The 266,242-nt window shown below is 44.9% G+C and overlaps 7 protein-coding genes, 1 long non-coding RNA gene and 3 pseudogenes across 17 annotated transcripts; 5 read left to right on the top strand and 6 right to left on the bottom strand.

The window, feature by feature from the left end:
* The first annotated feature begins 19,886 nt into the window (after positions 1–19,886).
* Positions 19,887–75,124, top strand: Synpo (synaptopodin). 3 transcript variants are annotated; one of them, XM_021633694.2, is made up of 4 exons: positions 19,887–20,002; positions 38,247–38,849; positions 64,766–67,149; positions 72,610–75,124. In XM_021633694.2, the coding sequence occupies exons 2-4, from the start codon at positions 38,462–38,464 to the stop codon at positions 73,267–73,269; spliced, it is 3,432 nt and encodes a 1,143-aa protein (XP_021489369.1). In that variant the 5' UTR covers positions 19,887–20,002; positions 38,247–38,461; the 3' UTR covers positions 73,270–75,124. The 3 variants fall into 3 exon arrangements, 2 of the variants coding, with proteins under 2 accessions (XP_021489369.1, XP_060233203.1); XM_060377220.1 differs by lacking the exon at positions 19,887–20,002 and adding an exon at positions 20,564–20,679 and having other exon boundaries at positions 38,243–38,849; XR_009589788.1 differs by lacking the exons at positions 19,887–20,002; positions 38,247–38,849; positions 72,610–75,124 and adding an exon at positions 44,231–44,559 and having other exon boundaries at positions 64,766–64,903.
* A 3,384-nt stretch (positions 75,125–78,508) lies between these two features.
* Myoz3 (myozenin 3) lies at positions 78,509–98,651 on the top strand. Its single transcript, XM_021633664.2, has 6 exons — positions 78,509–78,569; positions 91,342–91,496; positions 92,221–92,283; positions 92,387–92,531; positions 92,745–92,907; positions 95,592–98,651. The coding sequence occupies exons 1-6, from the start codon at positions 78,509–78,511 to the stop codon at positions 95,758–95,760; spliced, it is 756 nt and encodes a 251-aa protein (XP_021489339.1). The 3' UTR covers positions 95,761–98,651.
* Positions 98,652–99,490: 839 nt separating this feature from the next.
* Rbm22 (RNA binding motif protein 22) lies at positions 99,491–111,832 on the bottom strand. Its single transcript, XM_021633667.2, has 11 exons — positions 111,677–111,832; positions 111,254–111,307; positions 108,863–108,892; positions 107,988–108,120; positions 106,701–106,801; positions 105,844–106,016; positions 104,853–105,053; positions 102,958–103,122; positions 101,648–101,736; positions 101,361–101,492; positions 99,491–100,601 (listed from the first exon to the last, which is right to left on the bottom strand). The coding sequence occupies exons 1-11, from the start codon at positions 111,728–111,730 to the stop codon at positions 100,471–100,473; spliced, it is 1,263 nt and encodes a 420-aa protein (XP_021489342.1). The 5' UTR covers positions 111,731–111,832; the 3' UTR covers positions 99,491–100,470.
* A 15-nt stretch (positions 111,833–111,847) lies between these two features.
* LOC132652298 (uncharacterized) lies at positions 111,848–124,402 on the top strand. The gene is made up of 3 exons (XR_009589790.1): positions 111,848–112,048; positions 119,653–119,911; positions 122,538–124,402. It is a non-coding gene; the product is annotated as an uncharacterized LOC132652298 (long non-coding RNA).
* Dctn4 (dynactin subunit 4) lies at positions 116,330–144,907 on the bottom strand. 2 transcript variants are annotated; one of them, XM_021633665.2, is made up of 14 exons: positions 144,726–144,907; positions 141,941–142,011; positions 138,170–138,348; positions 134,597–134,640; positions 131,958–132,065; positions 130,682–130,702; positions 130,230–130,303; positions 129,688–129,800; positions 129,326–129,435; positions 126,228–126,301; positions 122,957–123,011; positions 121,909–122,016; positions 119,751–119,848; positions 116,330–118,884 (listed from the first exon to the last, which is right to left on the bottom strand). In XM_021633665.2, the coding sequence occupies exons 1-14, from the start codon at positions 144,858–144,860 to the stop codon at positions 118,671–118,673; spliced, it is 1,404 nt and encodes a 467-aa protein (XP_021489340.1). In that variant the 5' UTR covers positions 144,861–144,907; the 3' UTR covers positions 116,330–118,670. The 2 variants fall into 2 exon arrangements, with proteins under 2 accessions (XP_021489340.1, XP_021489341.1); XM_021633666.2 differs by lacking the exon at positions 130,682–130,702.
* Positions 144,908–171,742: 26,835 nt separating this feature from the next.
* On the top strand, positions 171,743–201,081 carry Smim3 (small integral membrane protein 3). 7 transcript variants are annotated; one of them, XM_021633660.2, is made up of 3 exons: positions 171,743–172,081; positions 177,426–177,488; positions 199,681–201,081. In XM_021633660.2, the coding sequence occupies exon 3, from the start codon at positions 199,688–199,690 to the stop codon at positions 199,868–199,870; it is 183 nt and encodes a 60-aa protein (XP_021489335.1). In that variant the 5' UTR covers positions 171,743–172,081; positions 177,426–177,488; positions 199,681–199,687; the 3' UTR covers positions 199,871–201,081. The 7 variants fall into 7 exon arrangements, with proteins under 7 accessions (XP_021489335.1, XP_021489332.1, XP_021489334.1 ...); XM_021633657.2 differs by having other exon boundaries at positions 171,747–172,081; positions 177,426–177,498; XM_021633658.2 differs by lacking the exon at positions 171,743–172,081 and adding an exon at positions 172,805–173,109 and having other exon boundaries at positions 177,426–177,498.
* Positions 201,082–208,680: 7,599 nt separating this feature from the next.
* Positions 208,681–210,471, top strand: LOC110546677 (homeobox protein TGIF1-like; annotated as a pseudogene).
* A 12,385-nt stretch (positions 210,472–222,856) lies between these two features.
* On the bottom strand, positions 222,857–246,201 carry LOC132652299 (interferon-inducible GTPase 1-like). The gene is made up of 2 exons (XM_060377222.1): positions 246,150–246,201; positions 222,857–224,848 (listed from the first exon to the last, which is right to left on the bottom strand). The coding sequence occupies exon 2, from the start codon at positions 224,826–224,828 to the stop codon at positions 223,584–223,586; it is 1,245 nt and encodes a 414-aa protein (XP_060233205.1). The 5' UTR covers positions 224,829–224,848; positions 246,150–246,201; the 3' UTR covers positions 222,857–223,583.
* LOC110543253 (interferon-inducible GTPase 1-like) lies at positions 228,361–232,058 on the bottom strand (annotated as a pseudogene).
* Positions 235,113–246,285, bottom strand: LOC110543252 (interferon-inducible GTPase 1-like). The gene is made up of 2 exons (XM_021629631.2): positions 246,150–246,285; positions 235,113–238,569 (listed from the first exon to the last, which is right to left on the bottom strand). Exon 2 carries the CDS (start codon positions 238,546–238,548, stop codon positions 236,377–236,379), a length of 2,172 nt encoding a protein of 723 aa, XP_021485306.1. The 5' UTR covers positions 238,549–238,569; positions 246,150–246,285; the 3' UTR covers positions 235,113–236,376.
* A 5,545-nt stretch (positions 246,286–251,830) lies between these two features.
* LOC110542572 (interferon-inducible GTPase 1-like) lies at positions 251,831–253,788 on the bottom strand (annotated as a pseudogene).
* Between the last annotated feature and the right edge of the window lie 12,454 nt (positions 253,789–266,242).

Genomic DNA, 266,242 nt, shown 5'->3' on the forward strand with positions numbered 1-266,242 from the left:
CGAACGAAGGTGGAGCTACACTAGCTGAGAGGGAGGCTGGCTGGATGCTTGTGGCCATGCTCTGCTGACATGCCAGCCCCAGTCCCCAGACTCGGGACCCCTGGCCCTGACCCCTATAATGTGTCAGAGAGCCCAGGGGAGCTGAGTATGTTGAATCTGGGTTGTTTTGGGGAGCAGAAGATGTGATCTGCAGGGCTGAGCATGGCAGAGGTGTAAGGTGTAGCCGAGTTAGCCAAGAACAGAGTGAGACATTGTTCACAGGGTCGCTTCTCCTGGCGCTGAGGTCCCCACCGGAAGGGGTGGGTGGTTAAGCCAGACCACAGCCTGCCCTGACCACAGGCCTGGCCGCGCCGAGACCCTTCCAGCTGAGCGCTTTAGCCTCAGAAGTTCCCTTGGTTTCTCGGGCATGCAGACGCTACTGAGTGACCTCTGCAGCCTGAGGCCAGGCACACGCAGGGTCAGTGCCTTCCATGGATGGGACTAGCCCACAATAGGAATTCCTGGAACAAGGGATTCAGCATGCTACCTTGTGCTCCCAAGCCAGGTCAGGCCCTTCAGGGTCACACCCAGCAGAGAGGTGCCCTTCTTTACACAGGGCAAGGCTGAGGCTGGAAGGGAGCCAGTGGTGTGTCTTTGGGGGAGGGGGAGAGGGAGGGCCTGGTGTGCGTTTCCTGTGATGAGCTGCTGAGGAGAGAGAGGTAAAAGGCAGATGGCTCTGGTCAGGCAGGAACAGGAGTGAACAGGACTCCTTCTCCCTGCTGAGTAACCGGGGTGGCTACCTACCCTCTCTAAGACTCTGTATCCTCTAGAGTCAGCAAGAGCATCCTGACACAGAGGGTGGTATGATTAGGAAATGAGTCAGTGGCAGAGTCAGCTATGGTTTGAGAGCATGCCCTGGAGATGACCTGGATTCTTCTCCAGCTCCTCTTCTCTGCTATAGCTGTGTGACCCTGGCCAACTCAGATTCTTCTAGAACAAAGAGCTGGATAAACCTTCCTGGTCAGATTGTTGGAAAACAGATGGGGTTGCTATGGGCTTGGCACCATTGCTCATCCTTGGTATGTCTCTGGCCAGGCTCTAGACCCAGGGGTTGGGTCTGACACCAATGCAGATGTTGCTGTGAGGGTGCTTTGTGGGTGTGACTAAAATCCAGAACGAGTTTGCATTTGGTAAGAGAGACGGACCCACGTGATAAGCATGGCCCTGTCTTCACCTATGTGTGAAGCTGAGGTTTGCCTTTCCTGAGGGCCTGTGCCTCTGTGTGAGGTAGGCTTCTCCAGGGACGGAACTAACACAATGTGTGTAGTGTATGAGCATTTATGTACATGCGTGAGTGTGTCTGTGCGTGCGTTTGCATATTTGTATACGTATACAAATATTTATTCATTATTTATTCTACAAGGAACTGGCTCATGTGCTTATGGAGGCTGACCATCCCCTCCAGATCAGCGGGCTGGAAACCTAGACAGACAATGTTTTGGCTCAAATCTGAAGGTATGAAAAAGCAGATTAACACAGTTCCGAGGCAGCTGGGCAGGAAGAACTCTCCTTTACTCCTGGGAGACTTAGTCTCTCTCGTTTTTTTTTTTTTTTTTGTATCTGACTGGTTGGAGGAAGCACTCTTCCCTACCCCGCCGCACCCCCACCCCCACCCGGAATGGTGAGGCCTTGTGCTTTAGTCATCTCATTGGTTCAAATGTAAATCCCATCCAGCAACAGCCTCGTGTAGAATAATGTTTAACAAAACATCCAGGCATGCCTTAGCCCAGTCAAGTTGTCCCACTAAATTAACTGTCCCGCTTGTGGGTTTCGGACTCATCTTGTGTAATGGTTGGTTTTTATCAGCTTGCCGTAAAGCTAGACACACCTGGGAAGAATTAAGAAAACGCCTCCAGAAGATTGGCCTCGGGTAAGTTTGTAAGGCATCCTCTTGACTAATGACTGATGCGGGCTGTGCCACCCATGAGCCGGTGGTCCTGGATGGTATCAGAGAGTAGACTGAGCAAGCCGGTGAGCAGCGTCCCTTCATGGCCTCCAAGGTTCCTACTCCGATTTCCTTCAAAAACAGATGGTGATTTGGAAGTGTAAGTGAAATAATCCCTCTCCTCCCTGGGATGCTTTTGAGATACTCAGCCAGTCCCTCTAACTGTGGACTAGGTCAAGTCCTGACGCTAAGTCTCCTAGAAGATGTTTCTTCCTCGTTGGCTGAGCTCTGACTGACACATAGGAAACTGTACTAAGAATAATCATCACCAAGATTATTATCTTCTCTGTAAATTTCCAGCCACGGGTCTGCACATAGCTACACCACTGGCAAACACCAAAGGAACGTAAGGAGCATAAGTCATGGCAAGTTTTTCCACGTGTCCAACAGCGTCCAAGCAGCAGCTTAGCGGCCTGTGAGATGCTGCAACCAGACTCACTACAAGCAGGTAGACCTTCTCTGGGTACCACGTGTGCAGAAAAGAAATCACTGGCGTAGCCCCACTGCATGCAAGCCTTTTACTAAACATTTCGCCAATGAATGAACTTGGTCCTCACAACAACCCTCAGAGGCTGTTACTGTTTTTCCTCTTTTCACAGAAGGACAAAGTTACACAGAAACTTATAAGCCCCTAGCCAGGAAGTGGAGTACTGTAAAGTCCATCTGAACCAGGCTGCACAACTGTGGGCCTGCTGCTTATCCACCGGGGAGGAGGATTCTGGGCAGCAATGATGGGTTCAATCTAGACTTTCCCTCTTTACAAAATAAAGTGTGGGCCACTGAGGGATGTGACTCAGGGGTGGAGTGCTTGACCAGCATGTACAGGGTCCTGGGTTCAATCCCTGGTAGTGATAATGAAAAACAAAACAAAACAAAACAATAAACAACAACAACAACAAAAACAAAACAAAAGGAAAAAATTCAGTGTGGACCCACCTGAGCTTTGATATCAGTTTGAATTCCAGCTGTGACTTTTTTTTAAAGATTTGTTTTCTGTTTTGTTTATGATTATATGCGAGTCTGTCTGTGTTTGGGTATATGCACATTAGCGCAGGCAGCCCCGCAGGCCCGCTGAGGTGGGCTCACAGATGGTGTGAGCCACCGGATGCGGGTGCTGGGAACTGAACTGAACTGAACCCGGCTCCTCTGCAAGAGCAACGTGTACTTTTAACTGCTGAGCCATCTTCCCAGCTGACAGCTTTGACCCTTCAATATCTGCTTCATATTTGTGCTCCGAGTACATGGGAATGTTTGACAAATATCAACCGTCATGTTTTTCTTTCTAGCCTTCACTTTCTGTTTTATGAGTATCTTACAACTAATTTTTAATTAAAAATTATTTCTTCTTATGTCTGAGTGTTTGCCTGCATGTATAGATATGCACTTTATGCGTGGCTGGTGCTCCCAGGGGCCAGAAAAGGCCATCTGGAGTTATGGGGTTATGAGCCACCATAAGGGTGCTGGGAACAGAAGCAGGCCCTTTCTGAGAGCAGCCAGTGCAAGGATCTGACCATTGAGATTTGAGGATCTGTCTGTCTTTGAGGACCCATCTCCTATCTTCCATGGCTGGGATTACAAGTAGGTACCACCACACCTGGTTTTTCCACAGGTTATGGGGAATCAAACTCAGGTCTTCATGATTATAAGGCCAGCACTTCCGGTTGGTAGCGGCATATACCTTTCACCTCAGTAGAGTAGTATCTCTGTGAGTTCGAGGCCAGACTGGCCTATGGCGTGAGTTCCAGGACAGGCAGGGCTACACAGAGAACCATGTCTTGAAGAACAAAAACAAAAGGAAAGAAAAGACAAACACTTCACTGACTGGACTACTCTAGTCCTGCTTGGTTCTTTTTGATTCTATGTAGCCCTGGTTTGGCATTTTCTATGGAGACCAGGCTGTCTCCAAACTTGCAAACATATGGCAATCATCATGCCTCTCTCTCCTAAGTGTCTGAATTACAGTTATGCACTTTCCATGGGTGGGACTAGCCCACAATAGGAGTTCTCTGGAACAGGGTGGGCAGGGTCAGAGAGAAAAATTTGAAGCATAAGAAAATGAGTTGGAAAGATGTAGGGCAGAAAGAAAAGAACAAAGATACAGTCGTCCACTCAACCCTGTCACTCATCACATTACAGAGGTTCTACTCGGTGGCCAAGCAATGAGGAATGAAAGCGTTCAGATCAGAAAGGATCTATCTCTATCCAAAAAAAAAGTTATGATTAATGCTTTTTTTTTGAAGTGTTGAGGACTGATTGTGTACCCAGGATTGTGTACATGCTAAGCAAGTGTTAGATCACTGAGCTACATCCCTAGTTCTAATATGATCTTATATATAGAGAGAGTCCTAAGACATCCACTAAACAGCTAGAATTAAGTTCAACAAGAGTGGTGGTCACTCAGAGTAGCCAAGCAAACCTGGTGACCTGAGTTGGATCCCTGGAACCTATGCTGGATGATGAGGCCTGAGTCCATAATCACAGCACTCTTATGGTAAGATGGGAGACAGGAAAACTGACCAAAAGTGCAGCTACATAATTCAGTGAAGGAAGCAAGAGACAAAAACTTCAAAAACAAGGTTGGAAAGAGAGAACCTACTCCCCAACGGTTGTCCTCTGGTCTTTGCACACATGCCATGGCACCCATGTGCCTACAGGGTGTCTGTCTGTCTCTAATAAACAAATACATCTATAGATGAATTAGTTTAAAGTCAGGCAGAGATGGCCCATACCTTTAATCCCAGGGGAGACAGAGACAGGCAGATCTCTTGAGTTCAAAGCCAGCCTGGTCTACAGATCAAGTTCCAGGACAGCCAGGACTACATAGAGCAACTGTGTCTCAAGAAACAAAAACAAACAAACAAACAAACAAACAACCCCCCAAAACCAACCAAGCAAACAACAGAGAATAAATTTAACAAGTTCATATGGTACAAGATAAAAAAAAAAAAAACATAGAAGGTACGAGTTGCATTTTCTGCATGGTCACAAAAAATAATCCGAGATTTAGAAAATAATTATAGTCACTGTGAAAGCAAAGAACAAAACACATAGACGTAATTTAACAGAAGAAGCACAAAACTTACAATGCTATAAAGCTTTGGAAAGAAATACCTAAATAGGTGGAAAATACCATCTGTTCATGGGCTGCAAGACACATTACCACAGTTAAAATGACAGTACTTCCCAAACCTAGTGTCTCTGAGCTGAGTTTCTCATTTGTGAACACATAGGCAGTTAGAGGATGTTCAATTCATGAGCATGGACATGCAGGATGCCTATGTAAAGTGTTTAACCGAGCTGGCCCCTGGGGTGAGTCTCTGGGTAGTGTAGGGAAGCATGGTCAGGACATGTAAGTGAGCATTAGGGTCCAATGCTCTCCCAGGTTCCCCAGGGGAAGGCAGGCCCGATGGAGCTTGAGTCTGCAGATTGGGCTTGGCAGAGCTCCGTGGGCTGATAATAAATGAACAGGAAAGGAGAGTCCATTACATAGGAATGTCTAGGGAGGGGGTGGGAAACGAGTCAGCTTCTCTTCCAGCACCAGCCGGCCCTGCAGCCTTGATTGATGTGCCTTACACCACAGCAGCCTCCGGGCCTGGTGGAAGGAAGCCCCTTGCTCACCCCTCCTGGAGCAAGGCCAGCAGCCAGATGTTCCCAGCCTTTGGGGAGCTAAGGTGGGGGGTAGGGCAGGCCAGCAGTGAACCAGAGGGCAGCTGCCCTTGGGCTTCTCTGTCTTTTCTGCAACTGGGCTCAGGGAGTTTTGGGTCTGTGGCTGGTTTTGGTAAGTTTCTCTGTCACCCCAGGCGTGGTAGTCCTTACTCACCCTGTCTTGGCCAAGGCACACAGCTGCCTAGGAAAGAGCTCTCAGAACCAGTGAGGAGAATCTTATTGCTCAAAATTCCTGAGTAGTTATGGTCAGAGCCACAGGGGAAACTATGATCGGGGCCTGAGACCTCTTGGAATGGGCTGACCCATCTGAGGTCCCGGGATTTGTTAGTTGGAATCTAAAGGTAGATTCCAGAATGTGCAGAGAAGGTACCACTACTAGGAGGTACCAAGGGAGACCCAGAGTGTGTGGTTCTGTGAGCCCATCTCAAGCGTGGTGATCCACCTCTGGGCTTTCCTGTGATTTTGGTATTAAACAAGTAATAACTAGAAAAAAGGTGTATACAGAGAGGGAGACTAAGTATCACCCTGAGTTACCATATATGGCTGAGGATGTAACTCAAGAATAAGACTTATCTAGCCTTTTTGAGGACTCAGTTTCCAGTAAACCTCACTAAAGGCAAAACTCAGGGTTAGGAAGGTGGCTTAGTAAGTGGAGTGATTGTCTAGAATTTTCACAGTCCCTAGCACCACACAAACCGGATACAGAAGCTCATACCTGTAACCCCAGCATTTGGGAGACAGGAATTTCAAGGTGGAAAAGTCTCCCACACTCAGCTCTAGGGCTCGGTAGTCCAATGCCCACCATGTCCCAGGCACATCTCTGGAGGAGTGTGGGTGGTGGCTCCAGTGGCAAAAACCTACCTGGGGGTTGGGGTGGGGGTGGGGACAGAAACACATGCTTCCCACTGTTTTACAGGAGCTCACAGGGTGGGGACTGGAGACACCATGACTCATTTTGGTTTGCATTTTCCCTACTGGGACCTGGGGAGCTGGGGTCACTGTTCTCTTTAGTTCACACAGCCTGAATGATGGGGTTGCTTGACAATCTAGCCTGGTCTTCAGGGACTCTACAAGCGTTTAGGGATTGTGGTGGGCACACGGCAAAAATGTTCATATCGCAAACACTCGCCGCAGGCTTGGGCAGGGACGGCCAGCTTTTTGCCATAGACCGGGGAAGACCTGGCCAAGGCGAGAGCCACCCGGCTTAGCCCAGCAGTGGGTGACTAAGGGAGACCTGGATGCTCCCCTTTGGGGAGATGGATGTGTGATGAAGCAGCAGGAGCTGTGCCACTTAGAGGAGGGCTTGGATTAGGGGCTGATGGCTCAAGGCTCCTTGGAACTCAAGAATCATAAGAACCGTGCAGAACCAGAACCTTCGTGACGACGTTTGCCTGCAACACACTCTCTTTTATCAGCACACAAATCAGCCATTGTCAGCAACTTTTCGGCCCTACATAGACGCACGCACAGGCACTTCCGTTGCCTCACTGCACACGTCACTACACTCAGGCACACAATAAGGACGACATTTTGAGTAGCACATTCCTTGATTTATTGTGCCTTCGCTGAGTGCCTAGGCTTTGTCTGCCCCTTCCATTGTTAGCTGTCTTGAACAAAGCAGGTGACCTCACTTGACTAAGGTCGCAGAGGTGTGGAATATGGGAGCCCCACCCTGTATGCACACTGCCTTTCATCCACTAAAACATACCCTGCCCCCTACTGTCTCCTTACTTTCCTCCTTCCTGTCCAGGTCAGGCTGAGCGCTTGCCACCTACCCTCCCTTGCCTCACCCAGCCCTTGGTACACAGCTGAACAGACCTGACTTGTCCACATCCAGGCAGCTGGAGACACAGTAAATCCAGGCTATAAACCACCTTCTTAGTTTCTTATGTAGACACAGAGCTTACGTTTTTTGTTTTTTGTTTTTTCCAAGTTAAGTGCAAGGAGGCAGAGGCCACTGCCTCAGGCTTCTGAGTCCTTTTTCTTCCCAGTTCTCTCTCCCCTGTCCTCTTTTGCCCTCTCAATCCAACTATCTGCTGTGTGCCTGGCTCTAGGCTTGGCGCTGGGCTACGGAGAGGATGGGAATGCAGTCTCCTGGCCCACAGGAACCCAATAGCTCATCCAATCATAAGAGGTCCAGAAGGAAGGGGTTTTGCTCAAGGTCACACAGGGACCATGTGACAGAGCCAGACAAAACAGGGAAAGCTCCCTCTGCCCAGATCAGTGCTCTTTCTGGGAACTCAGCAGGAGAACCAATGACCCCCGTTGGCTTATGTCGCCCTTTAGATTCAAGGTTGAGCCGCTGGAGGCTGAGTTCAGAGCATCCCTGACAATGACCACAGCTCCAAAGCCCTGAGGCATTTCGTATAACCCAATAAGCTGGTGCTCTGAGATTATTCTCTTCCACTATTTTGTAGCTACAGAAGGTTCACAGCCAGCCACTGAGACTTGAGTTCATTCTCCCAAACCAAAACTCTCCCTCTAGGCTGGGCAAGTATCTGGGAATGAGTAGGCCTTGAAGAGGATGGGAGGAAAGGGAAACCTATTGGATGGTAGACATTGTTTGAGCAGATGTAGAGATGTAGAAAAATGCCTGGGGAATTCTGGTACCAATCAGGGGACAGGGCAGCCCAGATGAGCTCTTGGCATCCCCAAATCCCATCCTTCTCAAAAGGGGTTCCAGCAAGTCAGTCTGGTTCCATGTCCTCAGGTGTGGGAGCTCATTAGACTCTGCCAGTGGTAGCCTCCAAGGCTCTGAGCTGGGCAAAGGTCTTTTTGGCATCATAAACCAGCCCACATGGAAGGAGGGGCCACGAGAGCTCCGGTGGCTGTGTTACCATCAGAGAGGGACGATGCCAGGGATGGGCTAATGTACCAGACTCAAGGTCCTCGGCCCACGTCAACATCAAGGGCTCTTTGGCGTGTGATGGTTGCTGGCCAGGCCTTCAGGCTGCAGAGGTGAGTTTAGGCGAGATTACCCTTAGCCTTGGTGGGCTTGAGGCACTGGTGGGCTGGGAACTGGGATGGAAGGAGGGAAAGCCCGAGGTCACCAGTTGTCTTTGTAGGGTGGAGCCTGGGAGTCCGTGTGTTCACTTAAATCCCCAAAGCCCAGAGGCCAACTCAAGGAACCAGTAGATGATTCAGGCAAAAGCCTCCTGGGTGACCAATCCATGACTACCTGCTGCACAGACACAGGCCTCTGCCTCAATAGCCCTTCCATACTTGGGTTTCTGTTTTTTTTTTGTTTTTTTTTTTTTTTTTACCTTTTTGTTGTTGTTGTTGTTTGTTTGTTTGTTTTAGAGACAGGGTTTCTCTGTGTGTAGCCCTGGCTGTCCTGGAATACACTCTGTAAACTCAGAGATTCACCTGCTTCTGCCTCCCAAGTGCTGGGGTTAAAGGTATGTGTCACCACCACCCAGCTTCGAAGCTGGACTTCTCATGCCCCAGTTCCTGACTCTACCCCGAGCTGTGGTATGCTTGGATTGATTTTTGTGTCCCTTATATTTAAATGTTCTAAAAAGGCAGAAGTGTCTGTGGTGTTCCCCAGGTTTTGGAGTATGATAAGAGCCCAAGAAATATTTGATGAACAAATGGGCGGGTTGATGCGTACAGGGATGTGGGTAGATGGGTAGGTAAGTGAGTGAGTGAGCGAGTGAAGAGAGTGGGAAGCTGAATGTGTGGGAGGACAGTGGCTGGTTAAGTAAAAAAGATAGGCATGCAATGGACGCCGGGAAGGTGGGTGGTAACAGAAAAGGATATGAGAAGAACGCAAGGGTATTATACTAGCAGCTTGCTCACTGAGCAGGAAACTCTAAACTGCAAGGAACAGCTATTTCTCTACTGTATTGCTGAAAGAAAGCACCGACCAGAAGGGTCAGTATCAGAAGGGTCGTTTATATACCTCAGTTCCCATATGCTCTGAGAAGTAAAGTGGATTTGCCCAGTATCACACAGGAAATCAGGTGATCCTAATGCTTCCCTCCTCACCACCTGCAAAAGGGCCTCTGAGAACATGGTCCAAGTGCTAGTTTCAGCCAGTCTCTTCTGCATTGTCCAATGTGGGTGACATGGGACAAGCTATTGGAATTCTACTTTTCCTTTGAAAGAAAAGATTGGAACTCTACCAGAATCCAAGTCTAGCATTTCTTTTGCTTCCTTGAGAGGGCCTACCTTGTTGAGTTTGGCAGACCTGTTTCTGCTGCCTTTTCCTACCCCTTTCACAAAGACCTATGAAGCTAACGAGGTGGATCCAAGCCCTGGGTTGGAGTGAGGTTTAGGGTGAGAGGACCAGCCTTAATCTCTCTCTGGAGCCAGCCTGGGCACCTCCCATATCTCCATCTTAGGAGCATCTTAGATGCTGTGCTGTTAAAGGTCCCTTAGTGGGTTTCTGGCTCCATAGGCCATGCTTAGAACATGTTAACTGCCCTGGACTCCAGCAGCCCTCAAGTCCCTGAAGCTTGGAGGATGCCTCTCCCAGCTCTGTGGGGGAAAGGCTCACGTGCAAGTAAGAAAGGTGTCTCTGTGGTGGCTGTAAAAACAAGTATATCTTAAGATGTTTGTAACTGTAAACACAGAGGTCTGTGGAGTCTGGATGGGAGGAGGGGATTTTATGCTGACCATGTTGGGGCTGGGGTGCCACATGACAGTTGTGCTAGACTGGGGTGCTGGCAGAGAAGGAGAAGTAGGGTGGTGCTCGCAAGGCTATAAAGCCAGGCTGACCTCTGGACTTTATCCTCTACAAGGGAGAGAACGGTGTTTCTATAAAAAGCTTTCATGTGCTTCTGACATTAACAAATTCCTATTGCATAACCACTGTAAAGGGAAAATAAACCTGAGCAGTATGACTGAGCATATGAAGGAAAAGCCAGGGACACCGATCTGCAGGTGCCTGTGAGAAATAATCGCTCAAGCACACATTAGACAGACTGCTGTGTATAATATGCTGCTGCTTGTAAAATGGAGGGTGGAGCTCAGCGGTAGGGTGCTTGCCTAGCATAGTAACGAGCAAGGATATTGATATCATTTCTAGTCTTTTGCTTCCTTCCACAAATGGTCCTGTGATGGACATCTGCTGGTGCAACCATCTTTGAGTATATGGGCCAGTACATATGCCAGATAGCTTCCTAGAACTGCTAGTGCAGATCAGGAGGCACGTGCATGGACCGCAGTAGATACTAACAGATTGTCGTCTGCAAGGTCTAGTTCATAGTCACCAATCCCTCTGGCAAGGAGTGTAGGTGATGAGCCATAGAGTCTCAAAGGGTCAAAGGTCCTTCAAGTGAGTTTTTTCTGAGTCCCCTTGATTCCTTTCTGAGTCCTGAGTTCTGGTGCTGTCTGCAAGAGAGGAGTCCAGTGGGTAGAGTTCCTCTGCCGCTTGAGAAGTCCCCGCCCCTGGGCTATGCAAGGACCCACATCATCCAGGGGGGAGAGGACAGACTGCCAGCAGCTGCGAGGGGCTGAGTTCAGCCAAAGCCCATGCGGAGGGTTGCCAGAAGTTCCTTCTTTTTATTTTTCCAAGTCTTGTGCTTTGGGCTGGGTCACAGTGTCATCCTCATGTTTCCTATTACCCTTCAAGGCTCCCTTCAAAGCACCAGCCGCACAGGCCCTTTGATGTCTGGGCCGAGCCTGCCTCCGCCTGGGGGAGGCACATCTTGCAGAGAGGCTCGAGAGGGCTACACACAGTGATGGTCCCCAGGCCTTTCTCCCGCATTTTCCGTCTTCTTCAGGATCCCCTCCAGCTGAAACTGTGGGTTTCTGACCAAGTTGAAAGACTCTATGATGGAGCCTAGAATGGGATACAGAGCTCAGTAAGGCAAGGGGCTCTCCCAGACCTGGCTTTGAATTGGAAGAGCTTGAAGCTGCCAATAGCATATGAGCTTAGCAGCTTTTGTTACCTTCAGTCTCTCAATTTCTTTCCTTCATCGCTTCCTGAAACTCTGAGCACTAATGCCCTGTGGCTGAGGGTGGTGGTTGTCTTTGAGTGACTGCAGTCCCTCTACCTAAGTCCAGACCCTGAGCTCTCTCCCTGTGTATAGCTGGGTGGTCATCCCCACTTTGCCACTTAGAGCTTTTCTGTCATGGTGAAATAGGGAGATCATGGGATGTACTGCACAAGTTCCTGGTGAGAAGCTTGTGGCCATTGATGGTGACACAAGTATGATGAAGGAGGTATCTGAGAAAAGGCTAAACTAACTGCCTCCCCACATCATGGTTTGAGGACTCACGGGGACCTTTGGTGCCAAAAGAGAATTAGCTCCTCTAACCATATTCCCAACCTCCTGCCTCTAATTCCACAGCTCTGCTCTCTGCTCAGAGCCCCAGGCTTGAAGGGGATGGGGGAGGATAAGGAGAAGGTGCCAGGCAGGGGTGGGGGGCAGGCTCTGTCTGGGCCGGAAGAGGTCTGGTAGGTGGGGGCAGCATCTGGAAGCCTGGAGCCCTGACTCTTTCAGGCAGCCGGAGTAGAAAGGGGGTGGGGAGGGGTGGTTTCCTGGCAAAGCTGAAAAGGTTTGGATTTGACTTGGAAACACAGTGAGAAGTGCCTGGCGGCTGCCTCCTCAAAAACAGTCTCTGAAGTCAAGCTGGCCAGGGAGGCTGTTTTGTATAAAGGGGCTCCAGGGACTTGGTGATGGAGAGTGGGCTGGAACCTCGCCTCTGCAATCATAGAGTGCAGGCTCTGGCACTTCCTGTAGGCCTCCCAAACCTATAGCCTGAATATTCACTGGAGCTGGAGGACCAGGGCCCCTGCCACCCTGAGGAGAAAAGAGAGAAGCACCTTTACAGGCAAGCCCAAGCCTGGGTCTTTTGGGCTCCATCATTCTGCTTTGTCTGATCTTTGTGTAGCCTGTGACATTACTTATGTAACATTTTCCTTTAGATTGAGTCACTTGAAACACCTTGAGCACACAATATAAAGTAACTTTATATTGCTGCTGTAAATGGAAGAACTAGGCTTCTAGTATGTAGCCACTATCTAGGTAAAGTAAAATAAGAACAGAAAAATGTTGTTAAATGTTCCTTAGTGCCCGAGATTCCTTTCCACTCTGATTTAAAACCCAGAAATCAACACATGTGAGGGCTGTTGAAGACCAAGAATCCTCTTCATTATACCTGCCAGGTGAAATGCAAGCTATGTAGTTAAATTTGAATAACTAGAACATGATTAAATATTATTAATCATGCAAAGAGAAGTGTCCAGGGGTGGTGAGTTCCATGCTGGAAACAAGACCCCATAACTAATGAATAATGATTAATTTTCATTGTTGGGGCTAGAGTGCTAGAGTTCAAACTCGAGCCTCTGACCTTCTAGGCAAGCATTCCACTACCGAACTGTACTCCAAATGCAACAACAAATACACCCCAGATAATGTATAACCATACTTAGACTGAAAAAAAAAAAAAAAGGAGTTGTCTCAGTTCAGACTTAATGGGGCAGCTGCATTTTTATTTGCTGAATCTGGCAGACCTACTCTCCGTGAATGAAATAAAGTTTTCAAAATTATATTTTAGATTTATTTACTTTATGTGTATGTGTGTTCTGCCTGGATGCATGTGTGCCATATGTGTGCCTGGTGCCTTTGGAAGTCAGAAGTGGTGTTTGGAACTCCTGGAACTGGAGTTACAATAGGTGGTTGTGAGCCACGCATGTGCAAATCAAACCAGGGTCCTCTGGAGTAGCAGCAAGTACTCTAAACCAAGGAGCTATCTCTCCAGCCCCCTCAATAATAACGTTTTTAAAGGAACAGCTTTCTCAAGGCTAAGAAGTTAGGTGTTTCTATGTGGCGTTTCTATGTCATCAAAAATAACTTTTAGAAAGCCTCTTCTGAGTCAAGGTTGCCTTAGACCACTGCACACAGCTGTGAGGATCTGAAGGTAGGGGAGAACATTCCAGCTGGGGGAATGTGGGTTTAAGGCGGCACTGGGGTTGGCCCCGGAGGTCAGTCAGCTGTCCTATGGACAGAGGACAGCCTCTGGGAAGATGGCTTGACCCAGCCTTCAGAGGACAGAGGGCTTGTGTCTGAGTCTCTGGTTTGAAAGCATGTGTGTTATCCATTTGTCCTCACACACAGCCTCTCAAGACATAAAAGACCTTTTCGGGGCTGTGTCCTTGAACATATGCACCCGCCCCTGTGCACCCCTTTGGGGTTGGGGTCTTGTCTCCAGCGAAGGTATGTGCGTCTTCACTGTATGAAAATTTTTCTTGGACTGCACAGAAATCGCTGTAGACTTACTGAGTACTGTGTGCACTCAGTCCTAGGACCGCTGTTAGCTGTCAGACTCTATGCTGGAGGCCTGCTAGGGATGGAAGAGACTGTTCTTTGAGCAATCCTTACAGTTTGGTCTTGGGATGGGGTCTGGGGCATTGCCTGGAGCAGCACTGCAGTGTGTGATTTGGGAAGCAAGGGGGATGGGTGTGCTTTGAGGAGAAGAGGCCATGCCAGGGAGTGAGGCAAAGACGCTCAGTCTGTGGCACCTGTAGGCAGAGCCTTAGTTCAGTGATCGCCCAGTTCCTGGCTTCTCACTTTTCTGCACGTTCTCTGAGCATCCTGGCTTATCCCTCTCCTTGTGCTGGTTGACTGGCTAGAGCTGCTTGGAGTTCAGGGGTAGGAAGAATTCCTAGGTAGTGTCTGAGTTCAGAGAGAAAACAGGCAAGGTGGCCAGTGAATGGTGAATGGGGACTAAATAGGTTCCAGGAGGGGAAGGGAGAGGGATTCCGACTTTGGCAGGAGAGGGGAGTTTGTTAGTCAAGTCAGATGTGGGGTACTGTGTGCCCCTGTTGCCTTGGCCTTGCCTTCTGCCAGCCTGCAGACCATCATATGTATGCCACGGAGACAGCTGGAAGACAGAGGCGCTCTGTGGAGTCCTGTGCACAAGCTGAGACTTGTGGCCTGAAGCAGACGGTTGGCTGGCAGGGCTGGGGGCATGAGGACAGAAAGGTGTTTATCAAGGCTCAGAGCTGGGCCTAGCTGCCACATAAAGGGGCTTTCTCCTCACCCCCGTGTCTCAGGGCTAGGAGCCTGGGCAAGGGGAGCCAAGATTCTAAATGCCTCAAGAGGATCGTATTGAACCTCTAAATTGTGTGGAATACCTAAAAGACTAGCTACCCCTTCCCCCACCTATGGATAGGCTTTTCTGACAGATGGCTCTTACCCCCAAGCTCTCCCCCTGACCCTGCTTCTGTAGCTGACCTTTGCTACACCCTTACCTCCAGCCTGAGTTTTCCTAACTATATGAGGAAGAATTAGACAGATGGTCAGTAAAGACCCTCCTTGGTCTCATATTTACAGACTCCAAGCTCTCCCTAAATACCACCATTGTGCTCTTAGAATCGCAGGGTGCTCTTTTATTTTTCCCTTTTAATTGGCGCCATAATTATATGTATTTATAAGGACAATGTTTCAGTGGGTGGATATGATCAGACAGGGTAATTAGCCTATCCATGTCTCAAACATTTATCATTGCATTCAGAAGCCTCTCTTCCAGCTATGAGGAGTTTGAAGTTCATTGCTATCAGCACCCCTATCCTCTAAGCATGTCCGTAGAGATTTTTCCTAGTGACGCCTCAGGAACTTGGGGAGGCGAGCCTGGTGAGTTCAGCCATCAGGTGATAGCATCAGAGCTCTAAGAGAAAGGTACTATCCAGTTTGTAGATGCCTTCTAGGCTCATCTCTGGCCACTGTGTCTGAAGTCTTCAAGGGACCATCAGTGGGTGTGGAGGAGTGTTGGGGGCTAGAAGACAGAATGTGCTGAGTAGGGGGTAGGTAGAGCAGGCAGCAAGTTTTGATTGCCTATTTTCTGTATAGAATTTAATGGAAGATGTATCATCTCGAGGAAAAAAATGCTTGTTTCTAAAAGCGTTGCTGGCCCTTTGCTGCTTCAGGACTTCTCATGGGAGCCAAGAGGGACCCTCTGGTGAGTCGCTAGCTCAGGGTCCAGTGCCTTTAGCTGAGATTGAGCAAGTACTTTGAAGGTCTCATGGGAGAGAGAGAGAGACTTGGACATTTTAGATTGTAGACATTTAATATGTTAGGATTGGGGTGAAAGCTGGAAAAATGCAAAAAAAAAAATACGACAGAAATGTCAGAATCACATAATGTTAATGCTGGAAAGTTCTCTAGACATCATCGGCTCCATTCCTCCCTTTTTGACTTTTAATGAAGAAAAACTGAGACCCAGAGAGGGGAAAGAGTTTGGCCTGGGTCATTCAGCATCAAGGACAGTGGTGGGACTAGGAGGTGAGTCTCAGCTTCACTGACAGTTTCTACACAGGCTGCTTGCTGGGGAGGGATGGTGTAGGGGGGTGGGGTGGAACAGAGTTGGGGCGGGAGCCTTCGGACAGGCAGACAGAGGTATGTGGGCCCCAGCTGCCTGCTGATAAGAGACCCCCAGTGCCATTCCAAAGGGATGTTTAATCAAGATGTATTTTTTCCCCTGCTGCAGACACTATTTTCTTTCTAATGCAGACTGCACCGGCCTTCGAGATAAGGCGCCTAGACATGTTCACACTGAGGCAGCCAAAACATGAGGCAGGAGGCAAAATATTCCCTTCTCATTCCCCCTTTACCCACTCCCCCTTGTTTCCTTTCATTCTCTCCAAGTTCTCATACCCCGCCACCTCCAGCCACTCCCCCCCCCCCAAGCTGACTGGCCTCTTCCGGCCTTCCAGTAAGTCAGCCCAAAGGAGCCAGGAAGGTATGTGGCCCAGAGGAAGTCAAAGGAGAGACACATAGAGAGCCCTCCTGAAGAAGAGGTCTAGGCCACAGCCCCCAACCCCTGTAACTATAGGAAGCTGGGAATAAGGAGAGGGCATGTCATTTACAGCCTTGCTTCTGCAGCCTTCTCCTTCATGCTTTTCCCATAACCTCTGCACACGGAATGCAGAATATTCTCTGGTTTGGAGGTTTAATCTGGAGGTGATTAGAGATCCCCTAACCACAGTCTCCTCTTCCTGACCCCCACTCCTGTCCTCCTAGTTCAAGGCTCTTTGGGGACGTTTTGGGGGAGGAGGCTTCCCAGCTGGCTTCCATGTAAAACTCCCCAGACAGAAGAGAGAGCTTCTGCCAGAGAGATCTAGGGAGGGTCCTGCCCCAACAAACTTACCCATCACCTGAATCAATCCCTTGCCTTTCTAGGCCTCAGTTGCCTCTGCCCCACCAAGGTGGTTAGACACGGAGAACCCAGTCTTGAAATCCCGCCTTTGGATTTTGCAGAAGGCAATGCTCTCTATCTTGGGCTTCTTGGGCACTGGCAAGCTGGCTGTGTGCCCACTCCCCTACCCCCAAATATCAGTACACCACCCTGCTCTGCTCAGGAAGTCACCCTACCCTCCACACATCTGGATGGAATTTACCCCCAAAGCAACTCCATTGCTGTGATGTGATCAGGACAGCTCATGTGTCAGAGGGGGCCCTGGCATGGGCTGTTGTGCTGGGGTGAGGGATCCAGGCTCCCCTCACAGCTCTAGTGCTTTCTTGGGGTCTCTGGGAAGATAAGGTCTGGAGAGCAGTGTCCTATTGTGGAAGAAACAGAGACACTGTGAAACCCGTTACTTCCTGTGCTGGCTTGAGTACCCCACCCCCAAACCAGGTAAGGGTGTAGAAGTTGGAGGGAAGAGGAAGTTGGTTCCTGAATGATGCCCATCAAGCCTGTGTAAATGGGACTCTCCTTGTCTGTATTCACGTACCGAACCCTTCTAGGGGGCCTTGATGCTCAGGCTGGTGTTTGCAAAGCTGTGACATTGAGGATTTAAGGACCTTGGGCTATGCTATGTCTTAGGAGCCCTTCTTTGGGAAATCAAGCTAATTCCTACTGTCTTAATGTGGCTTTTGCCACAGTGGGCTAGTTGGAGTCAGTGGGCTCTGGAGAGCACTTCCGGTTGCTCAGTCTCTACTGGAAACCCTAGTTCTGAGCCTGTGGCTCCTGGCCATCCTGCCTTTTTGGCCTCTTTCTCCTACCAACACAACCCAGTAGGATTTGTGCTCAAATTTCTGGTCCCAGTGCGCCATGCAAATCAGGTGCTCCACTAGGTCTGACATCACTGTTGTGACCTCCTAGTGAGGGGCCACCAGGTTGCCTAAGGAAAGATGAATGGGCTTAGATAAGAAACAACAGGCAGGATCGCCTATGCTCATCAGTAGCGGCTCTTGGCTGCTGGAGATTGCAGCCCTCTAGGCGTTAGGCCACAGGCCTGGGTTCCACACAAGCTGCACTGCCTGCACTCTGTCCATCGTCCCTGAGGACCTTTCCAAGACCAGTCTGAGTGGAGAGCTAAGTCCTGTGCTCATTTCTGCTGTCTAGAGAAAGAAAAATCCGAGGCCACGCCTTCCTCCCCAAGGGGCTTGCTTGTCAGAGGAGCCAGAGGGAGCCGATGCTCAAGTCAGTTGATGTTAATAGTGAGAAGCAAATGCTGAAGCTGGTGGTTGTACTTGTATACCTGCCCTGAAAGACACATGATGGGGCTGTTAGGCTTGAAGCTTAGCCTCCTCCCGGCTTAAAAAAAAAAAAAAAAAAAAAAAAAAGGCAATAAAGGGACAGTGCTCACCAAACACATCCCATAGTGCCAGCAGTCGGGGCTCTGCTCATGGCAGGATTATTATTATTGTGTGAAATGACTATAATCACGACAATTGCTCCTCACCTAGAAAATGGCCTCATACAGAACACAGCCCAGAACTCACAAGAAGCCTCTTTCAAAAAGGCTCCAAACTTCACCAATGGAGTTCTGTGCCCATGTCCAGAGCTCATGGACCCCTCTCACCAGAAAGTTGTCAACAGAAGTAAGAAGGGACAGGGGGTGGTTGGCTTCCTGGAGACCCAAGGGGCAGCCATCTTGGGGTGGAGGGTCTGAGTGGGGAAGAAGAAGAAGGAAACTGAGGTAGGGTCTCAAATGCACCTCCCCCAGTGCATCCATTCATCTGGGGTGATGTGGGCTGCTGTCTATTCACTGTTGGGGTGGAGGGGTAGAAGGGCTTCTTCAGCAGATGACTCTGAGAGGGGTGAAGGTTACACTGAGGACCACCCAGGGGCAAAGAGAGCAGTTCAGGCCTGTTGGAACCCAGACAGAATTTAATACCAGGATCTAGGCACAACATGAAATTCCAGAAAGGGAAATCACCACGTTGGTGAAAGTCCCTTCCACATCCTCTAGCACATGATCTTTGTCACTCAGTGAGAGGTTCTGTCTTCTTGGTTCATGAGGGGAAAAAAATGTCCTCAGAAGGACTCTTATGGGTTACTGATGGCAGGATGAGGCTGAAAAGTCAGACCTCCTGCTCTCAGGCCAGTGCTGTTTTCCCACAGACACCTTAAGGATGCTGCCTAAAGGCAGGTAGGGTAGTCCCACAACAGACTTCATTAAATGATGTGGTGATGGTTCTGCAATCTCAAGACCAGAGCTGGGGACAGTGGTGTGTGACTGACATTAGGGTCACAGTAGCTGGGTCTGGAGTCAGGAGACCCTGACTTGGAGGCCCAGGCTTGTACTGACTACCCCTGTGACCCAGGGAAGGAGCAAAAACCTCTGAGCCTGAGTGACTGCCAGCAGAGATGAGTGGTACAGACTACTGAAAAAGAGTATCTTTGAGAGGCCCCTGAGCAGATGGAAGCCGAGACCTTTGTACCAAGTACGCAGAGGCTTAGTCATGGCTGGAGCCCGTGGCAGGGATTCAGGCAACCTATCATAATTACGTACGCTCATTTGTGCACTTGGTGTCGCTCCGTATGCTCATTACTTAGATAAATGGATAAGCAGACAGCTGGCAAGAAGAGACTAGGCTCTAACAGCAATGGAGGTAACTCAGCACTGGGATCCCTGTGTGATGCCGCCACGCAAGGGTTTGTCTGAGGGGAGCTGAGGTTCTATTCAGTCGCAAAGCCACACAGCACGTGCAGGCCTGAGGTCAAGCTTCTAATTTCTGGCCTGCTGTTACCTTGCTTTACCTTCTCCAAGGCCTGCCCCTCTCTGGGCCCGTTTCTCTTCCTGGAGGATAGAAAAAAGGCACCTGAGGAGTGGGGGAGCTGAGCTGCCATAGAGGGAGACTTTCTCACACCTGAAGCCTCCAGGCCTGTTGGGATATGCCGGCCTGAAGGGGATTTCCTGGGGCGGGCCCTGTTCCTAGGGCTGCTGACGGTATCTTTGGATAGGTGCCCAGAATGGGGGTGCTGTGCTCAGATCAGTGTTCCAGTGGGAAAAAGAGGCGGGCACACTCCCAGCCCACATGCTGGCCCTGCCTCCTGGCCCTGGGGTCTCCCCACCTTTACCCCTGAGGTGAGGAAATAGGGCATCTCGCCTGTTGAAGGAAGCAACACTGCCCCTTGGCCCAGGATCCTGATATGTTTGCGTGTGACTTCAGGCAAGTCCCTGCCTATTTCTGGGCCTTGGCTCTGGTTTGTACAGCGAGGAAGGCAGAGATTTGCAAGTTCTTTTGGAACTCTGACACTGAGATCTGTCTGGGGGCTGGGGGTTCTGAGAATTGGGACAGGATAGGACTGGGTTCTAGGGACTCACCTCCCCTATAGAGTGGAAGATGTGGAGGCCCAAGAATACGTGGGTGCAGGAGAAAAGGAGCCCCCAGGCCTCAGGTGGCTTCAAGAGGGGGCCAGGCAAGCCCAAAGGCTCAGAAAGATGTTTATTCTGAAGTGTCTGGTGTCAGAGGGGCCTTTTCTCTGGGGTTTGAAATGCTCCAGAAGTCAGCACTCTGCATGTGTGTGTTTGTTGAGCAGAACATGGGCTGCATTTATTCATCCTTTCGCCTGAGCCCTTAAAAATATAGATGGCTAATGTCTTCAGTATGTATGAAATATCCCATATGCTCGGAAACAAAAGGGGCTCTGTTATTAAAGTTTCATTTCCACACGCCCCCTCCCCTCCCTCCCTCCCGCCCCCTGACACCCTGCCCTCCTCCCATCCCGTTCAGCCTGCTAGAGACAGCAGAGAGAGGAGGCAGGCGGGCAGGCGGTGGGCAGCGAGCTGCGGTGGACAGAGGCCGGGCACAACCAGCTTCCTCTCCAGTCTGTGCCGAGTCCAGCTCCAGGTGAGGGGGGTGACAGTGAGAAATGACTGCAGAGTTTTCCAGAGCAGAAAGGTTCCCGGGATGTCCAGTGGGGAGTGGGAGCTGAGGTGGCCCTTCTTGTGGGCTCCTATGGAGCTGGGGCCCTGGCAGGGTCCCACTGTCTGGGACGGAAATGCCCGCTCTCCTGCTAACTGAAACCACATGTGCCTCCCAGGCAGCGGGACAAGGACACCGCCTGGCCTGAGGCTTGGGACTGGGGGGAGAGAAAAGATGTAGCTTGGGTTGCAGTGTGCTCCAGAGTAGGTGAAGGGCTATGCGGGAAAGCTTGCATGTGTGTCGGGGCTCATCAGAGTGCAAGAAGACGTCAAGGTTCTGTGTGTGTGTGTCCCTGTTCATGCATGCACGAATAGGCGTGTGCCAATCTCCATGCTGGATGTGTGTCGCTCACAGGACTCACATAGCCTCTCTCCCGGCCCAGTGGAGGTCTCACTGTACTAGGCTCCTTTCTGCCTCCTGCCCTCTATTAAGCGTTTCCTGCACCCACATTCAGTCTTCTCTTATTTGTGGGACCTCTTCCCATTTTCCAGGTGGGAGGGTAATGGCAGCCCACTTTCCTCATCTGTTTTCTGTTCTTCGTAGCAGCCCTTCACCTTTAAGAGCTTGACATTGTCACCATAGCCCTGGAAGGTAAGGAAACCAAGCTTGAGCCTTGAGACAGCTTGTTCATGGCCATCGGGAGGACTAGGGTTGGGCCTGTCGAGACTCAGGCAGAGGGCATGCATGGGCTGACTGGGCTGAGGACTTAGGCTTGGGGAGAGACAGAGCCTCCCTTCTCCATTCTTCAGCCAGTGGGATCGTTTCTGAGGGCCAGGTAACCTGAGTCCAGGGTCATTTCTCCTTAAAGAATGAGCCTTTCGGGGTGGGGGTGGGGAGAACGGACGGGGATGGGAGGGGGGTGATGACGAATAACTTCTTATTCAGGTGGTGGCCCTGTCAGGCTTTGCTGCACAGGCCCCCACCCATCACCTGGTCTCAGTCTTCTTGCCTACAATGAAATGGTTGGGCCAGGGCGGTGCTTCCAAAGCCCAGCATACATACCACTGGCAGCTCATGTCACAGTGCCCTGTGCACTGCTGCTTTCCATCTTAACAAGGAGTGAGTTTTAGTCTTACTTACACGGGGGAGAATGTACAACCAGCACGTCAGAGCTGGGAGGAGATTTACTCTTCTAAAATGAATGAAAACTGGCATTCAGTAGAAAGTCCTTTAGGTCCTGTGCTTTTGGGCAGTGGATCTTTTAACGCTTCTGGCATTGAAACTGCTCTCATGAGTGTTGGTTCTCGGGCTGAGTGTGCAGCTCAGTTAGGAGAGTATTAGTCTAGATGTATAAAGCCCTGGGTTTGATCCTTATTACTGCAGAAGCCAGAAGTGGTGGTGCACACTTGTAATCCCAGTAGCCACAAGGTAGAGGTCATCCTGCAATCGATATCATTTGAGGCCAGTATGGGGTACATGAGACCCTGTCTTACACATACAAGGGAGTGTAGTTCCAGCTGTTGAGAGTCAGATGTGAGTTGCTGTGGAGACTATCTTTTGCTCCCACTGCAATTCCATGAATTCAGAGCAGAAAGACCAGTTGCTGTGATGTGTGGTGTGTGTGTGTGTGCTGTTTGGGAGAACAAGGGCCAGCAGGGGAAGAGGGAGTTTGGTGTCCAAGGTCAGGGGCAGGGGCCTTGGGAAAAAGAATGTCCCTTGAGTGGTATTTCAAGTGCTTCCTCTGGTCCCAGCCTTCCTTAGAATTGCTGATAGGGTCGGGTGGAGCTGTCCTGAGGCTGCCACCTTGGCTCACGCCTTTCCTGCCATTCAGCCCCTGCTCTCAGCCACTTGGCTGTGATTTGTATGCTGAGCCAGGACAAATAGGCAGTGCTGGAGGGAACGTACAAGGTGTGTGTGTGTGTGTGTGTGTGTGTGTGTGTGTGTGTGAGCCTTAGCAGCACCCTAGTCAATTGCCCAGGCTGAGCTGGTCTAAGATGGTGTCCTTGAGGACACACCCCTCCTCCATGAGTTCACTGTGGCTGCTATTGTAGCTTGGTCATCGCTCATACATGGAGCGGTGGTCACTTTCCCATCACCAGCTCTTGGGAAAGAGCTATTCTGCTCCTTTGTAGAACAGCAACTTGTGGGACCATTCTTTCTTGTCTCATCCGTACTGAGTAGAGGGCACTGACCTCTGGCACACAGTGGTAGAGATCATACTTGGGTAGGGAGGAGTTCATGACCCCTTCTTGAGGAGGAAGAATCTGAAGGCTGGGTTCATTATAAACTTAGCTCTAATACGTTGTGTGTGACCAAGAACACACCCCTTACATTCTCTTTCTGTTCTCTAACTCAAGGAATCATCATCTCTGATTGAACAGAACAGCCTGTGGTAGAGCAGCAACCTCACTTCTTGGCTGTTCTTGATTCTCTAGAAGGGTGCCTCCCCTGCACAGTGGGACCAACCTCAAGCAGGTTGGTCATGTGGAGTCATCCACATTCTGCAGGCCCAGGCTTCTTTGGGCTGGTGAAGGCTGTTTCAAATTCTGAGGCAGCATCCGGCTAGGGTCAGGGGCACAGTTCCTGCCTGTGGAACTCAGCGCATCTAACGGGCCTTTAGTGGCCTTGTGAGGCCTGCTGAATAGTCACAGCTACTCCACTGCTGAGGCCTGATAAGCCTTCCCTGGGCTGTTCCTGAGAGTTCTGGGGATCAGCCTGACTGAGGCTCTGCTCAGTGGGTAGGCTGTGAGCCGCAAGACCAGCTTTTCCCCCAAAGAAATGTCCTCATTTGGAGAACAGACCTGCTTCTGTTTGGGTGGTCAGTGACGGAGGCACAGGATTAGCGCTCCACTGAGCTCCCCACAGCAGCCTTGCCCGGGCTCACCATCTCCTTCCGTTTCTCTGAGTCCTTTTTTCTGGGTTTTTTAGAAGCTGAGTGAAAGTGGAAAAAGCAGTTTATCTGTAGTGCTGGCACCCAGAGCTACTAGTGATAATTTAAACCTCAGGGAAGGGGAAACCAAGGGCTGCAATTGTAAGAGAAAATAAACAAACAAACAAAGGATAAGGTCCCACAGCCAGCCTGCATAGGTTGTTCCAGAAGCAGCTAGGTCTCTGTGATATTCCGGGCTCTACTTTTTTGATGGGTGAGATGGATCATCAGAAAGTGACACAGCAACTAGGACCAATGGCCATGTACACACCACATTGGGCACCAAGGGCATTACAATTCCATAACTCTACTGTTACAGCAAAGACAACAAGACCCTGAGGTGTCAGACTAGCACCAATTCTTCCCCTGGCTGGGATCCAGTCCTAGCCTGTGGCTTTGTGAGTTCAAACAAGCCACCAAATTCTACTGGGTCTCACCTCCTCATATGAGGCAGATGCAGAAACAGCATCCATCTCGTGGTGGCTATAGGACTCCATCAGCTCTTTGAGCTCCCGGCACACAGAAAGTACTCGAATGATGGAGGCCTGGAGGCCTTGCCCCTCAGATGAATCTCCTCCTACAGTCCACTCCTACTCTGTTGCAGCCCTCATAATCATTTGGCTCATTGGCCAGAAGGTTCAGGTACCTTGCCCTGGGATCGTCTTAGACTTTGCCACGAACAATGTCCAAAATAGCTCTTGGAACAGCTCACTCTAGACTCACAGGATGGGTGTAGTCAGTGAGGGGGAGGGGCAGGGACAGTGGGGGGTTTACACCTGGAGAATTCTAAGTGGGACACACTTGGGAAACTAAGGCTTTGGGAGGGAAAGGGCTGGTGTGGACAGGGATAGAAGATGTGCAGGAAAGAAGGAAAAAGCAGGCAAGCCTATTCCAGGCTACCGTTGAGCTCCACTGGAAGCAGGAGGGGGTTAAAGGAACCAGAAAGCAGAGGAACACACAGTCAGGAGATGGCCTGGAGCACTGAGCTGGGCTTGTTTGGTCTGGCTGAGCAGCCTCCTGGGCCACCCTCACCATGTGCACGTGAGCAAATGAGCACATACAGAAATCCACCAATGACCATGTACTTCACACAAGGAAACAAGCGTACAGCTACATACCAGCATACAGGCACACAGAGGCATATGGACATGCAAATAGATATACACATACATAATTCACATGTCTGTGCACACACACACACAGAGTCATTGACCCAGAGGAGGTCTTACATAGAGAGACACATATACAACAAAGACACTCAGAAACACTAAACAAGGCAGGGAAGCTCCAAGGTGGAAGGCATGGGCTGGGATCTGCCTGTCTGTGAGCAGCTTGCTGGAGGCTGCAGTTTTGCTCATTTGTTGTTTTCTGAGACAGGGTTTCTCTGTTCAGTCTTGGCTGTCCTGGACTTCCTTTGTAGACCAGGCTGGCCTCGAATTCACAGGATCCGCTTGCCCCTGAGATTATAAGCATGCACCACTACAGCTATTCTGAAGCAGACCACCAGAGTGCAGAGCTTTAGCTGTCAGCTCCCCAACCATGTCTGAGCTGCTAAAGGTCCTACCACGGCCCAGGCATGGGGCTCAGCTCTGCACCTCCAACATGGCCAGGCCCAGGGCAGCAGCAATAGGAGTTGGCTTCTTTACCCCTAGATGAGGAGTGCCATGCTCGTGCCAGAGTGGAAGAAGCAGGCTGAGCCTCTGTGTGTGTGTAGTTCAGGCTTTGATGAAGAACTGGAGCATCGACAGGCTGGATCAGCATGGCCTTGATCCTTGAGCATCTTCCATCACCTTCTTTTCCTTGGTCTACCCCATCCTGAGGCTATACCTCTTTCTCCCACCCACCCAGCCACTGCTTCAGCAAGCATGTCCCAAGTTTCCTTAGTAACAGCTTTGGGCAGCTGTTTGTATCCTTTCTATTATGTTATGGCAGCCCGCATGTATGATGAGGGGAGGGCATTATCTTTTTTAATTGGCTTAGGTCTTGGCTCTACCCTGACTGTAAAAGTACACTCGTGTGTGTGTGTGCTAAAATGCAATAAAATATTTATAATTTTGTCTATTGGGCTCACAACTGTGCAGGTATGGAGTGTAGGACATATGGTATAAACAGATGTACAGTGAGATCTTTGTGGACCTTGAGCATAAGATCTAGCAGCTGTTGAAAGGAAAACACCACTGCACTGGTAGAATGTTCCTCTTTATTGATGCAGGTAGGATGCCTAGAAAGGCGAGGCATGGGCTTTCATGTTCCCTGTGGGTCTGGTTTTCTACTACTGAGAAATGATAAAGTGGGCTCACAGGAAGGAGGGTGGGCAGCATGGGTCTGTGTGTTTTTGTAGGTCTGGATGAGGGTTAGCTACATAAGAATGATGGACATCCCCAGAGAGGCGAGATCAGTGGTGGTGGCGGAGGCTTGAGGTACCAGACACGAGGTCTCAGTTCTATAGAAAAGGGGTTCTAAAGATTAAGAATGTGCTGGCTTTGCAGGAAACAAGACCCGACACCTCAGACGTATCAGCTTAAACTTAGTACCCAGTGAAAGGAGGTTCATAAGTCAGAGAGATAAACCAGAGAGGTGGTTCAGTAGTTAAGAGCACTGGCTGCCCTTCCAGAGGATCAGGGTTCAATTCCCATCACTCATATGGCTCATAACCATCTGTAACTTCAGTCCCAATGATCTGATGATGTCCTCTTCTGGCCTCTATGGGTACCAGGCATGGACTGTGGTTCACAGACATACACACACAGGCAAAACACCCATACACATAAAAAGAAGCAAGTACAATTTAAAAATATATAAGGACTCCAGAAATCACAGAGAGCTTACCCCCCTCAGGGTCAAAATTTGACTCACAAATTGGTGTCCCCACAGTACTATTGTTTCTGTATTAGGTGCTAAAGATGAAGGTCCTTCAGGGGAGACTTGGACATATTGAGAGCCACAGACCTACCAGAGTTGGGGAAGCCATTGAAGAGCATCCGGAACAACCGTCTCACTTAGTGGAGGGGTAAACTGAGGCAAATGAGGACAGTAGGTAGGCAGTCTAAACTATCCCACCTGAATGCACCTCATCTTGTCTGAAATCAGTGGACTCATAGGAGGTGGGAGATGATAGTTCTAGCCCAAATAGGTTTCCAGTCCTGGGCTCCTATAAGTCCCCAACCTGCCAGGCCAGTGATGGACTAAAAATGTCGCTATCAGAGAAGGCTACCTGGAGGAGGAGCCTGCATTCCCTTCACCACAACTTCTGGCATGTCTTACTTGGGATATGTTCACATGCACTCACTTAGGCCCCGTAGATGTCACCCATTACAGTAGGTCAAGAGATCTGATAACGGCTATGCAGAAGGAGGAAATGACAATTTCCTGCTTTGTACTCTACAGTATACTTTCCACTTTATGAAGTTGCCTGGTATGGTCCTTCATTCTCTAGCTCATTGCCTCTCCCCCCCCCCCCGCCCTTCTAACCTCACTCTCAAACCCAGGAGAATCCCTACCTGCCTCTCAGTCCTTATAGCAAGCTCGATATACAGTATGTAGCAGGAGAACTACATGTCAGAGCTGGGCGTGGTGGCACATGCCTGCGATCCCAGTACGCTGGCCACAGAGGCAGGAGGATAATGTACAGGATAGCCTTGTCTACACAGCCAGTTTCAGAATGGTCAGGGCTACCTAGAAAGACTGTCAAAACAAAATGAGAGACACAGAGAGAGAGAAGAGAGAGAGAGAGAGAGAGAGAGAGAGAGAGAGAAACTAGGTGGTGGCTCAGGCTAGCCTGGGCTACAGAGTGATTTAAAGGCTAGCCTTGGCTATGTAATGAACCCTTGTCTCAAGAAAGGAAAAGAAAAAAGAGAAGAAATAGAACAAATTACCTCCCTCAATCCCAAAGAAACAAACTATGCAGACTGAAAAAGCAAACAGTGAGAAAAGCTGAGCTGGCTGCAGAGCGAGGACTAGTAACCAGAACCCTTCCTGAGCCAGGCCCTGTACCTGGCATGGTACAGAGTGCTCCTCCTATGTCACCTCATTTCAACCCCACAACAGTGCCCAGGAGGCGGCTGTCCTTGGCCCTATTTTACAGGTGGTCAAATTGAGGCTAAGAGGCTCAGCTACACCTCAGATCCCTGAAGTTCAAGGGTCTGGCATAGATGACATGCCTTCCCAGACTGAGGCTATTGTGATAACGGAAGCACATGTGTAATTTTCAGATGTCTGTGGCCACATTGAAAAACAAGCAAGCAAGCAAGCAAACAACAAAAAACACTGGTGGAAGAAAAAAAGACACTGGTGAAATTAATTGTAATAATGTACTTGCTTACAAACCAGGTGGAGTTATTCTGAGACTTTCTCTAGATTGTTTTTTGTTTGTTTGTTTGTTTGTTTTTTCCAGTTGGCATCATCTTGGGAGTGGTCTGTATTCTTTGCTTAGAGCATGTATCACTCTGACTGCCATATTACAACCCCTCGGTAGCACATGCGGCTAGTGGTAGCCAACTTGGTTAGCACAACTCTATACTCCATTGCATTGCAAGGGCTTACGGTGTATCTCTGGCTCACAGGAAGAACCCAATAATATTAGACTCTAGCTTGATCATCTTTATCATTACCTGCTGTTTGTTGAGGAAGAGGCTGGGATGCGGCCACAATCCTTTGGCATAAGCCGCACCCTGATGTCTCTATTTCCAATCTTCTGGGCCTAAAGCTTGATGTCTCCCAGAAGAGGAGCCACCTCTGTGAACCTTTGGCCTTAATGTTAGGAAGAGGCAGCTTGGAGAGGAGGAGAGGCTTCTGAGAACCCTCCATCTCCCCAGCTGGCCAGCTGGGTACCACATGAATCGAGGCCTCCTGAGGGTTGATAAGCCTGTGGCCCATCTGCTCAGGATGTTGCAAACAAGAAGGCAAAGGAAACTCTGCCTCCCAGGTTCCTGTGTGCTTTTAGCTGTGAGGATTGTAAGCCAACAAATAGAACTCATTATCCTTCACGCACACTTTTCATGGAACCCCATGAATTATTAAATGAGACAGGGACAGGGGTCCGCACTTCTTCCTTTCCACTACTGTCTGGGAACAGCTACTGCGTGCTTGCAAAGAGCGCACAGGAATCACTAGGAAAGATAACTTGCAGATGCCTGAGTCCCACTCCTAAACACATATGTCATCCGCCAGGGCTTCAGCCAGGGAGTGGGGATATTCGAAACCTTCTCAGGTGATTCTAATGTACGGGCAAGCTGGGAAACAAAGCGACACCTCTTGGAGGCATGTACTCAGAGCATGTGCCCAGGCAGCTCTCACAGCCGTCATGGCCCAGGTGTGGTTTCAGGGAAAGCAGAGGCTCACCGCAGTTGAGGGAGCGGAGTGTAGTGTAATTTGCTGGCTGTGGCTTTAACCACTTCTGGAGTGGTCAGTGCTCAACAGTGGGCTCTGTAGGGAGAAAGACCTTGGTTTGTAATATCTTCCCATTTCCATGTTATGGCCACTCCCACCACGGTCCATTTGGAGCTACCAATTATCCTCTGTAGGGGTATAGAGGTGGTGGGAGATACGTACATTTCTGGTTGAAGAGATGGGTTGGTGGGTAAGAGTGCTTGCTGCATAAGCATGGAGACCTCAGTTCATACCTCAGCACCCATATAAAAAGCTGGGTGTGGCTGCGCCAATAACCTCAGTGCTGTGGGGGAAGAGACAGGAGGATCACACAGGTGTGTTGGCCATGAGCCTAGTGCCAGGTTCAAAGAGAGACCCTGTCTCAAAAGAATAGAATGGAGAGTACAGTCGAGGACACCTGATGTCCTCCTTTAGCCTCTACTAGTGAACTCTTCACACACACACACACACACACACACACACACACACACACAGATAAAACAATAGAGATATGTACATTTGCTGTGAAGGATATATGCCTGGGTTTTCCTCACGCTGACAAAAACTCTGGGTGAAGAGGGGGCCTATGAGTGGGAAGGAGATGGAGAGGAACGCCCTGAAGTTTTAGCTTCTTTTGCAAACTGCAATCATACTACACTGCTTTTGTTCAATTTGGACTTGTCCTGTTGAGTCTCCAAGGGTAGGATGAGATGGCCAGGAAAAACAGTCATGGCCTTGGGGAAGTTCCTCCCCTTCTTGGTTCTCATCTCCTCTTGAGCCAGGAGGAAACTTGTGGCTTCCCAGGCTGGTCTAATCTAGCCAGTAATAGCCCCATATTTATAGCCATGACTTCAGTCTCTCCAGTTTTGTCAGAGCTGGTTCTTTGGCCCGTGTACTTGTCAACCCAGCATGGCAGAAATAGGTGTGACGTGCAGAGGACTTAGCTGATTTGGTGCCGCTTGGATTTGTAAGTCCATTTAGAACAGGCTTGGCACCTAGGGCCCTGAGTGCTAGGTGCTGCAGGCGATCCAGAGCTGGAAATGGGTTTTGAGGCTCAAGCTTAGGGATCATTGAGCACCAGAGTAGAGGGCTGTGTTTAAGCCAGGACCAGAACGGTGACCTTTGTGTTGTATGGCACATCCCTCCCCTCTTGGAGTCCTCAGAGAAACCCAATGACTACTTCATACCCAGGTACCTGTCAGGGTACCCGGGTACCCAGTTTGACCATTGCCCTGCTCATGGACCATGGGCAGAGACTCCTTTTTGATGGGCCTCTGCTTTCCTCTACTAACCGGGAAAAAGAGTAGCAGGTTATGGGAGGAGTAGCAGGTGCTGGCCTCAAAATGTCAGGTGTGAGCAAGATCAGTGGTGGACACAGTGTCCAGGACAGGCCCTGCCCAGAATCAGTGTTCAGCAGATGGCAGCCTGGTTCTTACTCTACACCCACAGGCATCCTCTCACAAAACAATAATTACAGTGGCAGTAGCTGCACCTTAGTGAGCTCTGTCACAGGTCGCCTTATTTAATCCTTCCAGGGACTATCCAAAATCACCACCGTGATTCCCAGACTCATTGCAAAGCATCTGTTTTGTTTTGTTTTTTTGTTTTTTTCTTTTCAGGAGGAGGAGGAGGAGGAGGCATCCAATCAATTTTATAATCGTGAAACGCAATGTTCTCAAGTGAAATAATACTAATATGTGAAATCAAAGATTTTATACTGATTGCAAAAAATATTCTGTCCTCAACAGTAGATAGATGTAGTCATAGGAGGATGGGCAGGCTCTAAAATGGGGAGTAACTGAGTCATCAGCACATTAGCATGAGAACCGTACCTCCCAGGGCATCTGCCATTTAATGTTGATTTTTATGCTTTTAAAATAATCGCATATGAGAATCTAATGCCATCGTGAACTTGAAATACGTATGCTACCCAAAACCCAGAATAGCATCTGTGGAGGTTTCTCTCTGCTTGCTCTATCTCGACTCTACACAACACTCCCCGGCTTTCTTTCCTGCTTAATTATGCTTTCATCCCATTTAGCACCATCTGACTTGCTTGCTTATTTATTTATTTATTATCTGTCCATCCCAACCAGCATGTGAGCCCCACGTGGGCAGGCTTTCTTTTTCCTTTGTTCACTGTGTGCCACAGCACTTAAAATAGCAGGCGTTCGTGAATGCGTGTTGAGTGAAAGAACAGAGAATTGAATGACTGAGCCTCTGCTCTGCCAACATGGCACCAGGGACTCAGAGAGGCAACGTGACTCATCCAGGGTTATTTGCATTCTCGAGGTGTGGCTAACATTCACCTCTCTGAAGACTCCTGGTCCCTCACTGCCCTCTCGGGCCAAGGATTTCCTGATGCTTCTGGGTTCTCCTAGCCTCACGTCGTGCTTACACAATCCAGGCTCCTTCTCCCCCAGGGACAGATGGGAATGGAAGTGAAGAGAATCAAGGAAGAAGGAGAGACTATAGCAGCTTGGGCCTCTTGACACTGCTGATAGGATAGAGATGGAGGAGGCCAGAATCCTTGTCTTTTCTTCAGGACCTAGGAAGAAGACTGGGAAATGAGTAGCTGTACTTGGCTCCCCCAAAAGACACTGGGTCAGGGGAAGTGCAATGAGGGGGCCCACTGCTTCTGCTCCACCAACCACACTACCCAAGACTTTCTCATCTGGAGAAATTGAGGCCCGGGGAAAGGAAGTAACATCTCCAAGAATGCAAAACAAAACAATGACAAGTACCACAGCCAATCTGGAGGTTGCAAGAGCATCATAGGATTCCTGATTTGATGTCCCTGCCTTGGTATCCATCCGGATTTGCCCCAGGAGAGAGGCAAATGGGGCATCCTCTCAGCTCAGATGCTTGAGGACAGCGCAGACCCTCTGCTTAATGGCAAAGAGACCTCAGTTCTGAACAGGATAGACACTGTCCTTTATCCAATATGAAGCTGAGGGGCCTGTCAGATAGGAGTGAGCTGGGCTAATTTTGAGAAACCCCTTTCCCAGGCAATCCCATTTTTACCATCAGCTACATATATGTTTAATCCCTTGGTTACCCCACATACATGTGTTAAGGGACAACAGTGTGCCAGGTGATGTAGCAGGCATTGGAGGGAACCTCCCATCCTGCCATCTTCTCCTTCATTCATCCATCGGCTCATATACTACTTATTTACATTGCTGAGGGAGTGCAGCCTTGTGGATAAGCTGTGATGTCTCGAGTGAGGGACTTTGGGGGATTGGAACCTGATTTATCCACTTGCTTGGCTGTGTGTACTTGGCAGTTTACAGAAGCTAGACTTCCTTATCTATGGAATGATGTTAATAATAGCACCCTTCCCCCCATCTCCTGAGGAAGGTCAAATGAATGAAGTGTTTGGAATAGCACCCGACTGACACTACACAGCCATCATCTCTTATCACCTATATTGCTTTTAATGTGCTGGGCACTGTGCCATGAGCCAAGGAAACTGCTCCAAAATATTCCTGTTCCAGGGACCCCTGAATGCCAGCCATGGTCTAGTCTCTGGCCTTCCGCTCCAGCCCCATTCCACAGAACTGCTCAGCAGAAGTCCAGGGTTGCAGCTACAGTGTTAGCAGAAAGGGTCCTGGCAATTGAAATCTGTCACAGTCTGGCCCCCTTTCTTCATCCTGCCCTGCTTATTCTCTTCCAAACATGCTCAACCTTGGCTTATCTAAACCCACATGGGTTTCCAGATCTATCCCCAGATGTCCTGCATTCTTGTCTTCATGGAGCCTTGATGGATCATCTGTCTTAGGAAGCCAAGAACCATGGATCAGACCTAATACAGTATAGACAGAAATAGACTATAGGTGGAGAAGGAGTTCAGGTAAGGGAGAAGGACCGCTTTGGGAATAAGGGTCTTATCTTCCTGGGTTACTAATTCCCCCTCAGACTCCTTTTGTCCTCTACCTATAGAATCAGACCCTGTGATCCAGCATGCCTAGAATCTCAGCACTTGGGATGGGTGTTGAGGAAATGCAAGATGATATGAGTTGGAGGTTAATCAGGGCTACATAGTGAGAGTATGCCAAAAAGAGAATAAGGAAGCAGGGGTGCTGGAGAGATGGCCAAATGGTTCAAAGCACTTGCTGCTTTTGCAAAGGACCCAGATTCAGTTCTCAGCACCCACATGGTGGGTGACAGCTACCCATAACTCCAGTTATAGGGGATCCAATACCTTCTTCTGCCTTCTGTGGGCATTCATGTGGTGCACAACATACATGCAGGTAAAACACCGTATCAATAAAATTAAAAAAAGTTTTTTTTTTAAGACAGGGTTTCTCTGTGTAGCCCTGGCAGTCCTTGAACTCACTCTGTAGATCAGTGTGATCTCAAACTTAGAGACCTTCTTGCCTCTGCCTCCAGAATGCTGGGATTAAAGGCGTATCTCACCACCCAGCAAAAGTAAAACATTTAAAAGTATTTTTAAAAAGAAAAAAGGGTAGGGGCAACTATGTGGCTTAATTGGGAGACTGCTTGCCTACTTTGTAAAGGCCTTTGTTGTAACCCCCAGCACCATATAAACTGGGCGTGGTGCTCTTATGAGTAGGAGGTAGAGGCAGGAGAATCAGAAGATCAATGGCATCCTTGGCTACCTAACCAGCTTCAGGCTTGTGTGAGCTAGAGACTCTGTCTAAGAAAGAGAGGAGAACCGGGTCATGGTGGTGCATGCCCGTAATCCCAGCACTTAAGGAAGCAGAGCCAGGAGGATCTCTGTGAGTTTGAGGACAGCCTGGTCCACAAAGAGAGCCAGGACAGCCAAGACTACACAGAGAAACCCTGTGTAGCCAAAACAAGAAAAAAGAAGAAAGAAAGAAAGAGAGGGAAGGAAGAAAGAAAGAGAGAAAGAAAGAGAGAAAGAAAGAAAGAAAGAGAGAGAGAGAGAAAGAAAGAAAGAAAGAAAGAAAGAAAGAAAGAAAGAAAGAAAGAAAGAAAGAAAGGAAGGAAAGAAAGAAGTATGGGGGTTATGATTAGGAAAAAGAAAAGAAAGGAAAATGACAAAAGGAGAAGCCCAGATGTCTGTGACTGAGTGACGCGGACCCCATGTCTGGACACTGTTGTGTACCTCGGCATGTGCTCTGTTTGGTAGCTCTGGCAGCCCTCACCTCTTCACTTCCTTCATAACCACATAGTACGTTCTGCTGGTCTTCCAGTATGCAGGCTGTGGATTGTAGTCACTGGCCCTGAGTGTCAGGCCTGTAAGCACCCATAGAACCTGGAGAACAAGTGAGTGGCTGAAATCACCTGCCACCTAGCCTGAGCTCCAGACTCCCTCTGGGGAAAAGTGTGCAAGCAGTGAGCTTGCACTCTGTCTACAAATCCCTTAAAACCACCCTGGGAAGCACAGGAGGCAGACTCAGGCCAGGAAGCTCAGCTATAGCCGAAGTGGGGTGTGTGTGTGTGTGTGTGTGTGAGAGAGAGAGAGAGAGAGAGAGAGAGAGAGAGAGAGAGAGAGAGGGAGAGAGAGAGAGAGAGACAGAAACAGAAACAGAGACAGAAAGGATCAGAAAGAATTTGAACCAGATCTATATGACCTGAAGCCAGGACCCTTCCAGCACTACACAAAGAACAGCAGGAAGGACATGAGTGTCCCCAGGTCACAGATGCTGGACAATATTTCAGAAGCTGGCAGCAGAAAGAGCCTAGGATGCTTGTCAGGTGCTGGGACTTCAGGGCTTCTGATACCCAACTGGGCTCTGAGGCTGAAGCATTCAGGTGCCTGAGTTCAATTAGGACCTGCCATCTAACCTGAGCTCCAAGCTCCCTCTGGGGAAAAGTGTGGTCTGTGGGTCCTGAGAGCTCTGCCTGCTGGAGCTCAGAACTTATAGCCAGAGAGGGACAGTGAGTGCATGAAAATGGATCTCAAGCTTGGGAGGACCCTTTCCATCCATGTTGAGCAGGACTGGCCTTCTCCTGCCCACAAAGATGGGCTGCCACCTGGGCTCAGCATCTCCAGGGACTGCGAAATCCCTGGAGCCATAGTTTGTAGCTGCTGAGAATGGTAGTAAAGAGCACTGACTCTGGAGTGTTTGTTCCCACCCCGTTACCCTTCTTGCCCCAAACTCTAGATATGGTATTAAACTTCTATGTCTTCACTCCCTGCCACTTTCCTGGAGAGTTAGAGGTAAAGGGCTCAGACCAGGATTTAGTAGACACTTAGGAGGCAGTGCCTGATATTTTGATTACGAGTCCCTGTGGCTGTGGGACACCCAAGGGTCTTTTCAGGCCTGCTAGGCCCCCTGCTGAGTCCCTGCCTTGGTTGGAAATCCTCCCTCCTTGGGAGGGAGCTTTGAACTGGAGTGCTCCTGCCAACCCCTCCCTCCTGGCTTGGCAGCCTGAAGACAAAGCTAGCCAAAAATATTTGTGTGGGTGGCGGAAAGTTAACTTTTCCGCCTCTCTCTTCTTTCCTGGAAACCGTGGCCACTGTCAAATACAGCAAAACAGAAGCAGGGATGGAGCAGGCGAGGCCCCCACAGGGAGTCAGAGAGCTCTGCCCCCGCCCTTCACCCACTCCTGCTGCCTCCTGCCATCTGGTTCTGTGACAGGGTAGGGGTGGGTGGCGCTGAGGACTGAAAATCGTGGATCTGTGGTGTCAGAATCTTACAGTCCTTCTAGCACTGGCTGCCTGAGTTGCATTCTGGCCTTGGAGAAAACTGACTCCAGAGGGCAGAGAAACCTGGCCAGGCTCAAGCCAAAGCTACTGGCCCCTCCATGAGAGTCTAAAGCCTTTGAGACTCCAGTGGCAGGAGTCTGGCATTTGCTGATAAGCAAGCAAAGTCCTAGAGAGAAGTGAAGCCCTGAGTCCACCATTAAGCAGGTTTGAGGTCCAGCCTCATTGATCAAGATGTCAGAGCTAGGTGTGATCCCCAAATGGGAAAATGGATTCTCATTTTCCTTCCCTCTAGGATGTGTTATGAAAGCATCTGTCAGGTACTTGCGGTGTTTGACTAAGTAAGCACCCAGGATGGAGTGGGTGCCCAGTCCTGGGAGCCCCTTCTTCTCAGACCCTGCTTCATAGGCTAATAGGTGCTTGGTTCTCTTGGACGTGTGCTTGCCTTTCCCCTGCTTGGCTCTGATCTGCCAGAGGGCTTGGTAATGCGCTTATCTTCTGGTACTCCTAACAGTCTCTCCTGGCACAGCCCCAGCCAGAGGCCAGCACCTCAATCAGACTACTCTAGTTGGGCTACCTGGCCCTCTGCCTGGGATAGAGGTGTAAGGGCCAAGGGGGATCAGGCTTGGCCCGCTATCCTCAAGCCAGTAGGCTTCAATAAATTCTCCCAGGCCTGGGGCAGCCAGTACATGAGTATGTGCACGTATGAGTTCTCTTTCTTTCTCCTAATAGAGAGTTCACGTGGCTAAGCAGAGGTAGAATGGAGTCTTTCAACAAAATCCGTTCACTCCAACGGTGCCTCCAGGCATATCTGGCAGCGTGCCCTGCCTTAAGGGCTACCTGCCCAACTGAAAAGGTCTTGTTCATGCCATTTGTACCTCCTCATATGACTTCCAAACTTTTGTCCCCAGTGTGTAGCTTTTCTGCTCTCTGGGACCCCACAGGGACCTGCCTAGTGCACATCTCCTCCTGGAAATCTAAACATTACACACCTCCTTTGCTCCACCAAACACCTGCACCTTCCTGTTTGTTCCCAACCTCCATGAACACAGTCCTGTGTCCTCAGAGCCAGGAACCTGCGTGGTACCCTCTATCCCTCCCCCTTCTCCACACCCACTCTCCAGCTGCCAAGCTAGTCAGCTCTTCCGCCTGAGTACCCTCCATTCATCCCCTCCTCCTCGGCCCTTAGAGGAGCCTTCCAGCCTCCGCCTATTATCATCATTCGTAACATTTACAAATAATCCTACTATTATTACTATTTTTTCTCATCATTCACAGCTCTCCCTGACAAAAGCAGTTCCCAACCCGTCGAGTGACCCTTTCACAGGGTTCACCTAAGACCATCAGAAAACACGGATATTTACATTATGATTCATAACAGTAGCAAAATAATTTTATGGTTAGGGTAACCACAACATGAGGACCTGCATTAAAGGGTGGCAGCATTAGGAAGGTTGAGAAGCACTGCCCTAACAGATATCAAAACTTCATGTGCTGGAGTAACATACCTTCATCTACATGCTAGGTCTGAGGAGTACTTAGGCTCTGACCTAGAATAGGGGTCTGATACACTGTTGCCGGAGGGAAGGGTAGCAGGCATGGGTTAAGCTAAGGCTCAGAAAGCGTGCTCAGTGCTCTGTGTGCATTTTCTCATAGAAGCCTTTCCACGATGAAATTGGAGTTGATTCCTCATTTGAAGTGCTTGGGACCAGAAGTGTTTCAGATTTTAGACTTTTTTAGATTTTTCGGGAAACTTGCATATGCATGATGAGATATCTTTGGGGATAAGAAGCCAAGTTTAAGATTGAATTTAATTTCTGTTTCGTACGTATCTTATATGCATAGCCTAAAGACCATTTTACACAATTAAAAAAAAACCACAAAACACCAACAAGTGTGCTTTCATGTTTCCTGTGACTTTGTCCCCAAGTCCAGGGATGGGACTTGGACTGGCGGCAACAGGATGGTGCTCAGAATGTTTCAGATCTGGAATTTTCAGGTCTGGGCTGCTCAAGCTAGCTTACATTGCCCATCTTAACAAATGGGGGAGGGGTGACTCGGAGACCAACAGACAAGAAGCAGAGCTGGATTCTGGCTCAAGGCCTTGCACGTGTAAGCACACCATCGCGCTGGCTCTCATAGCCAGCTGTGTACCCTACCCTTGTAGCCCCCGCCCCCCTGTCCCTGTGACTCCTGTGGTGTGTGTACCTTTGGTGGGACGGGAAAGAATTCTTTTTAGGTGGCTCGCAGATGAGTGTTTTAAAATAACTAGATATTTATTTAATGCGCACGGGGAAGGGGGTGACTTGGCACGATCCGCTTGTGGTTTTCCTGCAATTATTGCTCAAGATAAGTCTAAAGTAATAGAAGTTGTGTTGCTTGAAGTGGATTGAAGGGAAACCTTAAAGTAAATAAGTGTCAGGTAGCCTAAGGGTATGAATAGCACACTACAAGGCTGAACCTCCGGAAACACTTCCCTGTGGAGGAGTGGGAACTGTACCCCAAGTCCCAGCCAGCTCTCGAGGCCAGCTACTCAAGGGTGGACAGGCCTCAGCGACTCCATGCAGAACACTCAGTGAGGTCTCTGGTGTGTTGTATCTTTTCTTCCTATGCAGACAGACTGCTCTGAAGGGGCCTACACAGCAGAGCTCAGGAGGGTTAGGAGAAGCTGAAGTCCACATCTTCACCCGGGCCAGAAAGGACTTGTCTCACTCCTCAGCTGGATATCATGCTAGCCCCGTGCAGCTGCAGCAGAAGAAGGTGAATCTGCAGAGAACCCGAGCAGTACTCTCCCTGAGCTAGGAGCCTGCTGCTTTGCACTACCAAGGACCATAATGCTGGGCCCTCACTTCCCACCCCCACCCCTTGGACCCAGTGAGGGGAGGGCTGCCCCTTGCACCTTCCAGATCCCGGATGGGAGCTACAGGTGCCTGGCTCTGGAAGCTGAGGAGAGCAGCAGTGAAGATGGCCTGCAGGGAGAGGCAAGGCTTGTGGACCTGGAAGAAGAGGTGGCCAGCCAGAGCAGAACCGACCACGGGACACCGCAGTTATCCAGAGCGCCAGGCACAATCCAGTCATCCAGCTGTTCCAGGGAGGTACGAGGTGGGTTCCAGCACAATGACAGGACCAGCCATGACTGGGATGTGGTACAGGCCCGGAAAGTGATGACAGCCAGTGCCAGCACCAGCACCAGCCCTGTGCCCAGGGTGGCCCAGAAATCAGGTAAGCTTGTAGGTCATATAAAACCTCACTGGTTCTGGGTTTTTGTTTGTTTGCTTGCTTGCTTATTTTTATTTTTTGTTTGGTTTGTTTTTTTTGAGACAGGGTTTTTCTGTATAGACTTGGCTGTCCTGGACTTGCTTTGTAGACCAGGTTGGCCTCAAACTTGCAGAGATCTGCTGGCCTCTTCCTTCCGGAGTGCTGGAACTACAGGTGTGCACCTCCACACCTGGCTAGCCCACTGGTTTTTAATCGGGGACTTTTGGAGCATTTTTTTTTTCCAGGATGTTTAACAATTATCACACATCTTCCAGCATGTCCAGATCTCCAGCTGTGGAGAGAAGGGCAGCTGAGCTGTTTGTCTAGGAGAGGGCAACGGCAGAAATCACATACCTCACTTGGTTGACAAAAAACCCACTTCCCCTCTCACCTGCCCTTTGATCATTACTGGAAACAAGTTGTCTGTGAAGTCCCAACCAACTGTGGGGAAAGGGTCCCCTCATTAAGCCAACCGAGCTCAGTGGCAGCTCTAGACAAACAGACACCCTGACAAAAGTCATTGCCTCACAGGTGTTGACAGGGCAGACACTGAAGTCTTTCATGTAAGCTGACCTCAGTGGGGAAACTGAGACTCAAGAGAAGGAGTGTGTGCTTGGGTCTCTCAGCATATTGATGGCTGAGCTAGGCTTAGGGTCCTCACTCAGGGCCTTGGTTTCCCATCTGTCAGAGATGAATGACAAAGGCACAAGCTGTGTCACCTGGATTGTGGCAGGATCCAGTGACAGCTTGTGGAGGGAGGAGGATCGTTTTCTCCTGGGGCCGGTGAGTTCTGGAGTCAGCAGAGCAGACAGGATGAGGCAAGAGAATCCACTCTGAATCGCCTCCGCTGCTGGCCAGTGGCAATGGAAATGCTGCAGTGGGTTCACACTGGGGGTGGGGTGGTCGTGAGCTGAGCCATGATCTTCACAGGCAGGAGAGCTGCTGCCAGCAGGTCCTCAGGGTGCAGCGTGTGTGTGTGTGTGTGTGTGTGTGTGTGTGTGTCGGGGGGGGGGGGTCCTGGGAGGGCTTGTGCGTCAAGAGACTACAGGAACACTTTATTTCTCTGCAGGCGTTGCTGACGCCAGAGCTGGCACCTCGCCAGCCTTCTCACCCACTCTGCTCTGTGCAATCATTTTCTCCGGGATCTGAACATTCTCTTTGGACACACTCCCTGTCCAGGCATGGGTTATACAGAGAGCTGGGCAGGAGCAGTGAGGGGCTCTCAGGGCCTCTAAACAGAGAGGAGGATCCCAGCATCAGCCCGAATGTGGGGCCTCAGGAACCTGAGGCCCACTGTGACTTGCTCCCCTCCTTTCCCGGGGCACAGCTGGGTCAGACGGCAGGGTGATGGGCCTCAGCCCAGTATTCAGTAGTCAAGCGCTAGCAAGTCCCTTCCCTTTGATGAGCTCTTTTTTTTTTTTTTTTTCAGTCTGTGAAAATAGAATAAAAACAGGAGCCCTTGAGAGAATGCCATGATCTTAGCTTTGGCTATGTTTTGGAAAATTTACAGTGCTCTAGGTAGCTGTGTAAAACGAAATGGAAATGCTCATTATTGGCTGAACAGCACAACCGCTGTTGGCTGAGCTGTGTGCAGTCTGCTGTGCTAACAGCATCTGTGTGCGGCTTCATGCAGTCTCACAGCAGAGCCCATTACCCAGACGAAAGACGGAGGATCACGAACGTAAGGGACTTGTCCAGGATGTGACTAGCGTGTTCAGCCATGGGCCTTGTGCTGTGAGCGATGATTCCATTTGAAATTGCTTTCTGCAGATGCCCTGCAATGGTGGCGACTGTGGATAGGGTGGAAAGGAGGAAAGCCAACCTTTGATTACCTTGTTGGCATCTCATACCCAGTGACCCAGTAGGTCAGTGATGGGATATCATTCTCTATCTTACTGTGGCTTTCCAAGGAAGGTCCGGTGAGACAACGGAGACTCAAAACACTTGTCTAAGGTACACAGTCATTGTCAGCGCTGAGACTCAGATCATCCTTTTCATAAACAGCCCAAATCTTTTGTCTTTCTACTGTCTGTCCAGTTGGTCTGAGCATTCAGGGGGCGGGCAGTGGCCAGGAGTGACCTCAGGAGGAGAGAATGGACAGGTAATAAAGAGAGTTCTCAGAGGTAAGACAGTTCTCAGAGGAAGCTGGGTCTTGCTAAGGAGTAGAAATCTGGGTGGTCTTGGATCTAAGTCTCAATGGCTTTCTGCTCCCTGGGGATGGGGAGTGGCAGGTCCCTTCCCTCTGCCTGGAGAGCAGGAGGGAATGAGGCCTGGGGAGCTGCCAGGTTATTAGCGGCTTAGGGCTTCCTCTTCAAGCTTCCTCTCATTACAGAGAGGATCATAACCATCTTCAGACAATCACACCCATCCTTCCGCTATTAAACCTGGATTTCTGGAGTGCTGCCTGGTAGATTGAAGCCCAAGCCATTCATCTTCTGCCTTGAGCACCGTACAGGCCTTTATATGGGATCAGTGGGTGCTGGTACTAGCTGAGCTGGGCAGGACGGGGTCTTTGTCAGTCAAGAAAGGGCCGTAGCGTCACGTTCATGTTCCATGTCACCAGTGGCTGAGTAAAGTCACAGCTCACCGAAAAAGAGCTTCACACTGTAGCACTTCTCTCTAGAGTCCCAGCTGATTGCACCTGGCAGAGTGTTGATTTTTGTGCCGATAGAAACAGGAGCAAAGAAACAGAAAGGGGCTTGTCCAAAGTCACACAACAAATTGGGCACAAAATTGAAGGCTGGAGCCCCAGGCTTCTGCTTCTCATTTCAGGTGCTAGGCTCTGTGTTGATGCTTTGTACAGATTACTTCACTGCATCCTCAGAATATAAAGTTCAGACTTGCCACTACAGCCTCCTCTTCCTCCTCCTCTCCCTCTTCTTTTTTATTTTGAGACAGTTGTGCTATATCACCTCGCTGGCCTGAAGTTTGCTGAGGAACCTGTTCTGAATTTGAACTGCTGCCTCTCCAGTGCTGAGATTAGGGGTGTGCCTTCCATATCCAGTTCATGACAAATTAGAGTCTCACAGCCTGTATACAGGTGAAGAAGCTGAGATTCGAACCTGAGAGGTCTTGGGCCTATGCTTTTAAATAATCTTTTTTCCTGCTCTGTCTCCATGGAGACAAGAAGTAGGCTGTGTTCTTCCACCCACCTGGGGTGGAAAATGGTTGTTCAGGCCCTGAGAGTGGGATCCAGCCAAGCTACATTTCTCTTCTTCAGAACTGGGGTGGGGTGGGGGGACCTGTTATCCACTGCTGACCCAGCTTATCCTTTGCCAGGGGGCATTTGATGTGGAGGGCTATCTAGAGGATTCTGAGGCCTTTATCACTCTAATAGACACTGTCTTGAGCCCCAGATGTGTAGGAGAATGGGGGTATGACAGTAAGATAAGTCTTCCCTGGGCATATCCATCTTGATTAAGCAGAGGAAATGGAATCACATCTATTTTATTTATTTATTTATTTATTTATTTATTTATAGTTTTTTGAGACAGGGTTTCTCTGTTTTTAACCCTGCTTGTCCTTGAACTTGCTCTGTTTTAGACCAGGCTGGTCTTGAACTCACAGAAATCCACCCATCTCTGCCTCCTGTGTGTTGGTATTAAAGGCATTTGCCACCATGGCCCGGCCACATCCATTATGCAGAAAGCTGATAGAGTCTAGTCAAGGTCAAGAAGCCAAGGCCAAGGCCCAGTCCCCTGTCCCTTAGGCTTCTGGGAAAGGGCAGGTGACCCAGGAGGGTGGGCAGGAAGCCCTACACCCTGGTGACTTTGACAGAAAGATGACAGTGAAGAGTACCACTCACAGGTTCACCCTGCACCGTTCTAGCGAACATGCCTACCACATCCATCCACCCATAAACCGTTGTGCACACCATGATGCAGACATGCCACATTCCCAGACAAACATTCTCCTCTATATGAGCTTTTAAGTTTAGACACATGCGAATGCCCTCAAACCCTGGCACATACATTTGCAATGAGCAGACCCTGGCCCACACCCTCACAAACAACCCCTCATCCATCATACCACGGCACCTATGGACAAGTGTCTCAGTTTGTATAGCTCTCATCCCACCTCAGGGCACGAAGCCAGCACGGGTAAGTGTTCTCACACAAGGACACGGGTTCCCTCCTGTAGACCAGGGTTAAACATGTCTCTCTCTCTCCCTTTCCTTTGCTCAACACTCGAGGTCTGTCCTCCAGGCACAGCCATTCTTGCACCTCCACTGCCACACACCCACATGCAGACTGAACCACTTTTCCTCCCGTTTCTTTCTCCCATCTCTTTCTCTTTCACAGCCACCCACACAGAAACCCTAGCCGCTCTCTCTCTCTCTCTTCCTCTCACCCACGCACTCTGTTTCCTGGATTTCCACAGGCTGGGCTGCAGCCACCTCCCCAGTACATGCAATCTCTTGCCTGGTGCCATCTCCAGGATATCTTCATGTCCCCCACCCAACACAACAGGACAAGAGTGACCACAGGTCAGGGGAATGCCCTGATGACCACGAAGCCAGACAGAGGGATGGAAGGGACCAGGGCGGATTTGTCTCCTCAGTCACCTGACCTCTTGCGCTCAGAGCCAGGGACAGTCTTAAACCTGAACACCTTTGGGTCTGTGCTTTAGAAACCTTGGGTGGCATGGGTATACTGTCAGCATATTTCTAAGCTCCTTTATTGGAAACCTAAACACAGCTCTTGAAGACAGGTGACACTGGAACCAGCTTGGCTGAAGGCCGGATCAACGAGTGTGGTCTTCCTTCAGAACTTCTGGGGATGTGGAGGTGCTCGTTAACCAGTCTTGTTTTCCAAGCCCACCGACCACTCCCCACAGGATCTGCCCTGGAATGTGAGAATATGGACTTTTAACAGCAGTGTGTGTGTGTGTGTGTGGTGTTCCCCCTAAAGCGCAGTGACAATTGCCATGCTGAGCTCAGCCTGAACGGTGTTTTGCAAAAGTTGAGGAATCAAAACCGCGTACAGACCACACAGCATCTCTGCCCGTGTTGCTGAGAGCTAATTAAGTCAGAGGAACATAGCAGGCTGGCGAAGGCTCTCCTCAGCCTCTTGGCTTAAGCCCTACCAAGGAAGACAGTTACTCTAGTTATTGGGTCAAGTAGGGTGGGGGTGTCGTCGCGGTTATCACTTGAGGGGACGGGATCTCAAAAACATATTTTAAAGGAGAGTAGTAGCTGGGTGGGGGCAGAGAAAGGGGCAAAGAGATGGCGGCGTATGGAGCAACCGAGTGAGGAAGAATTTAAGAGCAGAACTACAGACCCAGAGATAAACTTGCAAGATGAGGAAACAGAGGGACAGGGGCAGCCGAAAGTGAGGACGCGAGGAGAGAGCGGGACCCTCCTGGAGATGAGGCCTCGGCTTCGGGCGGCGGGTGGGGGTGGGGGGTCACACCCTGGGGGCTGGGCGGGGCGCGGGAGGGGCGGCGCTAGGGCCCGGGGGAGCGCGCGGCAGGAGAGCGGTGTCCGCCCAGCGCCCGCGGCTCCCGCTAGGGTCCCCTTCAGCCTCTAGCGGCCAGGACCCTGCTTCGGGCGCTGAGCGGGCGCCGCCGCTGGGCGGGGTGCAGGGATCTCGGGGCGGGGCTCCCGCATGGACGTAGCCAGGTGAGCCAAGGCGGCGGCGCCCGGGAGCTCGGGGACCGCGCACGGCTGCTGGAGGTGAGTGGGGGGGCTCGGGGCTGGCGGGGTGCCCAGTGAGCCTCGCCCTTGCCACCTGCGCAGCTGCTCGCACAGCCCCGAAGGAGGTGGCACATCTGGGCTCCAGTCCCTGCGTTCAGGGTGGCCTTTGGCAAGTTCTTCCTACACGGAGCCTCAGTTTCCCCATCTGCAGTGTAGGCTGGGGAGATCTCGGGGCTCTTCAGCAACTCGGACACCGGAGGAAGCCCTGTCCTGGGGCGATACCTTCCCGGGCTGTGTAGGCTCCAGCCGTCGCGTCCCTTTCCACAGACCTGTCGATGCTGGGGAGGGGGGATAGAGGTAGCCCCCAGGCTCACACATGGCCACCAGCCCTAGCTCCCTCCGGGAAATCCAGCGGAGACCCAGGAGCCTGCGGGGGAACCGACGTGGGCTCCTGCGGAGGCGGCAGGACTGGCCGTGCTTGCCGGCACCTCCTTTTTCGCGGGTGGAGCGGCCGGGCAGGGGGAGCTGCTGTCGTGCTGGTGTCCGGGTAGGCACACCGCCACACAGCTGGGACCCCCAGGGCCCAATCCCACTTAGGGAGAACAAGACCTTTGTGAAGTGCCCCCAAGGGATTCCTGAGCTTTCCTCCTCTGATTCTCTCAGCACTGGTTTGCTACTCCCCCTTTCGCTTAATTATCAGAAAGGTCTGGCTCCTTTATTGACACGACATTGTGGAATGAGGGGAGGGATAAGTGCCGCCTAGGGCCTTCGAAAGACCTCTGAGGAATCTAGGGAAAAGGTCTCCATGTCCTCCCTCAACCCCAACTTCTGGGCTTAGTACTGGACAAAGATAGAGAGCCCTGTACCCCACAGCTGGGTTTTCTAGGCGACAGCAGCTGAGTGAGAAGCCGCAGGTGGCGTGAAGCCCATCCCCACTCCCACCCTGTCCTGAGTAGTAGCAGGTGGCCCTTGGGGTAGGATCTTGGCATGCTCCTCCCTTCTCTAGATCCCAGAGAGGTAGGTAGATGGCCTGAGGGGGGAACTGCACTACAGACCCAAGTGCCATGATGGTCCTAGGGACAGTCGGGATGTCCTATCCTTGCTGCTTTGGAAAGTGGGGGTGAAATCCGATGCTTGTCATGAGGAGGATACAGTGGAGTGCCTTGCCTACAGCCAGCCTGCCCTGTTGCTGACCCAGACCTGGCCCCTAGCCATGTTGGGGGGCTGTGGCATAAACTGAAACGAGTGTCTGTCCCTAAACAAGTGGCTGAAATCCCTGTCAGGAGTTGACCTGCCTTTGGCTAGTTCCAGCATCCTTCAAGTTTGATGCTGGAAGAACTAACAGCAAATATTGGCTTCTGAGCCACCAATGCTTTCAGGCCCCTGTTTTCAGCCTGCCCTCACATTGCAAGCCACACCCCACCTTCTACACCCCTTTAACCTAAGGTAGGACTTACTCAGTATTTAGACAATGAAAAATAAGGCCTTTAACTCTTAACCTCCCTTGCCAGCTCTTGTCTTTCTAGTCTCTCTGGAAGGTAAGGCAGACTTTATTTTGGTTGTGCCTGGTTTCTGCCTAGCCAGCTTTATACCCCTGCTTCCTCATCACAGTGAAACAATCTAGCAGACTCTTTTAAACGGGCATTTTAGCCCACCTCTGTCTTTTGGGTTGGGGAGACTGAGGCCAGGCAGGAAGAGTTTGTCAGGGCACTTCTGCAGGCAGAAGGCAGAAGAGCTTTCTCTCTCTGAAGGGAACAGGGATGGGGATGACATTTTAATAAATGGGAGGGACACAGTACCCTAGAGCATCTGGGGAGAGGGAAGAAACACAGGGGGCTTTTCTCTGTCCTCTAAAGTCTTCAGGGCTGATTTCCCGAGGCCTGCTAAGTTGGAAGTTCCCACTCTGAATGCCCGCTACCAAGGCTACCTTCCCACAGGGCTGAACACACCTCCAGCCCAGGGACCTGGCCTGGGAGGCACCTTTTCCTTCAGGGCAGCTCCTAGGCTTCTAGACATGAGCTCATCTGAGCAGTTGATGCCAGGAAGGGAGGGACTGAGGGGAAAAAGTCAGGGCTGCCCAGATTGGGATACCGTGGGTTCTAAGAAGCAGAGTGGGTACTGTTGTCAAAGACTTGCAAGCTCTGCCCCATTGTGATGAGGAAGCAGGATCAAAGCAGGTCAGGGGAGGTCAGCGGGGAGAGGATGGGGCCACACTGAATAGCCTCAGCTGTGTGGTGCCAGGCTGATCTCTGCTACCTGCTGGCTTGCCAAGTGACCTTGGGTAAATCCCTTGCCTTCCTGAGACCTCAGTAGCCCTGGCTAACAATGAGGGGGAAGGGTGCTTAGAAACTAGTGTATACTACATACAGGCCAGACAGAGTCTGCCCACAGGGAGCGTGCTATTTATACAAATATATGTATATTTGTATGTGCACATACTTAAACACGCATAAACACACATATAGGGTTGGGCTTTTGTTTTTTTTTTTTTTTTTTTCTTTTTGAGATAGAGTCTCACTATGTAGCTCATGTTGGTCTCTGCATCTCAGACTGGCCCTGAGCTCCTGATCCCTCTGTTTTAGTCTTCTGAGTGCTAAGGTTACATTAGGCATGTGCTGCCGCCTTACCAAAGCTAGACGCTGTCTAAATGTTTAAATTACATTTATTTACTTGTGTGTGTATGGGGGGGGGCGCACATGTTTGTGTGTGCACATGCTTATGGAGGTCAGTAGAAGTTGGTTCTCTCTTAGCTCTGTGTGGGGTCCAGGGACTGTGCTCAGGTCATCAGGTTTGATGGCAAGCACCTTTATCTTCTGTACCATCTCACTCGCCATAGAAACTTTCATTCTAATTGAAAGAATAGACAAGAAAAAAAAAGTAAGTGGACAAGGTAATTTCAGAGGGAGTTATAGCATGGAGAGAAAGCCCTGCTGTTGAGATAGAGAGCAAGCAGAGGAGCTCCTTTGGCTAGGGAAGGCTTTTCAAGGGCCACTGTGGCATGGAGGTCTGAATGATATTTGGAAGGCTGTCAGGGCTTCTTGGAGGAAGCATAGCTGGAGTGGGACCCAGAGGCTTTGAGGGTGCTGGTCTGGGAGGGTACTGCAGAGGATGGTGAGTGGCTTACACTCAGAGCTGGGTGTGGGTAGTGTGTAATGGCTGCAGGTTGTACCCTTCCCTGACCCCCCCCCACCCCACTTTAAAATGCAAAGCCTGAGATGTGGCCAGAGGGAGGGCTGCCTCTGGGAGGCTGTGTGAGTTAGGCCAGTGTGTATGTGAGGCCCTTTGTGAGCTGTTCCTGCACACTAGGGCTCAGTAGCCATCCAGTGTGACTGGAGGAGGAGTCTACAGGGCGACAGCCCCCAGGCCCTGTAATTCCAGAGGCTTACCCAAAGCTCTTTTTCTGGAATGAGCTCTTCACCAACTGGCTGTTGCTGACATTCCATCACCCTGGTTCATCTTTTCCATTCAATAAGGCAGCCTGGTGTAGGTCTGTGCTGACCCTGCCCTGCCCTGCTCTGTCCACCTCCCTGGATGCCACACTCTATCTCAGTGTCACCTGCTTCCCGCATGGCTGGCACATGAATGCTGTGGTTAAACTTGGGGTTTCATTCCTGGCTGCCTGAGAGTTCATAAGCACATTATGTAACCCCTCTGGACTCTTGTTTCCTCATCTGTAAAACAGAGACAATGCTAGGCCTTGTACTGTTATGAAAATGGAGTGAGTGGATGATGAATGCTTAAAAAATGAGCTACTACTTATTAATAGTACTCCCATGTTTTTCTCTCCATTAAAATAGCAAGCCCTTGAGCATATGGCCTCTCGCCCAAGGCTCCTCATATCTCCGTGTAAATTTCTTCTTGGTGTTTGGCCAGAGTTAGGGTAGCTCATAGGCAAGTGGTCTTGAGCAACCCTTTGCAGCTCTCAGGCTTCAGCTGGAATGAATGAGCAGGAAGAATGGGAAGGGATTACTTTCTAAACCCCAAAAGCATTGGCCTGTAGTAAGGAAGGAACAGTTGGATGAAGCCATGTAGGACAGTGGGCTGACTTGAGACCCTTGTGTCCAGTCTAGAACGAAATTTCTTGGAACTAACATGCTCCATAAATAAAAGCTTTTATAAAAGTTTTTTTTTCTGTGTTCTGAGAGTTCTATGAGACCAGCCTCACTGTTTTATGAATTGGAAACTGAGGCACCGAGTAGCTAGTTCAGTGAGCTCCAATATCATGCAGCTACAAACCCAGCCAGTCTGACCCCCACAGACCTAAAGCTTTACTACTGTATAAAATAGTCCAGAGAGGCCAAGACACCTTCTCCAGATGACACAGTATGTCTCCTGATTTTCATTATCTCTGACCCTCAGGCTCTGGCAAGAGGAACCTCATAAGATTTACAGCCCAAGTCTCTGGGGTTGGCACATGAGCCAATTCCTCTTCCTTTCTCTCCTGCCTCTCTTCCTTGAGGGTAGGTAAGGGATGCCCTGTGGGTACCATGGCCAGGGAAACCCTGCCAAAATGTGTACAGTTAATGCTAGAGAGCTTGCAAGGATGTCAGTGCCCCAGCACTGTACAGATAGGGAAACTGAGGTCAAAGAATCCAGAGACCGGCCCCATATCACCCAGACAGTTGAACTTTCTTCTTTAGTTGCTTTCTGAGCTCCATGGAGATCTAGGATACAGGGCCCATTTGAGAGGATTCATGGAATTGGGGGATGGGGAGAACACTGATTAAAAAAATAGACTGTCATACGTATGAGGGCCAGACACGCCAACACCCAGCCTCTGGCCCTTTGGCTGCCAGGCTCTTCTTGGACCTCCTGCTGAGAACCCCGTCTACCTCTCCTGGCTCTGGGCCTGAATCCACATGTGCCCAGCCCCAGCCACTCTCTTCTCTCCCTCCTGCACTCCTCCCAGCAACCAGGCAGATGGTGCTCTCACTGAGCGTGGGTGGGCCTCAAGCTCAGCTGTTGGCTTCTAGCTGTGCCGAGGAAGTCCAGTGTCACTTTGCACTGGTTGTGTGGCCTTGGATAAGACCCTGTCCCTCTCTGGGTAATGGTAGAGGAATGGGATGAGTAGAAGTTCTTTCTTTGAAGGTTTAGAAGTCTTTCCCAGGTTCCTTCTCCCACAAAAACCTGGTATACAGTGCTGGAAACCTCACACCAAGAGGTGACGTGGCCTACAAAGGCCACTGAGCCCCAGAGAGCAGCAGGGTCAAAGGGCTGAGGTCTCATCCCAGTCATCTTGAAAATGTCGTTCCTTAACAGCTTCTCTAGTTGAGTGAGATTGCATGGTGCCAGGGAGGCGAAAGTTTTGCAGTGAGGGTGTGAATGGTTTACTCCTCCATTCTTTTCTCCTAGTTGACAAATGTTTGTTCAATCCCAACTGTAGTCTAGGCATAGGAGGTCATAGCCAAGGCCTCTGCCCTGTCAGGGCAGAACAGACCAATATTAAAACAGATTCCAGTGATGGAATCTGATGACTGTGGAGGATTTCCTGAGGAAGCTATGGTGAGAATGTCACTCCCAGGGGTAGAGAAGCTTGCCAGCCCCAAGCATCCCAAGTGTGGTCAAAAAGCCAGAGCTGATGGGCAAGGGCAGAAAGGTCTCAAGGCAGTGAGAGCAGTGGGGCAAAGGCCCTGAGGTGAGAAAAGGCGTGGCACCTCCAGTAAGACTTTAAAGGAAGGCCAGTGAGGGTGGAGTGTTAGGAGGATGAGGTATCCCAAGGAGAAGTGCATTATGAGGCAGTGGAGATAGTTACCCGGGACCTGGGCCTCCAAAAGGATTTGAGGGGGATGCCGGGAGGAAGAGGTCTCAGTGGCACTGTGCCAAAGGCTTCCTATATCTTCTTTCTTATGATGGGTGCTAACAGTGGGTTTCTCACTCAGCTACTTCATGCATGCTAGCTCATAGAGCATCTGGAGCTACCCCTCTCTCCCTGGATTACTGTGCTATATCTCAATGGACTCTGAGCAGGGTGGTCCAGCAGCCACAGGTAAGAGCATGTCCTTGGGCAGGTGGCTCAGAGTCCCCAGAAGCCAAACCCATGGGATGTTGGTTCAGATGCTCGTGCTCTGAACCCAGCTCTTCTGAAGCCCTTTTCTTTGGACTCAGTTTCCCAATCTGTACCATAGAGACTAGGTTTTCTGTTCCTAGAGTGGGGCATGTGGCTGCAGCATCAGCATCACCCAGAAGCTGGTTGGAAGTGCCAGTTCTTGTGTCCCAGCCCCCACAGTGCTCCTAAGTTACAGTGTGTATTCTAGCAAGTGCCCTGCGTAGTTCCCCTGTGCTCCAGGGCATGAGGACTCCTTTATGTCAGCCATTTTTTTTTAAGTTGTAAATTTTATTGTGTTTTTATCACCACTTAGGTCAGCCATTTTTAAACTCAGAAAGAGTTAAAGCCTACAGAAGCTTTCTCCCTCTCCAAGGTTTTCTTTTACTTCTTAAGAACTTGGTCACTGGCCTGTAAGCACCCTTAATTCTCTGGGGTTCCCTATCTTGAGAGTCTGGAAATGCGGGCTAGCAGGGAGGGCAGTTGGCAGGCCACAGCCCCATGACATTTTTCCTGCTTGTTCCCATTTGGTGTCCTGCCCTCTTCCCGTTGTGATCCCTGAAAGGGTAGCTGGTACTATTCTTAGCAGGTCAGGATGGGGAGGAGAGAACACACTGGTACATTATTTATGTCTCTTCATCAACAGGATTACAGTCAGGGCTCACAGGGCATGGCCCTTCCAGTATGGCCTTAGTCAATGTTGTGACAAGCATCTACTATGATGTACATATGATAAACATCTACTATGTAGCCCTGCAGAGAGAAAGGGCTTGGCACCAGATAGAAAGGAAAGTAGTTTTCCAGGACCCCAAACTTGGCAAATAGTGTTGGGGAATCCACACCGTGAAGTAACATGATCTGCAAAGGCCACTGAGCCCAAGAAAGCAGCCGAGCAGAGAGCTGACCTTGACTGTCTTGAAAATCCCATTCCCAAAATTATTCTAGCTGAGTGAGATCGCATGGTGCTGCAGAGGTGAAGGCTTTGCCGTCTGGTCTGTCACCCCCACTCAGGCCTGTAAACCTCACACTGGTAAATGGAATGTGAAATACAGTGGATGTGGCTCAGTGGATCAAGTGCTGGCCTAGAATGCCTGAAGCCCTGGGTTCTATCTTCCACGTCACATGAGCCTGGGTGTGGTGGTATACCTGGGAAGTAGATGTGGGAGGATCATGAATTCAAAGTCATCCTCTGCAACACAGCAAGTCTGAGGCCAGCCTGAGTTACATACAAAAGACATGCATGCAGTTATAGGTATGCGTTTTGTATGTGCACTGACAAATAAAACAAGGCTCTCTGCTTCTAAAATTTATTGTGTCAGCCAAAGCCCATGTGCACCACCATTACTGGTGCATGAGCCACAGGCCTGAGGATGGGTGCTTTGAAAGCATGTGACCAACCCTTGCAACCACCCAACAGGGTAGGAATTTGGAGACTGTTACAGAAGATGCGAGGTTCACTGAAGGTTATCATAGCTCATGACCAGGTCTGTTAGAACAAAATGATTGCTTTCGATTAAATGCTAACGAGTTATGCCAGGGCTTTGGGGACCCTGTGCATGGCCCAGTGAGAGAAACACTACTGTGCCAGAAGATTAACTGGTTGAAGTTTTCCCATTGCTAGGGAACCGTGAGGTTGAGGAAGATATATGCGCCAAGAGTTTTTGTGAACTTGGAATAAAGGCCATTTACCTCTGGCTACCACCCAATTATGAGGGATGGGTAGATCAGGCTAGAAGTGGCATAGCTCAGGAGGTTCTGCAGAGCTTCTGGCTGGAAGCCAAAGACTACATGCTATGCAATCATGGGAGGTAGAATGACTTCTGTGTCCCCTCCCCTCTTCTTGCTTTTTATTTTATTATTTTATTTTATTTTGAGACAGGGTCTTGCTATGTATCCCTGGCTGGGTTCAAATTCAAATCACAATCCTCCTACCTCTACTTTCTAAATACTGTGGGTACAAGCATGCACAGCTGCACCCAGCCTCTCCCTCAGTTTCCTAGCCTGTAGAATGATGTAAAACTCCCTTCTCTGCCCGTATTTCTGATGAATGAAAAGTGCTAGGGAAACTATCTCAATGTGAGTACTTGAAGGATGGTATATATTCGCTATATATCATTGTGTGTAACTATATCCTTTTTTATTAAGTTTTCTCCTTAGCATACAAAATAACTATGTGTCATTATGGCACTATCATCCACAGCACTGTGTATGCCAGTGAACATTGCTCATCCCCATCCCCATCCCACGTGATATTTTTTTTTCACATAGCACTTGTTTTTAATTATGGTTTGGGTTAGTATTAAGGAGTCATGTTATATGCTGGACCACAGTCTAGGCATTTATCCTATGTGTTTGCTAGCTGTAAACTTAACTTATGGGTTGATAGGCCCTAAAGGCCCATCGAGTCTCTAACCTGGCTGAGTACTGGCGTCTCTCAGATAAACCCATAGGTCTAGACTGGAGCCCAGAATTTGGCTTGTAGGGCAACTGCAAGTTCTGATCTGGGTAAGACAGAGAAAGGAACTTGCTGATGGAGTTGGCTGCCAGGCTGGGGCTGGCCTTTTTCTCCTGCTCCTCAGCTGCCCTGATGCCGGCACGGGAAAGAAGCCAGGGCAGCTGTGACAACAGCCAGTGCTGCTGGGGGTGGATGCACTCAGTGCCACGAAGGCACTTTACAGCCCTTCGTTGTAGTAGGGGTGGAAAAGGGGACCTTCTCTGGAACAGTGCCATCTCCTGGGACATTCAAGCATCAGGGGGTCGATTTTATTGCATCCCTGAAGAGGGAGGCAGTGTCATGGACTTCAGAGCATATCATTGGGTGTCTGGCCCTTCTCCAGCAGGGTGTGCCATCTGTGCAAGAACTGTTTAGTAACTCCATTACCTAGAGACTACGTGGGCTAGAGGGACACATCCCTCCCCAACAAGGTGTGTACTTATTTCAGATGTACCCATGCTGGGCTACTGAGTGAACACAGCGTACTTCCATGCACACGCCTGCAGGTGCTCACGTGTCTGTCCTGCCCACTCTATGTACTTTGTGCACGACTGGGTGGGCTCTGTGTGTGTCATGCAGATTTGAAGCAGGCAGAGCCTCTGTGTGGGGGCCTGTGTGCAAGGGAGGATGTGTTGCCTTCCACTGGAGTCAGGCCAGCGTCAAGGAAAGAGAAAGAGATCCCACAGAGAAGGAAGCAGAAGGCCGTTAGAAAAGACACTTCCCTTGTTTGTGTGTGGTGTAGCATGCCTGAGGACCTTAGCACAAGCTGTCCCTCTGCCACCACACACACACACACACACACACACACACACACACACACGCATGCACGCACACACATGCGCACACGTGCATGCACACGACCATGCCTCACCCCCCTCACCCTTCCTCTTGGCCTTAGTCAGCAGCGTTTTCTCCATGAAGATGACCTTGACTGTCATAGGTACCTTTGCAAGTAAGTCTCTACACACTCAGTTAGTATGTCTTTACTATCTTCCTCCCTTACTAAAATTCACACATTTTTGTGCTGCTCTTCTTTATGGCTGTGGCCTTAGTTTGTGCAATAAATATTGGTTGAATTCAGAAGCCTGTACTACTTATGCTTCTTTGGTTTAAAATTGTCTGATTACCTTCTCCCTAAGATGTGACACACCTGAGGCCAAAGGCTCGGTATGCCTTTTCCAGGACACATTTGAAACTTACATAGTTATTAAGGTGTTAAGAGCCAGAGTCCCACCCAACGCCCGCTACAGTCAATGTTCTCTGGCAAGCATTGGTCCCAGTGCAATCCCCACTTTGAGGAGACGGGTAAACTAGGGCTAAAGAGGTTTAGGAGTTAGCTCAAGGTCACCCAAATGCAACAGGACAGACCCTGGGATCAAACATCCTGACCGCCTGTAGTTTGTAGTTTGAGGAAATGGGAAGGTGGGACTGGCTGATTTGGCCTTTGGAAGGATGCCTGTTGGGTCCAGGGTGAAGTTAGGTCTGGAAACTGATGAGTGGCATTGAAGTGGGTGGGGTAAGGCCAGCATCTTCTAGCTCCCTGGAGTCCTGATATCCTCTTGGGTGCATGTCCAGCTGGAACCTATGTAGGCTGCCCCTTTCCCTACGTGGATCTTAGACCAGGGGCATACCCTTGGTGGGCCTGGCAGGCAAAGTGTTCCTTTCTGCTGTAGCGCTTTGACTAGAGCTTGCCTCTGGGGGACCCTGGGCAGTAGAAATGGGATGGGGCTACATACTTGGTTATGGACAGAGTGGAGGCTGGCTGGGGAAGAGAGGCAGAGAGCTTGAGGGACCAAGAGCCCCGGCCTTAGAAGGCTCTCCAAAGCTGGCAAAGACTGGGGTTAACCCTTGCAGGAGTGGCCAGTGCTCTGAACCTTAAAGCAACCTCTACATCTCACTTGCTGAGTGGTGACTATGAAGCAGATGGTCTATCCATTTTTTATGGTGTGTTTGTGTGTGTGTATCCGTTTTGAGACAGAGTCTCAAACTCAGAGATCCACCTACCTCTGCCTCCTGAATGGTGGGATTTGAGGGGTTTTGTCACCACTCTCAGCCACTTACCCTTGTTTTATTAAAAGGGAAATAGAGACTCAGAGACGCTGTAATTTACCAAGCGTGGGTGATGGGTGACCTGCTGCACAGTAGCTGGAAGAGCGGGCTACCTGGGGGAGGTGCCAGCTAACAGGATGGGAGGTGAGGCAGGTGCTAGAGAGCCATAGCTGACTCTCTAGCCTAATGCCATACGGAATCTTCAAACCCTTCCGAGCCTCCGTTTCTTTATCTTCAAAATGGAGGAAAGGATACTTAAGAGTTCTTGAGGATAATGTATTGGAATATTGGAAGAATGATCATGGGTAAAGGAGGAAGACTTGGCACACAGGTGTGGTGAATGCGCGGCTACTTGAGGAACAAGGGCACCTAGCCCCTGACAGGTTTGCTGTACTGACTGCTTGTGGCTGCCACATCACGGGGACTCCCAGCACCTATGGCAGATGTGAGCAAGTCTGAGCTCCAGTTTGGTCTTATATGCTCTGTTCTGAGAGGCAGCTATAGCCCAGATCCCAGGTTAGGGCCCCGGGCCAGAGCTGGGTTCCCATGCTGTCTACCCCAGTCAGTATCCCAAGTGCCAGCGTACTTGTGCCGTCATTATCATTCCTCCTGTGTTTTTTTCTCCTGGGTTATTTATTTTTCTGAGAGGAAGGAATGTGGAGAATTTACCACAGGGCTGGCCTTCATTTTTTTTTTTTTCGGCTGCACAGCAGCCTCTTCTATATGAAGGAAGCAGCAGAGACAGATGGCAGAGTGGAGGAGGCAGAGGGTCCTGGCTGACTGTGGGACTGAGTGATGTGTGTTATATAACCACCCAGAGGCCCAAGGCAGATCCCGCAGTGCGCGTAGCCCAGGGCAGAGCCTCGACGTTTCCGGGCTCCCGTGAGATGCTACCCAGCTTCACTGCATGCAAACTGGACTCCAGGCAAGCCTGCTGTCAAAGGTTTCTTCTCTCCTTCTTGATTTAGCCTATGGGGGTGGGGAGGTTGGTGGATGAGGCCAGACTACCTTGAAAACTATCCCTGTTGCTTGGAGCATCCCTCACTTCCGCATACAAAATCCTAAGGCAAATGCTGTCCTCTCCAGGAAGCCCTTGGACTGCTTTATCTCTTCCCCAGGCTCAGTGCTCTCCTGGCACCTTGTGGAATGTTCTTCTCAGGTTTGACGCGGCAACTTGAGGTCTCATCTCTCATTCCGCCTGCAGGATTGCTGCTCTTTCCTCAGTCTCCCCTCACCCCCTAGGAACCACTCTCCAGTCTAGGATCCAGAAGGATCTGGAATTTGGCTCTAGAGCTGAGTGATGGAGCAAACGTGAAGACTGCAGAAGCTTTGGATGCAGTCCTTCTGTCCACACTTAACTGAGCCCTGCTACTGGTAGTCCTGCCTGGCTGAGGCGTTTCATGATGCTCGAGGCAGGCCTTGGCACAGAACTCAGGAGAGAGGCCACCTCTTTGTGTAGGGCCCAGAGTCTAGCCGGGCCTGGATATAAGCATATATGAGGGAAAGTTCTCCTTCCTATCCTGGCTTGCCACCTCTCTATCTCCAGGGTTATATGTATGGTTCGTCTTGTGTTCCTGAGTCTCCCAAGGGCCCCATAGCCTTCAGGCCAGCCAGTCTTGCCTCTCTTATAGGTTCTTGTCCCCTAGACTTGAACTCATCTGTCTCTGGTTATCATTATGGGATCTCTCATGCTCTCTCTCTCTCTCTCTCTCTCTTTTTAAGATAGGGTCTCACTGTGTCACCCCGTATGGCTTGCTACTGTACATAGACCTGGCTGGCCCAGAACTCACAGAGCTCTCACTTTCTGTTCCTCCATAGGATTAAAGGTGTGTGCCATCAGCTAGGTGGTGGTTGTGCACACCTGTAACCCTAGCACTCAGGGGAAACAGAGGCAGGTAGATCTCTGTGAGTTTGAGGCCAGCCTTGTCTACAAATCAAGTCTAGGACAGCCAGGGGTACACAAAAAAACCTGTCTCAGGAAAAAAAAAAAAAAAAAAAAAAACAACTGTGGGCTACCACACACATTTACTCCATTTTGTTATTTTGTTTGGATTTTAAATTTTTATTTTATCAGTGTGTGGGTATTTTGCCTGCATGTATGTTTGTGTACCATGCGTGCATAATGTCCATGGAGGCCAGAAGAGGGTGTTGGATCCCCTGGAATTGGAGTTACAGGTGGCTGTGAGCCACCATGTAGGTGCTGGGAACAGAGTCTGGGTCCTCTGCAAGAGTAGCCAGCCCCGTTAACCTCTAGACACCTCTACAGCCATTTCTACCCCTTTAATAACTGATCAATTTTTTGACACCAGGTCTCACTTTGTAGCCTTGGCTGGCCTGAAACCCATAGAGATACATCTGTCTCTGCCTCTGCCTCCTGAGTGCTGAGATTAAAGGCCTGCACCACCATGCTGTCTGTTTCTGTGTTGTTTTGTTTCATCTTATTTTGTTTTAGACAGTGTCTCTTGTAGCCCAGCAGGCCTCAAACTTGCTGGATAGCCAAACATGACCTTGAATTTCTAATTCTCCATCCTTCACCTCTCTAATGCTGAGACTTCAGGCATGTGCCACCACACCCTATTTTACACACGGCTAGGGGATGAATACAAGGCCTTTTTTCAGGCTGGGCAAGGGCTCCACATGGATCTGTATCCTGTGCCCTCTGACTACCGTTTCTAAGATTCTAAAATCTACCCATTATACATTAGTGATTTAGCCAATAGAACAGGCAAGAGGGATGCTGTGGCAGCCTGGTTCTGGCAGGACCTCACAGCAAGGCCTTGGTCAGCCAGCAGTCTGCAGGGTGCCTTTTACCTGCAGGCATAGCTGCCAGCTGAGCTGTCTGCCTTCCCTCTTCTGTCTGTGCCTGTGTGATTCCACCTTCAACAGCAGGGGGAAACCGGGAGTTCTGGAAGAGCCCTCATTCTCTTGGTGTCTGCTGCTTCGTGAGAGTCCAGCTCTTGCTGTGAGGCCTCTGGGCCTGCCTGAGCAGAGGGAGCTACTGAGGCTGGAAGTCAGAGGGGGATTGAGCAGGGCTTTCTGTATGAAGTGGCAGCTGCAGTTGATTGAGAGGTGTGTGAGATTACTGTCTGCAGGTGCCTCTCCACAGAGGGAGGCAATCTAGGGTGCTGCATATACTTTTGTTCTGTCTCTTGCCAGCAGTGAGAGCTGGTCTTCAGTGCCTCTTTCTCCTCATTTCTAAACTGGCCTTCAGAAGCCACCCTTTGTGGATTGCTGTGAGGACGTGAGGAGAGAGCCTTGAGCCTTTGTTTGCAGCAGTCCAAGAGTAGAAGTTGTCATTGTCACTGAAAATATGGGCAGGGAGGAGTGCAGGAGTGAAGCATGTGTGGCTTTGTCCTCAGGCCCCTTCAGCCTGTGGGGTGGAGGACCCAAGACCCTGGATGTCACGAAACGAACGCTGGGCGGGGCACCCTGAGTGTGATCCACAGCTCGTTCCAACTGGCCATGCGACTTGTTCCCAGTCACAGCGCCTCTGCACGGCAGGTCTTCTCTCAGGTGGAGGTGAGGTCACTGCTAGCCTCAGGACTGCTGTGATGAGACTGAAGCAAGCTCCTGTCAGAGTCCATGGCAAACAGCAAGCACTCCCTGAAGTGACTGATCTGCAAGTGATGGTGCCTTGGGCGGTGCAGTTTAGACATCACTGACAGGCAGGGAAAGGCTTTGGGGAGGGGCTGGTCACCTTCAAATTGGGTGAGAGGCTGGGGGCATGCGACACGTAGGCAGGAGGGGAAGTAGAGGGCTCCAAGTGTAGAGCTCTGTGCATCCCTGTTTCCAGGCAGGAACTCACAGGCAGAGTGGGAACCGGTAGCTGTAGCCTCGGTGTTCTCAGACATTGCCAAGGACACAGAGAGAAGGCAAGTCCTTGCTCTGGCAGGATTAGCTGTCAGGACCCTTGAATGCCTAGATGGGGAGGACCCTTCTGGCTCTCCCATGGTTTGGGGTTCTGAGCAGGAGAGAAGCGTAGGGCTGGAAGGGAAGGACAAGTGAATCTGGTGAATCTGGCTGCGTAGGGTGGGTTGATTGGCGGGGGAGAGACTGGGGGTGGAGAGGCCATTTAAAAGGCGGTTGCAGAATCTTTTTTTTTTTTTTTTGATAAAGAGCTGGGCTGAGTCATCTGTGGAGGAGAGAAGTCATATCTAGCTCCTCCGGTACTGTCAAGGTAGGATTTTCCTCTCTTCGTCAGCCAGAAGCTTGGCCGCCTGTCCCAGAGGCTTTGAGAACAGAGGCCAGCGGCAGAACATCCTGGGGAAGCCGGGCTGCAGGGAAGACCCGGTCAGAGTGAGTAAGCTGAGCACTCAAGAGGGGGGCCTTTGGGGCTTGGGGTGTGACTCAGGGCATATGCCGTACCCTGTCTGGCCTGTCTCGCTTCCAGCACCAGCAAAGAGGCAAATGGGGGCTTCTGCCAGCCTGTTAGTAGCAAGGCCAGAGCTGGCCCTGGGGATCCCCACTGCTACCCCTGCATGCCCCTTAGCCGGCAGCCCTTCCCACCCAAGTGTGGGCCATTCTGCAGGGAGATGTGCTAGTCTTTGTCCACCGAGGGCGCTCGCTGGGCTTCTGGCATGGGTGCATCCCTCAGGGTCTGTGTCACTTCCCTCCCTGGAGGGAGGATGTGAAGCCGGGCTGGCAAAGTGGCTGGGCTATTACTCAGACCTCCTCATCTTCCTGCCCCAGCCAAGCCAGGGGTTATGTAGTGGCTGGGACATTGGGTCCTTCCTGACCCCACCAGGGGGTCAGTTTACCAAGCCTGTTTACCCACCCTGTTGCCAAGGCTCCCAGGCTGCTACAATGGGCTGCCTCACGCCAACCTCTGTTCCCACCTCTGGCTCCCATCCTACCCCCTCGCCTTGCCTGGACACTCCCATTGACGGCAGTGGTGTGGAGAAACATTTCCTTGAATTCTCACTGTCCTGACCTGCTATGGCCTCTCTTCCCCTGCCTCAAATCCCCTCCCTTGTTTCAGATAGGCCTAGTGATGGGCAGAATAGGGGGCTGCCTATGGAGAGTGATAAGGACTAGGGGTTGGAGAGAGGGCTTGTTCCTGCTGTAGCAAAACTAGAACTGGGAGCTTACTAACTCTATCTTTATGATCTTCCTACTTCACTGGCAATTTGTATCCTAGCATTCATTTCTGCTTTAGTGAGAATAGGTGATCAACTCTCTTCCTGGAAGGAAGGGGTGATAGAAAGCAGCCAAGGGGCATTGATGGGATAAGGAGACAGGGCTCGAAGCTTCCTTGATGACCCTCCCACTGAAGCTCTAAACTAGAAAGCCAAGTGATTAAGACATCTCACTTTCCAGTCAGACTTTCCGAGTTCTGAATCCCAGATCTGCCACTTAAAGTTGTTTGACACTGAGTGGGCATCTCTGAGCCTGGCTGTCATCTGTAAATTGGAGTAGCAGCAGTATTCTGCTGGGATTGACTTTGGATGAACAAAATGAAGAGCATGGAATGCCATACATGAGCCATAAAAGGCCCACATCATGACATCCCCAAATTCCTGAGGCAGTGCTCTGTCTTTGAGCCTCTCCTCTTTTCTGCCCTATCTCATCTGACCCCAGGCAGCTTTTCTCTTTGTCTACCCTCTAGCCTTCTTCTACTGAAGGTCTATATTCAGAACTGTTATCCAGAACTCTCTATAGGTCTTCAGAGATCTAGGATAGGAAAAAGGGCATCATGGTCTGTACCACAGCCAGGCATTGGAGGTTGCTGGTCCTTGTGGCCCTGGCTTACCTCTGATCTCTCTAAAACTAAGAAGCACAATCTTAGACAAGTTTGCTATTGGTAGGGGTGACATTGCCCTAGGAGACTTCATTTGGGCAATCCTCTATTGCCTGTAACAGGGATGCTGGGATATCCCTGGTTGGTCCATTCCTGCCCTACCCACCCCCATGTTTGTGCAGGGTGACAAGATTGCCCGGCTAGTTGGCTGGGTTGGCTCCAAACCTCCTGTTGAATTCCTTTTTTGTGGTGTCACTGCAGCTGGCCTGGGGTGCAGGGTTCCACCAGGAAGGAGGCTCACTCCCCTCTGTCCCTTTCTGCCATTCTTCTTAGAGTTTAGGAGCAGTTCTGAGCTCACAGGATGGGTAGGTCATCTAGGGCAAGTGAGACTATGGCTAGCCTGGCTGGAAGTCAGCAGCCTGGGTTCTGGGCCACCTCCTCTTTGTGACCCTTTCTTTTCCTGAGCCTCCCAAGCTGGCTTCTCTCCAAGGGCCTTTCACACTGGCGTTGGAAGACAGTGGGTTGGGAAGTGTGAACGTGAGGGATGGGGGTGGGACACAGGACTGGTCCTGGAGCAGAAAGTAAGAAGGAAGCAGCAGTGTGCATGGGTACGGAGTGCCCTGGATGTTCAAAAACCAGTTGTTCCTTTTCTGTCTGTGTCACACTGTGGGATCCTGCCAGCCAGGATCCTGGTGTTCTGCAGTGACAAGAGCCAGGTATAAAGGTAGCTCTGTAATGTTAGATAGCTCACCTTGCTGTTCTGGTCTTTGGTTCCTCTCATCAGCACAAAGTGCACAATAGCAGTTTGGGTCTTATAAGGTTGCTATGGTGTGTGCCTAATCAGTGTTAGCTGAGACTACTACCAGTGTGTCAAAAGCAACATTGCTGGGTTCTGTATCCCGCCTCACAAGGGATGGGTTTTCACCTGTGAATCTCTACAGGACTGTCAGGCTGCCCGGTAAAGCTGTCCACTCGTGTGGCCAGGGGTAAGGAAGAAACACACTAAGATGTGGAAGCCATGAAGAAGCTTATGGTTGAGAGGCCTGTAGGAGCGGGAGGCACCACCACAGTCATGAGCCCATGCCCGCTGAGTGTTAAACAGGTTTTGCACATGCAGGTGTGTGGCTTTAGGGATGCAGGGACTGTGTGTAGAATTGGGCTCTGACAGCCACCTCAGAGGCTGAGAATCTATGATGCTCCTCCTGACATGTGTCCCTCAGGATCTTGATCTATGCTATGATTGCGCTTTGCAGGAGAAAGATCGGATACTGTCTGCCCCCATGAGCAGAGTGGGGTCACTGTGGCCAGCTGTTCCTGGGGTAGCATGAGCCTTCTTCTTTGCCCTTTGCCCTGAACTTGATGATGACAGACCTCTTGTATCTGTGATATCAGGGTAACCTCTAGACCTTTCTCAGCTAAGGAGCCCTTGACTCTGGGGGTAAGAGCTTGCTGAAATCATAGGGATAGTTCCCCCCACACCCCCAAGAACTTGGCTTTGGGCCAGGAGACCTGGACAGAGCAGGCAGATGCTTCATGGTCTAAACATTTCCTTTAAAGACTTTCCTGTGTGTCTGGAAACCTCATCTTCAGCTATCCCAGGGGAGTAGTCCGGCTCAACCCTTCATGTTTTGCAGAGGGGGTAGCAGGAGCAGAGGAAGAATACCACCAGGTGTTGGGGTTCAGGTGGGTTAGGCTATGTGCTGTCATTGTGGAATGAGGGGGAAGCTACAGGACTAGTTGACAGAAAGATGGAGCCAGAAAGTGTGAAGCAAGGATTGTGAGTGGCCTCCATGGACCTCTCTACTGACTCCAGCACAGGGGCCAGTGGGCTTTGCCTTGGGATACTTTCTGGATCTCAGTTTCCCTATCTATAAAATGGGATAGTGGTGAACTACCAATCTCCTCTTATCAGGGCACTTCCATCTCTCAGAGTCCACAAACTCTGAGCCAGGCTGGCAAAATGCCTAGAAAGACTGTCCCTGGAGACCCATCAGCCTGTCAGGGCCAGGGCTAATTAGGGTGAGTTAGGAGGGAGGGCAGGGTCAGATTCCTCAAGAGCTAATTAGCTTCCCACAGTGGGGGAGGGGTTTTTCTTGGGCCTCTGGGTAAGCTATGACCCTGGTGGTAGGCTGAGCCCTCCAGCTGCCTGTGACTCATCTGTTCAGGCGTCTATTTGTTTATTCATTGTTCAACAGCCTTGAGCACCGAGTGCATGCCAGCTGGGCACTGTGGACAGAAAGAGAAATGGTTACGTCACCTAATAGGGGGCCCTCCAGTGACCTCTGTCCTTGCCATTTCCCACTGCTTTTTTCCCCCAGAAGGACCTTGAGCACAGCAATGGACAGGCTCGGTCTTTGCCACCTGTAGCTGTGCGGCCTTAGGTCTGACAGGAATGTCTGAACTTCCTCACACAGTTTTCTCTTCCGCGCTCCAGACACACAGTGGTTGCCTCTTTGTGCATTTGTGAGAACAAGGTGCATGAAAACAGTGGGCCAGGGTGGCCGCTGTTGACGTTAGTCCAGGGCGTCCTTTGGCTTATGTTAGAGTGTTCAAATTTTTAAATAATTATCTTAATAAAAATGAGAAAAAAAAGGGGAACTGTGTGGAAGAAACTGGCAGAGTGGTTTCTTGATCTGATGTGGTATAATCAGGGGAGGGGACACTGCCATGGTTACTTGTTTTCTTTTTTCTTTCTTTGAGACAGGGTTTCTCTGTGTAGCCTTGGCTGTCCTGGACTCGCTTTGTAGACCAGGCTGGCCTGGAACTCACAGAGATCCGTCTGCCTCTGCCTCCTCAAGTGCTAGGATTATAGGTGAGAGCCACTGTGCTCGGCTCTTTCACATGTTTTTATTTTTATAAATAAAATGTGTTGACTTTTTTCTTTCTTTCTTTTTTTTTGCAGGGGATGGGTGGATAGGGTCTGTCTATTGTAGTCCTGGTTGTCCTGGAGCTTGCTATGTAGACTAGGCTGCCTGGCCTGGAACTCACAGAGATCCTCTTGGCTCTGCTTCCCAAGTACTGGGATTAAAGGCATGTACCACTGTGCCCTACATCTTAACCTTTTTTTTAAAAAAAAAAAAAAAAAAAAAAAGTCTTAGGGGCAGGTGAGATGGCTCAACAGGTAAACTTGCTACGAAAGCCTGGTGCCTGAGTTTGATTCCCAGAGCCTGAGGAGAGACTGGACTCCATAAAACTGTTCTCTGACCTCCACACAATGTAGAACATGCCTCCCCACACCCGTAATGACAAACGTTAAATACCTTAAAAAAAAAAACAAACCCAACAACAACCTGTAGCACCTTTCTATAAAATATTTAGCAAATGACCAAACTCTGAGTCAGAAATGCATACAGAAGGCATTCACTATTCTCAGGGTTGGGGTCAGAGGTAAACATGTCAATCTAGTCTCCAGAGCTGCGCTCAAGGTGAGGGGATGGATGATAAAGCAGGAGATATGCAAACACATTGGTTTCAAACAGAGCTGAATTTTACGGAGGAAAAGCAGAGCTAGGACAGGAGACAGGAAGGCTGCTCCAGGGAGGGTGTGCTGTGGGGAAAAGGATATTCCCCGAATTCCTTACTTGGCCTTGCCTTGCCTTCCTTCCCCTTTAGTGTAGAAGACAGACAGAGTTGATGTGAATCACGCTCAAGGGTGAGAGTGGCCTGAGGGACCATGGGAAATATAGCTAGTGGGGTGACTCAGTTTGGAGAAGTTACTGTATTAGTCACCTTCCAAGGCAGTACAAAGGAATGGGCAGGTAGGCCATTCCGAACAGCCAATCAGCTTCACCTTTGACTCTTCATGACAGCTGATTATAGGACACTGACTCAAGATCAGATTTTAAGGAAATGGTCAGATGTAGGAGGACATGGTGACTATCTGTACATCGGTTTGCTAACGAGTCCCGTATCCTCTCTGCAGCATTGGGCCGGAGCTCCAGCTTTACTGAAAAGGATCTGAAAGAGGCCAAGGCGTGGAGCCAGCAGATTGCAGCCCAGCTGACCACCCCTCCCAGTTCCAACTCCAGAGGGGTCCAGCTCTTCAACAGGCGCCGGCAGAGGGTGAACGAGTTCACCTTGGAGAGCCGAGGTCAGAGGCCACCAAAGCTCAGCCAAGAGGCCCGGCAAGCAGGGCACCCTTCGAGCCCCACAGGCCATGCCCCAGGCCTCAGTCTGAGTCCTCCATCTCCATCCAAGCCAGGCCCTCCAAAGCACCCCAGCTCCCAAAGCCCCAGCCGAGGGCTCCCTGGCCATATCATGGAGGAGTACTCAGAGGAAGCCAGTCTGCTGCGGCACCTGGAGAAGGTTGCCAGTGAAGAGGAGGAGGTACCTCTGGTGGTTTACTTAAAGGAGAATGCAGCCCTGCTGACAGCCAATGGGCTACACCTGTCCCAGAGCCAGGAGACCCAGCCGTCCTCACCAAACCCTCCTGAAACTCAAGTACCCAGTCCAGCTGCAGATATCAACCAGAACCCTCCCTTGCCCAATGCCACGCTCACCACACCAGCCTCTAACAGCCACCACAACCAGCCCACCGCCGATGTCAACCAGAACCCCCCGGCCACTGTCACCCCTGCCCAACAGAACTCATCTGAGGCACAGTGTTCCCCAAATGGCACCCTTGATTCCAAACCCAGCACTCCAGTGTGTGCTGATGAGGGGCTGCCCCAGGTGCCGGCAGAGGAGGTGAGATTCAGCGTTCTCCTGATTGATAAGGTGTCGGCTCCACCATCTGTCACCAGCGCCTTCACTAGAGAAGCCGCTCCCCTCTCCAGCTCTGCGACACCAGCAGCGGATCTCATGTCCAGCTCCCTGCTCATTGACATGCAGCCTAGCACTCTAGTGGCATCAGCAGAACAAGAGACGTCTGGACGTGCCCCTGTCACCACGCCCACTAAGGTGTACAGTGAAGTACATCTCACACTAGCCAAGCCCGCGCCAGTGGTCAACAGGACAGCCAGGCCTTTTGGGATCCAGTCACCGGGGACTACCAGCCAGATAGAGCAGAGCCCCATGATGGGAAGAAGAAATTTCGGAGAGAAGGCTTGGGCTCCCCCAGCCAGCACTATGGTGGATAGGAGTCCCCAGCCACAGAGGCATATGATGTCCCGCAGCCCCATGGTGGAAAGGAGGCTGGTCGGGCAGCGAAGCCCAGTCCCGGAGAGACGCCCTTTAGGAAGCTTCACCCCACCCCCCACCTATGCGGAGACTTTGTCAACCGCCCCCGTGGCTTCTCGGGTCAGGTCTCCCCCCTCTTACTCTACTCTGTACCCCAGCTCCGACCCCAAGCCTCCTCATCTGAAGGGCCAGGTAGCCCCTGCCAACAAGACAGGAATTTTGGAAGAGTCTATGGCCCGCCGAGGCAGCCGGAAATCAATGTTCACCTTCGTGGAGAAGCCCAAGGTGACCCCAAATCCAGACTTGCTGGACCTAGTGCAGACAGCTGATGAGAAGCGGAGGCAGAGAGACCACGGGGAGGTGGGCATGGAAGAAGAGCCCTTTGCCCTGGGAGCTGAGGCCTCCAACTTCCAGCAGGAGCCAGCAGCTCGGGACAGGGTCAGCCCTGCAGCAGCTGAGGAGGCTGTCCCCGAGTGGGCCTCCTGCCTCAAATCACCCCGTATCCAGGCCAAGCCGAAGCCCAAACCCAACCAGAACCTCTCAGAGGCATCAGGGAAGGGGGCTGAGCTCTATGCCCGCCGCCAGTCACGGATGGAGAAATACGTCATAGAGTCTTCAAGCCCTGCCGAGTTGGCCCGCTGCCCTTCACCTACCATGTCCCTGCCTTCATCCTGGAAATATTCCACTAACGCTCCTGGAGGCTTCCGAGTGGCATCCCTAAGCCCAGCGCGGACTCCGCCTGCCTCTCTCTACCACGGCTATCTGCCAGAGAACGGAGTCCTGCGCCCAGAGCCTACCAAGCAGCAGCCATACCAGATGAGGCCTTCACTCTATGCTCTGTCGCCCGTCAAGGAACCTGCCAAGGCCTCATCACGCACCACGTCATCACGCACTCCGTCACGCACTGTCTCACCCCGTGCTGCCTCCCCGGCCAAGCCTAGCTCCCTGGACCTGGTGCCCAACCTGCCCAGGGCAGGCCTCCCACCATCTCCTGCTCTGCCTCGGCCTTCCCGTTCCTCTCCAGGCCTCTACAGTGCCCCAATGCAGGACAGCCTCCAGCCCACTGCCGTGAGCCCCACCTACAGCAGTGACATCTCCCCCGTGTCCCCCTCCAGGGCGTGGTCTCCTCGAGCCAAGCAGGCCCCCAGGCCTTCCTTCTCCACCCGGAATGCTGGGATCGAGGCCCAGGTGTGGAAGCCTTCCTTCTGCTTCAAGTAACGCATCCCAGAGCCCGTCTTGTCTCCTTCTCCAGGAGCCAGAGAGATGTGGCAGGATGTGGCTCAGGGCTTAGTGAGGAAGATGGGCATCCAAGGTCTGGCGTTGTCACCAGATAGCTATAAGACCGTGGGTGGGCCATCTCCCTTCTCTGAGCTGTAGACAAAGGGGCTTAGACTCCACGTCAGAGTGATGAGGAGGGTCGTGGAGAAAGAATCCCCTCAGAGGGTTCTGATAAGCAGAGTCTTCCCCTGGCCCTGCAAGCTTCAGAGATGAGAGTCTGATGTCAGTATCTTGCTAGGAGAAGGCCCCGAGGTGGCCTCATAGAGACTTCTGGAACAGACAGAGCCTTCTGGCTCCTGTGAATCTGCAAGTACTGGGTGTGCCTTACTCCTAGGGCTCAGGCTCCTGACCTCTGGCTTCCTGCTTCTGGATTCTCACCTTCACGGGGTGTTTCTTCCCCTCTGCCTTCTGGACATTTCCTCTCTACTGCCTCAGAGAGCTTTGCCTGGCTCCACCTCCTCTCCTGAGTCCTCTGCTGCCTGTGGACTTCGCACACCACTCTTTCTGATGCTTGTCTTCCTGCTCTCTGAGACTCTTGCTGCCTCCATGACCTGACTACACAGGGAGGGAGAGTCCTGGGCCCAGACCTCAGCCCTGTTTCTAACAGCCTTGCCCTCACTGCTCTGGGATGAGGGACAGCCCAGGGGTCCCTGAGAATGCCCTTTAGAAGGCTATGCAGACGTGGGTTTGCTGATAGGAGGGTGACCCTTTAGTGATATATTGACCTCAACCAAGATCTCCTTGACTGAAATGAGCCACCTCAGTGTAACGGCACAGGTCCAGGGAGAAGCAACAGGAGTGTTCTAGACTCATACCTCCCATTGGCTGGGTTACTTTGGCCACTTCACTTTTCCTTTCTGGGCCTTAGTTTTCCCATGTACACAGGGTCTTCTAGTTTTGCTAATCATTGAAGGTTGAGAGGATAGTCTGGTGTGGTGGGGATAAAGGCCTCAGAAGCAAGGAGACTGTCGTAGAAAGAAAGAGGAAGGGATGGGTCCTTGCTTAGGGACAGAGGCATTAGCCTTTCATGAGAGTAGCCATTAGCTTTCCATGAGAGTGGCCTGATGAGGTAGGGTTGGAATGAGCTGCAGCAGCAGGCCCCAGTCACAAGCCTGCGCTGGGCCCAGCTTAAGCTTGGGATCAGCTGGTGACAGTGGGAACATGGCACAGTAGCTCAGGAGAGAGGGACAGAATCCTAGAGCTTTGAGGAGAAGCCTTGGGCTCAGAGCTGCATTCTGACAGACTGAGGTGCACCTCAGGTCTCTGTTTCCCTATTCATGCAGAGAATGCGGAGTCAGGTAGCCTGAGATCTCCACTCCCTACCCGCCTTTGACGTGGTACAGCCCCCACGCCCTAGAACTAGCCTTTGTTGGGGGGATGGTGGTGAGAGAATAGAAACACAAGAAGACACATTTTGGTGGAATCTTCCCAAGACTTAGGGCTAGGACCACCCACTTCCTCTTTTCCAGCCCTATTTCTGGGATCCCAGAGGGGCAGGGGTGGTGGAGGCGGTGCCCATGCTTGCCTGAGTACGCAGTTTCCATGAGCTTTGGGCTTGTCTCCATGGGAACAGGGGTGCCTTGTCAGTGAGCTCATCCACACAGAAGAGGGGGGTGCATGGGGGAACTGTGTGTCAGCTGGACTCCTCCAGGCCAGGTCTTCCTAGAACAGAGTGAGCTGCCAGGAGACCCTGCTCTTTTGCACCTAGGGCGGGGGGGTTGGCGGTGGAGGGACCCATCCTCCATCCCGTAGCTCCTGCCACTAGGCTGAGCTCTTTGGTTCTGCCTCCTGTTCTCAATACACTCTGTCTCAAATCTGCCTTGCTTCTTTTTTCTGTGCTGTTGCTGCCATGGGTTGGGGCTCCCTCTCTGCTCCCTGAATCAGGCCTGGAAGTGAAGTGGAATCTCACAGCTGCTGTGTGTGTGTGTGGAAATGAGGTTGTGTCCTGGTGTGCCAGTGTGCCTGCTGTGTGTCTGGATCTGGTAGGTGTCAGCCACGTGCTACCTAAGAAAAGAGGGCACTTTCTTCCCCCTACTCCTTTCCTGAGCCTAAGTCTGGCCTAGATTCCATTGAGTATAACAGAAACACACTGCCCTATGGGTCAATTGGTTTGGGGTTCCTTTTATTTTATTTTTTAAGATAGGGTCTGCAGCTGAAGCTGGCCTTGAACTCATGATAATCCTCCTGCCTAAGTCTTTTGAGTGCTAGGACTCTAATCATAAGCTTCCGAGCCTAGTTATGTTGTTGTTTGCTGTTTTGGTTTATTATTATTGTTTTTTTATTTGTTTTGCTTTGTGTTTTGAGGCAGGCTCTGGCTGGCCCAGAACTTGCTAGGTAGATCAGGCTAGCCTTGAACTTACAAAGATCCACCTGCCTCTGTCTCCCAAGGACTGGCATCAAGGATGTGCAACAATATGGCTGGCTCTGCTATGCCTGCCTTTTGTTTTTCTTTTCTTTTTTTTTCTTTTCTTTTCTTTCCTTTTTTCTTTTCTTTCTTTCTTTTTTAAATAACTGGGATTGAAATGTCTCCCACCAGAACATTCCCTCTCCAGCTCCCTCCCCCTCTCCTTTTTATCTAAATTGGCCTGCTTGCCGCATTTATCACCAACCCTGCCTGGCTCCCTTGGTGGAGAAGAGAAAGTTGTGGGACCCGTACATGGTTCCTATGTGACTGTGCACAGCCTCTGCCTGTCCCTGGCCCTGGTTTCCCCTCCTGTCAATGACAGGGTTGCAGGAGGTGTCCTGGGAGTTCTGCGAACTCTGTGCTGCCTGCTCAGCCTTTGTTTTCAGCCCATTTGTGCACAGGCCTGCTAGGCCCTGCTGGGCTGGGGTGACTGGCTGCTGCTTTCTGAATTTTCACCCATTGCACTTTCAAGGCGTTTGGTGGACACAGTGCACTGAGCTCTCTGGCAGGAAGTGAACGGTTCTGCTTTGTTCTTCCTTCCTGTGTTGTGTATCCTCTGCCCCCCTTCCCCATAGTCATCCTGGGACATGGCAGTTGGCATGAGGTCAGGCTGGCTCACCTCCACATTTCAGCCTGTGCTTGAACCATGTAACTGCATAGTCCTGGCTGAATTTGTTGGATCTAGCTATGCCCTATGACAAGGAAAGACAGAAACAAATCTCTAGAGATTTTTAGACAGTTCCCACAGCTTCTCCAGCCTCCTCAGCCTTGTTGAGAGGGGCCTGGTATGAATGGTGCACGCCTTTTGTCCCAGAGGCAGGTGGAGCTCTGTGAATTGAGGCCAGCCTGGTCTACATAGCCAGCTCTCAGGGCAGCCAGGGCTACACAGAGAGACCCTGTGTAAGACAGCAACAAAAAACAGTTGTTGGCTGGCTTGGGTCATTAGACATGCCTGAGCCCTTGTGATTGGCTTTTGGATCTGAAGCTCTCTTAGGCTCTAGTCCTTACTGTCTAACCCTGAGGCAGGGACCTTCCTTGAAGCTCTCCTCCATAAGCCTGTGGTGTGCTTCCTACAGGTGGCCTGGCTGCCAGCTGGGGTGTATCACACAGAGAGCAGCTCTCTCTCAGGAACTCTGGATTGCATACACACACAGCCCTGACCCTGGGAATAAAGGGGGACGAGGCCTTATGCTGAGCCTTAGCTTGCTCCCCTGATGAGCTTGGATAGCCTGAAAAAGCCTCCACAGGTCACTGTGGCATTACATCCAACCAGAAATGTCCTCCTCTGGCTGTACCTAAATGGTCCTTTTTAGTGAAAGGACACTGAGGTTGAACTCATCTGGCAGCTGCTGTGGTGTGACTGGAGAACACATACCATCTGCCTCCATTGTTCGATTGGGAGGGACTAGATTCTCCATTAGTTGAAAGGATAACTGGCAGATTACTGACGTGTGAAAGAATGAATCTTGTGGGTGGTTATACTTTGATTGGGCTGGAGTCACTGACTAGACCCAATAGCTTAGGACTGAGGTGGATGGATGATTGCTAGTGAACATGGACTCAACTAAGAGCTCACGTGGACTATTTAATTCTGGAATGTTGTTGAACAGCTGGATGGTTTAAGGTATATATGTGTTTAGCCTGTGTTCCCAAGCCCTCCATTTTCAATAGACTTAACACTGTTTAAGCACGGTGTAGCCCTTGAAACACACACACTGGGCTGTTATTTATACCTCTCGGCTTCATTTTCATCACTAGTAGAGTGAATGTGATAATGCCAACTTCCTAAACACACTAACCTAACTGGAAGAAGTGAGAGATGACGTGTGAAGATGGAGCTTGTAGATGGATAAGCACTTCACTAGGTAGGAAAAGGGTGTGTCACCATAAGAGTGCAACGATTTTTCCCCCCTCAGAAACGTTCAAAACCCGGTTTGCATAGAACCATTCTCACTGTCCCTAGTGGCTAGAAGTTCAGGGAGGAAAGAGTGCTGGTCAGAGCGGCTGACTTCCTTTGTGTTTCCATCTGCCAGTAGGAACTTCCTCCCGTTGGGCATCCAAGGAAAAGAAGTGAAGAGGTGACCTCAAAGCACAGGGGGTGCTGAAAGGATCCTTCATGAGGTCCAATCTGAATAGTGGTAGTTAGTATTTTAAAATTATAAACTGGACATTGTGGCACACACCTATAATTATTCTAGCATTTAAGAGGTGTAGGCAGGGGGATCAGAAGTTCAGAATCATTAGCTACATATCGAGTTTCAGGCCGGCTTGGGCTACATGAAACCCTTTCTTTTCTTTTTCTATTTATATTTCTTCCTTTGTGTCTTTTGTTTTGTTTTGTTTTGTTTTGTTTTGTTTTTTGAGACAGGGTTTCTGGCCTAGACCTCACTCTGTAGACTAGGCTGGCCCTGAACTCACAGAGATCTACATGCCTCTGCCTCTGAGTGCACAGCATGAAACCCTTTCTCAAAAAAAAAAAAAAGTTTACATAAAAATAATATAAATTTTAAGTTAGATAGATATCTACATTTTTAAGTAGTTAATGCAACCGTATGGTTCAAAACTCTAAACAGACATAGAAAGTGATAACTTAAAAAGACTTGTTCCCCTGCCCCTGTGGGCCTGCCAGACCCATTCCTTATCTTTTTTTCATATGACTTTCCCATCTCTCCTTATCGTTAGGTTGTATAGCAGTTCCCTCCAAAAAAACGTGCTAATGAACCCTAGGTTCCTTCACATGAGTTTTTGTCTCCAAAGCAAGCAATGGCTGACCCCAGAGAGCAAAGGTCTTTAAAGTTTCTCTGTTGAGTTGAGCCACCTGCGTTTTTACGTCAGGCACTATCTGACTTTGTGGGGAACCTTTCCTATCTCGGAGTAATGGGCAACCTTACTGGATCCTTTCCAAAACCCTGACTCTGGAGGACCCGGCACTAAACCTTCCCCCGCCCTGTGTGCTCTCTCCCCAGGACCGGCCGGAGAGCCTGCCCACGTCCCCGCCCTGGACGCCGGGCGCTTCCCGGCCGCCTAGCAGCCTGGACGGCTGGGTGAGCCCGGGGCCGTGGGAGCCGGGCCGCGGGAGCAGCATGAGCAGCCCCCCGCCGCTGCCGCCGCCGCCACCAATGTCCCCCTCTTGGAGCGAGCGCTCGGTCTCCCCACTGAGACTGGAGATCGAAGCGCGGCCCCCGAGCCGCCAGCTGCAGGCGCTTCTGGCGCGCAACATCATCAACGCGGCTCGGCGCAAGAGCGCCTCCCCGCGGCCGGCGGCAGCCGAGCCCCTGCGACCCTTTTCCCCGCCGCAGGGACCGCCGCCGCCGTCGCGCATGCGCTCTCCGCAGCCAGCCCGCCCCGCAGGCACCTTCCGCGGAGCCGCTTTCGCCCCCATCCCGCGGAGCCCGTTACCCGTCGGGCCTCCGTCCTTAACTAGTCCCCGGAGTCCTCAGCCCGTGCCATCCAGGCCTTTTCCCTACCGCCGCTCGCCCACAGACTCCGACGTGTCCCTTGACTCTGAGGACTCTGGGCTTAAGTCGCCTGGCATCCTCGGCTACAACATCTGTCCTCGAGGCTGGAATGGCAGCCTGAGGCTCAAGCGTGGTAGTCTCCCCACCGAGGCCTCCTGCACCACCTAAAAGTCCATCCCCACCCCAGGAGGACTGAGCTGGAAGAGTCACCAAGCTTGGGGAACCTCAGCACTGAGACCCCAAAGGGTCTGACCTCACTGGACAGCTCCAGAGAAAAGGGGGTCAGGGAAGGAGAGCTCTGGACCTAGAGTCACTCAAACTTGGGTTCTAGCCTTTGGCTTTGTCATTCATTTGCATGACCTTGAGCAAGAGCCTCCTGTCTCTGACCCTTAACTTTGGCCAATGCAATCTCCAGACATGTTCCCTTTCCATCCACACACGTGTGCCTTGGGGGAGGCAGCTAAGCAACCCCGCCATTGGGCCTTCAGCAAGCCAGGCTTCCATGCTCCTTCGTCCCTCACTCTGTTCTCTGCAGCCTGGCAAATGAAGTGTGTGTTGAAAAGAACCTCGTCCATGACCCATGCCCAGGCCCTGGCTTGACCATCGGCTCCTGGCACCAGGCGGGAGCAGCTGTTTTCCATCTCTCCTCAGACCAGCTCTATTTTTATCTGGTGACCTTTAGAGAGATCTCCCAGGCAAGCTCAAGGTGCCCCACTGGGCCCTTCTGGGGAGAAGGGGCTGGAAGATTCTCCCCAGACTCTGCCATGCTGCTTTTTCTACCCCAGCTCAGGGTGTCTGCAGAGTACCTCTATGGTCAGGGGCACGGCAAAGTGTGAAGTGCTGGGTTCCCTGGGGCTCTGTGTCACAGGAGTCCCAGACCTCTGCCTTTCTGGGCTTGATGACAAGTTTTGGGGTTTTTCAAAGCTAGGGAGTGAAAAGATGGCAGTTTTATGTGGCTGCCCCAAGTCTGGCCTTACCCATTTGGAAAGAGGTCCTTATTACAAGATATGCAAGCCATGGCCAGGATGCATAGAGGAGACTCCAGAACTGGGTGGGGTTGGCTACTGACTTCTGAGGAGTCTCACCCTGAAGTACATTCCATAGTATTAGGAAGTGAGGGAGGGTGTGAGTGGAGGACCGAGGGGCTTGAATTGAGAGACAAACCTGGGTGGGAAGTGAAGGGCCCCTTCCCTTCAGTTTCAGGCCTCAGCCTAGTGTCTGTACCGTGCTCAGAAGAGTGAACAATGCTATGTTCATTTTCTTCACATCTCACTCTGGCCTGGCTCATGCCAGTGACCTTGAGAGGAGCCTGTCCCCTAAGCCTCAGAGACTTTGATTCCACTCTCCAAGAATGACACTGGGAAGAAGGTCCCTGAGTTTTGTGGTTTTCATAGTTGGGGTTCAGAATGTTAGCTTCAGAATTCAGAGCCTGGGGGTGGAGGTGCTGGAGTTTGATGAGGCATGAATATACGTAGGTGGAAAAAAAAATACCAGGATGTTGTTAATAGTGAGGGATTGTGTGATTTGGGGAAATTAGTAGATTCACCCACAAATCAGAGTGATCTAGAGCCCCAGAGTAAGGCTGGGGGAAGCTAGGGTCAGGATGGAATGAAGTCAGGGTTGGAATGGGTAGGAATGACAAGTTCCTAATGCCCATAGGTTGGGAACCAAGCCCTACTGGGAAGATGAGTGGGTTCCCAGTTCAGCCAATAATGAATGGATACAGTTACCAAAGCTGCTACCTGCTGCAGCATCCCTTCCAGTAAGGAGTCCCAGGCTATGGATGCCTTCCAGAGAAGAGACCCTATTAGACATTTAGCTGACGCTGTGGCATAGATCAGCTTCTACCTGCATTTCCTCAGAGAACCAGCAGGAGGCGGCTTTGAGAAACTACACTTCTGCTTCTGCTGTTGTCATAGTGACTGCCTTCTTCCTTATGGTCTCCTCCAGATCCACTAGAGCTTGCCTGTATCCTGCCTCACGCCACTTGTAGAATTCAGAGCAATAAATACTTTCTGCATTCCTCTGCCTCCTGTATCTTTTTTTTTTTTTCTTTCAGGAAGCCTTTTTCTTCTTCCCAGGCATACATCAATCCAAGAATATCTAAGACACATGGTCCTGGAGCTCGGAAATAAACAGTCCTAAGAACAGATGGAAAAGCTTGGGACCGTAGAAATCCTTGGATTTGAGCCCAGGTTCTGTCATTGATTAGCTAGGTGGATCTGAGTAAGCTGTTCCTTCCCCATTCTCAGCTTCCCCATCTGAGTGATGGGAGAGTTGATCTAAGTGGTGTCTTGGAGTAGTACAGGGTGCTATTGCTGGAGTGGGAATAGCCATGCTGGGTCAGAGTCCAGTGTTCCGGAACTACATACTCACTGAAATCAGGACTCTAGGATAGGAAGAAGCATCCCCAGATGGGTGTCAGAGAAGCTCAGTGGGATCATATACACTAATGGGCTCAGGTGCTTGCCCCACTGGATCCAGGGAGCTCTTGCTGTTCCCACCCTTCCCGAGGATTGACTGTGTGCCTCTAATAAATCATGATTCCTGTTGGAACCTATCCCGAGTACAGTCAGTGTCTGACTGCCTGCTGGTGGCTTTACTCCCTTACCTCTTGCCCTGTGTGCAGTACCTCAAACTAATTCATTGGTGATGGAATGAGATCACCATCTGACCCACCCCTGCCTGCTCTTCCCTCCCCTCCTCTCCCATTTCCAGACCCCCTCCAAGATTCGGGCATTATCCAAGTGCCCCTCAATATCCCCACCTCCTCTCTACCCTTTTGTATCTGCCCTAAACCACCTTCCACCATCTCTCTCTTGGCTACAACACAATCTCCCTGCCTGTACTCTGGCCCCTTCAACCCTGTCTGTATACGCCAGATCTGTATGTGGAAAATGTCAATCTGATCACCGTTCTACCGGCTCAATCTCTTCATCACCTCTTTGTAACACAATTTCCTTTTGGAAATCTGGCCCCTGTCCACCTATCTGGCCTCAGCTCCCAGCATGACCCTCAGACCCAAACTCTGGCCCTACTTGCCAACTCTCCACAGTCTTTGCATGAGATCTGTCTTCTGCCTGCAGGGTCCCTGGCTCCTCTGCTTGGTGAGCTCCCATAAGTCCTGCATCTGCCCATACCTCCTCCTCTGGGAGGCCTTTCCAGGCTCCAGGCTGAGCTGACACTATGTTCCCAGCTCCCTGAGCTCTCTCAGAGCCATGCCTGAGATACAGCACAAAGACTGTTTTACTGCTCAGAGTCTGAGCTAGCTGAGCTCCTTAAAGATAGTCTTGGCATATTTGGTTTTAGTCCATGGATAGAGGCTCAGAGAATATGAGAAGATATTGGGGGCAGGGGAGGAGAAGGAGAAAGGAAGGGAAGGAGGGCAAAAGGGAGAAAAAGAGACATGGGATGAAGGAGAAAGAGAAGGGAGAAAAAGTCAAGAAAAGATATTGGGGAACAATTCATTCATTTATTCCTCCATCCATCCATGTTTCATTCATCCAGCAAACATCTGTTGAATTTCTATTAGGCATTACTCTAGACACTAGGGATACAGCAGTTACCAAGCTTCAGCGAACGCAGCCAGTCCCCAGCATTCCCAGGTGAATAAAGAGTTCTAATGTCAATGCGTGTGTAGCCAGGGCGTGCAAGCCCTTCTGTTTGCAAGGGCCTGCTGCCGGGACACCTGTCTTCCCCAGAGCCCAGTGCTTTTAGCATCTGGCCCCGGCTCCTGTTGCAGCCCGAAATAAGGCTGTGACCCACGGGCAAGACAAGAATGATTCTTGTCAGCTGAAACCAGCACTGCCTGTAGGCACACCCTGCTCGCTGACCGCTGACCACTACTGCAACAGACACTGACCACGCAACTCCAGCTCCCCGACTGAGGTGTTAATCTTGAGGGTCTGATATTCCTTCCCACCTACTGTGGCTCCATCAGGTACAGACATCATCCTCTCATCTTTGGGAGCTCTTGGGACTTAGCAGGAGTGGGCCCAGGAGATAAGGCAAATTTTCAGGGCCTTGCAGGGGATCTGTGGAGCCTGGGCCTCACAGCAGCCTAGGGCCTGCATTAGGAGGAAGGGAGTGACAAGCTCTAGGCTTCTGGACATCAAGTGGGAAGGAAGGCTGGGGTTAAAGGTGAGGGAGAGGTTGATGCTGGCTTTGCTCAGCCTTTAGGATCATTCAGCCCTGCAGAGAAACAACTCCCTGACTGTAAGTTTGGGACCCTTCCCAGATCCTGTGAATGTTTATCTGGGGACATATCTGAGGGCTATGGCATTCTAACTCACATAAGTCTCAGTTGGCACTTGTCAATTATCTTGGGACCCTAACCTTCAACTGTGTACGGACATGCTCAGATTTGCATTCAGTTGTAGAGGTCCGTGGATGTCCTGTAGCTCATTCCTATAGTTTAGTCCAACCAACATTGTTAAATTATAAAGGGGGAAACTGAGGCACAGAGATGGTGATTTGCTTGTCCATACTTGCAGGGAAAGTCAAGGGACCCCATTGGACTCAGCTCAGTCAGTGTTCTCAAGGGCCCTGTTGGGTATGGGGACACAAATGGAGTATGGAAAGACCCAAAAGCCAAGGAGAGAGGCACTGATGGGTGGGCAGGGATGAGGAGCTCAAGTTTGGTTTCCCTTTTCTGACCCCTGCAAGGGAAACTGGGTGGGGACTCACACAGGTTCTTAGGGGACTGCATTTGTCAATCTGCTTCAAGATTCCTGGAAAGCACTAAGAAATGAAAGAGAGGGATGAAGGAAGAGTAAGAGAAGACATGGCAGGTAGGGACAGCTGAGGGCTGGGAGTGTGAGGTGCTGCTGGGAACTGAGGTAAGACAGGTGGGCAGGGAGAATGTTTCAAAGGGCCCTGTTAAGATGGAGCTGGTAGAGTTGGGTGGTTTTAGTGGTGTTTATCTGAGGTAGCTCTGCTGCAATGGAAGCAGCCCAAAGGTGGAGAGATGGGGAGGATGTGATGGGTTTGCCCATCTTATTGAACCAGCCTCAGGACCAAGTACCACCGTGCAGACCCCAGGATACCCCTGGCCTGACTCATGATCCCCAACCTCTTCCAGCCTCCAGTTAGAGCTCTTAGGTGAGCAGGTAACAATTGTGCCTGAGGTCCCACCTACCCCACCCCGAAGGCCCAAGCATGGGGACAGACCCCAGGGAGAAGCCCTTAAAGAGAGTGACTTCCCGGAAGACTAGCCTCTGGTTTGTATGGCCTCCTTGGCCCACAGTCTTCTCCTTCATAAAGAGATCTCAGAGGCCCCTCAACTTCTCTGGCCTTTGCTTGTGACTATGGTCGTCAGCTCAGGGCTGGGACTGGGTGGCGAGAACTTAGAGGTCTGGGAGAAAGAGGAGGCTTCTTGGTCCATTTGTGGGAGTTTCTCCTCCACAGGATGATCCCCAAGGAGCAGAAGGAGCCAGTGGTGGCTGTCATGGGGGACCTTGCTGAACCAGGTAAGTTGGATTTAGCCCTCCGAATTCCTCAGAGTCCTCTTGACCTCAGATTATGGCCATTAAGGCCTGCTGGCCTCAGGCCTGGCAAGTAAGTAGGGTCTTCACAGCAGCCCCATGCTAGACATGTCTATGAAGTATGCCACTGAGCTGGGATACTTTCTGAGGCTTTTGTGGGAACTTATTCTATCTTCACTACAGCTAAGTACCCCAGTCTGGGTCTAGGTTCCAAGACCACCCTGTTCCCAGCCTTCTCTGAGGCCCAACTGCCCTCCAAGGATTGTTCCTAGATTCAGCTCAATTGTGGGTCTCAGGCCTTGGGGGCAGGACATGTAGCCCAGCCCCATTTCTGGGGCATGGGGGGACTGGAGGGAAGGTGGCTCAGATGGACTCAAACCATTTTACTAAAATCTAGCTCGATTTTGTGAACAAATCGCCTAAATTAAGCCCATGTTTGGCAACTTTACAAGGTCCCTTTGAGAACTCCCATTATAATCATGGAGTTTATTAGAGCACTTCAAATATTCTAAAAACGAATCCAACTAAGTAGTGAGTTTCAAGCTTTCGTGTGACCTCAATGGCTCTGTGTTGCTGGTTAAAATCCATATCCATGGCATCCACTCCTGGGACTATGGTTCGTTGCAGCAGACTGGATGAGGCTCATACCTTCTGAACAAGTGCCCAGGTGACTGGCCCGGATGGCAACAGAGACACGCTGATAAATACTTGCTCCAGAGGTCCTCTGTTGCTAAGTGTTGGTTAGAAACTGAAGGACTCAACAATTATGTTGTGATGCACAAAATTTATTTTTAGAAAAAAAAAAACTGTTTGAGACAAGGTAGCATATATCTCAGGTTGGCCTTAAACTTGCCATTAGCTGGCAACGACCTTAGAGAGTGCTATATGTGTGTGTGTGTGTTAATTTGTGGGTTATTTTTTTTACCTGCCTTGTGCGTTCTTTCCTTTTTGCTGTTGCCATCTTTGAGTGCTGAAGATCACATTCAGGGTCCCATGTTTGCCGCATGAGCACTCTAGCACTGAGTCATACTCCCAGCCTGTGCCCTCCATGACTCCCTGTGTTCATGTATACAAACTCTGTGAAGTATTGCCGCTGAACCTGGAGGATTTACACAGTGCATTTCATGTCTCTTGTCTATGTAGTTAATCACAAATTATCGACACACGCAATTTATACCAGATGTAGTTGTTTTTCGAGACGCTGTACTAGTTATCTTTTGTTGTTTCGACAAGGAACTACAGCCAAAGGCAAAATCCAGAAGGAAGTCTGTTGTGGTTGACCGTTCCAGAGGGAGAATCTATAATGGAGGGGGGAGCATGGTGGCAGGCAGCCTGAGCAGGGCACTTACAGAAAACATCTTTAAGCACAGCAGAGAGCAGAGAGAAACACGGCACTGGAGGTGGGGCCATGCCACAAGCTCTTAGATTCAGCCTCATCTACAGCGCGAGTTTCAGGAGAGCCAAGGAAACCCTGTCTTGAAAAATCAAACAGAGAAACAAACAAAAAAGCAGCAACAATCAAAAGCACTTACCGTTACTGCTGGGCATTATGGGTGAGACACTACGTTAAAAACGTTTATGCATTTAGCCAGCTGAGCTGCAACAGCTCTAAGTTACATGTTATCATTCCCTTTCTACAGAACAGAAAGAGGGCTCTGAGGAGCCAGGGGGTCATGACTGGGAGGTGGTCTCTGTCTCCAGATCTATTGCTTCTATTGTGGTTTTGTAAATAACATATCTAGTTAAAATATAAAAGTGGCCAGAGATTGGCACAATGGTTAAGAGCACCGGCTATTCTTCCAGTCAACGGGATTCAGTTCCCATCATCCACGTAGGGGCTCACAACTGCTTGTAACTTCAGTTCTACGGGCTCTCACCCTCTCTTTTAGCCTCTGTGGATATTGTATGCATTCTGTGCACACATACATTCAGGCCAAACCTCTATACACAAAATAATAATTTTTTCAAAAAATTCAAACGAAATACACCTGAATGGCTTTGAAAGTTCTTCATAACAAAACAATTTGAATATATTAACCACCATTCGCATACTGTTGTGAATTCTTCTGCTCAACATTTTTATCTGAATGCATGTGCATGGATCATGTTCTCCAGCTGGCTTTCTTTTTCACTTAGCAGCATACCACAGGATTCTCTTCGTCCTGGGACGAGTTAACTTGCACCTGCTTCCTTAGCTCGTCGTGGTTTGGAACATGTCATATTTATCCAGCCAGTTCATGCTGGAAATCCCAAAGTTTTCCTTAAGTGGGCACTCCAGAGAATAGCCGGAGTGTGCAAAGGACTGACTGAGGATATAACTTAGCTGTAGTTCAAGTCCAGCCCGGACTCCTTGTGGGCAGTGACAATAGGGGCAGGGAGGGATGATTCAGCAGGTAGAAAGTCCTTGCTGTATGGGCATAGAGACCTGAGTCCCAATCCCTAGCACCCATGTAAAAATCATTGGGCATGGGGGCAAGTGCCTGTCACCCAGAACCAGGGACAGAAGGGTCCTTGCGCTGGACAGAAGGGTCCAGCCAGCCTGGCCTAAGCCGTGAGCTTCCAGTTCTGCGAGAGAACCTGTCTCAAGGCTGAAAGGCAGAGGTCGGTATAGGTAAATACTTGAAGTCTTCCTCTGGTTTCTTCATGGGCATACACCCCCATACCCTTCCACATATGTATGGCACACATACACAAAACAAAGAAATAAACTTTCTAAAAGAGAAAAAGTGACCAGAAACACTTTAAACAGCTTATATCCTGTGTCCCACAGTCACTGCTAATATTTGGATGACTCCATGAAGTCTTCAATTCATGTCCAAGCTTAACTGTATTTGTAATATGTAAATGGAATGGTAGGAGACACACTTTTCAGAAAGTGCCCACCCTTTAACACAAAGTATATTTTTATGTGTTCATTCCCATCATGTAGAAAATGTTCCTGGGGTGTCTGGAGCTTTTGTTGGGGCTGATGTTCCTGTGTGTTATTTTACAGCAAGGTTGCCTGTAGCTCGCACTGTCCTAGGATTTGTTTTGTTCCTTGCTTGCTAAGGATAACTTTGAGCTCTTGATCCTCCTGCTTCTTAGGTGCTGGGACTACAAGGTGTGTACCAAACACTCCTTGTTTTCAAATACTTGTTGACAGAATGACAAACAAACTCGCCTCCCTTTCTTAGTGTGTCTGTTAAGAACAGAGTGGTTGGTGGCACCTGTGCCTGTCCCGTGCCGCTGGCAGCTGCATCCACCTGTCTGCAGTCTGTGCGCTCTCCCATGCCGTGAGTTTGGATGATTCTGGCAACCCCAGTCCCTGAAAGTTTCTACTATCTCCTCCCATATCTTTGTCTTGGCTGCTGGCCTTCCTCACTGTCACAAGGAGAAGAGTGAAGTGGCTAACGCAGAACACGTGCAGGGGCCCTCTGCCACATCCATCTATTTTCTTTCATCTGTGCCAGCCTGTTCTCCACTTTCCTGATAGGGATCTTGATGGACTGTGCTGGTACCTGGGGATCCAATTCAGCAGCTGGGCTGTGGACGCCCACTTTCTCTCAAGAACATTCTTTTGCTGTTTTCCCTCCCTCTTTTGCGTTGCCAGCTTCCTGATTCCACAAATGCCTGCGGCCACAGCCTTTCAGAGCAGCCGTCCATACTTTTCTTTCTAACATTTTTACTTTCCAAACACAAAGGGAAGTAGAATACAAGTCCCACAGTCCACCTTTATTAATGGTTCCCAAATTAATGCAGAAGAGCGCCGTGACACTTTCCCTAAAGAAAATGTCACCCCCTCACTCCCATGTCTACAATCAGAGGAAGGAAAATAGCATTCTCTATTTGTCACAAAAAGTTAGCATACTGGACAGAATCAGCAGTACTTATTTAGTGCCATCTAAGAGCTAGTCTATATTCCTATTTCTTACATTTAACAGTTTTTAGAGTTTTTAAGCTGGACAGTGGTGGCACAAGACTTTAATCTCAGCACTTAGGAGGCAGAAGCAGGCAGATCTCTGAGTTTGAGGCCAGCCTGGTCTACACAGCGAGTTCCAGAACAGTCAACACACACACTAAAAATCAGACACAGAGCCTCTTGTGTCAGGTGAATATTTTAAGCTGGGAGGCTTAAAGTATTCAGGGAGAAAGCAAAACAGACAGAGCCAACGACTCAGCCCAGTTTAAGTAGTGGAGAAAAATACCCCGGAAAACTAGGGAACCTAGTAATGCAGAGAAGAAATGCAGAGAAAGGGCACTCAAAAGACTTCAGAGACAAGAGATGGTCCAAGAAATCAAATTCTGCTGATGTGTCAAACCAGATGAGACCTGAAAACTGACCATCGGAGATGCCAGGTTGGGGTCGGTGGTAATCTCCACTAAAGCAGTGTCTGTAGAGCATTCGGCTGTGAAAATATGGCTGAAGAGGGCTCAAGAGAAAACCCACAGTGGAGCAAGGGAGCAATGAGCCAGAAGCAGGATGCAGGATGTTCTGATTGCAGCTGTGCGGCTGCTTAGTTTCTTCAAACAAGAAAAGGAGAGGGGAAGAGAGGAAGAAAAAAAGAAAGAACAGGAGAGGGGAAGAAAGGAAGAAAAAAAAAAAGAAAGAACAGGAGAGGCGTTGTTTTGGGTTAAATGATATTTAAGAAACATAGCAACCAAATAAGAACCATGTGCCTCTCGAGCCCTGATTTAAACCACAAATAGGGTCCAGAGACATGGCCTGGCATTTAAGAACACCAGCTGCTCTTGCTCTTGGTCCCAGGTTCAATTCCTAGCACTCTCAAGGCAGCGCGATGCTGTCTAAGTCCAGTTCCAGGGTGAAGGATGGCATGTGCACAACACCCTCTTCTGCCCACTGCAAGAACTGTGTGGATGTGGTTCACATCCATGCGGGCAGAAACACCTGTACACAGAAAATACAAGTAAATAAGTCATTAATTTTTTTTCTCTAGAGAGAGTTTCTCTATGTAGCCCTGGCTCTCCTGGAACTTGCTTTGTAGACCAGGCTGATCTCGAACTCAGAGTTGTCTCCCCGATGCTAGGATTAAAGAATGTGCCACCACTGCCCTGTAGAAAAAGGTGCCTTTGTTGTTGTTGCTTGTGGTTTTTACAGGCACTTACAATATAGCCCAGCCTGGCCTTGGACACAGTCCTTTCTCATTAACCTCCCCAAAATATTCCCAAGTTTTGAGATAATTGGGAGAGCTTGAATAAAACTAGGTAACTGGACTGGCTGGTTTTGTGTGTCAACTTGACCCAGAATAATCAGAGAAGAAGGAGCCTCAGTTGAGAAAATTCCCCTGTGAGATCCAGCTGTAAGGCATTTCCCCAATCAGTGACCAGTGAGGGAGGCCCAGGCCGTGGTGGGTCGTGCCATCTTTGGCAAAAGCCAGCTTCGACAGGTCAGGTGATTGATCACTCAGCTGACTTTTCTCTGAGGGGACAGAGCTTGATTCATTGGGGCCATCGAAGTAGTCCTTGTGGCCAGGGAGAAACTCTTTGGGAGCTGGCAAAAAAAAGGGGTGGGAGGGGGGAAAGAATCTTACACACACCCAAGCATGGTGGCACACTCCTTTAATCCCAGTACTCAGGAGGCAGAGGCAGGAGGATATCTGTGAGTTTGAGGCCAGCCTGGTGTATAAAGCAGTCCAAGACAGCCAAGGCTACACAGAGAAACACTGTTTCGAAAAAAAATAAACAAACAAACAAACCCACAAACAACCCCTACCCCCCACACATGGTGGATGAAGCAATTTTCAACAAGCTCCAACAACTTCACTCATACACATACATATACACACATACATAAATGCATGCATGCATACATACATACATACATACATACACACACACTCATTTGGTGGATAGAGCAGAGCTCCAACCAACTTCACTTATATACATATATACACATATAGACATTGAGTGGATGGAGCAAAGCTCCAATGAGCAAGCTCCAACAACTTTACGTATATACATATAAACATATATACATATATGCATTTGGTGGATGGATCAAACTCTAACAAGCAAGCTCCAACAATTTTATTTTTTCTCCCACGGCTTATATATCCCAGCAAAATTGTTCAAGCAGTATAAAAATCACAATGTGGTTACAATCTATTTTCCTTTATGTGAATGATTACAATGGGTATAAGTAGAAAAACATGTTTCCAAATACCCTCACATGTTCAAATGTTTTATGCATTATGGGTGAAAACATAGGATAAACATACTAAAATCTGTACACCTAAAGAAGCTAAGCAAGAAGGAGGACCCTAGGGAAGTTGCTCAATCCTCATTTAGAAAGGCAAAGGGGATAGACATTGGAAGAGGGAGAAAACAGGGAACAGGACAGGAGCCTACCACAGAAGGCCTCTGAAAGACTGCACCCAGCAGGGTATTGAAGCAGATGCTGAGACTCATAGCCAAACTTTGGGCAGAGTGCAAGAAATGTTATGGAAGAAGAGGGAGATAGAAAGACCTGGAGGGAACAGGAACTCCACAAGGAGAGCAACAAAGCCAGAAAATCTTTGTTGCTGTCCACAAGGAGAGCAACAAAGGCCCAGGGGTCTTTGCAGAGGCTGATGAATCAACCAAGGACCATCCATAGCAATAACCTAGAACCCCTGCTCAGATGTAGCCCATGGCAGCTCAGTCTCCAAGTGAGTTCCCTAGTAATGGGAACAGGGACTGTCTCTGACATGAACTGAGTGGCCTGCTCTTTGATCACCTCCACCTGAGGGGGGTTCAGCTTTACCAGACCACAGAGGAAGACAATGCAGCCAGTCCTGATGAGACCTAATAGGCTGTGGTCAGAGGGAAGTGGAGGAGGACCTCTCCTATCTGTGGACTTAGGGAGGTGCATAGGAGGAGAACAGGGAGGGAGGGTGGTGCTGGAGGAGACCAGGGAGGGGGCTACAGCTGGGATACAAAGTGAATGAATTGTAATAAATATATAAATAATAAAAAAGAAAAACAAATTATTCCAATGAACCCAGATATATTCATAACTAAGCAACTTGTTATAGATTAGTAAAATGTAAGCAAGCAAAGTAACTTTCTCAGCCAGTTTCTCTTACTGGAAGGTTGCAATTTGTGGTTACAAAGAAAGGATCAATTATTTTATTATTTATCTTAAAAATTAATCTTATAAAAATCTTAAAAGAATCATATATCTAGACTCACATATAAGAAACAAACAATCATTTCTACTTTAAATCCTCAGTGTGCACATCTACTCATTAACAATTTTTTTATTAAATCATATCAGGAAGCTGAGGGCAAAAATGAGTTCAAAAAATCATCACCTTGCTCACCAGCCGGCTTTAGCAAGAGAGAGGCGTGTCAGCTTGTACTAGTTGAGCTGCCATTTTTCTTGCTCCTGGGCCTCAAAAATTCCTAGCTCAACTATTAAGAGTGTGCCTTTATGAACTTCAAATTGTTCCCTACTTGTTTCTCCATCAAAGCCACTAGCAAAACATCTTACCCTAACTTTACTAACAATCTACATCTCTAAATTCTTAAGGGTGGTGAACATTGCTAACAATCTACATCTCTAAGTTTGTTTGTCTGTTTGTTTGTTTGTTTTTCTGACGGCGGTACATGGATCATTAATCTGCTCCAGCAGCAATGCTTGAAAAAGATCAATCCCTGTTATTGTAAGTACCAGTGACACTGCCCTAGTGAGAGGCTGGCAGCTCCCTTAGAGTTTTCACACAACTTATAGATTAGGAAGGATATGGAGACCACAAGAGCAACAAGCAGAATGATGCTCTATTAACAGCATCAAGTCCTCAGGACACATAGTCCTTGGGGCTCCATGTCTCTGAGACACACCATCGTGGTTGAGCTAACACAGTGGGCCAATTTCCATGAGTTCTAAAGCTGTTGTTTCTCTTGCACGGCCCCCAATTATCCCTGGGCTGGTGGTCCTAGGTTCTCTAAGGAAGCAGGCTAAGTACGTCATGGGAAGCAAGCCAGTAAGCAGCACCCCTTCAGGGCCTTTGCATCAGCTTCTGCATTGCTTGAGTTTCTGTCCTGTCCTCCTCCAATGATGGACTCTGATATGGAGGTGTAAGCCAAACAACCCTTTCCTTCCCAACTTGCTTTTTGGTGATGCTGTTTTGTCGAAGCAACAGAAGCCCTAAGACAGATTGGTACCAATGTGGTGGGACCTCACCGTGTTTTGGGGAAAATTGTGGAAGGACTTTGGACTTTTGGGATAGAAGGACCCAGTGGTTTGAGACCTCAGTGGAATGTTCTGTAGATAAGCTTGGAAGATAATGTTGAGGGCAGTGTAGAAGATGGAGCCCTGGCTTGTAAAATTTCAGAGGGAAGATTAAAGACTCTATCAGGGCCATTTGTGACTTTGATTTAAGATTCTGTGGTTCTGGTTAGCTGGGGTTGAAGAATCAGCTGTTATAAACAAGATACCAGAACTACTAAACTGAAACCTTTTTGTTACTGGGACAATTGATGCTGGTTAGTTAGAGCTAAGAAATTAACTGTGATTAGGAAGAGACCAGCATCACTGAGATAAAATCTTCTGAGAAGTGTTTCCTGAGTGCACACAGAAGCTGTGTTCCAGAGGTGGCCAAGGTTGCAGCCAGACTTGGTAATGTGTAACAGTCACCCAGGTGGTACGGGTTTTGAAAGCATGAAGGGGCCATGGAGAGCAGCTGACACTTGGCACTGTGAGAAATCAGGAGGGGCCACCAGTAAAGGTGCAGCCTCAGTGGCCCAGGACTGAAGAGGCCATGCAAAGAAATTGAGGCTTGGCACCAAGAAGAGAGCCTCCGACAGGCTATCGGTGAAAGTGCATCCAGTTGCAGCAAGGGACCCCAGAAATTTTGAAGATGCCGGTACTGTAGAACAACTGCCAAGAACTGCAGCAGCAGTGGTGTGGAGCCAGTCAGAGCCTAGACAACAAGCTGTGTGCAGCAGAGGGCAGAGCTGGAGAAATGACCCAAGCCCTCCGGAGGAGCCAGGAGATCATGTGTACACCCCAGGGCATTGGACATTGAGTTATTTATACTGTTGGAGTTTAGTTTTGCTTGTGATTGTGCCCTGCTTCTTCCCTCTTGAGGAAGGTATTTAATTGATTTTGATTTTTACAGGTGTCTACACCTGAAAGACCTTGAACTTTTAAAAGAGATTTTCAATTTTTAGACAGATTGTTTTGTTTTGACACAGGGTTTCTTTGCATAGCACTGGCTATCCTGAACTCACTTTGTAGACCAGGCTGGCCTCGAACTCTCAGAGATCCTCCTGCATCTGCCTCCCCAAGTTCTGGGATTACAAGCATATGCCACTGCACCTGGCAAGATTAGATATTTTTAAGGGAATTAGAATTTTAATGTGTTGTAGTTAAGGTGTTTTTCTACATCTGCTCTAGTTCCCAACTAATGAGACAGAGAGCTGTTAACATTTATTAATAAGCTTCAAGCACCATCACTGGGTGCTTAGAATGTAGATCTATTCTAAACTGTCTATGCTAGCCTGGCTACTTCCTAGCCACGTGCTCCATGCTATTGCCATCCAGTCTTGCCTCAGCCACTTCGGCTTCATTTTTGTCCTCATGGTGACTCCTCATGGCCCAGTGACCCTCTCCCTCTTTCTCTCTCTACCTGGAACCCACAGGCTGGGAACTGGGAATGGAAATCCTGCCTACTGTCTGCCCAGTCATAGGCTTTTCAGCCTCTTTATTAACCAAAGATAATTAGGAAGTAAATTTTACACAACATTGAGACAGGAGTTTTTCAATGGAAATGACAATACCAGAATCAGTTAACATTTAGCTCACTGCTGGTTCAGCAATTAACAGTCTGGAAATATACAGACACTCCTAAATACAACGTGAACGAAGGCCACCTCTATGTTAATTTGCTTGAATTTGTAAAGACTGTGGGACTTTTAAAGCTAGTTATGCTTTTAATGTGAGATCTTGGAGATAAATAAGAAAAGAAGGGTTGTAGCTTAACAGTGATGGGTTTGTGTGTCAAGTTGACACAAGTTAGAGTCATCAGAAAGGAGCCTCCATTGAGAAAACGCCTCCATGAGATCCAGCTGTAAGGCATCTTCTCAATTAATGATCAGTGTGGGAGGGCCCAGCCTATGGTGGGCAGGGCCATCCCCAGGCTGGTGTTTCTGGGTTCTGTAAGAAAGCAGGCTGACCAAGCCATGGGAAGCAAACCAGTAAGCAGCACCCCTCCATGGCCTCTGCATCAGCTCCTGCTTCTAGGTTCCAGCCCTGCTTGAGTTCATGTCCTGATTTCCTCTAATGATGGAGTATGATCTAGAAGTGTAAGCCAAACAAATCCTTTCCTTCCCAACTTGTTTTTTTTGTTTTTGTTTTGGTCATGGTGTTTTCTCACAGCAATAAAACCCTGACTAACACAGTAATTTAGGCAAAGCAAAAACGTCTTAGTTTACTTTATGGACTGCTGTAATAAAGACACCTACCCAAAAGTAACTTGAGGCAAGAAAGATTTATTTGGCTTATATGTCTTGATTACAGTCCATCATGGAGGAAAATCAGGGCAGGAATGTGGAGGCAGGAACTGAGGTAGAAGTCTTGGAGGAGTGTGGGTTACTGGCTTGCTCAGACTGCTTTCTTATACCACCCTGGGACCATCTGCCCAGAGTTAGGATCATCCGCAATGGACTGGGCCCTCCCACATTGTGAGGCCAAGGAGCTGTGAGAACGGGGCAACCAGCCTGGAGCAAGAGCGAGGTCGAGGTGTGTCCAAACCCTGAAAATCTTGTCCTGAGACCAGTAGGCATAAGACTCCTTCCTCTCTGCCCTGAGCCTGCATGGCCAGCTTACAGGTTAACTTCCTCTCTCCTTACAAGGCCATGTCCAGCAAGCACCTGGAATTCCTCTTCATGCATATAAGGCATTCCCAGCACCCTGGCCCTGGCCAATGGTGTACACTTACCCCCAAAGCCTCTACACACTCCCAAGGGTGTCAGTAGCCTTTGTTTCCCCCGGTGAAATTAGCTGCTCAGTGAAGCCTGCCTCCTGAGAAATCTGTTTCTCAACATACTTACCCATTGCCCGAGGTCTCCATCACCCCTTGATATCCATCTCAGGCCACAGATCCCACATGATCATACCATTAAGGGAGGGGTAGCACAGTGGGGATGACACCACACCAAGCAAGAATATGTCCCACAGTCTCGCTTACTGGCTAATCTGATGTAGAAATTTTCTCAGTTGAGATTCACTCTTCCCAGATGACCCTGTTTTGTGTCAGATTGACTGGACCAATGCAAAAAAAAAAAAAAAAAAAAAAAAATCCTAAAACAAACTAACAAACAAACAACAACAACAAAAAAAAAACAACAAAAAAACAACAACCAACCAGCCCAAGTGTATTCAGTTGGAAAGGGGAACTATTTGATAAATCACAGCACAAAACATTTTTGCTATGACTTCATTAAATTCTATGTAAGTATACAGTTATTGAAAAGCAGGAAGTGATGTACACTGTATGGGATGTACAGGAAATGGTGTACACCTCTGTATGGTAGGTGATGGCATTTTCTTTTTTCTTATAGCTGTACCTTATAACGTTCATGCACACTTATGTTGTTTTAATAATGTTAAATTTTTTAAAATTAAAAAGACAAAGCTGTGCCTGCTGGGATATATCTGTAATGTCAGCATTCAAGAGATGGAGGTGGGCTGGAGAGATGGCTCAGAGGTTAAGAGCAATGACTGCTCTTCCAGAGGTCCTGAGTTCAATTCCCAGCAACCACATGGTGGCTCACAACCATCTATAAAGATATCTGGTGCCCTCTTGCAGATAGACATTGTATGCATAATAAATAAATCTTTAAATAAAAGAGAGATGGAGGTAGGAAGCAAGTTTGAGGCCAGCCTGGGCTACACGAGACCCTGTCTCGGAAACCAAAAATAAATATAAATAAATAAGTAAAACTTAGAGAACATGTCTAAAACCAAACTCCTCAACTTGCCCTCAACCATCTCCTCCCTCAGGCTCCCCTTCTTGGTGAATGGCTTCGCCACCTTCACGGTGGCTCTGGTCAGAAGCATTCCCTTTCTTTTACTATCTATTATTGTGGCTTTTTTTTAAAAAACTACCACCAACAACAACACAAACAAAACAACAAAAATCTTAAGAGTGTGATCCTTTCTCACTACCAAAATAGGCAAAGAGGTGCAAAGGAAATGACCAAGAATATCCCAAACAGCATACAGTATTACTGAGCATGTGTGCACCAATCTCTGTGGTGTTTTTTAAAAAAAGATTTGTTTGTTTATTCATTATATATAGTGTGTTCTGCCTGCATGTACACCTGCAGGCCAGAAGAGGTGTACATCATTATAGATGGTTGTGAGCCACCATGTGGTTGCTGGGAATTGAACTCAGGACCTTTGGAAGAACAGCCCGTGCTCTTAACCTCTGAGCCATCTCTCCAGACCTTTTTGGTGTGTGAGGGGGTGTCGAGACAGGGTTTCTCTGTGTAGCCTTGGCTGTCCTGGACTCACTTTGTAGGCCAGGCTCGCCTTGAACTTACAGAGATCCCCCTGCTTCTGCCTCCCTGAGTACTGAGATTGTAGGTGTGCAGAGCCACCACGCCCCGGCTTTGAGGTGTCTTTTTAGCCCTCAGATGGCAAACATTCCAAGGAATGATAATGCCTAGTGCTGGCAAGCATGAGGTGTGGTGGTGCCCGGGGGTTGTGGCAGGGGGTTGTGGCGAAGCCGCCTTGAGGTGGGATAGTAAGAGCCCTCCCTGACCTCTCCCACAGTCCCTTCACTGGACCTGGGAAAGAAGCTGAGTGTACCCCAGGACCTGATGATAGAGGAGCTGTCTCTGCGAAACAACCGGGGATCCCTGCTCTTTCAGAAGAGGCAGCGCCGGGTGCAGAAGTTCACCTTTGAGCTGTCAGAAAGCTTGCAGGGTGTGAGTAAGCCGACAAGGGCTCCTGGGGAAACCGAGGCCAAGAGGGAGCCAGTGTTTATTCTAAAACCAGTGAGGATCTTTGTGGGTGGAGTGCGGTGTCACTTTTTTGCCCTCACTAGATTATGCCACGGGCTATTTACCTCATGTCAGAAGCAGTTCAGACTTCAGGTTGGTTTCGGGTGGGAAATATAGAAGGAGATGGCCTAGAACACTGGTTCTCCACCCTCCCGCTGCTGTGGCCCTTTAATACAGCTCCTCATGTTGTGGTGACCTCCAACCACAAAATTATTTTTGCTGCTACTCCATAACTGCAATTTTGTTATTGGTATGAATCATAATGTAAATATTTTTGGAGACAGAGGGTTGCAGACAGGGTCGCGACCCACAGGTTGAGAATCACTGCCACCGAACCATTGGCTGATGGACAAAGAATACGGGGCATGCTGTAGCCCCAGTTGATTGAGTGCTTGCCCAGCATGCACGACGCGTTAGGTTCCATCCTCAGCAACACACAAACCCCGGATGGCTTTACAGTAGCAGTGATTGCTTCTGCTACTTCTCCATCGCAGGCACTGCCTCATCCGTCGTAAAGAACCATACCTCATCCTTCCTACATCCCCGGGCTTCCCAGTCCTTCATTCCCTCTCCCCATCCCTTAGGCGGAGGTGATGAAATTCTGGCCTTTTGCTCTGCTGAGCGTCCCTGCCCTTTTATTTGCCCACAGATCCTGGCGGGAAGTGCCCGAGGGAAAGTGGCTGGCAGAGAGCCGCAGGGGACGCAGGGGACGGTGAGAAGGAGGGCCCCTTTCCCCAGGGACAGCTGCGGGAAGAGATCTGGCCGCTAGAGAGCGGCTTGGCCATCGCCCTCTGAGCGCCCACCCCTGTGCTCAGGTTCCCAATGGCCCGGCGGAGCAGAACCAGCAGAACCACGGCTCCGAAATCCACGGGTTTCATGAGTCACCTGGGGACACCTGGACAGCCCACCCGGGGGCCGCTGGGGCTGAATCGGTCCGAAGTCCAAGCGCCCTGGCGCCAGGTGAGCAGCTGCCTACGTCCTGGGACTCCTATCAAAGAGTCCAGGTTGGTCACACAGCCCTGGTCCAGCCCTCCCTGGGGTCAGGAGTTCTGGGATCAGGAGGCTGCCCTCTCCTCCTCTCTGCATTCCTCTTCCCCGCCTTTGCCAGTCCTGCCCACTAGGTGGCAGTGTGAGTGACTGGTAGAGATGTCACCAGCGCCGTTCCACCCCCAGGCTACGCGGAGCCGCTGAAAGGCGTCCCGCCTGAGAAGTTCAACCACACCGCCATCCCCAAAGGCTACCGTTGCCCGTGGCAGGAGTTCGTCAGCTACCAAGACTACACGAATGGCAGCAGAAGCCACACTCCCATCCCCCGCGACTATCGCAACTTTAACAAGTAAAGCCAGGCTGCGCGGGGTCGGGAGGCCTGGGTGCTTTTCTGCTTGCTGGCTCTAGCCCCCAGCACTTTGTAGAGGTTTACTGAGATCTTACTAGAATAGGGCCTCGCATCTTTCCGGTGTTCAGTAAGCGTGCGCCTGTGCGTGTGTGTCAGTGCGTGTGGAAAAGATGAAAGGGCCGCAACCCCATCATGCTACCACAGGGACAGGCGCCACTCATTCTACAAAGGAAGAGAGACCACGCTCAGGGATGTGAAACCCATGCTCAGTCCAAGAACCCGGAGGGCTTCAAGTCCTGGAAGTCTGGGTTGTCTTGTTCTCTATCCAGATCTGGGATGGACACACAAACTCTGTCCCCCGGGGATACCTCCAGATCTCACCAGGTCTAGACCCGCCCTGCTTTTGGAAGGTGGCCCTGAGGCTGTGGAAAGCAGGAAAACAGCACCAGAGATGAAGGCTGCTGAAGGAGTGGCCTATATTGTCTTAGTGTATGGTCTCGATGCAGGCTTAAATGCAGGTTCCAGACCTGGCTGTGTGGTCTCAAACAAGCAACTTAACGTCTGGGCAGCTGTGTTCTGAAATGAAGCACTCCCAAGTACACAAGGCGGCTACGGAGATGCCATAAGGCGACCTGGGCTGCTAATGTGCGGTGGGCTGCCTCTGCGATTGCTGTCTCTGCAGCGATGATGGGGAAAGCAGACGGGGCAACGAAGAGGCAGGGGTCCCAGATGGAGGCGGGTCTGGAGTGGGGCACCATCTGGGGGTGTTCCCACTGTCCTCTGGCTGTTTCTGAACACGTTCCTCTGGTTTGGGCTGCAGTGAGTGAGAACAAGAAGGGCCCGGAGAGGAGGCCGCCAGCCTTGGTACCTGCAGAGAGGCAGACACTGTGGGAGGACCTAGCCAGGCCCTAGGAGAGAGGATGGAAGGATGGGGTCCTTGAGCATACACAGCTGGAGAGGGGCCCCACTGCCCTCAGCAGCTGACTGCGCGCATTGACTGGAAGGACCGGGCAGAAGTGTCTCTGTGAGAGCCTTCAAGTTCTCCACCAGACCAAATTGCTAGCCCTACTAGGTCCTTCAGCAGCTGTCGGACCATTCATTCAACGTCATAGCGTGCTCAGTCTTGGCAGCTGGCTTTCTGCCTGGCAGACTTGCCACTTGAGTGCCTCAGAATGGCAGCTGAGGTACTCCCCTAGAAGCAAGAGGGTCCTAGGGAGGCCTCTTCTAGGACGGAAGGAGCAATTGAGGTGGCTGGGGAGGAACAGCCCTCTGGTAGACAAGCAGGGCTCAGCCAAGACACTGGACTCCTAGTCCCGACTGGGAGGCCTGCTGGGCTCAGACAGTGGTAGGTCTGTTCCTGTAGGGTTTAGCTGCGGTAGTCCGGCAGTAGTACTGTCCTGGCAGGAGCCCAGGCCCTGGCTAAGGTTTGTAGTTCCACCCAGAAGCAAACCGCTTTTCCACTGGTCTCTGCTTTAGGGAACTACAGGAATACTGCTTCCTGTATTTCTTAAAATAAATAAAAGGACTGTGCATAAAGTGAGGTATCCAGCACTTGCCTAGCATGCCTGAGGCCCCATGTTCAATGCCCGGCACTGCTCTCTCCCAGCCAAAGGCTTCAAAATTTCCATACAGTATTAGCCAACTGTGAAGGAAAAAAAGAAATAAAAAGGAAAAGGAAACGTGACTGGTCCTGGGTTTTGGCACCAGATGAATTTTAAAAAATAACTAAATAAAAAAAGGAAAAGAAAGGAACATGACCGTTTGTAGGTGGGGTGTAGGAGAAAGTTTATTGTGGATGTGTGGGAGAGCACAGCCAGAGGCAGGGGCATCGGGGAGAGTCCAGAGCGGTCGAGGTTGTCAGGCTGCCCGGCTGCCCTATGATCTAGAACATTTGTTCTGGCAGCTGCTTACAAGACAGTGTGTGTGCGAATACTCTTGATTCATTTTGTAGCTTGCCTTTTCTTCACTCAATTCTGTGTCTTTGAAGCCCACCGCCCGCATACATATGATTCCGCTTCCCTTGAGCTGCTCTATGGCCCTGGCTTATCCACCGCTACATCAGAGGGCGCGGGCTGCTCCCCGCTTATTAACGCCCTGCTGTCTGCTTCTTCGCACACGCACTTGGGAGCCTCCACCAGCCATATGCTTAGAGATAGAATTGCTGGGTAACAGTTCACACATTTTCAGGTTAAAAAAAGATCCTGCTAATCTGTCGTCTGAGGTAAAAGCACCAATTTACCCACAAACCAAAGCAGCAGGCGAGGCTTTGTCCCTGCCATCTCATCAGCTTTAGCATTCTTTCCTTTGGAGGTCTTATGGGGTGAGGGGAGGGGATGTACTGGGTTCTGCTTCTTACTTGCGTTTTGATGATTCCTAGTGCTCCTGGAAGTCCTCCAGGTTGTGGGGAAGTAAGAAAAGGAATGAAAAATCCACCTTCCAGTGCTCTCTTCTGGCACTGACTGGAGAGGAGCCTGGAATTGTGCCTAGGCCACTCCTAACTAGAAGCTTCCTCTTTACTTCAACAGGGAACAGATCTGGACAGAACTAAGGACACCAGTTAATGATAGTATAGAACTTCTTGTCCTAGAAGGGAGAACTGAGGCTTCAAGAGGCTGAGGGGTGTCATAGACGTGTGTGTTACCCCTCTTTCATACAGCCTACCTTTCCTGTTTTTTTTTTTCCAGGACCCCCGTTCCATTTGGAGGACCCCACGTAGGGGAGACCATTTTCCAAGCAGGCACCCCTTTTGTCCCAGAGCCCTTCAGTGGCTTAGAACTTCTCCGTCTCAGACCCAGTTTCAACAGGGTTGCTCAGGGCTGGGTCCGGAAGCTCCCTGAGTCTGAGGAGCTGTAACTCTGGCCTGAAGCTACAATTCCCTGGGCTTGAGGCTCAAGGAACATCGTTTTGTCTTGAGTTTGCTTGCTTTTTTTCTTTCCCCCGCTCCCCTCTCTGAGACAGGATCTCACTCTCTAGCCTAGACTGGCCTGGAACTTAGTATGTAGCGCATTCTGGCCTGGTTTTCCAGCTTTCCAGGTGCTAGGATTACAAAGTGAGCATGTGAAGGTAACTTGACACACTGAACATTAGTAGATATAGCAGTTCAAAGGTCACTGCGTTCGTTAGTCCTCAAAGCAACATGGATTTGGGACCTGCCTCAGACTCACAGCCTTAGATTTGCCTGTGATAGATAGAGGTGCTGTGGCCTGTGTAAGCTCCTATGGTATGTGTCTGTAGGAAGCCATACCCATGCCTGGCTCTGCCTGGCTCCAGCAGCTGTCACTCACCTGATGACAGAATGCTCAGTAGTAGTCCATCTGCTTGTGGACTGTTCTGATCATTAGGAAGGAATAACTTGGGAATGCAGCTGTTTGTAGGATGCTTGCCTAACATGCACATAAATCAGGTATAGTGGGTTAGGCCTAAAATCCCAGCATTTGGGAGATAAGAGGCAGGAGGACTGCAAGTTTGAGGTCATCCTTGACTAGATAGTAAATTTAAGGCCAACCTGGGCTAGAAAAGACTGTCTTAATTTTTTTTTGAAGTTGTAACTCAGGCTGGCCATGTACTGTGGCTGAGGACAACTTGAACTCCTGATACTTCTGCCTCCCTCTCCCAAATGCTGATTAACAGATGTGCACCTATGACTTACGTACTGACACACAGTTGGTTTTCATCTGTGTTTCTGAAACATGCTCCATGCTGGACAGTGCTGGGCCCAGGTCTTGAGAAGGGAAATGATAGGCAAGAGACTTGTAAGGTAGTTGTATACTGACAGCTGAGAGCCAACCCGCACAGAACAGAACATTGGGGGGTAGGTGGAATTTCAGAAACTTCCCAGAGAACTTGAGCCAAACATTAGAGGGAACAGGAGTCCATCATGGAAAGAGGGGGTGATAAGAGGGCATTTTTGGTTCATGTTGAGGCAGGAACTGAAGAGGTAAGGTGTTTTGGAGAAAAGAAAGGCTAGAGTGGGACTCTACTGGGTAAAGTGGAAAGGGTTAGCAATGGCCTCACTGGTTGCTGTGTGGGGCCTAGGAGTAATGCTGAAGATCAGGGGCAAGGCCTGGAACAGGAGGGTGGGGAGAAGAGGGGAGGAGTGTCAGACTGAGACACTCTTTACAGAACAAAGTGGAACACTTAACCACACCATCTCATCCTCCATTCTGAACAGATCCTAGTTCAAGATGGGTGAAATGTGACAATGTCAGTTGGTTCTCTCCATAGCCTGCTCTATAGATGTGGATATCCACATCTAAAGGAAATGAATCACCCAGCAGCAGACTCAGAATGGAGGAGTCGGAGCCTATCAGGGACTCCCATGAAAAAGAGAACCACCTCACCGTTTGAGCTAATGCTCACGGATTCTGGAATTGTGGAGCAGAATGTTTTGTGATTTAAGAGTTTAAAAGTGGGGGCTGGACCATCCCACTAGATGGGATTTAGTTTAATCTGTCTCTTTGGGTGTTGTAAACTTGGGGAAATCATTGCACATTGAGTCTCTGCTTCTCTACCTGTAATACAAGTATAGGTCTTCTGCACAGTACAGGACAATCATGGGGGCTCAATGTTAGGCTTCTTGGCTCATACCTCCTGCTGCAATCTGCAGTGGATTCCATTTATAAAGAGGCTGTGATGATGTAGGATTCAGGTCAGTGTGAAACTGATGATGTAAGCATTCCCTTTGACAGGAATTTTTGGCCAGGCTGGATGACACAGTGGCTTTATTTTTCTTTTGCTCTGTGTTTTACTGCCCTTTCTGGTTCCAGGGAACCAGTAGCCTGAATCTTGGGATTCCTTGAAATATTTTCTTGGATTTGGGGCTGTCATTCAAAGCCAAGTTTCTGTAATCTAAAGACCAACACCATCTTCAAAGGAGGAGGACTTGGATTGCTTGTGTAGCTCTCTGGAAGGAAAACCTACCTAATAGACACAGAAGAAATCCTGGGAGGATGTGGTCCTGCACCCCAAAATAGGTCCTCATTCCTTGTTCTCACGTGACTTTTGCCACTTAATAAAATGTGACTAGTGTCTGTCCAGCATGGCCCTTCCCATGCACACACATGTACCTTCCTACTTCTGTATTCTGTTGCATTTCTGCAGAGTGCAGAAACCACTGGTCTTACATATAACATATTACATGTTGCAGCATATTATGTGTGCTGCTGGTTTACTGAACAAGGAAAATTTAGGATCCTGAAAGAACAAATAAACATTTCACATAGTTTTAGGACCTAACAAGTCCTTCATCAAACCTCTAGTTTTGTTTCCTTTTATTTATATAAAGTACCAAGACTAGCCAACAAAACATGGAAAGGCCTCTCAGTAGCACAATGGTAAGCAAGGCAAGCCAAACAAACATTCATTTGATTATTAAGCAAAGAGAGAACATAAAATAAGAGGCAACTCAGGGGGGAAGGGTTTGTAGCTGAGAATCACTGGAACGTGAACACCTCAAGGGTGACTGGAAGCTCTGTTCTAGATATGACTTCTAGACAGATGTCCACTTTAAAATAGTTCAAGTCTGTTGTACATGTGTGTTCTATGTACTTTGCTGTACACATTCTATTAAAATGATTCCTTTTTTGAAAAGGTTAACTTTCAGTCCCCAAAACCACCAAAACATTTTTTAAAAAGCCAATAGACAGATAAATTAATTTCATTATACATGAACTAATACATTTTAAGTCCTCACATTGTATCCCAGAGGTAAAAAAAAAAAAAAAAAAAAAAAAAAAAAAGTAAAGTCTGAGAAAAGTATAAAGAATGAAGAACTGCTCAAAAATAGTAGTAATACTTTCTAGCAGCAATGGTACAGAGGGTGTGCACCGGCTCATGAGCCTGCTTGCGCACAGAGAGAAGCCACAGAACTGAGGCAGATGCTTGTGGGTGTGCCTGCGGGGCTTACAGAGGGGCTTCAGGGTGCAGGTCAGTGAGCTAAGCCAAGACTTGTCTGTAATGAGGTGGTGCTACCCAGTTGGCTGGGGACCTGGATGACTGAGAAAGAGGGAACCGTCTAATTCTTGTTTTCCAAGCTACACATGTGAACGCTGCAGTACAGATTTTAGATTAAAAAGAAAATGGCATCAAACATTTTAGATTTTGCTGTTTTCTTTACAATGGTTTGTGTAAGAATGACACGTGAAGTTACCATTCATCAAAAGCCACAGATGACTCTCGATAAATGCTATTTCTTTTCTTTTTTCTAAAGACAGGTCTCACTATGTAGCCCTGACTGAACTCAAACTCATAGAGATCTACCTGCCTCTGCCTGCTGAGTGCTGGGATTAAGGCATGTGTCACCATGTTGAGCTTCCTATCTGCATACCGACTTCTTAGTACTATAAAGTTTTAGTATTTTTACCATCATGGAATGAAAAAAAAAAATTATAATCCCAGTGCTCACAGGGCTTCTAAGACTAACCTGAGCTACATATGAAGATTTTACCTCAAACCACATACCCATTCCCAGACAGCAAAAAAATCCAATCCAAAGATTGGAAAAACTTCACATGTACATCACTTGTTTCTGTCACCTATCTCCTGTTCAATAGCAAAGGGTAAAAGAAATAGAAATCCAGGAACATTTGGAAAATTGACCCGTTTTAATTATTTAAAAACAAAAAATACAATACAACATCAAATTTCCCTTACCATCTACAATTCAGTTAAATCCAAACATCCTAAGACTGAACAGAGAGTCTGCTGCCCAGAGGCAGCGAATGATGAGCCGCTGAAGACACACAGGTGAATGCTGAATGAAGATCCAGTTCCAGCTGAAGGTGGCCAGTCTTCCAGTCAAGCGTACTCCAAGGCTCTTCCTTTCAGTTTGTTAAAGTGTTTCACAGGAAGTTCGTAAAAACCATTTCATCTCAGGCACTAGGTTTCATCAATGATATGCAGTGCCATAAAATTTGGGTTCCCATCCAACAGGAATAAAAAGCAAGTTTTCACTTTTGTCTTTTCCCCGACAGTGTGAAGTAAAATTATCAGTTGACTCCTTTAGTAACATATGAAGTTTTAAATGCAAAGAAAGTATCGGCTGTGCTGGGTTCTGGTCTCTGCTTGTCTCTCTGAAGAGTGTGACTTCAAATTAGTTAAATCACATTTACGCCACTACAATGATTAGTACTAATTTTTTTAGATGATATAAAAGAAAATACCAAATAGACATAAAAATGGTCAAAAGGTTTTTTTTCAAACCGCAGGTCAATTTTTACCTCCCGCCCAAAAAGATCCAAAATAAACACATGGGGTTGGTAACTCTGTTAGTTATTTCGGTTCACCCATGTGCGTGTGTGCTCCCCAGAAAGTGGGAAGGGAACAGACATAAGGCTGTCCAGCACTGCTAGAGCGGTAAGCAGCTGTGTTCACGGCAGCTTGTTTTAGGCCCACCAAACCTCTGAATACTTGTGGGGAAGCATAGCTGTGTTCTCTCCCACATCTGAACACATTCAGCTACCATGGAAACTACAAAGCAAGGGAAATTATACTTATCCCAGGATTCACTTACTGGGATTTTAGAGCGCCCTTTCCTCCTCAGAGCCCCTGAGTGCTGACGCAGTGCTAGGGGCTGCTGTGTTTTCCAGCATGAGCTCCCATTCTCTGAGGGTCCTGAGAAGGGTAGTGGATTGGTCCTGGAGCCCTCATGAAAGGAGGGGGCGGTCCCATTGGGTGGAACATATGTGGTCCAAAACCTGATGTGGAAGAGAACAAATTAGGCTTGCAGTTACCTTGACAACCTTCCAAAACTCTGAATCCTTCTAAGATCAAAACCACCTACACGTAAATTAAGGCTGATATAAGTGTTAAGTAAATGTCAGAGCATAGGACCTGATTTATTCCTTGTTTTTTTTTCCCCTCAGTCCAAAAAACTCCACACTCATGCACCCATTAGTATGCTACCTGACTGTCTGCTGCTACTTATTAAACACAGCAAATCCTACAAAACAGGAATCAATCAGGATGTTGGAGACCAGAAAGAAACCAGGCTGATGTTGAGATCCTTTCTCAATGCTTGCTTTCAGAATGCAAAGATTTTCTTCAAAGATACAGGCCCATTAACAAAGGAAAACTAGCCACCCACTATTTCCTACATCGTTCACACTGTCTTGACCGTTCGCAACGGTGCTAGTGCTTGAACTGTTTATTAGTGGTTACTGACATGATAAAAGAATGTAAGCCAAAATGTAACTCAAGTCTATAACCAACTCTTTGTAGTAAGGTTTTTCTAATGGAAATACTGGTTTACTGATTCCCATCCTTGCTGTGGACAGGTAACAGTGCATCAGTTAGGATGAAATTTATAAGGAACAGACTGGTGGCAGATGGCTGTCACCCAGTATCTCCTACCCTATGTTACCTATCCTCAGATAGACCTAGGTGCCTCAGACTCATCTGGAGGTGCAGGACTTTCACAAGGACTTCTCTGGGCCAGGTAGAAAGAAGGCAGTTACCTGGGGGTGGGGGTGGGGCGATTCCAGGGGGTGGGGGCAGGGCAATGTTCACCACTGCTGGAGGACCACTTGGGGGCAAGTTGAAATAGTTGGCAGATGCCTCCTCTTCTGCTGCAGGAGGGGGAGGCAGAGCTGGAGAGGAAACATAGACACTCAGAAGGGAAGACAACCAACACCACATTTCCACTGCGTCTATCTGGGGCTTGCTGCACAGATGACAAAGTCAAGCCTGGTATCTTCTAACAGAGAACCCCAGCTTCTGACATCAGCAGGAAGTCTGCACTTACCTCCAGGCAGTCCTGGTACAGGCTCCAGCTTGATCCCAGAGTCTGTGGTTCCATCCTTCTCTTTTTCTTTTCCTCTGGCTGCTTGGGATCTAGGGACAGACATGCACAGGCCATCAGCACTGTGTCCAACCTTCTCCTACACCATCATTAACTCATTCCCAGTAAAATGGAGTTCCGTCCCTCTTTCCCTTTTTCGCAAACATTCTTTTCCCACAGTCATCAAAGTGTAAAGTGGCTAAAAGGGAAGGTTTTTGAAGGCGGAAGGGTCTGGGTTCAAAACTAGTGTCATTGGCAAGACTTGGCAGTGCATGTCTTTAAACCCAGCACTTGGGAGACAAAGGCAGGCAGATCTGTGTGAGTAGGCCAGCCTAGTCTACACAGCGAGTTCCAGGACAACACAGAGATAACCTATCTCAAAACCAAACCAAACCAAACCAAACCACCCAAACCCAAACCACCGTCATTGCCAGAGAAGATCACATTCATGTGTGCAGCAAGTGCTTGGCACACAGGAAGCATTCCACCAAGGGAGCTGATGTCAGCCTGCTCCCTCCTCTCTGCTTCCAAGATGGAGACAGAGTCCCCTTTGAAATTTAGAGCATTTTTAGCTGGGAGGTGGAAAATGCCTTTAATCCCAGCACTCAGGAGGCAGAGGCAGGTGGATCTCTGTGAATTCAAGACCAGCCTGGTCTATAAAGTGAGTTCCAAGATGGCTAGGTCTACACAGAGAAACCATTTCAAACACCAAAGTGGGGGTGAAGGAAAGACAGAAAAAAATTTTAGGGCATTTCCCTCTCTCTTAAGCAGTCAATTCAAACTTAAAACAGACATTCTTCTGTTTTAGTCTCTCCCTCACTCTCCAGCACTCAGCTTCTGAGCTGAGAATCTAGGTCTAATTCAAGTGTAAGCTCTCAATATCTACCTCTGGCAACCTGGCATTATGCTTGGCTTATAATGGTTGGCAAAACACTCCCCCCCGCCCAAAAAAAAAATCAAAACAAACAAAAAAAAAGAACTTCAAAGGAACAGGTTATTAGAGCAAGACCTTGAATATAGTTCTAAAGCAAGATGACATAGAAATCAAATATTAAAAAATACAAAAGAAGGGACTGGAGGGATGGGTCAGTGGTTAAGAGCACTGGGTGACCTTTCAGAGGGATTGGCTCAATTCCCAGCACCACATGGTGGCTCATAACCATCTGTAACGCCAGTCCCAGGGGATCTAAAGATTTTTAAAGGTGCTGCCAAACCTGTGTACCCAAAGCTTTCAATCCCCAGATGAAGCCAGTTTAGAAGAGTTTTGTTTGTACCTTCCCCATTTCACATTCAGTCTGCGGCCATTCACGATCAGCTTGTTAAAGGACTTCTCTGCCGCCACCTCAGCAGCCTGTCTGGTGGCAAACTGGATGAAGGCACACTGCTGCCTCTGCACAACAGTGATCGTGCGGATCTCTCCGAACTGGTAGAAGTGATTTCTGAAGGAACACAGGACAAAGAAAACAGGTTAGCAACTCAGATGGTGCCTTGGAAAATGGAAATGGGCTCAACTTTGTTCTGAGTCATCACTAGACAGGTGGGCCCCATGGATATACAAATGCCTGTCTTTAAGTTTTCCTCACACCTTACCCGACTGCAGGTGTTGCTTATTGGAGAAAATAAAGGAAAATTAGGCCAAAGTTCTCATGTATCTCGGGATTTTTCCTGTGAAGCAGGGAAGGGACTTTAATGATTACTTACGAGCCATAATTTCTTAACCCTAGTATAAGGCACTGGCAAACTACAGCTTTTATGGTCCACGAGCCAAGACCATTTTCATTTGCGACTAAGCCTTGGTGTGGTATACAGGTTAGTTTTGAACTTAGGGGCTCAAGTGGTCTTCCAGCCTCAGCTGGGGCTTCGAGCAAATAGTACCATGCCCAGGTAAGAATGAACAAGGAATGCTTCAAAAAATGTTTAAGGGTTGAGGACTGAGTGGCTCAATGTCAGAACACACCTGCCTAGTAAGCGTGAGGCCCTGGGTTCAATTCCTAGCACTGGAAAAATAAATATAAAATACAAATGAACTTAAAAATGCTTAAAACTGAAAGAAGGAAGAAAGTGGAAGGTAAAGAAGAAAGCCAGGTGTGATGGCCAACGCACAGATCCTAGTACAAGAGAGGGAAAGATCTTAAGTTTCAGGACAGTATAAGCTACACAACAAGACCCTGTCTCAAAACAACCAAAAATGAATGAATGAATAAAGAAAGGAAGAAACAAAGAAGTAAATAAATATCAACCAAAACAAGTCAGCTGGGTGGGTGTGGTTGCGCATGCTTGTAATCCCAGCACTCAGGGAGGCAGAGGCAGGCGGATCTCTGTGAGTTGAAGGCCAGTCTGGTCTACAAAGTGATACAGCCAAGGCCACACAGAGAAACCCTGTCTTGAAAAAAATGATCACTGAAGCAAAAACAAAAAAAACCCAACTCAGGCTCGGTGACTCATACCTATAATCCCATACTAGGCAGAGGCAAGAGGATCAGGTGTTTTAAGTTTCTCAAAGTTCTGCAGTCTAGCCTGAGCTGTAGGAAACAACATATCAAAAAACAAAAAAGGGAGTAAAAAGAAAAGACACCCCCCAGAGGTTAAGAGCACATGCTGTTTGCAAATAGGTTTGATTTCCAGCACCATGTCCAGGGACTCACAACCACCTGTAACTCCAACTCTAGGAGAATCTAATGCCTATGGTCTCTTTGGGAACTTGCAGCTACTTGCTCAAGGCTATAATATTAATCATACAACATACACAGCTACTATTTTCTTACACAAAGTTGAAAAAAACTCTTGAGAAATACAACTACTCTGGCATCATAAAACAAAACAAAACAAAAACATTCTATAGCTGCGTGGCAGTGGGAGTGCAAGGCGTTAGTCCCAGCACTTAGAAGGCAGAGGAGGCAGATCTGAGTTGAAGCCAGCCTGGTCTACAGAGTCAGATCCAGGACAGCCAGGACTACAGAGAAACCCTGTCTCAAAAAAACAAAAAACAAACAAACAAACAAAAAACACACACAGAAAAGAATTTTATGAAACCTTGAATCACTATTTGTATCAATGATAGGCTAAAGAAAAACAAGCTTTCTCATGCTTGGTAGTTTTTTCTTTTTTTGCAAATTATTTATTGTAAGACATTACGAGCAAAAAGAGTTCTGAAATGATGGCCACAAACCTGAGATCTGTTTCAGTAATGGTGTCTCCCAGACCACCCACATACAGTGTGGTGATCGTCTTATCCTCTGGTGGGTCTAGACGAGGCATGGTCGAAGCCCGCTTTAGAAGCTTATCGGCCACAGGGTCATTAATTCCATAGTACCGGTCTTTTATATTCTGATCAGCAAGGGGGTCATCTGGATCGGTAGGCTTCTCATGTCTGAGATTCACAAACAGAAAATGCACAAAGGTGAAACAAAGGGAAAAGTTACGATTCTACAGTAGCTACACGATAAAGTCCCTGGAATGTCTTTCAAATTAGAAACCACGCCCACACAAAAACAGTTATTAAACAGAACAAATACCAAGGGAGTCCTAAACCACATAAAGCCTTCCTAATGTTCTAGGTAACCCACTGAGACTGCTGTAATAGAATCTGACTAAAGCGATGGACTTCACCTCAGAAAAAAAGGCATACATTTCGGGGGTGGTACTACAGTTAACAAGTTAGCTGGACCCTAAAGCTGATGCTTGGCAGTTCTGGTTGAAAGAAAAGTAGCCCTCAGGAGACTGGTCTTGTTTTGACTTCAGCTATATTTTACTATTCAAGCCATTTAAATGGTAACACTGAATCACCTTAGAAATTTCATGGTTAGCCTGCACATTATATAACATAGCAAGTCTCAACGCTTAGTTGGGGTAGAAAGTATAATTTAGCCAGGCTAAATTATAATAGTTTTATGACAAGAGATACTCTACATGCAAATAGACCGTAAGAGCTTTAGATGTTCAAGAATGAGTTTAAGCTAGAGTCTCCCACTACTGAGTAGTCTGAAAGCAAATGCAGAAAGTGACGCTCAGCCTGGCATGGTAGCATGCAAGCCCATCATTTGGGGAGGCAGAGGTAGGGGGATCTCTGTGAGTTTGAGACCAGCCAAGCCTACACAAAAACCCTGTCTCAATTAAAAAAAAAAAAAGAAGAAGAAAAGAAAGCGAGGATCAGTTCTTACCTGTATGGACACTCCTCTCCTCTCTTACACTCTCCTTTCACCCAGAAGGAACAAATGTGGGGCCGATTCCTTTTGTAGTATGGTGTGGTCCGGGCCAATTTGAGTAGCATGTCACTGGTGGATGTAGCTTTTCCCAGCATGCCAACTGGTCGTGTTCCATCAGAGTTAGAAATCTGCATGAAGAAGATAACTTGATAGGCTATCAATTCATTAGGATTTTTATCAAATACAAAACTACATCAATTACAAGGCCCTGGATTCAATTCCCAGCGCCACATATACACATATCCTCCCAGACAATGGCATCAAGAATGTGGGCCAAGGGGGGACTGGAGAGATGGCTCAGAGGTTAAGAACACTGCTTGTTCTTCCCAAGGTCCTGAGTTCAATTCCCAGCAACCACATGGTGGCTCATAACCATCTATACTGAGTCTAGTGCCTTCTTCTGGTTTGCAGGCAGAATAATGTATAAATAAATAAATAAGAAAAAAAGAGTGTGGGCCGAGGACCAGGAAGTCTGTGTGAATTGTTTCCAAGAAATGACAGGAAGTTACAACCATGATATCTCAACAATATAGCTGCCTAAACAAAACCATGATCAATAGATATACTAATTCAAAAAGGGGAAATCTCATGGGTCCCATCCTTAGACAAAAATCTACAGGCAACTAATAAGAACTGAGAGAAAATTAGTCTCTCCTAGGGATGAGTCCCCTAACTGGTTATCCAATATAAAATGGTCAGCCTTGAAATCATATATATACAAGCCACCACATTAAATGGACTCAGGAGGTTGCAAGAAGGAGCTGGTGAGAGGATGTGATATAATTAGATTTTAATAAAAATAAAAAACATACTTCTCTTTCCATATTTTGTGTGTAATATTCTTTGTTGACATCCGATTTGGGCATGTCATCTTTAAATGACAATCCTGCATCACGAACCTGGATAGGCAGGCCTGGAACAAAGGAACGGAGGAATAAAAACCTCAGACAGATTTGACAACATATTCATGCTGACTATGTACATAAACTACAACACCGTCCTTCCCTGCTCTTTCCTACTTGTGGGGGCTTGAGAGATGGCCCAGTGGCTGAGAGCGATACTCTGTTGCAGAGGACCAGAGTGCAGTTCTCTACAGCCATGCACGGTGGCTCCTCTAACTCCAGCTCCAGAGGATCCCACACACTCTTCTAGACTTTGCCCTGCACTCACATGTGCGCCTCAGCCCCACATACACATGTAATTAAAGACAAAAATAAATCTTTAAAATAAACAGATGATCAACCTACTTGGTGACCGTTTACAGTATTTTATATCAAACTGCTCAGCATCATCAGGCTAACAACTGCTTCAGAGCACCCTAAGAAATTGTCCAAATTCCTTTGTTCTCATGGAATTTGGTGAAGTGAATAGGTGAAGTTATAGAAAATCGTTTCAAAGAACAGACTTTAGCCATGGCCAAATTAAGCTAATAATGTATCCAGCTTTAACACCATTTATTTAAAACTCATTTAACACAACGGTTTATTGTTAGATTGGTCTTAAGTTCTTATGGATAGCCAATTTTATCTAGGGTCACTGTATTTCAGGCCTGATGCTCCTAACAAATATATGAATAATATTAAACAACATGTAGCATGAACTCTCTCACTTTCCCTTGCTGGTAAATTACTTTTTCCAAAAGGAAAACATTATTACATTAAAAAGAAATCAAAAACAAAACAAAACAAAAAACCCAGAAGCAGGTGTTCTGAAATACTATCAGCCTGGTCCAATAGTATGGTTAAAACAAAAGTCCACAGCATAATTAGCCCAGAAACTTCTGCTTGGGAACTTCTACCGGGGAAGGTTTTAGATCAAGAAAAAAATCCAGGCAAAAAGGCCTATCACAGGAGCAATGCCTTTTATTCCAACTGGCTATAGAGATGGAGGTGTAGGCCAGTTCTGATATCTTCCCAATAGCTTCTAAAGTTCCTATTACTCAGGAGGACTAACTCAGAGCAGCTGTGACTTTACTCCTGGGAAACGCAGGAACAGACATTCTAATGTGATCAGAGACAGGGAGAAATGGAAGACAATGGGCTGATCAGTTGTTTAGGGTACCTGTACACTTTCACATCTAGTGAATGTGGCAAACATACCATATTCTAGGTCTAACAAGCAGGTCTGGCAAACATTCTTCAATTTACTACAGGTTTGGCACACTTCAGTCTTCTTGAAGCGCATGCGGACCCCAGGGCACCAGCGAAACACTGTGAATGGCCTGGCACAGATCTGAACAGACAGAGTTATGTTAATGCTCCTAACCTGGCCTCACTCCAGACTTAATAAGTATGGAGAGTTGACCTTAGCAAACATCTAGTCTATATGCCAACCAACCCTCAAGTCTACTTACTTTCTCTTTTCTAGCAGTTAAAAAGCTTACACAGCACAGAAATAAATATTCAGAAGGCCAAAATCCTCCCACCCGAGGTGAACAACATTAAAACCTGACTCTTGATCTTCTTGGTAGGGACCAAGGAAAGAGAAGCAGGAACTATCTCTTTGAGAATATTGTGAAAGACATAATCCTCCTCAGCTGCAATGCTCCTTTACGTAGCCATACAACACATGGCACAAACTCACAGCGCTCAGTTCAGATCTAGACAATGGTTTATGAATCTACATTAGGAGGGCCCTTGTGTCCCATACTAGTTGTCAGTCACTGGGTATATCAATGATATATGAAAGCTGTGAGCACGGACTTTGAATAAGGGACCTCAAGACTTAGTAAGCTCAAAGCCAGTTTGGTAGAATAAAGGGAAGAAAAAGGATAAAGAAAATTAAATAGTTACTTTTTTTGTTATTGAGACAGGGTTTTTCTGGGTAGCCCTGGCTGTCCTGGACTCACTTTGTAGACCTGGCTGGCCTCAAACTCACAGAAATCTTCCTGCCTCTGCCTCCCAAGTGCTGGGATTCCAGGTGTGCGCCACCACTGCCCAGCTGAAATAGTTTCTTTTTAAATAGATATACTTACTTTACATTCTTTTCCGTATTTTTCTTTGGTCTGAAATAAAAAAAACTGGAATTACAGCAGCGAGAACAGACAGAAAAACAAACGAAACCAACCCACATATCTGTTCCCTCACACCGCCAAGTACAAAACATGGTATGTGTTTGGAGATCCCTGGCATTGTAAATAAAGATAATGAAACCAAACCTTAATCATCTTTTGTTTGGTGTACGATAAGGGCTACTGTGAATGTTAGATCCAATTGTCACCATGGAAGAGAGTATCAATGATGGGCTGTGCAAACCACATCAGCTTGTGGGGATGTCTGTGGGCTTATGTTGGTTTCTTCAGTTAATGTGGGAAGATCCAGCCTGAGAGTTGGGACCCTGGAATCTGTAAGCGAAGAAGGGGCGCCCTAGCAAGCACACAAACATTCCTTCTCTGCTCTTGATTCAGATGTGATTTAAGCAGCTACTTCAAGTTCCTGTTGCCGTGACTGCCCCACATTGATGGAGTGTACCCCTGAACTCTAAGTCAAATAAACTCCTGTTCTCCTAAGTTATTTTTGTCAGGGCATTCTACCACAGCAAGAGAAATGAAATTAAGACAGATATATTCCAACAAGGACAGATTCTCTTAATCTGGACCTAACACCAAGTCTTCCCAGAGCTACAACTCTTAGATTTACTTCTGGCTCTCAAGAACTAAAATTCTTAATGGAAGTGCTATATTTTTTCTCTTACATGTGGAACCTACATTTCAAACTGTGCTTGTGTGTGTATGCAAATCATGAACTTAGAAAAGGGATCCCCTGAGTAGGATGGAGGAGTGTGTGTATGTGTGTGTGTGGGGGGGATAGTAAAAGAGGTGTTATTAGAGGAAGGATAAGCGGGGCATGGTAGCAAATACCTTTAGTTCTAACACACAGGAGGCAGAGGTAGGCATATCTTCATGAGCCTGGTCTACAAGAGTCCAGGACAGCCAGAGCTGTTACACAGAGAAACTCTGTCTCGAAAGGAAAAAACAAAACAAAACAAAAAAACTAGCCAGAAAGGAGCAGGGAGAAAGGAAGAGGGCAGTGGAAGAGGGAATAACTGAAAACATAGCACAAATACCAAAAATGAAATTCATAACTTTGTACACTAACCCAAAACATTTAATTAAAAAAAAAATCTGTTCTGGGATATAGCCATTTCAAGGGTTACTTTGTTTTCCAGGTGAAAGCTTCCACAATTTCCAGCACATTTCCTTTTGATTAATTTTTGAGGGAACTATTTTAAACATCAATTCAACTACTTGGCTGATTGACTTTTTGTGCTTGGTGAGGCTGGCCACCAAGCTGATGACTGGTTTAGGAAAACCAAGACTGGAGATGGCAGCACTTGAACCTGGAATGCTTTCCAAAGCATCGACTCCTGAAGTATGGTTGGCAGCTTTTCTGCACTGTAGTTTTCCAGGTCACCAGTGTGGAGAAGGTAGACAGTGGGGAAGAACTGTGTGCTTTAGGGAAAAGACAAATGGTACTACATTGCCCTGACTGCCTAGAAACTTCATCTGCAGACTAGAATGGCTTTGAACTCAGAGATATACTTGCCTAAATGCTGGTTTTAAAGCGGAGCATCACCACTCATGGGTGGTTTAGGAATATTTGTTTTTATAACCAATTATGTCTATAAATAAAAAATTGTGTCAGTATAAGAACTATTATTTTTACGTTAGAAGGTAGATATGCAACTTAACCCTTTATTTATCTTTGATTTTTCAAGTCAGGATTTCTCTGGGTAGCCTTGGCTGCCCTGGAACTCAATCTGTAGGCCTTGAACTCAGAGATCTGCTTGCCTCTGCCTCTGGACTGCTGGGATTAAAGGCATGTGCCACCACCACAGGTCGTGAGATATGTGTTAACTAATAGGATGGATATTAAATTATTTTGGTATGAAACCCCAAATTCCTAACGGTTTCCTCAGTCCCCAAATCAAGCAGAATGATAACCACAGCCAAGTCTTTCTACAGTTTGTGCCGAAGCTAACTGCTCAGGGCTCCCATGCGCTGATGCTTTACCCTTTTTGGAAAGGACACAGTGTACCTTAAACTAGAGAGACTACAAGGTGCAGTGGCTGAAAGGTACATGACTAGGAGCCAGGAAGTGGTGCTACATGAAGAAATACTCTACCGTCGGCAAACCTACTTTCTAAGTTAGACGGTCAACAAGTATTAGCTGTTATGTTACAGCTCCTATATTGCTCAGTGTCTAGGAGAGGTAATAGGTACGGCAGTACTTTGCAAGTCGTTCTGCGCTTTGGGTTAGAAATATGAGCATAAATTCTTCAAAGGGCTAAGAGAAACTCTTTACAATCAGCGTGCAAGGACCACAATATAGGGTAGTTAACTCCCGCTGCACAGAAAAGCACTCACCATTCGTATATAAGGGTTTTCTCCAAGACACGTCTGACACAGAATAGGGAAGTCCTGGAGAGAAAACGGGAATCTGGTTGATGATCAAGTCCCTAAGACCCTGTTCCTTCAGTCACTCTCCTGGGGCGGGGAAGGGTGCAAAACGGACAGGAGCCCCAGATCCGGCACTGGCCACGGCGCGGGAAGGGGCGCTGTCTGCACTTCCGGCAGGCGGAAAAAAAAAGAAAGCATCTGGGAAGTGTGGAGTCGCCGGGTGGACAGCCCTGGTCCTGGGATCCGCCGCACGAGGGCTCGCTCTCCCCCGGCTACCCAACCGAGCTAGGCCGCAGCTCGGTTCTGGCCGATCCCGCCGCAACCCGGGGTATGGCCTCCCCATCCCGTCCGGCCTCGCCGTCCTCGCCTCCTCCTCCGGCGCTCACTCACCGCGTCCTCCCAGTTCTGCCTGTTGTAGGTGTTGGAACCCAGAGAGGTCGCCATATCAGGAGTCCCGCGGCAGCGTTGGCTTCCGATTCGGGAGACCGACCGCCACAATCCCGACAGGCCCCGGGCCGGCGCCGCGCTACGTCTTATCTGTGCGCCGGGGCAGCTGCGGGGCGTGGCCTCGCGTCAGAGCGCGGCGGTTCCGCCCCGCTTCTTTGCGTGCAGCCTGGCTGCCGAAGACTCAAGAAACCCGGAGTGGCCCCAGGCTGGAGTCGGAACGCGGTTGGTCGAGGCTGGGCGCTGATACTTGTGGCTCTCCTGTTCCCGGTGGCTCTTCCGTTGTCATATTTAGCACACAAAAGTACAAAATGTCTAGTAAGTTTACCGCAGAAGACAGCGAATCACTTTGGTATAAATGTTGGGCATTCTTGTGCTAGAGGCGGATTCATTACCAGGAAATCACACTTAACCAGACATGCTTTATTTTATATTGCCACCCTACCATTATGGCAAGGATGTTGGTTGCTCTTTTATAGAAAAGGAAATTGAGGTGAAAATGGATTAAGGTTTTGGGTTTTTGTTTGTTTGTTTTTGTTTTCAATTATTCCCTCTTCCACTGCCCTCTGCCTTTCTCCCTGCTCCTTTCTGGCTAGTTTTTTGTTTTGTTTTGTTTTCCTTTCGAGACAGAGTTTCTCTGTGTAACAGGTCTGGCTGGCCTGGACTCTTGTAGACCAGGCTGGCCTCAAACTCATAAAGATATGCCTACCTCTGCCTCCTGAGGGTTTAGGACCTCGAGATTCCAGGTGAAAGCTTCCACAATTTCCAGCACATTTCCTTTTGATTAATTTTTGAGGAAACTATTTTAAACATCAATTCAACTACTTGGCTGATTGACTTTTTGTGCTTGGTGAGGCTGGCCACCAAGCTGATGACCGGTCGAGGAAAACCGAGACTGGAGATGGTAATCCTTTACTATTTTGGCTCATTTCCTCCCTCCTGTTCATTTCTGCCACATGTGGTGGTTTGTATAAGAACCATGTTTCCTACTTGGTCCCCAGTTGGTTGAACTGTTAGGGAATGATTAGGTGGTATGGCCTTTTTAGAGAAGGTATATCATGGGGTAGAAGAAGGCTTTGAGGCTTCAAAATCTCTGGTGAACTCTCTTGCCTCCTGTTTGCATTTTGGGATTTGAGCTCTCAGCTATTTCTGTGCCTTTGTTCTAGACTGTAACCCTCTGGAACTGTAAGTCCAGTTAAACACTTTCTTTTATAAGTTGTCTTGTTCATGGTATTTTATCAGTGATAAAACATGGTGTTTTAACAGTGCTAGAAAAGGAACAAATACACTGCATGTCCTCTTGTCTTCTCAGAGAATTATGTCCCTTCTCAGAGTCCAGAATGTTGGACTACCCTGTCACTTCAGCTCTGACCCAAGAACATCTGATTTATTTCTCAAGACAGGGTTTCTCTGTGCAGCTCTGGCTGTCCTGGAATTCACTCTGTAGACCAGGCTGGCCTCGAACTCAGAGATTGGCCTGCCTCTGTCTCCTGAGTACTAGGAGTAAAAAATGTGCACCACCACCACAATTTTGATTTTTTAAAAGTCATTTTAAAATTTAAAAATTTTAAGTTATTGTATCTTTGTGTGGATATGTGTGCATGAGTGTAGGTGCTCACAAAGGCCAGTGACATGATCCCCCTGTGGCCAGGTCGTTGTAAGCAATGCAGTGTGGATTCTGGGAATCTAACTTAGGTCTTTTGCAACAGCAGTACACATTTGTAACTGCTGAGCAATTTCCCTAGACCCTCCACTGTTTTTTATTTTTTTTTTTGTTTTTCTTTTTTTTTTCATTGTTTTGCTTTTTTAAGACAGGGTTTCTTTGTGTAGTCCTGGCTGTCCTGGAACTCACTCTGTAGACTAGGCTGGCCTTGAACTCCCAGCCTCCACTGTGTTTTCGAGTAGGGGTTAACACTCTTACACATCATAGGGAAAAGCTTCAGAATCAATTCATTTTAATTAAAATAAGATAAACCTTTCTATAACTTCTACAAATGAAGAATTGGTATCATATGCCTATATGTAGACTTAAAAACAAATACAGGCCAGGCATAGTGGCAGATATCTATAATCCCAGAGCCAAGGAGGAAGAGGCAGGCATGTCTCTTTGACTTCAAGGCCAGCTTGGTCTCCATAGTGAGTTCCAGGATCACCAAAGCTACATAGTAAGAGCTTGTCTTAAACAAAACAAAACAACAACACACAGACACACACAATGATAGAATTCAAAACATTGTATTGGAATTCAAAAGAAGGAGGGGGAAGTGTAGAATGCTAACTTTTAGGCATGACCTGGATGTTGAGCTCTAACATTTATTCATTTTTTTATGTATATGAATGTTTTGCCTGCATGCATGTCTGCACCATGTGTGCAGTGCCCATGGAGGTCAGAAGAGGGTGACAGTTCCCGTAAAACTGGAATTTCACATGGTTGTTGTATAAACATGACTGCTCCAAGGTAGGGTTAAACAGGTTTTAATTGTAGATATGGAGAGAACAGCCAGAGACATCTGGAAAGAGTCCAAAGCACAGAGAAAGTAGTAGACTGAAAGTACTAGCCTTTACACTGTATTTGGCCATGGGAGGGGGCAAACAAGAGAGGAAGACAAAGAGAGGACCAAGAACGTACATAGCTGAAATAGCACGTTTATAAGGAGAAATGCGTACCAAGGGGGAGAGGAGCCCATGAGCTAGAGAAGTGTAGGGTAACAGGCAGGTGAGAAGAGCCAGCATGGACTCTAACATGTGTAACAGATATACTGAGGGAGTCTGAAGCATACCAGCATGCACTTTGGTATGAAAATATGCACCACAGATAGCCACTTGTCCCTTCTGCCAGTGATTAGGACATGACTCCTTTGGTAGAGGGCAACAGGCTTCACAAACTCCTGAGGAATGCTGGCTTTGTATAACCACCAGTATTTAGACCTGACAGCTGTGGACTGTCATGTGGGTGCTGGGACTTGAACACATATCTTATGGAAGAGCAGCCAGGACTCTTACTTTGGACCCATCTTTTCAGTTTGTTTATAGAAAAAGATCATATATGACACACGGCTGAAATGCAATTGCCTGAGTGTTGGAGTCTGAGCTAGACTTCTCTTTAAATGGAGTGAAGAAGATACAGATGACCAATGTGTAGGTGAGGGTAAAGAAACAATCAAAATGGCCACTCCATTATTTGGGGGAAGGTTTTTATTGTAGATAGAACATCCAGAGGAAAAGTTCAGAGCTGAGAGAATAGATTGGACATGGCCAGTGCTAGGGAAGTAGAGAAATAGCAGAAATGGTGGGAGAGAAGTAAACCTGACATGCAGAGGAAAGGATGTTTAAATTGAGAAGACACTAAAAGAAAGCACAAAACATTCGGCAAAAACACCTGATAGTATACAAAGTGACAAAAAGGGGGCTAGAGTGACAGCTCTTTCCTTAAGAGCTAAGGCTGCTCCCTCAGAGCTGATTCCCAGCACCCACATGGCAAGTCAGTGTAACTCCATTTCTAGGGGGTCTGACACATTCTTTTGGTCTTCATAGGCACTGCACACATGTGTAAAGACATACATGCAGCAAAACACCCATACACATTTTAGCAAAGCTAGGGAGGTCTACTATTTGTCAAACTTCAAGTATAAAAATACCTCCTGCCTTAATGCTTCTGGGGTGGTAAGGCAGAAAAGGAACATTATAGTCTGTTGGTTACTTGATGGGAGTGGGGATGCAGCAAGGGAACATATGAAATGTGTTTAGAAGGCAGTGGGTACTAAGTAGGCAGTCAGGGAACTACATGATGGCAACAAGTGAGCAAAGACCCACTGTGAGAGTATGGGCCATGGTTAGCTCTGAGAACTTTCCAAGCAAGGAGCAGCAAACGCAAAGGTTCTGAGAGGAAGCCCGATAGAGGTGGTGACTGTTACACCAGGCAGGTTCTTATCACCATCGAGGACTGACTGTAGGTGTTGAGACTTTGAGCAGAGCTCATATGCATATGCTGACAGAAAGGGCAGGTGAGAGGACTGATGATCTGATATCCAAGAATGGGTAACAAGCAGTTCATCCACAGTAACAGAACAACTGTGGGCACAGGTGAAGGGGCACTGCATGGGTAGCAACTATAGGAACTGGAACATTTCAAATAACTTATTTCAGGCTATCAGACCCTTTAATGATGCTGGCCCAGGAACTTGGGACAGAACCAACAGCCACCTGCAGAACAAAGGAATTCCTTATATTTAGCTTTAAGAAGGCAGGGCTCTCTTAGCTCAGCAGGTTTACGAAGGTACTAGATAGTAAACACATTTAGGAAGTTAATCCTTTTGTCCACTGGGCTGTTTCATACTTGAAGGTTAGCAGCTTAAGGTAGTAGATAGGATATAAAATACACATACACTTTAGCTGCCCTCTTCTGGCCTGTTCCCCCAGATGAAAACAATTGAGAGAGAGAGAGAGAGAGAGAGAGAGAGAGAGAGAGAGAGAGAGAGAGAGAGAGAGAGAGAGAGAAATGGAAGGGCACAAACCACTGAGTCTCATCTGCAACTGACCTTTAGATTCTGAGCTGTGCAGCTTCTAACCAGTACTTGTGAAATCAAACAGAAGACACACTCAAGCATTGTTTCTTTATTTCACTACATTAAGCAATAAGGCAAATCAGAAACCTGTTATTCATAAGTCAAGGAGTGCCTCTCATTCCCCAAAGGGACCAAGAAGGATGCTTATTACAAAGATACACGGGCAGTTAGTGCAGTATACCTACAACACATACTTGGGACAAAAGAAAATATTGGGAGTGTGAATCAACTCACGAACCCAAAGTAACTTAGCTTTAAATTCCAAATAGCAGTTTCAAGTGCTAAGGACACCTGACTCTTGTTTCTTGGTGCACACTGACTAGTAATAAAAACCCTGCACCTGATCTAATAAGGGCAACCGACACAATTCCTAACTCACCAGCTGCAGGTGCTGACCCTTTCCTAAGAACACAAGACCAGCTTGCACTAAACTTACCTTGAAATAGCTAACAGCTATTATTTGTAAGTTGACTTCTTAAAATTTTATGTTGAAAAGTTTTGTGTGTGTGTGTTTCTGTATCACCCAGGAGTAAAGAGACCTGTTACTTCAACATTTTTCTAAGGAATGAAGGTATACAGACAACTGTGCCTATTTCCCCAATGTGTGGACACACAAAGCCGTCTGCACTGCACTTTGATAACTCCACCCTCTGGGTAGGTCTCACAGTAGGCTCTAACTTGAGGTTTTGTGGAGTGACAGAAAATCACTTTCTGTAGGCTGAAACTTGTAATTACCCAACTCTCTGCTCCAGCTTCTAAGAGGCTAAACATTACTTACTATTCCCATATCAGAGATCAGAATTTTCTTCTTATACTGTAATTTATATATCTGTGGGAATATTGTTTTGTAAAATTGGCTTGGTCTTAACATAGTGTCTTTCAGTAGCTTCCCAAATTATTTCTCTTAAGGGGAAGAATGACTATTTTCTATTTGTAGTCCAGATTATATATCCCTTAAAAAACAAAACAAAACCCCCTACAGACTTAGGATGAAAAACAAAGCAAGATTGGTAAACAGGAACTTTTCCTTCCAATGTCTGTTGGCAGAGTGCTAGGAATACTTTAAGGAAAAGCGGTGCAGCTGGTCTACTCTGTCAACTCTTGTTTTAGAAAACAGAGAAATTAAGGTTTGCAAGTCAATGTTAGTATTTGAGAAAAATGCATGCCTGGGGTTAGGCTAGCATCCTGGCTAATTGCTGAACTGCTGTGGCTTACAATCAAAAAGGTCTTGCTTGACACAGCATGCTTATAGCCATGAAGGGAAAAGTTCTTTTAATTTGTCCAATTTTGAATTTAAGAGACTGGTAGTTAATTTTTCCTTCAACTTAGTAGAAAGAACATTGGTTTGGATCATGCTAAATGTTTTCTATATCCCAGAAGTCATGCTGTAAAGTGTCCACTCAAACTGTCTCTGCTCTAAAACTTCCAATGACAGAACAATTCCTTGAATTACAGAACAGAACAGAGCTGGGCATGGTGGCAAGTGTCTTTCATTCTAGCAGGTGAGTTCAAGGTTAGCTTGGTCTATACATGGAGTTCCAGGCCAGTCAGTTACATGGAGGGAACCTAACTGAAAAGAGAAATGGAAAACAAACAAACAGAGTAGAGAAGGGGAGATAGTGAGATACATTAAGGCTGTCTCCTTGTGAGAGAGTTAGCCCCTGGGTATTGTGGTAATATTAAAACAAATGAAATTTCATGACATGTGATTACTTGCAACTCAAATTCTTATAAGTCCTATATACTACTGAGGAAAATGACAAGCAACTGACAGGTATACTGTATTCTTTTAGAAGAGATAAATGCAGTGCCTTAAGAAAGTGACATTTATGGTCACCATAAAGTCATCGTAAAGTTAAAGTCACTGTGACACTCCTACTGCTCTGTCAAATGGAAATCAATGGCATAGTTAGAGCCATTTCAAGTGAAGGGTGACGATTACTGGGTTATCCTCAATGGAATGCAGAAAGCGGCTGTAACACTGAGACCAACGCTGGGGCACACAGAACAGGTCTGCTCTGGATTACCATCCTGTTTTTTTTCTGTCAAATTGTGACAGGTACACAGCACGTTTCTCAAGGCATAAATCTAATGCCCTTCCAAGGAAGAGCCACCCCTTTTACTGAGATGGAGTTATGTTGTTAATGTGCAGGGCTCAGTGAGGGAGACACAGGCTTACTGGTGTCAAGAGAGAGACCAAGCGGAACAGCAGTTACCCTGTGCTCCCAAGTCTGGCCTGTCCTCCACTCCTAGGAACAGGATTCGTAGTGATGGGTACATCTTTATAAACATGTCTAAAGAAGCAGAAGCTTCCACACTGTTAGAGTTGTGGTGACACAGCTATGGGTGGGATCTGCCCACCAGGTGACTGTGCTTTAAGGAAGAAGAGGGCCAAAGCTCAGTTCCACATGCTGAGTGAGCCAGATGACCTCTGTGCCCTGGTCACTTTCTTCCATAGGGCGGATGGGGGCAGCCAGGTTTTTAAAATCATGTTTCATCTTGAAGCACACGGTCACTTCGCCTTCCTCACGCTGTGGGGTGACTTTGATGAAGATGCCTACTTTGTTGGCTTTTCTGAAAGCTACAATGCTAAGAAAAGAGAAGCACAATATTAGGCAGATTAGAAGTCAATGGAATCAACAGTCTCCCAGTCATTTCAGGGTACAATGGGAAACTCAGCTGTGACCATCATCCTGCTGACCAGGAGAGAGGAGTTTCTTCAGAAAAAAGCCTTATAGACCAGGCTGGCCTCAGATTTACAAAGATCCACCTGCCTTTTGTTTTCTTTAACATGTATGGAGGTTTTGCTTGCATGTAAGTCTGTGCATCACCATGCCTGGTGCATGCAGAGGCCAGAAGAGGGCATCTGAGCCACTGGAACTGGAGTTAAAGATGGTTGTGAGCTACCATGTGGGTGCTGGCAATTAAACATGGGTCCTCTGAAGAGCAGAGGAAATTCTTAACTGCTGAGCCATCACTGCATCTCTTCTCATTAACCATTTCATAAATAGAAAGGAAAATAATTTTTTTAAACCCAGGCAAGAAAACACATAAGTGAGCATTTTTAAGGTCTGACTCTGACCTTTCATGTCTTTAATGTTCAGTCCCTAGCATGTGGTACTCTTCCAAGGCAACAGAGATGGGAGGCAGTGGGGCCCAGCTGGAGGAAGCAGCTCAGACAAAGGCACACATCTAAAGGTTATCTGCCATTTCTACTCTAGCTGTTTCCAGCTTTCTCTGCACCACATGATGCTTGTGGCCTCATGGCCCCCTGTCAAAGGCATAGGTGAAGCTTCTCCTACCTCTTGAACTAAAGTCCCTCTGAAAATGAAGCCAAATAACCTTTCCTTCCTTAAGCTGTTCCTGTTGGATAGCTGATCACAGCAACACAAATGAATGAATCCAGACTCCTGGATCAGCTGACTGTGGTCTGAGATCACGGAAAAGTCACTTACTCAGGGTCATCCTGAAAGTCCTGGGGCTCTGCCAGTTCATCATACTCTGCTGCTGCATCCTTGCCAGCTAGGATGAGCTCCTTGGGAGGCACCACCACCTGAGAGCAAAAGAGGAGCCTGCTTCAGAAGAGATGGGCTGCAGCAGCACCTTCTAGACAGAGGTGAGCATCAGAACACATGTATACTCCTTACGGAGTCTTAAAACACTGCTGAGGAACTTAGTTGGCCTAAAATAGAATGGAAATGACAAGTCAAGTGAGTACTCACTTTCATGGGGGCCACGGGATGGCTAATGCTTACCTGATAGACAGCCTACTGGCATGGCTGTGGGTGATTTTCTAGATTGGTCTGAGTAGGGTGGGAAGACCTACCCTAACTGTAGTGTACCATTCTATGGCCTGAGCTCCTGGACTGATAAAAAAGAAGGTAAGCTGAGCACCATCATTCATCTCTCTGCTATTACTGACTCAAAGATACACCGTGAACAACTGACCTGAGACTGGACATCATGATTCCTGCAGTGGTGGACTGCACCATCCAACTGCCAGGCAAAATGAGCCGCCTTATCAGGACTTTTTTGTTGCTAGCTGTATGTTGTTTTGCTGCAGCATTAAGAGAAGTAACTAACTAGTATAGCTTACTGAAGGGAATTGAACCAGGTCAATGGCACAAGGCTGCAATGCATTTTCCCCCCTTATTTTGATGTGTTACTTCTAAAGGGGAGAAGAGTGCATATGCCCTTTGCTATATTATTTTAAATAATTCCTAGTATATTTGAAATACTTTATTCGTTTTTCCCCTTGTAAACACAAAGACTTTCTGACACTGAACTCTGGGTGTATTTATATTTACCCTTGTGGAGCATAAATATTCTGGTCCACACCTTGATACCTCAGAGACCAACACAAACTGTCAGTCACATTCCTAAGTACAGCTGCAGTGCAGCAGTGATGCTGTGGAGATACAGCAGCACATTAGGCTGTGATCAAGGCAGCATCCACACCCCAGACTTTTATGTTTTTAGCCCAACTACACCTACTTCTTAGTGTCATTTAAAAAAAAAGAGATGTACAGACATGTGTCATCTCTTTCTGAAGTTGATGCTAGTGAGTGAAATAATTTAAATATTAGAAGACTAGAAGACAAAAGGTGGGTCCCACTAGGGAATTCTCTAGTGACATTCTTTGAACAGCTAGAGATACAAGCATCCTTCTACAAATGGCTGTATGAGTATCACACTGAATTATGAGTCAGGACTACATAAAGTTCTCTTAAGATCTCCATCAACTCGACTGGGAGGATGGCTCAGTGGGTCAAAGTGCTTGCTACCACACCCAACAATCTAAGAGAACTGATTCGCTCCTCCAGCAGCATGTGTCCACGAGCACACAGTGTATGCATATTCAAATAAACACACATATATAAAAGTAAAAAGTCCACCAACTTCTGAGTAGCAAAATATAAAACAAAGCCACATTTCATTTAGTCAGTCAAAATCACATTAATATTTAGCCACTGCTAGTTGTACTCTATGTGAGTAGAGCAGTAAGTAACGGGAATGTGGAAGAGACATCTGCTTCTAACTAAAAGGAGATGACACTTCATGAGCCCTCACGAATGCGTGTTAAACTGAACAGAAAGGGTGTGCGCACTAGGGAGAGAGAGCAGGAAAGAGGAGCTTAGGTGAAAACAAGCAGTAATGTAGCTCCCCAGCAGACGCAGTCACACCTATTGGTGCAGCCATCACTACAGCAACATATACAAAATGCTAAGCTTGAGGATCTGGAGGAAGGTCATACTGAAGAACAGAAAGCAGTCATTGTCAAGGAGCTTGCCAAAAAAGGTGGACTTCATCCTGAAGTGAGAGAGTTTGCATGATCAGCGGCTGAGCAGCTAATGCAGGAAGAATGGCCTGGTGGCAACACAGGTGACCCGCTGAGATGATGTGTACTAAAGAGAGTGAGGTCAGGCAGGTCTCCTTGCTGGGGCCCAGTGAGAACAATGAGGTTGGATAGGCAGTGGCTGGGTGTTTGTAGACAAGATAAAATTAGTATGTAGAATCAGGACACTGGATCACATATAGAAATGACAGTGTGGGATCTTTTAAGCCACATCCAATGACAGCAGGCAATGTGAGGTGTAAGACAAATGCCCTTACCTTAGCAGTGCTGTTGATATTGTCAGGGTCCCCCTCTTCGCACTCCAACAAAGTCACATGGGTGAGGTTCTCCACTGGATTAGTAAGAGTCAGGAGGACCTGGCTCTCCTGGAGAACATAAAAGCATCTCTCAGATGTGTCATATTCCCACTAAGGTCTACGTTCTTGGGTGTCACACAAATGTTTCACAAAATCACTCCCCATTTCTCTAGAGCAATAGCACTTCCTGCTTCTCTACAGCAGAGCAGCCTAAGTGTTTACTGATTGTTTTGTGTCTGTGTTAGTGACATACGCTCTGGGGTCCCTATCTTACTAATGCAGCTGAGGAGCGATTTCTAGTTACTAGACCTGGAAACTCCAAGAAAGATTTATTATCTAAAATAGTTTGAAAGTTTGCAGCTCTTGTTCCACTCTGGTTGCTGCTTAGGCAATGAAGGAACAAGACAAAGCCCTAAATAAAATATTGTGGCCATAGGCTAGCCAAACAAATTCCAAGGGCGGGGGCGGGGGGGGAAAGTGACACATCAAGACTATAAAACCTTTAAAACTTCCAAAACCTGATACTATGGCCATTTGCTATGCTAAAGATTGGTAATATAAAAAGATGTTGTAAATCTTTCCATGAGCAGCATGAAGGCAAAGAGCCAGAGAGGCTGCTGCTCATCGGTGCATAGAAGAGGACCCCATAGAAGAAGGGCTATGGTACAGAAGAACCTATGGACTCCTGGTACTGATTCATACATCTAAATCAATAGAAAAGTTCCTACTGGCAACAAGAAAAAACTTCCTATGGTATCCAGTATCATCATATTTCTTTTCCCATGTTTCTAACTTTACAGAATGTGCAGCCTGTTTCTTACACATCCAACATGTTGTTGGCAAGAATCCCAGTTTAAAGAAACAAAGTCTCAATGTCTTTATCATTTCACATTGTCCTTGCCCTGCGCCTTCTTTCCAGGATCCTATTCTACACACATAGCCACCCACATACAGATGTGCAAAGGCCACTGACTTATCAAGTCTGTGTGTCAATAAGTGCAGTACTAACCTTCATGTAGCGAAGGTTGGGGATTGACATGATTCTCACTTCTGGAATATAATTGCTATTGATAAATAAAAACATGTATTAATGTTCAGTGGAGTCTTTTGAAATTAATATTTACCTTAATAAAACCTCACACACATAAACTAGTGCTACAAATAATGTTAACTAGAATACATTAACAGAAAATGAAGAACTGTATTACCATAGTAAGAGAAGAGCCATGAAAACAAATTAGCAATTACTTCTGTCTGAAATTTTAGGAGTTGAGCCTGTATGTATAGAGAGCTGGCTTAGGGCTTACAGTTGTGTGTATCACAACATATGCTTTCCTTATAAATTTACTTTGGGGGAATTTCACTTAATTCACTTAACAAGGTACTGGTTACAAGATCCAATCTTAATAGCTAACATTCTATATGGCTGTAAGCATGAATACATTCTTACCATACACAGTGCTCCCTGTGTGCCAGGCAATATTCTAAGTACTGTACAAGTGCTCACCAGAGTGTTCAATCCAACCTGTGAGACAGGCATGACTTCTGCTACCTCGTTACAAAAGAGGAGATGCTGGGGGATGTACAGATGTCTCAGAGGTTAAGAACACTGGCTATTCTTCCAAGGTGCTGAGTTCAATTCTCAGTCAACCACTTGGTGGCTCACAACTATCTATAAGAGATCTGGTGCCCTCTTCTGACATGTAGACAGAACACTGTGTACATGATAAATAAAAATCTTAAAGAAAAAAGGAGCTGCTAGGCGTGGTCAGGTGTAGTGCCAGCACTACAAATCCAGGCACTCTATAGTATTTTGCTCTTGCTTTCAAAATACAAGCTGCTTGAATGTTTGTCTGGACTCAAAATTGCCCAGGTTCAAATGCCTGCTCAGTATTTATAGACCAACATATCACTTTGTAAAAACAGTGGTTTGAATGAAAATGGCCCCACAGGCTCATGTGTTTGAATGCCTGCTCTGTAGTTGGTGGAATTGTTTGGAAAGGTTGAGGAGGTATGGCCTTGTTGGAGGTGTCAACAGAGGCAGGAGTTTAGGCTTTAAAAGCCCACACCAATGCCAGTTAGCTCTCTCTCTCTCTACCCTATGGATAAGGATGTAAGATTGCCAGCTACCTATGGTGGTGCAAGCCTTTAATCCCAGCACTCAGGAGACAGAGGGAGATGGAATTCTGTGAGTTAAAGGCCAGCCTGGTCTACATAGTTCCAGGACAGCTAGAGCTAGAATAAGACCCTGTCTCAACCTCCCACCCCCAAAAGGATGTAAACTCTTGGCTATTGCTCCAGCACCATGCCATTCCCATACTCTTTTGCTAGTTCTTGCTTGCTGTTTATGATGTGAAACCTCAGCTGTTCCTACTGCTATGTCTTTGTTCTGCTATCATGGACTCTAATGCTGTGAAACCATAGCATAAGCCCAATTAAATGATTTCTTTTATAAGTTGCCTTGGTCATGGTGTCTGTTTGTCATAGCAACTGAAAAGTAACTCATCCAGAATTTGTCTATTGAGGTCACTGTGAAGAATAAGCTAACAATGGGTGCTAAAGTGCCCTGAAAAGTACTTGCAGCATTAATGTAGAAAAAAAGTCTCTCAGAATCAAGACTACACAGTATTGTAACTTTACACTATGTAACTCTACCCTGCAGTACCAGAGATTTGGATTCAGTAGGTTTGAGGTTTAGCCAGGGCATCTGTATTAACACTGTCACATGACTATACCATGATATCAGAAAAAACCACCTTCTATCAAGAGTAAGCTTAAGAAGATGATGCTAGAGCTGAGCTGTGGTGGTACACACCATTAATCCCAGCGCTTGGGAGACAAAGACAGGTGAATCTCTGAGTTCAAGACCAGCCTGGTCTACATAGTGAGTTCCAAGACTACACAGAGAAACCCTGTCTCAAAAAAATAAACAAACGAAAAAAAAAAAACCCAAAAAAGATGATGTTAATATGCACATAGGGTTTCTTTAATGAACACAATTTTGTTTTTACCCTGTTCTAGGTATTCAATCTAGAACCTCACAAATGTCTGTAATGAATATGCATATACGTTTTTAAAGCTTGGGGATATCTTTATTATTAGAGTTTAACAGAAACTCTCCCAAGGTCAGGCAAGCTGTAAATCTCAGCAGCTGCCTGGAGGAAAAAAATGAAGAGAAAGAAAAAAATAGCTGTGCTGTTTAGATGGAGTGGAGGTCAGACAAATGGTAGATAAGGAGCCACATGGTAAGGAGAGGAGCTTTACAGACAGCAAGGAAGCCTCCCCCAAAACAAAACAAAACAAAACAAAAAAACAGAAAAAAAAAACAAAAAACAAAAAAACAAAACCCTTAGAATCTTGCCATTCATGAAAAGACAGAAAGAAGGACAAGGAACAGGAGCCTCAGGCTGCTCTGCTTGTAGGGACTATACTAGGGGTGGAAATTTGGGGAAGGAAAACACGACATTTCTTTGAAGGACTGATTACCCAACTCTTTAGCATGGCTTAAGGTAAGCCCACCTTAAGGTGGCCCCTTGATTTAAACCAAATTGACTGTTAGGTCTCCACTCAGGCCAGGGATTCTGTTCTCTGTATCAGAGCTGTTTTATCCTTGACAGGCCTTTACTGGTCCTCTAACATTCACCCTCTTTGAAGAGGTAAGCCTAAAATCACCTAGGAAACACACTGAATATCAGATTGGCAAACACTATTGGCAGTTCTGGCTTCTGGCAAGGATGAGGTTGCCAAGAGGCCCAAGAATATTTTTGTCAATTTAGCCAAGAAAGAAACTGTTTACTCTTTGCTGGGGTCTTTTCCTTCTAAATTGCTAGCCAGTTTGTCTCCTATTATTTTTATTTTATTTTCAGTGGTGTTTTGCCTGCATGTGTCTGTAGGAAGGTGTTGGATCCCCTGGAGCAGGAGTTACATACAGTTGTGAGCTGGGTTCTCTAGCAGCCAGTGCTCTTAACTGCTGAGCCATCTCTCTTGCTCTGACTGTACTTTTTGTTGCTGTGTCACTGATAAAAACACATTCCTGCTTCTGTCTTCCTGGAAGCTGGGATTCCAGGACATTTCAGTTTCAGGCCACACAGCCTTGATTCCCCATTTAGAGATGTACTTGAGACTTCATGCTATTTAAGTAAATGCAAAACTGTAATAGTAACAGAAAGGGAAGACTATCTCAATGTAATTTTTCATTCCCTTTTTAGATTTTTTTAAAAAAAGATAATCCCCATTGAAAAACATCCACAAAACCTCAATCAACAACCTAAAATACTTACACAGCAACCAACTGGATTTTGAATTTGATAGATGTTGGATTAAATTCTGGCTTGCTCAAGTTGTGTTCACATTTCTAAAAAGAAAAGTACATGTCAGACAAAGGGAAACAAGAATATACTCTGAAGAGTCATGGAACCATTAAATGAAGACGGAAGAAAATTACTAGAATTTTATGTCCTGCCCAAAGTATATAAATTCTATCATAGAATTTATATTACTGATAACCAAAATTTATAGAAACATCAAATGCATGCAGTGTTTAAAAACTATTCACAGCTAGCACACAACAGGTATTCACTGTGTGCTGAACAATGCACACACCAACTTACACAAGCACCACACTGACTTCATTAACAGCTGTTAATGTTCTCACTTTACAGATGATTAAAATGGGACTCAAGAAGGAGAAATAACCTATACATCTTTGGAGAGCTGTATGAATGGAAGGATTTAAATCCAATGATCTGCATAACCTTGTTAAAAAATATTTTTAAGTAGTATAAAGCAGCGTCTGGTCTAGAGTATATTACCAGTGTGTTTCTTATTTCTCTCTCTGCAGGGCCAATCTATGCAGAGGGCAGGCGAGACACATTATGTATAGGCATAGTTCATCTTCTGTTTTCACAATACAAAAGGGAAACCTATACCTTCTTTTGCCCTTTCCTTTTTACATCATCTTCGAATTCCATTCTAACAGACAAAGGAATTTCATCTTTAATGTTTCACTTTAATGACTTCTGTAACTTTAACCAGACAGTGGAGACAGAGTATTTCTATTATTTTGTGACTATAAAAAAGCAGCAATGAACACTGAACATGAGTCATTTCCCAATGTACGATGTGTCAGTAAGACAATTTCCTACCAGTGGATCAATGGGCAGGCCATTTACTACTTTGACAGATACCCCCAATCTACTAATTTCTGCTATCTGATGATTATCAAATGGCATCTTGAAGCAGCTTTAACATACATTTCTGTGAGCACTGTGTAGGTTCAAGTATCTTTCATGCTTATTGACTACAGAATTTTCTCTGCCATATTCACTAGTTATTTTTATATTGAGTTACCGTGGATTTGTTTGGTTTTGGACAAAGGGTCTTAGAATGTACCACTCCCTGCTTTTTTTTTTTTTTTTTTTTTTAAAGATTTATTTATTATGTATACACAAGATCTCATTACGCACCAGATCTCCTTATAGGTGGTTGTGAGCCATCATGTGGTTGCTGGGAATTGAACTCAGAACCTTTGGAAGAACAGCCAGTGCTCTTAACCTCCGAGCCATCTCTCCAGCTCCCACTCCCTGCTTTTGTATCCAGAGCAGAGGAATTGTAGGCATCTTCCCCATGCCCTGCTTTATATTGTACCCTCCTTTGCTGAGTACTATCGTCAGGTATACACTCTAGATTGTAATCCTTTGCTATAATACACCTTGTGAACAATTCTCACTCTACTGTCCTCCTTTTTATTTGCTTATAGATTTTCTGTGGGATGGGAGCACAAGTTTTACTGTTACTATGGAGAAAGAACCAGTTTTACTTCATTTGTTGTTTACCTTGTTTGTGAAATAATCCCTTACTCAGAAATTGTATATAAATAATTTTTTTCTCCTTCTATTTGTCTTTTAAATTTTCAATTTTCCTATAAATTTTACTTAGCCAAAATTTTTTCTGAGATGTCTTACGTATCTGAGCTGGCCTTTGACCTGCTGTGTAGCTGAGGATGACCTGAATCTACGACCATTCTGCCCTGCTGCCTGAGTACTGGAATTATGGTACACACCTAGTACACATCTAGTTTTATAGGGTACTGGGAAATGAACCCGTGTACACTAGGCCAACGCACCATCAACTGAGCCACATGCCAAACAGCCCTAGCAAAATTTAATAGTCTATTCTTTCTTCAATGATTTGTAATGTTGTAATTACCAACATCAACTTTTTTTAAAAATACGTATTTTTTTGTTGTTTTCAGACAGGGTTTCCCGGTGCACCCTTGACTGTCCTACTAGCGCTATAGACCAGGCTGGCCTAGACTCAGAGATCTGCATGCCTCTGCCTCCGAGTGCTGGGATTAAAGGCACACACCACCACAGCTAAGACTGTCTTGAAAAGCAAGCAAGCAAACAAATAGTGTCTGTACATTCTTCGTTATTTTACATTCTACATTCTCAGTTTTTTTTTTGTGTGTGTGTGTGTGATAAATATTGGACATTACGCCATTCATCCATGTTTTAGCCTGCCTCTCCAAAAAAATGAAAAAATTTTTTAAAAAAATATTATCCCTAGAAAAAGAGTAATTCTTTAGTAAAACAAAAAATCTTGCTAGTTTAAAATCTCTCAGATTTTATATAATTTTCTTTGTTTTCATCCCTCCTTTTCTTTTTTCCCTTCCTCTCCAGGCTCTTTCTGTCTGGATCTAGTCGATGTTTTGTCTAGGTCAGGAGCTGCATAAAGTGTACACATTGTGCTGGCAGGCATACCTTTAAATATCTTCAATACAGAGATGCATTATTTGGTGACTAGACACTAGTCACATGCGGTTATTTAAATGAAATAGGAGTCAGCATCTCAGCTAATTTCACATTTCAAGTGTTTGGCAGCCAGGTGTGACCAGTGGGTACCACAATCCATCCTTCAGGCACGCAGAGTTCATCAGGATAAAATGCCCACAGCATCACACAATGGAATCTAAAAGACCTTTCCTCCTTCCATTTTGGTTTTACAATTTATTCATAAAACTCTAGTTTGTTCTGTATATTCCTAAAGATTAAATTGTGGTCTTCCTTCTTTCTTGCTTTTTCTTAAATTGTTTATTTTGTATTAGTGTTCTATGTGTATTAGCCTAAATACCATACGTTCTTTTGCTCTGATTTTGGGGGCTTACAGTATGCATTCAACCTTCAGATACTCTGGTCTCCCTATTTGTAGGAGATATGGACCAATAACAGTAACTACCCCCCGAGTCATCAGACTGAAACCTTACGTCCATTTTATTTGTGTTCAATGAGCTTTTTGTATTTACAATGACCAGATACCAAATCACATCTATCTGCTTTTCTCCTGTACAAGTGGCAACTCTACAGAAAAGAGTACTTACCCGACAGCGCAGGGAACGCTTGATCAGAAGGTGCTTGTGTCGAGGATAGAGCTGTGAAGCAGAGACTGGCTGGAAGTCAGGCTGTAAGAGGCGCTGTTGCAGGGTGGTCACTAACAAGCGAGGGAGAAGCCAAGCTCAGTTCAGTCATTCTCAAAATTAGGCTTGTATGGGGCGAAGAACCATGCTACCCCAACAACAGGCTATTGAGCATTTTTAAGTGTTTTAAATGAGGACATGTGTTTAATTTCAACATGTTTCATTTTACTAACTATTCCAGTAAGAATCCCAAGTACTGAGGCATGCAAAGAACCAAGTCACAAGCAGTTGGAGAGCAGAGCAGGAACAGAAGGTCCAGGACTTACCCTCTGTTAAGTTCACGGGTCGCGTATAATAGTCTTCAGGCAGAGGTTCCACTTCAGAGACAGCCTGAGCCGGCTCAATCTTTACCTCTTTCTGGTCTTCTCCTTCTCTAAGGCTGAAAAATAAGAGGCAGTAACTTCCTAAGGGCCCACTGGATTACCCTAAAAGTCCTTATCAATGATTCAAGTATTTCTCTAATGCCAAGTATCTTTTCTGGTATGTGTGTGTTTTCTACGACACACACACAGGGTTTCTGTGTAGCCTTAGCTGTCCTGGAACCCACTCTGTAGACTATGCTGGCCTCAAACACAGAGATTCACCCGCCTCTGCTTCACAAGTGCTAGGATCAAAGGTGTGTGCCACCATCACCCAGCATGTAGAGTAGAGGATCTTAAAGTTTGGATCCTTTTTAAGTCTAAGAATCTTTTTCCTATTGGTAGCTAACACACACACAGACAGACAGACAGACAGACAGACACACACACACACACACAATATTCATTTTATTATCTGCTGTTCTCAGTCATTTAATGTCTAAACTTACGAAAGTCCAGCAAGTGTACTAATGGATGCACCAGCTCTTGGTCGCTGAAGCCTGGTTCCAAGACTGTACTTGTCCTAAACAAAGTTCAGAAACTTCTATTAGAAAGGCTAGTTTACACATTCTGTTTATTGAAAGCAAGAACTAGGAGAGCACAGCATGAGAAGCTTAGGGAAATAAGCAACAACATAAACAAAACTAACAAAACCAAAAAGCTATTTAAAATCTACTTTTTTTTATAACCCACATTTAGTATTTATTCTGCTCCTAGAATAAACAACACAGAGACTAAAACTACAGTAAAACAGTAAAAGTGGACCACACATGAGCTTTTAACACTAGCCTAAGAACATCCAAGCTATGGTTCAGGCAAAAACTATGTGACGTGTCTAAGACACATAATGACCGTCTGTTAACTTCTTCAGGAAGAAGAAGAATCATAAAAGAGAACTTACCACTACATGAATAGTGTGTTGCTGTAGAGCCCCCAAATAGCAGCAGGTTGCAACAGAGACAAAAAAAAAAATGAAGCATAAGATAAAAGCAAATGCATACAGCCAGCAGGTATATGGGAAGGTTGGAAGGAGGCAGCACTTAGTTCCAAGTCCTGTCCTAATATGTAGATGTGGGAATGCTGATCAGGCCACTGGACTATTTGGGAACATCCACTTATTTCTTTGGTAAGTGTAGGTGCTTTGCCAGTATTAATGTTTAACTAAACTCAAATCCATAAATTCCACATTATAGCTTTCTCAGCTTAACTAATTGTTTAGTAGATGCAGTGTAAAAAGTTACTTGACCTTCCAGATCTCATTTCAAGTGTAGAGTGAGGGAATACTATTGGCCTCACAGGACTGTTGTGGGGATTAAGTAAAATGATATACATTATGTATTTAGCACACTGCTCAACATGTCACTGACATTCAATAAATGTTATTTATTCAATGTCAACATGTTAGAGCTCAAGCAAGTACAAAGAAAACAAACCATTCTGTGAAAACAAATGAATCTTCAGGGACAAAAGAAAATCCCAATCTCTGCTTCTGTCTAGTAGTTATAAAAGAGCAGAAAATGACATCCACAAGTAATTTCTAACTCCACAAACACACAACTCCACTTGTGTGTATCACCCTTATTTAACCATACGAATGTACTGTGCGAGTCTCAGCGTATGGCCAATGAGAGAATGCTTGCCTAGAGAGCTAAGGTCCTAAGTTCAATCCCAGTGCCATCAGCGCCACCACAACAAATACTGTGCAGGTATGTGTCAGTGTTTTCCATTTTGAAAAAGAAGGATGGGAAGGTGTCCAAACAAAAACAAACAAAAGATTCTACTGGAAAACCAGAGTGCCAAAGGTACACTACAAGGGAAGGGAAAATAAAATCTACTGCTTACCTACCTTCTTTTCAATCTTTGTGTAATATGCAAAAGCAGTAAATAGTTTGTATTGCCTAAAAAAATGAAGCAGTAATTTTTGGGAAGAATAAAATGAAATGGAGCAATGGAGGAAGAAAGATAGATGCCTTTATGAAAACACAAGGAAGTTAAATAGAATGACACACAAAAGCACAGCTGTGGGGTCACACATTGTATTTGAAGAGCTGCTTTTGATACCAACTACAGAAGTCGAGGATACAGGCCATTTTCTAAAATGGCCACTATTCTAAAATGGCCACTATTCTAATGCCTTACAGGCCTTGTAAAAATGTCTCTCTGTGCCAAATTCTCACCGAAAAAGCCAAAGGCATATAGTTTCTACGCCGTGCCAGTTTCTTGCGATCTCGTTCAACCTTTTCTTTCTGAGCAAGCTGCTGGTAATATTCAATTAACTTGTTCATCTGTAAGAAATCAAAGACTCTATTTGTTTCATGAAAAGGCTAATAAAATCAATCAACTGCACTGACTAGAAATAAAATAAAGAAACAGGAAAAACTATGACATGTGCAAGTTTGTTCCTTTTCTCATTACAGTGTTTTCAGAGCTGAAATGAAATCTTCATGTCCAACCACAGGACACATGGGCTATGGAGGAGTCAAGACCATGTGCTCCATACTTCACTACTTATTTCTCCCTGGATATGACAGTCAAACAACACTATCATCCATCCATCTTGTCACCTTTTTGGAAACAGGGTCTCACCATGTAGCCGTGGCTGGACTAGAACTTGCTATGTAGATCAGGCTGGCCCTGAATGCCCACAGGTCTGCCTGCCCCTGTCACTTCTTACTTAATTTCTGCATCATAAAGCAACATTAATTACAAACATACAAATAAAATATCAATGTGTAACCCTGCTTCATTGTTTGTGCTGAAGGGAACCTTTCCTTTCATTAGGTACTCGCTTGCTATTACCAGTTATGTCGTTCTGATACATTTCAGGAACACAAGTATATGATACACTTTAAAGCACCCGTGTATAGATATGTAACTTGCTCCACACACAAAGTTCTTTATTTTTCACAGAAAAGAAAATGTAATGTCTATTCTCTTCCACTCCAACTATAATGGACTTCCTATACATCATCTGGTCTACTTCTCTATCGAGTATTAACACATTTACCTTGTTCTTTTCAAAGGCTGGACCTCACTGCATAGAACAAATGTTCTAAAAGGTACCTTTTTTTTTTTTTTTTTAACAACAAGACATAAGTAGTCTTCTGGTACCATTCTTGACAATTCAGCAGCATTTTTTTTTTTTAAGAGATTTACTTTAGGTATATGGTGTTTTCACTACACGTATGTACACATATGTGTAGTGCCTGTAATGGCTGGAAGAGGATGGTGGATCCTCTAAGTCACCTTGAGTCAAGCTAGAGTTATCAAGGAAGAGAAAAGTCAACTGAAGAATTGCCTCCATCAGACTGCCTGTAGGCAAGACGATACGGCATATTCTTGATTAATGATTGATGTGAGAAGGCCCATCCAACTGTGGGAACTCTCAGCCTGAGCAGGTGGTCCCAGGCGATATCAGAAAGCAAAATGAGTAAGCCATAGAGCAAGTCAGTAAGCAGTGTTCCTCTATGGCCTCCTTCGCTTTAGTTCCGGCCTAGACTTTCCTCAGTGATAGTGTGATCTGAGAGTTGTAAGATGAAGTAACTTCCTCCCCAACTTGCTTTTGGGTATGGCTTTATCACAGCAACAGAGAGCAAACTAAGAACCCCTGGAACTGGAGTAACAAATGGTAATTAGCTATGGAGCTACTAGGAACTGAACCCAGGTCCTCTGGAAGCACAGCCAGTGCTCTCCAACACAGAGCCATTTCTCCAGCCCATGTAATTGTTTTTTTTTCTTTCTTTTCTTTTCTTTCTTTCTTTTTTTTTTTTAAAACACTAAAGCCATCCTTTCATCTTGCTTTTAAACATTTAAAGGCTTTTCAAACTTCTTGGCCTAAAGGTCAATCCTCAAGTACTCTTCTCCACCTGCCGGTATCACACTCCACTTCAATCGTTCTCTTAGCTGTTACATGCTTTGTTTCCTTCACCTACAGGCTGTTTCCCTGCTTGAATTCTTTCCCTTCTGTGTCTAGCATCTCCAGACAGCAGCATAAGGCTCACATGTTAACTTCAATAGTTGAAATTCCCAGATGTTGACAAGACACAATTTCTCCCTCACATTACTTACTACAGTTTCTGCTTTTCTACTTTACCTAGAGGAGTTTCTCCCCCTTCTCATCAGATAAGTTAAAGATCTTACACACACACATATACACATGAATATGTACAAGTACTCGTTCATACATGCATACATCTCTGTAGGTGAGCTAGGAGTATGCACAGCAAAGAATTCAAGAAACCTTTATCAATGTGTACTATACACTGGTACACACGAAAAACCATTTCCTTACCCTCTCACCCCTGGATAGTTTCAGTATTTTTAATTTTTGCCAAAGTTAAAGGTGGAAAACTATAAATTTCTGTTTAGTTTTCACCTTGACAGGACAGTGTGCATGTTGCTAGCAGCTCACTGGTTTTCACACTGTTCTCAGGCGGGGTTTAAAAGGCTAACTGCAGTACAGAACTGCACAAATGCTCCCGTTGCTATCTGTCCAAGGGCACCTCCAAGCTTAGCAGTGTCGAAAAGTCTACATGCTCATATTTCTAACAAATGAACCTATTCGTCATTGCTAGTCATGTGAAGAAAACAACAAAAACTATTTCCTTCCTTCCTTTTTTTTTTTTTTGTTAAATATAACTAGAACACAGAACCAAAACTACAAGTGTTTCCCATGAATTTAAGTAACAGAGAAAAACTGGCATTGACTCAATGACTCAGTGTGACCCCATGACAGAAATACAGGTACTTCTCAGCATGGGCCTCACCCAGTGTCCTTTCCTGCTTCATCCTCTGTGGCCTACGTTCTTGCACTTACCCGTTGTGTGTGAGGATTTTCTGGTTCTTGCCAACCACCACTAGCTAGAAATAAACACAAAGCAGTAATTTTACCTTATTTTCATAAAACGTCACCATAAGGTAAAAACACAAAAGCACAGGATTTCTAAGAAAAACAAAACCAAACCACAACAAAACTAGAAATCTTATGGATTGGCATGCTAAGACTCCTCCTCCCGCTTCTTTCCAGTACTAGGGAATGAACCTAGGGCTTTGCCCACATTCTACCATTGAGATATATTCCAAGCCCTTTAACAATGCAGGTAGTCAAGTTTATACAGCAAGAGCTTTCACCCGACCTGGAGAGGACTGGAGCTCCACAAGGACCAAATATATCTGGGCACAGGGGTCTTTTCTGAGACTGTTTCTCCAACCAAGGACCTTGCATGGATATAACCTAGAACCCCTGCTCAGATGTAGCCCGTGGCAGCTCAGTATCCAAGTGAGTACCCACTCTAGTAAGAGGAACAGGGACTGTCTCTGACATGAACTCAATGGCTGGTTCTTTGACCCCCCCCTCCCGCACCCAGGGAGGAGCAGCGTTGCTCACAGAGGACATTGCAGCCAGTTCTGAAGAGACCTGATAAGCTAGAGTCAGACGGAAGGGGAGCAGAACCTCCCCTATCAGTGGACTTAGTGAGGGGCAGGGAAGAGATGAGGGAGGGAGGGTGGGATTGGGAGGGATTGAGGGAGGGGGCTACAGCTGGGATACAAAGTAAATAAAATATAACCAATATAAAAAATAAAAAATAAAAATTTAATTAAAAAAAAAAGAGCTTTCACCCACTAAGCCATCTCACCAATCTTGTTAAGCTGCTAGAGCTGGTCTTTCTCTATTTCCCAGGCAAGAATAGACTTTGTAGTCCTTCTGCCTCAGCTCTCACTAAGTAGCTAGGATCATAGGCCTAGGCCATCAAGCCCAGCTAACATTATTTCTCTAAATGTGGTGAGGGTGTAACAACCATCAACAGCACCAGCACTGCAGGCACAGTGTCTGCGCCAGGCACCTGAAATGGAGCACCTTTTTCCATTCTCAGCATGTTCTGAGTAAGGTACTCTGAGAGATCCAAAGCTCGGAACTGTTAACAGGTCTCAAGTTACATGGATAGGAAGTGGCAGAGCCAGGAATCCAACTCAGGAAGCAGGCAGGATCTGGAAACCCTGCTCTCATCTGTGGAACAACGCAAATTCTAAACAAGTGGTGCTGTAGTAATTGGATCTGTACATGCAAAACAAAATCCCCCAAACTCAAAACCCATGACTATTAAAAAATGTATACAACTTACCTGAGAAATAGATAATAGGGTGAAACTTAAGGGTTAAAACTTACATTTCTACAAGTATACAAAGTAGATCTTAGCAAAACTGGATTAGGCTAAAGTCGCTGGGATAGGAAACAAAGTCCAAACTTTGATGCAGACAGTAAGTGGGCAAAAGAAACCAGACATGGCAGTATGTGTCTATAATCCCAGCACTTAAGAGGTAAAGGCAAGATGAACAGGAGTTCAGGACCAGCCTGGGCATGAGTTTTGTCCTTTTAAAAAAGGACAAAAGACTTGTAGACACTTTGCTAGAGATGCTGTATATGTGACAGATAATAAAGAAAACACGAACTAGTTAGGTGTGATTGCTCATGCCTCTAATCCTATAACACTGAAGGCTAGGTACAAGAATGACTATTTCTCAAAAAATTTTATATAAAAAAGCATAATAAAGTAAAACAAAACTAAACACATCAGAATTGGACAAAACAGAAGGAAAAGAGCTCAAGAAAAGGTACAATAATCAGAGATCCATTTGTTCACACACGCAGGAATCCTTAAGCTAACTGACCTGAAATCAATATAATACACAGAGGACCTGGAACAGACCCAAGAACCACCATTTCTTTAAGGTCAGTTTGGTAAAGGGTGAAAGTGTTACAAAAGCGAAACAAAATACAATCTAAAGGGGAGATGGCCCAGCAGTTGAGAACACTGTCAGTCTTGCAGAGGACAGCTGCCAGTACCCACGCTTACAACCGCTGTAACTCTAGTTCCAGAACAACCTCTCGTGGCCTCCATGGCACTACATGCATGTGACACATGCAAGCAAAAAACCCCTATGCATAACAAACAGGGGCTGGAGAGACAGCTCAATAGTCAAGAGCACTGGCTGCTCTTCCAGAGGACCCAGGCCCAGCACCCACACAATGGCTCTCAACCATCTGTGACCCAATTCCAGAGGACCTAATGCCTCTTCTGACAGTGAGACCTGTCTCAAAAAGTAAATAAATAAGGCTGGCAAGATGGCTAGCAATTAAAGGCACTCGCCACTAAACCTTAAGATCTGAATTTGATCCCCAGAACCACATATTGGAGGGTATCAACTCCTGAGAGCTGCCCTCTGGCCTCCAAACAGGCATGGTGATATATGAGAATTATCTGTTTGTGGAATAAAGCTTAACTTGCACCTTCATAATCTGTAGTTAAGATGAACATCTTTTATAGTCAGTTATGAGACCTGCTGTTCAAAACTGTCACTGTGTTCCTTCTGCCCCTCTTGAAAGTTGACAAGGTTTTTTCAGTTTGGTTAGTCATCTTTAGTCTGTTATTTCTGAGTCCTGCTATTCTAAGCTTATCACTTTTAATCTTGTCCATGATGTTTAAATTTCATATTAAAAAAAATTTTTTTTGAGACAGGGTTTCACATAGCCCAAGATGGCTTTGAGCTCCATATGCAGGCAAGGACACCCCTGAATTTTTGATCCTCTTGCCTCTAGCTCTGAAGTGCTGGGTTTATATGTGCAAGCCACTATACCTAGTTTATGTGTTGGGAAATGAACCTAGTGCTTCATATACGCTAGGTAAGCATTCTACCAATTGAGCTACATCTCTAGCCCAAGAAATATTTTTTAAAACAAATGGTATTGTTTGAATTTAGAAAAGTATTAGATTCATAAAAGCTACTTTACTAATTCTAAGAAAACTAAATAGTATTACTCTATCTGACATAAACAAAACAAAACAAAACAAAACAAAAAAACTATTATATGGGACTGGAGAGATGGCTCAGTAGTTAAGAGCACTGGCTGCTTTTCCAGAGGACCTGGGTTCAATTCCCATCATCCATATGGCAGCTTAAAACTGTCTGTAACACTAAAGGATCCAACACCCTAACACAAACATACATCTAGGCAAAATACCAATTCACATTAAAATGAAAATAAATGAATCATTAAAAAAATTAAAAAGCTGAGGGAGGGAGGGTTGGATTGAGAGGGCATGAGGGAGGGGGCTACAGCTGGGATACAAAATGAATAAATTATAATTAATAAAAAATAAATTAAAAAATTAAAAGACCCCCCCCCAAAAAAACACTAAAGCAAAACAACATCATCAAAAAAAATTTATAATCCATAAATGTGAGGATATGGGTACACAGAAGACTTACTGATAACCATTATGAACTTAGTTAGGTTCTGCTGCTCAAGAGATTACAGAGTTGACAGTCTACAGGGAATTACAGCATTGACAGCAGAATAAAATTCCATGTTTAAGTACACCTCACTCACCTACAGATTTGTCTGCCATGCCCACATCTCTAGATGTCCATCGACAAAATCCACAGGCTAAGTAATAGGCTTTCTTCATGGTAGTTTTGGCTGGGTCATCTGGAAGCTGTGTGGAGATGCTTGTTGCCCGAGTGGAAAGAGTGTGCATGCATCCAGGACAGTCAAAGCAGTTGGCACATCTGTGACATGACAAACACAACCATTCATTCAGCCAGTACTTACCAAGCACCTACTATGTGGTAGACATTGGTTTACTCCAGGGCCTCTTAAACTTTTTCTACTTTTGGGCTTTTTCACTGGAGAAAACGTTAACATAATCTTTAGTATATATTTTTTTGTGAAACAGGTATATAAATAAAACATTTATTGCTCACAGATCAAGAAAAATTAAAAAACTGGAATACATATAATTTTTACCATTTATTAACAATAAAGCAAATTTATATACTAATAAGTATGCTTGTTTATTTTTACATAATGAATTAAATCTTTGCTAATAGTTGAAAATGCAGGATAATCTTCAATGCTTTTCAGAATTAATATTTTGATTTTACAATTGCTAATATTTCACATAAATGCATAGTATAAAATGACACAAGTGTGTTTAAGAGTCATTTCAGAAATTGTTGGAAATTCTCAAGCCAAAATACATTTCACTATTCTTTTTGGTGTGTTTTCAATTTTAGCCTGTAAAGTAGCAGGTTTCCTTATATTTGGCTTTTGTTTACCCTCCCCAGACCTATTTAATAATTAAAATAATAATAATAATAATAATAATAATAATAATAATAATGCTTAAGTCAGCAACTCAAATTAACTTTTAAATCAACCATTCGATACAAGCCAAAAACCTACACCTGAGACATGCTGAGGAATGATGGTAGAAAAATGTTGTCTTTGGAATAATCAAGCTAATATTGCTTGTATTATAGCAAAGAACTTTGCATGTGCTGAAAAAACTGCAGTTCATGAACTACAACAGTTTCAGAGGTGGGCTGATGTGTTTTAGGCAGCACACACAGCAGCAGCAGGAGTGCCAAGCCCACAGGCTGTGTGCAGAGCCCGGGCTCTAATGAGGTAGCGCAATGTAACGCAGGCACGCCCTACTGCGAACACCTCATTTATTACATGTTTGACTCTGAATTAGATTTTGTTTCACAAGCCTTTTATTAATGTCAACTTTTTAAAGTCCTCACATCTAGTTACATGAACCTATACATGGTCACAATTCACAGTTTAGGAACTATGGTCCAAATGTTAAGAATTCAGACTCTCAAGGGGAAAAAAAAATCCTTTTCCTCTGGATGCTCTTACCAAGTTTAACATTTCAGGAGTACTATCTGTTCACTTAAGAACACAACGAAACAATTATCACCAAAGCTTGTGACTAATTAGAGCATCTCCTCCACAGAGAAAAACCCGTTTCGAGGAGCAGTTTACTGTTCCAGATTCTTTTTATGCCCACACTGGTCACAGCTTATGCTGCTAGAGAGGACAGAGTACTGCATGACAGAAAACTGAGCGTCAACAGCACAAGCAACTGTGAAGCTGGATTTGGAAAATTACTATTTGACTGCTGTGCCAGCACGCTGGAGCAGACAAGGCCACGGAAGGGGCGCTGTTTAGAGTGGTGTTCGTGCAGGGCTTTCTCTCTTCTGAGATGCACTCAGATAACAGTTCCCTTTTAGGAGCCCTGGACCCTGGTGCTTGTAAGAGTAGCTTTTATTTGTCCGTTTTGATTGTCTTGGAGGATTACTGCCTCTGTCTGCTAAACTAGGCCTAGTCCTGGAAGCTTCTAGCCTCCATACCTAGAATGTTTTCAGCCTCTGAGACTTACTGCTTAATCAAGCTCACCCTTTCTTGTTCTTACTGAGCTCATAGCTGGCTGGTACAACTCAGCTGTTCTGGCTCAAACTCCTCTCCAAGCTGACTTATTCAATCTGGCTTTTCTTTCAGCCTTTGAATTGCTATGCTTGGCCTTAAACTAACTCCAGCAACCTGCTCTAATCTCCTGGCTCCTTCTCATTCTCTGCAACCTGTTTCTGTATATTACTGTCCCAGTAAAACTGCCTCTTCTCTTTCTCTGCATTATCCCTTAAGTAGTTTCCTTTCCCCTCTTATTTCTGAGAGTTGGGCATACCCTATTCTGTCAAGTCTTTCTCTGACTTGTCACTGTTTCTGCCACTCAATTAGACATCACTTTCAACCATAGGTGCTTCCTTCTCCAAACTATCTTTAACTTCATTTTTTGGGATTAAAGGCATGTACCGCCATGCCTGGACCTAAGCATTTCTTTACCTGAAACTTGCTCTATTCCAGGCTGGCCTTGAGCTCAGATCTGTTTGCCTCTGTCTCCTGGATTAAAGGCATGTCTGTATTCCAGCCAGATCACACAGACCTAGAAGGTCTTTGGATGTGCTCTCTTGCCAGAGCAGCCATGTTTTGAATTAAAATTCCTCCACAGGTGCTTTTTGTTATTGTTTGTTTGAGACAAAGTCTATATAGCTCAGGCTGGTCTTGAACTTGTGATTCTTCCGTACTGGCCCTAAGTGCTACGATTTCAGTTGTGAGCAACCACTCCTGTTTTGCCCTGGTGCTTTCAGTATTCCCACAACCTGAGAATATCAAGATTTCACCTTAGTCTTATACAATTTCCATTATCTGTTACAAACTGTTGTCTTCAAATAAAGGAAATAATACCCCGACCTTACAGAGTCACTTGAAAATGAAGTGATAAATTAATATATACAAAGCATACAAGGCAGAAGTGATCTCTTGGTACATTAAAGACAAATAATAGTGGTTTGCATCCACAAATGTACAGGGATCTGGCTGGTAACAAGAATTTTCAAACTGACCTAAAAATCCAGCAGTCGCTAAGAGCAAAGAACCTTATCTAGCAGACAGGTCTTGGTTCTTAACGTCCTCCAGTAAAAAGAAACAAGCTTCTTTGAGAAATGACAACTTCTAAGTTAGAGGCATAAAAATATACAAAAACTAAGCTTAAAATGCCTTACAGCACTCTATCTAAAATGCTCAGATAAATGGGGCAAGACAAGATTCTCTTTTTACCAATGATAGAGATGAGGCTATAGGGTTTCAGGAGAAAAGTAAAAGAGCTCCCAGTAGCTCTGGGATAGAACACTCAAGGGAGAAAACCAACAGAATGGAGCATTATCACCCCTAATGTATAAAATAAATATTCATGAGTAATGATTAAACAGAGAGGCAGAATATGGAAAAAAATCCATATGTGGTTAGATTTTGAGAGGGGCGCCTAACTCCCTATTCTCACCCCTTCTGTCTAGTGAGGAAAACATCACATAAATACTGAAGGGCATTCCATAAAACACCACACCAGAATCCCTCAGTACTTTCAAAGTCATCAAGACCTGAGAAAGTCAAAGAAACAGTCCCAACCACCAGAAACCTATGGTGACATGACTAATATAGTACTATTTATTAAGGCGAGGGAGACTGTACTATTTTCAAAATAATTCTTAATCTACAAGTCTAATTATAGACATTTTATTAAAAAAATAAAATCAACGGTATCTTAGGCAATGATAATACTCAAATACAAAAAAGGACTGTTTAATCCTGTGTGTTTCCTTATCTGCTTTTTAAAACAATTATGGTGTAAGCGTAGCACTTGGGCTGGGGAATCAGAATTTGAAGTCACTGTGGTCTATGAACTAAGACACTGTTTTGGCCCCAATGTCCACAAAACCAACAACACATTGAAAACAGAAAAATTTGTCTCGTTCTTACCTATTCTTTTTCAATTTGGCTTCAGCTGACGGCATGTTTTCTAAGCAGCTGGGACAGTAATGTGAGTCCACCTATGAGGACAAAAAAATAATCAGAGAAAAGGAAACTCATTATTAAAATATATTATACCTCACCAGAAGGTAAGAAATTACTGATATGGGGGGAAAAAAAGACAAAAACATCTGGATCATTGACAACTTAGCAATTACCTGTGTGTGTTGTTTTTTATTTTTTATTTTCCCCCTTTTAATCCTACTTTTCCTTTTTGGTATTTTCTGTTCCCTACCACCAAGGTTTATGTGTCAGCTGGGTCAAGACTTATCTATATGATATTTCAAAGCTTCCAAATCAATCTATCAATAATGCAAATATAAAGCTGTAGCCAACAGCCTCCCAACTAGTTTGGCTTAAGCTGGAGGTGGATAGATGGCTTGTGATTAAGGGCACTTGCTGATGGGTTAGATTCTCTGCACCCACATGGTGGTTCAATCTAAGCAGAAGGCACACACGGTGCACAGACAAACATGCAGGCAAAACATTCACACACTACATTTTTTTTAAGGTAGCTCTTAAAGACATTAAGTTTTCTCATTACTGATATAATGTATTTACTATCTACTAAAATTTACAGAGTTATAGCCAGCCAGTTAGAGATGTTTAATTTGTGTGTGTGTGCGAGAGAGAAAAAAGAAAGAGAGAGACAGTCAGAGGAAAATCTCAGGTGCTATAGCCATAAATACCATCTCCTCCTTTTTATAAGACAGGATCTCTCACTGGGCTGGAACTTACCAAGTAGATTAGGTTAGGTGACCTGCAATTAGGGGCCACTGTGCCTACCTTGTATGTATGTGTGTTCTGGAACCCTGGGAATCGACCTCATCTTCATGTCTGTAACATTTTACCAATTGAGCTATCACCTCAGCCCCCAAACACGAGTGTTTTATTTATTTATTTACACTTATTTTGTGCTGATGTGATGAGGGAGGTGGCCTGCAGGCCCCATAGCTCATGTGTGAATGCTGAGGATAACCCAAAGGAACTGGGTTCTCTGCTTCCACCATGTAGGTCCTGGGGACCCAACTCAGATTGGCAGGCTTGACAGGAAGACACTCTCTCTGCCTGCTGAGCCAACTCTTCAGTCCCCAGTTAGGGGCTTTTAAATAACAAATAGAACAACAGAGGAATCTTACTATATTTAACTCAAAACACAGTCTATAAATATTAGATTCATTCTTTTAAAAAAAGATTTCATAAGAAAATATTTTAAGTAGTAAGTAGATTTTATTTGATAAGTACACAATTCTAGCTATCACACAAAGCACTAATGCAAAATCCAAGAAAAAAAAATCACATATATGACATGTAAGTATGCATAAATAGGTCTGGACTTCTTACAGTCTTTGGTTTGACCATTCTTAATATTTTGGAAAGTATCCCCAGTAAGTACAATGTATAAAATGGTGAATAATGCAGGATATGGATGCGTTTTCCCCAGGGATCTTAAGAGTCCATGATTCGGCTCTTCCTCCCCACCTCTAAATGACTCTGTGACTTGCACACAGCAAACATTCTGTGTTTGCTTCTTAACCTGTACTTTTTTTTTGGGGGGGGGGTGAGCCTGGTGGGCTGCCACGGTGTATCACACGGTAGCCCAGGCAGTCCTATAAACTATTATGCAGCTCATGCTTGCCTTGCATTTACAGTACTCCTTTTGCCTTGGCCTCCCCGAATGTCAGGATTATAGGCCTGAGTCACCACAAGACAGCTTTTCTTCCCCCTTCCTGCAATAACATGCACCTTCCAACAGCTGAGCGTTGTGGTGTACGCTTAAAATCCCAGCAGCTGGGAGGTGAAAGCAGGAGAATCAGGAGTTAAAGGCCAGCGTTGGTACACAGTAAGCTTGGGGCTAGCTACATGAGACCCTGCCTCAACAAACCCCCACCCTATCCAAAACCTCCCGAACTCAAGCTTTCACCTTCCTTAGTTGGAAAGATTATGTAAAAGCCCCTGTCACAGATGAATACTGAATAAACTGTACACAGCTATGAGTAGTATGAGCTATTTCACCAGACTGTGAGATTCCTAACAGTAGGGTTCATGTTTTACTCATTTTTTAACCCCTGCAGGGGAGTAGATAAACAACTTCCGTCAAAAGCTGCAGAAGGTTTGGGGCTTTGTTATTAGGTACCTTTTTTTTATCTTTAAACGCAACAATTCTATTGCAGTGACCATCCGGGCCCGTGACTAGAACTCTGATCTTCTTTTTACCACAGACTACTCTATGCATTCGCTATTATCAACCTATTACGGTCTTCTTGCTTCAGCCCTTGGCCTGGCTCAGGAAACTGGGTAAACTGTTTGGACAGGGTCCCGGTTCTGATTAAAGGAGGGTCAGAACTTCCCAGAAGGGAGGGCCGCGAGCGAGAATGGCTGCCCGCTCCTTCCCCTCATGTGGAGAAGAGCTAGCCATTCCCCGACCTATCTCCCAGCCCTCCACTCGCAAGTCCCAGAAGACCGCAGGGTCCAGGGCAAATCTGTCCAGCTACAGGCAGGTCTGGAACAAGAGGACCTGTTCAGCCCCACCCGGGGCCGCCCCTTTTCCAAGTGACTGTTTGCAAGCAAATGAAATCGCAAGCCCAGCTGAATGATGGGCCGCTTGGCCAATCAGCAAGGTAGACGCGTGATTTCCCCGCCTCTCCCGGCGGAACTTCTCGCCAGCTGCGGTCACTGAGACGAGCACCCCCCCCAGCCCCGGCGCGCCGTCCCCGCGGGCCGGCCCGGTTACCTCGTGCGACACACATTCCAGCGACCGCAGCTCGCTGCAGTAGCGGCAGAAGTAGAGCTGCGAGAGCGGGGCCCGAACCTTCTTTTCTCCTTGGACGAGATAGAGAACCCGCTCCGACTGCAGCAGGGACGCCATCTTGGGGAGGGAGGAGCCAACGCCCGGAGCACCCGTCAGGTGACGCAGCCCGGCGTCTTCCTCCCTGCGACCCTACGTCTTTTACGTAGGCGTTGACGTAAGATAGCCGACCCAGAGGGGCTAGGCGACTTAAGTGCGCATGCGCTTCGCGGGTTTTGGGTCCACCCTTGTCTTTGGGAAGACTTGGCTCCCCCGACCCTTCTGAGACACCGTGACCTTGTCCAAGTCCAGACATGCTCAGTGCTCTGCTTTGCATCTTCCAGAACGTAAGGCTGCTGTTTGTTTTTTCTACAGCGGCCTCTTCCTACCCCCACCTTCCAGGCCAATAGTCCATCCTAAAACTGGAAAGCAGAGTTACACCAACACATTCTTCTGACGGTCTTGCCACGGATCCCCGGACACACCCACCCGTTATCTCTTTTGAAACTTCTCAGTAAGCTCCGCGCATTGCCTGTACTATGAGTTAGCGATGGGTCTGCATACTGTCAACATTTAGGATCAGTGGGTGAAGACAGGAGCTAGTGGACCAAGTTGGCAGGGGCCGTCTCAGTTCCGTGTGTCCATCAAGGTTTAGCTGTGATATGAAGTGACAAAAATACCTTCCATGTCGCTTGTCACCGTGTGTTAGAATAGTATATTAAGTGTCGGTCATTAGAGCCCCTGACGGGAGCAGAAAAGGAACCTTTCTATTAACATTGAGAATGGAAGTAGAGAAAATGTACAGCACTGCCTCAATTCTCATGAAACTTCCAAGTGAGATACTAGCATTATTTCTGTTTTAGAGAGCAGGAAACTTGGGTTTAGGGAAGCGCAGCCATTTGTTTTCTCTTGTGTTTGACTGCAGAGCTTGCACACATTTCCTCCATATGGAATGCCTTCAGCATATTTTCTAAGATGGTAACAGCTTACGTCATATAATGCTTTTCAGTTATATTAAAAAATACATTATTATCCAAATAATTTGCAGTTGTTTTTACATGAATTTTAATGAATTATTTGGCTTCATGTTTATCAGGGCTTATCATTTAGCTTTTAGTGAGTTTGAGTCCCCTTTCCTGGACAACTCTCTTAGAATCCCAGAGCCTAATGATGCAGAGAGGCCTCAGATTTGAGCTGACCCCACTTGAAACACTTTTCAATTCAGTGAACAATTACCAGGTTCCTGGATATGCCAGGTATTGAATATGGAACCAGGGGTAGAGACATGTTCTCCCTTCTCAGGGCTCAGGGTCTAGGTTCAGGCTCAGTGTTTTATTTTTTAAAATATTTTATTCATTTATTTTATACATATTAGTGCTCTAAGAGGGTAGTAGAGGGTATAGATGGGTTGGGAACCACCATGTGGTTGCTGGGAATTCAACTCAGGACCTCTGGGAGAGCAGACAATGCTCTTAACCACTGAGCCATCTCTCCAGCCCCAGGGTCAGTGTTTTTTAAGTGTGGTTCTGGATCTCCAGAGGAATTGCCTGGGGAATTTAAGATGGGAAATCCAGGTTTATTTATGTAGATTCCCAAGGCACAGTTAGAATTTCTAGGCAGGGTTTAGGAATTTAACTTAATACCAAGTTCCCAGGTGACTCCCACACCTACTGCAGTTGAAAAGAACTGGATTTTGATAATCATTTGGTGTTTTTGTTTTGTTTTGTTTTTGCTGTCTTTGGGCTTGACACTGGGCACAGGGAGCTTTCTCTCTGCTGTCCTCCATTAGAACTACCAAACAGAATATCTGTCATTATGAGGTCATTGTGCTATGGAAAAAGGAAAGTCTCCCATAGCAGAGAATCAAAACACCTTGTTAACTTCTTGATAGGTTCCTCTTGAAACTCCAAGGGGGCTGTATCCTGTTCTTTTTTTTTTTAAGATTTTATTTATTTATTATGTATACAATATTCTGTCTGCATGTATGCCTGCACACCAAAAGAGGGCAACAGATCTCATAGATGGTTGCTGAAAATTGAACTCAGGACCTTGGAAGAGCAGCCAGTGCTGAGCCATCTCTCCAGGGCCCCTGCATCCTATTCTTGTTAACTCTAATTCTGCAGAGCCATGGTTTCCAGATTCTGAAAATTGGACTTAGCTTCAGAGATCTGTGTTCCAATGACAGTGCCAGTGTCAGTCCCAGGTCACCACTAACCTTATTTTTAACCACATAGCTGATGTGGCAATACATTTTGGGAATACTTCTGGGAACCCATTTGGTCAGCCACAAAGTAGGAGTTAATATTCTGTGGAGAAACTAATGTAGGTGAGAACCTGTGAGTGCATTCCCTCCTCTGTCTCTCAGAATTCTTTACGTCCCGCAAAGAGTTCCAGCAGGACCAAGTCCTGCATGGTAACGCATCCTTGTAGTGCATTTTCACTCTTCACTAAGGCAGCTGGGATCACGTTTTAATGTTGGATTCGCCTTGAGCTTTGCTTTTTAGGGTGAACATAGGCTCAGCACAGGGACCCAGAGGTAGAAGTGCCAGACAGATGAGAGGCTAACTACATCGAAGAGATCCTGACAGTGTGCTGTGAAGAGCCAGCTCAGTTTGCATTCTCACCCAGAGCCGATGAGATGTCTGCTTCCCTATTGTTTTGCCAACATAAAATTTCTAATCTGGGTCAGTGGTTTTGGCACTCTATAGCTATGCACTTTTGAAAAAAAGAAACCATGTATAACTCCAAATCTTGTTTTAAAACACACAGTTTGGGAAGTATACGACTTGTCTTGGTAGAAAAAAAAAGTTAGCGTGAATATACAAGTACTTTGTAAACTGTGAAGTGCTAGGCACATGAACATTTCCCAAACCTGAAGTATGAAAATCCTATTGTGATTTCCTTTCAGAAATCCTTCAAATTTAGAGTAACAACAGAAAGAACTTGGAGTGGGGCTTCAGCCCAGTGAGCTCCCAAGCAACTTCTGAGACCACAGGAACTGCGCCACCTACAGCTGGCCATCTGCCACGGCTGCCTTCCCTCCCCACTTTGGGCTTCTTGCTTGAAAACCACACTAATCACAGGCTTTCCTCCTTGGAGTCTACAGTGTCAGGAAAGCATCAAAGCAAGTACACAGAAGGGAAAGAAAAAAAGCCATGTCTCAGTAGCTGTCCATTGGGAGCACTTCTGGGAGCCCCTTCCAGGAAATGCTATGTGGCTGCCTAAATGCTGTTTCCCAAATGTAAACACAGCAAAGGGCTGCAGCCATGCTATCATCCTAGCAAACCTTCTCCATATCCTGAACGGTGAATGTTTTCATCCATAGCCTGTGTTCTTCACATGTTCGCACCTCCGGTTGCAGTTATATTTTTACTAGCACCTACCTGCCTTAGCCAAAAACCTGGGCACTCCCTTGATGGCTCCTTCTTGTTTTGGTTTTACTTTCTGAATAGTTTAATTTCTGTCTCTCCTTGTTCTCTCAGCAACTGCCTTAATTCAGAGTGGTATTGTTTTTCCTCCTCGGCTCACTGCCTTCTCCCAATAGCCACCCAATCTGTCCTCTGCGTTGAGCTGGATTGGGCTGTCATGGTGCTGCTCTAGGGCAGCAGGGACAGGTGGATCTCTATGAATGTGGTCAGTATTTCCAGTTCCAGGCCAGGCCAGAATGACATAGTTAAGATGTTGTCTCAAAACAAAAATAAACATTGAGTTAGTCTGGTCTTTCTAAAAATCACATTTTAATCCTATTTGTTTACTTATGTTCCATTGTTTGTTTTCCTTCATTGGCTCTCTGTCACCTACAAGACAAACACAAACTCTTAGGATAATTGGTAAGCCCCTGCCTCTTTGGCCTTATCTCACCAAACCTCACCCTATTTTCATGTCCTTTAGATATTTTGGGTTCTTTTATCCCTTTGGGACCCTGCAAATGCAGTTTCCTCAGGCAGGAACTTTTTATCTCCTTGTCACTTCCAGGGTATTTTCCTCTATGAAAATTTACCAAACATTAAAATAGGAGTTGAGCATGCTTTCTCTTTTTCCTACAACTGTGACCTGTTAGAGCAACTTGCATGTAGCATATTATGTCTTCTTTGTAAAACATGGGCTCTGTGGAGGCCTGACTAGGGGCTTGATCCAGAGTAGGTATTCAGTAAATTGTATTTGATGACTCTTGAATCTGAACATATTACATGCACATGCTACTAAATGTGCTAACATTGTCTAGCAGGCATGTATACACAAAACCCCACAATGCAGACGACAGCTCAGCTTTTTTCTCAATGCCTTTCTGTTTTCCTATAGTGCCTGGATGTTTCTATTCTGATGTTTCTATTCTATTCCACCAGTGGGATTCCCTGAGTTTAGGTGGCAACTACCATGAGCCCTAGGCATTGGTAAAGCACAGGCCCAGTTAGGGGAGCAGAGGGAGAAACAGACCCAGAAGACGCCTGCCTTGGCTTCTGAGGTCCTACAAGGCCACCTTCTTCAGTGGGAGCTTCAGGCTGCACAGATCAAGGAAGTGGTTGCATTGGCCCTGAAGTCGGAGTTGGTAAATGCCCACTTTAGTCTTCTGGTATAGTAGGCCAGATGTTACAAAGAATCAACATGAATTGACTCGAGTCTGGTTCACATCCCTGTAGTTTTGAGATAAAAAAAAAGGCTCAGATCAAAAAAGGATTTCTATGGGTTAGTTTGTTTTTGAGATAAGAGACTCTCCTTGTATCTAGGCTGGACTCAAACTTAGGATCTTTTTGCCTCTGGAGTGCTGGTATTAGAGGTGTGTGCCATACTTGCTTCCCATAGGTTTTCTTGTTACAGTTTCTGTTTCTGTAAACATAACTATAAATATAACTCCCAGTTCATTGGTAATTAGCTCATCAATGTCTGCAACAGTGAAAACCTAGTTTTTCTTTTAATACTTAAAAAGAAAAAGGAAATCAAACCAATGTAAGAGAAAGCCAGTGATAACAGGGAGCCTGATCATTTTGCCATGGAAATGTTAGGTGACCTCATTCCCACTCTGAGCACATGAGTTTCACATTTCTAGAGTGCTCTCACCTTGTCTTCAACAAGAATTTCTCAAGCACATCTCCAGCCTCACCGAGTGTTTTCTCACCTCATGTTCCTTCTTCTTGATAGGCTAACACGAACCCAGTACCAATTCTGTGGGACCTTGGAATGTGTCCTCTGTGTTCTGTCCAGGCAGCAGGGATGTGGGCTCAGTATCCTGTTTCAGTAGAGGATACACAGCATGACCTCAGGCTAACCGTGGTAGTTGCTATCTAACAGCTGCTTAAATTTAGAGTAGATCCTGGCTTCTCAAATAATGGCTCTTAGATGACATCCCATGGATATGCATTCTCCTTTCTGTCTACTCTGTGAGCTCACACTGACTCTAACCCAGCAAAAAATAATTTCATCTTTAAGCAATTTTTTTTGGTAAAATGTAGAGTGAGAAATGGAAGGAAGGAACCTCAAAATTTTACACGGTGTAACAAGATAGGCCTCCTGAAAGTGTTAGATTTGAGCAAAGATGGAAGAAAGCAGGAGGTTGAAACAAGAGGATAACCGGGAAAGGATGTTCTTGGCAGAGGCTGATCCAAATCTCAAAGGCCCAAAGGAGCAGTAGCAAAGAGGTCAGAGAACTATTGAAGGGTACATGGGGTGGGGGGTGGGGCAACCCTTGGGAATGAAGCACCAGAAATATTGAGAACAACTTTTGTGGGATCTTGAAAAGCATTTAGGCTCTGGTTTTTGCTCTGGGATTTGGAGACCATTGTATATGTCTTTGCATTCTGTGGCTGTGATAATCACCATGACCAAAAAAGCAACTTGGGGAGGAGCATGCTGATTTGACTTATGGGTCACTGTACATCATCAGAGGAAGCCAACATAGGAACTCAAGTAGGGCAGGAATCTGGAGCCAGGAACTGAAGCAGGGACCATGTAATGCTGCTTATGAACTTGCTCTCCATGGCTTGCTCAGACTGCTTTTTTATATAACCCAGGACCACCTGTCTAGTGAAGGCACCATTCACAGTGTGCTGGGCCCTCTCACATCAATCATTAATCAAGAAAATGCCCCCCCCAGGCTTGCCTATAGACCAGTCTATAGGCATTTTGAGGCATTTTCTCAATTAAGGCTCCTTTTTCCAGATGACTCTAGCTTGTGTCAAGCTGACAAAAACTTAACAGGACAGCATGTTTTCAAAAGGAGCAGTGACAATCTACATTTTACAAGTGTCTTTGTATGTGAAGTTTTTAGAATGAAGACACAGACAAGGAGAGAAGCAGGGGTCAGCTTGTAGATTGCTACAGTGGTCTAGGGAAGAAGTTTAGAAGGACTGGTGTTAGCACAAGACACACCAAGACCAAGTTCCCAGTGCAAAGGAGATTTATTTGTTCCAGAGGGACAAAGTGAGGGGAATAAGAGACAAAGACAGGCGATAGAGGGTGAGGAAGAAGAGAAGAGGGGGGCAAGGGAGGGGTAAAGAAGGGATATTTTCCCTGGAGGGACAAAGGACTGCCTCTAGACAGAGCATAGAAGGGTATGGCCGTATGTGAATGTAATCTAACAGTTTTTATTGAGGTAGAGGGAATGAGGGAAGGACAAGGCCTGTCACAGCCATGTTTGTCATGCTCTGGCATGCTAGAGCCCTTCAGAAGTGACATGCCAGGGCTAGCAGGGCTAGCCTATTTTGAAAGTTGAGCCTGTGGGGTTTTTGAGTTAGCTTTGGGCAGTATATCTGTCACAAGAAGGCTGTAGCTTGGAACCATGCAGCAAGGCACTGGTTAGGCCAGGGGATGATTTGTTTAATGACTTGCCTGAATTCATTCACTGTGACTTTATTTCCTCGGAAACCACCATTAACCCTGTCTCTTTGTATCAGAGGTCTAAATGAAAAGACCAGGAAAGGATGAGAGTTTTAAATGTGTAAGAGAATGGGTTGAAACTGACTTGTTCAGTCTCAGGTTTACTTTGTTCCAGCTCACAAATCGTGATGGATACCAGACAGGAAAGCTTATTTCACAAGAGGGCCCAGGAAAGAGCCAGTCACTTGCTAAACACATTAACCAGATCTTCAGAGCTCCACTTGGGCTGAGAATTTGCTGCTGTTGTGTGAGAACCCAGTCCATTTGTGATGATGCCAAAAGCTCTTCCAACTAAGCTTTGCTTCTTGCTGCAAGAGCAAGGTGAGCTCAGGAAAGTGCACTGGGGAGAACACAGCACACTGTCAGTGCTGCTGTGTGCTCCAGGTCCTCCTTTGCCTGCACAGTACACTCATCTCCAGCTTACTTCTTGGATATTACTTTGACTTCTTTGGTTACCTTGGATAACTGGCGTTTCCCAAGTGTCTGTGTTCTCATCTATTCATTCTGGTGTCTTTTACTGTTCACTTTTAGAGAGTTCTTTTAGACTTTAAACGATGCTGTCTGAGGAACTTTCTGCTCTCACAGGGAAGTTCAGCCTGATGTTTGGTTACTGTCGAGCCAGTCTGTGAAACCAGTCTCCAAGCTTTCTCTGGTGGTCCATACTCAGTGTATTCATACCCTGGTAATCAGGAGCATACTACAGAAGTGATGAAATGACACTTCCAAAAGTGATTATAAAAAGGTTAATTTTCAGGAAATGGATGTATTTAGAGTGTTTAATATTGAGGTCACACAGTCTTAGAGAGAAAACCATGTGTTCTCTCCCATGTGTAGGCTCTAGTCAATAATATGGTACATATATGTAAGCAAATGTACAGTATAGTATAACATGAAGTTAACAAAAATGGCTAAAAAATAGAGGACCAGGAAGGATTGAATTTAGTAATGAACATGAGTCATGAAAGAGGATATAGTTGTTTTTCTAGTTCTAACTCATAGATTTTTCATTTTTGATTGTGGGTAAATGCATAAGAATGTATTTGATGGTAAGAATATAAATTTTTTTTTTTTCGAGACAGGGTTTCTCTGTGTAACAGTACTGGTTTTCCTGGAACTCCCTTTGCAGATCAGGCTGGCCTCAAACTCACAGAGATCTGCCTTCCTCTGTCACCTGAGTACTGGGATCAAAGATGTGTGCCATTACCCCCAGCTTAATTTATATTTATTTTATTTTTATTGCCGTTTTATTTGCATGTATGTCTGTGTGAGGGTGTTGGATCCCCTGGAACAGAAGTTACAGGTAGTTGTGAGCTGATATGTGGGAGCTGGAAATTGAACCCGGGTCCTCTAGAAGAGCAGCCAGTACTCTTAAGTGCTGAATCATCTCTCCACCTAATGCAAAGGCCCACAGCTTCTGTTTCAAATGGCTACTCTAACTGTATGGATGTTCACTGAGTTTACAGTTTTTGGATCAGGTGAATTTTCATGTGTGATTTTTTTGATAAAAAAATAAAGTTTGAAATTAAAAAAAAAATACAGCTACTTTTATGGCCCCTGACTGTAGTCCCAGTACATGTGAAGCTAAGGCAGGAGAATTGCCTTGAGTTTCAGGCCAGCATGGGCTATAGATAGTAAGGCAAAGCAACAACGACAACAAATCAAAACATAAACATAACCCCATCCCTGTCAGAGGATCGTATGAGTAGCTAGCTCTCTGCTGAGACCTGTTGTAGAGAGAAGCTGATATCTTTGGCTGATAGCTAGCAAGTATGCTAACAATGGAGTCTCCAGCTCCACTCCAGTATTAAGAGTTAATCCAGATGGGCCTGTCAACCACTGGACAGAGAAATGCCCCACTGGGGAAGATGCTATTCTAGAGACTTACAAAACAGCAAAAAGCCTCTCTGAAATATATGTGGGCATAATGCTTCCATTTGACTGCCTGGGAGATGCCAACTTAGACCCACCCAAGCAAGAACTTTCTTTGGATGTTTTGTGACCTACCTGAAGCCAACACGAGGCCTTCCCTCCCACCACTGGCGCCGCTCACTTCAGTTACACTGTCTATTTCACCTAGTGCTCCTGCTTTTCCCACTATCTATTTTTTTGCCTCTTATCTTCCTTAACTATCCTCTCTGAAGCTACTGTTCTTATGATGTTCATTGAAAGAATTCAGAGAAGACATATGGAGTATGGTGTAGAAGAGAGGTGGGGTTTATCACAGGGTGAAGTGAAAGAGCGAGAGTGGCCAGTGGACAAAGGGACCGTCGTGTGTTGAGCACACTCTCAAGTTGTACAAGCATACACTGGCCAAAGGGACCATTGTGCCCATGTATGTTTTAGGTAAGGCTTTTTGCTGTTCTTGAATTTCTAGATTGTTTCCCCAAGGAGGCATTTTCCTGTCCAAGTCACTGACAGGCCTGTTTGGTTTAGCTCTTAAGAAAAGGATAATGTGTGTCTTATTTCTTTACCAGAAAGCCTTCCTATAAGTAGGGAGTTTATGATTATGGGCAGTTCAGAATGCCGTGTCTCCATCCAGGGCTCCCAAATACAACTCAGATCCCATTCTTTTCATCAGTTCCTGGTTTTACAAGCTGCTGATTCTGAAGTTGGGATCCCTCCTTAATGACCGTCAAGCCTCTATTATCTCACTAGCCACCTAACAGGTAAAGTTGCTAACTTAGAGAAAAGCTTGTTGTGGGAGTTGTTTTCAAAAGCGCGCACGTGTGTGTGTGTGTGTGTGTGTGTGTGTGTGTGTGTGTGTGTGTGTCTGTCTGTCTGTCTGTCTGTCTGTCTGACTGTCGGCCTGCCCGTGAATCTAAAGGGACATTATGGTACTCCATGGCTAGTAAAAGTGTGGCGCTTTTTGAAGCCTGAGATCTGAAGTTGCAGTTGTTGAGTGAGCCGTTACCATCAGGAACCTCTGGTGCCAGTAGAGAAGCTGAGGGTAGAGTGAAACCCTCTCAGTCCCCACTGAAGCTTCTCTGTGGGCTGAACTTGCCGGAAGCCAGACATCAAGTATGGTCTGAAGCAGAATAGAGACAAGAGTCTTGAGACAAGAGTCAGAGTAGTTGAGGGATTCAGGGTATGCCAGGAAGAGTGTTCCCGGAAGGGGAGTGATCTGATTATCAGTCTGTGGCCTAGGTCCACAGAGACACTCTGGGAAACAATATAACATGCTTCTTAGAAATTATTCTGCCAGTTATAATTGGCAGGAAGCTGAGGATATTTATACCCCTGAAGACTTGGTCCTGGAAAGAGTGTTAATTACTGGGTTTCTGTGGCTCAGGGAATACTCACAGACACGGGCTGCTGGCAACTGGAAGTCTGTGAGGCACTGAAAGGGACACTGATCATCTTCTTTGGGCCTACTGGAGTAGTAAACGCAGAGGAACTTCTATCCTCAGAACAAGAAAGGAATGCAGATATAATTTAGGTACATATGTTAAGGAAAATGTAAAATTGGTGACTGTACTTTAATCATATTAGATAGGCTTCACAGTGATTGTGGAACCAGGGGAGTCAGTCCGGAACAAGAGTGAGGCCAAGATGAAAAATGTTATCCTGAGACTGGCAGGAGTAGGGCTGCCTCCTCCATGCTTTGGGCCTGCATGTCCTGATGCATGTAGCCTTGTGACCCTAACCTCTGCTACCCTGTTGGCCAGCTCTCAGGTTAAATGTCTCTCCTTATAATAAGGAGAGCTAGCACCCAGAATTCCTCTTCATGCAAATGAAGCATTTCCAGCACCTCAGCCCCAGCCAATGATGTACACTTACCCTGAAAACCCCAACTGACTCCCCAAGGTTTATATAGTATTTATCTACCCCCAGTAAAGAGAACTATTTCACTGAAAATTGCCTCAGAGAAGGCTGTTTCTTCTGCACTCAACGCCGACTGAGATCCCGCCTAACCCATCTGCCCCAGCTAAGCTTCATTGCTTCCAGTCCATCCTGGTGCCTGGAGACCCAGTGGGGAAAAGCAGACCTGAGGCAGCAGCACAGTGAGACCCTGCTTAAAATAAAAATGTCAAAAGAGGGGTGTAGCTCAGTGATAGAGTGTTTGTTTATCATGTGGAAGGGTCTGGGTTCAACTCCTATCTCTGCAAACAAACAAATCCTCAAACAAGTGCTGTCCCTGATAGGCTAAGTAACCCTGGACAAGTTAAATTAAGGAATAAAAATGTTTTATTATATTTTGTTCAGTCTCTTTATTGGTAGGATTATAGGTATGAGCCACCATGCCCTGCTGAGAAGTGTTCCTAAAGCAGGGCTAAAGCAGGGCGTGGTGGCACAGGTTTTTAACCTTAGCAGAGGCAGGCGAATCTCTTGAGTTTGAGCCTAGCATGGTTTACATAGTGTGAATTCCGGGACAGCCAGAGCTACATAGTGATACACTGCCTCAAAAAACAAACAAACAAGAAAAGAATATTTTATGAAAAAACAAAACAAAACAAAACAAAAAACCCAATAAATATAAGTGCTCTTATTTTGGTGCCACAGTTTTCTTGAAAAATTAGAAAGGCAAACTGAGATATATGCCAGTAACAATCTGTCTGCTCTCCTAGCTCTGCAACTGCAAATTGAACACTTTGGAATTAAGTTATGAGAATGCATTCAAATTATTGTACTAATGAGACCATGTGACCATCTCCCCACTTTTAACCTAGAAAATGGAATCTTCCCATTTCCTTTTCAGCATCTTGTTTCCTCTCGAATTCTACTGTTGAGAAAGTTCTATCATTTCTGCCTTGCTTCCTTCCTAATTGTTAATTGGATGCAATAAAAAATTTTAAAGTACAAATTTCTGTGTGCAGCTCTCATGTAAGCCCAAAGAGTTGCCTTGGTTGTTTTATCACGGCAATAGAAAAGTAACTAATACAGTAGGGTAGTAGGACAAGATGGATCACCCCTCATAGATGTGCCTAAAAAGGTAAAGCTAGGGCTGGAGCGATGGCTCAGTAATTAAGAGCACAGTCTTCTCTTCCAGAGGATCTGGGTCTGATCCCCAGCACCTGGGTAACAGCTCACCGCCATCTTTAACTCCATTCCCAGAGGATACAATGCCCTCTTCTGATCCTGCATGCATGTGGTACATAGACATAATGCAGGCTCCCTCCCCCATAATAAAAAATATTTTTTTAAAAGGGTAAACTCAGACTGTAATGATCGTAAGATTTTTGAGACCCGATTTTAAAGAAATTGTACAGTTGCATGTTCTTCCAGAGAATGTAGTCTAATTTAACATCACAATCCAGTCATCACTGGAGACTAAAGACTTAGAAAAGGGAAAAGATTTAGTCATTGTTACAGCAAACTATGGAAAAAGGAGCCATGGTCCAGTACTATTTAGTATCACATATTGTGACAGTGTTTTCCCAAACACTTCACTGTCACAATGGAATCCCTCCACAATATCACCAGTTTGTATAACTCCCATGGCAGGGAACCCATGGTAGCTCAGGGAGGCCCACTCTGTGCATTTTCAGGGGGCAGGCCTATATTTTTTCTTCCAGCGGTCTGCCCTTCTCACACTGGTTCTAGTTGTCTCTTTCTGCTCAGAACACACCATACAAGGTTGCTCAGAGTCCAAAAGCTCACATGACTACCACCTCCATCTTTAGACCCAACATCCCATTTTCTTGCTTGTTTGTTTTGTCTTGCTTGTTTTCTGTCTTGTTTCTTCGTGTTGTGGAGTTGCTTTGTGTTCTAGACATACCATTACCTAGATTAAGGTTTCTTCAGACAGGAGCACACAGTGTGTTTGAGTTAACTTTGTGTGTTGATTTTGCTAGACAGTACTTAATGGGTTGGGTTAAAGAAGTCTGGATATTGTTGTGAAAGCGATTTCTGAGATGAGATTAAGATTTACATAGACAGGTTTTAAGATTATGGATTATCCTCTTAAATCTGGGTATGCCTCAGCCAGTCAGTTTCAGGCCTTAAGAAAAAAGGGCCAGGGGATTCTGCCAACAAGGCTGCCTTTCAATTCCAACGGAACATGAGCTCTTTTCATGTTTTTATTCTACTCGCCTATCCTGCCAGCCTCCACATTCATGGGAGCCAGTTCTTTCATTCCTTAAAATCAACCTCCCACACCCTTCCTCTCTCCCCCTTCTCTCTTTCTCCTTTCCTAAACATACATCTATCCAATTGGCTCTGTTTTCCTGAAACTCCGATTTCACATAATAGGTTTTTAAGCATTCAACTTTTCTCTAGACACAAACTAAGAAAAAGAAGTCTTAGGAGACTTTTCATTAATTCATGGACGAAAGCATTTATCCTGCTCCTTAATGGTGGTGATTCAAAGAAAATGCAATTAGTTGTGTGTGTGTGTGTGTATCTGCGTGTGTTTGTGTGTTTGAGAAAAGGTCTCTATATATAGCAAAGTTGGACAAGAATTTTCTATAAAGCCAAGGCTGGCCTTGAACTTGTGATCCTCCTGCCTTGGTTTTGATAGTGCTGCGATTCCAGGAACTATGCCTGGATAAAAGGAGAGTTTTGGATTAGACTTTGCTTTCCCTTTAGTTTTGGATAAGCAGGGTTTCAGTTTAGTACAAATTTAGGAAGAGCAGAGCTGTACATGGTATGCAGGATCTACTGCAGGGCTACTATTCACATATGTCCTCCAGTAGTAATATCCACCAGTCACACACACTTTAACCTTTATGGTTCCACTGGATCCTCTTGTTGTATTACAACCCCCTGAGCCAGGCAGTAGCATTCACATTATACAGAAGGGGAAACTGAGGCTCCTAGACATCAACTGTGTATCCATGGCTGTGAAGTAAATGCAGAAGACACATTCAAAGTCAATTTTCAAAAATTCTGAACAGCACTCTTGTTTTGCTTTTACATAGAGATTTTTGGCATTTGGGAAGAATGGCCTGAGTTCAGAGCAATACAATATAACCTTTGGTTTTCTTTGCTCTCTGGCAGAAATCATCTGTATTATTACTGGAAAGAACAGACAAAAATCGACTTGTACTGCACTCAGCTGTCTACAAGTTAGCAGCTAACTTTATGGGGTTTTAAATTGTCTGACTCTTATTTGATACTAAATAGTAAATCAAGCAAAAGCTGTTTCCCTGGAGTCAGACTGTCTTTATGCCATGTTTTAGTATGACGTAGATGGGGCAGCTGGTTATTCTCTGGTTTATTTCTGAATGTTTTTCTTATCAGCACGCTTTTATAATGATAAACTTAAAAAGTTATTTGTCAACCAGGCCTGGTAGTACTTGCCTGTAATTCTAGCACTTGGGAGGTAGGAGGAGGAGGATCACGAGTTTAAGGACAGTCTTGGTCTTATAAGACCTCATCTCAAATCTTAAAAAAGTGTGATCTCAAAGTATGATCAGGATCACACCTTTAATCCCAGCACTTGGGAGGCAAAGGCAGGCAGATCTCTGAGTTTGAGGCCTGCCTGGTCTACAAAGTGAGTTCCAGTACAGCCAGGGCTACACAGAGAAATCCTATCTCAAAAAACAAAAAAAAAAACAAAAACAAAAAAAAAAAAAAAACCCAAAACCAAACCAAACCAAAAGAAAACAAAAAGATGATCACAGAGGGCCAGTGAGATGGTCAAGGAGGTAAAGGCACCTGTTGCCAAGTGTGATTAATCCAAAGTTTAATCCCCAGGTTTTACAGTATAGAAGGGGAGAGAACGGATTGAAAATTGTACTCTAATGTACCTACCTTTATGTCTTTGCATGCTTGCTCCAAAACACAAACCACACGCACACAGAATGAATTTTAAAATGCAATGAAATTGACTATAGAAATGAACCCTTTCTGATTATTTTTTTCAGGTTATATGGCCAGACTCAGAACTGAATAAGAGAAGAAAAAGGTGTGAGGAAGCCTGATGGGCACCAGCATCTCTCTCTGCCTCCTGGCTATGGATGCAGTGTGACTAGCTGCCTTGTGACCCTGATGCCACAGCTGGGGCTGCTTTGTGCGATGCTGTCAGATATTCGGTCACAGCAATAAGAAAAGTAATGGAATCATAAGTATTCACTTTTTTTGGGAAAGTTGATATGTCCTATTAAGTTTTTATGAATTGGAGTTGAAGTTTATTGAGGGATATTTTAATATAGTTTTAAGCAGGGGGATTAATAGGATGAAAGAGGATTGGAGAAAAGAAAAAACATATCCAAGAGTCAGCAGGCGTATTAATTTTTAAAATGTTCAGTAGATTGGCCTGTGAAGTCCTCTAGTCCTGAGCATTTAAAGAAATTTATTTATGTATATTTGTGTGTGTGTGTATGCCTGAGTGCATCTATTTGCACCCATGTATGTGAAGGAGTCTGAGGAGGTCAGAAGGGGGATATCCTGGAACTGGAGTTACAGGTAGTTATGGGCCACTATGTGGGTGTTGGGAAACGAACTTGGGTCTTTGCAAAAGCACTAAGTACTCTTTTTTTTTTTTTTCGGCTAAATACTCTTAACTGCTGCAATGGCTCTGCTGGGTTGTCGGCTTGACTGTGTCTGGAATTAACTAAACTCCAAGAGGCTGGGTACACCTGTGAGGGAGTTTTCTTGATTGAAGACCCATCCTAAATCTGGACTTTAAAGTGGGAAGAGCCATCTTAAATCTGGGCCACATCTTCTAATCAGCCACATAAAGGACACAGAAGAGGGAAGTACCTGCTTTGTGCCTGCTTGCCCTCACTCTTGATGTCAAGTTCATTCCTTCACTGGCATTAGAGCATACTTTTTCTGAATTCTGGAGTACACTGAAGACCAGCTGAGACAGTCAGCCTTATAGACCAAACAGCTACTGTTGGTAGACAGCCATTGTTGGATTAGCTGGACCACAGTAACCATTGTAATAAATCTTAAATATTTACATATTATATATCATTTATACACTTCTGTTCTTCTATAGAACTCTGGTTCTGGGATTCTATTTTTTTTTCCTAGACAGGGTTTCTCTGTGAAGCCATAGTCTTGGCTGTCCTGGGCTCACTTTGTAGACCAGGCTGGCCTCGAATTTACAGACATCTGCTTGCCTCTGCCTCCCTGAGTACTTGGATTACAGGCATGTGCCATCACACCTGGCTTGGTTTGGGGATTTTTGTGGAAGGTTTCTTTCTTTTTTTTGTTTTTGTTTTTGTTTTAAATTATCAATCTTGTCTCTTTATTTGGGGATTATTCAGTTTTTGTTGTTGTTGTTGTTGTTTCTTCTTTAGTCGGTGACTTGGTTGCTGTTTTATTGCTTTGAAGAGAAACCATGACTATGTCAACTCTTTTTTTGTTTGTTTGTTTTTGTTTTGCTTTTATTTTTTGAGACATAGTCTCTTTGTGTAGCATTGGCTGTCCTGGATCTCACTCTGTAGATCAGGCTGGCCTTCAACTCACAGTTATCCTCTTGCCTCTGCTTTCCAAGTGCTGGGATTGAAGGTGTGCTCCACCACCACCAGGCCATGTCAACTATTAAAAAGGAAAGCATTTAATTGGGGCTTGCATACAGTTTCAGAGGTTTAGTTCATCATCATAATGCAGGGGAACATGGCAGCATGAGGGCAAATATGGTACTGGAGAAGTAGGTGAGATTTCTACATTTGGACCCATAGGCAATAGGAAGAGAAAGAGATACTGGTCTAGCTTGGGTTTTAAAACTTCAAAGTACACCCTCAGTGACACACTTCCTTTTACAAAGCCACACCTCCTAATCTTTCTCAAGTAGTTCCACTCCTTGGTTACTAAGCATTCAAATAGATGAGCCTATGGCAGGGGCATTCTTATTCAAACCACCACAGTAGGTTTTGTTAATCAGTGTGTTTCTAGGAATTTGTCCATTTATCTAAGTTGGAAGAAAAGAATTAATCATAATAGTTTTCCCTGTAATTCTTTTTGTTTCTGATAGGTCCATAGTAAGGTTCTATCTGCTGCTTCTGACTTCTGTTTCATAAGCGTGTTTAGCAACTTGAGTCTTTCTCTTGTTTGATGCCAGTAAAGGCTAGTTGATTTTCTTTTAAAGAAATGTCTTCTGGGCTCTGGAGATAGCTCCTTGGTAGCCTGCTCTCTAAGCATGTGTAAGGTCTGAGGCTATGAAAGTTAAAGTTATGCAGATCTAAAAAAAATTGAGGCTCTAGGAAGATGTTTCAAGGTTGGTAAATGTAAGGAAGATTGGAGGATCTAAGGTGTTTTAAGGTATGTGAATGCAAGTTGCAATGATATTAGAAAGTAATTTAAGGCATATTAAAATGGGAGATATTTCAGATTCTCCCCCCCTTTATGCTATTGTTGTGCTTATGTTGTTAGAAGATTTTAGAAGTTCAGAGTTACGATATTGATCAATAGAGTTCTGATAAGTTGATGGAGCACTGACTACTTATTATCCAGTCACAAGCTCGAAATTTTAATTTCCCTCTCTTCTGGAGATAGACTTAATTATGCCAAAAACATCTCTGCATAATATGTATATCTTTGACCCCAAAGCCATAGTTTTTACTAGGTCTTAATGGCATGAGTCTACTCCTGCTATCTTGTAGACACCTGTTACATGCTTTTTCTAAAGTAAACTAAAATTCATATGAGTTTCTGGAAATCAAAAAGTCTTAAGACCTGGATCTGGCATCACTCAAATGGACCCCAGATGAGTTTTTTCCTTAGTCTTGAGATTCTTCACTTTTCCCATTTACTAGAAAAATTTTAACTTCTGTCTCTAGTCTGAATTTGTCTCAGATTTGCAGATTTTTATCTAGCTGACAGACTCCATTCAGGAATCAGCATTAATAGGACCCCTGCTTATATTACTACTTCTTTCACCCTCTGTCCTTGCATAATCAATAGACTAATAACTTTTATTAGAGAATGAATAAACACTGTGCACATGCTAGTACTAAGATCTCAATATCAACTTATGGGTCTAACTTCAAGAAGAAATAGCTACTCCACTTGGTCCCATGATTGGACCCAATAGTTACTAGAAGAGTGGGGAATGAAGACTCTGAGCACAACAGATTCCATCTTGGTATTGGCCTCCATCTTGTAATTGACCTAGCTCTTACCCCCAGAACCTGAAATACATGTTTGTACTTCAAGAAACTATAACATTCCAGAAGATATAGTGTGCTCACTCTGATACCAGTCAGTCAGGAAACCGGTATAAATGACTGTTGTCCTTGTAGTTGCTAAAACAATTATGTTTTCCTTGTGGTTGCCAAAATAATTACTCCAACTTGCCTTTAGCCAATCACTATGTAACAAGCCTGCTCTTGCTAAATTTCACCCAGTCATGTAACCACCAAGTCTGGAAGCCCCTTCCCCTTGCTAAAAACCCTATACAAATCAGCTTCTTTCTAGACTAGAGCTCTTGGCCTGCTGACTGCTGTGTCCATTCATACTGGGAGCCCCAAATATAGACTCTTTGCTTTTGCAGATGATTTATGACTCCTGGTGTGGTCAGTGGTCTTTTGGGGTCTTGAGAATTTGGTACAACAGTGTCACATGTGCAGTTCTGGAGATGAAACCCAGAATTCTGTGCATGCTAGGCAAGCACTCTACCAACTGAGCTACATTCCCAGCCCTTGGAACTCTTCTTTAATATCTATTCTAATACCAGGAAATCAAAGCCAAGAAATTAATTTCCATTAAGTCTTGTATTCCATCTCCTTTTTTCTCTGGGCTCTTACCAGTTCTTAAAACTGCTTGGCTCTTCAGCATATGAACTTCCCAGCTATGTAGTAGCGCCTGCTGGGACCTTATAGAAGCCTAAGACTAGAGACCAGACTTATCTCCCTGGAGGGCCTTGTAGCCTCGCTTCTACACTGGAAGTACAGGTCTTACTCCTTAGTGATTACGTGGTAATACCCAATGAAATGACATTTATTCAGGCATGAAAGTCTGTGGAGGCTCTGATTACAAAATAAATTTGCCAACTATATCCTGGTAGAAAGAGAACAGAATCTTTGAGTTTATTCAGATAACAATAAATTCAGGGATTCAGTAAACACATTTATTCCTCAATTCTGAGGGGTCGTTTAGTGAACAAGATCAATAAAAATATGTAATTTCAGGCTCCAGCGTCCACTCTGCTCTGTGTGCCACTCTCAAATACAGCAGGAGGTGCGTTGCTGCCTCTGTGGTTGATGTGTTTGGGCCAAGGCCAAGGAGGCTGCCAAGAAGCTGTAGTCCAGGTTCTGGAATATTGCAATCCTGGCTGTCTGTGGAAGGCTTGGCCATACATGGCAAGTTTTCCACCAAAGAAACTTTGGTATGTTGGTTATTGCTATCAATTAGACACAAACCTAGACATAGCTTGGAAGAGGGAATTTTAATTGAGAAAATGTCTCCATCAGCTTGGCCTGTAGGCAAGTCTTTGGGGGTATTGTCTTGGCTAATGATTGATGTGGGAGAGCCACGCTCACTGTAGGAGGTACCAATCTTGGATAGGTGGTTGTGGGTTGTATAAGAAAGCAAACTGAGCAAGCCATGAAGAGGAGGCCAGTAAACATGATTCCTCATGTCTTCTGCTTCAGTTTCTGCCTCCAGGTTCCTGCCCTGCTTGAGTTCTTGCCTTGGATTTCCTGAGTGATGGTCTGCGACCGGGACTTGTAAACCAAATAAACCTCTCCACCCCAAGTTCCTTTTGGTCATGGTGTTTACCATAGCAACAGAAAAGTAATTAGGACACTAGGTGAGTCCCTGTCCAGGGGTGCCTATTCCGTAGCCCTCTAGATAACTGCTGGTGTCCAGAGTAGTGAAAGAAAGAGACATCTTGAAATGTCAGTGTCCTCTTTTTCTTCATAAGAAACAAGGCCAGGAAAGTCATCATAGATAATTCAGTTTGTTGAAGGCTGATTTGTTGACTCATATGATCTAATCATAGGAAGCACTTCTCCAAAGTTGATCACAGTAAATGGACCAAGACTACCATTTTCAACTCACAGACACAGCCAGGCAGGATGAATACACTATTTTCCTCAGACATAATTCATAGATATCCATAGATATCTTGTGGATTGTTACATCAGTCAAAAGTTTTGAAGTGATTAACGTTTCTTATGAATGTGGTGTAGAAAGTGCAATATATTTTTTTAAAGACTTGTGTATGGAAACCGTGATTAGTTATAAAGAAAGGAAGGCTTTGGCGAAATCTGGGAATGCTCTTTTGGAATCCTCTGCTAAGAAAAAGGCAGCTGATGGCCTCTGAATGACTTCTACTGATTGAGATATCGAAGAAGAGGCTGAGATTCATAGCCAAACTTTGGGCACAGTTAGGGAATCTTATGAAAGAAGGGGGAGATAGAAAGACCTGGAAGGGATAAGATCTCCCAAAGTAGACCAACAGAGCCATAAAATGTGAGCCCTGGGGGTCTTGAAGAGAATGATACCCCAGCCAAGGACAATGCATGGAGAAGAACTAAAACCCAAGCTCAGATGTAGCCTATAGACTCAGTCTCCAAGTGGGTTCCCTAGTAAGGGGAGCAGGGGTTGTCTCTGGCATGAACTCAGTGGCAGGCTCTCTGATCACCTCCCCCTTAGGGGTGCAGCCTTGTCAGTCCACAGAGGAAGACAGTGTAACCAGTCTTGATTAAACCAGATAGGCTAGGGTCAAATAGAAGGGGAGGAGGACCTCCCCTATCGGTAGACTAGGGGGAGAAGATGGAGGGCGGGTGGGTTTGGGAGGAGACGAGGGAGACCACAGCTGGGATACAAATTGAATGAATTGTAATAAATGATAACAACAATAATAATAATAATAATAAAAGAAAAAAGAAAGAAAAAGACAGCTGTTGGCGTATTTAAGGGGAAGACTATAGGAGTTCCAGTGTGCTGACAGGCAGTTTTGTAAACGGATGATAGTGGAGGCAGGAAGGATGGGTGTGCTCCATGAGGAAAGTCTTCATGCTCTGTGATGAACAGATTCTGCTCCTGAACCCAAGGCCGTGGGACGAAGTTCTCCCTGGAGAGAAACTGTGATGGTCATCCTTGAAAGTAACTGTGCCTCCTTTTCCCTCTGCTAACTTGAATGATAGCATTTGGGTCAGAGTTCTTCCCCTTTTGGATTATGTTAATGTCTGACTCCTTCCAAACGAGTTCACTCACAGTTAAAATTAAAAACATTTATTATTATCATTGATTACAATTTATTTACTTTGTATTCCAGCTGTAGCCCCCTTCCTCATCTCCTCCCAGTCCCACCCTCCTTCCTCTTCCTCCCCATGCCCCTCCTCTAGTCCACTGATAAGGGAGGTCCTCCTCCCCTACTATCTGACCCTAGCCTATCAGGTCTCATCTGGACACATTTTAAAATTTTAATTCATTAAAAAATTAGTTTTTATTTATTATTATTCTTCTTATGTATGTATGTATGAGACTATCATTTGTGTGCATGTATTGTGTGTGTGTGTGTGTGTGTGTGTGTGTGTGTGCGCTTATGAGTCTAGGTGTACATGTGACTTGACACTGCAGAGGTCAGAGGCCAAATTTTGGGAGTTGATTCTTTCCTTCACTTTGGAATCTTGTGATCAAGTCAAGTCATCAGGTTTGTGAAGCAAAAACCTTTACATGCAAAGTCATCTCACCAGCCCTATTTTCAAATTTTAAAAGAATCATATTTTAAATATGTATATTTAATATTGTGACCAAGAATGTTATCTGTAGGGCTGGAGAGATGACTCAGAGGTTAAGAGCTCTGGTTGTGCTTCTAGGGTGTCTAGAGGTCCTGGGTTCAATTCCCAGCAATGACATGGTGGCTTACAACCAGTGGTTCCCTCTTCTGGCATGCAGATGTATATGGAGGCAGAATACTGTGTACATAATAAATCTTAAAAAAAGAATATTATCAGTATAGATTTTCAGTGTAGTTTGTTGTTTAATGTGATGTCAAAATGCTACATATTTTACATACTGTTAATTAAGCTCTAGTGTATCAGTGTTTATTTCATTGTGTCGAATGTATAACTGTACAGGAAATAGCCGTGAATCTTAAAAATGTCTCATTTTAATTTGAATACTCACAGTGTAAATAATTAAAATGAATGAATAGTACCTCATATACATGGAAAAGCACTCCAAAACAAATCCAGCAATATTCTAAAACAAATATAACTACCATTTGATTTCCCTTGTTGGCTTACTAGGCTTATGTGATTTATTCTTGCTTCATATGTTAGTAGTATACTTCTGTGATCATTTGCTTCTGACTAGAAAGTGTTTTAGCAATCCAGATATAGTCCTGTGTTTTAGTCTATGGATGTCTGTTTTTGGCTGTAGTGCTGAGAAAGGACTCTTAATTCTATTCCAGTTAAGTGCCACCAAGACACTGGGGCTGTTTTCCTTTGTTGCAGACTGTTTAGCTTATAGTATCAATCTTCAGGATAGTAGGGAAAAAAAGTAAAAGCCATCTGGTTTGGCTAAACTAAATGTTCTGTTAGTTGTCGGGAGACTATACCAGGCTAGAAGAGAATAACATTCTCTACTGCGTTGGAGAATTTGATAGTTTTTCCTCAAGGATAAGAACAAACTACAGACTTGGGGACGATGATAAATTGACTTCAAAGAGTAACAAAGGGGTCCAGGATATGTAGCTTAGTACTAGAATAGTTGCCTAGCATGTGTGAGGTCCTGCGTCTCTACTACATACACGTATACAAAAGTAACACAAGAGAGAACATATTTACTTCTTTACTCGGGTGGCTTGTTACATTTTATGTGATTAATATATAATGCCATTCTGGTGTTATTAAGCTAATAAATATGGAACATATCAAACACAATTGATTAATTCCAACATCTCTGCTGCTTGTGAATTATACGTTATATGGTAGAGACCAAAATACCAAGCCCTTAGTAATTTCTCTATCCAGGAAGGAAGGCCCAAAAATAGCTGTCATATAAAAACACATTCACAATTACGTCTTTCTAAATTCTGGAACTGATCTTGGGCATTGAGGGTTATTTTTATTTTTTTTGTAGTATTTGGATAGAATCCAGGGCAACTTGCATGCCAGGCAAGTGCTCTGCCACCAAATAATACCTCTAGCCAGGAACTGATCTTGGCAAGGCAACACAAAATAGTTTTCAGAAAAGGACAGTCACCACCATGAGACAGAAACATAGATGCCCAGAAACAATGAATGGTTGTATTTATGTTAACTATTAACAAGACCAATGATGCACTTTTACTGGATAATTGTAACTGAGGGGGTAATTATAAGAACTTCAATTATTTCCAAAATGAGGGACCTGGACAGGTTTTTGTTGTTGTTTGTTTATTTTAAATAAACAAAGGCATGACAAAGTCAGAATCAAGACCACAAATTTTTTTCTATTTGATCAGATTACACAGAATTTAAAGAATTGTCTTTGCTATCTCTTGTTAATAACAAAATGAATATCACAAGACCAATTTCTCCTTTTTTATTCCTTTCTTTTTTTTTTATATTTTGGGGACAGAGTCTCACGCCATAGTCCAGGCTTCCCGGACCTGACTAGTAACCCAGGCTGGCACCCAACTCTTGGCACTCCTCCTACCTCAACTTCCTGAGTGCTAAGATTACAGGGCATCAATTACCATGCCAAATTTGGTCATTTTAATACAGAGAAAAAAATTCCTACTCTTATATTAATAAAGCAATTGACAACAAAGAATTTATTTCCTTTAATTAATTACTTAATTAATTTTTGAGACAGGGTCTTTCTATGTAGCCCTGGCTGTCTGGGAACTCATTGTGTAGACCAGGATGCTGTTGAACTCACAGAGATCACTTACCTCTGCTGATATTAAAGATGTGCGCCACTAGGCCCAACTAAAAATTTGTATAAGGCTACCTAGTATAAACACTAACATATTTCATTTTTTCATTTCAGATTCATTATCTGCAGGGCCAATGTAATCAACGTAAACAGAATTTTCTTTTTCTCAAGCTTCCATAAGCCTCCCAGTAGGTTTTGTCTTTTACTTATCATTCACCTTCTGGCATATTCACAGACAAAATTACTCATGTTTTATTGATAAACCATATTCATCATATTTACAAATGTAATATTCATGTTCCAGTTCTTAGTATGGCTTAATAATACATGTGAAGGACAGCTTTTAACCAGTGTTTCCAGCTCCTATTTCCTATTTCACAGAGGTAACTCTAGACAAGCAATGAGTATGAAGTATGGAACCATTCAACTAGCCAGCGAAAGTTAAAAGCAACTGTAATAAAATCCTATGGTGACATGTCTTTTCTGCAATTTATAAGGTATGGAAGAGCCACATCGATAAAAACCAAAGGGTCTTCCATTCTCACGCATACAAAAACAAGAAACAAAGATGTGTCAGTGTGTCTGTGTGCACGCATGTGCTATGCTTGCTGAGCAGTGTTTTTGTATTCTAGCTTCCTAAGAAATAAACGGGTGGCCATGCCAGGCTGGTGCAGACACCCAGAGGCCTGCCAGGCATGTTGATCCACCTGCAGTGGGAGGCACAATGGTGTACGAGTATGTGGTGGAGAGATGGGAGAGAAAAAGAAGCAGGATGGTCTGAACACTACGAGGAGAGGTGGGATCCGAGACTTGAGGGTGGAGAAGAATAACCTGATGTGAGAAGACTGCCCCGGCCCCTGAGTCAAAGGTGATGTCTGGCCCGGTGTTGTCGCTAAGGGCCATGCCATGCAGCAGCAGGGGTCTGTGTTGACGTCTGTGGCTCGTATTACTACCAAAGGCTATTTGGATTTCCTTGGTCTGGGCAATCACCTGGAACTATGTTGATGTCCAAGGGGTGCACAGAGTTGGCCCACCCCTTTCTACTTGCAACACTTGGGAGAGTGAGCCTTGCACCTTGGCTGGCCAGCACAGTAGAGCTGTCTCTGGTGGCAGGGACATGGATTAGCTGCCCCCAAAAGTGTGAGCTCAGAAAAGCTGGTCCTGCCCCTTTGCCAATTGTGGCACTGGATGAGCTAACTGGGACAGAGCTTGCCCTGGTGATGTGGGTGCAGGAGAACTGGCAGGCTGTCCAGCTCAGCTACCACCCAGGCCCAGATCCAGGGATTTGAGTTGGCCCACTCCAATATACCCCATCTGGGAATGGCTGGAGTCCATGAAGGGACTGGTTCTACAGAGGAAGAGCTGCAGGATCTCCATGACTCAGGGCAATAGTGATATCCAAGCAGAGACCCAGTGAGGATCCAGTATAGATAGTGTAGCAGAAGCCAGAGGCCTCGAACCAGACCAATGACGCATTGCAGTGTATGTTTGCAAATAAAGATGTATGGACAAAAGGATGTCTGTGGGACACACTGTGACACACTACAGCTTCTACAATGAGATTTTCAAAAATGTTTTGTTTATTTTTATTTTGTTTTAGCAAGGAGGTTGCAAGAATGGTGAATACAAAAGGATGGGGAGATGAGTGAGATTGGCATTCACGATGTGAAACAAAGAATAAATAGTAAAAAATACATAAATGGGATATCAGTTTATGAAACCACAAAGAACATAAAATAAGGTGATGTCACAGATTGATGGGCAGTATTTCATTGTGGAGATCACATTTAAACTATTTCTCAGGTGTTAGCAAGATGCCTAGAATGTAGAGATAATCAATGAAGTTTTAAATAGACGCATGAATGGAATCTTACTTCATAATTGTATCAGACAGGATGGGTAGTTCCCACTTTACTACTTTACAGTTGAAGAAAGCAAGGCATTTATGATTCTTTAGCTGATGAGTGACATACTCAGAAATCGAGTTTTCTAATTTCCAATCCAATATACCAAACTGTCCCCACAATTGAATATTCTTGTGTGTATAAGAGAAAAGACAAAGTGTTATGTAGCTATGATTCAAGATTAGTCCAGCTGGGCAACAGACAATGAGTATGCTTCTCATAGAGAATTCAAGACTTTTTCTTTTTTGGCCTCCTGTTTGGGTCTTAGAGAAAACAAATATTAAAGATCCTGATGCCCCGCTAAATGGAAAAGACACCAGCAGATTGCTGGCTCCAGCCCCAGGTCTTGCATTGTCTCAATAGTGAAGCCAACAGTCATGTTACCGGTTGCCCACTTGAAGGATTCATTCCCCACATCCTGTTCCAGTAATAAGGAAACGTTCTTTCTTATGATCCCCTATAGCACTTGGAATTAGATTGCCCTTGTTCTGAGGACCACACATTTTCTCTGTTGATCAAAAAATGACTCTTAGAATTTTCCTCCAGTCACTTTCCATGCTAATCCTTTGTCCTCATGGCCCTCGGTCTGCAACTTCTGGTAATGACTTGTCATTTCTGCTGACCTCATATCTGAGTCAGAGGAAACGGGCGTGTGTAAAGTCGAGGCTTAACACTAGATCAAATGTCAGCTTGGGCAAGTCAGCATGATTCTTACATGCATTAGAAAAAAGAAGAAACAACTTTTCAAGGCGTTGGCAGTCTCTGTCTGTGTGCCCCACCTTCCCTAAGAGTGGGATGGAAGGAAATTCTATAGAATTAGAAGATGAATGGAAATCTGAGGTGGTCATTTCCGCCTTTAATCCCAGGTAGTGGGAGTTGGACACTCTGTTGATTCCTGGCCAGCCTGGTCTACATAGCGAGTTCCAGGATATCCAAGACTCTGTAGAGAGACCTTGTCTCAAAGATAAATAAACAAAGAGATGAAGGGATAAAAAGCCTTCCTTCACCCCTTGGATCACAGAGGATCCTAGAGCCGGACAGGAGAGTGCGGAATTGGCACTGCCCTGTGCGGAAAGTGGGTCATTAACGAAGAGAGAGTGGCGAGCCTCTCAGGTCTGGATTCTAATGGGGTGCTGATCGCCTTGGACTTTCATGTTATCACAAAATAAACAATGCATGGAGGTGTGTTATGACAAGCTACTAACTAGCTTCACACTGGTCCTTGTTAGTCTGTCTTCACAAGAGGGCTAGTGTTACTATCCCAAGCTTAACAGTACAGAGAAGCAAACAAATGATCTTATGCTCAGGACACTGTACCTACCGCCCGCACCGAAACTGCTGTTGGAAAGGATCTTGCCCCCCACCCCACCCCCAAAACAAAACAAAACAAAACAAAACCGAAGTGACTTGCTTAAGGCTACAGGCTGAGTGTAGTGCAAAGTGACAAGGGGAGCCGCACAGCTCTGAGTCTCTCTAGGTTCCTTTCTTTACAGCAGTCCTGGGGAGGTTGGGAGGAGCGGAGCAGGCTATCGTGCTGAGGCTGGGGGCTCAGTCTTTCCGGGGCGGTCCCCAGCGGCGGTGCATTCCAGAGTCATCCGTGCGCGGCGGCGGCGGCGGCGGCGCGCGGGGTGCTGAGCACGCATCCCGGCCGCTCCTGCGCGCTCCCGGGCTTGGAGCCCGAGCACGTCCCCGGCGCTAGGGGGCCTGAAGCTCCAGAGCTGGGGTCACTTGAGGCTGCTGGATCCCCTGCGATCCTAGGGACCCAGGAAAACACCGGTTGCCGCTTGAAAAGCCTAATTGGGGATCGGGATCGGATCTGGGGTGAGTGAGACTGGAGGGTGTCTTTTGTGGGGCTCCAGCTGAGTGCCGTTCTCCCGGATTCCCAACCTGCCCTCGCGTTGCCCTCACCCTGGTGCCCTCTCCTGCTTTGCTACTTCTTGAGTTTCTTTTCCTCACTTCTGTCCCCTACCTCCGCTCTCAGCCCTAAGTTCCAGCCACCTTCTGCCCACAGTCTTGGGCCTCTTAGCAGGCCGTGCTTGGGTGGGTGAGCCTTGGCCCACTCGCAGATGGGTTTCTGTCGGCTTTGCTTTGCGCCTGCCTTCCCATTCTCCCTCATACTTTGAGCCAGGCGTCCCTGCTCAGCCTCTGTGCACAGCGCAGGGTTTGGGCAGAAACAACAGGTCATCAGAATCTGGACTATCTGGAGCCGGCAATTTGTCCTCAGGACTGCTGGGCTCTAGCCTAGGTAACTAGTAAGTAGAGGGATCTAGTCACTTCATCATCTGTCTCAGTGAACTGTTTAGTCACCGTGGAACGGGGGAAAACATCCTTTTCAGGCTTGAAGCAAATGAAAACACCGGGAAAGTATCGTAGAGAGGGGCCCTTTATTCCAAGCTCTCTCCTCCGGGTTATCTGCTCTGTCAGTTAGAAATTAATTCGTTTCTGCGTTACTGGTTCCCTTGCACCCCTCAGCCTCTCTCCAGTTCCTTGAGTGAAGGGACAGCCCATCTGTTCTCCTCTCTGAGGCACGCCCAGGACCTGGCACAGGGCCTGTTAGATAGTAGGCGCTCCCGACAGTTCACGGAGTAAAGGATGGAAGGTGCGGACCATCAAAATCTGTGCAAATGTCGGGTAGTTTTCTGATCGAGCAGTCTGAATGGGCTCTTACGCAGCCCCGGTGGCTGTTTTCCTTGACTAGCAGCATCCTGTGGCTGGCAGTTCTTTAGTCTGTGGGCAGAGAGTGAAAATACGAAACTGTTCAAAGCCCCCGAGGCTTCTATGTAGAGCTGCTGCCATTCACCTATGAGAGATTACCAGAGTATCAGCTGTGATCGGGAGCGGTTCAGTGGGTAAGTAGTCTGGGGGAATAGAACGCCTCCCTAGGGTGGGGTGGAAAGAGCACTTAGCGGGGGACCAAGGAGATCACAGCGTTATGAGTGGGGCATTTCCCGTCTCTGTATCCAGTCCTCCTCGTCTGTAAAACAAGGAAGTAGATGGGACGATGCCTGTTGGTGTGTGGTAAGCACAGCATGTGCTCTTTAGGTTGTGTAAGACACTCACCACGGTCTGCATGCAGCAAGAAAGCCCAGCGGAGTTTTAGGCCATTGCAGACTTCTGTGGTGAGAACTGAAAAAGCCGCAAAGTGTTTCTCTGTTCCAGCCATTCTGGAGTCACACTGTAGGGCAACATGTTATGCTATGCTGAGTCTCTGAAGCTGACCTCAGAACTGTGGGTTTCCCCTTCCTTCCCTTGGTGTAGCTAGAGAACTCCGTGGAAAGCTGTGGCAAGGTGTCAGAGACACAAAAGCAAAGTACCAACTCTGGCTGGGTCAGAGGCTGGACCCCAGTGGGTCACCGGGGTAAGGGGACAATGCAACTGCAGGTGCTTTCCCGGCTGTGCTCTGATCTCATCTTAAATTCTGTTTCTTCTGTATGACTTAACACACATAAATGAAGTGGATGTCTCCAAGGAAACAGGATCTTTGTCTTCCTTGGCATTGTACTGACCTTACTTCTAGTGCAATACAAAGACAGACACCAATAAACTCCCCATCCCCATGCTTTATAGGAGTTTGGTGTTTTGAATAAGAACGGCCCCCATAGGCTCATATCTTTGAATGTTTAGTCACCGGGGAGTGGAACTGTTTGCAAAGGGTTAGAAGGATTAAGAGGTGTGGCCTTATTGGAGTAGGTGTGGCCTTGTTGGAGGAAGTGTGTCACTGGGGTGGGCTTTGAGGTTTCTAAAGGACAGCCCCAGTGCCTGTCTGCCTGCTGCCTACACATCAGGATGTAAAGCTCTCAGCTAATTCATCCTGCCATGCTGACTATGGACTAACCCTCTGCAATGCTAAGCCAGCTGCCCCCAATTAAAGGCTTTCTTTTATGAGAAAGAAAGGCACCTTGGTTATGGTGCCTCTTCACAACAAAAGAACAGTGACTAAGACAAGGAGTAAATTCTGGCATCACTGCATCTTGTAGTACCCTAGCCTGATCACATGCTTTGAATGATGGAATAATAATTCTCGGCTCTTACACATTCTTTAATTTAGTCTCTACTTGATCCTATTAGGGAAGGACTACCATTGCTTCCATTTAATAGGTGAACAAAGCGAGCTCTGGAGAGAATAAGTCATCCATAGTCCCACAGGAAGTGGCCCCGTGCAGAGTAATACTGATACCAGACCATCTGACTTCAGCATCTGGCCCTCGAACTTCTCCAAATCCCATAGAAAACAGGGATCAAATCTTGCATTAGCTGCAGGGTGACATGGGAGAAGTTAAGTGAGAATTCATTGGCCGGTATACTTGTGGGTCACAGGGGACTCTAGACCCCTTAAAAGTTCTTTCTGGAGGTAGAAGGTGAACCTCAAGGAGGACCAGGGTATTAAAGGCTAAATGCAGGGGAGCCAGGAGGAGGAACAGACCAGAATTAGAACTGCCTACACATTAGGTAATGGCAAGCCTGATTCAAATTGTATACTTACAAATTTTGTTGTATCTAGATATAACTTCATTATCCGTTGATTTGGATTCTGATTGGCTGACTGGATATGACTTGCTGGTGACCCAGTATACCGGATCAAGTAAATGGAGTAGCAGAGGGAGGGGGAGAAAGAGAGAGAAGCCAAACTAAATTTCCTGAATTAGTAAGAATCAGTAATGACAAGTGTCCAACGTGTGTTGCTATCCCTGCCCCCTGCCCCAGGCAGACATTGCTAGTCAGCATGTTGTACTTCGCCTTCCCAGGGCTCCAAATCCTTAACTCAGCGTTGAGGGTTCTTTCTTCATCTCTTAGACTTTATCGCTCTAAGGTATGGTTAAGGATGTTACAATTGGAAAACAACAGCCCTGTCTGTCACATTCGAAGATAGCGTGGGGCTTTGGAAATGATTAGCCTTTTTATTTTTTTAATCTCGTTTTTAAAATGTAAAAGAATGCTGACATTTTTAAATTGGGTTCCAGAAGGCCATTTTCACGAAAGTGCACATTGTATTGTGAGTGCGTTCTTCTCCGTGCTGAGTTCTTACCTTACCACTCCTCTCCTGACCCTCCCTCCTCCCATCTGTCTCCTTTTGCTTCTACTTTCATCCCATATGTGCACATACACTGTATAAAGTCTCGTATTCATAAATGAGAGAAAGCACTCAATTTTTGTCTTTGACATATTTTGTTTTTATTCATTTGTATACGTGTCTGCACACATGCATGTGGGTACTTTGGCGCTGGAGTTATAGGTAGTTTTGAGCAGCCTGATCTGGGTGTTGGGAACTGAACTCAGATCCTCTGCAAGAACAGCAAGTTCATCTCCTGAGCTGTTTCTCCAGCCCCTGATATTGGTCCTTCTGAGATTGGATTAATCCACTTAATATGATTGTCTCCAGTTCCATCCATACTTTTTCTTTATTTCACTCTTTTCTGCATTTTTGTTAATGTTCTTCAACCAAAGGCCATCCTGGAGCAGGGGATAAGGAAGAGCCGTGTGGGTGGTAGAGTGGCAGGAGCACGCACAGCCAGTTTCCAGAGCAGGCCAGACCCTCTGTCTTCTCCTTTCTATCTAGGTTTTGACTGATATCAAAACTGTGGTACAATCAGAAAGAGGAATTTGCTTAGGATCTAATCGTGTATCATTAATAATTTGCCGTATTTAGGGTTAGGAAGATAGCTCATAGGTAAAGCATTTGTTGTGAAAGCATGAGGCCTTGAGTTTGACTCCCAGAATCTATGTGAAAAAGTCTGGTATGGTGGTACATACTCATGATTCCAACACCGGGGAGGTGGAGACTGGCAGGACCCCGAAGCTTGAAAAGAATACAGGGCGGGGCTGATGGTTCAGCTGGTAAAAAGCACTTGCCGGGCATTTGATGCTAGGAATCCGCGGTGGAAGGAGAGAACAGACTCCCTAAAGCTGCCTCTGACCTACACATGTGTGCTGTACTGTGGCACGCATATTCCTTTTCTCCCCTAACAATAAACAAAAAAGTAAAGAATGAGTAAAAAGCAAAAGCAAAACAACCCCTCCCCCAACCCAAATCCTCCAAACCCAGTTGATTAGGCTTAAATCTGGCAGCTTTGAACACTTTTATTCAGTGATAGATAATTCCATAGGCCAGCATCTGTCTGGGTGTCATAAGAGTATAAAATAGGAAGCTCTAGGATAGAAGCATTTCCTTTCTTGAGGTGCTGGAAGAATTCACTCTTTTTGGTTTTGGGCCCAAGGTCACCATTTTCTTTTGGGCTGTAAACAGAGGGCCGATCCCTGCTCCTGACAGGAGCTGTGGTCTTTGGCTATCAGCCACTCCTCCCTTCATGCAGACCAGCAGTGAATCTATCTTCCCCTCTCACCCTTTTCACGCAGTGGTTCTCAACCTGTGGGTCATGACCCCTTTGGAGGTCTAACAACCCTTTCACAGGGGTCACATATAAGATATCCTGCATATCAGATGTTTACATTAAAATTCATAACTAGCAAAATTACAGTTATGAATAAGAGTATATGAATAATATAATTCATACATAATAATATAATTCATTTAATGAGTAAAGTAATTTTATGGCTGAGGGGTCACCACAACATGAGTAACTGCATTAAAGGGTTGCAGCATTAGGAATGTTGAGAACCACCCCTTCTCTAACCTTCTATTTGACTTTTAAAGGTTCCTGTGATAGATTGAGTCCACCTGGATATTCCAGGGTACTCTCTGCATATCAGCACCCTTCACACGAACCACATCTGCAAACTCTCTTGCCTTTGTTCTCATAGCCCCACCCTGTGAGTCATGATTCCTTTCTAAGGGGACCAAGACACCGATATATTTTGGGAGCCATTTTTCTACATGCTACTCATGTGAGACAATCTTTGGGAGAGTGGCTGGTTTAGTATCACAATGAGGTAGGGGCATAGCATTCCCACTTTATGCTCTACCGCTGTTACAGAGACCCTGCAACCATGGAGAGTCTTGTTTGTCAGCCAGCACTCAGCAGTACTCAGGCTGATGTATGGTACCACCTTAATAAATAGGATGCTGTGGATTTGGCCTGTGCTTTCTCTTCTACTGGCTTGCTGTTGGCTTCTGAAACTCTGTGATTGGCCAGTCACATGCAGTCTATGGGCTCTGGCTGCTTTTCTGTTGTCTGAAATAAATATCCTGTGTTTTTCCATTTTCCAGCCACAGAGGAGCAGAAACCCAAGCCATGAGCAGGTCTGCAGTCCATTAGGAAGTTTGGAGAAGGTCAGTCAGGGTGAGTCAAGAACAGAGTGCCCCTTCAGGATCTTGGGACAGTAGAGAAAGATTTCTGATTTGATTCAAGGCCCCCTACCCCCCCCCCCTTTTTTAATATTTTGTGTGCCTTGTTCATTCCTTCTTTTGGCCTATTTATTTGGAACAAATTTTCCTGGTGAAATGATTATGCCAGGCTGACAACTGTTTGAGGCTATTACACAATGGGAAGGGAGCTGCCATTTCCGAGATTTAATAGGTGGCTGGGCTGTTCTCATGCTGGATATGACATGGAAACTCCACTTCTTTCACCAGCCTCCTTGTCCTTTCCTGAGAGCAGAGAAAGGCTCACACTGTGGGCACCTTCTGTGCATGCCTATCTACTGTTGTAGATGGGGTTAAACTAGAATTTATGCCCATCAGTCCAAGCCTGTTGACAAAAGGCACCCCTAGAGGACTTGATTCTAAAAGGCCTGTTAGGTTCAGGTGGACTGGGAGAGAAAGGATCCCCCATAATGTCTGAATGTACAGAAAGCCTAGAAAATGGTGGGATCAGAGGCTGAATTTTATTTTGGAGATATGGTTCAACTTGGATGGTTATTGAAACTTCTGCAGGAATCAGGTTTCTTTTTGGACTTCCTCTGCTAAGTATGTTCCATGGATTGGGGCCAAATGTGACATACCTGGTCTCCTCACTCTTAGTCTCTCTTCAGTCTGCCATTATTGGTAGTGTGATGTGCTGGGCCTGTGACAGATGCTGAAGATGTGGCAACAGAGAAAACACAGGGCTTCCATTCTCATGAGCTTTAATTTGAAGAGATCAAAGGAAGAACTCTTTAGCCTGTCAGGTATGAAAGCCAATAAAAAGAAATCAACAAGTGCTGAAGAAGCTGATTTTAGATTGTGAAACATGTGTGCGGCATCTGGGGATGTAGATTTGGTAAAGGGCTTCTCTGCTGTACACGAAACCGCCGGGTTCCATCCCCAGTACCACATAAACTAGGTCTAGTGGCATACGCCTGCAGTCCTGGCGCTCAGGAGGTGGAGGCAGAAGGATGACCTTGAAAAGGGCCAGCGAGTTTGAGACAAAAACAAAACAGAGCTGCTGGAATGGTTGGTTCGTCTGTTAAAGGAGCTTGTCGAGAAAGGCTTGCAATCTGAGTTCAATTCCTGGAACCTGCCTCAGGTGGAAGAAGAGAACAGACTACGCATTTGTCCGTTGATCTCCATGTGATTGCCATTGAACACATGCCCCATTGTATATGTTTGTTTGTGTGCACCCACACAAACCAACCGACCGACCTTTCCAGAAGTTGTGTGAAGAAAATAAAACGATGAGCTAGAAGGGAAAAAAAAAAGTGATGAGATAGAAGAATGACCAGTGAGTGCCAGTGGTATTTGTCAGTGCTATTTTAATGGAGTGAGTCTAGAAAAACTTTGGGCCATTTCAGTAGATTGCTCCAGGACTGAGCATTCTAAGAAGAGAGCAAGTGAAACCTGCAAGTGGTATAAGTTGGTGGGTCCTGGGCATTTGGTGCCCTGGGCTGAAGGTAGTGGTGATAATCCTTCTTGAGAGTCGGATTGCCATCTCCATTTTAGATCCTGCATCCTTCTGTGACAATCTCAAAGGCTCCTTCTGAGGATCAAGCTTTAGAGAGAGTGAGGTCCTGTAAGAGGCACGATGCTGGGGAATTCTTGTAGTGGTTCCCTTTACTTTCTGTTTTGTTATTATTATTATTATTTTGGGACAGGCTCTCTCTGCATAGCCCTGGCTGTCCTGGAACTCACTGTATAGACCAGGTTATCCTCAGACTCACAGATCCACCTGCTTCTGCCTCCCAAGTGCTGGGATTAAAGGTGTGCACCACTATGCCTGCTCATGATTTACTTTTTGAAAGATATTTGGAGTCACACATCTTCAGACACTTCCAGGCCCTGTGACTCAGAGCTGTCTCCTCTCTGGCCTGTGTCTGGTGGATAGGAAACAGCTGCCCCACTGTCTGCTTGGCTTTCTGGCAGAGCTGGACGAGGGCCACACCTGCAGGATGCCACCTGCCTCTATCTGCCTTTTCTCTTGCTCTGGGGTAATTAAGCTTGCCTGCTAGCAGGAAGTAATTTCTTTTATTGCCTCCTTCTTCAGCAAGGTCCTTGGTGGTCAAACCAGTTGGATAACCACTGGCAACTTCTCAAAAGCGAACTCTTCCCCTGAGTTCAGATCATCTAACAGTTCCCTTTAGTAGCAGCTGATGAAGGGTCAGCTGCTTTAGCGGAAGGTCAAAGCTTGGGGCAGACCCTGGAAGGCTATCAAACTTATCACTGTGGTTGCCTCCACTGGACTCAGGTCAGTTTTACCATTGCCCCCTCACTAGTGGTAGGGCTTCTGACCTCTTTTTAAAGACTCTCTTGCCCCACCCCCTTGTCTGTGTTCATTTGGTCAGTGCAGTTCTGTGAAGCCCCGCGCATTGTCCTAAGTGCTTGGTGCTGTGTTTGTCGGCTTTCCATTTACTGTCACGCCTGAGATAATTTATAAAAAGAAAAGATTGCTTTTGGCTCATGGCTTTGGAGTTCTACACCATGGTCATCTCTCCATGACAAGGCAGCACAGTGTGTCGGGGGGAGTGTGCGCTGGACTGAGTTGCTCCTTTCATGGCAGGTGGGGACACTAAGAAAGGAAGGGAGACTCTGGGACCGCCCCCTCAGGGACATTCTTTCCACAACCAGCAGGCCTTTCACCGAGTCCCACCTGTTAGTGAGTCCGCCACTTCTCTGCACCCAGGCTGCAGAGGTTCAACTACAGTGGTGTTTTATGCCCACTAGTTCATTTGACTTCCACAACGCCACAGCGAAGGAGTTAGTGTTGTGTCGTGCCCCCTTTGCAAGCAGAACTGATGCTGAGAGAGGTGAAGTCTTTGTCGGGGCTGCCAGGATTCCACACATCCCAGCACAGCTTGCAGCTCCTCACTCCTGCGAAGCCTGCCTCTTTTCTTTTCGTCCTCTTGAATTCCCACTTGTCCTTCTAGGCCCATATAAACATCCCTTGCCTTGTAGCCCTCTGTTTTTTTTTTTTTTTCCTTAGGCAGAGTGCAAGAATGAGGATCACTGACTTTTTGAGCACTTGATTGTTCTAGGGTTCTCCGTGTGGCCTTACTGAAGTAGTGCGTCCCTCTTTTGCAAGTCACAAGATCGATTCTTAGAGATTTTAAAATGACTTGGTGAAAGTCAAGGTGGGAGGAAGGTTCACATCAGGTTCTTCAGCTCCAGAATCCCCTCAGTCTGTTTCCTAGTTTCTGTTTTCTATTTCTCTTTTCTAGTAATGACTGTTTTTTCTTTTTTAAATCATCAGTATAGTGATTCTCTGTAAACTTTGTATGCACTTCTCTGTAATTAGCAATTATGCTGATACCTATTTCAGAAGGAGAAAATTTGTGTGTGTGCACGTGTGCATGCGAATTTGTGCATGCGTGTGTGAATGTGGTTGCTGTGGGGACTGTGTGGAGATTGCTTCTTTCCTTCTACCTCTATGTGGGTTCCATGGATTGAACTCAGTTTACCAGGCTTGTGTGGCAAATGACTTTACGTGATGAGCTGTCTTGCCACCCCCACCTTGTTTTGTTGAGACAATGTTGTATCTCTCAATGGCCTGGAACTCATCCAATAGGCTAGGCTGACAGGAGCCAGCAACAGGCATCTTCTTGACACCATCTCCCCAGCACTGGGATTACAAGTGTGTGCCGCCATACTTGGCTTTTTTTTTCTGTGAGTGTTGGGGACTGAACCTGGGTCTTCATGCGGCAAGCACTTTACCTACTTAGCTATTTCTCAGCCTGGTTTTCTTCTCTCTCTCTTTCCCTCCCTCCCTCCCTCCCTCCCTCCCTCCCTCCCTCCCTCCCTCCCTTCCTTCCTTCTTTCCTTCCTTCCTTCCTTTTTTACCCTGAGACAGGGTTTTCCTGTGTAGCTTTGGCTGTCCTGGGCTCAATTTGTACACCAGGCTGGCCTCAGACTCACAGAAATCTGCCTGCTTCTGTCTTCCTGAGTGCTGGGATTAAAGGCATGCACCACTATGCCTGGCTCATGGTTTTTTTTTTTTTTTCTTAACTGCGCTGCTGGGGATTGACTTCAGTGTCTCACACATGCTAAGCAAGTGCTTTACCACTGACGTACACCCCTAGTCTAGTCTGACAGTGAACTGTTTTTTTTTTTTTTTTTCATACTGTGTAGCCCTGGCTGGCCCAAGACTAAGAGATTCACCCACCTCTTTTTCTTAACAGGAGATTAAAGCTTGACAGCTTACCTTTTTAAGGGCAAAAACTATTTTATTTATCTATATGTCTAAACCTACTCTTTATCTATCCAATTTGCTTGAATGGCTGACTGTATTACTTTCATACTTGGACCAGAGAAATAGGTCAGTTTATTAACTATGCTAGTTTATATATATATGCATTAATTTGGATTATCCTCTGTCTTAGTTGGTTTTTGATATAACAAAATTTCGAGGCTATATTAGTTGTAAAAGAAGTTTATTTGGATCACTCTTCTAGAGGTTTGAGAGCATGACACTGGCTTCTAACGAGGGCCTGATGATGACACTTAGCTCATGGTAGAGGAGTGAGGGAGATATGTGTACCAAAAGGCTAATAAACATGTGGTATGACCTTGCTACGTAATAACCTGGCTTCATGGCAGTGCACCCACTCTGTGATTCTGGACTAACCACTTCAAGGTGGTGACCCATGACCTCACTTATAACCTGCCATCAGGCAGCACCACCTCTCAGTGCTGTCCCACTCTTCAGCCTTGGGGGGCAGGCTATATCTAAACTGTCTTGTCATCTTTGTTAATGAAGCAGAAATTCTTTACAAGTCTGGGATGCTAACAGAGTTCAGGTGAAGGACGGGAGGGCGTTTGCTTAGGTTAATGGTTCTGTACGGACAGCAACTTCCAATCATGATAAGAATTAATATTTGTAGAGCGCTTACCCTATGAGAACAGTGTTATGTGTGCTGTGTTTGAGTAGCTCAGATAATTCTCTTAATCCCGAGGCGGATTTCTTTTTCCCCATATATGGTTTTGTTTTGAGCTGAGTAAATAGAAGCATGAGGAAGTTCAGTTAGCTTACTGAAGGTTGCTTAGCCAGAAAGTGGTGGGCCCACATTTCTCCACAGGCTGCCTGCCCTCAGAGCCTGGGTCCACAGTGTAAAAGTAAAGGGTCCTTCTACATTCCCTTTGGTTTCTTAAGTATTCCCTGCACTTGGAAGAGTTCCCATCGCTTCATCTAAACAGAAGATTTCTGGCTTTGTTGAGCTCAAAATGTTTATTCAATGTCTACTCAGTAGACATTCTGTTCCTGAGAAGCTGTGTTAGGCCAGAGCTGGGACCCAGGCAAAGCTGCCTGCCATTCTTCTCCTAGCGCCTTGTCTCTGTGCTTATTGACTTTCCCCTCTCTCCCTAGTCCTCGGAGGAATCTCTCCAAGCAAGATTCCCTTGCCTCTCCTCTCTTCTCTGATGTTCTTATCCTCAGTGAAGAGTAAGCAACTTTCGTAGATTTGTATTTGGGCCTTACGCCAAAAGGCTGAACCCAATATGGGACTGCAAACATCAGGGATTCTGACCCAGCATTCCTCTTGTTTTGTTTGTGGTAGATGCATATTTGATCTGGTAAGCCACCTTCCTTCCTGTCTGTGAAGTTGCTGGGCCTCTGGTGCCTTAGGCAACTTGCCTCAGTCAACCAGGTGCTTTTACACAGCTGAAAAATGAAGTTAAGAAACTTGATGGATACATCTACGTCAGAATGCCTGCATCTACAGGGAACATCAGGAGGAAATACTGTAAGAACCAGAATACTGGGAAGTCTGTATTTTGTGTGTGTGAAACACTCTGTCTCAGTCACTGGTCTACTGCTGTGAAGAGACACCATGACCAAGCATTTAATTGGGGCCTTGCTTACAGTTTCAGAGAGTAAGTTCATAATCATCACAATGGGGAGTATGAGAGCAGGCAGGCAGGCAGGCAGGATGCTGGGGCAGTAGCTGAAAGATTACATCTTATCTGCAAGATGGAGGGGAGGCAGCCAGAATGAGACTGGCCTTGGCACAGGCTTTTGAAACCTCAAAGTTCCCCTCCAGAGACACACCTCCTCCAACAAGGTCACACCTCCTAATCCTTTCTAAACAGCCCACCAACTGGGAACCGACCCTTCAAATGTATTAGGGGCTAACTTCATTCAAACCACTACACAGTCTCTCCTAAAAATGGCTGCACAACTAGTCAGAGGTGGCGTCAGCGCTGCATATCTTCAATCTTAACCCTTGAGAGCAGAAGCAGGTGAATCTCTGTGAACTTGAGGCCAGCCTGGTTTAAGAGCTAGATCCAGGACAGCCAAGGGCTTCAGAAAGAAACCCTGTCTCGAGAAACTGAAAAACAAAAACAAAAAAACAACAAAGCAAAACAACAAAGACAGCTGCACAATCAAGAACAGGTCAATGCCAATATGAGTGAACATGTTAATGGGGAAAGTGTTTGAGGGGTCCCACCTCTAGCCAAAGAACTACGGGCAACTATTGACTGTTGGGAAAAGGAGAACTGGCTTTTCCTAGGGATGAGCTCCATTATTGCTTGTCCAAGATAGAATGGTTAGCCTTGAAACCGTGTGTACACCGCCAACAAAACAGTAGGTTGTGTTTATGCATATTTACGCACAAATGTACACACATATGTTTGTAGCAACAATAATAAAAGAAAAAGAGGCTATCAGCTTGGAAGTGGGGGACATGGGAGGAATTCAAGGGAGTGCAGCTGGAAGGGGCTGGGTGGAAGGAAACGAGAGGGAAAGTGATATAATTCTATTTTCGTTAAAATATGTTTTTTTTTAAAAAAGAGAACTGTGCAGGTCATGATGTCACACATCTTTCATCCTAGCATTCAGGAGGCAGAGCCTAGTGGATCCATCTTGGTAGAAGAAAGAAATATGGCTGGCTTTCCTTGCTTATCTCAGTTTGTTCTCCCACCACAGTCTCCAGAAGCTTCTGCTCTTGAGGATCCCCGGCTTCCATCTTTAAAAAGGTGGCAGAGGGCCAGGGGTGGTGGCCCACACCCTTAATCCCAGCACTCTGGGAGGCAGAGGCAGGGGTGTCTCTGAGAGTTTGAGGCCAGCTTGGTCTACAGGATAGCCAGGGCTACACAGAAAAACGCCATCTCAGGGAGAGAGAGAGAGAGAGAGAGAGAGAGAGAGAGAGAGAGAGAGAGAGAAATTAAAAATAACTGGAAACTGGGAGGCTAGAGTTGTTTCAGTTCCAACTAACTTGTGTGTTACCTGGGCAAGTAATTTCCTTTTTTTTTTTTTAAATTGTCTAATTTTATTGTATTGTTTTTAAATGATTTATTTATTTTTATTTTATGTGTACTGGTGTTTTGCCTGCATGTATGTCTGTGTGAGGGTCTTGAATCCTCTGGAACTGGAGTTATAGGCGGTTTTGAGCTGCTATGTAGGTGCTGGGAATTGAACTCATGTCCTCTGGAAGAAACACTAGTATTCTTAACTGCTAAGCCATCTCTCCAGCCCCCACTCCCACCCCCTTTTTGGTTTATTTTTGAGACAGAGTCTCTCTGTGTAGTCCTGGCTGTCTTGGAACTCACTGTGTAGAGTTCCGTTTGGCCTTGAACTCACAGAGTTCCACCTGCTTCTGCCTTTTGAGTGCTGGAATTTTAGGCCTGTGCAAGCACACCTGGCTTCTTCTTCTTCTTCTTCTTCTTCTTCTTCTTCTTCTTCTTCTTCTTCTTCTTCTTCTTCTTCTTCTTTTTTTTTTTTTTTTTTTGCTACATATCCCTGACTGTCCTGGAACTGGAACTTGCTATATAGAGCAGGCTGGCTTGGATTTTGTTTTTCTTCCTGCTTCTACCCCTGAGTGCTGGGATGACGAGGATGAGCCATCATCAGGTTGGTACATTTCATTTCTCTGGTCATCATATGCCCATGTGAAATGGATGGCAGCTTACATGGTTTACATGGTGTGGTTTCTGAAGTCTGTGCACATGTCTAGAACCCATTCCTCTCATCTGTAGAGCACAATCTGGTGGATGTGGTGTTACCATATTGGTTTTCTATTAATACATAAACTTGTTGAAAAATAATAAGTTTATTACCTTAGCTTCAATATGTCAGGACTGCAAGCTGTCTTAGGTGGATTTGCACTGTAGAAATTCATGGTGTCTTTCCTCTGAGAACCCTGAACCTTCTTACAATCTTTCTGCCCTCTCTCTGCTCTTTCTTGGGCCTAGGTGTAGGGGTTTTGCACTGTAGGTATCTCAGTGGAGGCTAGGGACATGTATTTTCTTCATTTTAATCAGTTTTGGATCTCTGTAATAGTCTCCTTGTTTTGCAATAAGCTTTTTTGATGAGGGTGAGAGTTAGACTTATCTGTGGGTATAAGGATTAGTATTTAGAATACAGTTAGATATTGCATTGGTTTACAAAAATGGCAGCATTGTTGGTGGGATCCAGTAGACTCCCCAAACAGTGTAGGCTATGGCCATTGCCCTTGGTTGCCTTCCAGAACCTGAAGATACGACCTTGTTACTGAAGACATCACACACGCTTTAAACACAGGAGTTGGAGGGACTGATCTGGAACTGACCTGGAAGCCTGTTTGCTGAGGACTAGCTCTCTAGAATCTGAAGGTGCTACGCAAGCTGTCAAGAGGGAAAAACAATCAATAATCCTACCCAGCTATACATTATATGGACCACAACAGTGACCAGCATAGCGTGATATCCCCAGGGGAGGTGTGTGCTGGAGAGATGGCACAACAGTTAAGAGTTCATGCTGCTTTTCTGGAGGACCGGAGTTCTGTTCCCACCACTCCCGTGGTAGCTTACAGCTGTCTGCTGCTCCAGTTCCAGAAGATCTCACAACCCCTTCTAGTCTCCATGGGCATCTGGCATGCTCATGGTACTCATACGTACATGTGGGCACTCATACATACACAGAAAATTAAAAGAATCTTAAAAAAAAAAAGAGATATCCCCAGTGATGCAATAATGGCAGCTTTATCTTGGAGGTAACCAACAGTGTCTAATAGGACTTAAGAACTGCTCAAAAGGAAGGAATTCATGCCTGGTACTGTAAACTTAGCCAATTATCCACAGCTGGAGAGGCCATAGACCCTAGAGGAGAGCCTCCTCACGGCCATTTTCCTAGACCCTCTGTTTTAAAGGGCTTCCTACTGACTGCTCACCCGGATAATGTTATTAGCCCTCAGTGCTCTAGAGCCTTACGTAAATGAGAATAAATAACCCTCTAGATTTACCTATTTATTGTCTTCATTAACTTTGTTTGCATCTGTGACTAAAGCCAAAGAGATGAAATAGCAAGGACGGAATTGCATACATCAGTGATGCTAATGGAACCTTACTTAAGTCACATGGCTGCATAATTGGGGATACTATTAGGAGATAGAATTTGTGGAGATCAACTTATGATTCTCTGTGGGGCAATTACCTTGTAGCAACATCTTATTTATAGTTGTATATGTTGTGTAATTTTGCTTTCTGATGTAATTATTTAATTATTTTCCCTCTCCTTCTCCCTGCCTTTCCCCTTTCCTTTTTTCCTCCTCTTTCTGTGCTAGGGATGGAACCTAGGCTCTATGCATGCCAAGCAAACATTCTACGGCTGAGTAGAACCCATAGTCTTATTTTTCTGTTTGGAATAACATATTATAGAAAGCCATTAACTTAAGACATCTGGGTCCATAGTTATTTTAAAATACTTGGGGAGGGCTGTGTTATAATTTTCCACTCTATGAATTTGACCATTTTTTTTTCTTAAAATCATGAGATTATGAATATAGAATTTAAAAATAATTTTATGTTTATGGCACTTGCCATCCTGATTATTGCCTGGAAGTCTGCTTTGTCTGATAGCACGTATGCCCTTTGATTTTCTGACAATGGGAAAAAAACCAAAGTAGTGTCTATCCCCCAGTACACTTTTATTATTTTCTTAATGGCTGTTCTGAGGATGGCATTTAACTTTGATTAAGCCAAGTCTAATATTTTTTCTTTTTTCTTTGCCAGACAGCCTCAGAAAAATCAAAGTGCATTACTTTAGTTTCTTTTGCTGTTCATTATTGCTGTTGAATATTTTATTTATGTATTTTTGTCTGGAAATATCCTGCTTCCCCGTAATTCGTAGGAGTTATTTCTTTTTACCTGTTGGGAGACTCATTCTGTCTTTAAGTGTTGTTTCTGTTACAAAGTTGGCAATCAGTCAATTGTTTCTCATTTGAAGATTTTTTTTTTTTATTTTTGAATTCCATCAGATTCTTTATAATGCACGTTGTTTTACTCTTCTTCATGGGGTCCCTCGGGCTTTAGTGTATGAACTGCTGCCTTTCCTCAGCATTCCTGTTTATTCCAGCTTTGTTTCTGCTCTACCCTTCTCTCCCTGGCATCCAGTTACCTGTGTTTTGTGTCCATTGTTTCTTGCCACCGGTTCCTGAGTCCCTTATTGGCTTTGTGTTATCCATTCTTCGGTTTTGCTTCATTTTAAGTATTTTTTTTTTCCTGGTAGTGAATCTTTCAGCTACCGATTCACCTACGTCCAGGGTACTGCTAAGCCCATATACTGAATTTTCATTCCTAACAGTGTAGTTCCAGTATTTTTGAGTTGGTTCTATAAGAAAATCTAGTATGCTCTTTTTCTTTCTTGTTCTCTGGCAAATTGTTCCCTTACAATTCTGAAATTTTAAAAGCATACAGATGGGCATTATCACTGTGTCTCATGGAGCCCAGGCTGGCCTGGAGGGTGCAGAGGCAAAACCAATCTTGGATGCCTGATTCTTTTGCCTTTGTTTCCCAAGTGCTGGGTTATAGGCCTGCTGCAGTGCCTGCAGTTCAGTTCTTGCTGTACTGTCTCTTTCTCCTTTCTGGTCATTTTGGTTTTATGCTGGACATTTAAGCTTATAATGTTTGATGCTCTTGCCTCCAGGAAGATGCATTTGTTTGGGCCAGTTACCTGGACATGCTTAAAATCTAGATTAACAGGAGTTTGATTTTAGGAACTGTGGTGAGTCACAGAGGCCGTGATTTCTTCTGGGAGGCCTGGTGTACTTCCAGCTCACTCTTAGCAGGCTCCTAGCATGCTCAGGTCCCAGTTCCAAGGCCCACCCTGGTCCATCCACGCAGTCTTGGCTCCCGCTCCCTGACCCTCCCGACTCTGCCAGAAGCCCTCACTTCTCCATCTCAATTTTCCATGAGGGAAAATGCTGCCCCTAACTACCAAGCTCGCCTCCTTTGATTTCAGTTCTCTCCTGGTAACGCTTCACTGCGTTTCTAGTCTTCAGAAAAAGGATTGGTTCATTGTTTGCTTTGCCATCATCAGAATTGGAGCTCTCAATAGTTTTAGGTTGCATGTCTGTTAACTCCACATCTGAGAAGGCCTTTGGCCGGAAACATTACGAATCTGCCGTGTCGTGGGACTGACCTGAGTCAGTTTGTATGCTGGCCGCACTGCACAGGCTTGCATGCTGGGCTACGTGGATTCTGGGAACAGCTTTGTGCAGTGGTGAGTACAGGAAGGGGATCCAATGTGGGGATTCTGCTAGCTTCTAAGTATATTTATCTCAACTGCACACTCTGCAACTGGGGAAATAACCAAAGAGCCTACTGTGAGTTGGACATCAGCCAAAACTCCATCGATCTCCTGACTTACATAAACCCCAGCTTTAACTGGAAGGCCACAGTGCTTCCTGGGGTCTCCTGGAGTCACTGTTAGTTCTGAACCGGTATCCAATATACCCCAGAAAGTCCGATTATTTCCTTTCCTCAGTGTACATTCACCCTTGTAAAAGGCCGTAGGTCTGCCTGGGAAAGGACTGAGAAAAGGCTAACAGTAAAACTTTTAGGTGCTCCAGCAAAGTCCTTCTTCCACTTCTGAGCTTTAAGAGCCTTGCCTGGTTAATTTCTCTGGTTTCCACAGCAGGAAACGAATACATCCAGCACATATTTTGTGACGCTTTTGTTAACTTATGGATAAAACTCAATATTTACCTTCGCTAAGCAGATACACTGTATAAACTTGCCACAGTATATTTTAAACATACAATTTGTTACATAAGCACTAGTTTTATGCCCTCCTTTGAGAAGTCTGTAGGGAAACCACTTCTCCATGCTTTTTGGAGGTGAAAGGGTCACAGTGTCTAGTTACTTCAGACACAGAACTTGAAAACACATTTTGTTTTGTGTGTTTTACCTGTATGTATGTCTGTGCATCACGTTTGTGCCTGGTGTCGGTGGTAGCTAGAAGAGGGTATCCGATCCCCAGAACTGGAGTTCCAGTGGGTTGTGAGCTGCTCTGTGGGTGCTGGGAACTGAACCCGCGTCCTCTGTAATAGCAGCAAGTGTTCTTGAAATGGCTAAGCCATCTTTCCAGCCCTATGGGCATTTAAAAAAAAGTTTTTATTTTGTCTATTTTAACTAAAGGAAAAAAGCTATTTGACAACCAATATATGAGAAATTTTAATTTCTGAAAATTAGGTCATTTAAATATGCTATGTGATGATACTGGTTGAGCACATTGATTCTGTCTTTTGCTAAAGAACTTGATTACTTAAGGAAATAGTTTCAGAAGTAAATTTTGGTGTCTCCTCATCAACCAGTGTGGCCTTCCTTTGAAGCAGATCAATTGCACACTCTCTAGATAGGATAGATTTTTCACATTTGGGAAAAGTACAATTTTTTCCTCTTCTGGAAAAACTAAATTTTAAAAATTGAAAATAAGTTTTTTAAAAATACAATGTATTTTGACTACTGTTTCCCCTCCGTTATCTCCACAGTTCCTCCCCCTTTCCCCTCACCTAGCTTGCTTAGTGCAAAACAAACATGAGAAAGTACATTTAAAAAGAGCTGTATACTTATTCTTGTTAATGAACACAAAACTCAGTAGTCATTTTGAGATTATTGTTTTTCAGTAAATTGGCTAAATCAATTAAGGCCTCATGCCACCCTCCAGGGAGGAGTCTGGGGGAGGGGTTGATGCCGTTTCCTCCTTTTTTCCCCACTTTTCCTTTCATTTCTCCTCCATCCTTCTCTTTGTCTTCTGTGTGTATGTCTGTATTAGTGTGACTGTGTATGTCTGGTAGTATACATATATATGTGTATATATATATATGTGTGTGTGTGTGTGTGTGCATGTGTGTGTGTGCATGTGTGAGGCCAGAGGAGGTCTCTGGGTCTTCTCCCCTCTTCAGTCTCCACCTTATTCCCTTGTGTCAGGGTTTCTACTTGAACTTAGAACTCAGATGGCAGCCAGCAAGTCTCAGCAATTCTCCCGTGTGTGCTCCCCACAGAGCCTGGTTTATAGGTGTGTGCGCTGCCACACTTGTCTTTTTATGTGAGTGCTGGGATCCAGACTCATGTCCACATGCTGGTGCAGCGAGCGCTCTTCGCCCCCGAGCCATCTTTCCTGCCCTCCGTGGTTCACAGGTTCTGGGGCTCTTAATCAAAGAACTGAGATAAAGGCTCACATAGCTGTGCAAAAGTTTAACAAGGACACTTTGTTCAAAGCCAAACCAGGGAACAGATCAAACACGGCATCAAAGCTGACAGAGGCCATGTGAGTGAGGTATCTCAGGGCCTTGGTTACTGTCTGGGCTTCCTGTTATCGGGGTCAAGAAGGGTTTCTTGATAAGCTGTATGAAGTTCTCTGTTTTGATTGACAGCTTAAGTTTTATTTTTAAGATTATAACTTAATTATAATAGTTCTCCCTTCCCTTTCCTTTCTCCAAATCCTCCTATTTAGCCCTTCTGTATCTCCTTCAAATTCATGTTCTCTTTTTACTAATTGTTACTTGCATATATATATGTGTGAAATACATATAAATAAATATATATTCCTTCCCAGCTTTCCTCAGTTGCCTGTAGTTAGTCCTTTGTTTAAGGATGAGGCCTTATGGGCTTTTCCCCTTCCAGCTTGCATATTCATTGCTATCATCCTATTCAGCTCACGTTTGGGAAGTCATGTTGGTGAGAGTTCTGGATATAGCTTCTGACATTCCTAGGAGACAGAGTCTCACAGCAAACTCCCTGATCCCCTGGATCTTAGGGGCTTTCTGCTCTCTCTCCCACATGTTCCTTAAGCCTTATGTATGGGAATTTTTGTTGCTGTCTTCCATTAAGTTTCAAATCCATTTCTTTGCTTTGAATGTCCCTTCCCACAGTGCAATTGATTTTAACTACTTATGCACGGCATAAGATGGTAAATGGGGGATTCTCCCTAAAAAATTGTCCTGGAGGACACAGTTTACTTTAGTGAACAAGCACCCGAACCAGTTCAGGCTGGATCAGCTCTTTTGCCTTCTTACCTAGATGTAGTGGGAGTCTGTTTGGATGGAAATTGTTCCAATTTGATGGTTGCCAAGGGAAAGAGAAACTTACTCCTTGCCCAGTGTGTGTGTGCAGCTTGATGCAGGGAGGAGTCTTAGGTTGAAGAGAGGTGGCCAGGTGCATTGTTGGAGGAGTGGTGTGTGCTCAGTCCCAGTCAGCCCTAGTTCCTGTGCCTGCCCCTTCCACCCCGTTCTGAGTTTCTGAAACAGGATTTCATGTATCCTAGGCTGACTTTGAACTTGTAATCCTCCAGCCTCCGTCTCTGAAGTGCTGGCATTGTAGGTGTGCATTATGCTCTTTCTAGAGTGCACATCTCTGGAACGCATGTTGAAGTTTACTGTGCACTCATGAGGCAAATCAAGTCTGCTAGTTCAAAATGACAACAGTCGAAACCGACTGCTGTTTATAGCCTGTAGTCATAGAAACTTTCATGTTTTTATTAATGGTAGGATTAAATTCATGACGTAAATGGTTTGGGACAAATTCCAACAGGAACCATTAATCAGAAATTACAAGCTGTTCATCTGTGAAGTAAGTGATAAGGAAATTGATCTATTGCTATTAATTAGCTGTGCTAAGCTACACATTTTTATGCAGTGATAAGGAACCGACACACCCAGATATTAGGTGAGGTCAGACAGAAGCCAGCCACAGAGGCTAAGGGCCCTGATTGCTTTCAAGTTTTTCTAGCATGCAGTTAAAGATGCTGAAAATGATTTCTTCAGTTCTTCTCCAAGGGACAAAAATTTTCTTTCGTTGTCTTGGAGCCTGTTACCTGGGGAGAAATAGTGTGCTACAGGCCCCATGCTAAAAGACAGAGAAGTGTGAAATTTACTCTGACCTCTGCTCATGGGATGCCTGACAGTCCTCCAACAGTGGCTCAGGGAGAACATGGCAGAGTTTGTATTTATTTATTTAATAATTTGTTTATTTTTTAATTTTATGTGCATTGGTGTTCAGCCTGCCTGTATGTTGTGAGTATGTCAGGTCCCCTGTAACTGGAGCTAGAGATAGTTGTGAGCTGCCATGTGGGTGCTAGGAATTGAACTTGGGTCATTTGAAAGAGCAGTCAGTGCTCTTAACAGCTGAGCCATTTCTCCAGCCCCCTCCCCTCCCGCCCAAGTTTTTATTAGGAGGGGAAAAAATCTTTTTAGACCATGTAAATTTTGCATTTTTTGTTTTAGTATTGCTTTTAAGTTACTGTGTTTATTAAGGAATGGGAACCTGTAGTGTTTAGGGTCTCAAGGCTATTTATTCAATCTTGTAGACAGGAACTCATGTTGCTCATCCTTTTCTCTGTCTTCTACTGAAGCGTTTTCTCTGATCAGTTTCCACACTTCAGTTCTTTGTGTTCTGTTTTTTTTTTTTTTTTTTTTCCATTTTGAGGTAGTGTTTCATGTAACCCAGGCTGGCTTTTAACTCATTAGTTGCGTAGGATGACCTGCTTCTTCTGACTCTCCTCTCTTCCCCCTCCTTAGTGTTCTATTACAGGCGCTCCGCCTCTGCGCCCAGTTTATGTAGCGCTGGGATCAAACAGGGCTTTGTTCATGCAAGATAAGCTGAAGCTGAGCTTTGTCCCCAGCCCACACTTTGAGTTCTAGAACCGGTTTCATTTGTACTGGAGAGATGGTTCACCGGTTAAAGTGCTTGCCACAAAAGTGTGAGGACCTGGGTTCAGATTCCTAGCACTAAAAAAGTCAGGCATGGCACTGCATGCCTGCAATCCCAGAGCCAGGAGGTGGAGATGGGAGGATCTGGGAGCTTGCTGGCCAGACGGTCTAGCCAAAACCATCAGCTCCAGTTTTAGTGAGAGACCTTGTTTCTAAAAAATGCGGTATAGACTGATAGAGGAAGACATATGACATGGACCTCCTGTCTCTATGTGCATACATGCTAGCTCATGCATACTGCCCTCACATACATGTGTATGTGTGTCCATGTGCTTGCATATACACAAAACCCATAATTTCATTTACACCAGAATAGTACTGGTATGGTCTTGGATATAGGTTATAAAAAATGCTTATTTATATATCTTGCTTAGTTTTGTAGGAGCAGGGGTATGGGTAGGATATGTGTTTGACTGATGTACAGTACTGGCATGGGTTCTTTTCTATGGAGTGGGATTTAATGCTTACTTCAGAAGGGGTAGGAGGGAAAATACTGAAGACCTCCTGCTTCACACCCTCTGTGAAACAGGACTGGCTCTGGCTTTCCTAGTCCATTTCTTATTGTGGATGAGTCCGAAGCCTGCTTTACTGTAAATGACAGGTTTTGCTTAGGAAAGATCAGCCAGGGAACTTGTATTCCTGGCATTTCAAGTTCCAGAGACTGTTTGATGTTAACGGACTTACTGGAAGACTTTTGTGGGGTTCCTCTGGCCTGAGGCAGGCTAGCTGTTGATGCAATCAGGAGACCACAGAACGATTTTTTTCCACCCCCTGTTTCTTGAAGAGCGTGTGTCCCCTGTGACTCAGGCTTCTGTGACTCCATCTCTATGGCTGAGTCAAGTAGCTCATGCCTCTTCCTTCTCTGCAGGCCCCAGCCTGACTGTCCTGGGGCTGGGCCTCTTGCCAGAGGCTGCCTGATGATCAAGCATGCACAATCTCTGGCTACAGAGCACCCAGGCACCAATTCTCAAATCTTAGTGCTAGAAGAGGACTGAGATCCTGTTGAGTCCAGGCCCTCCCAAACCTCAGATCACCTGGGTGACAGGACAAACTGTGTCTCTCAACCATTCTTCCATCTTTCAGTAAGTCAAGATACAGGCCTAGGAAGCAGTGTTGTTTTTGTTGTTGCAACCCAAGGTGATTCTTATTTTCCATAGTGTACAACATTTGGTGACTCCTGATCTAGTCTCATATCTTAATTTTGTTAAAAAAATATACATGTGGTTATCCCTTTTCAACACAGAACACCACAAAGAACTTCCCCTCCAATTCTATTTTTCCCTCTATTTAGTCAAGATAAAGGGATTACAATACATGCTCATGTTTCGAAAATTCAAATGACCTAATAGCACAAAACAACCAAAAAACCAAAGCATCTTGTATTGCTGGTGAACTCTACCAGAACATTTTACACCCAGTAATCCTCCTTCCTCTTCCATATCACAAGTGTTCTATTCACCTCACCCCTTAAAGCTGCCTTCCCTACCCCCACTCCCCACTTTCCATAGGCTCCTTTCTAGTTTTCCGGCTTCTACACAGACTTATTTCCACATAAATGTAAATGTGTAAAAATTGGATGCAAGGATCTTCGAATTGAGATAATGGATACTGAGAGGACGCAATGTCTTTCCGAGCCGTGGTTTCATGTATATTCCTGCAAGCATAATTTAAAAAAAAATCACTGAATATAATTTTATTGTGTATCTGTACTATGTAATTACTAATCATTCATCAGATGATGAAAATTTAGGCTGATTCCATTTCCTTGCTATTATGATTAGCACAGCAACGAACATGGGTGATGTGCAAGAATCTCTGGTGGAATACAGAGCCCTTTGTATACATGCCCAGGAGTGGTGGTACAGCTTGGTCATATGGTAGGCTCGTTCTTTCTTTTTCTTTCTTTCTTTCTTTCTTTCTTTCTTTCTTTCTTTCTTTCTTTCTTTCTTTCTTTCTTTCTCTCTCTCTCTCTCTTTGTTTGTTTGTTTCTTTCTATCACTGTGTATTTTTGGGTGGCCTGGGATTCATTACGTAGACCAGGCTGGCCTCTATTTATTTATTTACTTACTTAATAGACACCATCAGATAGATTTTCATGGTAGCCAAACAAATTTAGACTCCCACCAGCAGTGAATAAGGACACATTGTTGTCCTCCTAGCATTTGTTCTCTCTTGCTCTCTCTCTCTCTATCTCTCTCTCTCTCTCTCTCTCTCTCTCTCTCTCTCGATAGCCATTCTAACTGGAGTGAGATGGAATCTCAGGGTAGATGAAATTTGTATTTCCCTGATGCCTGTGGATATTTACCACTTAAAAAAATTATTTCTTCTCGTATTCCTCCTTTAAGAACTCTATTCAGAACTGTTTCTGACATGAACGCAATGGCTGGCTCTTTGACCTTCCCCCCTTCCCCCAAGGGAGGACCAACCTTGCTAGGCCACAGAAGTGGACATTGCAGCCAGTCCTGAAGAAACCTGATAAGCTAGGGTCAGATGGAAGGGGAGGAGGACCTCCCCTATCTGTGGACTTGAAAAGGGGCAGGGAGGAGATGAGGGAGGGAAGGTGGGATTGGGAGGGAATGAGGGAGGGAGCTACAGCTGGGATACAAAGTTAATAAACTGTAACTAATATTTAAAAAATAAAATTAAAAAAAGATAAAAAGAACTCTGTTCAGGATCTAGAAAAGATCATCCTGAGTGAGGTATCACAAAAGCAGAAAGATACACATGGTATATTCTCACTTATAAGTGGATACTAGATCTATAAGATAGGATATAAACATACTAAAATCTGTACACCTAAAGAAGATAAACAAGAAGGAGGACCCAGGGTAAAATGATCAACCCTCACTTAGAAAGACAAATGGGATGGACATAGGAAGAAGGAGAAAACAAGTAACAGGACAGGAGCCTACCACAGAGGGCCTCTGAAAGACTCTACCTAGCAGTGTATCAAAGCAGATGCTGAGACTCATAACCAAATCTTGGGCAGAGTGCAGGGAATCATATGAAAGAAGGAAGTTAGTAAGATCTGGAGAGGAAAGGAGCTCCACAAGGACCAAATATATCTGGGCCCAGGGGTCTTTTCTGAGGCTGTTTCTCCAACCAAGGACCATGTATGGATATAACCTAGAACCCCTGCTCAGATGTAGTCCATGGCATCTCAGTATCCAAGTGGGTACCCTAGTAATGGGAACAGGGACCGTCTCTGACATGAATTCAGTGGCTGGCTCTTTAACCTCCCCACCTCTGAGGGAGGACCAGCCTTGCTAGGCCACAGAGAAGGGCATTGCAGCCAGTCTTGAAGAGACCTGATAAGCTAAGGTCAGGTGGAAGGGGAGGAGGACCTCCCCTATCAGTGGACTTAGAGAGGGGCAAGGAGTAGATGAAGGAGGGAGGGTAGGATTGGGAGGGACTGAGGGAGGGGACTACAGCTGGGATACAAAGTAAATAAACTGTAATTAATATAAAAATAAAAATTTAATAAAAAAGAACTCTATTCCATTCCATAGGCCATTTTTAACTGATTATGTGTTTTCTTGTTGTTTACTTTTTCCTTCAGTTCTTTGTGTATTCTTTGTGTTAAATTTACAGCTGGCAACGATTTTTGCTCATTCTGTAGGCTGTCTCTTTACTCAGTTTTCACTGCTGTAGTAAACTTTGAAGTTTCATGAGGTCTCATTTGTCAGTTGTTGGCCTCTTTTCCTTATTATTAACATTTTTGACTGAAATAGTGGTTTTGGAAGTCTCTTAGACATTTAACTTATTGTGTTGTTTTTGAAAATAGTATTTTATGCAGCCGTTTCTGATGGTTGCTATGACATTGTTAGTATTAGACAAAAATTAACGTAAAACGGGAAAAGAAGATGGCGTTGTGTAGTCATATCCAAAGGTTTAAAAAGTTTCCCAGGGGCCGGAGAGATGGCTCAGCAGCTAATAGCAACATCCTGACCTTCCAGAGGGCCAGAGGTTGATTCCCTAAACCAACATCCAGGGTGATTCCTAACCTCTGGCAACTGAGGACACCCACACTCATATGCACAGACCCACACACGTACAAACAGTGCTCAACAGGTACAGGCAAAATAACTTGTTAGGACAGAAATACTTAATCAGTTGTTTGAACCTAACTACTTACTTAGTTCATGGAACTGCAAGATATTTTTTTTTTTTTTGGCCTGTGGTGCATTGAAAAAAAAAAAAAACTACCAAGACACCAAGAGCATTGTGAACCAAATCTGAGAACAACTGATTTATATCATTATCAATATGAATATAGTTATTTTTTTTGGCACGTCTTGCTAATGTAGCCCAGGCTGGCCTCAAACTCCTGGTCTTTTTTTTACCTTATCTTCTCAAACACTGGTATTATAGGCATGTTGAACATTTTTTTTAAGCTGCAAAGGAGGATGTAAACTGGGTATTGCTTTAAGCAGACTGTAGAAGATTATTAGCTCATATGATTGGCATGTCTTAGGCTTGCAAGTGACATCAAACTTGGCAAGGTTTATGTGCTCACTATCAGGTAACATCAGGTGATAACTGCCAAGCTGCTACCTGTGTTTAACTCTAAGACAGGTGCTCTACTGTGAACAAAACAACCCCACCCTTACCAGATATACAGTCTTTCAATGTAGCCACCCTGGCCCTTTTCCAAGAGCTTGTGCACAAAAGTACTAGAGAGGAAATTAGTGGACAAGTCTGGGTCACTTGTGTATCCCCAAATGTGACTATGGAGATTTGCCATGCCACTCCTAAGTCAAATCTCCATCCCTTTGCTTGGGTGGATGTCCCAACGAACCCACACGGAGTAAGCAGACAGGCTTTCTTTGGAAAAAGGGGAGTTGTCTTATCAGGAGAGCTGGAGAGTTGCCTCTTTTGGTAGAGTGCTTGCCATGAACAAAAGGACCTGAGTTCAATCCCCAGTGTCTGTGAAAAAAGTTGTATCGTGCTTATAATCCAGACCCAGGAAGCCAGAGGCAGGCAGATCCCTGGAGATTTCTAGCCAGCCTATCTGAGTCTATAAACCCTAGGTCCCCATGTGAGACCCCGGCTCAGAAACCAAGTTGTGTGCTCGTAGTTGGAGCTGAATGGGGCTGGTCAGGAAGATTACAGATGTGCAGCTGGCTGCCTTTCCCACAGTGATGGTATGCCACCTTTCTTGTTTGTATTTCTTAAGAAAGTGCTGCTCTTTGTGCCCCCGGGTTCCAGAGCGTAGTACACTATATTCTGTTGAGATGGAGAGTGTGAAGGGTCCATCACAGGGTACACATCCAGGTGTCACCTTGATTTTCCCAAACACCTTAACCCTGTGGAACAAGAAGATGCCTTGACCAGGGCCCAGTATAATGGCTTTCTTTTCTACTCCTTGCTCAATTAAAAAATATGGCCATGTGTTAATAAAAAATACCCCAAACCAAGATGGATAACACCTGAGGACTGACATTCAAGGTTGTCCAATACCCTCCACACATAGAACATACAGTTGCATTTGTACCCACATACCCCTCCCCCCAAAAGAATAAGCAAAGACCAAAACAAGTGAATTACCATTTTATAGATGGAAACAGACTGGTAGTTTAAACAGTAAGCATGAAAGTTCCATCCATCTGGATTTATTTCCTAGACCAAATTATTGACATCTACATGGCTTTGATTTCCATCATAAAATGGGAATATCTGAAGATAAAGGAGAAGAAACCAAACATGAAGAGTTATTTGGAATTCCTCTCCATTGGGTTGGTGTTGTCATGAGGACAGAATGTGTTAGTAGACAAGTGCCTTGCATAAGGGACAGGAGAGGTGGCCCTGTGGTTTAGAGCACTTGCTGCTCATGCAGAGGACCTAGCACACAGGTCAGGTGATCTGTAACCACTTGTAACTCCAGCTGCAAGGAACCCGACATCCTCTTTTGGTGTCTGCAGACACACTCACATAGGTGAGCACAGGATGTGTGAATGAATGTGCACACACGTATGTAATAAAATCAAATATTTTAAAAAAAGGTTTTGCATATGCTTGGTAATAGGACGCCCCAGCAAATGATGCTGTTATCACCACTAGTGGTCCCAGCATGTCTGACCCCTAGAGATCTTCCCAGGAGGAAGGCAAGGAGAGGGTACACGAAACTGACTTTCCTTTCCTGTCCGTTCCAGGGCCAACATGGATGCTATCAGCCAATCCCCTGTGGATGTCCTGCTTCCCAAGCACATCCTGGATATCTGGGCCATTGTCCTCATCATCCTGGCCACCATTGTCATCATGACCTCCTTGTTTCTGTGCCCGGCCACTGCCGTCATCATCTATCGAATGCGGACTCATCCGGTTCTCAATGGGGCTGTCTAAGACCCTTGAAAGTGGGATGGATGATGCGCGCAATGGTGTCTCACCCCAGCCTGTTCTCAAAAAGACAGCAGGCAGACTCAGGGGCTGGACTTGTGCTTTAGTTTTGATTCTGCAGCTGGCCAACAGCGTAGATTTGAACAAGAGACCTAATTTGTTGAGTGCCGAGCTCCTTAGCTTTCAGCTAGGGGTCATGACCCCCGCCCTCCTACCTCACAGGGTTGGGAGAACCACGTGACTTAGTGGAGGTGAACGCTGCCTGTGTACAGTGAAGCCACACAGCTGTGGTGCAATGAGAAGCTTGAAGAACCAAAAACTCCTGAAGCTGCTGATGGTAAAGGAGGCGAGCGAGACTGTAACACTGGCAAGCATCCCTCATGCCAAACCATGCAAAGCTGTGTACCCCATCCTCAGCAAGTCACACTTACTTTGTTTTCAAAGTGAAACTCCTTCCATTTTTTTTTTCTCAGTTGGGGAGAAGGAGCTAGTATGTCAGGGGGAGAGAGATGAGCTCACGTTCCAAAAACGTCTCTGTCAGTCCCCGCTCTTGTGTAACCTGAAGAAGAGCTTTGCCATTATTTCACCGTGCCAGAGGAATTGGTGAGATGACCTGCTTTCCGCGTCTCACGGCTCTGCTAGCTTTGACTTTCCAGGAGTGTTGGAAATGTGGGGTGGCTGAGTTGTTTACCCAGCATTTCAGCCCCTTTCCGTGCCCCACAGCAGAACACTTCCCTCTGCCTGAGCTTTGTTGTCATTAGCTCCATGGTTTTGTTATTAATCTTTTGTGGCACTGGAGGTGGAACTTTGGGCCTTGTTCATTTTGCGAAAGCGTTTTGCCACTGAGCTACAGCCCCAGCCTTCCAGCTTCTGCAGCCACCTAAAGTACTTGTTATTTTAAGAGATTTCCCAGGACTTTTGAACCTGACCTAAAACAACGGTGGTTATTTTGGATGCTATGATTTATATTTATATGGAGATATTTCTAGATCATTAAAGCTCACCCTTTGGTACCCAGGTCAGGGGCATCCTGGGATTTATTGTTATGTAAGAAGATAGCATAGATGTTAGGATAGTGTCAAATGCTGTTCACTTTGATCTTACTTCACCAATGTATGCATCCAGTTTCCAATAAAGTACCACACTGAGCATGCCTGAAGTTTTTCTTTGAAGAACGCCTACTGAACTTTGAACTTAGATAAAAGGATTCAATTCAACTCTGTTTTATTTTTTTATTTTTTACTTTCCCTGCTCTGGTATCAATTCAGGGCTTTGTTCATGCTTTACCACAGACTTCCGGGCCCCTCTCTCAGGATGCAGTTGGCAGTCTTCTGTGGTTCCTCGGGAAATATTTTGTGATTGTAGTTATGGTTTGGAAGATAGGAAGTATGATTTATGTGCTGCTCTGGTGGTACACATAGTGTAGCGTGAGGTACTAAATCTAGAGCCCGGAGGATGCTAAGTTGGAGTGAAGTTGGCAGAGAAGGAAAAGATGGAAGCAAGGAAACTGAAAGGCCTTGCAGTATGAGGGGAGGGTACAGTCTCACCGGCTAAGGAGTGAGCAGGCTGTTAGGAAGCTAAAGCAGAGAGAATAACTAACCTTCCCAGCAATGGCACTGTAGGAAAGAGGCAAAAGCTAAAGCAGGGAGTTTTGGGGAGACTGGCAGAGGTGATGTATTTGGGCTGGCTGTTGGGGACTGTTGTGCCACTGTCCTCTGTCATCAAAGTACCTGACCCAGGGGAAGGAGGAAAGGTTTCTTTTGTCTCAGAGTTTCAGTTCATCATCAGGGAAAGCATGGGTGAGTTGGTTCCAAGTTTTGTAGAGGGACCACGAGGGGCAGCTGTTCTGCTGGCTTTGGTGAGGGAGAGGGTACATGACTGGAATCACACACAAGGTACAGAGCAGTTCTGCCACACTAAGACACCGTGAGCACTCTCTGTTCATAACGCCATCTCTGTTCTCCTGATTCTGAGCCTCTGATCTGTTCTCTGCCGGTGTAGTTTTGCCTTCTGTGGAATGCTAGGCAAACGAAGCCGTGAACTGTGTGTGCCTTTGAGGCTCGTTTCTTTAAAGGGGTATCCTGTCAGATGCGCTCCTAGTCTGTGTGTCCACACAGCTGTGTTTCATTACAGGCTTGTGCCACACCCTGCTAATCTGTGAATGGATGAGCATTTGAATTGTTTCCAGAATCTTCTTCTGAATAAAGCAACCATGACCATATACATGTACAGAAGTTTTAAAACTGTGTGTGTGTGTGCGCGCACGTATATATGCACGGGATGTGTCTGTGGTGCATGCGTGTGAGTCTCTTGCCCTTGTGTGAACATTCAGGGGGCAGAGAAGGACTTGGTGTAGTTGTCCTGTCATTTTCCATCTTTATTGCCCTGAGGCAGCATCTCTCACTGAGCTGCTTTCCATTTTGGACAGGCTGGCTGGCCATCGAGGTGCCGGGGCTCAGCCCCCGATATGGGGTTACAGGCACACATTTGAGATTTGAACTCAGGTCCTCATGCTTGCACACCCTCTTCCCCACCCAGCCGTCTCCCCAGCTGTTTGCATAAAGTTTTATATGAACACAGCATCTAATTTAATTTTTATGTCTGTCTGTCTGTCTATGGTCATTATACACATAGGTGAAGGAGAGAGGACCACATGCAGAAACCAGTTCTTACTATGCAGAGATAGAACCCGGGTTGTCCTATTTGGCAGCAAGCCCCTTTACTGTCTGAGCCATCTCATTAGCCCCAGGTTTACTTTTCTTAGGTGAGGACCTAGCAGCAGGAATTCTAATAGGTGTGAACTTTTAATTTGAGTTCCCTTGATGTTGACAGTATTGTCAGTGCTTCCTGTTGGCAATATATCTAAGTTGTAGCCCTTTTTATAAAGTTGAGTTGCCTATTTTCTCACTATTGAGTTTTAAGAAATCTTGTTTTTATTTTTTTAATATAATTTTTTATTTATTACAATTTATTCACTTTGTATCCCAGCTGTAGCCCCACCCCCATCCCCTCCCAATCCCACCCTCCTTCCATCCCTCATCTCCTCCCATGCTCCTTCCCCAGTCCCCTGATAGTAGAGGACCTCCTTCCCTTCCATCTGACCCTAGTCTATCAGGTCTCATTATGACTGTCATAGTCTTCTTCTGTGGCCTGGTCAGGCTGCTCCCCCTTCAGGGGGAGGTGATTAAAGAGCCAGCCACTGAGTTCATGTCAGAGATAGCCCCTGCTCCCCTTATTAGGGAGCCCACTTGGAGACTGAGCTGCCAAGGGCTACCTCCGTGCAGGGGGTCCAGGTTATCACCATGAATGGTCCTTGGTTGGAGTGTCAGTCTTAGAAAAGACCCCTGTGCCCAGATTTTTTGGTTCTGTTGCTCTCCTTGTGGCGCTCCAGACCCTTCGAGGTCTTTCTATCTCCCCCTTCTTTCATAAGATTCCCTGCACTCTGCCCAAAGTTTGGCTATGAGTCTCAGCATCTGCTTTAATACCCTGCTGGTTAGAGTCTTTCAGAGGCCTTCTGTGGTAGGCTCCTGTCTTGTTCCTTATTTTCACCTTCTTCTGATGTCTTTCTCATTTGCCTTTCTGAATGAAGATTGAATATCTTACCCAGGGTCCTCCTTGCTTAGCTTCTTTAGGTGAACAGATTTTAGTATGATTATCCTATATTATATGTCTAATATCCACTTAGAAGTGAGTATATACCATTTGTGTCTTTCTGCTTCTGGGATAGCTCACTCAGGATGATCTTTTCTAGTTCCCACCATTTGCCTGCAAATTTCATGATTTCCTTATTTTTAATTGCTCAGTAGTATTCCATTGTGTAAATGTACCACAATTTCTGTATCCATTCCTCAGTTGAGGGGCATCTGGGTTGTTTCCAGATTCTGGCTATTACAAATAAAGCTGCTATGAACATGGTTGAGCAAATGTCCTTATTGTATACTTGAGCATCTTTTGGATATATGCTTAGGAGTGGTATAGCCGGATCTTGAGGTAGCACTATTCCTAATTGTCTGAGAAAGCGCCAAAATGATTTCCAAAGTGGTTGTACAAGTTTATAGTCCCAGTAGCAATGGTGGAGGGTACTATAGAGCAACAGTAATAAAAAACTGCATGGTACTGGCATAGAAACAGGATGGTGGATCAATGGAATTGAATAGAAGACCCAGAAATAAACCCACACACTTAGGGACACCTGATCAAAGATGCCAAAACCATACAATGGAAAAAAGATAGCATCTTCAACAAATGGTGCTGGTCTAACTGGCTATCTACATGTAGAAAAATGAAAATAGATTCATACTTATCACCCTGCACAAAACTAAAGTCCAAGTGGATCAAAGACCTCAATATAAAACCAGACACACTAAACCTGTTAGAAGAAAAAGTGGGGAAGAACCTTGAGCCTATTGGCACAAGAGACAACTTCCTGAACAGAACACCAACAGCACAGGCTCTAAGATCAACAATCAATAAATTGGACCTCATGAAACTGAAATTTTTCTGTAAAGCAGAGGACACTGTCAGAACAAAACAACAGCCTACAGACTGGGAAAGGATCTTCACCAACCCTCTATCTGACAGAGGGCTAATATCTAGAATATGTAAAGAACTCAAGAAGTTAAACAGCAACAAATCAAGTAACCCAATTAAAAATGGGGAATGGAGCTAAACAGAGAATTCTCAATGGAGGATATCGAATGGAAACAACGATATGCTCAACATCCTTACTCATCAGGGAGATGCAAATCAAAACGACCCTGAGATTTCACCTGACACCCATCAGAATGGCTAAGATCAAAAACTCAAGTGACAACACACGCTGGAGAGGTTGTGGAGAAAGGTCTGACTCTTAATTCACAAATACTTTTTCCTAGTTAGTAGCAAGTCTTTTTCATTTCATTGACTTTAAAAAAAAAAAACAAAACCACAAACTTTGATAGCTCTATTAACTTTCTTTTTCTCGGTGAGATGTTCCGATTCCCCTTGTTATTTCTTCATGTGGATGGCAGTTGTGAATGGTGTCCTGGAAGTTTTGATTATGATGCACCTATGGAGAACATTAATGTCTTTTTGACTGGGTAAGCTCAGTCATGGTTTCTTTCTACCAGGTGCCAGAAAGACATCACTACCAAGCCTTGGCTGTGCTAGTTGAAGCTGGTTCAAACTTGCTCCATCTAGTGGACAGCCTTATATTAGTGCAGCTCGTCGTCCACGCCACACTTTCAAGCCTTCAGTGTAAACATCCTGTTTATAGAATTAACTGGTTCATCTTAACTTGGGGCTGAGCCCTGACATCCCTAGACAACTTCTGGAATTGCTTCCTTCAGCTCCGTTTTAACAGCGGATTCCCAAACACCTTCTTTTACCTGGTGCCCCCTTTCCTGGTTCTGGAAATAGAAACTAAGGTTAATTTGGTTACCAGACATTGGGGACACAGGGACACAGACAGGGAAAAAACCAGGCAGTTGCAGTATTGGATGCATCCCAATTCGCTGGTCAGGGACAAACGCTGTTTGCTCCCATGGCTGAGGTGCCTGGCCACGGCTGCCTTGTGTTGGGGCAGAGAAAGAATGAAAGCTACTCGCTCTGTCTAACCCAGCCGCACTTCCTGTCCTGCTTTTTGGAACAAAACAAAGGGCTTCTGTTGAACACTGTCAGCAAGCCTCAGGCATTCAGGCCGCCTTTGAGTTCAGACTGATAACACACTGGATTAAAAAAAAAGAAGAAGAAACTTTATTCATAATACCCGCTCAGCAGTGCTCTACTGCTTCCGTTCTCTAATTCACTGCCATTTCCCCTTTTAAATTTTCAAAATGTATTCCTTGGTAATTTAATACAGGAATATAATGTATTTCAATAATATCCATCCTCTCCAACTCAAGCTTCCTCCCACCCTCCCGAATCATGTCTTCTCTTTTGTTTTTAAAATTTATCTTTATTAATTTCAAATTTTTGTGTATGAGTGCTTGTGCCTGTGCGTCCGTGTGTTCGTGTGGGCATTGAGTGCAGGTGCCTGGTGAGGGCAGAGACTTTGGAAACCCCTCGAACTGTGGGCAGTTGTGAGCCACCCAATGTGGGTGCTGGGACCTGAACTCAGGGCGTTTGAAAGAGAAGGGTGTGCTCTTACCTGTTGAACTATCTTTCCAGACCGTTAAAATTTTTATTTTGTATTATTTTAAAATTGTCTTTGTCTGTGTATGGATATGGCTATGTGAGTATAGGTTTTTCTTTTTTTTGAGATTATAATTTAATAACTATATTTCTTCTTGCTTCCTCCAAACTCTCCCACATACTTCTCCCCATTCTCCTTCAAATTCATGGCCTCTGTTTTCATTAATTGTTATTGTATGCATGTATGTTCATGCATATACATACATATTCCTAAACATAACCTGTTCAGCCTGTTTAATGTCACTTGCATGTATGTTTTCAGGACTGAGCATTTGGCACCGGACAAACAATAGGTGTGCTTTTCCTTGGGGAGGACCATTTCCCCTGCTCTCAGCTTTCCTCATTTTGCCCGTAGTTCTTTGAGTAGGGTTGAGTCCTCACAGGCTTTTCCCTGTCCAGTTTGGTGTGTTCACAGGTAATCCTTTCTTAGCTCATGTCTGGGCAGTCTTGTTGGTGAGACAAATAACCCACTAAGTCATACTAGTGCTGCCCATATGCCTATGGCGACGGCGTCGTTCATGACCAACCACCATGACCCATCCCACTGAAGAAAACCGACTCTCCCTCAGCATCCACCAGCTGCCTATGGCTGCTCATCTGTGGGTGGGGCTACATGAGCCCTTTCCCTCTCCACGCTGGGGTGTTGACTGCAAACACAACTACTGTGAGTTCATGAGTGCCACAGGGAAAGGGAGGGAGGAGCACACTTTAAGGCAGAGGCACAGCAAGGACTTTCCGAGCCAGACCCTGACTGATTGCCAAATAAGCACAAGAGTCATCAAATAGGAGCTCATGAAATTAGAAAGCTTTTGTGTAGAAAAGAAAACTGTCAGTCAAATGAAAAAGCACCCCATAGAATGGGAGACAGTATTTGCCGACTACAAACCTGATGATGGATTAGTTAAACTATACAAAGTACGCCTTAGGCAAACAAACAACCAATAAAAACTGGGCCATTGAACTGAACGAAGAATTCTCAGAAAAGAGATACAAACGGCCAATAAACATTTAAAACAGTGTGCGGCATTATTGGCCATCAGAGACAGGCAAACTAAAATCACTACAAGGCTGCAGACCTGCTCTCTGCCTCCCAGTGCAGGGGCTCTTCTCTATTCCTCCTTCCTTGTGTGCACCTGAGAGAAATGTCTCCCTAGCCGTGCTGGTCCCGAGCAGTCCACGATCAGCTCAGCATCCTCGGAGGAGAGCATCTCCACCATGCTCTCTGCCATGTCCAGGCTCACTCAGGCTGGAGCTGTGAGATGCCTCCACAGGTAAAGATCCTGGTGACCAAGGAAGGGGATCCGAGTTCGATGCCCTGAACTCACTTGTTGGAAGGATAGAACAAACCACACAAGTTTTCTTCTGGCCTCTACCTGCAGTAAAAGAAATAAGATCTAATACTTAAGAAAACGGAATTTCAAATTTCCTTAAGGGGCTCAAATTGATTCTCATCTAGTATTAACCACTTAGAAAAGATGTGAAGATTGGTTTGCTACATAAGATTATATTGAACATTGAAGAACCAATTTCATTGATATTCTGTCAGAATTCTGATGAGATGTAATCTCCAGTTTATTGTTTGTGGTAGAAGGACAGATGTGGCAATTAAATAACATGTGTACAGAATTTCAGAATAGTCAGATTATTGGCTTCCTTAAGTCTAAAATGCTATCACAAGGTGAAGGCTTTAGTTTATTGGTAGAATGCTTGCCTGTCACGTGCAAGGCCTCGCTTGGAGCTCTAGCCTCACAAGGAAATAAACAGGCTATTAGAGAATAATTTATTTGTTTAATAAATTTGTATATTTGTGTTCTTATATAGTATGATTAAAATAACCCAAACATTAAGAAATTATTTAGAGATGACACCTCATCCCATTCACAATGGCTAAGATAAAAACAAAAACAAACAAACAAACAAATGATGACAAATACTGGCAAGGATATGAGGAAAGAATAACACCCATTTGGTGAGGTTGCAAAATTGTGGAACCACTTTGAAAATCAGTGTAAAGTGTCTGTAAAAGGCTAATGTGATCCAGCCATATCACTCCATCCGTATTTCCAAAAGATTCCATTTTCTTCTCCAGAGACACTTGCATATCCATCTCCATCACTGCTCTATCTATATCTCTGTTAGGAGAGGGAACCAGCCTGTATGTCCATCAACAGATGAATGGATAGTGAAAGTGTGGTGCACTTACAGAACGGAGTGTCATTCAGCTATAAAGACAATAAAATTATGACATTTGCAGGAAAATGTTATAATGAGTGGGTAACCCAGGCCCAGAGAGACAAACGCTGTTTATTTTTCCTTATTTGAGGGCCACAGCTCTGCAGTTTTAGATTTGTGTATTTAATTTGGCGTATTTGTACATCCCAGGAAGCTAAAAAGGGCCCATGGGAGGCAAAAAGGAAGAGCTCTTAAGGGCACGAAGTGGAAGAACACATATCATATAAATGTAAGTAGACCAGGCTAGGTCCTAGAAGTTAAAGGTTTAAATTATAAAATTTAAGGTAATTTAAGGTTAAGGGATGGGAGTCAAGAAGAAGGAGAGAAGAAGGTTTAGTCAAAAATTAAGAATTCATGGGAAAAGGTATATGGAAACCCACTAGTTGTAAGACAATTGCCTAAAAAGTAAGAGTCTGAACATAGATGCCCTGAATGTGCTGATAATGAAATCATAAAATTACAACACAACCTATTGCCATTGCTTCTCTTTGCTCACCGTAACTAGATGTAAGATCTCATGGAAGAAGATACAACACACTTTGGTTGCGGGCAAAGAGAAATCAAGCATGAACTGACCTGAAAACTTTTCTTGTGACTACTTTTCAGAGTGCTGGAAGGTACTATGTAGGCCACTGGGGGAGAAAAGACATCAGTGGTATCCATACAGCCAGCTTTGCATGATGTAATACCGACTGACATCCCAGGCAAGGTCTACCCATTGGTACAAAAGTGGCACAGAAGTTATGGGGGCAACCAACTTCTTTTGAGTTGGATTTGAGGCCTACTTCTCAGGAAGAAATTTGTCCTGGTACTGTATACCTGGTCAAATGTCTATGGCCCAGGGGGACACAAGCCTTAAGGGGAACTTGTTACTGTTGTTTTGCTAAATGAGAAACTGCATTCTAAAAGTGTATGTTTATACCCATGGATTAACGCTGCCCTTGGCCTTGCCTGGAGAAGTTTCCCTCTGTGGTGACTGGCAATCAGTGCTGAGACTCTAAACTTGTCAGAGGGCTGTGAATTAGTGTTGGTTGAGAAATCAGCTGTAAATGAGACATCTCTATCAGTGCCTCCCCTCAAGGCTCAGGGCACAGAAGAGAGGCAGAAAGAACGGCAGAGCTGGAGGTTGGGAAGTGTGAAATGCTGTCTTGGAACGTGATATGGCTATGGCACCCATGAACTCACTGCAGATACGGCTACCTCCACGAGATCAAGTCGTCAAGGTCAGTGACCATCCACCAGATGGCACCAACCATTAATCTATCTCAGCGGATTATTAACAATAAAAAAAGAGGAATGGGGGGCTGGGCTGCGGCCCCCTCCCCACACCACATCAGTCCCGCACCTGGGCACAGCAGTGAGTCATCACCAGCCAGGTGCCTGAAAGCGCTGCATTCCGGGCGGTTTGCAGATGGGCTTGCCAGCCGGTGGCGTTGTTGCAGTGAAACTGAGGATGAAGACGGCATGGCCGTTTCCCTGGACCATTTCCTCTTCAGCAACCTCAGGTAAGAGAAGGAGGAGGAGGCAACCTGCCCAAGGAGTACACATCCTGGGGGACTGGCTGTATGAACACAGATGCAACGTGACTGCCCCTGAGCACGAGAAAGCGCTGCTCTCGCAGGAGACACACCTGTCCACACTACAGGTCTGTAACTGGTTCATCAACGCCCCGCCGCGGGCTGCTCTTTGACATGCTGAGAAACGATGGCAAAGATCCAAATCAGTTCACGATTTCCCGCGGTGGGGCCAAGATTTCAGAACCTCCAAGGGGTATCAAAAACTTCATGCCAGCTCTAGAAGAGAGCCCGGTTCATTTTTCAGCTGGTCCCAGCCCAACCCTAGGGAGGCCAGTGTCTCCCAAACTTTCCTCCCCAGGATCCATTTTGGCTCACCCGTCAGTGATCTGCCATACCACTGTCACTGCATTGAAAGATGGGCCTTTCTCTCTCTGCCAGCGGGTTGGTGTGGGACAGAGCGCAGATGTTCAGCAAAGAGCGGCCAGCAACTTTACAGACACCTCTCTTATGTACACAGAGGACGTTTGCAAATCTGGACTGAGTCCAAACCCTCAGAGCGGTCTTTTCAACACTCCTCCTCCAACTCCGCTGGACCTCAACCAGGATTTTAGCCGATTCCAGCTTCTAGAGGATATTGGGCTCAAACAGGAGGCAGAGATGGTGCTTCAGGCCAAACTCACAGCTTAAATCATTTTTTTCCAAGCAAAACAGTCCTCCAAAATATGGTCCTGATTGCCGGGGTGATGGCAAGAGATGCAATATTTTATTTTATTTTTTTCTATTAATATTTGCACATGGTATTGCTGGAAGGAAGCTTCCTGTTACTAACACGTCTTCAATGGAATACAGTCATCCTAAGAACTACAGACTAAAGCTACTGTAGAAACAAAGGGTTTTCTTTTTAAAATGTTTCTTGGTAGATTAAAAAAAAAATGTGAAATGGTTCCCAATATCATGTGATCTTCTCCCCACTCCTTTTTTATTTTATTTTTTTCAGACTGTGCAATACATAGAAGTCCTAGCTAGCATCTTTCTGTTCTCATGTAGAACAGGATGCCCACATGCAGTCTAGTGGATAAATTTTCAGGTGTTTTTTTTTTTTTATTCAAGCAATGAACCTAGTTGTTAAATATCTTTTTCATGACATAATAAAGTATTTTCTTTAAAAGTTAAAAAAAGGTGGAAGATATGTTAGTGGTGCGTTGGGCAGTGAGAGAGGGGAATAATGGGGTGCATTTGATAAAGATGCATTTTTTATGTGTATGAAATTATCAAATAATAAAGAATGCCTCTATTAAAATATATTTAGGTTAAAAATGGTGAGATGGCTCAGAGTGTAAATGCACTTTGCTGCCAAGCCTGATAACCTGAGCTTGACCCAGAAGATTCCTGGTGAAAAGGAAGTTCCTGTTCTCACAAAGAGTGAATGAACAATGTGGCTCATGTACACCCCTTCACACTAAATGAGTAAACAAGTAAATAAATGTAATAATCACTTAGAAAAGTGTTTAGGTTAAATGTGAAAATAATAAATGAATATGATGAAGGAAAGGGAGGAGAAAACAGAAAAATGGGAGAAACAAGGTTAAATAAATGGGGGGATAGTAGAGAGAGTAGAGAAATCATGCAGGGGAAGAGAGAAGAGTAAGAGAGTAGGAAAAAATAAAATTTCACAACAATGGAAAAATTCATAACGCATCAGGTAACTCACACTTCCTGTATGTAGCTTCAGGTCCAGGGATCTCATGCCTGGGACCCTGGCAACCCAAACACATGCTATATACCATTTACATAAACACATTATCAATTTTGCACATTATTAAAGATAAAATATTACACATTATTAAAAAAATACAACTTGTTCCAGGACAGCCAAGTCTATAAAGAGAAAAGAAACCCTGTCTCAAAAACAAAACAACAATATCAAAACAACAACAACAACAACAAAATAAATAAATAAGTTCTTAAGCTAAGAAATGAGAAGTAGAATTAACACCATAATTAAAATATAGTCAAGTAAATACACTGTCAAAAGTGTAAGCCTAAAAAATAGAAACAGGAGACAACAGAGAAAACATTCACTGTCTTTTTCAGTTGCTCCTTCAACTTATTTTTTTTTTTTTGAGACAGGGTCTCTCCCTGAACCTGGAGAACTTTGACCAAGCTAGATGGACTCACCAGCAAGCTCCAGGGATCTTCCTGTCTCCAGGCTCCCCGTGCTGGGTTTCAGGCCTATGTCATAACGCCTGGAGTTTTATGTGGGTGCAGCAGATCCCTCAATAGATCCTCATGCTTTCACAGCAAGCACTTAGCTGATGGTGCCATTCTCGATGTCTTGTGAGTAGAGTTCTATGTGGCCTAATAAGCTGGGCATTAAGTATCGGCTCTCTCCTGCCCAGTTTACTCTGTGATGTCTTGCTATGTGGTCTTCCTCATATTCACATGATCCCCATCCTGTGGTGACCAAGGGTCCCTAATGGCTTCTATGGGCCAGTTCACCAGAGGTCAATGTTCCGTGTGTTGCCTTGGATCAGATAACCTCTGTCTCAAGGAGGGCAGGTAGTTCTAGGACTCTGTACACTCCCATGTCCTCAGGCTCATTCCCTCTGTGTCCCCATCCCACAGCCCCATGAGCCAGGTGGTGAGTTTCTTTTATTGTTTGTTTAAAAGTCCCAACTTGAGCAATTCAGTTGTTGAGTATTCCTTGGGTACCATACTGTCTGTCTTGTGCTTTTCTTAGGTGTCCAGCTACTTGCTGAATCATGGAATTTCCTTTCCTCTGCAAAGGAAAAGGTTGGGCCTCAGGGCTCCCTTCTATCATGTTGGCCCTGTTTTCTTCCTCTCTGTTCTTCAGTTCTTCCCATGGGTTCCAAGTTTTAGGGTCCCAGGAAGAGCTCTTTTAGCTCACAGATCTAATTTGTACTACCTCCACCCTGCATACTGTTGGCTGTGTGAACTAGCAAGACAACACCTCCATTTCCTTTTCCTTTATACTGCTTGCCCTGGGGTCAGAGGTTGGTGAAGGACAGCATCTCCATGTCCAAGCCTGATGTTGGGACTCTTTTGTGTTAGTCTTGCTCACTGAGGCAAGTTCTCATGACTGAACCCAGAGCTTGCCAATAAAGCTGGTTTAGTTAGCTAGCTTAGTCAGCTTGTGCTGAGGTTCCCTGGTCTCTGATTCAGAGAGCTGGAGTTACCCACCTCCCCTAAGCATATACATGGGTCATGGGGATCTCAACTCCAGTGTTCAAGCCTATGCAGCAAGCACTTTATCTACTACTGAGCCATGTCTCCAGTGCCGTCTTCCTGAGAATGAGAGAATGTTTCAACCCAGGACACAGCTATATACCAACTGGGCATGTGTGTGCTGTATGTATGTCTGCTCATATGTGTGAGAGTGCTTATACTACTGCTTGCATGTGCAGAGTATGGAGGTCAACATTGGCTCTTTTCTTGATCATCCACCGACTTGTTTTCTGGACAGTTTCTCAGTGACTTTTGTGCTCATCCATTGTCTAGACTAGGTGGCCTGAGATTTCTTGAGGGCCCACATTCTCTACTTCTCCATGCTAGAATTACAGTACATGCCACTCCACCCAACTTCCTTCATGGGTGCTGTGTGTCTGTGCAGAAGGCTTCATGCTTGTGCAGCAAACAGTTTACCACTGAGCCATTTCCCTGAGCATCAACTACCATATCTTAACCACTGTTATTAATCATTTGCACCTTCAGAGAACCCAGGAATTCTCTGAATATTACACTGTTTAATGTCGTTCATCATATTTCTCTCCTTCTTTCTTGGTATTGGTATTCTTTCTGAATTGCATTCTTCCCTAAAAGAAATTTTGATACTTTCTTATTTTAAAATGCTTGTTTATGTCTGTCCCTGTATATGTATAAAGATGTACACTTCCCATGGTTTGTATGTAGAGGCACAGGACGACTTGTGGGAGCTGATTCTCAGCTGCAACCATGTGAGCTCTGGGGACAATTCAGGGGTTCAGGTTTGCAGGCAGCACCTTACCTGCTGGGTCATCTCACCAGCCCCACAATATCTGTCTCATTGAACTTTTAGTATATGGTAAGTCCTATATGTGGTCATCAATACAACAATATTACATACAAGCACACATTTAACTTAGACAATGAAGCTTTTGCCACAAATAGACAGCTAGCATGACTGTAGAATTGGTTTCCAGCTGAAGACTCAGTGATTGTAGTACCAAGGCCTATCTCATGGCATCCCAGTCTTTGTTTTTCTTTGTTGCTTTCCATTAGTTTGTTTTCTTTCTTGTATATCTCTCCATTTTTGAAAAACAATGTTAAGAGCATTTATTAAGTCAAACTATGAGGACAAATTGAATACTATCTTGAACCCAGCCTTAAAGCTCTTATAAGGAGGATCCAATATGGCGGCGACGAGCGCGCACAGTATTCAGAGGAGCTAAAACTCCGAATTGGTGAGTCAAGGGGTGTGGGACCCAAAACAACTGTACGAGGAGTCTGGGGAGAAGGGGGACAAACCCTGATCTGAGTCCAGTAGGTCACAGGTTAACAAGGGATATCTCCGTGGACTTCTGGGGAATCGATTCCTGGGCACTTCCCCGTAACAGGCGGAAGCAGTGGCTGAGGTAGCCAACCCTGCAGCAGAGGAGACAGAGGTACAGCAGCCAACAGAGAAGCTGTAGTAGAGTTACCGGAGTTACTGCAACTAGCAGCTGAAGCAAAGGAGGCACCCCCGGTGCACACAGCTTGCTGTCACACAGTACTACCTGCTCCAAGCCCATATCTCCCTCCTTGATATTTGAGACTGAAAACACTGAAACCTCCTGGCATTTCCCCCACGACCTCAGATCACCAGCCTTGCTGGAGGGGGACATAGCGCTTCCCAACTCAGAGAGCAGAGCCCAGCCTGCTGTGCTCACAGCTTCTAGCACAGAGTACAGGGCTGGACACACAGAGCCCACAACAGAATACTTGTCCCACCTTGCAGCGTCAGCCACAGACCTCAGAGTCCAGCCTACAGAGCCCTCCACAGACTGGAGACCACTGGGTATTCAGGAAACCTGTGCAGGTGCTTTGTGCCTGCAATCTGTGCTTGCTAACCTGCCAGCATCCACATCCCCTCCTGCACTTGCTCCAAATCCCATATCCCAAGCACCTACACTCTCTAGTACTCCCCTTCAAGACGCGCATGCAGGCGTGCGCGCGTGCGCGCGCGCGCGCGCGCACACACACACACACACACACACACACACACACACACACTTACTCCCCCGCAATAACGAATCTGCGCCAGCGGTTTTCCTCCCTTAGCAGTAACACACACCCTTAAACCACTGGACCTCCCTGATCTTCCTGAAGAATACTCCAGAGACCAGAGAAAGACAGTTCCAGTCTGAAGTTCAGACTCAAGGAAAAAACAGTGAAGATCACATTTAAGCAAATGGCCAAAGGTAGGTGTAATAACTCACCCAACAAAAATCAGGACACCATGAACCCACCAGCAACCCCCAAAAATCAATGGATATTTTAATTCAGCGGAAACACAGGAAAATGACTTTAAAGCTATGCTTATGCAGTTATTAGAGGAACAAAAAGGGGAAATGAACAGAACTCTCAAAGAAATACGGAAGACTATAACTGCCCACATACAGGAACAATTAGAGACATATAGAGAAGAAACAAACAAACAAAAAAAATAGAAGCCACATTCACTGAGATGCAGGAAATGGTGCAAAGCATGAAAACAGAATTATAATCTATAAAGAAAACACAAATTGAGAAAACCCTGGAACTGGAGAACTTAGAGAAAAAATCAGGAACCACAAATGTAAGCATCACCAATAGAATACAAGAGATGGAAGAGAGAATTTCAGGTGCTGCAGATACGCTGGCTGAAATTGATTCTTCCCTCAAAGAAAAGGTAAAATCAGAGAAGTTCCAAACAGAAAACATAGAAGAAATCAAGGATGCCATGAAAAAAACAAAACCTAAGAATAATAGGAATAGATGAATGAGAAGACTCTAGGCTCCAAGGACCGGAAAATATTTTTAAGAAAATCATAGAAGAAAATTTTCCCAACTTAAAGAAAGAGATGTTCATAAACATACAAGAAGCCTATAGAACACCAAATAGACTAGACCAGAAAAGAAATACTTCAGGTCACATCATAGTCAAAACACTAAACCTACAAAACAAAGAAAAAATATTAAAGGCATCAAGGGAAAAAGGTCAAATAGCATATGAAGGTAGACCAATCAGAATCACACCAGACTTCTCATCAGAAAGTATGAAAGCCAGAAGGGCCTGGGCAGAGGTCATGCAGTCTTTAAGGGAACACAGATGCCAACCCAGACTACTAAACCCAGTAAAACTTTCAGTCAACATAGATGGAGAAAACAAAATATTCCATGATAAAACTGAATTTAAGGAATATCTACACAGCAACCCAGCCCTACAGAAGATACTAGAAGGAAAACTCCAATCCAATGAAAACAACTACACCAAGAAAAATATAGGATGCAGATAATTTCCCAACAAAAATTAAAAGAAAAAACAGCAATGAATCATAGTAAGACCACCAACTCCACAATAAAAGGAACTAACAGTCATTGGTCACTATTATCTATCAACATAAATAGTCTCAACTCTCCAATTAAAAGACACAGACTAACAGAATTGTTGGGAAAACAGGATCCAACATTCTACTGCATCCAAGAAACACACCTATGCAAAAAAGATAAACACTACCTCAGAGTAAAGGGCTGGAAAAATGTTTTTCAAGCAAATGGACCCAGAAAACAAGTGTGGGTAGCAATCTTAATAGCTAATAAAATAGACTTTCAACCAAAATTAATCAAAAAAGATAAGGAAGGGCACTTTCTACTCATCAAAGGAAAATTCCGACAGGAGGACATCACAATTTTGAACATCTACGCCCCAAATACAAGATCATCTACATTTGTAAATGAAACATTATTAAAGCTGAAATCACACATTGATCCCAACACCTTAATAGTGGGAGACTTCAACACTCCACTCTCACCAAGGGACAGGTCATCCCGTCAGAAGCAAAACGGGGAAACAAGGACACTTACAGAGGCCCTAAATCAAATGGACCTAATAGATGTCTACCTAACTTTCCACCCAAACTCAAAAGAGTATACCTTCTTTTCAGCACCTCATGTAACCTTCTCCAAAATAGACCATATAGTTGGTCACAAAGCAAACCTCAGCAGATATAAGAACACTGAAATAATCCCCTGTATCCTGTCTGACCATCATGGTCTAAAGCTGGACCTCAACCAAAACAGAAACAGCAAAAAGCCTGCACATACAAGGAAACTGAACAATTTGCTACTCAATGACAGCTTAGTTAGGGAAGAAATAAAGAAAGAAATTAAAGACTTCCTAGAATTCAATGAAAATGAAAGCACAACATACCCAAACTTATGGGACACAATGAAAGCAGTGCTAAGAGGGAAATTCATAGCACTAACTGCTTTCAAGAAGAAATTTGAAACATCTCATACAAGCAACATAATGGCTTACCTGAGAGCCATGGGGGGAGGGGGAAGAAACAGAAACACAAAAGAGGAGTAGAGAGCTGGAAATAATCAATCTCAGGGCTGAAATCAATCAATTAGAAACAAATAAAACAATTCAAAGAATCAATGAAACCAAGAGCTGGTTCTTTGAGAAGATCAACAAGATAGACAAGCCCTTAGCCAAACTAACAAAAAGACAGAGAGAAACTATCCAAATCAGCAAAATCAGAAATGAAAAGGGGGACATAACTACAGACATTGAGGAAATCCAAACAATCATTAGGTCTTACTACAACAGCCTATATGCCACAAAATTTGAAAATTTAAAAGAAATGGACAATTTTCTTGATAGATTCCATCTACCTAAATTAAGTCAAGATCAGGTAGAAAGATTGAATAGTCCCATATCCCCCAAAGAAATAGAAGCAGTCTTAAAAAGTCTCCCTTCCAAAAAAAGCCCAGGGCCAGATGGTTTCAGCGCAGAATTCTACCAGACTTTCAGAGAAGAGCTAACTCCAATTCTCTTCAAACTAGAAACAGAAGGAACATTACCAAACTCATTCCATGAAGCTACAGTCACCTTGATACCTACACCACACAAAGACCCAACAAAAAAAGAGAACTTCAGACCTATCTCTCTTATGAACATTGATACAAACATACTCAATAAAATACTTGCAAACCGAATCCAAGAACACATAAAAGATATCATCCAGCATGACCAAGTAGGCTTCAACCCAGGCATGCAAGGGTGGTTCAATATATGGAAATCCATCAATGTCATCCACCATATAAACAAACTGAAGGATAAAAACCACATGATCATCTCCTTAGATGCTGAAAAAGCATTTGACATAATCCAACACCCATTCATGTTTAAAGTCTTGGAGAGATCAAGGATACAAGGCACATATCTAAACATAGTAAAGGCAATATACAGCAAGCCTATAGCCAACATCAAACTAAACAGAGAGAAATTTAAATCAATTCCACTGAAATCAGGGACAAGGCAAGGCTGCCCATTGTCTCCATATCTCTTCAACATAGTACTTGTAGTCCTAGCTAGAGCAATAAGACAACTAAAGGAGATCAAGGAAATACAAATCAGAAAGGAAGAAGTCAAAATATCACTGTTTGCAGATGATATGATATTATACATGAGCGGCCCCCAAAATTCAACCAGAGAACTCCTTCAACTGATAAACACCTTCAGCAAAGTGGCTGGATTCAAAATCAACTCAAAAAAATCAGAAGCCCTCTTTTATACCAAAGACAAAAGGGCTGAGAAAGAAATTAGGAAAACAACACCCTTCACACTAGCCACTAATAACATAAAGTACCTTGGGGTGACTCTGACCAAGCAAATGAAAGACCTGTTTGAGAAAAACTTCAAGTCTCTGAAGAAAGAAATTGAAGAAGATATCAGAAGATGGAAAGATCTCCCATGCTCATGGATCAGTAGAATTAACATAGTGAAAATGGCCATCTTGTCAAAAGCAATCTACAGATTCAATGCAATTCCCATCAAAATACCAACACAATTCTTTACAGACCTTGAAAGAAAATTTCTCAACTTCATATGGAGAAACAAAAAACCCAGAATTTCCAAAACAATCCTCTACAATAAAAGATCTTCATGAGGTATCTTCATCCCTAATCTCAAGCTGTACTACAGAGCAATAGTAATAAAAACTGCATGGTATTGGCATAGAAACAGAAAGGAGGATCAATGGAACTGAATAGAAGACCCAGAAACAAACCCACAAATCTATGAATACTTGATTTTTGACAAAGAAGCCAAAACCATTCAATGGAAAAAAGACAGCATCTTTAACAAATGGTGCTGGTCCAACTGGATGTCTATATGCAGAAAAATGAAAATGGATCCATATTATCACCCTGCACAAAACTAAAGTCTAAGTGGATCAAAGACCTCAACATAAAACCAGACACATTAAATTGGTTAGAAGAAAAAGTAGGGAAGACCCTAGAACTCATTGGCACAGGAGACTACTTCCTGAACAGAACACCAACAGCACTGGCTCTAAGATTAGCAATAAATAAATGGGACCTCATGAAACTGAAAAGCTTGTGTAAAGCAAAAGACACTGTCATCAAAACAAAATGACAGCTTACAGACTGGGAAAGGATCTTCACCAACCCTACATCTGACAGAGGGCTAATATCCAGTATATATAAAGAACTCAAGAAGTTAAAAAGCAACAAATCAAGTAATCCAATTAAAAAATGGGGCATGGAGTTAAACAGAGAACTCTCTGTAGAGGATTGTAGAATGGCAGAAAAACACTTAAAGAAATGCTCAATGTTCTTAGCCATCAGAGAGATGCAAATCAAAACGACTGAGATTTCACCTTACACCCATCAGAATGGCTAAGATCAAAAAGTCAAGTGACAACACATGCTGGAGAGGATGGAGAAAGGGGAACTGACCTCCATTGCTGGTGGGAATGAAAACTTGTACAACCATTTTGGAAATCAATCTGGTGCTTTCTCAGACAATTAGGAATAGCACTTTCTCAAGATCCAGTTATACCACTCCTAGGCATATATCCAAAAGAGGCTCAAGTACACAACAAGGACATTTGCTCAACCATGTTTGTAGCAGCTTTATTTGTAATAGCCATAACCTGGAAACAACCCAGATGTCCCTCAATTGAGGAATGGATACAGAAATTGTGGTACTTTTACACAATGGAATACTACTGAGCAATTAAAAATGAGGAAATCATGAAATTTGCAGGCAAATGGTGGGACCTAGAAATGATCATCCTGAGTGAGGTATCCCAAATGCAGAAAGATACACATGGTATATAGTCACTTATATAGACCTATAAGATAGGACAAATATACTGAAATCTATACACCAAAGAAGATAAACAAGAAAGAGGACTCGGGGTAAGATGACCAATCCTCACTTAGAAAGACAAATGAGATGGACATTGGATGTAGGAGAAAACAAGAAACATGACAGGGGCCTACCACAAACAGCCTCTGAAAGACTATACCTAGCAGTGTATCAAAGCAGATATTAAGACTCATAACCAAACCTTCGGGAGAGTGCAGGGAATCATATGAAAAAAAGGGGGAGTTAGTAAGACCTGGAGAGTATAGGAGCGCCACAATGACCAAATATATCAGGGCACAGGGGTCTTTCATGAGACTGTTTTTCCAACCAAGGACCATGTATGGATATAACCTAGAACCCCTGCTCAGATATAGCCTATGGTAGCTCAGTGTCTAATTGGGTTCTCTAATAAAGGGAACAGGGACTATTTCTGACATCAACTCAACGGCGAGCTCTTCGACCTTTGCTCCCCCCACCCCGGAGGGAGGAGCAGCCTTGCTAGGCCACAGAAGAGGACATTGCAGCCAGTCCTGAAGAGACTTGATAAGCTAGGGTCAGATGGAAGGGGAGGAGGTGCTCCCCTATTAGTGGACTTGGAAAGGGGCAGGGAGAAGATGAGGGAGGGAGGGTGGGATTGGAGGGAATGAGGGAAGGGGCTATGGCTGGGATACAAAGTAAATAACCTGTGATTAATATAAAAAAATAAATAAATTAAAAAAAAGAAAGGCAGGAAATAAAAGCTCTTATAGAGCTTCTAACTTAGAAGAGAAGGCAGACGTGAAGAGTATCCCAACACTAATGCCTAATGAAAGTCGTGCTATAATGCTCTTCTTCCTCCTACATAGCAATGAGGACAAAACCTAAGTTTACCTGGGTGTGGCAGTACACACCTGTAATCACTGGGGAAGTGGAGACAAGAGAATCAGTAGTTCCAGGTTCTTGTTTGTTTTCAAAGGATGTTTGAGGCTAGCTTGGGCTTCATGGGAAGCTGTCTTCAAAAACAAAACAAACAAACAAACAAACAAACAAAACAAAAAAACCCAACTGCAGTCTGAGTTCATTCTTGTTACTGCATACTTACCATCTATCACATTGCCCAATTTGCAATCCTCCTGCCTCAGCCCCCTGAGTCAGCACTTAGGGATTTTGTTAAATCCCCTTTGTCAATTCCACTTCACTGACACATTAATGTTCTTACCATTCATCAACTAATAGGGGCTCAGTATTTATTCTGAGACAACTTGTTCCTTAACTCACAGTGAAGAAGAAACAAATTACAAATTAGTAATCAAAAAATTACTAAATTTAAAAGCCACCCATTTAAAAAATTTTACTTGTAGAAAAAATAGCAACATACGGAGTGAGTTTCACATTATACTTTCAGTCTTATGTGGAACTGAGGAATTTTAAAGAAAATCTTCTCATTAGCCTACTGTGAAGACAACCTGACATTCTTGAAGATGGTTTTTGCTTTTTCTTAATGTATTCTCCTAGTTCCTCTTTAAAGATTTATTCTATTGTATTAAGAAGTTAAAACATGTATCTGGGCATATTGTCTGAATGTATGTAAGTGCACCACATGTGTGGAGGGCTTGCAGAGCCCAGTGAAGTGGAACTTGACACTTGTGAGCTGCCATGTGGGGTTTGGGACTTGAATTTGAGTCCTCTGGAAGGGCAGCCAGTGCTCTTCACCGCTGAGCCATCTCTCTGGCTGTGGTAAGTTGTAGAACGTTTAGTATGTGGGGTCTAGTGATGGTGTTTCAGTGTTGAGGGAATGTCCGTGAAGGGGTTTGTGTGACCTGTCTCTTGTATTGATTTTGCATCCTGACCGTGGGGTGAACAGCTTGCTTGGCTACATGTTGACCAACACTGTGGTCCAGCATTATCGAGAGGGTCCTAAATCAACAGAACTGCCAAATTATGCCATGGAAACTCTGAAACCATAAGCCAACACAAACTTTGTCTCTTTATAGGTTGATTGTGCCAGGTGATTGGGTATGGTGAAAACAACCTGAGTTTTGTAGCCCAGGCATTTTGGATAGGGATACTGAAACTTTACCTTAATTAAATTTAAAAATACTTTGATGTTTTTTTTTTTTTCATAAGGAGTGTCTTAGGTTCAATAACTTGTATTGCACTATTATTAAAGGGAATGAATTTATTAACTATAAGCTTCCATAGGATAATATTGGGAGGAATTGTTTTTAGAAGTTTATCATTGCTAGCAGAGGTCATGAGGCCATGAGGATGACTCAATGGCAGGAGGGATGCTTTCATAGAAAGAGGGAGAAGAAGTGCCACATGCAGTAAGGAAAGTCATGTGTGCACATGAGGATGATTGATCTCCCCAAGGACCTGACCATGGTGGCACCTGGATTTAAGTGCCCAGTGTACGAGATACAATGAGATACAGTGTATGAGATACAAGTCTACAGGGTATTATCACAGCATTATTATTACTACATAATTTTCTTCTGTTTATCTTTCAGCTCCTTAAACTGAGGTACTCCTTATCATAGTTTGTTTTGAGGAGGACAAAATGATAGCCTTGGGAGCAGGAGGTGAGTGTTTCAATAAAGAAAGAGACACTGCCACCAATCAACAGGAGCATATCAAGGGTGTACTGGGAATGTCAAATACCAGCAGCAGACACTCTTTGTAATCAACAATTTATTAAGTGTTATTATATGGTGTCATATATTGATTAAAGAAATTCTTCATGATCACAGCCCAGATAAGTAATGACAGAGATGGGGAACTCAGGATTTCGCACTGTTCCTGTCAATGAATTATAGGTGTTCTTTATTGTCTCTGGAAGGATGCTGATGATTGTAGGAACTCATTGGTTAATAGCAAACTTATGATCAGTGGTTCTGGTTTCTTTTGACTTTGGTCTTAAAGTCTTCCTGTTGATAGACTCTATAGGCCATGCTAATCACTCTCTAACACAGGCTTATTGAGGATGAGAATGCTCAGGTGTGTGTGTGTGCATGTGTGTGTTTGTGTGTTTCTGTGTGCAGGTGTGTGTGTGTGTATCTTCTGAAACACAATAAACACATAAAGGCAAGATGTACATAAAGGAAGGAATAATTGTATACAATTTCGAGAGGTTGAAGTTGCAAAAGAGAACTCTACTCTAAGGGAGTAGAGAAGTGACACAGAGCTCAGTGTGTGTGTGTGTGTGTGTGAATTCAAGCATATATGTAGACTTGTATTGTCAGGTTCTGACATATTGATAACCCTGACCCTAATCCTCAGGTTTTGCCAGGGTGGCAGTTAATTGGCTCATGTAAAGAAAAGAGGAGGTATTTATCTAATGAGTTCCTAATATTACCTGTTTGGTTTTGTAATTGTCAGTAGCTGTGGGTGAGCCAAGTTTGAGCTAGTTTTTTGAAGATGCCTCTCCAAGGAGAATTTTTGCATCTTCAGTCACTGTGTCAAGGAAATAAAAATGCAAGTAATAGCTTTTCCTAAAGTAAAGCCCTGTTGCCAGGAGCCCACCATTAGCTGAGGCAAATTTCTCCAAATACTTCAAAAGCTTTCCTCCTAATGTTTCCTCTTTGTCAGTTTCCAACAAATAAGGAGATTTAAGTTTTTTCTTCAGTTGTTCAACAGGCACTTGGGCTTCCTTAGCCATGAACTCCAGGGATTGATCATCCACTCCGAAGAGATCTCTATAGTGGTTTAAACTTGCCTTCAGCTTTTCCACATCACTGTCCATGAGGATGCCTACTACAGGAACAGTAGAGCAAACTCCATCCTTCAAGGCTTCCAACCAGACACACTGCTTAGCAGAGTTGTACTTTCTTTCAATGGCTGCCTCAGTAACATTAGGCAGGGAAAGCATAAAATTGTGTCGCTTTTGAGCAGGAAGATCCTTTACCAGGGTGTCCATCAGGATTGGAAATTCATAGTCAGATAAATCATGGTTAGATATCAAGAACACCTGAGGTTCACCAATTTGATTGTCTATAAAGACTTTCAGATAGGATTTTCGAATGTTCTCCATGGTGTTTTCTCTGTTAAAGGTACGTGGTTTTGCCTTCTTTTCATTGTCTAGATCAAAGTCCACCTTGGTTCTCACAAAGTAGTAATTCTTGTTCATAAGTCTGATTGCTTTGGCAAGTTCTACTTCATGTATTGTAAGTCGTTGTGAAGAAGCAACAATGAAAAAGTCATACTTCTTGAACTCTACTTTTTCCAGATAACTTTTGGGTGGAAACTTCAGAGTTCCAATGCCAGGCAGGTCCCATAATGTCAAATTTTTAATTTTGGGGTGTTTGTATGACTTTATGTCCATGGTTGTCTCTGTTACCCCAGTTTCAGCTGCACCTTCCCCATCATCTTTAACTCCTCTTAGGGCATTGATGAGGCTGGACTTCCCTGCTCCAGACTCTCCTGTCACAGCAACATTTATTGGGGCATTATCAATATTCTTTAATGCATCATTGATTACAGAATTTGCTCCCTGAATATTTCCTTTTTTTAGGTGTAACTCAATTAAATGGATTGTTTCCTCAGAAATGATTTTGTTTTTTGGCTTATAATTCTGAAAATATTCAGTGAAGCTGGACTCCAAACTTCCATTGTCGTCATTCTTAGGTGTACGAAAGAGGAGCTGACCCATGACTGTGAGCAAAAAAGTCACTGAAAGAAGTAAAGAGAGTAAGTTTCAAAGATAGAAGATGCCTTTTTGCTTAGCAGTGTGTTCTCTATGTCTCAGACTCAGTCCTGACACTGACTAGTTCTCATGTATGTTGTACATGTAATTTTTTTGACAAGTTACAATCTTGATTTTTCTTGGAAGGGGAATATCAGCTGAGGAATTGTGTCCATCAGATTGGACTTGGGTTGTGCCTATGGGACATTTTCTTGATTAAGGATTGATTCGGGAGATCCCAGCCCAGTGTGGGTGTCACCATCTCTGGGCAGGCAGTCCTGAGTTATAAATTAAACAAATGATTCAATTATGGGGAGCAAGCTAGTAAGCAGCATTCTACCATCATTCCTGCCTCTGCTTCTGCTTGAGTTTCTGCCCTGACTTTTCTCCATGATGAACTGTGATTATAATGTGTAAGCCCCCTAAAATCTTTTTCTCCCCAAATGCTTTTGGTCATAGTGTTAATCTCAGAAATAGAAAACTAGAATAGATATTTACTAGTTCTCAACCCCTTAATTACAGAAAAATTAAAACTTAAGAAAGGGAAATACTATAAAAATCTACAGGTTGTTTTAGGCAGCATCATCATTTGTCAAAACAGTGTGCTATGTCACCTGACTGGAGTATTTTATATGAAATCCAATGTCTTCTCCCTTCGTGAGCACTTCCTTCAGTGTGTACCTTCTGATGATTGGGAGTTTAGTCAACAGACATCTAGTTTTCCAAGCTGAAAACAAGTAATGATGAATGATAGTTGACATGAGTGTTTAATCAATGCTGACTCTAATGGTAACATAAATTTTTGTTTTCAGAAGATATCAGAAGAGCTGATATTACTTCAGCTCTTGTATTTGGTTGAAATAATTTTTAATTGGTCTAGATTTAGTATCCTTTTGTTTTTTTTTTTATGAATGGTACTCATGTTCCCGAGGGATATAAAGCTGCCATCATACAAAATTTCTTTTCCCTTAAAGTCTTTGGTAAAATCCATTTATTCAATACAATGTTTCTTTGTCCTTATGCCATCATTTAGATCCATTGCTATTTTTTAAAGATTTTTTATTTAATGAAAATACTCTAATTGAGCAGTGCAGATACAGGTCAATTGGCAGAATGTTTTCCCAGCATGAGTAAGGCCTAGGGTTTAATTCCCTGCACCTCATCAAGTGCACGTGGTCGTGGATTCCTATGTTTCTGACATTCAGGACAGAGTTAAGAAGGTCTGGACTTCACTGTCTTTCTTGGTACAGAGTGAGTTAGAGGTTAGCCTGGGCTACTTAAGAGCCTGTCACAAAAGATTAAAAATTAAGTCCATCAAGCCTGTCACAAAAGATTAAAAATTAAGTCCATCAAGCCTGTCACAAAAGATTAAAAATTAAGTCCATCAAGCTGTCTCAGCAGGTGAATCCACTTGCTGCCAGACCTTAGAACTGAGTTTGATTGTTGAATATTTGATGAGCTCAGAGCTCATGTTTCTGACATTTATTCTCCATAAACCTGACTACAAGACCTCCCATGGCAGCATAATGGACCTCACTGTCCATTTAAGGAAACAGGAGCCCCCTGCTGTCAACCTGGGGCCTCCTCTTTCTGTTCCACCCCTATCAAGTCAGTGTGCAGATGTAAGTTCTATTTCCAGGTTCGTTCAGAACTGATCATATTTCTACATTATTTTCTTCAAGACCTCCTCAACTCCAGCTTTGATTATGTCATTGACATTACTTTATTTCCTGTGACTGTTCTTGAAACAACATTTATTATCAAATAGCCAGAGGTATCCTGTTGACACTGATGTCATAGCATGTCAAATCAATTCTGAGAGGCACCATAAGGATCGTATTCCACTCAGGATGTATTCATTTGTTATACAGTACCTTTGGATTTTATTATCTCTGGTATCTATATTTCAGATACCGTGTTATCTTGTGTTGTCTTTTTATCTCAGGGCTTTGTACTTAGAGACTGCTCCCTTGTCTTGTTGCTGTTCTCCAGTAGCCACATGTCTACACAGGTTCCATTTTGGGTAGGTAGGATTCAGAGAAGCACACAAGCTCTTCTCATCTATTCAGTTTTTTCCTCTCATTCTTTCAGGTCTAGCTCCTGGTTTTGTGATGCACACTGCAGTGAAATACCTGTCTGCAATGTCTTACCACCTAAGATGAACACAGGAGACAAGAAGCGTGTGACACAGCCAGCATCACACGAGGAGGCCTGCCTAGATGACAGCTGTCACCACCCCCTGACACAGCTCATGTTCCTCACAGATGCAGAGAAGATGGTTAGCACTCATGCTTTGCAATAAAGAAAACCACAGTGAACACAATTCTTGAGGCACAGATTTCCACATCCAGCTCCACCAGAAGGAACATGAAGAGAGATCTCTTCTTCACAGGCCAGCCTACTAGGGAATGTTGGGAATTAAATAGTTGACCCTGAACTAGTTGAGCCTGAGATACAACAAACCTCACACACACTGCAGAAGTATTCCATCACCTGACACATCCATTACAACCATCTCAGGGAGAGAAGTAACAGACAAGCAAATCAACTAGATGTGTCTTACCAAAAACAACATCAGGATCATTTCTTTGAGGTTCTTCAAGTTGAATGGAGAGCAAAGACCATGCACAACTAAATCCTGCCCACCTCCCACCAAAGCCCCCTTGCTTCCAGGCTGAGGATTTCCACTGTCTGGGCATGTTCCTAAATGTCTCATTACCTATCAGCTCCTTAGAGAAAAGAGAGGGCCAAGGTTGGAAGTTAGATCTGAATGCTCCTGACCACTTACCAGAAAACCTGTGTTGACTGGATTCACACTGTAGTTCAGCTGCAGGAACCACTCCACTGTGCTCCAGGCTCTCTACTTGAAACTAATCTCTCTTTACTCTGCGGAAAGCAGCAGGTGCAAGGCAGTTGGGAGGACTTTTATACTCTGATTACCTCCTCCTATGTAGGTATGTGTTGACCAATTAAAGAGGAGCAGTGATATGGTTCTTTTTCAGAAGCACCTGAATTTCCAAGAAGTGGAAAGTGAAAATCAATCTATCTGCAATTTTTAATCCCATTAACCCCTCATCTCTTGGCAGAAAAGGCTAGAAAGTCCTAAAATAATAAAGTATGTTGAACATGGGGCTTGGAAACTGAAGGGAAGATGGAGAAGCAGCTCACTAATTAGGGTACAACACAACCTTGAAGGAGAATTTTCCTGATCCCTGACTCCACAATGCAGCCCGAACTGATGTCACACAACACATTGGGGTCCTGTGCAGATGCCAGTCAATGTTAGTTTCCAAGACACAACCTGTCTCACCCCTCTGACCACAACCTTATTTCCACACAAGATTCATGTTACTTAATTCTTGACATTCCCATCTCCCCTGTCCTTCTGGAATTTGGTCAGGCTTGGGCTTGATAGTCTTCCACATGCTGTCACAACCACTGTGAGCTCATATGTGGAACTGTCCTGCTGTGTCCTGAAGACACTGCTTTCTTGTAGTCATCAACCACTTCTGGCTCTTATAGTCTCTTCACCCCCTTCCACAGCCACTCCTGGGCCTAAAGGTAGAAGTAGTGATGTTACATCTAGGGGTAGACATTCCTCAGCTTTATTCTTTCCATCCTGGCCATTGTGGGTATCTGTTTTGATCATTTTCTACTGAAAATACGAGCATGGGTATAATGATAAGTCATTAGGAGGTGCTTTAATATTATAGCCATTTAATAGTAAAGTAATAGTAATTCTCTCCTAGTGTTTGTGATCTATCCTTAAGTTCTTGCCCAGTTATGGGTTTCATCTTGTGGAGAATCTATTAATCTCTATTAGGAAGCAGTTGGCCACTTAGATGTTGTTCTTGCCACTGTTACACTTGTGGGTATGTCTGCTGGGCCAGTCATTATTGTAGCTCTCATCTGGGTCTGATGAATGGTTCCTTTTCTCCTCTGGTGGTATAAACAGCACCTTCTAGCACTAGGAAGCTAGTCAGTAGGGTCATAGCTTCTGAGTCAGTATCATCTTGATTTCACCGTGTTTTATAATTTATGGATGTGTATGTGGTATCTTTACTAATTGGACCTTTCAAGTTTTGGAAGTTAAGCAAGAGGCTGATCACATGGACAGTGGCACGTCTGTACATCAGCACCGATGTAAGGACAAAATGAGCCGTCCTCTTCAACTTGCTTTTGGTTCTTCTGGATCCTGTACAAGACATCAGTTGTGTTCTTGAGCTTTTCCTGAGGAGACACAAACAAATATCTATTCACCCCATCAAGGCCCCATGACAGACCAATGAAATATCTTTCAAGTCTAGTTTAGTGAATGAATGAGTTATCAGGGTGAGGGTTAGTCACAGGAGCGTTGATCACTCAGAGGCAGCTGCATCACTGAAAAGTGCATCCCAGCATGGCAGTGAGTCACCACAGCTGCAGCCCCGGGGCCCTCTGCATGATTTGCACAACTTCAGCTAGTGTGAAGTCCCCTCCCCAATAATCCTGCCTGCTTATATAACTTTAAGAGAAGGATTATGAATCTTCTAAGTTTCTGCACTTTGTATGGTTTGTGATTTTTATTTAATTTCTGAGTCTTATTTTATATTTAAAATGTGTCTGTTTAAATGTGTGTGTTCACATGTGTGTGGGCAAGTCAGGTTTGTGTTGAACCCTCTTTTACAATTGTTTTCTATCTTTTTCCTCAAGGAAGATGTCTCAGTTGTAGCCAGCTCTTGCAGACTCTGCAGTGTATCTAGCCAGCTTGCTTAATGCTTCCACTGTCTCTGCCTTCTGAGGATGGGAGTACAACGTGGTGCCACGCCCACTCAGCATTGTGTGGGTTTGGGAAACTGAGCTCTGCTCCTCTTGGCTTCACGGCAAGTGCTTTATGCACTGTGTGTGTGTGTGTGTGTGTGTGTGTGTAGTTTGTGAGACACAATGAACACATCAGTGTAGGATACACAAAAAGGAAGAAATAATTGTATACAAGCTCCAGAGAGGTTGAGTTTGCATAGGAAATCCTTTTAAGGAAGTACAGAAGTGACAGAGTTCTCTCTCTGTCTCTCTCTGTCTCTGTCTCTGTCTCTCTCTCTCTGTGTGTGTGTGTGTGTGTGTGTGTGTGTGTGTACTCAAGCATGCATGTGGAGTTGAAAGATGGAGAGGAAGCTCCTCTTGGGGATCGTAGAGAAATGAAGAGGGATTGGGGATTTTCAGGTTCTGACATTAATTCTCATGAAACCTCGTCCTTAGGTTTTCTGAGGTGGCATTTGACTAGCTAATGTAAAGAAAAGATGTCAGAAAGGGAATTTATGTGGTGACTTCCTAATATTCACTATTTGGTTTTGTGACTGTTGGTTGCTGTGGTGAGTTGAGTTTGAGTTAGTTTTTTGAATATGTCTCTCTAAGGAGAAGTTTTGCATATTCAGCCACTGTGTCAAAGAATTAAGATAAGAAATACATTTTATTGAGGAAAAGAACTGCCTCAGGAATCCAGTAATATGTAAGCCAGCTTTCTCGAAATGTTTCCAAAGTTTTTCCCCTAATGTTTCCTTTTCCTTATTTTCCAGTAAATAAGGAGATTTAAGTTTTCTTTTTAATTGTTCAACAGGCACTTGGAAATTCTTAGCCATGAACTCCAGGGATTTGTCATCCACTCGAGAAAGGACTCGATGGTGGTTTAAACTCTTCTTCAGCTTCTCCACAGCACTGTCCCTGAGCATGCCCACTATAGGAACAGTCGCTCAAACTCTATCCTCCTTGGCTTCCAGCAAGATAGACTTGTACTTTCTTTCAATGGCTGCCTCTGTAACATTAGACAGGAAAATTATAAAACTATGTTGCATTTGAATGGGAAGTTCCTCATTAGGGTGTCCATAATTAAAATCATAATTAAATAAACTGTAGTTAGAGATCAAGTAAATCTGAGGTGTGTCCATTGTCAGTAATGGCATCCAGAGAGGACCTTCGGATCAGGTTCAGGGTGTTTTTTTTTTTTTTTTTTTTTTCTGTCAAAGGTGAGTGGTTTGGATTTCTTTTCATTTACTAGATTAAAGTTTACCTTGGTTCACACAGAGCAGTAAATCTTTCCCATAATTCTGATTGCTTTGGCGAGGTCTAATTCATGTTTTGTCAAACGTTTGGCAGAAACAATAACGAAGAAGTCATAGTCTTCAAATTTCACTTCCTTCAAAGAGTCACTTGGTGGAAATTTCAGAGTTCAATATCAGGCAGGGCCCATAAAGTCAAAGTGTTGATTTTGGGGTGTTTGTAAGGAGTTCCCTTCATGGTTGTCTCTACCACCCCAATCTCAGCTGCACCTTCCTCCTCAGGTCCAACTTCTCTCAGGGCATTGATGAGACTGGACTTCTGTGTTCCAGAATCTTCTGTCACAGCAACATTTATTGGGGGATTTTCCAATGCATTACTGATTACTGAGTTTGCCCATGACCGTTTCCTTTTTGCGGGTGAAACTCAATTGATTCGATGGTTTCCTGAGAAATGATTTTGTTTCATGGCTTATACTTCTTAGGATATTCAGTAAAGCTGGACTCCAAGTTTCCATTTTCTTCATCCTTAGGTGCACCAAAGAGGAGCTGACCCATGACTGTGAGCAAAAATGTTACTGAAAGAAGGGAGGGAGAGTAAGTTGCAAGAGATCAAAGATGCCTTTGTGCTTAGAAGGTTGTTTTCTGTCTCAGACTCAGTTATGTTCTGATGTTGACTAGTCCTGGAACACATTGTGCTGGTTACTTTTGCCAACAACATAGAATCTAGATTCCTCTTGGTAGCAGAAACCTCACTGAGGAATTGCCTCTATCAGATTGGACTGGCGGCATACCCATGGACATTTTCTTGATTGAGGATTGATGCGGGAGCTCCCAGCCCGTTGTGGGTGTCACCACCCCCAAGCAGGTGGTCCCGGGTTGTAAACGAAAGCAAATATCCAACTACGGGGAGAAAGCCAGTAAGTAGCATTCTCTTACCATTCCTGCCTAGTTTCTGTCCTGACTTTACTCTGGGATGGACTGTGATCACAAGGTGTAAATGCCCCCAAACCTTTCCCTCCCCAAAATGCTTTTGGTCATGATGTCTATCACAGCAAAAGATAGAAAACTAGAACAGGTATCTAATAGCTCTCCATTAAACCCCCAATTCTGTAAAAATTAAAGCTCAAGCAAAGGAAAATACAACAGTGTAAATATCTGCCCGTGTTATTTATCTAGCATGAACATTACTCAAAACACAAGCAACCGAGCTGCCTCTAGCCGGACTGGAGTGTTCTATATGAAATCCAATGTCTCCTCCATCTGGGCACACTCCCTTCAGTGTGTGTCTTCAGATGACTGGGAGCTTAGTCAACAGACTGCTAGTTTCTCAAACTGAAAAAATAACAGTAAAAATGACTAATAATTGACATTGGTGATCAATCAGTGTCAAATTTCTAATGATCACATAAATCTTTGTTTTGTTTTCTAAAGATTTTAGTAAGTCCAACTATTGTATTTGGTTGAAATAATTTTTAATTTACCTAGATTTACTTTCTGTCTGTCTTTTTATATTCCCTTAAGGGATATAAACTTGCAACATTATAAAATGTCTTTACCCTTAAAGTCCACGTTCAAATTCATTTATTCAATAGGATAGTTCAGTGTCCTCAAGTCGTTATTTAGATCCAGTGTTTTCTTTCAAACTTTTTATCTCATTTAAATAATCTACGAGTGCACTGTAGCTATAGGCCAACTGGTAGAATGTTTTTCCAGCATGAATAGGGCTTTAGTTTCAATCCCCAACACCTCTTCAGGGGCATGTGGTTACAGCTCCCCGTAATTCAGGCACTCAGGACATAGAGCTAAGAGGGTTGGGACTCCAGGGTCTTTCTTGGCACACAGTGTGTTAGAGGCTAGCCTGGGCTCCTTAAGACCATGTCGCAAAAGAGTAAGTATCAAGTTCAGGAAGATGGCTCAACCGGTAAATACACTTGCTGCCAGACCTAAGGACCGGCATTTGGTTGTTGGGTGTTTAGTTAACTCAGATCTCATATTTCTGCCCTTTATTCTTCACAGACCTGCCTACAAGACCCCCCCCCCCCATGGCAGCAAACCCCTGTTGTCACTCTGGAGCCTCCTCTTTCTGTTTTCACCAATGTCAAGTCACTTACAAACTCAAGTTCTATTTCTAATTCCACTTACAACTGATCAATCTTCCTACATTACCTTCTTCAAGACTTCCTCAAATCTAGCTTTGAGTACGTCATTGATATTGCTTTATTACCTGTGTCTGTTCTTGTAACAAGGGAAATCAGCCAGAGTTATCCTATTGACACTGAAGTCATATCATGTCAACTCAATTCTGAGAGGCACCATAAGGATCCTATTCCTCACAGGGAAAATTCACTAGGTAAACATTGCCCACACTACAAATAACATAGCCTTTGTGTTTTATGATTGCACCTCTTGGAACATTGGTGTCTAAATTCCAGATACCTTGCTATCTTGGGTTGTTTTTCATCTCAGGACTTTGTACTTAGAGACTGCTCCCTTGCTTTATTGCTGTTCCTCAGTGGCCACATGACTTAACTTTATTATCTTTCTCTAGGTTCCATTTTAGGTAGGCAGGATTCAGGAAAGCACACAACTGTTCTTACTGCTTCAAATAACCCTTTTGTTATTTCAGTTCTAGCTCTTGGTTTTGTGGTGCAGACTCCAGTGCAATAGGTGTCTGCAAGATCTTCCCACTGGAGATGAACATAGGAGACAAGAAGGCTGTGACACAGCCAGCATCATACAAGGAAGCCTGTCCAGGTGTCAGCTGTCACCACCCGCTGACACAGCTCATGTTCCTCACAGATGCAGAGAAGATGGTTAGCACTCATGTTTTGCGATAAAGAAAACCACAGTGAACATGATTCTTGAGACAGATTTCCATAGCCAGCTCCAGCAGAAGCAGCCTACAGAGAGATCTCTTCTCCACAGGCCAGCATCCTCACATCTAAAAGTTGTTGCCATGTGTATTTTTGTTTCTAGCCACTCTGACTGTGGTTAGATAAAGTCTCAAAGTAACTTTGATTTCAGTATCCCTGGTGGAGAAGGATGACAAACATTAAAAAAACATTTCTCATGCATGGAGATAACCTAGAACCCCTGCACAGATGTAGCTCATGGCAGTTCAGTGTCCAAGGGGGTTCCATAGTAATGGGAACAGGGACTGCTTCTGACATGAACTGATTGGCCTGCTCATCACCTCCCCCTCAGGGGGGAGCAGCCTTACCAGGCCACAGAGGAAGACAATGCAGCCACTCCTGATGAGACCTAACAGACTAGAATCAGAAGGAAGAAAAAGAAACCCTCCCCTACCAGTGGACGTGGGGAGGGGCATGCGTGGAGAATTGGGAGAAAGGGAAGGATTGGGAGGGGAGGTGGGAGGGAACTAGAGGGGGGGATACAAAGTAAATAAAGTGTAATTAAAAATAAAAATAAAATAAAAATTAAAAAAAATATTTCTCAGCCATTTGTATTTCATAAAGATGAGAACCCTGTGTTTAGGTCCATAATACAATTTAATACTGGGTTGCTTGTTTTCTTGATGTGTAATTGTTCTTCTAGATTTTAGATACTAACCCTCTGTCTGGTACATCCCTGGCAAATATTTTTCCCATTCTGTAGGCTGCCTCTTCACTTGAGTGATGGTGTCAGCTAAACTTAAAAAAAAAAAAAAACACTTTCAGGTGTTTTTCTTTTAAAGAATGCCTTAGGTTCATTAACTTACATTATACTCCTATTACATGAAGTTAATTTATTGATAACTATCTACATAGGACAATATTGGGGGAAGAAGTTTTAGAAGATTGTGATTGCTAGCAGATGTCATAGGATGGCATAATGGCAGGAGCAGTGCTTTCATAGAAAGATCAAGAACAAGTGACACATGCAGTAAGGAAAGCCATGTGTGGACATGAGGATGATTGATCTCCCCAGGGATCCATGCTGGTACATGGATCTTAGATGGCCAGTGTGTGGAAGTATGAGAAATAAGTGTACTGGATATTATTGCATTATTATTAATATTACATTATTTTCTTCTTCTATTTCTCTTTCAGCCCTTCCAATTAAGGTACTGAGTATCTTATTTCATTTTAAAGAATACAACATGTTAGACCTGGGAACAGGAATTGAGATCATCAGCAAATAAAAGCAAGACTGGCAGTAATCAAATATGAGCATGTCATTGGGTGTACTGGAAATGTCAAACACCAACATCTGACACTGTTTTTAATCAACAATTTATCAAATATTTTATGGTGCCATGTATGGATGAAAGCAGTTCTTCGTGATCACAACGAAAGTAGGCAATGGCAGTAAGCCAGAGGGATCTCAGGGCCATTCACTGGTCCTGGTGCAGAATTATAAACAGTCTTTAGTTATTATCCCTGGACAGATTGTGACAGGAGTTTCAAGAGTTGGTTGTTCACTAACAAACTCATGATCTGTAGTTATGGCTTCTTTCTACTTTGCTCTTGAAGTCTTCCTGTTGAGAGGATCTATAAGCCTTGCTAGTCGCTCTCTAAGACATGCTTGGTAAGAACAGGAGCAGGTAAGGTTCAGGTGAATGTGTGTGTATGCATGTATGTGCATGTGTGAATGTATGCATGTGTGCCTTCATGTGTCTATTTGAGAGTCAGAAAGGAGTGAGTGAGAGAACATAGCGGGAGGATTTCGTTATATTTCAGGTTCATGGGCTTTATCATTAGGTTCTCATGGTGTTAGCAGATCGGATAATGACTCTCTGGTTTTAACCACCAGGTGTGGTTTTGGTCAGTGGCTGTGGGTGAATTGAGATTGAACCAGTTTCTTGTTAGTTTTTATTGTCTTTCTTATTTGAGGCAGGGTCTCACTATGCAGGTCTAGGTAGAATTTTCTATGTAGACCAGGCTGACTTAAAACTCACAGGCATGTGCCTGCCTCTGCCTCCTGAGTGGAATCCTAGGGTTAAAAGAAAAGATGTGCAGCTCCATGCCTAGTGTGAACTGGTCTGAACTAGTTTCTTGAATGTGTCTCTCTAAAGAGAATGTTGGTATCTTCAGTCCCTGTGTCAAGAAAGTGAAGTTGCAAGTAAAAGATTTTCCTAAAGTGAAGACCTGTCTTTACTTTCAGCTGAGGCAAATTTCTACACACACACACATATATTTTTTTACAGTTATATTTGAGACCTTTATTTACAGGTGCTTGCAGTTTGTTGACTTTTAAAAATCAAGTTGTAAACTTTTATTACAAATTAAAAATGAAGTTCCTAAAAATCTCACACTGACCAGTTATGAAACAATTTAAAAACGGTGTATTCAGAAAAACCCGGCCCCCTCCTTTTTTTTTTTCTCCTTAAAAACACGTTTGTCATTACCAAAAATAGACATCTTTAGGTAGAAAGAACAAAAGCCCATGCTGCATAGATTATGCAGATGGTTCTACTTTATCTGGTCAACTGACAAAAAGCAAGCACTTAAGGTCTTTTAGCTCCAATCCTTGTTCATTTCTTATTACTGGGATTTCATATTCATTTTTTTCTTGTTGGATGACCAAACCCGATGATGGTTGAGACGGTAAGCCGCCATTTTTTCTGGCCCTCCCTGCTCAGCCTTGGGAGTGAACACAATTTTAGCTGGTGGGTTGGTTGCTTTTGTCTCTTTGCCATTTTGTGGTTTAGGGTTCTCTGGGCGTCTGCGTCGGTAATTGAAGTTGCAGCGATACTGACGTTGGGGTGGCTGCTGACCTTGGGTCTCATCTCCTTGCTTTTCTTCGACCTGTTCATGGCTGTCCTCTCTAGGCTGTCTTTGGGGAGGAGGGCCCCTGTGGGATCGTTGTCTGTAACCCCGATACATATTCTGTCTCACTGGTCGTCCTTGCTTTCCTGCACTCTGGTGGTCAGCACCCTCTCTCACTTCTCCTTGCACAGGAGGGTTGGAACGCTGTGGTCGAAACCCACAGGGCCTCTGCCTGAGATAGGGCTGGCATTGTTGGGCCTGGTCTTCAGCACCGCTTTCTGATCCCGCATTCTTTTCCTCACCCTCATTATTCTGGTAGTTTTGCCGGCAATTGCGCAGAGGACCCTTACGACGTGGGTGTCGTCTATTACGTTCTGCTGCATATATACTGCCTTGAACTGGAGCTCCGCCAGGGCCTGTAACATTTGCTGCCTCCACACCGTTTTCTCCTTCAACAACATCAAACTCCACAGTCTCTCCATCTCCAACACTGCGAAGGTACTTCCTGGGATTATTCTTCTTTATGGCAGTCTGGTGTACAAATACATCTACCTTGGTGTCATTCCTGTTGATGAAGCCATATCCGTCCCTCACATTGAACCATTTTACTGTTCCCAAAACCTTCCTTTCAGTGACCTTCTTGTCCCCGCTGGAGGTTGCTGCTGACGTGAGGCCTCCAGGGCCACCAGTGCCCGCACCACTGCCCAGGGCCTTGCTGCTCATGGTTGCCATGGTGGTGTCTGGGGCCAGAGGCAAAGGCTCCTCCCAGGGTGTGATGGTGACTAGGTCGGCAGTGGCAGCGGTGTTCTCAGGGCTCCCTGGGGTCAACTCTCTGCTCCCTCTACCTAGGAAACTCTTCTCCACATTTTCTAAGTGCATTCCTTTTAATGTTTTCCTTTTCTTAGTTTCCAACCAAGAAGGACCTTCTACAATTTTCTTCGGTCCTTCAATAGGCACCTGGGCATCCTTTGCCATGAATTCCGAGGATTCATCATCCACCCCAGAGAGAATTCCATAGTGGTTTAAACTTGCCTTCAACTTCTCCATGTCACTGTCCTTGAGGATGCCCACTATAGGAACAGCCCCCCAAATTTCATCCTTTATGGCTTCCAACCAGACAGACAGTTGCCTAGACTTGGGCTTTCTTTCAATGGCTGCCTCCGTAATATTAAGCAAGGAAAGCATGAAGTTTTGATGTGCGTGAGTAGAAAGTTTGTGTTTCAGCGTTTCCTTCAGGATCGGGAAATCATAGTCAGATAAATTCCTGTTTGAGATCAAGAAAATCGGTGGCACCTCAAGGTCATGCTTTTTAAACATATTCACACAATGGTTTTGGATCTGCTGCAGGAAGTTTTCTCTGTCAAAGGTACGTTTGTACCTCTTTTCATTTTCTAAATCTGTGTCCACCTTGGTCCTCACGAAGTAATAATCCTTCTGTAACATGCTGACTGCTTTGGCGAGGTCTATATCATTTTTCCTAAAGCGTGTGGCAGAAACAATAATGAAGAAGTCATACTCATTGAATTTCACTTTCTCCAGATAAGTTTTTGGTGGGAAATTTGTGGTTCCAATCCCAGGAAGGTCCCAAATAACTAGATTCGGGATGGTGGGGTATTTGTATGGAGTTCTCTTCATAGTTGTCTCCACCACCCCAATTGGAGCTGCATTTTCCTCTTCATGCCCAACCCCTCGGAAGGCGTTGATGAAACTGGACTTCCCTGTTCCAGACTCTCCTATCACAGCAACATTCAGTGGGGTTCTAGAAATTTCTTTTAATGCATCAGTAATTGCCGCATTTGCCTTCCAAATATTTCCTTGTGCCAGGTGTAACTCAATTGAAGTGATGGCTCCCTGGAGTTTGTTTTCTGCCTTAAACTTCTTAAAATATTCAGTGAAGCTGGAGGACAAGTCTTCATCTTTGGGTGTATCAGAGGACATCTGACTCATGACAGTGAGCAAATGAAGGCACTGAAAGGAAGAAGGGAGAGTAAGCTGTAAGAGACAGATGCTAGAGTTCTCAGGATTGATGCCTGGTACATTCTATTGACTAATTCTTATGGATTTCTACTTGCTTTCAGTTAAGTCCTTTATGAGGGAAAATTTAAAACTCAACCAAAGTGAGAGTATTCAGGTGACCATCTGCATGTGCCCCTTAGCTAGCTTCAACCAGTTCTGAAGTTAGGGAAACCCTGTTGCCTCTAATTTGCCTGGAGTCTTGATGCAAATCCAAGATGTTCTTTCCATCCATGCCTTATACTTCCTTCAGTATGTGCCTTCAAGTTGTGGTGAATTTTAACTAACATTAAGCGTAATTTCTCAGACTGAGAAGCAAATTATAATTGTTGTCAATGTTTAATCAACATCAAGTCTTCCCAACAGTCACGTAAAGTCACACTTTCATTTTACACTTTTACTTTCAGCCATCTTTAGCTGACATATTATTAATGTTAATTGATTTACTTTCCTTGTGTCTTTTTCCAAAACTTGGAACTATCTCCATGAGGAATGAAAAATGCAAATAATAACAACACAAAGCTTCTTCATCCTTACAGTCCGTGTTAGAATCCATGAAACATTCAATGTAGTATTTCAGTGTTCTTGAGCTATTATTAAGCTGTTTTTATTTTAATATTTTACTTTATACCAATCATCTACCTGTGCACTGGAGAGTACTTCAGTTGATAGATGCTTCTTGCATGAAGCAGGCTCTGGATTCAATCCCTGATACTGTATAAACTGTCTGGATGCAGATACATACACATAGCTATAAACTTATTTATGTGTTTGTCCATATCCAGCTAAGGCTACGAACTAGCCTTTTTTAATAGTGATCCTTTTTTAATAGTTTTATTTTATGGAGAATAAGAGAAAGGCAGTTGATGCTGGTGAAAGCCAGGTAGCAGCTCACCTGCCTAGATTCTGCTTCAGTTCCTGCCTCCAGGTTTCTGCCTCAGGTTCCCACCTTGGCTCCCCTAGAAGGACTGTGACCCAGTCCTTTCCTCCCCAACTTGCTTTTGGTCAGTGTTTTATTACATCAGTAAAAAGCAGGCTAACACAGACTATAGCTATGAGCACTTTCAGCAAAGTAGCAGGATACAAAATCAATACAAATTAAGCAGCTATTTTGTATGCCGGTAATAAACTTCCTAAGAAATAAATTAGGGGGAATCTCATAAAACAACTAAAATACAAGCACCTGGGCATAAGCATAATAAAGGAGGTCAAAGACCTTTACAATAAAAACCTGAAACACTGAAGAAATGAATTCAAGACATTAGAAGATGGAAAGACCATGCTCACAAAGTGGGAGAATTAGTACTGTGAAAATAAAATAAAATAAAATAAAACTGATCTTGGGGTATGAGGTAATCACATAAAAATTCCAGTTACATTCTTCACAAGATAGAAAAACCACTCCTAAAATCCACACAGATTGACAGAAGACCCATAAAAAAACCACAGCAACCCTGAATAAAGAAGAGGCTGTATCATAATGCCTTTGGATAACCTAGGCTGCAACCACAGTGACAAAAGCAACTTGGTTCTGGCAAAGCTATTGAGCAAGCAACCAACTCACGTACAGAAATTCAGGCCAAGGAACTGGACAGAAGGCCCAGGAATAAGCCCAACCATGGGCTACCTGACAGAGGCATCCAGAATATACACAGGAAAAAGACAGTACCTTCAACAAATGATGCTGGGAAAGCCAGATATTCTCTTATAAAAGTGTGCAAACACCCCCCGCCCTCTTTTTTGGTTGGAAAACTGCCATGACAATTGTTCATGGTAGTAGAACTAATTTACGTTCCTGTATTTCCACTTATCAGTCATATTTAGGTGTGCCTTCCCTTTCATCTCGTCCTCTCCAACATTTGGGAGATTTTACCCCTGATGACCGATAGCTACCTGCATTGTGTTTTAAGAGTTATCTGTTTGTTTATTTATTTGAAGGGAGTAGCACGTGGGTGCTGTTGGGTGCCTGTTTGTGCAGAGGCCAGAAGTTGTTGGTTCTCCTTCACCACTGCTCTATGTCTATTCCTCTGAAACAGGGTTTCCCTGAATCTGGGTCACACTTTCCTCTTAGGCTGGAAGCAAACAAGCATGAGAAACCCTCTTGTCTTTGGATCCACTAAGTGCTAGTGTTACAGGCATTTGTTGGTCTGCCCAGCTTGCTACATGCTTGCTGGGATGTGAACTCAGGTCATCATAATTATGGAGCAAGCTCTCTCAACCCCTGAGCCATCTCTCCAGCTCCTCAGTGTAGTTTTTGATTTGCCTTTCCCTGAGCTAAAGATTTTGAACACTATTGTCATGTATTCATTGGACATCTTTCCTTCTTTTGAAGACTGTTTTGTTCATTTACTTATTATGGATGGCAATTGATGTATTTGTGTTTAAAATAAGATGTCCTGTATACATTCTGGATACTTGTCCCTGACTGGATAAATCCAATCCCACATGATCACCCCTAAAGACATCTATATATAAGCAACATTAAATGGGATCAGTAGGTTGTAAATGTAGATAGACTTATGCGTATATATGTGACAGTAATTAAAGAAGTAATGAATTGTGGAGGACACAGGATGAGTTTGAAAGGGGAAAGGAAGAGGTAGAAATGATATAAATCCATTACTCCTGTATGAAATTCTAAATGAACTGAAATGTAAAAAGAAGCTTTTTTGATGAGGAGTGAGAGCTACATTAATCTGTGGTTATAGAGGTAGAAGCTATAGTGATATAGGAAAATGAAGCAATAGATTCTCCTGTAGTGCCTATGACCTCTTCAATTATGAATAGTTGACTAGGTTTATAGTACCAGGCATGGATTCCTTTCTATGCAATAAGCCTTAAATTTAAATAGATGTCTCTGATAAACCCCCAATATAAAGTGCCACCACTGCATCACTGGAGACATCTTGCTGGGCTAGTCATTGTTGTGGTTCATAGGCTCTCCAGCTGTGTAGGGACAGTTTTTCTGGGAAATGCTGTTTAGAGCTTGTCTTTACAAACTGAACTTTCACCCAACCTGTAACTAAGTAAATACTATGTGTTGGTGTTTATTAACGTTTAATATTGATTTATCTTTTAGTTAATCAGTGGTTATTCCTAAACCAGCTGTATACCCAAATCATCTCACAGAGACTAAGATTTATTTAATTAACCTAGAGCACAATGCTGGGCAATAGTTACTCCATCATAAACCCCCAAGCCTGCACAGCTTCCAATCCTATTCAGATTTCTCACATTATATCTGCTTTTTAGTCATATCTTAGGTCCGGTTCATTTCTCCTGATATTTTCAGGTCCTTTCCTCTTGGATCTCTCCTCCCACTCGCTTCCTTTTCCTCCCCTCCAGACCAGGATGTCCCACTTTATTCTCTCCATTGCTCATTATTTGCTGGTTGTTTTTTATTGGCAATACAGAAAACAAATGGTAGCATGTTTACACAAACTTGAGACAGGTGATGCTTAGAATAAGCATCATAATGCAACGTCTGTATTGAAACCAGATAATGGGGTAGAGAAATCAGCCTTTGAATGAACAAGGCTAAAATGTATACATTTCACAAGAACATTCTACCAATAAATGTGCTTTGGGACCTTTTAGAATTATGTACTCATTCTTCTTACATACTGAGTATTCAGCCTGTACAGAATCAGCTGATCTTTAAGAAAAGCAATGTAGTCAATCTTACTATGTTGTAAACACCTTGATGGACTATGCTTCCTGATTTTCGTTTGTGACCTATTTATACCACTGACTCAGGACATATGTATGCATAAGGTAAGGTAGCTAGACCTAAGCTCATTTGCTGAAAGCAGTGAGGCATTGAAAAGTAAACTATTAAAAGGCACAGGTGGGTTTAGATGGATAACACGTGGCTGTGAAATTGTGAGATATTCTGAGTTAATAGGCCCAAAGAACAATTTCTTCCCTTGCGAGGTTGCTGTAAAAGATTGATTATCCCTCATCCTTCTTTGAGGCCAGACTTTCTGTGCTGATGAACAAAGATGACAGCCTATGTTCACGGGGCCAGGTCAGAGGAGGGAGCAGAGCTCTTCTGACATATCAGGCTCACGGTTGGGCAGATGACGGCAACGGCTGGTTTCTTTTCTTTTTCCTCACACTGCTGCAGGGTTAGGCCTATTACTTGCTTTTCTCCCTTGGCAGTTTTAATATCATCCTCTGATATTCTGAGAGCTAGTCTCAGTGAGGAGGCTACCGGATCAACTCTGGATGGGTTTCTCCAAGGTGTGTGGTGTCCAAGGTGTGTGGTATCTTCAGCAATAGGGTCTTATCTTCAAGTTCTGGAAGGCAGCCAAGGGCAGTGGCAATGGCCTATGTTGTTTTGATATTTTTCTGGATGCTCTGATTAGCAAGTCAAAGAAAGGTTTCCTGTATCTAACAGTGTGATTTTCATTAGATGGCCTTTGACTTTGTGGGAGAGCATTATCACTCCTTATTGCATGATTCCATTAAAATATTTCTACATACTCATATAGATACATATTTTAGATGTGTTTTAAAGTAAGCTTATAAACATTATATTTCCCCATGGATTTTCAAACAACCTTAGTACTATTTCTCTTTCCATCTTCCTTCTTCCTTTTTTTTTTTTGCCCCGCCCTCAGTTATCCTCTTCCTGTTTTTTCCCTTTTTTTTCCTTCATGTTTCACATGTATATTTCCTGCTAAAGATTCCTTTCTCCAGAAGGGATACACTTTCTACAAAGTGTCTTCTCCCTCTTTTCCTCTGATCCCTGTCTACTTTCATTGCTTCTGTAATTACCTCACGTTATATACTCAAATCTAAAGATTCTCAGCTAGAATCCACAACTAAGAAAGAATGTATGGTGTATGTCTTTCTAGGTCTTATTACCTCACTCAATATAGAATTTTTCCATTCTATCCATATACTTACTGCAAATTTCATTGTTTCATTTTTCTTTACAGCTGAGTAGATTTCATTTGTATATATACATACATATATATGTTATGCACATATATGTATATATATTCATATTCATATATATGAATTAATATATATGAATGAGATTTCATGGGATGCTGTACCCATGAAATCTCAGGAACATGGCCGCCTAAGCAAGACCTACATAATGATACCATCAGTTGACACATCAATGTGGATGTGGGGGAATTCATATATATAGATGAATTGGTAATCATTTGAGTAAACATAAAGGAGTGGTACAAAGGTCTACAACTGGCCGTCATGCAGAGAGTAAGTGCTGTGGGATGTCCAATCTCCACTGATACATCTACAATTTCACCATTATACATAGGGCTCAGGGAAAATAACAGAAGAGGAAGTGGAAAGATTCTAAGAGTCAGAAAACCAGGATGCCAGCAATGATAAAGACTATCTTTTCAACATGATAAGGATGCTGTACCCATGAAATCTCAAGAACATGGCTGCCTTAGCAAGACCTACATAATGAAAACATTATTTGATACATCAGTGTGGATGGGGGAAGTCTCACAAAACCTCGTTTCTAGATGAATAGCTACAGGCAAAATCAATGGCTGTGGAGAAAGGGAGAAACAGTTTTCTTCAGCAACAAGCTCACTGATAGGTTATCAAATGCCAAGTGGTCTGTCCTAAACTCATGTACATATGAACAGCACTAAATGGACTCAGTAGGATATGTGTGTGTGTGTATGTTTGTATGTGTGTGTAATAATAGAAGAAGAGATCATAAATTTGAGAGGAAGTAGTGGAGGATATGGGGTGATTTGGAAGTGTGAGAATGAGTGGTGGAAATCACATGGAGTAGTCATGTATAAAATTCTGAAAAATGAAATAACCCCCCACCAACTTAGAGTTCCATTCAACATCTGTTGAAAGCATGCATGTTAACAGGAAAATACAGAACACTGGAATAGTTGACTGTGTGTACTGACTGGAAGGCAATGAGGTTAGGGCACGAGTATAAATGGAACAACAGGATGCAGAAGGAATGGATAGCCTGTTGTAAGCGACTATTAATATTTACTATTAGTTTATCTTCTGGTAAAGCTTGCTGTTAAACAGCTGTAAAACCAAATCAGCACACAGAGACTGGGTTTTTAGTTAACCTAGAACACAATGCTGGGCAATATTTACTCCTTCCTATACCTCCAAGCCCTCAGTTTCCTAACATTTAGATTTCCACATTATATTTGCTTTTTGTGAAATCTTAGGTCTGGTTCATGCTCCACGTCCTCCATGCTCTCTCTTCCAGCTCTGCTGTCCTTGCTCTCTCTCCTCCTTCTCCTCCCACCCTTTCCTGCTCTCCAGCTCCTCCCCTCTTTCCTGTCCTCTGGCTCCTCTCATTGCACAACATTGTATCTAGTTGCTTTATTTTGTCCTGTTTACACAAGAGTTGAGACAGGATGCTTATAATGAGTATCACAATGCAATATCCGGATTGAAACCAGAGTTGGGGGTGGGGAAATCAGCATTTGAATTAACAAGGGTAAAGCCTATACATTTAAAAAGAACATTATACCAACAATAGCCTTTGACAGAAATACAGATTCAGGCAATCAGCAATGTGATGGAGGGCTTTCTTTTCTATGAGTATAACTGAAGACTCAAAGAGGAAAAGAATTAGAAAAGAAATACAGTAAGAAATTTGACTTGGATTTATCAAAAAAGGAACAGGAATTCTTGCCCAGAGTGGCAAGAATAAATAGTGCAGCAAGCAAACAAAAACACAACTGAAATCCCTTTAAAACACTCATGCTTTGCAATAAAGAAAACCACTGTGAACATGATTCTTCTTGTTTTGTTTTTAATTTATTTATTGTTTTATTAATTACAATTTATTTACTTTGTATAAATTGTAACAGCTGTAGCCTCCTCCCTCGTCCCCTCTCAATTCCTCCCTCCCTTCCTCTTTTCCTCCCATGCCCCTCCCCCAGTCCACTGATAGGGGAGGTCCTCCTTCCCTTCCATCTGATCCTAGTCAATCAGTTCTCATCAGGACTGGCTACATTGTCTTTCTCTGTGGCCTGGTGAGGCTGTACCTCCTTCAGGGGGAGGTGATTAAAGAGCAGGCCACTGAGTTCTGAACAGAATTCTGGAGAAACAGATTTCTACAGCAAGCTCCCGCAGAGGCAGTATGTAGAAAGACCTCTTTTCCACATGTCAGCCTTTTCAGGAATGTTAGGAATTACATAGCTGACCCTGACCTAGGAAACAAGGTGAGCCGGAGATACAGCAAACCTCACCCACACTGCGGAGATATTCCATTACCTGACACATCCATTACAACCATCTTAAGGGAGAGGAATAAGAGACAAATCAGTTGGATGTGTTTTACCGAAAACAACACCCAGATCATTTCCCTTAGGTCTGCCTCAAATTGAATGATTGGCTACAACCACCCACAAACCAGTCCTGCCCACCTCCCAGCAAAGCCCATAGCTTCCAAGCTGAGGATTCTCACTGTCTGGGCATGTCCCTAAATATCTTGTTACCTATCTGCTCTTTAGAGAAAAGAGAAAGTTGGAAGTGAGATCTCAAGTCTCCTGCCGACTTACCAGGAAATCCGGTGTCCACTGGATTCACACACTGTAGTTCAGCGGCAGGCAGCACTCCACTCTGCTCCAGGCTCACTTGAAACCCATCCCTGCTTCCACTATGGCAAGCAGCAGGTTCAGGTTAATTCATTAGAACTTACACACCCTTTTGGCTTCTGCCCCGCCCCTCTCAGTGTGTGTTGGCCAATCACTGAGGAGCACAGGTCTAGCTGCTTTCACAATCTGCATTTCCAAGAACAGGAAACTGAAACTAAATCTCATAGCTGTATTTCATTCTATTAACATTTTATTTCTTGGCCGAAAAAGCTACACAGTCCTAAGTAACAATTGAGGGGGCAGCGTGGGGGTGCTTAGAACAGAGGGAGAATCATGGAGAAGCAGTTTATTAACTAAGAGGGAACCCAACTCTTTTTTTTTTTTTTGGTCACTTGAGCACTTTATTTGTTATAAAGACAAATCCATAGCACACAATGGCACCTTCTTACTGTTGGGATCAGTAAGCAGGCACTTCTATGGCCAGCTTCAAGGGACCTGATAGACCGGTTATCAGGCAGTTGTGAAGACACCTAGACCACCTAGAACTACCTGCGCATGTCCCTGGGTCACCCTATAAGAGAACTGGGGCCCTCCCCTTTCTCTCTCTCTTCTTCCTCTTCCTCTCTCTGGCTCTCTCTTTCTCTCTGTCTCCGTCTCTGTCTCTGTCTCTCTCTCTCTCTATCTCCCTCTCTGTAACCCCCTTCCCCTAATAAATCTCCCACGTGGAACCGTGTGGAACCTTCACATTTCGCACATTTCCTAACACTTACTTCCAACATCCGGGATTACAAATGATTAGCTCATAAAATGGTCTCAGCTTTTTAATGTGTTGTTTTAGATATTATTGAAACCTTGTAAAAACAAGACACACTACAAACAGGATTGGTGTTCAATGTGTATTAAATGAGGTCAGATAATTAAATTCAAAATAATTTTTAAATATTCAGATAAAAAAATTGAAATTACAAAAGCATATTTTGGTCAACATTAAACTGAATTACAACTGTGTGTGGTTAATGCTATATCTACACAGCTAAGTTTTTGTTAAAATACAGTTCCGTTATCAAATAGTCTACCTCATTCTCCAGTACAATCATCTACTTGGTAACACTCAGTACACATTTCAGCCAGAAACCAGCCATTTTACTCTAGTCCAGCTATAACTCACACTCTTATATCTCAACAGATGCAGCCCACAAAGTGCCATCATCTCCTGGCTACAAAATAAAATATAATATTTAAAGGTAAAAACTCAGAGAACTTCTGAAATGGTAACCCATTCTCTCTGTATTCATGAAAATAGGCAATCCAACTTGCAGGTTGAACCAATGTAAACTCTAGAAAACTCATGGTGAAGTATGGGGATAGAACTCTGCACTAATATAGTGCGTAACAATACAGTGTCAGACTCGCCATTTACAGTAAACGCCTCCATTGGACTTTCCTGTGGATTGTCAATTTGCGGCTGAAGATCAAGTTTACTCAAGTCTGTGCGAAATCCTTCATGTTTTCTCCCTCTCATTTTCAAACAGGAAGAGAAGGGTTTTCACGCCTCTTGGGAAAACCAAACAAAGTAAAACACACCCACAAACAACTTGAAAACAAAATGGCAGACCTAGTAATTCTTGACTCCATGTCCAAATGAAGTTGGGGCACTATTACTTTTGCAGTGTTTGTTTCTGCCCTATGTATATTATCGTGAGATTCCTCAAAGAACTGAGAAGTCTGAGAGCTACAAAAGAGAAAGCGTTTAAGGCAGAAGTTGATGTCTGCATTTGGATTCTTTTTTCAAGTTACATGTCCAAGTCTCCATCATAGGCCAAGGTCAGTGGCTTCTGATGTCGAGGTGTGCTTTGATGTGGTTTTGGCTTCTTGCTGTAAAGAAAAAAGACTTTTTCAAATAAAGGTTATAAAGTTATCTGCCAAAGAGAATCTTGAAGACTAGGAATTCAAGTGGAAAAATTAGAAATGACTTATCTAACACTAAGTATGAGTTTTCTTTTTTGACTAAGGCATGTAACTCTCCTCTATGGAGATATAGTTGGAGAAGTGCACTGTGGGAAGAGTTACCATTGTGTGAACATCATAGCTCATACTGTCCCAAGCTAAGATGATAGTATAGGGGTAATTATATGGAGTCAGCAGGATTAGAAATTGCAGTGGTTTTTGTGTGTGTCTGTATGCCTGTATTCCTCAACTTAGCTCTTTTAAAATATAAACCACCATATTTTCAAAAAACATAAAATGGTTTAGTGGATTGAAGAGAAGAGTGTGTTTGTTCTTGTCACACACAAGAAGACAGGCATCTGCTGCTCACTAAACCTTAAGCTACTGCGACCTCCACATCCAGATGTTTGACAATTTGAGCAGGTGGAGCAGCCAGACTCCTGTGTCTTGTTCTGGCCTTAATTTTAAGCAAATGTATTCGTGCTCTGGCCTGAAACCTGCTATTTTGTGCCAACCCACCGTAACCTGTAACCCAGTAGAAAGAGTTTCCCATTTGTCTGTAAAACACCTTCTCCTGGTTCCGTTTTACTGGTGCCTGACAATTTTGATATGTAAAAGGAAGCTGCTTTTCTTGTGCATAAAGAACCTGACATGCGAAGTCACATGGACAGCCACCATGTTCTCCCAGTCTTGTTTCTTACTTATTTTTTTATTTAACTTTTATTAATTACACTTTATTCATTTTGTATCCCCCCATAAGTCCCTCCCTCCTCCCCTCGCGATCCCACCCTCCCTCCCCTTTCTGCATGCATACCCCTTCCCAAGTCCACTGATATAGATTCATATAGACAGGTAATGTAGGATAAACCTATAAAATCTGTATATCTAAAGAAACTAATCAAGAGGGAGGACCCTGACTAAAATGCTAAATCCCCATCCTGAAAGGCAAAGAGGAAGGACATCAGAAGAAGAAGAAAACAGGAAACAAGCTAGGAACCTGCCACAGAGGGCCTCTGAAAGGGTCTGCCCTGCATACTATCAAAGCAGATGCTGAGACTTATGGCCAACTGTTGGGCAGAGTGCATGGAATCTTTTGAAGAAGTGGGAAATAGTAAGATCTGGAGAGGACAGGAACCCCACAAGGAGAGCAACAGAACCAGAAAATTTGAACACATGGATCTTTCCAGAGACTGATTCTCCAACCAAATACCATGCATGGAGATAACCTAGAACCCCTGCACAAGATGTAGCCCATGGAAACCAACTCTTGAAAGATAATTTTCCTGATCCCTGACTCTACAAATGCAGACTGAACTGAAGTCACACAACACATTTTCTGGGTCCTGTGCTGATGCCAATTTATTACCACCCAAGACACAATGTACTTCTTCACAGTTGTAGGTTCCTGTTCCTTAATCCTTATCATTGTCAGGTGCCCTGTCAATGCAGGAATTTGGTCTGGCTCAGGGGTGACAGATTTTACAAATGTCAAAATCACTGTGAGTTTATGCATGCAGCTGCCCGGCTGTGTTCAGAAGACATCACTTCATGCAATCATCCACTCTGGCTCTAACAGTCTTTTCACCCCCCTTTCCACATCTGCTCCTGTGACTTTGGAAGTAGAAATATATATATTATGTGTAAAATATACAGGAAACAACCTAGGAACTTACCACAGAGGGCCTCTGAAAGCCTCTGCCCTGCAGATTATCAATGCAGATGCTGAGCCTGATGGGCAACTGTTGGGCAGAGTGAAGGAAATTTTATGTAAGAACTGGGAAGTAGTAAGAGCTGGAGAGGACAGGGTCTTCACAAGGAGAGCAACAGAACCAGAAAATGTGAACATAGACTCATACTCCAGCCAAGGACTATTCATAGAGATAACCCAGAACCCCTGCACAGATGTAGCCCAGGGCAGTTCAGAGTCCAATTGGGTTACATAGTAATGTGAAGAGGGACTGCCTCTGACATAATTTGATTGGCCTGCTCTTTGTTCACCTCCCCCTGGGGGGGGAGCAGCCTTACCAGGCCATAGTAGAGGACAATGCAGCCACTTTTGATGTGAACAGATAGACTAAGATCAGAAAGGAGAGGAGAACCTCCCCTATCAGTGGACTTGGGGAGTGGCATGCATGCAGAGGGAGGAGGGAGGGTGGGATTGGGAGGGGAGGAGGGAGGGGCTTATGGGGGAATGCAGAATGAATAAAGTGTAATTGATGAAAAATTAAAAAAAAGTAACTCAAAAAATATTATATATATAATATTTTATTTAGGGCTGGATATTCCTCAGTGTCTTATTCTTTGCATTTTTGTCCAGTTGTGGGTCTATTTATTATCACCTACTGCAAATATGAACATCCAAAATAAAATTTGACAGATGCCTTAATCTATGGATATAATGATAAATCATTATGAGCTGGCTTAAAATTATGTCCATTTAACAGGATGGTAATAGTAATTCTCACCTAGAGTCTATGATTTGTCCAGCCTTAAGTTCTTTCCCAGATATGGGTTTCATTTTGTGGAGAAGCTATTAAATCTAACGAGTACACAGTTGGTTACACGGATGACATTCTTGCCACTATTACACTGGTGGATCTGTCTTCTCTGGCCAGTCATTACTGAGGCTCATAGAGTTCACAGCTGGGTAGTGTAGCTGGCCAGTAGGAATGAAGATTCTGGCTCAGTGTCAGCTTAATTTTTCCATCTTCTATAACTCAAATATGTGTTGTCTTCACTATATGGGTGTTACCGTCAAGTTCTGGAAGGTAATCAAGAGAATTGACAATAACCCATAGTGGTCAGGGACCTCACTGATCAGCAACTCCAAAAATTCTAGCTAATTTCTGGGTTTGGCATTTTATTTGTTACTCTGTGGTATCTAACAGGGGCATTTTTTTTTTAATCCCAGTAAAGGCCGACTCCATCTTAACTCCTTTCATATATATGTATAGGTGTATTTTTGGAAGCCTCTACAGTATTAGATTTCCATATGACTTTTGGAAAGACTCTCCTTCTTCTATACTCCCTCTCCTACCCAGCTTAAATCTTCCTGTTCCATAATTCCCTTTTAACCCTTTCTGCCAGAGTGTCCTCCCTCCTCTCTCTTTAAAGTCCCACTCCATGGCACCATAGCTTTTTGGGTATTCCAAATGCAGCACCCATGTCTGAAGAGTGAAGGCTCACATCCACAAAAGAGAGGAATAAAATGATGTTTATCTTGCTCTGCCTGTGAACCTCACTCAGAGCGATTGTTTCCCTCCCCATCCATATTGCCATGAATTTTATAGTTTCATTTTGCTTCACAGATGAGTAATATTCCATTCTGTGAAGATGCACATTTTTGTTATCTATTCATCAGTTGATGGGTATCTAGGCTGTTTCCATTTCCTGCCTGTTGTGAATAGAGCAGAGATGATGGATGATCCAGTAGGCCTTAGTAGGAGATACAATACTTTGAGAACATTCCCAGGTTGGGATAGCAGGTTTGATGTGATAAATCTATTGTCTCTTTGTGGAGAGCATCCACATGAATCACCCTAGTGGCTGCACCAGTTATCATAGTTTGTTTTGAGGAAAACAAAATGATAGCCCTGGGAGCAGGAGGTGAGTGTTTCAATAAAGAAAGAGACACTGCCACCAATCAACAGGAGCATATCAAGGGTGTACTGGGAATGTCAAATACCAGCAGCAGACACTCTTTGTAATCAACAATTTATTAAGTGTTATTATATGGTGTCATATATTGATTAAAGAAATTCTTCATGATCACAGCCCAGATAAGTAATGACAGAGATGGGGAACTCAGGATTCCTCACTGGTCCTCGTACTGAATTATAGATGTTCTTTATTGTCTCTAAAAGGATGCTGATGATTGTAGGAACTTATTGGTTAATAACAAACTTATGATCAGTTCTGGTTTCTTTTGACTTTGGTCTTAAAGTCTTCCTGTTGAAAGAGTCTATAAACCATGCTAATCACTCTCTAACACAGGCTTAATGAGGATAAGAAGTAATGCTCAGGTGTGTGTGCACATGTGTGTTTGTATTTGCATGTGTGTGTTTGTGTGTATCTTCTGAGACACAATGGACACATAAAGGCAAGATGCAAAAAAATGGAAGGAATAATTGTATACAAGTTGCAGAGAGGTTGAAGTTGCAATAGAAAATCATTCGAAGGAAGTACAGAAGTGACACAGAGCTCACTGTATGTGTGTGTGTGTATTCAAGCATGTATGTAGAGTTGTATTGTCAGATTCTGACATATTGAAAACCATGACCCTAATCCTCAGGTTTTGCCAGGGTGGCAGTTAATTGGCTCATGTAAAGAAAAGAGGAGGTATTTATCTAATGAGTTCCTAATATTACCTGTTTGGTTTTGTAATTGTCAGTAGCTGTGGGTGAGCCAAGTTTGAGCTAGTTTTTTGAAGATGCCTCTCCAAGGAGAACTTTTGCATCTTCAGTCACTGTGTCAAGGAAGTAAAAGTGCAAATACAAGCTTTTCCTAAGGTAAAGCCCTGTTGCCAGGAGCCCACCATTAGCTGAGGCAAATTCCTTCACATACTTCAAAAGCTTTCCTCCTAATGTTTCCTCTTTGTCAGTTTCCAACAAATAAGGAGATTTAATTTTTTTCTTCAGTTGTTCAACAGGCGCTTGGGCTTCCTTAGCCATGAACTCCAGGGATTCATATCCACTCCAAAGAAATCTCTATAGTGGTTTAACTTGCCTTCTGCTGCTTCTCCACATCACTCTCCCTGAGGATGCCCACTACAGGAACAGTAGAGCAAAATTTATATTTCATGGCTTCCAACCAGAGACCCTAGTTAGCAGAGTTGTAGTTTCTTTCAATGTCTGCCTCAGAAACATTAGCAGGCAAAAAATGGAATTGTGTGGCTTTTCAGCAGAAAGATCCTTTACCAGGGTGTCCATCAGGATTGGAAATTCATAGACAAATTGGGTTAGATATTAAGAAAATCTGAGGTTCACCAATGTTGTTGTCTCTGCAGGCATTCAGGTTGAGACATCGAATCATCTCCATGGTATTTTCTCTGTTAATGGTACGTGGTTTGTTCTTCTTCTCATCGTCTAGATCACGGTCCATCTTGGTTCTCACAAAGTAATAATTCTTTTTCATAAATCTGATTGCTTTGGCAAGATCTACTTTGTGTATTGTATGTCATATTGAAGAGACAATAATGAAAAAATCATACTTCTTGAATTTTTCTTTTTCTAGGTAACATTTTGGTGGAAACTTCAGAGTTCCAATGCTAGGCATAACTCAAAATTTTAATTTTGGTGTGTTTGTGTGGCATTATCTTCATGGTTTTCTTTGTTACCCCAACTTCAGCTGCATCTTTCTCTTCATCTTTAACTCCTCTTAGGGCATTGATGAGGCTGGACTTCCCTGCTCCAGACTCTCCAGTCACAGCAACATTTATTGGTGCGTTATCAATATTCTTTAATGCATCATTGATTACAGAGATTGCTTCCTGATTGTTTCCTCTTTTCAGGTGTAACTCAACTGAACAGATGGTATCCTCAGAAATGATTTTGTTTTCTGGCTTATAATTCTTAAATTATTCAGTGGAGCTGGACTCTAAATTTCCATGTCTTCATTCTTAGGTGTACCAGAGAGGAGCTGACCCATGACTGTGAGCAAAAAGTCACTGAAAGAAGGAAAAGAGAGTAAGTAAGTAGGAAAAGAGATAGAAGATGCCTTTGTGCTTAGCAGCGTGTTCTCTATGTCTCAGACTCAGTCTGACACTGTTTCCCATATATGTTGTACTTGTTATTTTTTGACAACAAGATACTATCTAGATTTTTTTCGGTAGAGGAAACCTTGGTGGCAGAATTGCCTCCATCAGATTGGACTTGGGTTGTGTCTATGGGACATTTTCTTTATTAAGGATTGATGTGGGAGATCGCAGCCCAGTGTTACCATCTCTGGACAGGCTGTCCTGAATTGTAAATGAAAGAAATGATCCAACTTTGGGAAGTAAGTCAGTAAGCAGCATTCTACTATCATTCCTGCCTCTGCTTCTGTTTGAGTTTCTGCTGTGACTTTTCTCCATGATGAACTGTGATTTTGATGTGTAAGCCCCCTAAAACTCTTTTCTCCCCAAAGGTTTCTGGTCATAGTTTTAATCACAGAAATAGCAAACTAGAATCGCATTTACTAATTCTCAACCCCTTAATTACAGAAAAATTAAAAGTTAAGTAAAGTAAGGGAAAAAAAAACTATAAAAATCTACATGTGTTTTTTAGCCAGCATCAGCAATTACCAAAACAGGACCAGATCCTTCAATAGATCTTCATGCTTTCACAGCAAGTACTTAGCTGATGGTGCCATCCTCGCTGACTTGTGAGTAGAGTTCTATCTGGCCTAATAAGCTGGGCATTAAGTATCGGCTCTCATGCCCAATTTTTTCTGTTATATTTGTCCTTTGTGGTCTTTTTGTTATTTCCATGAACCCCATCCTGTGGTGACCAAGGGTCCCTAATGGCTTCTATGGGCCAGTTCACCAGAGGTCAATGTTCCGTGTGTTGCCTTGGATCAGGTAACCTCTGTCTCAAGGATGGCAGGTACTTCTAGGACTCTGTACACTCCCATGTCCTCAGGCTCATTCTCTCTGTGCCTCCATCCCACAGCCCCATGAGCTAGGCAGTGAAAGTCTTTTATTATCTGTTTAAAAGTCCCAACCTGAGCAATGCAGTTGTTGAGTGTTTCTTGGTTACCATAGTGTCTGTCCCCGGCTTTTCTTAGGTGTCCAGATACTTGCTGAATCATGGAATTTCCCTTCCTCTGTAAAGGAAAAGGTTGAGCCTAAGGGCTCTCTTCTTTCATGTTAACCCTGTGTTCCTTCTTGTTTTTCAGTTCTTTCCATGGGTTCCAAGTTTTAGGATCCCAGGAAGAGCTCTTTTAGCTCACAGATCTAATTTGTGTTACCTCCACCCTGCTGCATTCTGCTGGCTGCGTGAACTAGCAAGACAACACCTCCATTTCCTTTTTCTTTTTTCTGCTTGCCTTGAGGTCAGAGGTTGGTGAAGGACAGCATCTCCATGTCCAAGCTGATGTTGGGACTGTTTAGTGTCTCAGTCTTGCTCACTGAGGCAAGTTCTCATGACTGAACCCAGAGCTTGCCAATAAAGCTGGTTTAGTTAGCCAGCTTAGTCAGCTTGTGCTGAGGTTCTCTGGTCTCTGATTCAGAGAGCTGGAGTTACCCACCTCCCCTTAGCATATACATGGGTCATGGGGATCTCAACTCCAGTGTTCAAGCCTAGGCAGCAAGCACTTTATCTACTGAGCCATGTCTCCAGTGCCCTCTTCCTGAGAATGAGAGAATGTTTCAATCTAGGACACAGCTATACAACAACTAGCTATTTCTCCCTCTTGAAGTCTTTCCTAGAGCAATAAGATAATTGAAGGAGATCAAGGGGATACAAATTGGAAAGGAAGAAGTCAGAGTATCACAGTTTGCAGATGATATGATATTATACCTGAGTGACCCCAAAAATTCTACCAGGGAACTCTACAGCTGATTAACACCTTCAGCAAAGTGGCTGGATATAAAATTAACTCAAAAAAATCAGTAGCCCTCCTGTATACAAAAGACAAAAGGGCCGAGAAAGATATTAGGGAAACAATACCCTTCACAATAGCCACAAAGGACATAAAGTACCTTGGTGTGGACCTAACCAAGCAAGTCAAAGACTTGTATGAAAAACATTTTCAGTCTCTGAAGAAAGAAATAGAAGAAGATATCAGAAGATGGAAAGATCTCCCATACTCATGGCTTGGTAGGATCCATATAGTAAAAATGGCCATCTTACCAAAAGCAATCTACAGATTCAATGCAATTCCCATCAAATTACCAACACAATTCTTTACAGACCTTGAAAGAAAAATTCTCACCTTCATATGGAACAACAAGAAACCCAGAATTGCTAAAACAATCCTCTACAGTAAAAGATCTTCAGGAGGTATCTCCATCCCTGATCTCAAGCTGTACTATAGAGCAACAATACTAAAAACTGCATGGTACTGGCATAGAAACAGACTGGTGGATCAATGGAATGGAATAGAAGTCCCATTGATTGTTGATCTTAGAGCCTGTGCTGTTGGTGTTCCATTTATTAAACAATACCACAGAAAATGTGTCAGAACACAGATGAGTATGATCTGGCACCTACCTTAAAGCTCCTGTAGAGTCTCTAACCGAGAAGAGAAGTCAGACACAAAGAGTTCCACAACACTACTCCCAAATGAAAAATAATTGTGGTTTGATGCTTGTCTTCTTACTATATAGTTATAAAGACAAAATTAAGTGTATGTGGCCATGAGGGTACCATACCTATAATCGCTTGTTAGGTGGAGACAGGAGGATCAGGAGTACAGTGACATCGTTTGGTTGCAAAAGGTTTTTGAGGCCAGCCTGGGGCACATGAGAGCGTCTTCCTCCTCCTCCTCCTCCTCCTCGTCCTCCTCCTCCTCCTCGTCCTCCTCCTCGTCCTCTTCCTCCTCCTCTTCCTCCTCCTCCTCTTCTTCTTCTTCTTCTTCTTCTTCTTCTTCTTTTTGGTTTTCTGAGACAGGGTTTCTCTGTGTAGCTTTGGCTGTTCTGAAACTTGATCTGTAGAGCAGGCTAATGAAGAACTCAGAGAGATCTATTTGCCTCTGGCTCTGCCTCTTGAGTGCTAGGATTACAGGCATGGGCTACCACCACCAGGCCAGAGACCCTGTCTTAAAAAACAAACAAACAACAGTAAACTGAGTTTTTTTCTTGATACTGTATTTTTAGCATCTATCACATTGTCTAACCTGCAGTTCTTCTGCCTCAGCCTCCTGAGTCATCACATATGGATTTTGTCAAATTGTTTCCACTTCACTGACAAGTTGGTGTTCTTACTATTCATCAAGGAATGCAGCTCTGTATTTTATTAAGTTTATTTTGAGAGATTAGATCCTTAAGTCACAGTGAAGAAGACACAAACTTAAAAAATTACTAACTTTTGAAATAATCTTTCCCCTGTAGAATTTGCTTGTCTGAAGGAAAACAATGTACTGTGTGAGTCTTACACTATAGTCTCAGGCTTATGTGCAACTGAGAAATTTTAAAGAAAAGCTTCCCATTAACCTAGTTTCAGGACAAGGGCAAACCTGACATTCTTGAAGATGTATTTTTCTCTTCTTAAATACTTTCTCTTATTTCGTTTTTTAGAGATTTATTTTATTGTATTAAAAATTTAAAACATGTGTCTGGGTCTATTGCCTCCGTGTATGTAAGTGCACCTGTGTGCATGGAGTGCCTGCAGAGGTCAGGAAACTGGAGTTACAGACACTTTTGAGCTGCTATGTGGGTTCTGGGACTTGAAGCTGGTCCTCAGGAAGAGCAGCCAGTGCTCTTCACAGCTGAGCCCTCTGTCCAGCCCTGGTCAGTGGTGGAATGTTTAGTATGTGGGGTCTAGTGAAGCTGTTCCAATGTTGTGTGAATGTCCGTGAAGGGGGTTTGTGTGACTTTGTTCCTTCTATTGCTTTTTGCTTCCTGGCTCTGGCTCTGGGGTGAAAAGCTTGCTTTGCTGCATATTTGAGCACCATTGTTGTCCAGCATTATCATGAGAGTCCTAGATCAATAGATCTTCCCAAATATGTCATGGAGACTCTGAAACCATAGGTGAACATAAACATTGTCTCTGCATAGTTGATTGTGCCAGATGTTTTTATATGGTGAAGGAAACTTAATTTTTTTTTTCAATGCAGTTTATTCAGGAACATTGAACAATCCTCGGACCCCGGGGAAAGCCAGCCCACAGCTTAAATAGCCTCTGGGTAGCCAACCCAGGCGTGCCACGGGGGCAATGCAGATAGGTCCACATACATGGAAGCAAGCCAGATCCTCGGCCTTAGCCAAATGTGGAGTTGTTCGTGACAGAGAGCACTCACCATCGGGAAGGTGGAAGGCGGAAACCAGCTCCATCTTTAAGGCATTTAATTTTTGCTGGTCCAGGCAGTTTGGATAATATATACTCAATCTTTATCTTAATTAAACTTAAAAATACTCCAGAGGTGTTTTTTTTTTCCTTTGTAAATGAACTTAGGTTTAATAACATGTGCTACACTACTATTATGGGAAATGAATTTATTAACAACTAAGCTCTCTTAGGATAATATTGGGAGGAAGAGGTTTTAGAAGGTAATGATTGCTAGCAGAGATCATGAGGTCATGAGGACGACACAATGGCAGGAGGAATGCCTTCATAGACAGATCAAGAACAAGAGATACAGGAAGTAAGGAAAGTCAAGTTTGGACCTGAGGATGATTGACATTCCCAAGAACCTTAACATGCCATTGCCTGGATCTTAGATGCCCAGTGTGTGGAAGTATTAGAAATATGTCTTTCTGGATATTATTGCATTATTATTATTATTATTATTATTATTATTATTATTTCTTCTCTTTCTTTCTCAGTCCTTTTAATTGAGATAATTATTATCATATTTCTTTTTGAGGAAAATGCAGTGATGGACCTGGAAACAGGGAGTGAAATTTTCAATAAACAAAAGACACTGCCAGCAATGACCAGGAGCTTGTCAAGGGTGTACCAAGGAAGTCAAATAGGAACAACAGACATGTTTTTTGCATATCATTTTTTTAAGAAACATTTTTCATATTAATTACAGTTTATTCACTTTGTATCCCACCTGTAGCCCCTTCTGTCATTCCCTTCCAACCCCACCCTCCCTCCCTCATCTCCTCCCATGCCCCTCTAAAAATCTTCTGTTAGGGGAGGTCCTCCTTCCTTTCCATATGACCCTAGCCTATCAGGTTTTATCTGGACTGACTGCATTGTCTTCCTCTGTGGCCTGGCAAGGCTTTTCCCCCTCAAGGGGTGGCAGTCAAAGAGCCTGCCAATGAGTTCATGTCAGAGAACAGTTCCTGTTCCCCTCACTAGGGTACCCACTTGGAGACTGAACTGCCATGGGCTACATCTGAGCAGGGGTTCTAAGTTATATCCATGAATGATCCTTGGTTGGAATATCAGTCTCAGAAAAGACCCTTATGCCCAGATGTTTTGGTTCTGTTGCTCTCCTTGTAAAGCTCCTGTCACCTTCAGGTCTTACTCTCTCCTCCTTCTTTCATAAGATTTCCTGCACTAGGACAAAGTTTGGTTATGAGTCTCAGCATCTGTTTTGAAACTGCTGGGTAGAGTCTTTCAGAGGCCCTCTGTGGCAGGCTCCTGTCCTGTTTCCTGTTTTATCCTTCTTCCAATGTCCATCCTTTTTGTCTTTCTGAGTGAGGATTGATCATCTTACCCAGGGTCCTCCTTCTTGCTTAGCTTCTTTAGGTGTACAGATTTTAGTATGTTTATCTTATATTATATGTCTAATATCCACTTATAAGTGAGTATATACAGCATGTGACTTTCTGCTTCTGGGATACCTCACTCAGGATGATCTTTTCTAGATCCCACCATTTTCCTGCAAATTTCATGATTTCCTCATTTTTAATTGCTGAGTAGTATTCCATTGTGTAAATGCACCACCATTTCTGTATCCATTCCTCCATTGAGGGACATCTGGGTTGTTTCCAGGTCCTGGCTATTGCGAATAAAGCTGCTACAAACATGGTTGAGCAAATGTCCTTGTTGTGTACTTGAGCATCTTTTGGATATATGCCTAGGAGTGGAATAGCTGGATTTGAGGAAGCACTATTCCTAATTGTCTGAGAAAGCACCAGATTGATTTCCAGAATGGTTGTACAAATTTACATTCTCACCAGCAATGGAGGAGGGTTCCTCTTTCACCACATCCTCTCCAGCATGTACTGTCACTTGAGTTTTTTATTTTAGCCATTCTGTTAGTTGTAAGGTGAAATCTCAGGGTTGTTTTGATTTGCATTTCTGTGATGACTAAGGACGTTGAACATTTCTTTAAGTGTTTCTCTGCAGTTCAGTAGTCCTCAATTGAGAATTCCCTGTTTAGCACTGTACCCCATTTTGAAACTGAATTACTTGATTTGTTGCTTTTTAACTTTTTGAGTTCTTTCTACATTCTGGATATTAGCCCTCTGTCAGGTGTAGGACTGATGAAGATCCTTTCCCAGTCTGTAGGCTGTCATTTTGTTCTGATAACAGTATCCTTTGCTTTACAGAAGCTTTTCAATTTCATGAGGTTCCATTTATTGATTGTTGCTCTTAGAGCCTGTGCTGTTGGTGTTCTGTTCAGGAACTTATCTCCTGTGCCAATGAATTCAAGGCGCTTCCCCACTTTTTCTTCTAACTGATTTAGTGTGTCTGGTTTTATGTTGAGCTCTTTGATCCACTTGGACTTTAGTTTTGTGCAGGGTGATAAATATGGATCTATTTTCATTTTTCTGCATGTAGACATCCAGTTAGACCAGAACCATTTGTTGAAGATGCTGTCTTTTTCTTTTCCATTGAATAGTTTTGGCTTCTTTGTAAAAAATCAAGTATCCATAGGTGTGTGGGTTTATTTCTGGGTCTTCAATTGATTCCATTGATCCACCAGTCTGTTTCTATGCCAGTACCATGCATTTTTATTACTATTGCTCTATAGTACAGCTTAAGATGAGGGATGGAGATACCTCCAGATGATCTGTTGTTGTACAGGATTGTTTTGGCAATTCTGGGATTTTTGTTTTCCTTATGAAGTTGAGAAATTTTCTTTCAACTTCTGTAAAGAACTGTGTTGTTATTTTGATGGGAATTGCATTGAATCTGTAGATTGCTTTTGGCAGTATGGCCATTTTTCACTATGTTAATCCTACCCATCCATGAGCACAGGAGATCTTTCCATCTTCTGATGTCTTCTTCAATTTCTTTCTTCAGAGACTTGAAGTTTTTTTCAAACAGGTCTTTCACCTGCTTGGTTAGAGTCACCCCAAGGTACTTTATGTTATTAGTGGCTATTGTGAAGGGTGTTGTTTCCCTGATTTCTTTCTCAGCCCTTTTGTCTTGGGTATACATGAGGGCTTCTGATTTTTTTGAGTTAATTTTGTATCCAGTCACTTTGTTGAAGGAGTTCTCTGGATGAAATTTTGGGTTGCTCATGTAGACTATCATAGCATCTGCAAATAGTGATACTTTGACATCTTCCTTTCGAATTTGTATCTCCTTGATATCCTTTAGTTGTCTTATTGCTCTAGCTAGGACTTCAAGTACTATGATGAAGAGATAAGGAGAGAGTGGACAGCCTTGCCTTGTCCCTGATTTCAGCGGGATTGATTTAAGTTTCTCTCCATTTAGTTTGATGTTTAGTTTGATAGGCTTGCTATATATTGTCTTTACCATGTTTAGATATGTGCCTTATATCCATTATCTCTCTAAGACTTTAAACATGAATGGGTGTTGGATTTTGTCAAATGATTTTTTGGCATCTAAGGAGATGATCATGTGGTTTTTCTCCTTCAGTTTGTTTATATGGTAGATTACATTGATGGATTTCTGTATATTGAATCACCCTTGCATGCCTGGGATGAAGCCTACTTGGTCATGCTGGATGATATCTTTGATGTGTTCTTGGATTTGGTTTGCACGTATTTTATTGAGTATTTTTGCATCAATGTTCGTAAGAGAGAGAGGCTGAAGTTCTCTTTTTTTTTGTTGGGTCTTTGTGTGGTTTAGGTATCAAGATGACTGTGGCTTTATGGAATGAGTTTGGTAAATTTCCTTCTGTTTCTATTTTGTGGAATAGTTTGAAGAGACCTGGAATTAGCTCTTCTTTGAAGGTCTGGTAGAATTCTGTGCTGAAACCATCTGGTTCTGGCTTTTTTTTGGAAGGGAGACTTTTGATGACTGCTTCTATTTCCTTGGGGGATATAGGACTATTCAATATACTTACCTGGTCTTGATTTAATTTTGGTAAATGGAATCTATGAAGAAAATTGTCCATTTCATTTAGATTTACAAATTTTGTGCCATATAGGCTGTTGTAGTAAGACCTAATGGTTCTTTAGATTTTCTTAGTGTCTGTTGTTATATCCCCCTTTTCATTTCTGATTTTGCTGATTTGGATAGTTTCTCTCTGCCTTTTAGTTAGTTTGGCTAAGGGTTTGTCTAACTTGTTGATTTTCTTGAAGAACCGGCTCTTGATTTCATTGATTCTTTGAATAGTTTTATTTGTTTTTAATTGACTGATTTCAACCCTGAGTTTGATTATTCCAGCTGTCTGTTCCTCTTGGGTATGTCTGCTTCTTCTTCTTCTTCTTCTTTTTTTTTTTTTTTTTTTTTTTTTTAGGGCTTTCAGGTCAGCCATTATGCTGCTTGTATAAGATGTTTCAAATTTCTTCTTGAAGGCACTTAGTGTTATGAATTAGCACTGCTTTCATTGTGTCTCATAAGTTTGGGTATGTTGTGCCTTCATTTTCATTAAATTCTACGAAGTCTGTGATTCCTTTGTTTATTTCTTCCCTAATCCAGCTGTCATTGAGTAGCGAGGTCTTCACTTTCCATGTGTATTTAGGCTTTTTGCTCTTTCTGTTTTTGCTGAGGTCCAGCTTTAGTCCATGGTGGTCAGATAGGATACAAGAGATTTTTTCAATCTTCTTGTGTTTGTTGAGGCTTGCATTGTGACCAACTATTTGGTCTGTTTTGGAGAAGGTTCCATGAGGTGCTGAAAGGAAGGTATATTCTTTTCAATTTGGGTGAAAAGTTCTGTAGACATCTATTATCTATTAGGTCCATTTGATTTAGGATCTCTGTAAGTGCCGTTATTTCTCTGTTTAGGTGCTGTCTAGATGATATGTCCCTTGGTGAGAGTGGAGTTTTGAAGTCTGCTACTATTAAGGTGTTGGGATCAATGTTTCATTTACAAACACAGCTGCTCTTGTATTAGGGGCATAGATGTTCAGAATTGTGATGTCCTTCTGGTGATTTTTTCCTTTGATGAGAAGGAAGTGTCCCTCCACATTTTTTTTTATTAATTTTGGTGGAAAGTTTGTTTTATTAGATATTAGCTACCCCAGCTTGTTTTCTGGGTCCATTTGCTTGAAAAATTTTTTTTCAGTCATTTAGTCTGAGGTAATGTTTATCTTTGTTGCAGAGGTGTATTTCTTGGATGCAGCAGAATGTTGGATCCTGTTTTCGCAACCATTCTGTTAGTCTGTCTTTTTATTGGAGAGTTGAATGCATTAATGTTGATGGATAATAGTGACCAATGAATGTTAGTTTCTTTTATGGTGGAGTTGGTGATGTTACTCTGTTTCATTGCTTGTTTTCTTTTAATTTTTTGTTGTGAAGTTATCTATATCCTACGTTTTCTTGGGTGTAGTTGTTTTTGTTAGATTGGAGTTTTCCTTCTAGTATCTTCTGTAGGCCTGGGTTACTGTGTAGACATTGTTTAAGTGTAGTTGTGTCATGGAATATTTTGTTTTCTCCATCTATGTTGATTGAATGCTTTGCTGGGTAGAGTAGTCTGGGTTGCGATCTGTGGTCCCTTTAAGTCTGCATGACAGTTGCCCAAGCCCTTCTGGCTTTCATAGTTTCATAGTCTGGTGTGATTCTGATAGGTCTACTTTTATATGTTACTTGGCCTTTTTCCTTGCTTCTTTTAATATTTTCTTTTTTCTGTAGATTTAGTGTTTTGACTATGATATGACATGAGGAATCTCTCTTCTGGTTTAGTCTATTTGGTGTTCTGTAGGCTTCTTGTAGGTTTATGAACATCTCTCTCTCTCTTTCTTTTTTTAGTTGGGAAAATTTTCTTCCATGATTTTCTTGAAAATACTTTCTAGACCTTAGAGCCTGAAATCTTTTTCAGCTATTCCTATTATTCTTAGATTTCATCTTTTCATGGCGTCCTCTATTTCTTGGATGTTTTGATTTTGGTACTTTTCCTATTTTACTTTTTCTTTAAGAGAAGTATCAGTTTCAGCAAGTGTATCTTCAACACCTGAGCTTGTCTCTTCCATCTCTTGTATTCTATTGGTGGTGCTTACCTTTGTGGTTCCTGATCTTTTCTCTATGTTCTCTAGCTCCAGGGTTTTCTCTGTTTGTGTTTTCTTTATTGATTCTAATTCTGTTTTCATGTCTTGCTAACTTCATCTGTTTGAATGTGGATTCCTGTCTTTCCATGATGGCCTCTATTTTCTTGTTCGTTTCCTCACTATATGTCACTACTTGTTTGGCTGGATATGCCTGTAATTCTTTGAAAGCTTTCTTCATTTCCTCTTTATTTGCCCCCATTTTTACGGCTATTTCTTTGAGACATTTGTTTCCTCTTAATGTGCCTCTAATAACTGGATAAGCATAGCTTTAAAATATTTTTTTCTGTGTTTTTGATGACTTGAAATATCCATTGATTTTGGGTGTTGCTGGTGAAGCCACAATGTCCTGATTTTTTTTTTTTATGGCATCATTATTTTTTTTAATACTTTATTAATTACACTTTATTCACTTCAATGTCCTGATTTTTGTTGGATGTGTTCTTAGGCCGACCTCTGACCATCTGATTATCTGTAACCTTTGCTGTTTGTTCTTGGAGTGTGTACTTCCGATTGGGTCTGTCTTTCTCTGTTGTCTGGAGTATTCTTCAGGAAGATGAGAGAGGTCTTCTCTTTTGACAGTGTGTGTTGGTGTTTCAGCTGTACCTAAGAGAGGAAAATCTGTAGGTATGGGTGCACAAGTGTTGGTAAGCATGTGTGTGTGTGTGTGTGGAAGTGTGCCTTGAAGGACAGGGTGCTAGGGAGTGTAGATGCCTGGAGTGTGGGGCGGCAGTGTGCAGGCACAGTAGGGGGTGTGGGTGCTTTTTCTGTTCGCAGGCACAATGTGCATGTGCAGGTGCTCTGAATACCTCAGTAGCCTACAGGCCTGTCATAGTGTCCTTCTGGTATTCAGATCTGTCTGGGTTCCAGGAGTTGTTTGCCTGGACTTTACTGGTAGACCCACAGACCAGGAGCTTCAATGTTGACAACACTGTCCCAAGAATCCCTGTGTTGCCTACAGTGGGACTGTGGGTGGGAGGGATCCGATGTATGCCCGCTACTGTAGATGGACCCTGGATCTGGGGTTCTGCACGCACTCACTTGAAGGTGCAGTCACTCTTTAGCAGGCCTAATCTGAAAGCACAGTGGTTCCCCCTGTTTTATACTCTCAGATGTGGACCCTTTTGGGGCAAATGCAAGTGTAGGTGATCATTTAGCTTAGTGGTGCTTCAGCTGCAGAACTTGGAGGCTGGTATAGTGGCCCACTGGGAGTCCAGCTATAGCAGCAGAACTGGGAGGACAGTACAGATGTCTGCTGGGAGGCCTTAGGGAGCCCATACAGCTGCCCACAGACCTGGGTGGTCCTTTCAGCTGGGCGCCTGCTGCTGAGAAACTGGGAGGCCCACCCTCTTTGTCTTAGATACTGAGCAGGGAGTTCTGTGGTAGGGGCATCGCCACTGTGGGCCACCTCCGCCGAGGAGGGAGGGCTAAGAAGGGGAAGTGCAGGGGGATTGAATATTTGCCACTCTGAGTCCCCAATGAAGCTCACAGGTGACCTGAATGCAAATGATTTCAGCTCACAGGCTGTCCCCTCTTGCCCAGGAAGCCTCAATGTCAATGTTCTGGCTTCAGCTGCCCCTCCACTCACCAATTTTGGAGTTTCAAATCCTCTACCCTTCAGATATGGTGCGCACTGCTCACCACCATCTTGGATCCCTCTCAGACATTTTTTGTAATAAACAATTTATTATTAGTTTATGATATCATATATGGATTAAAGCAGTTCTTTATGATCATAGCCAAGCTAGGTACTGATAGAAAGAGGGATCTCGGAGTTCTTTTCTGGTTGTGGCACAAAATTATAGATGTTCTTTATTGTCTCAAGAAGGATTCAGATATTTTTTAGGATTTTATTGGTTAATAACAAACTTGTGATCAGTAGTTACAGTTTTTTTTTGTCTTTGTTTTAAAGTCTTCCCATTGATAGACTTTAGGAGCCATACTAATCACTCACTAACACATGATTAATGAAGGCTGTGGTAGATCCCTAAATGAGAAGTAATGTTCAGGTGTGTGTGTGTGTGTGTGTGTGTGTGTGTGTGTGTGTATTCAAGCATATATATGGAGTTAAAAGATGAAGAGGCTAGTGACGTTGAGTATTTCCTTAAGTGTTTCT

This window comes from Meriones unguiculatus, chromosome 2, assembly GCF_030254825.1.
Source record: "Meriones unguiculatus strain TT.TT164.6M chromosome 2, Bangor_MerUng_6.1, whole genome shotgun sequence".
Taxonomy (NCBI): Eukaryota; Metazoa; Chordata; class Mammalia; order Rodentia; family Muridae; genus Meriones; species Meriones unguiculatus.

Coding starts and splice junctions, on each gene's coding strand:
- Synpo (XM_021633694.2), top strand. CDS start 38,462: ATGCTGGGCCCTCACTTCCCACCCCCACCCCTTGGACCCAGTGAGGGG. Junction 38,850..64,765: donor CAGGGTGGCCCAGAAATCAG/GTAAGCTTGTAG, acceptor TCCTCTCTGCAG/CATTGGGCCGGAGCTCCAGC. Junction 67,150..72,609: donor ATGCTGGGATCGAGGCCCAG/GTGTGGAAGCCT, acceptor CTCTCTCCCCAG/GACCGGCCGGAGAGCCTGCC.
- Myoz3 (XM_021633664.2), top strand. CDS start 78,509: ATGATCCCCAAGGAGCAGAAGGAGCCAGTGGTGGCTGTCATGGGGGAC. Junction 78,570..91,341: donor GGGGGACCTTGCTGAACCAG/GTAAGTTGGATT, acceptor CCTCTCCCACAG/TCCCTTCACTGGACCTGGGA. Junction 91,497..92,220: donor TGTCAGAAAGCTTGCAGGGT/GTGAGTAAGCCG, acceptor ATTTGCCCACAG/ATCCTGGCGGGAAGTGCCCG.
- Rbm22 (XM_021633667.2), bottom strand. CDS start 111,730: ATGGCGACCTCTCTGGGTTCCAACACCTACAACAGGCAGAACTGGGAG. Junction 106,802..107,987: donor CTTGTTAGACCTAGAATATG/GTATGTTTGCCA, acceptor CCTTTGTTCCAG/GCCTGCCTATCCAGGTTCGT. Junction 105,054..105,843: donor GGAGAGGAGTGTCCATACAG/GTAAGAACTGAT, acceptor TGTGAATCTCAG/ACATGAGAAGCCTACCGATC.
- Dctn4 (XM_021633665.2), bottom strand. CDS start 144,860: ATGGCGTCCCTGCTGCAGTCGGAGCGGGTTCTCTATCTCGTCCAAGGA. Junction 138,349..141,940: donor GCCAAATTGAAAAAGAATAG/GTAAGAACGAGA, acceptor GTCATGTCACAG/ATGTGCCAACTGCTTTGACT. Junction 123,012..126,227: donor AAAATCCAGTTGGTTGCTGT/GTAAGTATTTTA, acceptor ATTTATCAATAG/CAATTATATTCCAGAAGTGA.
- Smim3 (XM_021633655.2), top strand. CDS start 173,063: ATGAGAGATTACCAGAGTATCAGCTGTGATCGGGAGCGGTTCAGTGG. Junction 173,110..199,680: donor GATCGGGAGCGGTTCAGTGG/GTAAGTAGTCTG, acceptor TGTCCGTTCCAG/GGCCAACATGGATGCTATCA.
- LOC132652299 (XM_060377222.1), bottom strand. CDS start 224,828: ATGGGTCAGCTCCTCTTTCGTACACCTAAGAATGACGACAATGGAAGT.
- LOC110543252 (XM_021629631.2), bottom strand. CDS start 238,548: ATGAGTCAGATGTCCTCTGATACACCCAAAGATGAAGACTTGTCCTCC.